The 231,262-nt window shown below is 42.2% G+C and overlaps 5 protein-coding genes and 1 long non-coding RNA gene across 8 annotated transcripts; 4 read left to right on the top strand and 2 right to left on the bottom strand.

Moving 5' to 3' along the window:
* Positions 1 to 4,374: 4,374 nt before the first annotated feature.
* CFI (complement factor I) lies at positions 4,375 to 24,992 on the top strand. The gene is made up of 14 exons (XM_077300627.1): positions 4,375 to 4,695; positions 4,994 to 5,282; positions 5,809 to 5,953; positions 8,566 to 8,735; positions 10,282 to 10,392; positions 11,550 to 11,666; positions 13,621 to 13,650; positions 13,851 to 13,889; positions 14,710 to 14,748; positions 16,330 to 16,433; positions 18,565 to 18,671; positions 20,072 to 20,349; positions 23,038 to 23,139; positions 24,470 to 24,992. Exons 1-14 carry the CDS (start codon positions 4,636 to 4,638, stop codon positions 24,685 to 24,687), a joined length of 1,809 nt encoding a protein of 602 aa, XP_077156742.1. The 5' UTR covers positions 4,375 to 4,635; the 3' UTR covers positions 24,688 to 24,992.
* Positions 24,993 to 26,778: 1,786 nt separating this feature from the next.
* PLA2G12A (phospholipase A2 group XIIA) lies at positions 26,779 to 34,980 on the top strand. The gene is made up of 4 exons (XM_077300632.1): positions 26,779 to 27,199; positions 31,070 to 31,146; positions 32,297 to 32,462; positions 33,326 to 34,980. Exons 1-4 carry the CDS (start codon positions 26,989 to 26,991, stop codon positions 33,442 to 33,444), a joined length of 573 nt encoding a protein of 190 aa, XP_077156747.1. The 5' UTR covers positions 26,779 to 26,988; the 3' UTR covers positions 33,445 to 34,980.
* A 5,588-nt stretch (positions 34,981 to 40,568) lies between these two features.
* CASP6 (caspase 6) lies at positions 40,569 to 52,470 on the top strand. 2 transcript variants are annotated; one of them, XM_077300628.1, is made up of 8 exons: positions 40,569 to 41,073; positions 42,604 to 42,645; positions 44,111 to 44,153; positions 46,291 to 46,440; positions 47,505 to 47,581; positions 48,008 to 48,183; positions 48,756 to 48,915; positions 51,200 to 52,470. In XM_077300628.1, the coding sequence occupies exons 1-8, from the start codon at positions 40,743 to 40,745 to the stop codon at positions 51,436 to 51,438; spliced, it is 1,218 nt and encodes a 405-aa protein (XP_077156743.1). In that variant the 5' UTR covers positions 40,569 to 40,742; the 3' UTR covers positions 51,439 to 52,470. The 2 variants fall into 2 exon arrangements, with proteins under 2 accessions (XP_077156743.1, XP_077156744.1); XM_077300629.1 differs by lacking the exon at positions 40,569 to 41,073 and having other exon boundaries at positions 42,623 to 42,645; positions 44,111 to 44,165.
* Positions 52,471 to 52,530: 60 nt separating this feature from the next.
* Positions 52,531 to 118,398, bottom strand: MCUB (mitochondrial calcium uniporter dominant negative subunit beta). Its single transcript, XM_077300631.1, has 8 exons — positions 117,960 to 118,398; positions 64,933 to 65,008; positions 63,359 to 63,529; positions 59,592 to 59,696; positions 57,337 to 57,497; positions 56,291 to 56,494; positions 55,307 to 55,423; positions 52,531 to 52,851 (listed from the first exon to the last, which is right to left on the bottom strand). The coding sequence occupies exons 1-8, from the start codon at positions 118,080 to 118,082 to the stop codon at positions 52,774 to 52,776; spliced, it is 1,035 nt and encodes a 344-aa protein (XP_077156746.1). The 5' UTR covers positions 118,083 to 118,398; the 3' UTR covers positions 52,531 to 52,773.
* Positions 118,399 to 121,524: 3,126 nt separating this feature from the next.
* Positions 121,525 to 160,740, bottom strand: SEC24B (SEC24 homolog B, COPII component). 2 transcript variants are annotated; one of them, XM_077300633.1, is made up of 24 exons: positions 160,322 to 160,633; positions 153,440 to 154,150; positions 151,614 to 151,775; positions 148,370 to 148,474; positions 144,824 to 144,904; positions 142,952 to 143,133; positions 141,754 to 141,938; positions 140,119 to 140,221; positions 139,748 to 139,874; positions 139,364 to 139,473; positions 138,956 to 139,068; positions 138,408 to 138,526; positions 138,018 to 138,073; positions 136,359 to 136,565; positions 135,371 to 135,494; positions 133,131 to 133,289; positions 132,570 to 132,743; positions 132,250 to 132,360; positions 130,585 to 130,760; positions 129,857 to 129,994; positions 127,897 to 128,001; positions 127,525 to 127,617; positions 126,792 to 126,895; positions 121,525 to 123,743 (listed from the first exon to the last, which is right to left on the bottom strand). In XM_077300633.1, the coding sequence occupies exons 1-24, from the start codon at positions 160,458 to 160,460 to the stop codon at positions 123,629 to 123,631; spliced, it is 3,699 nt and encodes a 1,232-aa protein (XP_077156748.1). In that variant the 5' UTR covers positions 160,461 to 160,633; the 3' UTR covers positions 121,525 to 123,628. The 2 variants fall into 2 exon arrangements, with proteins under 2 accessions (XP_077156748.1, XP_077156749.1); XM_077300634.1 differs by lacking the exon at positions 148,370 to 148,474 and having other exon boundaries at positions 160,322 to 160,740.
* A 22,215-nt stretch (positions 160,741 to 182,955) lies between these two features.
* LOC143819234 (uncharacterized) lies at positions 182,956 to 215,203 on the top strand. Its single transcript, XR_013224872.1, has 4 exons — positions 182,956 to 183,075; positions 187,674 to 187,849; positions 189,479 to 189,595; positions 214,887 to 215,203. It is a non-coding gene; the product is annotated as an uncharacterized LOC143819234 (long non-coding RNA).
* Positions 215,204 to 231,262: the final 16,059 nt, after the last annotated feature.

The following is a 231,262-nucleotide window of genomic DNA, read 5'->3' on the forward strand; positions in this document are numbered from 1 at the left end:
AACTCACTGGGCCGGCTAGCTACTTTTTTTTTAGCCTGCTTCTCAGGGCTGTTGTGATGCTCAGTCCTCATGTACTGAATTGAACTGCCGGAATAAAAAAACATTAAGGATCTTTGATTTTGTGCATTAAAAAAAATTAGTAAAACTTTAACCTTACTAGGTTTTTTTTTTTTTAGATTATTGACTAATCAGAAGTCGTGGGGATTTCCCACTCCTAAGCAGATCTCTTAAATCTCAAGTTAAAACCCAAGCCCTGCTGTGCGCGCTCAGAAACCCTAGTGCGAGTACATTGTTCCTTCGGTGTCTGTTCACTCTGATTGCATCAACCTGCACTGTGCTAGTTAAATGCCTCTTTGAATGGACTGCTAGCGATTTCCAGTGGGTAATCTGCTTTGAGTCTCGGTGTCAGATATGGACTACAAATACTGAGCTGCATGAGAGGGTGGTATATAAATTAAATAAGTAATAATAAATACAATAAAGGAATTTGATTCAGAAATGGGTCCAGAAGCTTTGGTTTTTCACATGTACACCTAAACAGAAGGGGAGAGGATTGACTATAGTTTTAGCTAACCTCATGGATTCATCTTTGAGAAATGGGGGGAAAGATGGTATCAGTTTAATGAGAATTACTTGTGCTGCAAGCCAGTGTTGGTTTTGTATGTATTATATTTTGCTGCACTGTTTTTGGTGTGATGGACTTGGTGACCCAGTATGATTGTCAAGGAAAGAGACAGTCAGAGGTGGTTTTGCCATTGCCTGCCTCCTAATCATTACCTTGGTATTCCTTGGCAATCTCCTGTAAAATACTAGTCAGGACTGACCCTGCATAGCTTCTGAGATCTGATAAGATCAAGCTAGCTTGGGATGTTTCAGTGTGACACTATTATGATTTAGTAGAAGGCCAGTTTGGTGTAGTGGTTAGGAGTGCGAACTTCTAATCTGGCATGCCGGGTTAGATTCTGCACTCCCCCACATGCAGCCAGCTGGGTGACCTTGGGCTCGCCACAGCACTGATAAAACTGTTCTGACCGGGCAGTGATATCAGGGCTCTCTCAGCCTCACCCACCTCACAGGCTGTCTGTTGTGGGGAGAGGAAAGGGAAGGCGACTGTAAGCCTCTTTGATCCTCCTTCGGGTAGAAAAAAGCGGCATATAAGAACCAACTCTTCTTCCAATAATTTAAAGTGCACTCCTAAATTCTTCTAAATCTATACATTTAGGAGGCTAGATTCAGGTTGTAACTCTGGTTAGGATTGCACGGTTGAACTGTTTTCTCCAAGAGTATCTGAAAGTTTGTTAGGAAAATTGCCTTATCTTTATAAATGTATCAAAATTACCATCCGGATTAAAAAGAAATCACTAAAACACTATTTAAAAATGAGAAATTTATTGACTCTTTAGAAACTAAATATATAAATATAAATATAAATATTCACAAATGTGAGTTCATGCTGGAATAAATGTTGTTAGTCTATAAAGTGTCACTGGACTTCTGTTTTATTTTAGTTACTATCTTTAATCCGCTCCGCAGGAGTAAGGGCTGGTGGGGAGGAGTTAGGGCGGGCTCTGTCTGGGATAAAAACTCGGAGGAGCAAATCCAGGCACTCCAGGGCCAAGTGTCCAATTGGGAGGCGCGCGAAGCGCCCCTCCCTATTGGACACTTGGCCCATCTCCCGAATGCCGTGCCACACACTCCCGTCCTCCCATGCCACCATCCTGCCCGGATGGCCGCCAGGGAGGAGGGCCGAACATTGCCGCCAATCACGGGGAGCCCGCTGGCGAGCCGCCAATGGAGCGGTCCGCACTCCAAAATGACCGCTGACCCAAACTGCCCGCTGACGAGCCCCCGCCCACCCTCGACCTTCGCCCGCTACATTAGGAGGCCACCGACGAGCCGCCGCTGGAGCCCGCGGCCTCCCATCTCACCTCCTCTTGCTGCTCGCTGCCACTACAACAACTCCGCAGAGCCGCAGCCCGCAGTCCACAATGGCCGCTCTCACCGGTAAGCTGCCTTGACTCTCCCTGCCCTCGCCTCTTCCTCCCTCTGCCTCTGAGATCCCTCCCCTACTACGCGCCACTTCCGATGCGGCAGATCTACCACCCCTCTCTCTCTTTCTACTCACTGCTAGCGCCTATTGTTTTTTTTACTACAATGAGCTTTATTCCTAGTTTATTTTATAGTTAAGGACTTATGGCTGCCCATTTGGAACTAAAGCACTTAAATGTCAGGTAACAAGTTCCAGCCCCAGTGAAAGCAGCATGAGTGGGGGTGATTTCCCCAGGGCACCTGTATGGGTGGAGTTGTCATCTATCCCACATTAGGGACCTAGGGTGCAAAACATTCTTGGCCCTAATTTAGATCATGAATCTTTTTATAGTTGATTTTGCTGGTTACAAAATGTCTACATTGAAGTTTGTTCTGAATAAGAATTGAAGTGCAGCCCGAATTATATGGACTTTTTTGGAGCTGATTCCTATTCAGATATGTATAATATTGCAACCTTGTTATACTTACTAAGTACACAAAACAATGTGGTTGTTTTTCTTTTAGAACGAATCATCTGATTTCGCAGTAATTCACCTTATCAGTGAAAATTGGGAAACAAGGAAATGAACTATTACATTGACTCTGTTGAGCTTTATGCATCTTTCCTTTTTCTTAGCTTAGGGCTTGCCAAGCTAATGATGTATGGGACGGATAAAAGCCTGTTGATATAAACTGTATCATTTATCTCCAGCAAAATTCCAAGAACTAAAGCCAAAGGCAGCAGAAATTTAGAAATCATCTTAATGATTTCAGCCCTACACACGTCTATCTGTAAACAAGTACAAATATATAATCATCATTCAAAATAAAACACAAGTATGTGTATGTGTATAGACAGAATAAATAAATTACATCGCAATTTATTGCATGATCCTTCCAAGAAATACTGGAAGAATGCAGGGGATTTCTGATATGTAGTTTTATGCAGTTTAGGAAAATAACTTCATTTATACCTGAACTCAGTATTCAGAATTGCAGTCAATCTTGCTACCAAGTCAGTGTATTAAAAACAGGAGCATATGCTCAATTTCCCCTATTTAGCAGGAACTGTTCTTTTCTTCTTGCACCTTGGTACCTTACTTGCCCTTATTATGTACTGTTTTTGCCTTTTGCCAATGCTTGGCTAATTTATTAGTATGACTTGCTCGCATAGTCGTGCAAGTTTAATCTGTATGTGCTCTGAGCCCTAGAAGTTAAATCTCCCAATATAGAAGGGATACATGTTGTCTATGCCACACGTGCAAATTAGTGTGCATGAATGCTCAAGTCTTCTGATGTTTCCTTTGTTACAGTCTCTGTTTGTAAACAGACGGCATATTGTGGGACAGTTGATTTCCCAAATATATTTTAAGACCAATTAAAATAAGGTCTTCTAAGATGTTAAACCAGTAAAGGTTTAGTAAAGATTTAGCAGTGTAGCATATGGTAGGAGGGATGTTAGAAGCATGTTATTGTTACCAGTGCAATGTCGGAGAGTATGCTAGAGTTTGAGTGTGGAGTAAAAAACCAACCCTGCATCTGTGTAAGTAAGATGTCCCAGAAAAATTTCAAGTTAACTCAGAAAGATCAGGCAGTTAATGTACACTGTGACTATTTATTGAATGTTCAGTCTCATGGCCTAGCTAGACATTACAAGACCTTATATCCCCTGCATTTCACTCAAGCCCTATCAATAGGGTGGTCAGAATGCCCGCTTACTGTGCATTTTCCAGTACATGCTTTGGGAGGCTTGTCCCTTACCTATGTTTGATAGGGTGGTGTGGAGCCACCTTCATGGCCAGCACACCCCATAGGAAATTATTGAAGTAGCCTAGAATTGCCAACTGCAGCTTGGGAAATACCTGGAGATTTGGGGGTTGATGCCAGGTGGGGAGCAGAATCCCCCCTCCAAAACTACCTTTTCCTTTGGGAATTCATTCCTGTAGTGTGGAGATGAGTTACAATCACAGGAAAACTCCAGACTCCACCTGCAGGCTGGCAACCCTAAGCATGTCTACTTGTAAGAGGGGCTTACTCGCTGGAAAAAGGTTTTAGGCATCTAATCTGAAGTCTTTGTAAGTCACAATAAAAGGATTTTAGCAACGTGTGTTTGAGAGCCTATTATTTGTTGATTTTTCAGCATTATGAACAATATACATGTACTAGTTTTCTTTTGTTGGTTTTAGTTACCCTTCCCAGAACTAGGCTCACAGAGCTTTTTTTGTCCATTTGCCAGGAAATTGAGCAACTGACCAAAAGAACCTTGAAATATGAGCCTCTTGGACGGGAAATGGGCAGGGCAGGATACATTTTCATTTGTGCTGATCCAAAGAGGTTTCTAAAGTAAAGAAGCTGCATTGTGAAACTCTTAAAGGGTGGGAGAGGTATGAGACTTGCATACCTACTGGGATTTTCTCTTGCCTTTTCCGTAGTTACAGGCAACTAAGCTAAACTGAGACACAGTCCTCTCAGAGTTCAGAACCATTAGTCCACAAGGCATTTTTTAAATGTTTACTAATGGTTAAAAATTAAACGTATCAAGAAGTCAGAGGCTTTGAAAAATTGCAAGGAAAGAAGATCTAAATAGGCAGAAAGATACTCTTCATCATGAGACTACTAACGGTGGTTTTAATTTCATACTTATCACTTTGCACTTACACAGTAGAGGTAAGAATTTTATCTTAGATAAAAATGTTTATAACTGAGAAACACTTTATATCTGTAATATATTTTATTTATTTATTTATTTATTTATTTATTTATTTGTTTGTTTATTTATTTGTTTATTTATTTGTTTGTTGTTAGGAATTGTAAGAACAACCTGGCTGGGGCAAGTTATGTGCTCTTTCCAGTGCAATCCTAAGTATAGTTAAAGCCTGCTGAGACCATTAATTTCTATGGATTTGGACAGGGGCAACTCTGCTTGGAGGATTGTACTGCTAGAAGGATTTTTCCCCCCCTTTAGGATAAACTTGGGACCAGAAAGAAGGCATCCCAGCAAGAAAATTATTTGATAGAAGAGTGTGTAAAGAAGAGCTATACAGATAATTCTTGCAGAAAGGTTTTTTGCCAACCTTGGCAAAGGTGTATGGATGGCACCTGTTCCTGCAAGCTACCCTATCAGTGCCCAAGGAATGGCACCTCTGTTTGCTCTGCTGAGGGAAGGACTTTTCGAACTTACTGTCAGCTCAAGAGCTATGAATGTCAACGTCCAACAAGCACATTTAGGAGCAGAGGAAACTGTAAACTTCAAGGTATGCATTTTGTATCTCTCTTCGTAATTTATAGTGACAAGGGTCAGTTATGTATGGGAAACTCAAACATATTGGCATTAATAGGTCTCCCACTTATTCTGTAATGTTTTCAGGATATGGTCTTAAGTATCTTAGAACATGGTAAGGAACATTTTTGCAAGACAAGAATCTTAATGCTTTGGTTACAAACTGAATTTCTTTTTGAAATGAGAAATGCAAATTTGCTGAGGGTTTGTGTTCAGTTTGTAGTAGCAAATGAAACTGTTTAATCAAATGCAATATGTCGTTATCATGAATATTTAAGTAATATTGGTTCCATAGGTTTCCAGAATGATGCCTAAAATCTGCATTGTCATATTTTCTTTGGTTTTAAGGGGGGTTATTATGACTTTTTGGCTGAAGATTACAGAGAAATTAAGATTCAAGGGAGTTTTCCATTTTAAAAACTTGCCATAGTGGGAGTGTCACATGCTGGTTAGCTTTGAAGCTAAATAGAAGTGTTAGCAAGTTTAATTTTGCCTTCTAGACAACTTTGAAGTTTTCTTGAAGCCAGAAAATGCATCACAGAGATTCATTGAAGTTGAAATAAATTCCCAGAAGATGTTTGTTTGTGGGCAAGGATGGAGTATGAATGAAGCAAATGTGGTCTGCAGACATCTTCATTTCCTGGAGTAAGATCATGTGATTGGGAAACATTTTATGATGATAACTATGATGTTTAAAAAGAGTGCAACTGTAAAGATCTCTGTAGCAGAAGCATGCAGAATTGGAAGAGCTAGGCCATAGTTCAGTGATGAGCACAGATTGGAACTGTTGATAAGAGTTTAGAGTTTAAAGATGCAAAGAGGGATAAAAAACCAGGTGCTTCAAGAGAAAGATAATTTTATTGAGAAGAGAAACAACTTTGTAAGTAAGAAAGGAGAGAAATAGCCCTAACTGTCTACCTGAATAACTGTTCTTGTGGGAAAGCATGAAGGAAGTATATGAAATAAAATAGAAGTATGAAATAAAATAAATATGCAAAGGAGCAGGAAGTCTCCAGCTGAGCCAATCTGGACACAGGAAGAGTTTTATTTGAAAATAGAAAAGAAGAAGAAGTTGGTTCTTATATGCTGATTTTCTCTACCAGAATGAGTCTCAAAGTGGCTTTTTTCAAGTTGTATATTCAAGGGAGTGAATTTTCCCTAGAAACTGGGAAAGTTACTGAAAGTCAAAATAGATGGTACTGGCATTGATGGACTAATAGCATGTGATTCAATACAAGACACCTTCTTTTCTTGCAGGTTGAAATTATGCTGTAAATTGTTGGCCTCCAGAGTAACTGGTTGGCTACTGTGTAAGCCAGAATGCTGAACCACTGGCCCAAACCAACAGGGCTGTTCTTATGTAAACTTGGGTAGTATTTAGTATGATACAACTTGAATTTTTAAAATATTATCTGACTTGTTAATTATAATACCATTCACTGTTCTAGAAAAGCTATCATTATAATTTCTGATTTAGCTCAAAATAGTTACCTTATTGAGGACAAATCATGTAGGTGATAAGGAGCAGAGAGGACAAGATTTACCTTTGTGCAATCCCATGTGGTAAATTCCAAAAGAAGGTAAATCACCTCCCCCCACATTCAGAATACTGTTATAGCGGCCATAAAATCCAGTGAGTTTTTAGTGACATCAGCATAAGGTAAAGTGACTCAAACTCCATTCCACTATACATAAACTGATGAAGAAGATCAACTAAGGACCAAACTATACTAGGGAACCTGGACTTGACTTTTTAAAACTTGTCTTGTGTATTTTGGTCCCTATATGGCCATCTCAAGAAGAAGTACACTTTTCTCAGTCCATTGACTTCAGTGAACTTCAAGGGTGTAACTGTGCTTAAGATGGCTTTGCAATAGTTATTTGCCTGTCTACCATTCTAAATATATTTTTATATCTGTGAAAGAACTGGACCATTTCCACATTAGGAGGCATACCTTCTTATAGCCTTGTTTTGGATTTCCTTTCTGCATTTGGGTTTTCCTCCCCTTATTTCCCAGGTTGAAATTTGCGTCATACTTTCTACACTGAGTTGGAATTCCAGATGCATTCCATACTACAGATAGCAGTTTCCCAGGAGGAAATGGCAGCTTTGAGAATGGACTCTCTGGCATTATAGCCTGCCCTCCCCAGGCTCCACCTCCAGATCTCTAGGAAATTCATACCTTGGAGTTTGCAACCTTAGATATTGTACCTAAAGCTGTACCCTGGGATTATACGATGTATTGTTAGAATGGCTTTACTAGTGGATAGTCAGAATAGTGGTATAAAGTTATCATATGGTGCATTATTATTATTATTATTATTATTATTATTATTATTATTATTATTATTTAGACTTATTGCCTGCCACTCCCAGCAAGCCAACCCTTGGCGGGTTACAAAGCAAACCCCAATACATAAAATCCCCATTTTAAAAACCCATTAAAATACACACAAACATGGTTGTGAAAGTTAAAAAAAAAAAATCTTGGCACGCCTGCTGGAAGGGCCTTGGTAATGCATCAGCTGGCCATCATTAGTGATGTTCCAATTGGCGGCAGGTCTTCCTTGGGGGGGGGGGAGACCCTCCCATACAGGATGCTGCTATACAGAACTTAGTCCCAAACACTACATGATAGCAGCTCACCCACATCTTAAAACACATGACTGTCGGATCCACATGGAAACAGAGAAGAGATAGTATGAATTAGAGCAGTGGTTCTCAACCTGGGGGTCGGGACCCTTTGGGGGGTCGAACAACCCTTTCACAAGGGTTGTGAGAGGGTGAGCAGCTAGGCTGGGGGGGCACCACCACTGTGGCTGCTCCTCCTGAAGGCGCCTGCCAATTTATAACCAATTTATATACAATCATGAACAATGCATCCTCATGCCATTGGTCAGTTTTGGTTTAATTTCTGAGAAAGAACATTTGCATAGTTTTATGGTTGGGGGTCACAACAATATGAGGAACTGTATTAAAGGGTCACAGCACTAGGAAGGTTGAGAACCACTGACTTAGAGACTCAAATGGACACACATTCTGGAAGTGCTGAGCTGTTTCTAGCTCATGCCCCCCTTGCATCCCCTCCCACAGGCACTTGTCAAAATTCCACAGTCATAGCTGTATAGTTTTATTGACATCATAGAATCAGGCTGAATTCCACTAGACCTAGCTAGTTCTTGTATCTCTCCTTGTCTACAGTGGACATTAAAACCTGAACTATGATTCTCGATACACTTTTGTTTTCATTTTGCAGAGGGGCTAAGCGCATAAAATTGGAACAGCCAAATGATGCCTGGAATTCATCAGAATGTCTCAAAGCAACTTGCAGAGGCATAGAGACCAGCCTAGCAGAATGCACTCTAGCTAGAATCGATAGGGGTCACAGAAAGCTTGCTAAGGTCGAGTGCTATACAACATTTAGAGGTAAAATACATTGTACAATGTGGGGTGGGGAAGCGGTGAGCTTGGTTAGTCTATTTATACTGTGTGGTTCACTTAATTGATGCCGTAAAATGTGAAGCCAAAGGGCTCGTGTTACAAAGATTCATTACTTAGTATGAGCTTTTGTTACAATGTAGTCGTTGTTGCAGCCAGTGTTCCCTCCAAACTGTGCAAGCGAGCAGTTTCTCATTCACACAGGAAGCCCTGCTCAGCAGTAACCTGGAGCTGCACAGGGTCTTTCACTGCCCATTGCCCATTGCCCATTTTAAGATTACAGCAGCCTATATTCTGTTCAGGATGTGAACTGCATTGTTGTGGGGGAGGGAGGATTAGAGCAAACATTGATTGCAGCCCTAATAAACCCCAACTAGCCTGATCTGATTGGAGCTTGGAAATTAAGCTGGGTCTATACTTGGATGGGGGACCACGAAAGGAAGACTGGGACAGAGGAAGGTAATGGCAAACCATTTCTGTTCATCACTTGCCTTGAAACCCATGAGACACCGTGAGTCAGTTGCAACTTGAAGGCACACTTGACTTACTAGTCCTTCTTGCCTGGAAATTATTGTACTGTTGCCATTAAAAGTCAGACATGATCCAAAGCTGAATGGCACTTTTTCTTTAACGTGCTTTGGAGTCGATTACCTTGCTCGGTCTCAGCGAAACTGTTCTCATTGCAGAGACTTGGGTTTTTGTAAATTGGAATGTAATTTACAGTACAATGCAATGCCCAGGTTCTGTTTAGAGACCAGTAATCAAACCGCCATCATTAAAGGCAGCAGAGTCCCAGGCAGTGCATCACTCTAAAATCCCTACGGCAGCATAGCACCACTTGTCAGTTTCCTATGCTTGCTCAGCAAAGAGGATATGTGCAAAAAAGACACACATGCCCTCCAGGGTGTGGAGATCATCGTAATGTAATAAAGAAATAGTAATCACTTCAGAGTCCATAGTAACCTCTCTACAAGCCACCAATCAATGTGCTGTTACCTCCTCTAATAGGGGGGAGAAAACAGCCAACCCTGCAGACATGTGGTCCGGTGATTCAGTCATACATCTGTGTCTACCACAGGAGGTAGACAGTGGGAAAGGGAGGGAAATAGCAACATTCATTGGAAGGAGAACTGTGGTGTGATCAGGAGGAGCACCAGAGAGAACTCTGCAGATGTACATTTTACTCTTCTTCCTGCATCAAGATTCCCTTTTGCCTTGTACACACATGGCTGCTCCAGCTACGGCACTCATGTGCTTCTGTGGTTCATTCCACAGAGGCAACCCCAGTAGCATGCCCAAGGTCTGTCCAGGAACAATCCACTAGACACACAAGACAACACAGAGCATAGGCAACACATAGCAATCCCCTAGCCAGCTTGGTGTCAATACCAGCCATATATACCAGGAAAACAGAATGAAGTGATGCCCTATTATTGCCACTGCCCATTCATTCTCAAAACTAGTCCTCTAAAGAAGTTTCCTCTACTTCAGCAGTTTTTCTTCAGAAGTAATTGTTTGTCTTCTCACTTGACAGAATGTAACGTAAATGAATTCCGCTGTGTCAACAGAAAATGCATCCCTTCAGATAAAACGTGTAATGGAATAAATGACTGTGGAGACCTAAGTGATGAATTGTGTTGCAAAAGTATGTGGCTGCCGGTAGACCACCTTAAAACATTTTTTTTCTTGGTATATAGAAGCACATATCTGTGAAAGTTGCTATATGGTTGACAGATGTCAAGCATAGCCAATTTAAAAATATCTTAGGAATTTCTCTTGTACGACACATGCAAACAAGCCAGGTGTTAATGGACGTGGACTTAAAGAGCATGAGAGGAGAAGCCAAATTGTGTGTTTACTCTGAGAGTTCCTCATGTGCTTCTCCTCACACAGGCTCTTAGTTCTGTCCCCACCCAATCTGCCCCACACAACGTGATTTTGGACACAGTCTGTAGCCGTATCTATTCACGGATAAGACTCTCACCATGAGTTGTGAGAAGGTTAAGGGCCACCTCTCTTGGAGTTAAATTGACTAGAATTTCAAACAATTCTTGTCAATTTCATCATTCTCTTGTTGAGTAGAGAACAAATACAATTAAACATGTGGAGTGAACAAAACTTCCTGCCCCATATCTTCCATTATATCAAGCAAGCAATCCTGAATGAGGGCTGACACCAGTCACCATTTATTTATTATTTTATTTATTTATTTATTTAGATTTCTATACCGCCCATTTCTTTGCAGCTCTGAGCGGTTTACATTGAACATTATATAATACAAATTACATGGAACGATGTATAGTACCAACAGTATGTAACATAAACTTTCATAAATAGTATGTAACATAAACCACATTATAAATAACCATTAACAGTAACATTGGGGGTTGATTCTTTCATGGGTTGGTTCTTTCAGTTTGGAGGTTCAGCAGCTGTTTTACGTCAGTCGGCCTCAAGCGAATGCCTGGTGGAAGAGCTCCCTCTTGCAGGCTCTGCGGAACTGTGGAAGTTCGGGCAGGGCTCTGATCTCCTCAGGGAGCTCGTTCCACCAGGTGGGGGCTATAAAGAGGAGGTCGCTTCCATTGTTCTACAAAATGGATTGTGTTGCAGCCGTAAATGCATGTGTGCGTACACGTGCGCAAACACGCAAGTAAAAGAGTTGCCATTCCATTAATAATGTGTAAATATTCAGAATTAACTGGTTCCATTGCGTAGTCTGTGCACTTACATCTGATTATATAATGCTCATAGCCTTCTATGGCTGTTGATGATGATGTATGCTGAATTGTCTGTTTCCAACAGCATGTAGAGGTCAAAGCTTCCACTGTAACTCAGATGTGTGTATTCCAAAGAAGTACCTCTGTAACAAAGAAAGGGACTGCTTAACAGGAGAAGATGAAAGTCACCAGTTGTGTAGAGGTAGGCTTCTTTGTTATCTATAGACTAATGAACATAGTTGTTATTTTGCTCACCTCCAACGTCAACGCAACAGATTCAGGCTGCTGCCTAAGCTAACATTGTAATGACAGTAGACAGGTAGCCTTGTTGGTCTGAACTCAGGTGCAACAGAACAAATTTTGAGTCCAGTGACATCTTTAAGGCCAACGAAGTTTTATTCTGGACATAAGTGTTCACGTGCATACACTCTTCTTCAGATACCTGAATGGAATGACAAGTGTTTCCATCATATAATTCAAAAACAACATCCTTGTAGATATTTTATTAAGACCAACCAAAGTAACACATGGGCAAGCTTTTATGTTCTCCAGAACTCTTCACCATGATTGATGTTTTAAAAAGGGGTGTACCTGATATCAGATTATGATTTTATCTTATGAGCAAGTAGCTTGGTGTAGTGGTTAAGAGTGCAGACTTCTAATCTGGCGAGCCGGGTTCGATTCTGCACTCCCCAACATGCATCCAGCTGGGTGACCTTGGGCTCACCACAGCACTGATAAAGCTGTTTTGACCCAGCAGTGATATCAGGGCTCTCTCAGCCTCACCCACCTCACAGGGTGCCTGTTGTGGGGAGAGGAAAGGGAAGGTGATTGTAAGCCGCTATGAGACTTCTTCAGGTACAGAAAAGCCACAATTCTTCCTCAAATAAAAAACAAAAGCAATTGAATTGAAAGCATTACAACTAATAATGAATCAAATACCATTCTCACATGAGCCTCTTGTGGCGCAGAGTGGTAAGGCAGCAATATGCTGTCTGAAGCTGTCTGCCCATGAGGTTGGGAGTTCAATCCCAGCAGCCGGCTCAAGGTTGACTCAGCCTTCCATCCTTCCGAGGTCGGTAAAATGAGTACCCAGCTTGCTGGGGGGTAAACGGTAATGACTGGGGAAGGCACTGGCAAACCACCCCGTATTGAGTCTGCCATGAAAACGCTAGAGGGCGTCACCCCAAGGGTCAGACATGACTCGGTGCTTGCACAGGGGATACCTTTACCTTTACCTTACCATTCTCACACTGAACAGAACAAATGGCTCCTTTTAAAAAGGACAAGAGGCAAAGATGAAATGCAGTTGCCCTTACACTAACAAGACTGGATATTAAGTTTAAAACTCATCTTTAAGTGGCTTCATTTTATCTTGTTTTATGCTCTGGCTGTATTGTTCATGCTGTTTTCTTTAATAGTACCTTTATGGTGTTTTATGTTTTTATTATATCTAATTTTGTAATTGGCCGTAGTCAGTTTCCCAAAAGGTGGCATGAACATTTTCTAATTAAAAAAAAATTTTTTTTAATTTAAAATAGCCTGCTAGAAGCCTTGTGGCTGCGGCCTCTATTGTCGCCCACGAGGAGAGAGGCAGCGACAGGGCCTTGCAGCCCACAGGTACGCTCCTGCCGAGAGAAAGCCGGGGGGGGGGAGTTTGCAGCCTCCCTGTGGACCACAAAGCCCTGTCACCGCTGGTGGGGGGGGGGCTTTCCACTCCCTTTATCCCGCACTGCAGGCCAAAGGGAGCCATGGCCACCCTCTCATGCCCTCCTGCCTTTTGCCCCTATTCAATACTAGTTATTAAATAATTTAAAAAATCAGGTTACAATTAAAATAACAGAGCTGCTGCACAAAGCAGTGAATTAATAGCAGTAGCTCATTTTTGGGGGTAACCAAAATCTATCTGGCAGTTGCCAGAGAAATGTGATTTTCATTTCAGATCAGAAGATTGTAAGTGATCGCCCTCCAAGCAGCTGGGAAAAGGTTAAAACTGCTATAGAATTCTTTTTTACTTTTGTTATGGATCATTATTACTTTTGTTATGATTTCTATTGCAGTTAAAGAGAAGTAACAAATAGAATGTAGTCTAGAGTGTAAACCATACCTATTTTATGTATTTTTAATATAAATTTGTATGTTTTTTTGATAAATAGGCGATGAAACAACTGATGAAAATAAAAGAGGTAATTGTTTTTATATTATATCATACTGTTTGCTGTTTCTTTTCTAAAGTGATATTTTCTTTCAAGGATATCAGTATACAAAACTAGACTCGATCCTAGGCACTCTGTGTGATACATTTAAAGGTTCCCTTTATAAAAGAGCCCGTCTTTTTTTCTTATAAGACTTTAAATTAGCTGTGTATGCTTATTTTTCACTACAGGAAGAGCAGAAGAAACTCAGGAGGAATCCATGGATGCAGGTAACCTGATAATCATAGCATTCATGTTGCAGGCTCCTACAACTTGTCCTGACTGCTTTCAGAAAGACTAATAGCCCAGTTCTTTGGATTGGGTAGAGGGGGAAATCCCCAAATATTGATCCCTGTGTTCACTTGTTTGCATACAAAATGGGGGGTGAGTCTGATTTTTCTTTTTAATGTAGCACATGGGCAAAGGTCGTGGAAGAAAAATTGCAGTTAAAGAGAAATAACAAAACTAGACTTGATCCAAGGTGATACATAACCCATTATTTTCCTCTCTTGCCACCACATTTTCATCCCATTTTTCCTCCAAGAAGGTCCAGGCGACTTACAAATTCTCTATTACTTTATCCTCACAACACCCCTGCGAGATGGGTTAGGCACCCAATGTCACTCTGAACATCATGACTAAACTAGGGCAGGTGGTGGGGGATTGAACCCTGGATCTCCCAGATCCTGGGCAACTGCTCTTGTTTGCCTGGCCGTCCTGGCTAGTAAGAATGTGTGGACCTATCTTAATCATTTTGTTTTTTTAAAACTTACTTTATAGCCCACCTTTCTCATGAGACTCAGTCAGATTACACAATGTAAAACAATGCAACCAAATTGCATGATAGCAGCCAACAAGCAATGCAACATGACTAGGATCACAAAAATTCAAACCATGCCCCTCCCAAGTGTTCATCATAAACAGTGCAAAACAAAATGGAATTACAAAAGTAGGAAAGAATGCTGTAATATATACAATAAACAGACCTGTCCCCTTCATTTTTTCTAATAAGAATTGAAATCAGCTGGATACATTTATTTTTAACTATAGGAGGAGCAGAAGAAACTGAAGAGGAATCCATGGATGCAGGTAACCTAATGATGACAGTGATTTATCACAACAGTCATTTTGCAGGGTCCTACAACTTGCCCTGACTGCTTTCAGAAAGACTAATAGCCCAGTTCTGTGTATTTTTCATCAGAAGTAAATTCTGCTTTGGTGAGGGGGGGGGGGGAGGGCAAATCCCCAAATGTTGATCCATGTGTCCTCTAGTTTGCATCTAAAATGAGGGTGAGTTTGATGTTTTTTAAGGTAAGCAAAGGCCCTGGAAGAAAAATGATGAAAGCAACAAAATTCTCACTAGGCTGTTTTGTATCGCAGAACATTTATGTGGTTCCCCTGTTGTTGCAGCTGCCATTGCAGTGCAGTGGCAATGTGACTTCCGCATGGCAGGCTTCCCCACATTTTTCCTGCCACAGTTTATACAGTGGTCACCCCTGTAATTCCTCCCTCCCAGCCACCACACAGCTGTTTTCAAAGAGCATTTTGGTAACTGGCGTATTGTCTTATAATGGTCTTTCTCAACTTTGTTACTGTTGAGAAACCCCTGAAACATTCTTCAGGCTTTGAGAAACCCCAAAAGTGGCACGATCTTGCAGAATGCGGTTGGGAAGGATAGCTGTTTACAAGCCCACCCAGGACCCCTTCCCTTCCTGCTCCCCACAGGCCCATCATAGGCCATTTTGGGAAGAATGGCAGGTCACCGTGACCATATATGGTCATATGCTGTATGATTAACAATTTTTATATATATTATATATATTAACTCCCACCCATTCAGGAAACTGTTCCAGGGCTGACAAAAAATCCCAGGGTTTCACAAAACCCTGGTTGAGAAAGCCTGCATTATATTAATGACTGATCTTTTTAAAATTCGAAAGAGTTTCCTCCTCCAAGGGCTGAGGCCACTGTGGGGACTGGGATAAAAAAAATTCTGCTAATGTAGGTAGCAACGTAGAAACCTGGATTCCCTCCTCCCGCCCCCACAACGGCAGCCATTCCAGTTTTGCAGTGATTTTCTACAAAAGATCACAGCAAAGACAGGAAAAATCCAGGAGGGGCACAAAAGTACGATGATGCTGTGGTGACTTGTTTGGCCAAAAAATGTTATATACATGTGCTAAACAGAAAAGTGGAGGAAGATGCTTGAAATATATTGGCACAATGAAGCCTAAATGTGGCACACCATAAAATCTCTAAAATCCCTCTGAATTGCCTCAAGAACCCTTTTCATGGCGTTATTATAATCTTGCTTAATTTACACTGCCGTCCTGAGCAAAGCTAAACCATGCTACCTCCAGTGACATCAGTGGTCTTAGAAGAGTGTAACAATGTTTAGAATGGCACTGCAAGTTAGAATGGGTAGGCCTATTGCAGTGGTTTTGACTGTCAGCCATGTGTTGTGATTGAGGACATACAAGTTGTGGATGTGCTTGATGGCTCCGGTTACAAAGATACCATATTTCTTCAGCAGTGTTTCTCACCCAGAAGAAACTGTACTTAGTAATGCTGAAAACTGATATTAGTTGAAATAACTAGGAAGGGACAGACATCAAATGTCATTTTTTTAAATAAATACTATTATGACACCATTTATCTGTTTTATTAAAGAAAGGAGAAAGGCCAAAACATTTTTACCTCAAATACATTGTGGTATTCCAAAACGCACCATTACTCGTCGGAAGCGCATCGTTGGTGGACTTACTGCAGAACAGGTGAAATTTCCAGTAATTGATTTGTATAATGGTGCAAGATGCATTTCAGTGATGCCTTTTAACCAGTCCTGTAGTACTATTAGGCACAGCAAATGATCTAGGACAAAACTCTGAATACAACAAACACGAGGAAAATAGGAGTTAATTATTCACCCATGGCTTCCAACGTTCCTGTGTTGCTTTTCCTTTTCAGTTCCCTCCTCCCTGCAAAAGGGCGGAAGCCAGGGCAGACAGAGACCAGAGTTATTGTACAGAATGAAACCTAGTTTTAAGAGGCCTTTTCTATTCAGGGAACAGGTGACTGAGTAAAGTTTTTATTTTTCTATGCTTGGAAAGGGGGGGAATGAAGAAGAAGAAGAGGAGGAGGAGGAGGAGTTGGTTCTTATATGCCGCTTTTCTCTACCCAAAGGAGGCTCAAGGCAGCTTACAATCACCTTCTCTTTCCTCTCCCCACAACAGACACCCTGTGGGGTGGGTGAGGCTGAGAGAGCCCTGATATCTCTGCTCGGTCAGAACAGCTTTATCAGTTCTGTGGCGAGCCCAAGGTCACCCAGCTGGCTGCTTGTGGGGGAGTGCAGAATCAAACCCGGCATGCCAGATTAGAAGTCCGCACTCCTGACCACTACACCAAGCTGCAGTTTATTTTACCCACCCAATTTATTGGCTGTAAATTCTGCAATTAGGCAAGATGTTGGATATCTGTGATCTAAGGATAACAGCGTCCCAGAGGGACATCAGAATCCCTTGGAATTAAAGCTTATCTCCACAATACAGAGATCAGCTCCCTTGGAGAAAATAGACCTTTTGGTGGGTAGACAGTATGGCATTGTACCCCACAGAAACCTGTCTTCCTAGACTCCACCTCCAAATCTCCAGGAATTTTCCAATCTGGATCTGGCACCCCTATCTTCCCCTCCTCCGATCCCCCATTGATGGCCGGGGGGACCTGGGAACCCTACCGTGATCTGTTTTCTCAGCTTTTAAAAAAATTTCTCTTAAAAGCAGTTATAAGAGAGGAAGAGTGGAAGGAAGGCAGGATGGTATAACCTGATCTTGTGAGATCTCAGGAGCTAAGCAGGGTTGGTACTAGGAAGAGAGGCTACCCAGGAAGACCCTTCAGAGGAACACAATGGCAGACACCTCTGCTTCTCACTTGCCTTGAAAGACTCTTGCTGGGATCACCATAAGCAGGGCTGCCAACAGGATGGGGGGGGGGGACAGCTGGATGGCCCCTGAAACCTGCATCATGTGGTATTCACAGAACGCATTTTTAAAAAATCTGATGCAGTTCTGATTACCGCCACAAGGGGCGCAGGGAGAGAGCACAGCAAAGAGCTCAGCTTTTCTACAAAGTTTACCCCAAGGCTAAGGCAAACTGCTGATCAGATTTTGCTAAATGCACCAACTAAGCTTGTGCTAGAATAAGGGAAGACTAGCTAGGACTAGGCACAGCCTCTGAATAAGGTCTGTGGTTTTCTTTTTCCTTTAGTCTCACCCAGTTCCTGCACAAGGGGCAACCTTGTTAGTGTGCGGTGGCATTTGAAACACACACACACACACATCTTTGCTATCTTTTTCTACATTTCTCTTACTCTTTTCCACATCTCCTTTATTTTGCTCTCTTCCTTTCATGGTCTGCCATTTATCCCCACTTTTGAGATTCCTAGTTTTCTTTTCTGATGAATTATACCTGCCACAAATGGACAGGCACATGGACATGTGGATCCAGCCAGCCAAGTAATTTGTTTTGTTATAATATTTGGTTTGGAAGGCAGCTTTGTCCAGAGACCCATGTTGGTCCTTGACAGCCCTGGCCAGAGGTGGGCTATGACTTGTGCTGAATTCTTGGCAATATATGAAGGGTTCTAGTTACAAACAGACACATGAAACTGTCTTACTCTTGGTCCATCAAAATCAGTATTATCTACTTAGATTAGCTGTGGCCACCAGGATGGTCTTCCACATCATCTTTTGCTAGAGTCTATTACTGGAGAGGTTGGGGATTAAACCTGGAACCTTCTCCTTGTCAAGCAAAAGCTGTACTGGTGAGCCACAGCAAAACACCAGGAAGGTACTAAAAAAAAATAATCTTTTGCAAGAGATACAACTTGACCTGACTTTTTTTGTGCAGGGTCAATTTCCTTGGCAGGTGGCAATTAAAAGTCTTGCATCACAAGTGAACTGTGGTGGGATTTATATTGGGGGCTGTTGGATTCTCACTGCCGCACACTGTGTTAGGTAAGTAACTTGGGGGGGGGGAGGGGGTTCAGAATAGATTACAAAAGACAGCCTTGCCTTGTACTACAGGGTTGAACCAAGTTATATTTTAGTAGGTCTGCATTGCTTTGATGGGCATGGCTTCCCCAAAAGAAGGCTTGGAGTGAGCCATGGTGAGCCAACACAGAAATGTTTCACAGAGGCAGAACTGCAATTTTCAGGGTTCTCTGGGAAGAGGGAATTAGCGTAACACTGTCCATGGCTATGATGTATATATAATGTGGCTGTGCTCTGCCATACGAAAATGGCGTAGTGGTTAAGAGCAGCAGTTTCTAATCCAGAGAGCTGGGTTTGATTCCCCACTCCTCTACATGTAGACAGCTTGGGTGACTGAGCTAGTCACCGTCCTGATAGAGCTGTTTTCACAGAGCAGGGAAGGGGATTGTGAGCCCCTTTGAGAGTGCTTCGGGTAGTGAAAAGTGGGGTATAAAAACCAGGTCTTCTGCCTCAAAATCTGGATGACACAGCCATCAAAAATGAAGGGGGAAGGAGTAAAGAATCATGGGAGAATTTGAGAGTCAATAGCACCACCCTGCAATATAATTTGGCAGTGACAGCAAATTAGAATAGTCTGAAACTGCACCATCTCTGATATACATGTGGACCATCATTTGCTTGAAACACAGTTGGTTTTAGGTTTTGGGGGGCCCTGGCCAGAAATAAGTCACCTTCCTAATGCCACCCATGATTGCACTCCTTCCCAGATACCTGCTGACCCACCTATGTGGCTCCCTACCTCTGCTCAACTGTATAGCCGTCCCCTGTGAGCTCTCCTGCCACCCATGCTCCCAGCCACATTCATCACCCATATGCCCTTGCCTCAGTGGTGCCAGTAACTACAGCCAGGTGGCAGGTGGCAGTAACTACAGCCAGGTGGCAGGCATAGGCAAGGAAGGTAGTGGTAGTGGGTGCTGCTGGAAGGGGTAGTGGGTGCTGCTGAGCCTTTGCAAGTGCCATACCTTGACATATACTGATGCCAGCTCTGGTTTCAAAGCATCCCCTCATTAAAATCTGAGTCTGCCATGAAAACGCTGGTGGGCGTCACCCCAAGGGTCAGACATGACTCGGTGCTTGCACAGGGGATACCTTTACCTTTATACACATTCACTGTATTAAGACATCAGTTGGACATGCCTAATCCTTTGTTAGCCTCCTTCTGATCAAAACTGGTCTGACTTCAAATATTCCTATTGCGTCTGAACTGCAGTTTGAAATAAGATCTCCCCATCGTTCCAGAAATCCACAAAGAATGGTGCTTTGAAAAGTGAATAATTATTTATATATGCCCTTTGACTGATTAATTTATTAACTGGAAATCTAACAGAAGCCAAGGTTGACATTTATGTGTGTTTATTTTTCAGACAAAGCCAAGTTCATAACTATGTCATATGGACTGGATTGCTAACTACAATAAATCTGAATCAAGGGATCGACACCTTTCATCTAAAAAGAGTGATAATCCATGAGAACTATAATTCCAAAACATATGAAAATGATATTGCTTTGCTGGAAATGATCAACAATAGACAAGAGCCGGTCTGTTCTCCAGCCCACACGGTGGCTGCATGCATCCCCTGGTCACCGTATATGTTCAGAGCAGGTCACCAGTGCAAAGTGTCTGGTTGGGGACGGGCAGAAGGTAAAATATGACTGGGTTCTGGAATTATGACTTCTTTAATTGCAGCTAGCCCATAAGCTTTTCAAGCTACAATGGGCCAAGGTTCTCCCAGAATTACAGCTGATCTTCAGGCTACCAAGATCAGTTCTTCTATGAGAAAATGGCAGCTCCAGGGGGTGGACTCCATGGCATCCCATCCTGGGCATCTTCCTTCCCCTCTCCAAACTCTGCCCTCTGCGGGTTCTGAATCCAGAGCTCCAGGAATTTCTCAACTCACAGCTAAGGCCTCCTTCATTACCATCGCTGTGCGCACTTGCACTCATGCTGAAATCCCTGCTGTGTGAAGACAGACATACCTGTTAACTGGAATAACTGCAGTGGCCTCCCCTGAAAAATCATCATTGCTTCTTTCCCTGCTAACTTAGAGTCATAGAATAATAGAGTTGGAAGGGACCTCATGGGTCATCTAGTCCAACCCCCTGCACTATGCAGGACACCCACAGCCCTATCGCTCATCCACTGTAACCTGCCACCACCTTGAACTTTCACAGAATCAGCCTCTCCATCAGATGGCTCTCCAGCCTCTGTTTAAAAATGTCCAAAGATGGAGGACCCACCACCTCCCAAGGAAGCCTGTTCCATGGAGAAACGGCTCTGTCAGGAACTTCTTCCTGGTGTTTAGATGGAATTTCTTTTGAATTAATTTCAGCCCATTGGTTCTAGTCCGTCCCTCCGGGGCCAGAGAGAATAACTCTGCTCCATCCTCTATATGGCACCTTTTTAAATACTTGATGGTTATCAGATCCCCTCTCAGTCATCTCCTCTCCAGGCTAAACAGACCAAGCTCCCCCAACCTTTCTTCATACGTCTTGGTCTCCTCGCCATCTTTGTTTCCCTCCTCTGGACACGCTCCAGTTTGTCTACATCCTTCTTCAACTGTAGTGCCCAAAACCCAACACAGTACTCCAAGTGAAGCCGAACCAGAGCAGAACCAGTACCATCACCTCCCATGATCTGGACACAATACTCCGTTTGATGCAGCCCAAAATCCCATTTACCTTTTTAGCCAACGAGTCACACTGCTGACTCATGTTCAATGTATGGTCTACCAAGGTTCCTAGATCCTTTTCACACATGCTACTGCCAAGACAAGTCTCTCCCAGCCTATATTGGTATTTTTGGTTTTTCTTATCTAAATGCATAACTTTACATTTGTCCCTATTGAACTTCATTTTATTCAGTTTAGCCCACTTCTCGAGCCTATCAAGATCATGCTGTCTTCTGATTCTGTGTTCTGTTGTGTTTGCTACCCCTCTGGTAAAGATACATCTCCCACTCATCACCATGTGGAACATAGCAACTCAACCTGACATTGACGGTGTTACCATTTAAAAAATAAATTCGCAGTAGGTAGGAATGGGAAAGCAGAATGGCAGGGGAAATGGAAATGGAGAGGGAATTAAACTAAAGGAGGGTAGAGTGGTACAGAAATCTACCTCTTTGCATCTACATAGATCTCAAACCTATTTTAACTATGATCTTCCTGGAAAGAGAGCACCATAGCAGGGGGGGGGAGGACATGACAAAGCACATACACCCACGCACGCACACACACTCCATTGTGGAGAGAATTCAGGCAAAACCTCCATGTGGAAGAAACCAGAGACTAGGATAGGGACTATCCTCATTCAAGTGGAGTAATTGTTCTATCACCCTTAGGAAGTAGCTCTTTTGGCAAGCCCCAGAGCAACCTTGTTTTATCAGCGCTCGACAATCCACAGAACATTATTTCCCTTCACAAAGGAAAGTCGCACTGAGATTTGTGACTTTAATCAGTTCTCAGTTCCTAGTCCACTGTGTAATTCCCAAACTACCAGTCTGTTTCCAGGCACAATTCAAAGTGCCAGTTTTGATTTAAAAAGCCCTACGTAGCGTGGAATATGTGAACCACCCATTCCCATACAAACCTATCCAACCTCTAGGTCCTCTCTAGGGTTGCCAATTTTCAGGTGGCCTGAAAATTGAGATCTAGAGATTTCCCATTATTACAGCTGATGATCTCCAGGTAACAGAAATCAATTTGCCTGGAAAAAATGGCTGCTTTGGAAGGTGGAGTGTGCAATATTATACCCAGTTGAAGTTCATCCCCAACCCCTCTCAGATTCCACCCCAGAAATCTTGAAGTATTTCCCAACCTGGAGCTGTGAACCCTAAAGTGATTCCAGCCTCAGGGGTTAGAAGCTACCAGAGACAAGACCTGTTCTGGGATGGTTCCTGATGGTGAAAGTCACTCCCTGTAGGTGTCTGATTAAAGTTAATGCCTCTTAGGCAACAATGAAGAACAGTGTAATTTCCCCAAGCTTTCATTGGGCTTTACTGGGTAAATCTTGCTAAGGAATTTACTTTGTTCTTATGGCATTTGTTAATGTTTCCTAGTTTCTTTTTTGATGATGTATTTTATATACTGCTAGCCAAACCTGCAAGTCTTTTCGACAAAGTATTTTCTGTGATTGATAACCTGTACTTCATGGTATGTGTGTTTTGGTTTTGGGGGGTTTTTTGCCACTTTATTTGCTGCCTCCGTCTGCTCATGTTCTTGGCTTGCACCCCAGTTGTGGATGTTCATGGATCCCTGGCTTGTTTTTGGTGAATTGTGAACAATTTCTAAATTGTTGATTGACTGATTTTGCACTTCTATTCTCCCTTTAGGTTTTGAAAAACAATATATCCTTAAATGGGGCTTTGTTAATTTAATGTCGAACTGTTCTGAAATCTATGGGGAACGCTATTTCGAAGGCATGGAATGTGCAGGTGAGTGTCATTCAGATAACTTTGGGACCTCCCCTGACACATACTCATGAGTCAAGATGATTTAGGCAGATTTGTTTTGGTAGCCATGTTCCAACTGTGCACACGCCAAAACATAAATCGACTTAGCATGTGAGTAGCCGTGTTGGTCTGAAGTAGCACAATAAAATGAGTCCATAGCACCTTTAAGACCAACAAAGATTTATTCAGGGCGTGAGCTTGCACTCGAAAGCTCACGCCTTGAATAAATCTTTGTTGGTCTTAAAGGTCTTACTGGACTCTGATTTTATTGTACTGTGGTTTTAGTTGGGATACAAGAAATTTGGCAGCACAAGGACCGTTTATGCACTGGAGGTTTCATGCCACTCTGCAGGCTAGAGTTTTAGTCATAGCAGGTTGCCTCACCTCTTCTTGCACCCACATGGGGGAACACTTGGCCTGGGGCACCTCATCTGCCTCCAATTTGTGCTCCTGCATGGGAGCTGGGGCCCTGAAGTTCCCAGTGCATAAACGGTCAAGCAGCTACCATGGGCCTTTTCTTGTATTTCTACTCATTCCAGAGCTCAAGCAAGAGTGGAAAATGTTGTGCTGGATTCAACCCAGTAAGTCCAAGCTACCCCACCTGTGGTGATAAGTTTTAGCAATCTAGAGCAGTCACTGATTGAGCCAATATTCAGTACCTCTCCATCTGCCTGGAATTTCACAAACCCCTTTGTAATTACAAAGTTCTGGGCAGGTATTGACAAATAATTAACAGCACAGGAAGCAGGTATGCCCCCAGGCAATTTTCTGAGTTAATAAGAATCTTGATTGATTATACAACATATAAAATTTTACAATAACACTATAAGGCATTGTGTGAAATATTAGTCGGAAGTAACATCCATTCACTATATAACAGCCTGTACAAACAAGATGCCTACACATACACTAGGGCTATCTCTGGATATTCTGGATTGTGTTGTCTGTCATCAGTTGCTAGAGTCAGATGTCAAACTGAAATTTGTCTCCGATGGACACAAACACATGCTTTAGCACTCTCCTCTCTTTTTCTCCTTAAACAAAGCTCTTGAATCAGAACTTCCTCAACCAAGCTCTAGTTTGCTACGATATCCAAACTCAGGTCTCTTGGCCAATGGAAGTAGGGTTGCTCTGCACAAGGGGGAATTCTTAGCCTTATTTATATCCTCTCATTGATAATCTGAGTTTTGTCTTTCATGATGCATCCAATATCAAGCTTTACAACAATCTGAGTGCTGATGAAAGAATGGTAGTGTTTCAGTTCCACAAAATATGTCTAACAATGAGGCTTTTCTCCCCTCCCCTTCCTCAGGTACGTACGATGGTTCTGTAGATTCCTGTAAAGGTGACTCAGGAGGACCTTTGGTTTGCTTTGACTCTGATAACGTGGCTTACGTTTGGGGTATTGTGAGCTGGGGTGAAAACTGTGGTGAAGAAGGACACCCCGGTGTTTACACAAAGGTGGCTGATTATTTTGAATGGATTAGCCTTCATACTGGCAAGCCTGTGATTTCCCGATTTAATGTGTGAAGTATTCTCTTATTCTCTCATACAATAATGAAAGGCTGTCTGCCGAAGACTGGGGGCGTAATTCTAGCTCAAGTTAAGCATATTTCAGTTTCTTCCACAAATCAGTGAACACAAAAGCTGTTACTTCTGATTGGGTCATGCCTTGACAGTTTAGCAACGTCGAAGCTCTGAAATTTGTATTCTTCTTTTTTTAAATCTGTTGGCCTTCTAAAATCAATCATTGCTTTTTCATTCATCTTGCATGTGATAAAATGTACCAGTAAATGTGATACCAATAAAAGAGATAAATGTACCCATACAAAAAATTTAAAGTGGTCATTGTGTTTAGATTTGCAAATAATACATCGTTGAAAAGATGGCATGCATCGAAGAGGTCATAAAAGGACAATGTAAAGAGAATATTTACATTTTAAACTTGGCATTGGCCAATCATTCACCCCTGAGGTGAAGCCACAGGAAGTGGCAGAAATCAGAATCTCCTGTCGGATCACACCTATGGAGTAGCTGAATAAGCAGAAGGCTGCTAAATGCTAATAAATACTGCTAGTATGAGCTTCCATATCCCTAATGCTGAGCCAAAGGAAAATGAGGCCACTATTTTGAAAAGACTGATTGAACCTTTCCCTTTTGACAGCATATGTGATGGGACTTTTGTCATTTTTCCAATACCAATGAAATATCTGATGCTGTTTAATGCATAAAGCTTTGAGGAAAATACTCTTGCTGTGAATGTCATTGGATGTCACCTCACAGGGTGTCTGTTGTGGGGAGAGGAAAGGGAAGGCGGCTAAAAGCCTCTTTGAGCCTCCTTCGGGTAGGGAAAAGCGGCATATAAGAACCAACTTTTCTTCTGCTGCTGCTTTTTTGTCTTAATCCTTTTGATTTAGTAAACCAATCCAGTGCGCCTGCTAATCTTCTTTGTCACTTGGTATTCAATAGCCCATCACACTTTTATTAAGAGAGGCATGTCAGGGAGCCTTCGGGGTACACCGTCTGTTCTACCCAATGGGACTTGAGTAGTCAGATCCAGATGATTTTAAATGGACCCTCATGAATCATGATTTTTACACTGAAACAAAATAAAACTGCCATACCGTACTCTGTCTTAGTCTACAGGTAGCATCACAAAAATCATGCATCCACTGCTTTGTAGCACATTGATTGCACAAAAATACAATTCCAAGGCACAGTTCCTGATGGCTCCACATAATTTTTACCCCCGGTCACGCTAAACTCATAATCAACTTCTGCCCATGGTGTGGGACCATACAGTCTATAATTTGATTTTAGCCATAGTTTAATATAGCTCTGACACACAGACATTTAAATCTTGCATTACTACGTTTTGCCATAAGGTCATTGTGAATACAAAACTCGGGTTGGAAGGAACGTACACCATCCTGCACTTTTGGAGGATGAATGAGATAAAATTAAAACGTAATAATGAAAACAGGGTGGTCATTCCCTTTCCTCCGAGCATCCCAGTGTCCTGTCCTCCCCCTTTATTTTGTCATCATCACAACTATGACGTGGAGCGAGCTCGAAGCCCTGGTTCTCCTCTAGAACTTTGCCTGCAACAAGACGTTGGCGTCTGCGCATGACACTCCCCCCCCCCCCCAATACACTTCACTTCGGGCTTTCGCAATTCGCATTGCGCATTAAAATCTTCACAATTTTTTTTAAATCAACTTTGTGCCCCCTTCCCACCCCCACCCCCGGCTAGGCTCTTGGCGTGTGCTCCAAGAGCGTTGTCCCTCGAAATCGGTTTCCATTCGCCTCTCTTCGTGCAAGGACAATGCCCCCCTCCTCCTGAGAGTAAGGACTGGAGACCACCAGGGACAAGCTCGGCGTCCGGGCCCCCCTTTCAGACCAACCCCGTTTTATTCCGGGCCTAAGGCTTCGTGGGCATGCACGCCTCCGCAGACACAATGAGGGGCCGGGGGGGCAGCTATTACACCTGCGCAACCTTGCACGGGACCGCCTGTCCCCCGTGCAGGGGGAGTCCCCTGTCCTTCCCGACAGCGCAGTGGGAGGCTTCGTCCGGGCCACTTCCGGAGAGGCGCTGCCCGGGCACTTCCGTCCCGTCCCCCACCTCCGAGGGACTAGCGCCACCCCTCTCCCTGCAGGCGTCCAAAGGGCCCGGGCAGGCAGCGTCGAGGCGCGGTTGCTGGGCTCCAGGGGCGCCCCGGGCGGCTGAAGGGCGCCTGCGAGAGTCTCCTCCGCTCGCGGCCACGGCATGGAGCGCCTCGACGGAGACTGACTCGCCGCGCGGCTGGAGCCTCCGCGCGGGGCTGTGTGACAATGACGCCGCGCCGGGCGCTGCTGGCCTGCCTGCTGACCTGCGGCTTGCTCGGGGTGCAGCCCGGCCGGGGCCAGGAGCCCCAGACGCCCGACTGGAGAATGACGCTCAAGACCATCCGGAACGGCGTGCACAGGATCGACACGTACCTCAACGCGGCGCTGGATCTGCTGGGCGGAGAGGACGGGCTCTGCCAGTATAAATGCAGCGATGGTAAGACGGATGTGTGTGACAGGAGGCGGGGAGGGCTGTCCGAGCCCTGATTCCCTGGAAACTGCCTATTTATCTATCTATCTATCTATCTATCTATCTATCTATCTATCTATCTATCTATCTATCTATCTATCTATCTATCTATCTATCTATCTATCTATCTATCTATCTATCTATCTATCAAGTCATACAGTTCTTTCCTAACTGTGGCTGTGTTTGGTTGCTGTGACATACTGTCATGATGGTCATTTCTTAGTCTAAAGAAGAGTGCTTGCACTCGAAAGCTCACGTCTTTGTTGGTCTTAAAGGTGCTACTGGACTGTGATTTTATAGTTCTTTGCTACGTTAGGGTGTGCTGGGCTTTAAGGAAATGTATGCGTTTGAACACTTTCTGCAGTCCTCTGTTTGTGACGTCAGGTAACAATAGGGTTTTCTTCAGAATGTTGATTTATTTTCATTTTGTGTTGTGGATCTGTGCTGTGCTGTGTTGTGGTTCCTGGCTGTGGTATTGGCTTGCGTAGCTATTGTTTTAGCTGTTAATATAAACGCAAAAGCTCTCCTTGTTCTTAAACTGTAGTGAGTGTTATCAGATGCAAGGTAGTCCATAATCACGCCACGGATTTTGTTACGGAAATACAAGAATGATTATGAACACACTGTGTGCCTAGGAACCGGTTTTGTTAAGATTAAATATTTATAGATTAAATATTTGGAAATCAGTCTGAAAGAGGATCCATTTTTCCATCATCAGGCATCAAAGGCTAGGACAATAACCCCGTTGCAGCTCAGTTCTTAACATTTTGTGCTCAGCTGCGTTCTCTAAATTTCATTGGGGTTCAGAATCTTTTTCTGCTCAAAAAGCTGCAAAATGTGGGCCATCTTTTACTAAAATCGTGCTGTAACTTCTTTTTTAAATAGTAAACATATTCGTGTCATTTCAGTAAAGTTTGCAATAACCCTAAAACATAGGCCGGTAATATCATCCATATTGTCAGCTCTGCCCACTTGTAGGACAGAAAGAATGTGTTTGCCCGAGACTGGGATCCTATGCACACTTTGGAATGAGTGGTACCAGTTTCTGACTGCCCTGACCTGGATGACCCAAGCTAATGCAATTTCATCAGATCTCGGAAACGAAACAGGGTCAGCCTTGGTCAGTATTTGGATGGAATACTGGGCTCTCCACAGAGGCAGGCAATGGCAAAACACCTTTGAACATCTCTTGCCTTGAAAACTGGACAGGTTGCCTAAAATTGGTTGTGGCTTGACTGGACTTTCCACCACCACCAGTTTCATAATGAATGAGCAAGCGCATGATCATGCTACAGGGCTGGCTTCTGAGGTCATAACTAAGTTGAGATTCGAGAACTTTCCGGCCCATAATCCATACTCTTAGCCACACTAATTTAGAAAACAATAATCTTTTACATCATGTGAAAGGTTAGGGAATAAGTTACCCAATAGTCCCCATCTTGCAACAGGTGAATTCTACATGTTGAAAACCAGGAGAGAGTTATGCGTAAAGAAAGTGTGTGTAGTTTTTCCCCTATTGTATGAAAATATTTAATCTGGAGAAAGAAATGGCAATTATGTTAAGACAAAGCCCGTTCTGTGTTATTTTACTTTTTATTGCCTCTGTGCAGCTAATTTTTGAAAATTTTTGACTTCACTGACTTTGATTTTATCTGCCGGAGCCATTTGATAGTTTGAGCACTTCTTTCAGCCCCAAGAGAAAGTTAAAATAGAATATAAAGGGTTTTACCTTTTTGAACAGCAGTGATCCAGTTCTGTGTCTCAATCTACAGTACAATAGTGCATTTCGGTAGAGGACTTCAAGTGAGGAGTAAGTTTCTGCAGTTTTTCTTTGCTCTTGTACTGTACAAGACAATGCTGTCTTTTACAGATCATTTACCCCATTTATATCCGGGCATACAGAAGCAGGTGCTCACTTCAGTCTGTGCTGTTCTTTTGACAGTTTCCCCTGGGAAGAGGGATACAACTGCTAATCAATTTTTGACTGGCAAGGGGGCTTCAAACTGTGGCTGGTGAAGCAGTTTCAAGTAGCAGCTTCTTTAGTAGACAGCTAATGCAATATCCCCTTTGTCACTTTTTTAATATAAACTTCCTGTATTAGAAAACAAAACAGGACTTTTGTGGCATACTCATAATTTAGCAAATTTTTATTTTAGCATAAACTAAGCATTTCAGTTTCAAAAACAGTGCCCTTGGCTGTCCTTCCAACCATTCTGTTCAGCCCATACAGATGTTAACATAATTAGGGATTATAAGTTCAAACAAATGCATATTTACTGCTAGGTAGTTCCAAAGAACTTCTGATTAGAGATGGGCACAAAGTGAACCACAAAGCAAAATTCACCATGAATGTTGCCAGTTCATGGTTCATGAACTGAAGTTTGTGATGGGGTTACCATCATGAACTTCCACCAACTTTTAAAGCAATTCATAGTGGCTCATGAATAGAGCAGAAAGCAAGGATTTAAAGGGACTCAGGGTGACTACAAAATAGCTCCCCTGAAAGCTGAGTTGCTGAGATGTTTTTCATCTGCAGTCCCTTTCAGCAGAGTTTGTGGGGCCATGAACCAGTTCACATCTCTATCTGTTCCACATAATATATTTCTGGTAAGGCCGTGGAGGTGGAACATGTCTCATGGCTTAACCACCACTCAGCGCTTAACACCCACTCAGGGTAGCTGTCCCGCCCCTGAGTGCCTCCTCCTCCAACCGGCTTGCCTGTCTGTCCAGCAGCCAGTCAGTCTCCTTCTGTCCCCCACCCCTGACCACTCCCTCCTCCTTACGCTTCCCACCAAGTTTCAGAGACTGCAGATCCATGCTGCGTGAGAACTGCCCCGCCGGTGAATTCCCTTCTCCAGTGGGGGGTTGGGGTGGCTCCAGCTAGCACCCTTTACAGGTCCTGGGAGGAGGAAGAGGCCATCCACAGAGTTCTTCCACCCCCTCCCAATCTAGCGCCTGTGGTATTCCTGAATGCAATGGGCTTGGGCCCTAGATTCTGATAATATTTTTGGGACTGTTCCTTAATTTCCCATCCCTAAGCCTGTGCAAACTTTGTACACCTGTGCTTCTTCTGGGTTATTCTATTGAATAAGAAGTCACTGGATCTGGTCGGGCTCATAGGCCCATTATGCACAGGCCATAATACCTGCGCTGGTGGTGGCAGCGCTTCGGGGAAAATCCCTGATAATGCTCGCCACCAACACAGGCGCTTCCCAGCCCAGGGCTATGGAAGGCCCGCGTTAAGCAAATGCAGAAACTTCCACAGCTTCCTGGGTAGGCCGGGGACCGGCAGGGCTGAGACGGGTCAGTGCTGTGCATGATCGCCAACGCTGGGTCTTTCAGCCTGCCCAGCCCCGACCTGCAGTGGACACCGCACACCCCTGCGGGCTCTGTGGAGCCGCGGAGCTGGCAGGGATGACCCCCTGCCCCCACCAGTGCGTGTGGAGGGGGCCTGCCCTTCCCACTCCCCCCGGCCCCTCCCCACTACCCCCCTTCACTTACCTCGGTTGGCAGTGATCTGGCCCTCCTGGCCCCGGCATAAATCGTGCGCACAAGCACTATGCCGGGGCAGCCCAGCATGCCCCGCCCCCTGCGTACACGGGGAATGGCAGAGCATGATGCCCCACCGCAACGGCACAGCGGCAGCACAGGGTAGCTGCTGCCGTGTATAAAAGATCCCTGTTGCCCATTCCACAGAGTGAGAGTTAATTCTGAGCGATGATTCACTTGTACTGCATACAAGTTTATCGACATAGACACCAGTTGTCATTGTGTACTTTTTAAAAAGATATCTAATAAGGGGAAAGTTTAGAAACTAAAGTTCTTCATATTTTACAGGATATAAGCCTTTCCCCCGCTATGGCTATAAACCTTCACCACCCAATGGATGTGGTTCTCCCCTCTTCGGTGTGCATGTAAGTATCTCCTTATACTGTGAACATATGTGTTGAAGGATGTTATATTTTAAATGTGTTTGTGTTAACTTGATAAACTGACTTCGTAAATATTCATGTTTGCACCAGAGCATTTTACATTATCTGGATAAAGTTATTATATGTCCACAGTAAACTAATTTTGAGTTTTTATTAATGAAAAAGGGTGCATATGTATCTATTCATTTATTTAAATATTATCCTGTTGTATAATTGTATACCTGAAAGCCAAACTCATCAAAGCCATACAATGAGAGAAACATAGCCAGTAATCATCCAAATGATCACATAGCCTTGGCAGTGAGAGAAAAAAAGATACAGGGGAACTTGTAAAGAAAGAAGCAAGTTGATGAGAACCTCCCAGATCGCTCGTGTAAATGGGCTAAAAAGCCAAATTCCCTTCCTAGCAGAAGTCTCATTTTTTCATTTTGTGGGAGAGATGGGAATAGCCTCCTTGGCTTGTTCCTTGGCTTACTTGTTGATACCCTTAGACATATGCTATGTCTAGTACACACAAATGCATGAAGCTGCCTTATACTGATCCTGATCCTTGATTCATCAACGTTGTCCACCTAGACTGGCAGCAGTTTTCCAGGATCTCAGACAGAAGTTTTTTACATCCAACACTTGATCCTTGTAGCTGAAGATGCTGGGGATAGAACCTGGGACTTTCTGCATGCCAAGTGGATGCTGTGCCACTGAGTCATGCCACCTCCCTGTGCTTATTTGCAGTGATCTCTGATGCCTTCAAACTCCTGTAATGAAACCTGTTGCATAATACCATGGAAAACTTACTCAGCTACATGGAAGTGACTGTATTTTCTTTATTTTCTTTGCTTTGGGAAGAATGCTATACAGTTAGGTTCCATGGCTGGCTGGAAAGGAGAGCCTTTCAGATGACATCTTAGAATTGTTTGGTTGCATAGCCAAGTTCTTACTTAATCTCAGTCTTTTTAATAGCTCCGAGATGTCTTTGCAGAGCATAAGCAAGGCCTTTCCTTTTAGGCTTCTCTTCAAGGAACCCTCCAGTGTATTTCTTCTCCTGTGTGCTGGTTGATTTTTAGAACTGGCAGAGTGGTGGGTCTGGTCAGCACTCCCAGGAACTGCTAACTTTGTTACCTTTTCCTTTTAGTTTGACATTGGCATTCCTTCAATGACAAAATGCTGCAATCAACATGACAGATGTTATGACACCTGCGGCAACCAGAAAAACGATTGTGATGAGCAGTTTCAGCATTGCCTGTCTAAGATTTGCCGAGATGTACAAAAGACATTAGGAATACCTGAGAGTGTACAAGGTAAGTTATATAGTTGCAGAACCTGAATAACTTTATTCATGTGTATACTGTTTTTGCTCCTGGGCGGGGGGGGGGGGATGAACTGTAAGGCAGGGGTAGTCAACCTGTGGTCCTCCAGATGTCCATGGACTACAATTCCCATGAGCCCCTGCCAGCGTTTGCTGGCAGGGACTCATGGGAATTGTACTCCATGGTCATCTGGAGGACCACAGGTTGACTACCCCTGCTGTAAGGCACACGTTAATGTATTGTTTCATCTAATAATGAATCATAGTCTAAATCTCATTTTAAACTTATTTCTGTCAACAATGCTCAAAACTGCGTCTTTAACCACAATTAACTACCACTTACTTTTTTTTTTGCCCTTGAGCATGTTTTCCAACTCAGTTACTTAAACTCTGGAATTATATGAAGAACTTATTTCTTTCCCCTTAAAGTTGGGCATTACAAGGAGAGGGAAGATCGACCTCACTCTTGTTTTCAAAAACTCTGTTGATTCTTGACATCTGTAAAAACTGATAGTGCAACTTGATTAATATGCATCTGCAACAACAGATATAACGACATATATTAATAGCAGACAGCAGATGAATCTGAGATTTCGGATTGCAAATGCATTCATAAATTTACTGTTATGAGCCTTCGGAAACCTCTTGCTAGGTTGCTCGCCTATCAGATTTGGTTACACAAGCCAGAGGAAATTTATATTAAAACTTGACCATGTATACACTTATTCACAAGTCAAGACAGAAAAAGATAAATTTTTGTCCCCCTTTCCATTAGTGACATCTGGACTTCATTGTATTATTAACCTATGAACTGATTCACTCTTCCTCCTCCCTTTTCCCCTCTTCTCTTTGCAGCATGTGAATCAACAGTTCAGTTGTTGTTCGATGCAGTCATACATTTAGGATGCAAGCCATACCTTGATAGCCAAAGAGCAGCTTGTATGTGTCGGTATGAAGACAAGAGGGATCTTTAAAGGGGCTTGCAACCTAGTTCAAGATCAGTCTTGGTTGCCACTGCCCTTTTTAATTCTTTCTGTTTTGTTTTTTATTTGTTACAAAGCTGTTGGAAACATATGAAGTGACTGTCTTCTGCGGAAGAGATTTTTTAAATTTTGTTTTTATATAGCACTTCTTACTTCCATCATCTCTTTTGGATAGATCCTTAATTTCTAAGGATCATTTGTACATGTCTTTTAAGCTGACACTAATATTTTGTCACTTGATATTGGAGTGATGGTATAATTATGGATAAGTGCCACTCTAAACTACTTCAAAAAATCTTCGTAGTGGTGGAGGAGATGAAGACCCGTAAAATTTCACTGGGGGAACAAAATAGTAGGTCAAACTTTGGTTTTACCAGCACTCGGTATCTCTTTAGTGCCTTGATTTTATTGGCAAGCAGGAAAATCTCAAGTTTGTGAGTTCTGCTTGCAGTCTTGTGTCTTACATTAAAGGTGGACCATTACTTTCAATAGATTCTGTTTAGTTTGCTAATATTCATAGTATGTTTAATTTTTTTCAGTTGGGTGTTTAAGTATCACCCCAATGCAACTGAGGTTATATGTAACCATTTATGAAGCAGTCTGTCTTCTGAAGTGCCTGTACAATTTAAAACCAAAATGTTGAAATAGTTCTGATTATATGTTGACTTTCTAGAATATATGTGCAGTTTCTCAAGGGACAAAACAGCTTTTAAAAAAGCAAACAATTTAGTGAAAGTTTTAGGCACAAATATATTCTGTGCAATACAGTCCTCTTGAGTCCATTACAAAAATAGAATCTTACTGGTCAAAACAAACAAAATATATGCATTTTTAAAGGTATAAACATATGATCTGTTCATCATATGCAGGTATCAAGACTAAATACAGAAATAATGAACATATTTGCAATCGTTTCTGTTTCATAGGGGTGTGGGAATACTTTTTAAGTGTTGTACAGGGTCTTATTTACACTTGATATTTAAATAATTTTGAACTGCACTTTCCCATTGATTTTTAAATAGAAAAATATTCTATACATTTCATATATATTTTATATATTTGTTAAAATGAAGTTATTCCTCAGGAACAATGGTCACAATCCAGCTCTCAGTTAGCAGCTGTGTGTAGGCATAAGATTTGTACTGCACGCAGAATACTTCTGAATAAATATGCAAAAAATCAGGCTTCACATCCCACTGAAATCAATAGGACTTATAGTAGCAACTTAACCTTGTAAAATTGGTTTCAGTGAGACTTGGGTCATGGCCTAACTTCAGTTGGATTTCGACCAAGAGGTATTCATTGATTGCTTTTGAGCATCAGGTTCTCTCTTTTTTGAAAGATGCATTTTTAACACTGACCATAACTGTCCCTCAGGAATCTGAACACTACAAGCTTGTGAAATGAAATTACTTGAAGAGACGTCTGTGATACATTGATGAAGGATAAGGGAATTTTATAAGTGAAAATGTGCAAAGTATAACTGTATCAGTTTGGTTTTAGAAAAAAATAAAGAGTCAAAGCTGAGTGTATCTTCTAATTTCTGTGTGTGACTAAAATAATATATTACAAAGATTTGACAATTAAAACTCATTAGCCTTATTTTACAGGCTGTCAGTCTGAATGTATTTCTTCAAACTCTGCAGATTGCAGTGTGTAGCCTTTTGGCTAAGATCAAGTGTAAGCCATGAAGGGAGAACAGCACTGTTGGGTGTTTGTACTTGGGTAAATGGAAGGTGTTTGTCTGCAACAGGAAATTATGCATAATACTAAGGGCCAAGCCTGTTGCATTCAGGAATACAATGGGTGCTAGATTGGGGTGGTGGTGGAAGAACTCTGTGGATGGCCTCTTCTTCCCCACAGGACCTGGAAAGGCTGCAGGCTGGAGGCCCCCAGCAGGGGCAGCTCTCACACAACAGGGATCTGCAGTCTCTGAGCCTCAGAGGGAAGTGGAAGGAGGAGGGGGCGGTCGGGTGGGGGATGGAAGGCAATTGGCTGGCTGCTGGATAGACAGGCAAGCCAGTTGGAGGAGGAGGCATTTAGGTGCGGATATTATTATTATTATTATTATTATTATTATTATTATTATTATTATTATTATTATTATTATTTAATTTTTAGACCGCCCTTCTCCAAATAGGTCTCAGGGTAAGCCACCCTGCATGGGTGTTAAGCAGGGTGTTAAGCGCTGAGTGGCACTTAAGCCATGCTCCTCCTCCAAGGCCTTACCAGAAATATGTTATGTGGAACAGATAAGTAAAAGATGTGGGTATAGACCATGATTTTTTGTCATATGAACACATTTTGCTTTTGCATGTTCCTCCCTCCCCCTGCGCATACTCTGTTGTCTATGCTGGGTTGCTGTATTTCTGGTTCTCAAGAAATCAGTGTTTTCCCTTGCATCTAAACCACGCAATCATTATTTGTTTTCTAAACAGGACTGGATACCAACTCACAATTGCAGATATATCTTGGGTTCCTAATAACCTTGAGGTCCAACTGGTACGCCCTGCACAGGGCATTTCTGTCCTTTTCTAATAGAAATTATCCCAGTACATTCCAGTCTCTTTAGGATACCCAACAAGCCTTCAGAAGGGGCAGCTGTACATATTTTGCTCTTGTGCTCAAATACTACAGAGGCCCTGGCTAACTGCTGTTGTCTCAATTTTAATCTTGATACACTTAACATGTTCCTGGTTGATAAGGTGATGAGTACTCACCCAGTGACTTGATGGTTGTAATGCACCGCAAGGGATTATAAAAAGTTTCTACTGCATTGTTCTTCCCCTGTTCCCTCCTGCTGGAACTCTGGGGGTTTCGTATGCTATGAGTCATTGGAACTGTACCAACAGAAATTGTAGAAGCCAGTACTTTGAAGGAAAAACATAGACAGAGAAACCTAGACGGTATCCTGTCAGATGGTTTGGAATCAGAACACAGTTGTCAGCAAATTTTGAAAGCCTTCTCTATGAGCAAAATACAGGGCCATAGGCCAAAAAGACTGTCAAGTTCTCACAGAATTCCTAAGGTGGGTTTCTGAACTAGCAAGCTAACAACAGGAAAATGTACATTGTCATCTTTAGAAATGTCAAAAGATAAAGCTAAGGCCAACAGTGCAAAATCAGATTAAAATATTTTATTACTCAGTTAAATTTCCCAAAATTCCCTATGCATTTCACCAACAGGCTTTCTCAGGGGAATCTGTTCGTTTTGCAGTTTTTCAAAAGATCTTATTCTTTTTTTGTTTTTTGTTTTAAATTTAACTGAGTAATAAAATATTTTTCTGATTTGTAACTCATAGCACAAGCAGATGCAAGATTAGATGGGTTTCTGAGCATGAATTTCTTATACAAAGTAATTACTGCTGGTTGAATACCTGAACATTGAAGGATCTATTTGCAACATCATGTAGATACTCTGGCAGCCAATGTCAAGTTAAAATGCTTGGCTGGGCATGTAAAAATGAAGGGAATTTCCTCTTCTTGAACTGGCATGCCTCTTCTCCTCTAGCAATATCAGAAGGATTATAATATTTCTAGTAGCTGTGAGGAGAAGCATGTACTAAAAGTAGACAGAAAACAAAAATTTTGTTTTAAGAGCTAAAGAGCTATACTTTTAAAGAGCTGTTGCTGCCAGACAAATTGTGTGCAATCTTCCAACACTAATTATTGAAGTTTCTAGTGTAGCTTCTTGCAGGACAATAGTTTATGCCTTTCTCAGTTTAAAATATGGCTTGCCAATACAAGAGAGATTAGTTGTTCTACTCTAGGCTGTACACTACCCCAAGGTAGCCGATTTGAGAGGGGCGGTATAGGCATTAAAATAATAGTTGTTACGTCTAGGATCTGGGAGATGTAGGTTTCGAATCCCCACTCTGCAAAGGAAGCTCAATGGGTGACCTTTGACCTAACATAGGATTTTTGTGAGGTTAAAATAGAAATGGAAAAATGATGTTTACTTTGGATCTCCAGTGGAGATAACAAAATATATCAGCTGCAATAGAAAGTCACAGCCTTTTCCAGCTGTGTACACACATACAGGTAGTAGGATTATTGCAGAGGTGTGTAACTAAATCTGCTTCATAACATGTTCGTATTGAACATAAGGCTTCAGTAGAACGTGCAATTTAATATGATGAAAACTTTCCCGACTCAAGGAAACAGCCAGATAGGCCAGTCATAAAGAAGGAAACTGTAGGATGCCAGGTTTCAGTGGAATGCCATTTGAAAATTATTGCTTAAATTCCTGAAACCATGAGAGCCAGCTTGGTATAGTGGTTAGGAGTGCCGACTTCTAATCTGGCGAGCCGTGTTTGATTCCGCATCCCCCACACGCAGCCAGCTGGGTAACCTTGGACTCACCACAGCACTCTGACTGAGCAGTAATCAGGGCTCTCTCAGCCTCACCTACCTCACAGGGCGTCTGTTGCGGGGAGAGGAAAGGGAAGGCGATTGTAAGCCACTTTGAGACTCCTTCAGGTAAAGTGGCATATAAGAACCAACTCTTCTTATAAACTGCCTCTGAGGGCCTTTTATATAAAACTACACTGTATATTCTGTATTTTAAGATTTGCTTGTTTTTTTCAGCCTCTCCTTGAGAGTCCCCTCCCCCTGAGTTTGTGAGGAATCCATGGTTGCTCTAATGATTTCCAAAGACTAGCCTACTGCTAGTGGGCATTTCAGTCAAAGTAGTACAAAGTCTTTTTCCTTGCAGGCTCAGCTGCCCAGGGCAGAGCAATTGGGCAAACCAGACTTTTTTCTTTAAAATTTCACTGCTGAATACATCATGAAGACCTTCTTTCTAAAATGTATCTGCCACCAGATACATTTTAGAAAGAAGGTCTTCATGATGTATTCAGCAGTGAAATTTTAAAGAATCCAGCAATTCAGACACACAACCACAGTGAAGGCAGAAACACTAAGCAACAAATCTGAGTCATGCTCTGACCTGTCACCAAAAATTCCAGGCAATGTGACTCAAAGCTAGCAGTTCACATGCATTGCTCCTGCTCTGGGTCCAAAGTTCGGCAAGGGCAATTGCAGAGATGGAAACCGAAGGCAACAGAAAGAGAGTAAACTGCACTTCCTCTAAACATTTCATGAGAAGGCCTTTAATTTCATGCAGCCCGGCATGAAACCTCCAGTGCGTAAACTGTCTTAGAGGGAATCTGGCTTTTAATCAGAAGTTGCTACTGTTTTTTTTACCCTCTGACTGCTCCCAAGTTCTTCCCAATGAAACCTTTCTTAAGTTTTTTTTTACCTCCGAAAAACGCCTGGAACATTCTTCAAGCTTAGAGAAACCTTAGAAGTGATGCAATCGATCTTGGAGAATATGGTTGGGAAGCACAGCTGTGTGGTCCCCTCCCTTCCCACCCCCTCCAGGCCCATCATTGGCTATATTATTGGCCATATGTGGTCATATATTACTCAATAAATGTTTAACATATATTACAAATAATTAACTCCTACTTTTCCTGGTTTGTAATTGAGGTGTTTCACACTGTAAAGCTCCTTTAATGCTCTGCCTTTAGCCTGAGGGCGGTATTATGCCTTGTATTTTTTTAAATGTTTGCTGTGGTTTTTTGCTTGCCTCAAGCTGGTCTCTGAAGTGGGGGTACATAAAATTTCTAAATAAATAAATAAGGCTGGATGCAATTCAGGGGGAGTTTGGGGAAAAATCCTTTCAACATTAATATCTTCACAGGATGTGAATCTCAATCATACCAATTTATTTGGTTGTTCTCAGGCAATTAGATTCTTTCTCTTGAGAAAGCAACCCCCCGTGTCATGTGTAAGAAATGCCATACATTATTTCGAATAAAGGTTATCAACTGTAACTATGAAATATGAAAACACATCTTTAAAAAATGTGTTACATGCAAGAGATGCAAAACAATGAAGGTTCAGAGACACAAAGTCAGAAGAGAAGGAAAAAGGAGTCATTTCAGGACAACATCCCAGGAATGACCCACTGGCTGAAGATGAGGGGTGGGGAGGATAGGGCTGGGAAACTGGAGATTTGGGGATGAAACACAGTCAGGTTTACCTCCATGCCACAGCCCCCCCCCCCCCAAAGCATCCATTTTCTCCCCTCAAAAAAAAGGAAAAAAAACCCTCTATGAAGGTCTGCAGAACTTTTCCAAGATTTTAAAGTCAGAAAATAATCCATGTGTCAACTTCACCTTTACTCATGGAGAATATAGCAAGCGGGTCTTAGTTCAGGTGTGACTGATTTATTTGGAATTTATTACAGCGCTGGACATAAAAACACAACTATTACAGGCCTCAAGACCGCTTCACTCCAGGGACTTAAAGGCCGTTTCCTGCTCAAGGGATAACGTCTCTCCTCCAGGTGCGCCGGTCGATGAGATCATCGCTCAAAGTCTGCAAACAAAGCAAGAGAAGGCAACAAGCCCCGGAGCGGCGCTCTTTGTGGCTGCTGCTTTCGCATCCCCTGTGGCTAAGGGCGCTCCCCCAAAGGGAAGCGGGGCGTGGCTAGCCGCTCCTTGCCTTCTCGTTAACCAGACTGCCCTTCGCTTGCTCAATGAGCCAAAGCCGTTATTTCCGAGGTGCAGAAAAGTTTGCGTGCGTGCGCGTGCGGGGGATTAAGGCGTGTCGCGGTGCGATCGAACGCGAGCCGCTCCCTTGATGCAATTGTGACCCGAATGGAACGTTCATTCCGCCTGCTCACCTGTGGCTCCGCAGGAGCGCCGCGGCAGGAGGGCGAGCAGGTTATTCTCTTGCCGTCAGAAAGCGCCAGAAATGCAAGCAGAAATGCATCCCCCCAAATCCTAGCGTTTATTGGAGGGACACGCTGCCCTAAAGCGGAAACCCACGTGATCTAACATGCTAGAACAGCACAATAAAATCTGAGTCCAGTTAGCACCTTTAAGACCAACAAAGATGAATCAGGGCGTGAGCTTTCGAGTGCAAGCACTCGAAAGCTCACGCCCTGAATACATCTTTGTTGGTTTTTAAAGGTGCTAACTGGACTCTGATTTTATTGTGCTACTTCAAAGCAACACGGCTACCCATTGGAATCTATGATAGAACAGCGTGGGGGCGGGGGCGACGCCATAGGTAGGCACATCACAAGGACTCCTCTGAAGCGCAACAAGGCGTGAGCTTTCGAGTGCATGCACGCTTCCTCGGACGCTAGAAGAAAAATCATAGGAGTACAGATATAAGGAGAGAATAAATGAGTAAGCAGCAGTCACAACAGATACGCAGCGTGACGAGGAAGCCCGGCTAGTTCCTGGGCCTCAAAGGTGCCCTTAGACTCCGATCTTGATGGGGTCCTGCAGAGAGACCACCGCGGCTGCCAACCTGAAAGGACCCTTGTGGCGTTTCTTGCTCCTTGCGCCAGTCGGGGAGAGTCCGGCCGGCCAGCCGCCGCCCCGCAGACGCCGCTCTGCTCGCGACAAGGCCGCCCTCCGCGGCAGACGGGGGGAGGGAGAGCAGGAGGAGGCGGAGGCGAGCGCTTTGTCTTCCTCCGTCCGCCGGAGGAGGAGCGCCGTTTGCCTCCCTGCAGAAGCAGCCCGACTGCTCCCCCCCCCCCCTCCAAGACGCCTCGGAGCCACATCGCCGGCCATGGAGAGCCCCGCGCGGCAGCGCGCCTCCGGTAAGCACGCGGGGAACCGGCGAGAGCCCCAGCGACGGGAGGCAGGAAGGCTGGGGGGAGCCTTGCGCTAGCCCTCCCTCCGCTTCCATTTTGGGGGTCGGGGCGGTCGGGCCGCCAGCCTCAGCCCTTGGCCAAGAGCTCCCTTGAGCAAGTACAGAGTCCCTCTCTTTCTCCTCCGGCCGCGGCTGCTTTGTGGGGGTGGCCTGAGCACGGGGGGGGGGGGCGTCCCCAGGAAGCGCCGCCGCCTTGGAGCTGTTCCTCGGGGCCGCCGCGTCCTGCCTTTGTTGCCTTCCTGCTTTGTAGCCGCGGGCCCTGCGGGCGAGGCGGGCGCTGGCTCGTGTGAAGCCGGCCACCGCAGCAGGCACGTCGCCGCCACAGCTGTCCCTGGGATAGAAGCGGCTGGCTTGGTTGGCTGCGGGCACACAGGCTGGAGGCAGATGCCCCGTGGCAGAATAGACATCGTTGCCGTCATGCGTAGGTTTCTATGATCGATGGACAGGTTTTTCTAAAAGGGGGGGGGCAGTCAAACTGCGGCCCTCCAGAGGTCCATGGACTACAATTCCCATGAGCCCCTGCCAGCAAATGCTGGCAGGGGCTCATGGGAATTGTAGTCCATGACATCTGGAGGGCCGCAGTTTGACTACCCCTGTCAGTGCTGTGCCTTGTCGTTATCAAAGCTGTCACATTTGGGCAGATTATGGGCTAGCCCGGAACAAGATGTACTCTTATGGAGTACTTCCAGATCCCTCACTGAATCATGCGCAGGGTATATTTAATATGTCGTTCTTTTCCACTTGGCCAGAAAAAAACGCCTGACCATTGTTGGGTGCCAATACTGTCTCCACACTGGTTTGCTGCCATTGGAGATAAGAACCCTGGTTTCAAACTCAGGGATGCAAATCCCATGAACATTTGCATACAGAGGTACATGCTGAAGATGCATGCCCACAGCTGAATTCACAAAACACAGACATGCTCAGAGAGACAGAGTAGCAACAGTGTTTACCTACTATCAATACCATCTTTTATTTTGGGGCAGGAATCGTTTGAAGTAGGGATAGTCAAACTGCGGCCTTCCAGATGTCCATGGACTACAATTCCCATGACCCCCTGCCAGCAATTGCTAGTCCATGGACATCTGGAGGGCCACAGTTTGACTACCCCTGGTTTGAAGTATTAATAATGTGAATGAGGGGAGGGACTGCTTTTTTTAAAAAAAAAGCTCATCAGGAAACATTTCACTTAATGCAGACCTGGCATACAAATCCAGACCTGTGATGGAACAGGATAGGCGATAACTCAGGTAGCCCATCTCTATACTTCGAGGAACAGTTACTTCTAAAAGGCTGGGAAAGAGTTACTATTATTTATCTTTTATAAAATCATACTCATTATTTAACACTGACCATGCAGAATCTATGGTGTTTCACAGCTATATATAGTAATACAGAATTTACTGTAGAGACTGCATAGTTTTTATCACAGCAGTAATGTGTATTGTAACAATGAATGTGCCGTGTTTTATTTCAGAGCAAATTGATGTTGATAGCAAGCCTGCTTTACAGTTCAAAGGTAAGGTACCTGGTGTGTATTTTGAAATTCTTAAGGGCTAACTTTTTAAAGCCAGTTTGGTGTAGTGGTTAGGAGTGCGGACTTCTAATCTGGCATGCCGGGTTCGATTCTGCACACCCCCACATGCAGCCAGCTAGGTGGCCTTGGGCTCCCCACAGCACTGATAAAACTGTTCTGACCGAGCAGTGATATCAGGGCTCTCTCAGCCTCACCCACTTCACAGGGTGTCTGTTGTGGGGAGAGGAATGGGAAGGCGACTGTAAGCCGCTTTGAGACTACTTCAGGTAGAGAAAAGTGGCATATAAGAACCAACTCTTCTTCTTCTAAGCAGGGGCATAACAGGAAAGTAAGCAGCATATTCAGACAAAAGAAAATGTGTATTTAATATGTTGGTGGAAAGAGTCTTCAATTCACAGCGGACCCTAGGCTTTTCAAGGGAAGAGACATTTAGAAGTGGCTTGCCATTGCCTACCTCCATGTCACAACCCTGGTATTCCTTGGTGGTTTCCCATTCAAATACGAATCAAGGCTGTCCCTGCTTAGCTTTTGAGATCTGATGAGACTGAGCTAACCTGGGCCAAGATGTATTTAGTATGAGCTGAAAAAATCATAACATCATTTCCCCAAATTAAAATTTTAAAATAAAACCAATCTGAGACGTTGTGCTATTTGGACCCTTCTGTTTATGTATATAACTGATATCTCAAGATATATACTAGAGCCAGAGTTCTCAAAACAAGAGCTTCCTCTTCAAAGAATCTGGGGTACTTGGGCAGAAACAGTGGGATCATATCCTTAAGCTAATGCAACCTCCCTCTTTCTATAAATTGTCTTGGTGTGTGTGTGTATTTTTTATTTTCTTGCAATGGTGTTTCCCTGTGCAAGCCTTTAGAGAAGATCTGAAGATCACTTGTGACGTTTCTAATGCCAGCATTAAATTATTACCACCGTGCTTTGATCCTCATAAACTGCAGCATGTCTACTTTGGACAACAATATTTACTTAGTGACCTGTCAGACAGATAATTGATTGGTGTTGGCTGAAGAATTTAAAAGGGAGACCAGAGATTTAAAAATCACTCCCCCCACACACAATTTTCCAGGACAGCTTGACCATAAACAGCATTAGGAAAAATGTGTTTTGCTGTTATTAATTGCAGTACTGTTTATTTTTAATAGAATATTGCGGGGAAAACACTGCCACTTGAACTTTTCTTGTGTATATTCAAAGTTGGCACATTGCTATGTAGACTGTCATCTTATATCTCATGGGAAGTTTTAGGAACGTTTCCAAATTTCAGACTGGCTACACTCCATGATCCAAATATGTGTTTAATTATCTTGAGTGAAGTTTGACCTTTTTATACTGCATGTTCTTGGAAAACATGAGAAACTGGTTGTTATCTGCATTTGAACACACCTTTAGCTGTAGTTCAAACATGTTTTGTGTTCTCTTAAAATTATAGATGGACAACAGAACTTCATAGAAACGGATGCCCTTGATATAAGGTAAAAGAACAGGTAATGATGGGAGAGTGAAACAAGGCCTGCAGGATGCTTGCTCATGTGTATTGTTGCAACAATCCTGTTGGATCTTTCAAGAGAAACCAAACTTGGTCCTGGCTCATTGCAGCTTTTCTCTGGAATACTTCAGAGTAACTAATTATTAGCATTACTATATATTTTACTATATATTTATTTACTACTAGCTTTCAAGCCGGTTGCATCCAGGAATGGGGGGCAGTGGGTTATGCAGGGCTGCGCAGGAGCAGGTGCCTGGGTGGGGAGTGAGGGGCTGGGCGTGAGGCTTGGTGAGCATCTCGTGGCAAGGCGAGGCGCTCGGAACGCCTGTCTCCACAAGTCTACCTGTCAGTTGTGCTGGGTGGTGGGATGAGTGGCAGAGGCGCGAGGTGTGCTGGCGTCCGTGGCGAAGGACGCGCAGGCAGTCGAGGTGCGGTGGTTGGAGGAGGTTGCGTCAAGTAGCAGCGGAGGCAGGGCAGGAGCGGCCTCCTCAGCCGGCAGACAGGCTCTGGCTGCAAGGCCAGCATAGCGGCTCGCAGGTAGATTCTGGAGGCAGGTGCTCCAGGGGCAGGTGAGCGCATCTGGATTGGCCCGCTCGGGCGGAAGTGCCGGCCGGACACTTGGATGTTGTCCCAGACAACGCAACCCAGATGGGCATTTCACAAATATTAGGAGAAACTGTGGCAAGGATATATTCAAATGTGCAGCCGTGTTGCTCTGAAGTAGCACAATAAAATCAGAGTCCAGTAGCACCTTTATGACCAACAAAGATTTATTCAGGGCATGAGCTTTCGAGTGCAAGCGCTCTTCGTCAGACTATAATCTTCTTACATATATTCCCTGCCATGTAAGAAGATCATAGTCTGGGGAAGAGTGCTTGCACTCAAAAGCTCACGCCCTGAATAAAACTTTGTTGATCTTAAAGGTGCTACTGGACTCTGATTTTATTGTGGCAAGGATATGTATGTTTATTTATTCATCATATTTACTATGTTGAGTTAAATTAGGTTTATACAAAGATTAAAGCCAACCCTACCTTTTGTAAATAGTGTGAGCTCATGGAAGAGATGTTTGATGCTTTCTCCCCATAGCCCCCTAAGCCCCTCTAGAGGGGGCACTAAAATCTTGGAAATAGCACAAGACAGGAAAGGGAATCTGCCTGTTCCCCCTTCTTGTTGCGGTTTCTTCACATCCTAACTCTTCTGTGACCTCAGTTTCTTGTTGCTGCAGTCCTCTAACTGCGCATTCCATGCCGTTCCCAGACATCCTCACTTCTTAAAGGTGGCTTGATGAGATGAAGGGAGACAGGTGGAGAAGGCAGCAAACATCCCTTTTGTGAACTATCTCTATTTGCATCTGTTAGATATTTGAACACAAAAAATCAAGGCAAGTAGTAATCTTTATACAAATCTAATTTAACTTTCTCAAATACATCCGGAATTGGTTTTTCACATTTACTGAGGGTTCCTAGTACTGCCAATAACGTTTCTGGGTGGCAGTTAATTGGACAGACACGATTTCAAAATGAATATAGTTTTGTTATCAGTAAAGCATTGACCTTTTTTCCCTCTTCAGTCACCTGCCCTTTCATGGTCCAGTCATGGTCTATGATCAAAACCTCTCAGAATTCTGTTTGGACAGCTATAATATTCCAACTAGAAGGATATGGGCTTTACCTAGATTTTACTAATGTTGTGCTCTTTTACTCTGACAGTCTTCTGGCAGAATGCACCAAAGCAGTGGCAAAGCCTATTTGTCTTTGACTGAGCATCAAAAGTCCTGATTGTCAGAATTGTTATCTTAACACCACTAGGTGGCATGTGAGACAATGTTTTGAACAAAAAAGGAGATTGTTCTAATACCCTAATTCTTTTCCAGTCTTGTTTGATGCAGCCATTAGCTGTATCAGAAAGGTATTTCAGGTCTCCTGAAGGCTTGTGCACAGACAGTGAAATTATTTTTTTCCTGTTTGGAGTTTTTGAAATTCCTCTCTTTTTCAAAAGCCCATGAGCATATTGAGCTATTACAATTATTAGAATATTGTTATTTGATTTGTTCCAGTGACCTTGGTTGTGGGTGTTTGTGACTGATTTTTTTAACTTAAAACTTTTTTGTGGGCGGGAAGCACCCACCTCTTTGATCCAACTGCAGAGTACAAAATGAACCACAAGAGGAGAGGACTTGCTTTGATCTTCAATCATGAACGCTTTTTCTGGCATTTAACGCTACCTGAAAGACGTGGCACTGTTGCCGACAGAGAGAACCTGAAAAGCAGGTGAGTAGGGGAAGAGATGTCTGTTCTATACAATTATGATTAAATAAACCTAATTCGGCTTGGTGGAAAAAGGACACAAAATAACACTGGGAATTGTAACTTGGAAGAACGTGCTAGACCAGGGGTAGTCAAACTGCGGCCCTCCAGATGTCCATGGACTACAATTCCCAGGAGCCCTTGCCAGCATTCGCTGGCGAATGCTGGCAAGGGCTCCTGGGAATTGTAGTCCATGGACATCTGGAGGGCCGCAGTTTGACTACCCCTGTGCTAGACCCAAGAGGAAAATATTGGGAGCTATTAAGTGTCCCAGTTCAAAACTTGCCCCAGCTGATGTGTCAACTCTATAGTGTTAGGAAAGCATTTCTTTCTTTCCTGGCTTCCTTCTTATCTGTAATATAGGGGAATAATCACTGTCCTATTTTATGTTGAGAGACAATGTATAAGAAACATTTTGAAAACGAGTGGCTTTCACGTTTTGAACTGGAGACTTGAAGGAACCTTTCTCACAGCTCATTTGAGTACTGCAGAGGCTGTTATCCTGTATAATCTTGGAAGTGTACCTTGGAGTAACCCACTCTGTGGCTGAAAATTGCAGAGAAACATAGGCGCATAGCTGATAGAACAGCCTTTCAAGGAAATCCTTGCATTGAGGAATTGCAGTGAGCTTCCAAGAAACACCAGGATCCTGATACATTGTTTAAAAACACAGCTGAACAGCTACAACTCCTGCAATGTACTATAGTAATATGTGTATTTTTATTCCTGCTGGAATTTGTAGCAAGGGTGCCGTTTCTGTGCTATGATCTGCATCTGTTTAATCACCGTTTATTGATTGTTATTCATGGTTTGCTTCCCTTCACCTCCCAAATTTCCCCCCTTTTGTTGTTGCTGATGTTTTTGAAAATCAGTGTCACGAGAAGGCAGGCAGCTGATAGGTGCCTACACATTTCTAAAGATATAAGTTCAAAGAGGCTGGCATCCATTTCAACACAAGTGGTTACATTTTCACATCAGGTAGTCCAAACAGGATACTAGAGTGAAATACTTCTTTGTTTTTCCAATAGCTTGACTCAGCTGGGATTTGAAGTGAAATGCTTTGATGATCTTAAAGCAGAAGATGTGTTGCAGAACATCTACAATGGTGAGTTATTGTATTCTTGAGTATTTGCTTGAGTAAATTCAGTTCTAAATTGGGGTTCAGCCTTGCTAAAGTGAAGTAATACAAGCACGGCATTTGCTTGCATTCTTAATACTGTCAGAGCTACTGCATGTATCAGTGATTAGCTAGCTGATTGAGCTCCTTTATTAATTCCATCTTCTGCTGTTGATGAGAGAGTATTTTGCATAACTGCAACAAAATCCCAGGTGAAAATACCTGGAACAAAATGTGTTCTGAACTTTAGTGCCGGAACAGTAAAACTGACTCCAGGAATATTGTCTAGTTGCTTGACATTTGAGGGAGACGGTGAAAATGAGACAGTGGGTTCAATAGAAGTGATTAATGGCATATTTCAACAACAGAAAGTAACTTATTATTGTAGTTAACTGCAACTTCATTACCTCACAGTATCCATAGGCAAGCATGAAGATATGGACTGTTTCGTGTGCGTTTTCCTGAGCCATGGTGAAGAGGACCATGTTTATGCCTACGATGCTAAAATAAAAATTCAGACACTGACCAGCATGTTCAGAGGAGACAAATGCCCAAGTCTAGTAGGGAAGCCAAAAATATTTATAGTTCAGGTGAGATCATGGAATCCTGAATTCTTGTAGGAAGTACTAAGTGAATTTTATTGAAATGTCAGAAATAATCATCTGAACCAACCATTAGGAGTACACCAGGATGTAAAAGGGCATTTTAAAAAATAATCCAACAAGAATGCAGAGTTAAATAGCGGTTGCAAGGGACAAATTACTAATTTGGGGGTCTTAGCCAGGTGAGAAAGTGTGTTATATTTGCCAGACTCATGGACAGCCAGTTTTTCTGTTGCTTTAGGGGTAGTCAAAATGTGGCACTCCAGATGTTCATGGACTACAATTCCCATAAGCGCCTGCCAGCATTTGCAGAATTATAGTCCATGGCAGTTTGACTACCCCTGGCTTAGACTGATCTCTCACGGCACTATTTGAAGTGTTTTCTTAATATAGTGCATGCACTAAGTCTCTAAAAATAACCTTAAAGTAGAGAAGCTCCTGGTGCTATTAATTATTAATTAATAATGGTGCTGTTAATGCTTACCAATGAGCAGGGATGACAGGTAGGCTTCTGCTTTAGAACGGTCTTTAGCTTCTCCCTCCTTGCCCCTTGTTGCTAGGCATGTCGTGGCGATAAGCATGATGACCCAGTCATGGCGGCGGATTCGGTGGACAGTGTGACAGACAAGCCAGACGTCAACGAGACTCAAGTGGATGCCGCTGCTGTTTATACCTTGCCTGCTGGTGCTGACTTCCTCATGTGTTATTCTGTGGCAGAAGGTAAATTGCTGTCTTCTATTTACAGTGCCCGGAAGTGGTTGCTAACTAAAATACGTCTTTAACAAGTTTTCTCATATCTACAAATTAAGGAAACCATTTGCTAGGAGTTAACCACCCTGTACATTATTGGTGGCTCTAAGCTGTAATTGATTCAAGTGGCTGTCAGCTTTTGAATGGTTATATCGCATATTCATCTATTTGGTACAACAATAATTGAACATGTTTCCTCTGTGAATATAAACGAGGCCCTGGTGTTTAGGCAAGCTGCAGATGCCTGCAAAATAGACGCATCTGTGTGGAAGAAGCATTTATGATGTTTACCACCTTACCTATGTACAAACAGATATGGCAGCTGTGTATCTAAAGGTAACTCCAGCAGTCCAGTCATATCTCCAAAAAAGCATTTGTCCAGGTGTAAGACAATTGCAGAAAGTGAACTATAATTACAATATCAAATTACTGGGTTTTTTAAAATGTAAAAACAGGTCAACAAATCAACATGAAACAGCTGTGAAGGAAGATTTATGGCAAAACATGACTGAAAAAAATTGTCATCCACTTTTTTGTGTGTGGCTGTAGGCTTATTTGGACCAAAATTTACACAGGGATGCCAGAAACATTATTTTGCTGTGATTGGCATCAGTCCTTTCTGCTCAGAGTCATTCAGGGAGTGAGGGGGAAAGTCACCATAGGGTTCAGGCTACATCAGTTCCAGGTTGCCATGGCGACTTGAAGCCTTTCTTCATGATGACTAAAACTCCGGTGGCCGATCCCTGTGAACTCTGTTTGGAAGCAGGAGTCAGCCCTTAAAAGGAATGCCCTGTAAAGCGTGTAGCACACAGCTTATTTGTAGTTAGGATAACAACAAAATTTGAGTCCAGTGGCACCTTTAAGACCAACAAAGGTGTGCGCTTTTGCGTGCATTGTTGCTGATTCTATTGTAGCTAGGGCATGAGCCCTGTTACAAACCAAACTCCTGGCTCTCCTTTGCATGGAATTTGTTTTCTCCTGCCACAGCCTGAGAAGACTGAAGGCAGGCAGGTAGGTATTGGTTGTGCTTGGTGGGTTGGGAAAGGTAAGAAACCTTCCCCCAAGGGTATGGGTAGAGGAGTCAGAAAAACATGGCCTGGAGAGGAAACAAGGAGTCAGGATTATGTTCCAAATTTACTTAAGCAGGGGCTCCTGTTTGAAAACTTCACATTAAGGACTCCATGCTTCTGTTGAAAATAATTTTTGGATATTGTTATTCCTTTATTTCCCGTTCTAGTTATGTAGTTTAGTGGCAGCCATTGGCTTGCCTTACAACATTACTTTAAACAAAAGTCTTGCATCTGCAAAAGTTTATGCTGCCATATATGTGCTTTAAGTGCTGTAGGGTTCTTGTCGGCACATACTTAACAAGGTGATCCCACTAGAACCCAGTCGTTGAGGGGCAGATTATTTACATTCAGCTGAATCAACTGTGGAGGGTTTTTTTTTTTTTTCAATTACGCTGAACAGTCCACATGCACGATGCCTTACACAGCAAAACAAGACAAGTACCAGTCCCAAGGAGCTTACAGTCTGAAATTTAGGTTTATGATTGAGGCTGGGGTCAGCAAGGTAGATCCACACCCCCCTTCAGGTACAAGTATCCAGGTATGAGTATCCATCCCCCCCCTCTAATAGTGGGGGGTGGGGAGGGATTTTTGACCATGTTGGGAATTGTTTTTAACTGGGGGTTTTATGGGGATTTTATGACATGTAACCTGCCACGTGCCAATGTGGGAGTGGCGGGAAATAAATCTATATAATAATAATAATAATAATAATAATTTGAGACAAGGAACCCCAAGAGGGGGAGAGCACATGGAGGTGGGGAAGCATGGGTGCTTTTTTCAGGGACTGAGTGAATTTGGGCTAGTTGTCATCTGTCAGCATAACCTACCCCACGGGGTGTTTGTGAGAATAAAACTTGAAGGGGAGAATTTTGTAAGTTATCCAGAGGTCCTTGGAAGGAGTGAGGATTTAAGATGCATACTGAATAAATAATACCACAATTATAAAGCACATGTTCCGCAGCTGAATAAAGGCATGCTCATTACCAGCAATTTAAGTCATTGTCAGAGTGAATGTTTTAGAATAGGCCAGGCAATGCTTCATCTTCAGCTTTCCAAAGGAAACAAAGTACAATTTTAGGTACCATCCAGACTTCATTAATACTGCTAGCAGGATTTGAATGCAGAGGATCAGAGCCAAGCTGCATCTTCAGAGAAACAACTTCGAAATCTGTCTTTTGCACTAGGGTACTACTCTCACCGTGAGACTGTAAATGGGTCCTGGTACATTCAAGATCTGTGCGACATGATAAGAAGGCACGGGTCCTCCCTTGAATTTACAGAACTTTTGACGCTGGTCAACAGGAAGGTGTCTCATCGCAAAGTGGACGTATGCAGAGATATTCATGCTTTAGGAAAAAAGCAGATCCCTTGTTTTGCATCCATGTTAACAAAGAAGTTGTATTTTTACCCCAAATCTAAGTAGAATGATATGCTGGTTAAAGAGTTTAGTGGGGGAGTGGGTATCAAGGACATCCAGAGCTACACACAGTCTTGTGATACGGATCATGTATTGAGATATTCAAGTTGCATGCATATCTCAGTTTGCTTAATGAATCATACCATCCTGACTTCTTTGGGGCGTATAAGGTTTTCTTAAAGAAAAAATACATATTTTGTTTTGTTTTAATGTTCAACCTAGAAGATAATATTGTAAATGGCTAAATAAAGAAGGGCTCAATATTCAAAATGGTGCTTCAAAATTTAAACACTTATGTGATTTCAACTTTAAATTGCAAATAAATCCAAAATACCGTGGATTACCAGCAGATAACATCTCAGGCTTGAATATGATGCTGTGAGTCTTGAATATGAAATTGTTTTATTACACATCAGCTTTACAACAGGCTCAGGGAATTTTGGAAGTTAAATCACTAGTAGCATTTGGAATGACCACATTTCCCCTGTCTTCTAGTTTGCACTGAATAACAGTTTTTTTAATTTCCTTTTTGTAAACATTTTGTACTTTTTCAAGTTTTTAAAAAACGTATTCACCAAATGAAATGGTGCTCTGGAGACAGAGGTGACTCCAACAAATCTACATCTCTCTATAGCAAGCAGGAATATAGCGGTTGCTAACCCAGCAATAGCTGGTTGGACAACTCAGAGCAATTTCTGGTATCCTGTTCATAACCGGGGGGGATGTAACTGGATCATGCAGGATCATGACTCCAGGTGTATGTTGCTTGCCTGGGCTTGGCTCTCTGGCTGAATGTTGGAAGTTACCACATCTGTACAAACAAGTAGCACCCACAATACCTTGCTACTGTGAAGGCATTTTTAATATGGCATGTTTATGAATTACAGCCTGAATGGTGACATGTGCATTGTAGACTTTTGACTGTTTAATAGATGTTTTGTAGCTCAGCCCTGATATCTGTGCAAAAGTGATATTGACAATTTGAAAACTATATTATTTGGAAATGGCCCCAAAGTAAAATAAACTTCTTACAAAGAATCCCACAGAGTTTTCTCTGTTGTTTTGTCATGATTGTGTTAGTAATCCAATGCTAGCTAGTACTATTTGTTCCATTTTTATTTTGAAGTGCTAACAAATTATACATACATATATATATATATATGTATTATACATGGAGAATCTGAAATAATTTCTTTGTAACGTGAAAAAGAAATTCCAGTTGTCAGAAACAGTTTTAACCAGATGTTAAAGATCCCTTCCCCAATATTGGTCCAAAATATTGAGTTGCTAAACATTGGAGGCAATTCACCAGATCTAAAACACTGTCAAGTGTATAAAAGATTAAAGCTTGTCATTTATTTCTGGGACTGGAAGACGTAACTGTAAAGGGTTCTTCAGCCGTTTCAAGGATTCTTCTACCTGTCAACACAAGACAAAAGCAAACGGGTGATCTGATCTTTAGCTGTACATCCCTTTCAGCCATATGATGTTCATTATCTTGTGCTTTCCTTGACAAGCAGTCTACAAATACTAAATCAAGAGCACTAAGTTGGAGAGCAAACAGATATCCCAACCCCATGTTTGTTTCATACATCTAATTTGATATTTGTGTGTGGGGGGCTGACTATGACATTAGATATAAGCTCAGCTGTATGAAAAATTAAGGGGAAGAATTGACAAGGAAGGTCACCCAGATTCTTCCTTGGATACGGTGTCATTTGGCTCAAATGTTCAGGATACACATTTGTGGAGATAATGGTCAGTTCTACACTTTGTTAAATTACAGTAGAATGATGTGATGAACTGCCAGCACCTTCTTGAGCCTAAGGGAACAGGCAAATTAAGTGCACCCATCAGAATATAGCTCTGGGTATGGGAAAGCCTAGAACATGAAGACTTCAGCCACTGATTCCTTATGTGGATGTAATTGCCATGAAGCAGCAAGAAATTGCACAACTATACATGGGTTTCCTGCAATTTATGGTTATTCTCAGCACACAGTTTACTATGCAGAAATTATTTCCTAGTATAGATAATGATATGAGTGCATAAAACCAGCGGTCCGCAAGCTTACGCTCGCTGCGGACCACTGCGGCGTAGTGGAGGGAGAGGGCAGCCCGGGGGCCCGCGCATGTGCGGCAGCCCCAGCGCAAATGCACATGCGCGTTTGCGCCGCTGCCATGCTGGCGGCCGCGGCTCCCCCTCCTGGCCCCTCTCGGCAAGCTTCTCTTCCCTCCCCTCCCGAAATAAGAAGCTTGCCGGGCTGCGAGCTAATCGGCCGCTTTGGCGGCCAATTTTCTCGCAGCCTGGTGAGCTTCTCGCTTCGGGGGGGGAGGGAAGAAGGAGCCGCGGCCTTCATGGCCCGGCACTGGGCCGAGGCCCGCGGGTTGGGGACCACTGCATAAAACTAATAGGACTGCATAGGACTAATATCCTTGTGACCAGGAACACACTGCAAATCGGCACACACTTCCCATTCTTCTGAATATTTTCATGATGTAGTTCGTGTTAACTAAGGTTCAAGCAGCCATAGCTCTGCATACTTAACCTCCTAGCAAAAAAGACAGGACTGTACATTTCATAAAACAGTAAGTTCTCTAACAAAGGAGAATATGAGTAGACTTTTTGGAGAAATCATGAGAAATAACATTTAATAATGTTTCACTACACAAAAATTAAATCCCCCCCCAACCAGACAGCTATTACAGATCAGCCCCACAGGATCAACAACATGGTACTCCATGATTTTCAATGTGTTCCCAAATAATGTTTTTTTCCTGAAAAGGGTCATCCATGGATTTCCCTTCTAGGGGAGACATTGAAGGCACCAGCAGCTGGAAGGTGGAACTAAGAGTAGAGAACTAATGTGTAGGTCAAGTGCCCCACCATATTTACCAATAGACAGCCCCAATGGGTGCTGTAGTAGTCAAATTTCTTTAGCCATATCAAAACAAGATGGGATTGTGTATCACAGGAACCAGTTGAATTAAAACTTGAATGTATTTGATTTTTAAGCCACCCTGGGAACTAATCCAAATTGAAAAGCTTCATAAAAATGCATCAAGTAAGTTAATGAATACAGCGAAATCTAAACAAAGTATTGAAGCAAATGATCTCAAAAGGACATTTGATTAGATAAGTGCACAGTCCATAGCAGCAGGGGGAGCTATTGACAATATCATTGAGTTAAGCTCTGCCTCTAGCTTCACTGGAATCCTGACAGTCACATTGCAAGTCAATGAACCATCCAAGATGGCACGATTTCTTTACCAGCTGGAAAATCAGCCATGTTAACATCAAGCTGCTGGTCCAAGGTTATTGTCTCCCTGCACCTGCAGTGAAGGACTGACGCTGTTGTATAATTCGACCCTTTCTGCTCCAGCTGGAACCGCATCCCACAGTCTGCAATTCTTGATGCCCTGGAAAATCTGAGTGGGTCTGGACTGCCAGTGTTCAGCAGAGACTACATTAACAATTTTGTTTAAAGCATGGTGAAATAAACCCAATGCATGCCATTTGTCTTGCAGACAGGAAGGCCAATAGGTTTGTACATTATAAAGCCAGATGGGTTTTGCATTGGTGACAGGAGCCCACAGCTGCGGCAAAAGATGGAAATGGAAGCAGGATCACACTGCTGCTGTTTAAGGCACTTTATTTTTCTTCCATCCTATTGAGGGACTGCCAATTCGTACTTTCCAATCAATTTTACAAGTCTCCTACATTATTTTGTTTCTAAGCATTACAACTTGTTAAGGGGAGGGTTAAAAAAACACAGCTGCAAATATGTAATTTTTCAAAACATTAGGAAATATTTTTGAACAAGCTCTTGAAGCATCATTTCAATATCAGGATCGAGACTGATTTATGTAAATACCTTTGCAAGATCATCTTTTAACTTGTTGTACTGAGCCACATTGAAATTCTGGCTTTTGGACTTCCTGTGGAAGAAGTGGAGAAACTGCCTGTCTTGAGCATCTGGGTAAATATAATCCTGAATAAGGATAAAAAGAGAACAGAAGGAAGCGTTCTGAAAATCTCCAGCAACAAGAGAAGTATTTGGTATGTTTCATTTTACTGCTACTGAAGTCATCTTGGAAGCACTGAGGCATTTTTTATTTTAGTCTTGATTGGAAGCATCTCTCTGGATCTTTTAAAAAAGAAGCTATAAAATAACTATATACCATCATGAACTGTGGAGCACCAATCCCATCATGCCAGCCTGATGCATTGCTGACTATCAAATCCTGTGAAGGAAGGAAGGAGGGAAGGAGGGAGGGAAGGAAGGATCCATGATACTAATGTGGTCTCATTTACATTTCCACCGCAAAAACTAGAGTATCACAGTGATCTGCATTATTAAGACCTACAGAATCCTAGAACACTGAGCAGTTTTATGATGATTATATACAATATTTGGTCATTCTCACATGAAATGGAAAGTTCCCTGGTAATGACCATAAGACCTAGTTTACTAGTTTTATAGAAAGATTGAGCCAAAATTTCAAGGTCAGGAAACCTATGAAGTAAGGGTAGCAATGAGTACCCTTTTTTATATGCCACAATATGGCCAAGATATACAGATAGTAGGCTCAAGAGGACAGCAGTGTTGCTTGGTTGTGGGAGACCGTAATGGAAAGTAGGTGATCATTTGGACAAAACATGTAAGTCTAGGTCACAACAGTCCTTTGAAGAGTATCCATATCAAAAAAGACAGACAGCACACCTGATCATAGAACAGGACAGCCATACTAAGTCTTGCAATTAGAAGTTGAAAAACATTCCAAAACACACAGAAGATATTTGCAATTGACCTTTTGGTGTATAGTACAGCTTTAAGGGTCTGCCTTAAAAGACTCACCTGTTTAGTAAGTACAAAGTAAGCATAGAATGCCATGGCACTTCCATAAGTGATAAAGTAAGTGACAGGCTCCATTATATCCCAGGAATAGACCCACCACGTAAGCCAGGCCAAGGCTCCACCTTGAGTAGACATTAAGGCTAAGCCAATCCACAGAAGACGAGAACTCTTAGCATCAGCCTCTGCAGTGAGTCTGGCTTTTATCTAAGAAGACAAAACAAAGGTTACTTAAGAGGAAGTAGCATTGTCATTGCAGCTGCCAATGTTGAATGGCACTTTGCCCATGGGGGTCTGCCCCCCCCCCCCAGCAGATAGGTTACAGGGCTCACGAGGAAGCATGAAATCCTTCATTTTGCATAACCATAGAATCCCACTCCTTGCATTCAGAAACCTATTTAGGTAATCTTCCCTTCCCTGAGAGGTTTGAATTTACTCAGCCACAGTAAAATCATTTCCTGAATACAGAAGCGTCAAGTGATGAACTCAGCCAGTCTGTCTCCTGGAATTAAAGATACTGGAGAGAATCCAATTATTCTCTTTTGTTAAGTGAAGAGCTTTCATTTGATAGAAGTAGACTTGTTCTACTAAGGACCCCCTCCCCTCCAGAATTGGATCCAATACATTAACTTTGGGCATAGCAGGCATCATGGTGTACTTTCTATTTCCTTGCCATATATTTATTGCATTGTTTTATTTAATACAAATTATATTTATTTGCTTCATTTATACCCTGACATTTCTCTCCAATGGGGACTTAAAAGTGGCTTACATCATTCTCTCCTCAATTTTAACCTCACAACAACCTTGCTATGTAGGTTAGACTGAGAGAGTGACGGATCCAAGGTCACTCAGCAGGTTTCCAGACTAGGGATCTGAAGCTGGGTCTCCCAAATCCTAGTACAACACTCTGACCATTACATCACACTGACTCTGTGGCCTGTGCTGCTTTATTACAATACAGGCTAAGATCCAATCTGGTTTTGGATCCCTTATAACTGAACTCCAAACATATACTGAATTTTCATTTACGTAAGAACTGTCCAAACCTGCTCTAAAGGCAACAGTTGTTCTTTCAGAAGTTCCATTTTCTGCAACAATTCTCTCTCTTTTCTTGTCTGATGGTCTTCTAAATGCAGAGCTGTGAATAATCTATGGACCAAAGACTTGACATCATCCACATTTGTAGCATGTTCAGTGCTCAATTTATCTGGATAGCAAAAAAAGAATAAAACTGGACTTATTACCAAAGCAGTATTCCTGAGAATTTAACCTTCCTGATTTCCTGAGAACTGAACCTGGATTCCTAAGAATTTAATATTTTATTTAAAAAACAGTTCCTGGACTGCAAATGGCTGTGGGGATGTTTTCTTGGCAAAGATGTGGGTTAGTTCTGATCATAATGGTCACATGAACACAAATGAAGCTGCTGTACCAAATTGGACCACTGGACTCTACTCTGGTTGGAAGCAGTTCCCAGGATCAGAGAAAGAAGTCTTTCACTTCACTTGCTACCTGATCCTTTAACAAGAGATGCCAGGGACAGAACCAGGGACTTCTGAATGCCAAATAGATGCTTTACACTAAGCCCCAAAGAAGAGCTAGGTTGACTGATAATCTAAGCCACTTTTTCTCAATGTTTTTACTGTTAAGAAACCCCTGAAACATTTTTCAGGCCTCGACAAACCCCCAAAGTGTGGCGATCATGCAGAATATGGTCAGGAAGCATTGCTGTATACACACCCACTCAGGGCCCCTACCTTTCTCACCTCTTCCAGGCTCATCTTTGGCTATTTTGGGAGGAGGGGAGGGGGTCATATCGCCCAATAAATGTTCAACAATTAAAAAATATATATTCAAAATTAATTAACTTCCACCCATTCAGGAAACCCTTCCAGGCACATCAAGAAAACCCAGGATTTCATAAAACCCTGGTTGAGAAAGCCTAATCTAAGCTAATCTGTACACCGCCCGTGGCGCCGCGGGCGCCACGGACTAAATAAAACAGTAAGGGGTTCTGGGGCGGGATGTGTCCGGGATGAGGAAGGGTCCGGATTGGACCCTTCCTCATGACAGACAACCGGAGGGACCAAACGGCAGGCGCGAAGCGCCTGCCGATTGGTCCCTCCGATTCCCAGCCCCAGCAACTGCGAGCCGCGCTCAGCGCGGCTCGCAGTTGCTCCCGGCCTGACGTGGTGAGAGGCGCGAAGCGTCTCTCACCGCGTCAGGCCGGCCCCAAGGAAGCCCCCGCCGCAAACACAACACAAGACTCCAGCCGCCGAGAAGCTGCAGAAAAAAAAAAAACACCCCCGGAGGAGCCTTTCGCCGCTAGCGCGACGAGAGGCAGCAGAAAAAAAAACCCCTGTAGGAGCTCCAAGCCGCCGCGCCGACGAGAGGCAGCAGAAAAAAAAACCCCTGTAGGAGCTCCAAGCCGCCGCGCCGACGAGAGGCAGCAGAAAAAAAAAAAACACCCCCGGAGGAGCCTTTCGCTAGCGCGACGAGAGGCAGCAGAAAAAAAAACCCCTGTAGGAGCTCCAAGCCGCCGCGCCGACGAGAGCTAGCAGAAAAAAAAAACCCTGCAGGAGCCTTTCACAGCTCCAAGCAGCAGAAAACAAACCCCGGAAGGAGCCTTTCACAGCTCCAAGCAGCAGAAAAAAAAACCCTGTAGGAGCCTTTCGCAGATCCAAGCAGCAGAAAACAAAACCCTGAAGGAGCCTTTCCCAGCTCCAAGCAGCAGGAAAAAAAACCCCTGTAGGAGCTCCAAGCCGCCACGCCCACGAGAGCTAGCAGAAAAAAAAAACCCTGCAGGAGCCTTTCACAGATCCAAGCAGCAGAACAAAAAACCCTGTAGGAGCCTTTCGCAGATCCAAGCAGCAGAAAACAAAACCCTGAAGGAGCCTTTCCCAGCTCCAAGCAGCAGCTCCCTGTAGGAGCTCCAAGCCGGCACGCCCACGAGAGCTAGCAGAAAAAAAAAACCCTGCAGGAGCCTTTCACAGATCCAAGCAGCAGAAAAAAAACCCCGGAAGGAGCCTTTCGCAGATCCAAGCAGCAGAAAACAAAACCCTGTAGGAGCCTTTCCCAGCTCCAAGCAGCAGAAAACAAAAAAACCCTGTCGGAGCCTTTCACAGCTCCACGCAGCAGAAAAAAAAACACCTCCTGGTGTCCCCTGGGTCCTAGCGCCCATTGCATTCCTGGTTGCAATGGGCTTTCTTGCTAGTTATTATTATATTTACTAAAAATTAGGTTTTTAAAATATTTAAACATTTGACAGGCAGTCTTCAGACAGGTTTGGAGCTTTTTATACCTTTCAGTGGAGGCTGTACTTTGTATTCTGTACCATTGATGACAAGTTTAAAGTCATTCATCAACAGAAGTTCCATCAGTGTCGAAGCAGAGACCACACTGCCATCTGCAAAAGAACACGAGGGCTCATCAGTAATGAAATGCTACATTAAATAAAATCAAAACATCATTGCCAACTTGACTGCAGACAGTGAGATTTCATCCTATTGATGAAAGGCTGGTGGTAGAACGGGATGTTGGAAAGGATGCAGAATTTCCACTGAAAGCTGTCCCTCTTTCCTAGCATAAAAGGAAACTCATCATAGGACAAATCATTTTGCAAGTTAGCCTGTTCCCATCAACCAGCGAGAGGGAGAGGGGTTAAAGAAACTTAAAAATCTATCAGAACACACCATATGATGTTTAAAGTATTTGTTTAAAGTATTTATTGTTTACATTTTGCTTCTCTCCCAATGCGGGCCCAAAGTGGCTAACAATGCACAAAGAAAATGTACAAAGGACTGAACAAGAAATCCTCTGCTCAGGTCTAAGCTCCAACCCACTTGCTAATAGCCAAGGGACAAGAGATCTTTAGCATGTGCCTCTAGGCCTTAAATACCTGTGTGCAGAGAAAAGAACAGATTCAGAGACAGGCTACTTAGCTATCAAGACCCTGACCGGGGAAGGAACTGCACATGGGGATGTCATTGCAAAGTTCTGTGCCTTCTGTGACACCTGGTTCTGCCCTTAAGCTTATGGCCCAGGAAGTCTGCTGCTCCCTTCAGATGTCATGAATAATCAGGAGGAGACTGAGTGTGATGAGCACGAATTGGCCACACTTCGTTCAGGGCTCCTAAACTTGCTTCTTTACCATCCTCTGATGATGCACTGAGACTGAAGATGAAGTCTCCAATCCAACTCCAATTTGTCCTGATTTCTTCCCCCCTCCCCCCCCAAAAACCCTTTGCAAAGTAGCACTTGGAATACTTATAAGCATCATATAAAGGAGGGCTTTACAACTTATGTTCCAGTCATGCTTCTGCATGCCATGAACACTGCAAGTCTGTGGCTCATAATACACACAAACAATATGTTTAGTCTGTTCCCTGCAGGATCTACTTGAAGTACTACCAATCTGTGTGATCTTGACTGCTGATCTATGTATTACTGTACTGACAGTCCACCTGTCTCACTCAAAGTACATAACACAGAGTTAAGTCACAACAGTCCACCCAAAGAGACAGCAAATAAACAGGTCGATACAATCAATATGAGAGGACATCAAATGAGCACAATACTAAGTCTAGAATGACTGAATTCTGAATGAGGATAGCATATTAGGCTTGATACAAATTGTGGATATATTTATTTATTAGATTTATTCCTTGCCTCTCCCCGGAATGAAGAAAATGTTATGACATCAGTATAAAACAAGTAAACAACAGAGTAATAGGTGCGGCAAATTGATCATACTATATCCTATATGCAGCGGTATAATCCAAAGTCCCTGTTCTGTAATAAAGCACCTTCCTGAACTATTCTGTTATAGCATAGCCCATTAATTTTATAGGAAAGCTCTCCCGAGCAACTGTATATGTAGTCTGTTTCTGCTTTCATTATTTCTATTATTTCTAGTTTAAAGGCTTGTTTTAATGGTTTAGTGATACAAAAGAAATTTCCTGCTGAAATTCAGATTTGCATATTTTAAGACAGAAAGAAATAACTGTATCAGCAGTAGTAGGGCAGAAGAGATGGCCGAGGAGAGGACTTTTGCTCACGTTCCATTTGGACAACTGGAGACCTGGGACTAGAAAGAAGGAAGGGGAGGTCAGGTGTCTAAAGGCAGAGATCTCCAGTATTAAAGTAAAAACAGAAAATGGTGAGAATAAATGAATCACTGGAAGGGAAATGAATCCCTCAAGATTGAACCCTGAAATCCAAATGGCTGGAAATAAGCTGAGAAGAAAACTCCAAGAAGACGATGAGAGAAAAAGGCAGTCAGAGAAACCATTCTTGGTTTTTCACACACTCAAATCTTCCATTTTGAAGTGGCTGATTTTAGACAATGAGTATTTGCTTTTGTAATATGCTAACAACGCTTTCGTCTTTATCTTCTTCTACTGCTACTGCTACTGCTAGTAGTAGTAGTAGTAGTAGTAGTAGTAGTAGTAGTAGTAGTAGTAGAAGAGTTGGTTCTTATACAACAGTTTTCTCTATCAGAAGGAGTCTCAAAGCAGCTTACATTTACCTTCCCTTTCCTCTCCCCACAACAGACACCCTGTGAGGGAGGGAAGGCTGAGAGAGCCCTGATATTACTGCTCGGTCAGAACAGCTTTATCAGTGCTGTGGCGAGCCCAAGGTCACCCTGTTGGCCATATGTGGGGGAGCGGGGAATCGAACCCGGCTCGCCATATTAGAAGCTTCCGCTCCTAACCCCTACACCAAGCTGGCTCTCATACAACGGAGGCTTTGCAGAATACTCTACTGCTGCCCTTTTTTTCTGCACAGCCATCACACAAACCAACCGTGCTGTAGGCAAGCCCACCCTGGCACTGTCTGATTGGGATTCTGTCAAACGGATTCATGCTTCAACTCTGATTATTGAAGTTGTGAGCCAAATATATCGGCTGTCTTTTACACCCCCTCTGTTTGGAAGCACACCACCAGTTGAAGGGAGAAACAAATGAAGCATTTATGTATGCAAGCAACATCCTGCTTGCCTTTCGTTATTCACTTCTGGGGAGGGGGGTTTAAAAAAATGAACTGCTCACAAATAAAACTAGCACAAAAAGGCAACTGAAACCCCATATTCTAGCAAAAGCAGCACTTGTTTGAAAAGAGAAAGTAGGCTGATGTAGAATATCAAAACAGATATATTTGTACAGCATTTCTTGGGTTCCTGTCACAATCGTAAACTCATCTACCCAAGAGATTAAAGGACAGTGGAGTCAAAATACACAAAGAGCTCCAATGCAAGATACAATCTTCTATTTCAGTTATCAAGACACAGATGCACAACTGCCAAGCAGACTTTCCTTTATCTCAGCTTATAAATGTGCAGAAGACAAAGTGAAAAAGCACCAAATCCATCAAAGGCTGATTTCATTTGAAGTCTCAAATATCTTTAAAATTAACTGCTCACATGAAAAATACTAATATCCTGTCTTCTCTTTCTAGCACAGGAATGAGCAATGTAAACATTCTTTCTGGAGCTCCTGGAGTTTTGTTAAAAGTCAAAGTACGTTTTAAAATATATCTCCAGGCAAACATTTCATGGAAATTCTGTTGGAATAAATATGTTAACAAATAATGAAAAAGATCCCCATCTATGGGGAATGAAGCATTCCCCCCATTTAATTCTGAAAAAAGATTTCTACAATAATCTTGGAAAGTATACTACCTTTAGCTCTTATGTACTGTATAAAGGGCCTACCTACCACAGTCTGCACCTTCTGGCCATGGTCACCTGCTTTCTTGCTCTCTCCTCTCTAGAACCACAGTAAGATCAAGGTACAGAAGCTGCAACTGAGGCTCCAGTCAATCCTGGGCCCTTTGCTGGATACTAATCTCAACAAGAAACTGAGAATATCAACTCCCGATGCCAGCCTGCATTATTACTATGCACTGTGAAGGAAGAGAATGAGAATTGGGTGGATCCAATGGAATTTTACACTGACAGAACATGGAAGAATTTGTACCTGGATCTCAACAACTCCACCATACTGGTACTAATCCAGCAGGCATTCAACATACAAAAGGCGTCCTTTAAGGTAACAGCTGCATCTGTACCTGTGGTGAAGGCTTCTATCTCTTCAATGGCTTTATCCTCCTGTTGTATGTCCCGTATGAAGTCTCCAACGGTCATTAGCATTGGCTTCACAGTAAACTGACAACGTTCCTTTCTGGAGGGCAACGTAAGGGTTATCACCGGCAACCCATGTTTATAATTCACACTGACTTCTAAGGAGGAGAGAAAGGCATTCAGATGTACCTACTAGATATAAACCAACCCGACTGGTCACACAACAGAGGTTGGAGCAAATTCATGAACCAAAGAGGCCTTCCTGGAAAATTTAGTTGAGAAGCCTCTGCCACTGTATGTGGACCATGATTGACAAGGCTTGATCTGAAAACCCAAATGGATTTAATTTTCTTCCAAGACAGGTCATGGAACACAAATCAACAAGCGGAGGTGTGTGTGAGAAGACATACACTTTCCACTGTATGCAGAATCCAAGATGCTGCTGATTTTTACACCAACTATTACTTGCTTCTGTCTGGGGTGCAAAGGCTCTCAGGATTCATAAATTTAGTAGTAGGACAGGCAGGATCTACCAGGTCTCATGACTACCTTACTTATTGCCACTTGCATAAGGATGTAAAGGTTATATATACTTTCATCCATTGCACACCATGCCTGGGGCAACTGACATTAAAATGAGTATTCAAGTCTCTCATGGCCTATGGAGATAGAATTAATATAGCATTCAGCAAGTGCTTAGAGCAGCCTTTCTCAATTTTTTTACTGTTGAGAAATCCCTGAAACATTCTTTAGGCTTTGAGAAACCCCAGAAGTGGTGTGATTGTGCAGAATATGGTTGGGATGCATAGCTGTGTACATGTCCACTTGGGGCCCCTCCCCACCCCTTCCAGGCCCTTAGGTGGCCATTTTGGAAGGGGGAGGATGGGTCAACATAACCATATATGGCTGTATCACAATAAATATTTAACAAATTGAAAAAGATATAAAAGTTAACTTCCACCTGTCTGGGAAACCCTTCCAAAGCTATCAAGAAACCCCAAGGTTTCACAAAACCCTGGTTAAGAAAACCTGGTTTACAGTGTAGAAAGCAGTGGAGAGCAAGATCTTGCCATACAATTTACAAGCCTCTTTTAAAAAGAAATTAGAGTCTCACACATAAGAACTTCAAAATAGATAACCAAATGCAAAAATGCTCAGTTGGAATTCATTCAGAAATTCAACTCCACCAGGTCTTAACAAGGATTTTGGATTTCTCACTTATTATAGGTGCTAATATCTTGCCCATTCCATTTATTACATATCTTAATTAGTTCAGTTATACATCTCTAATTTTGTCACTGGATATGCTTATGTCTCATCCCGCACTTCCCGAGAATGTTCATCCCGCTCTATATATTTATCAACAGTTGGGAGTAGTCCTCACCTATTGTGAATTGATTACTCTTGATTGAATCTTGTTTTAAATTGGCTTAAACTGGATATACCCCCTGCTACAAACACACCTGTTTTTGTATCCAATTAAGTGAGAGCAAATTTTGCTAGTCTCCAAGGGGTTACCGGACTCCTATGTATTTAGCCAGTAATGGATGAGAAAGCTTACCATCAGATGGCACTAGGGAGCTACAAAGCAACCTCCTGTGATGTCTTAGGTTTCCAAGTTTTCTCAGACACAGCATCTGCAAGAAAGATTGATTAGGCATCAGAGATTTCAGTCAAATACATTCCAGGTAAGGGTGGCCTCCAGTTCCCCATTTATCTCCCCAGAGCACATTTATATCAGTTAGCAGACCAGATATTATTGAAGATCCCATTTGAAATCCAAGACTGCCAAAATACTGAGCCACTGGCAATGTGCCAAGATGTCAATCATGCTGCTTGGTCAGCAATAATGCTACAAACTCCCAGAGACTAAGGGCTCTTGAGACACTTTAATCCATTATATTGTGAAGATATCAGAAAGAGACGATATAAAAGGAAGACGATCATGATGTGTTAAAAACAGTTTAAGCTGTTAGCAGGGATAAAAAGTCTACCAAGTCATGTGTTTCTCAAACAGCAGCACAAGAATTTATATTCAAGGCATGGATTGCTAAGGTTTAATTGCAAATGGTTGCCAGAAATAATACGTAAAGTCCCTCTCCAAAAGATCCCTGGAATCAAAGCAGGCTCAAATTTATGATGCTGTAAAAGACCATTTCTAGTTTATGGGAAGAAACTACCCATCTCAGAAGCCTCAAATCACCAGCAACAGACTGTTGAGTGTATGGAACAGATAATTCCATTTGCACATTTACAAATTACTTAAAACAAAACCTGCATTAAGGCTCAAGAGTGCTCATTCTCGTTACTGGGTTTGTTTATGAATGACAGAAATGTGGCTTCAACATGCACGTAGCAAAATTTTAAAACAAAACAGGTATCTTGTAGCTTCTAAAAGACAAGTTTTAATGCTAGGACAAGGCTTTGTGGAGACAGCTTATCAGATATGAGTCATAAGACATTGGTTTATTTTGTATGTAATAGATGTAACTGGGCTATTCCCCCTACCCCCAAATACCTCCAACTGACTGATGGTGAGGTAGACATGTGGGTTTACAATTGCATTCCTGCATTCTATCTGAAGCATATTTCAATCTCCCACTCCTCCCTTCCCCATAGACACCTACACATGTGGAAACAGCTTTTATAGGAACTCTTCCCTATGAGAAAAGCATAGGCTTCTCAGCTTGAACACTGCCTTTTATACTCAGGGTGCCCTTTTCTCTACTATCTTGTGAAACGACATTAGAAGAAAGTCATGTCAGTTTTACTCCTTTACTTGTCTACCCTACTTGTGGGGCACTCCCTCCCCACCAGCTGCAAATGGCAGTTACATTTGGGGAAGTGTCTTCTCCCACACTAGATGGAAGTGGTACTTGTTAGGAGCAGCACAGCTTATCTTGTGAATGGAAGTAAGGTGCATTCATGGAAGTGCCCAATATTTCCCCAGGGGTAGTGGAAGTGCTCTGAAATGCATGTTTCTTACTCTTGTGCAGTCCCAGCAGTTTCAACAGCATCAGTCACCCATGCAGCACCACTAATCAAGAGCCAGCAGCTGCCTGCTAATCCTAGTTATCCTCCCCCTCTGTCTGCCACCAGCACCATCATTACTCATACCAGCAGCCTTGATATACTGCTGCAGTTCACACCAGTAGTCTCTGCATGATGCTATACATACACACATCCCACACTGCAGTGCGCAGCATCTTCCACACACGCACTCTGTCTCTGACACACACACAGAAGCCATTGTATATTCTGTGTCACAATGATAAGGTGACTAGATTTTAACATTGGTAAAGTGGGACACCATTGACCAGGGGGGTTCTTGATTAAAAATATGGTCTATATGGAGCAACAAAAAGTTTCATAGAACACAAAAACAGTATTTTAATATATATATATTTTAATTGCAACATAAGTACAATTTGCCAGGTACCCCTAGATGTCCCTCCAAAAGTGGGACAATCTGGTCACCTTACACAATGAGCTCACTGCCACAACATTTCTACACTGTTTTCTGATCTTCTGGAACTTGAGGGTGGCCTGGGGGGGTCCCCTATTTCAGGGGCAGTCAACCTGTGGTCCTCCAGATGTTCATGGACTACAATTACCATGAGCCCCTGCCAGCAAATGTTGGCAGCGGCTCATGGGAATTGTAGTCCACAAACATCTGGAGGACCACAGGTTGACTACCCTTGCCCTATTTGACAAGGAAGGCCCCAACCCAAAGCCCAGTGGAAGAGCTCCATCTAGCAAGCCTTGTGGAACTTTGCTGGTTCAGGCAGAACCCAGATGTGTTCTGAGAGCTCATTTCACCAGGTGGGGGCCAGGACGGAACAAGTCCCAGCCCTGTCTGAGGCCAGATGTACCTCTTTGGGGCTAGGAACTGCCCGCTGGTTGGGGGAGGTGTAGATAGAGAGGCCGTCTCTCAGATACTCAAGACCTGGACTGCAGATGGCCTTGTGGGTAAGAACCAGAACCTTAAACTTGATCTGGAATTCAACCAGGAGCCAGTGCAGTTGTCGAAGCACGGGTCAAATGTGTGCCCTCCAGGCTGTGCCCGTAAGGACACCAGCCCGCTGTATTCTGGACTCTTGCATGTTTATCCCCTAAAAAATCTTGAGGTGACATCCGAAGGGACTCAACTGATGGTCTCTGGTTAATGTAAAACAAAAGTAATTAAGAAACTGAAAACTACCACCCTGGTTATTCAGAATGATTTTGCTCAAAACAATGAAAGCTATTACTGCCTGCCATTATCAAAACAAAGCAAGCAAGCATCCTGCTGACAGAATGCTGCTTTTTAATGGCGGCCCATTTTTTCCTAAACGCAGTCAATATCTAATTATCTATAGCTCTGGCTATTGTACACTGCTGTCTGACTCTACTACAATTTTGTTACATTCGCTGCAAATTTTGTGACGTGAGTTTAAAGGGATAACCTTTTCCCAAGTAATCAGTTTAATATACTCGTTTCCTTTCTCTGCTTGCAAAATAAATCATACCCATCACCATATAAAGCATACTTGCTTGTTCATCATCTCAGACTCGATTTACAAAAAACTCCCAACAAAAACAGATGAATTGCAAAGCAATAAAAGGTTGCTGTGGATGCTAGAAACCAAGCCCAAACGAGTTGTTCTCTGCTGTGCAAGCAAGGGCTGCAGATTCATCAGACCATCCATCCAGTTAATGGGAAATGCTGTTTAGTATATAAGAGCCTGGCAGATAAACTAAGGCTGGGAAGGATTAGAAAGAATCAGTCAATCAACAGTAACAATACTTGATTAATATTAAATAATCTGGCTTTGTGCCAACAGAATGTTTGCCACACAATGCAACCTATTTATCATTTCCTATCCAGAATTTCAACTGGCTTGATTTTCCCGGCTAAATTTGCCACTGAACACTGGAATGAAATGAAATATGGAGAGTTTATCTGGAAGCAACTAATCCTAGCATATTTCTAAAGAAACGGCCGAAGAAATGGTACTTCAGAGGAGTTGCAAACCACTGGATGAACACAATGCACCTATTTATGAAAGCCGACTTTATTTCTCCAGGTTTCCACTGAAATTAGGACTACAATGCAGTTCTGCTATACAGACTGTGCAACCAGGACAATCCCTAAGCAACAGAATAAATGGATGTAAACATCAAAAATCAGAAACTAATGGGGGAACATTTTAAGCTTTCTGGACATGCTGTTGTAGGTCTAAAAATAATCAAAGGGAGAATCCATAAAAAAAGTAATGAATTAGAAATAGTCAAGAGATTATTTAATATCTCTCCTCCTGACTGAGCGATCAGGCTTTCCCTCACTTTAATAGCTAATAGCTCAACTAGACCTAGGTGATTCTTTATCATGTTTTTATATTGCCTTTTATTGTAACCCTTTACAAATGTTGGTTGCTTCCTTATTCTTCATATTGCACTTTCCTTGAGCAGACATCCTACTTGCAGACATTTATCCTTTGCATATCATTCTGTCCATCTTCTCACTGCCTGATCTGCATCCCGTGAGTGCCTGGGAAATCCGATTTCTCTCCCTGTTCGTTATCTGGAGCAGCCATATCCATTTCAGCCCCTCACCACAAGCTTCCCACCTGAATGACTGACAGCAGATTTAAATACTCCCCTCCCCTTCTGTGATTTTGACTGTAAGATGTCTCTGTAAAAAGAGGCAAACCTTATCCCTCTTTTTAGGTCAAATTCTTGAACAGAACAAAATGAAAAAAGAGCTGAACCCCTAATTATACTTCAAAGGGGTGTTTTGTGTTGCTCAGCTGTAATCAAGTAGCCTGGCTACTTCTATGGACCGGAATTAGACGTCTGAATAGCAATGGCTTGGGATATGACTAGATGTCAGGAGGGTGGGACCCTGTCAAAACTCCCATGAATTCTTGTAAAGATCTCCCCGGGGGGTGGACTCTATGGCAGAGGTAGTCAACCTGTGGTCCTCCAGATGTTCATGGACTACAATTCCCATAAGCCCCTGCCAGCATTTGCTCGCAGGGTCTCATGGGAATTGTAGACCATTGACATATGGAGGACCACAGGTTGACCACCCCTGCTCTATGGCATTATACTCTGCTGAGGTCCCTCCCATCCCAAACTCCACCCTCCCCAGGCCCCACATCTCCAGTTATTACCCAACCCAGACCTGGCAAACCAAATGGGAACATGTATGGCAGTTGTATGACAGTGGAGAACAGAAAGGGAAGTTGAAATGAAACAACCTAAAACAGAAAGGGAAGTTGGAATGAAGCAACCTCTGTTTTCAAAAATAATCTTTTTACAGAATACTCCAGAACAGTCAAAATATTACATTAAATATTTTAACTGCAATCCTACATTGTAGGCCAAGCCCACACAAATCTTCTGAGAAACTTGGAATGTGCCTTCTGAAGTTGCATAAAGTTTATTCAGTTTTAACTCAATATGCTTTTATGGCCATAGCAACCAATTAGTGCACTTTAAAAAAAGTAAACTTCTAAAGAATACATGGAATTTTTAAATGTATATTGGCCTTCTCCACCCCTTAGCAATTTCAATTACTCAATTTCAATCATTCCTCCTTGTCTATAAAAGATAAGTATCCTGAATGAGATGTTTCTCAGCTTTTGCCAACTTTCTCTAACAAAATGTCAGGACAATTCTTATACAGCAGAGGACAGGAATTATAAGTGCAGCATGGATGACATGCTTTCCCACCAACAAGCTTATTTCAAGTCAGTTTTTAGACCAGTATCAGTTAGCATCCCAGTTCAGCGAAATATAAACATCTTAGTTAACAATATAATATATATACTAATTTGTACAGTTTGAAGACTATTTAATAAAACAGTAATTGAAATAATTAAATTGGAATTGTAAAAAATTAAGACATTTAAAAAACAATTTTAAAGAAAGATTTAAAATCCAATTAGATCCAAAAATACAATCAGACAGTCTAAAATCTGTATAAATCTTAGGTTTCCCCCTCTATTTTGCATGTATAACTTTTGCTCATGGACATACTTGTGGACTACTGAACAAAAGCAAGCAAAGGTTTAGAAGGAAGAACAGGGATGGATGAGAGTTTGAGTGGAATTATGGTCCTTTCTCCCAGATGTGCAGTACCATTCCACTTTATAGGAATTTGGGATCACACGGGGCAACCATCACCATATCTAGTTTGGCTCTTAGTGCCAAGAATAATTAGACCACTAAAACTCAGAATATTACTGTGATACTGTTGTGTGTAGAATAGATGGAATTAATCATAGGATAGTTGCTCAATTAATTTCAGTGCCAATGATAATTCAGTAATTCCTTGAAGCAAGTGGTCAGTCTTTCCGTAATTTCATAGTATATGCTTTTTACAGACATTGTGTATAGTGAAGTTAATAAGCGAAAGAAGGCAAGGATAATTCCCACTCATTAGATAGTACAAGGTCACAGATTTCTGCCAGAATTCAATACTGCCTCTCATTTTAAATACTATGTTAGCTCCAGAGAAAGTACTGTTCTACAGGGCTCAAAGTGCATTGGCCAGACTCAGAAACAATTGCACATGAAGACTGGGATGCACGCTTCCATTTGCATTGCATATGTGACCCTTGAACCAGGAAGGGAAACCTGCTTGGTTGGTGGTAGCAGTTCTTTATCCATGTGGATTCCCTATGGGAGTCCATTATTTGCAGCCACACTGATCTTAATCTGCAAAAGGAAGCGTCCCAATATTGACTTCATCCACCAGTTAAATGGCCAGAGAATTTATAGCATCTTGGCTCAATAATGCCTTGGGTATTAGAGAACATCTCCACTTAGTACTCAACTACTAATACAATTACCTGATAGTTGTAGTCCATTCTTTGACCATGGTAGTCAGGCTAGCTGCATGAAAAATATTAAATTCAAATAGCAATGGAGTCAGCTATCTGAATATTCTGTTCTAGTTTAACATACTGACTCATGCAAAACTCTAGCAGCATATAATATGAATCACAGGTTGAACTGCTGTTCAGATAAATTACTGTGTTAGCAACGGAGCTAACCACAAGTGCAGGGAAACGGAATTAATGTCTCATTGTAAAAAATGCAGTTCATGCAGTGATGACCCAAGAGCTGAAGACTGATTTGTAAGAAACCACTACCGATTCTGGTTTGAGGGGAAGGGCAAGCAGAATGTTTTCATAAAATGAAGGAAGAAGGTGATGGAGACAAGTTTTGTTAAGCTAGATTTCCTGAGTTTGCAGAATTACAACCTTGGGATGACTATTCCAGATTTATGATACATTGCTACTGAAGTTGTTGCAATTCAGAAGTCAGCCATCCAAGACCAGCTATACGGGCTTATAATTCAAATCCTCTCTATAAGAAAAAACTATACACTAATATATCATAATATTATTTATCGACTAGATTTTCACCATACCTTTCTATGGCATATTCAGAGTGCCTTGCAGCATTAAAACCATGTGTTTTATTACAAAAATCCACATAAAAATTATCCAGCTACTATTTGCCACTAACGAAACCCTGTCTTTTACACTTGGCATTGATTCAATCACCATGAAGTGTGACTTTTTATAGTACAATTCTGCCACTGAGTCCTAATCTTTGGGGATTAATTATCTTAGAACAAATACTACTGAATATAAAACTAAAAGGGTGTTCCAGAAACATGTCATCCCAAGAAAAGTATGTAAACAATATTCAGCTAAAATGACTAGACCATTTTCTCCTCTTGCACCTGCCCAGGATAGAGGATCTGATTTTTATCCCCCCCATTAACCCTAGTTTCTTCCGCATGGACACTTACATTTGATTTATCAAAGAAAATGCTTCAGGATACCGTGCTGGACTGGAGAGGAGGGGCTTAAGATCCTATCCCACACATACACCATTTTCAGAAGCAGAAATTACCATGGAGTGTCATTTGCTTGGTTTGAGAAAACATACCTGTAGCCATGTCAGTATGCATGCCAGCTCCCCAACAGAGGCAAACAGCAGCTATCTAGAGTTGTCTCAGGATAAGAAAATAGTGTGTGCATGTGTGTGTGGGTGCATGTCTGTCCTCATGTCAGTGCTCTGGGTCCCCAACCATCAAGAACAACCTTTCAAGGAGATCAGTGGGCGGCAGTGGGAGGGAACAGGAAGGAAGTCCTGTTCTGCTGATGGAGAATTGAGTCTGCATTCAATTCCTTGACTGACACTGTCACATTTCTTGTTCTGTGACCCCAGATTCCATGTTACCACTTTTTCTACTTCATGAGTAGCTTCACCTTGAGAACGTAATGCATGCCTCCATCACAGGCCTCTATGTTATTTCTTCCCCTCTTTGAGGACTATAGTTTATTACTGCTCATCTTATGATACTCATCCACCAGACCAGCTCACTGTATAGATTTTGCTTTTTTGCAAACACAGCCTTCTCCACGCTCAAATCCTAAAATCTACAGGTATTTCACAACCCAGAGCTGGCAACCCTATAAATTAACCAAAAGACTTCCTTACTCTCCCCCCTCCCATGGGAACTTAAGTGAATTTTTCTTAAACCTGCAGAGAAAAGGGACAAAGAAAGGAGTAGCAGGTTCCCCTCCCCAGATGGAATTCTAGAAGGTTTGGGGAGTAGAGTGTTTCTAAATACGACTCCCCCCCCCCCCCCACAATGGCTGCACAGCCTTCTAGCTTGTTCCACATATCTGATGTCATCTAAGGTTATGAGCTAGCTTACTGATTCCAAGAGTATTATCTCTTTTGGTAGGTTTTGATGCAATGCAGTACTGTAGCACAATTTCAAGTTGTACCAAGGAACAGTTCCAAATTGTCAGGACCTCTGTATATGATGTCTTCGGTGAAAAGGAATATAAAGCTTTTAGAATCAATGACTGTAAAAGTAATTGTAAGAGATGTTGTTAAATATATACATAGGAAATGATCACTATTACCAAAAATGCAAGAATAAAGAAAAAACAAATGTGAAATCTCAGTGCACTGGACAATAAGTTTAACTTAAAAGATAGCTTGGAACAACGGATTTAGCTTACATTTTTAAAAATGTTTTCAGTCCTTACACCATTACAAAGGAACTTAACACTAATGGTAAAACAAATAAACCAAACAACAAGTCCCAAGGATTTGCCACATCCCTACATGCCATATTCTCCTTGTAGCAAATATGTGGATACACGTGAACTCTCAGCTACTCTGGCCTATCCTATTAATTTTAATTATACTACATATTTTGAGTGGCCTGGAAGAATGGCTGACATTAAACCTTATCATTTCCAGCAATAAGCCTTGGTCGTTATCTGTGCATGATGTCACAATGTTGCATGCACTGCCATAAATTCACTGCTGGTGTATCAAGCTGTCAGAAAGAACCTGCAACTGAAACAACGAGGCAAGAAGAAGAAGCAGTAAGGTATCAGGTGTCACTCTCCTCTTCCTTCAAATCTGCACTCAAAATGTATGACTTCCATGATGACTTTGGGTGGCACCAGGGTAGGATGAGATATAATGATAAAAAATAATGGGATGAAGAAAAAGCTCTGAAGCCAGCTCTGAGTCCAAAATATAGGAAGGTTATAACTGAGTTTGTAAAGCCTTTTGGTCTGCACTGGAGAGGAGACAAGGCAACTACAATAATAAATAATGGTCCAAGAGCCAATGGGAATGGAAGACACTTCACAATTACTAGTAAATATGGTCCAATACACTGTGTGTGGGCGCACATGGCTAGTTTTGTTAGGTCTGGCCATTAACGGGAATCTCATCTGTACCAACAAAAGTATCAGAATATATTTCATGCAAGCAGCTTATATTTGGATTGGTGCTAACAACAGAAAAAAAAGCAGAAAACAGAAAATACTTGATGAATCCACTGGTAAAAATGTTTAGTACTTTACTGAATAACACCCTGATATTGTTACTATCAAATTCTTAGAAATCTAAAGGTATTATTATTAGTTGGACTTATTGCCCGCCACTCCTGGTGAACCAGCTTGTGGTGGATAACAAGTAGGTTCCAATACAACTCCCCCCCCCCCGATAAAATCTCATTAAAAACCGATTAAAACACAGTAATACAATAATTAGCAACATGGCGGTAAAACAACCCCATCCTAACCTAAACGGTGCACCCACCAAGGGGGGACGGTAGTACAGTAACTGGTCACCACCAGAGATGTCAAGAAATTGGAGGAGGGTGTCTTTCTTCCGTTTGTTAGCAGTAAAACAAATGGGCAGTTACGCTGTTCTATCTAGCATGATGACTCTCTTCTCAGATCCATTGTTTTGCTACTTTTGCTACTTAATAAACCCAGCATTATTTTCTTGGGAAATTCGACTAAAAATAGGTGTGTATCCATGCAGGTCCTCTGTGATTTGTCCATTACAAAATAAGTAGATAAATAAATAACATAAACTATTAAACAGTTTAAATTTGACCTTGAAGTTTCTTAGCCACTGCACTCTAACACATTATAACAAGTATACAAGAAACATTAATATAAGGATATAAATGTGGAATATTCTCTGTAGGTTTTGCAAGAACAATGATTGTATCAAAGAAGAACAGAAAGCAATAGAGTGAGGTTCTGCATAGAAAAATGAAAAATAAAATCAGGCAAGTGAAAGAAGTAACTCTGCATTAGTTCCTTCAGTTTAAGTGACAGCCAAAGCAAAAGGGAACAGAGCTTTTTAATATATTCTTCTACAGAAGCAGTTTTGCCTGTCAGTGTGCGCAATCAAGCATTCACACAGTTCAGTGCTTTAGAAGGGACTTCATCTACCTTCCCTATGATAAATTGTCTGTCTCCGCATTCTGCAATGCCCCTTAATAAGCCACTGCAAGAGTCCAGTTTTACATACAATTCTGTGGCATTAAAAAAGCCAGTTTCAAAAGCAATGTGATGAAGTGCATCTTATTACTGTAAAAATTCTGCACCGATTACAATGTGCGCGCGCCAAAGTTCTCTTGGCAGACTAAATGGTCAGCAGCAAGCACAAAACTGTGTTGCACATTCCCATTCACTTCTGTCAAATGCAATGTTTAGGAGCTCATTTTGCTGTCGGTGTTTTCCTGTGTGGAAAAAAAAGTCAGTCTTTTGGTTGCATTTTTCAAGTAAATTGAAAATGGAAACCAGCAACAAACTCAAAGCTTATATTCTCTCAAGGGTGAACAACCTCTTCCATACTGATACCATAAAATCCCAATTAAAACTTGCAAATGAAACAGTTTACACCAATGTGCATTGATTTCTTGACTACAAAGGGCTTCTTCTAGCCTCTCTATGTAATATTCTTCGGGGATTTATATCTTGAAAAGCAGTATCTTACTTGCTAAATTGGTGTATGTTAAAAACACTTGGGTGTCCACAAGGAATCTCGTACCTGTGAGTGATAAGCAAGGGGCAGTGGATGCAATTCTCACACACTTACATGAAAATACAGGTTACAGAAATAGTAATGATGCTGTAGCATGTGAATTTGGCCCTGCCCGTGCATCTTCTGCATCTTCTTCAGGCAATAACCCACCTAGATGCTGCATTTTCCAGGACGTTGTTTCCCTGAATACTTAGGGCCTCCCTCTGATTAAGTGGTTCCCCCCCCCCCGGTATTATTGTATAGTTACTAAATAAATAAAAACATAGAAAGGGATGTGGACAGTGTTCACTCATCCAGGATATAATTTGTGGAGTGACATTTTACAGAAGTGAAACTGGATGCCTGAACTGCTGGCAAAGGCACTTTTTTCACCCTCAAGAAGAACCATTTGTACCGGTGAATGTCACTGGATTGTGACTCTAGAATGCCACAGGCAACTATTGCATAGTATCAGTTGAATCGCTCCTTCCAGTGCCTCGAGTTCTTCCCCCCTTATGTACGCCATTTATTGTCATTTTCACATGGTAAAGACTAGACGGGGTGCTGTCTAGTCCACCATTGTTCACAGTTAAATAAAACCTCCAAAGAGGCAACAAACCTCTGAATATCAGTGCTGGGAGATAGCACTAGGAAAGGTCTCAACTATGGTTTCCAACCAACAGATTATTGCTGGAGATCTCCTGCTATTACAACTGACTTCCAAGCAGGTACATACATCACTAGTTTGGTTCCCAGAGGACAGTGCTTGGTGATGTGGGGGGCTCCAAACCCCATAGTTATCTCAGAGCCCACCTCACTGCCTGAGGTCCTGACACCTTCCTCATGGGTGGTGGCAGAGGGCCCAGCCACAATGGACTGTGAGTCCCTTGCCACTACTTCACGGCACCATGGTGTGCCTGACTGTTGTGGGTATTCAGCCTGGCCAGCATGGATGTTGCCCAAGTGAGTCCTTGGAAGCAGCTTCTCGACAGTGCTACCTTTCTGCCCCAGGCTGGTGAGGCATAGAAGCTGACACCATCCCCTCCTTTGACCCTAGCATACTTATGTAAAAGCTGTGCTTTGACAAGGTTGGCTGGTTGGTGAGCAGAGTGGAAGGTCCTTGGGTAGGAGCCAGTAAGAGCCAGCACTGTTGTGTGCCCCACACTGGGCACACTGGACCCAATGAACGCTTCATCGCAGTAGGTTCCACAGACCATGTGTGTGTGTGTGGGGGGGGGTATGAGCACAGTGCTGGCAGGCTTGGCGCTCCACATAGGGAAAGCCATTGATGGATGGTGCACCTTAGGAAGGGAGGATCATGGTGTCTGGGTGGGTGCTATGTGCTGCAGTCCTCTGCCCACAGGGATGAGTGCCATCATCCTCCATCTGCAGGGACACACACTGGTTGTGTAGGTGGAGAGTGCCCAGGGCTCCTGGCAGGCCCCCTGTATGCAGCAGATCCCGCCACTGGCGGGCAGGATACTCTCTCTCCTGAACCCCCAGTGTGGCACCTAGGATATATGCCCTGGATGCCACCCCTGGATACAACTCTACTTCCAAGTGACAGAGATCAGTTCACCTGGATAAAATGGCTGCTTTGGAAAATGGGCTCTATGGCATCATATCCTATTTAAGTCCCTCCCCTCCCCAAACCCAACCCTCAGGCTCCACCCCCAAAGTCTCCAAATATTTTCAAACCTAAAGTTGGCTACCCTAGCCTTGGCCTTGTTCTGTTTGTTGTCCCTCTTCCACGGCAATTGCTTGGCTGTTGTGTCCAACAGGATAATGCTGAACTAGATGGATCCCTAGTCTGATTCAGCGGGGTTCTTCTTCTACACTTAAGTTTGTAACTGCAAAGAATGAAACATAGAATCCGGCCAATAGTTAGCTGGTTTCGTAATACTAAGTAGCCCTATACCTTCATAACATGGAGTTGGGAGAAGTGGACGAAATTAGCAGAGTCATTCATATGGATTCAGATGAACTTGAATAAGCCCACACAGATGTATAAAAAGGTATTTTTCCTTTGGTGACATCCATTTTATTAAGACTCCCATTTAGCATAAACCGAAGAACTGATGTCCCTAATTTACCATTAAGAAAGCCTGTTACATTTTGAATAACTGAATTAAACAAAAAGCTTGAAAGGTACAGATTCAGTTTCCCAAATGAATATAAAGGACATTAAAAGGACCTTTCATAATTGAAGATTTCTGTTTAACAGCAAGCCATTTTAAAATTTCCCAAATGATACTTCCTGGCAAGTGAGCAAATGCTATTTTTATTTTTTCTGGAAATTAATGAAAAGAAACCTACTATTATGCATAAGGGAAATTGTAGACGACAAGCATGTCTAAACAAATAACTATTAAAATCCAGAATACAAAATGAGATAAATATTGTACTGATCTGCAGGAAATGGAGCTAGAGAGAGATTTATAATATATTGCCGTTTCCAAGGGTGTACTGCAATACTTCTTCCAACAGTACTGCAATTAATGGCACAGTGTTAATATTTGGCAAGAACTAAGATTCGAAGACAAATATGATGGCCATGAACAATGGATTTATAAAACCAGCTTGTTTCAAAATAAGCACTGCCTGAAAGGAGTCTAGCACATCAAACCCTAGCAGGAATACTTACCAGAAATGTAGGAATTAACATATCTGCAATAGAAATATTGTTCATGACTTGCTGTTGCTTTGGTGTGAGCCTTCAGACATGACCACAGGATAATGAAAACAGCTCAACAATAAGTGACATCTTAATGTTTGTGAAATGCAGTTCCATGTTTGGGAAATGCAGTTCCATTTGACCTATCTGGCCTTCTCTTTATAAGACAGATTTTTTTACTCGCTTTTCAGTTACTGGAAATCAATATGCTGTCCAGTTTAATAAAGCCATCAGAACATTATATGAAAACATAAAGGTTCCATAGCAGTGCTATTGCGGAGACAGTTTTACTATCCAATTCTTCAACTTCTTCAATATGCACACACAAAAGATTAAAAACAGGACTCAAGAAACGTAATAATTGTGTCTAGATATCCCCCCGATGCATCAGTTTTTCTTACATTATTTCCTTTTTTAAAAAAGCCATGTATACTCAATGACATGACCTATCACTATATTTACATTTATATATTTTTCTCATAAAATATAAAGTGGTTGTCAATGCAACGGAAAAATTTCTCCTTTTAACTGCAGAATACAAGACTGTTTATGCACTGGGAACTTCACTGCCCCACCCCCCTGTCAGGAGCACAGATCGGGGGTGGATGAGGTGCACCAGGCCAACTGCTCCCCCATGTGGGTGCAGGAAGAGGTGGGGCAACCTGCCATGCCTAAAACTCCAGTTTGCAGCCTGGCATGAAACCCCCTGGCCACGGGGTGGAGACCGTGCTGGTCGCCCTCATGGATGATATCCGGCGCCAGCTGGATCGGGGCGGCTCCGCCATTCTCGTGCTTCTAGACCTGTCAGCCGCATTTGATGTGGTCGACCACGAGTTATTGGTACACCGCCTCGCCGGAGCTGGAATAAGGGGGACTGCGCTTCAATGGCTGGTCTCCTTCCTCCAGAACCGGACGCAGAGGGTTGCGATGGGGGAGAGTTTGTCGAGCCCTTGTGAGCTCCCTTGTGGGGTTCCGCAGGGGGCGATACTCTCTCCCACACTTTTTAACATCTATATGCGCCCTCTAGCCCAGCTGGTCCGGGGCTATGGGCTGGGTTGCCACCAATATGCGGATGACACCCAGCTCTACTTCCTAATGGACGGCCGGCCGGACTCCACCCCGGATACATTTGCCAGCTGTTTGGAAGCGGTAGCTGGATGGCTCAGGCAGAGTCGCCTGAAACTCAACCCCTCCAAGACGGAGGTCCTGTGGCTGGGCAGAAGAGGGCAGGACCAGGAAGCGCGCCTCCCATGCCTGAACGGGGTGCAATTAACACCTGCACCAGTTGCCAGGAATTTGGGAGTGACATTTGATGCCTCCCTCTCTATGGAGGCTCAGGTCACCAATGTAGCTCGGACAGCATTTTTCCATCTTCGCCAAGCCCGGCTACTAGCGCCCTACCTGTCCTCGGAACACCTGGCCACAGTGATCCATGCAACGGTCACTTCCAGATTAGACTTCTGTAACTCGCTCTACGCAGGCCTTCCCTTGTCTTTGACTCGGAAGTTACAGCTGGTCCAAAATGCGGCTGCCAGGGTCCTCACTAGAACACCTTTGAGGGCCCACATTCAGCCGGTGCTTCGTCATCTGCACTGGTTGCCAGTCTGTTTCCGAATCAGATTCAAGGTATTGGTATTGACCTTTAAGGCTATACGCGGTCTGGGTCCCATCTACCTGCGGGACCGCTTGGTTGCTTATGCCCCCCGCAGGGCACTCCGCTCTGCGGGTATGAATTTACTGGTTGTCCCGGGCCCACGGGATGTGCGCCTGGCCTCGACCCGGGCCAGGGCCTTTTCAGTCCTGGCCCCAACCTGGTGGAACGAGCTCCCAGAAGAGCTAAGGGCCCTGCAGGATCTACCAGTTTTCCGCAGGGCCTGTAAGACGGAGCTCTTCCGCCAGGCATATGGTTGAGGCCAGGGCAGCTCTCCCACTAACCCATCAGAGGATCCCCTCCAATATTGAGATCTCTAACACCGAGATCATGGTCAGATCTATTGTATTGGTGCCACCCTCTTCTGAACATTATTCTCTCCACCAGGCTGAACTAAGATCAGAATTGTGACCACCGCCGCTATATGTTATGTGATATGTTATATGTAACTTTTAATTGGGGTTTTTATGGGGATTTTATTGTGTTTTAACTATTTATGTTGTAAACCGCCCTGAGACCTATTGGGAGAAGGGCGGTCTAGAAATTAAATAATAATAATAATAATAATAATAATAATAAATTTTTAAGGCTTGTCAATACAGATCAATTTTTTAAAATGCAATTACAATTGCATTCAGACATCACGATAAGTCATGATTTACAAACAGGTATGATCAGACTTCAGCTGGTTGTGACATCTGATTTGTTGGCTGGTACCATATTTGCTTTTCTGAATCAGTTGTGCAGCTGATTTACTAACCATGGGTTGCACTAAATGAAATATTTGTTATATATTGTTGGATTCACAAACCAGCTTGGTGCAGACTGTTGTCTTCCGTGATCACCACGGTATTTTCCTTATTGGGAGGTAAAAGGAACAACCTAGGGATGCCCTTATGTATGAGGGCTAGAGCAGCTTCTTTTCAATCTTGTTTATAATATAAATGGCTAGAATGCCTCTCCTGCTCTCTATTCTGATTTTAAATGAGATAGTAACATATAAAAAACAAGGGATCCTCAAAAGCTAACAATAATAAAAATATTCTTCAAGTTTTATGGGCGTACTAATTATTGCTAACACAATCATCAACTTCCTCCTACTTCAGTTCAAATCTGGAAGGCAAGGAACTCAAAAGTTATGGTCTGGATTTGAACATCTATTCTTATTTACGCAGCAAAGAATCCGATTACTATACTAAATATCGTAGCGGGAAAAACACTGATGGCTGTAAAGGCCTTTAACGGGGAAACAGTATCCCCCCAAAATTACTCTCTTCGTGGCCTCACTGGAAGCAGTGATGGCTGCTAGGACAGATGCTTTTAAAAAGGTGATTAGACAAATGGCTATTAGCTATGATGCATATCCAAGTCAGTCAATCTCTAAATACCAGCATCAGGAGGCAACATCCAGGGACTGCTTAGCCTCTTTTGGGCCCCCAGGTTGATTAATACGTGACACGGGGTGCCTAGCACTTATGCACTCCCTTCCATTAACGGCTTTAGATTTTAAAGTTACATTTTTAGCAATTTGGCTTTAAAGTTTTAATAAGCCATAACCTAAACACAATAGGCGCAATAGGTGCAAACTTAAATGGACTCCGGGGAATGGTAGAGGACAGGAAGGTCTGAAGAATCATTGTCCATGGGGTCGTGATGGGTCGGATACGACTTCGCACCTAACAACAACAACAACCTAAACACATATCTGGCATCTTTATTTGGGATATGTAGTAACAAATCAAACTGAAAACCATGTTTCCATTCTCTTTGGTGCCAAGTCCTGTGTATGTAAGATAACTGATGTAGCTCTGCGTGAACAAAAATTTCTCTGCTTCGTAACTTTAAATCAATTTGAAAAATGGAAAATATTGCTATCATTGTATATGTCACCAGGAATCGTAGTTTATTGCACCGACTGTAATTTACAACTGTTCTGCTGTCCTTTAAGAAGGATAGGAGAAAAGGACATCAATGACTGAACTTTAATTCTAGAAGAGCCTGTACTCATTTTATCACTTTGATTGCACAAAGCACTTTCCCGATTGCCCTACCTCTTTACAGTAGGAAGATATCTACTGTACAGATGTAAAGCTAGTGTGACAGTGACAAAACAGCTGATTTTTAGGTAGGCAAGATGGAGTACAGAATCACTGGTGACTATTATAGTCAGAAGGCAAACCTTAAAATTCATAATCTACCAACACTTAAAAGAGAAGCTGGTCATAAGGGTGATAGCAACAGTAATCAAAAGTCACCAGTATTCTTAAGTGAACAGCAGAAGATGTACATTACATGGTCCTTCAGTGTTCACACATTTATGTACTTATTATGAATTATAGACACAAATGCCTTTTCAAACGTCTTTTGTAATTCATTTTAGCAGCCAGTTGCTAACAGACATTTTATTTATTTTTCAATTTATACCCTGCCCCTCCCAGCATGCTGAATTGCTATCATTTTGGGTCATTTCAGACATAACCGTTTTAGTGAAAATTTACCTTTCCACAGACAAAGCTGCTTGCCCTCCCTTGAGAAAGCAGGACTGAGCTGTTTTTGATGTAAACTACTTTCTTTTGTTTTTACCTCTTGTTTGCACTTTTGAATTGCTGTGGTTTGCTGTTAAAAATACACGTAGCACTTCCCAGTCTGCCTTAGAGATTTACCCTTTATAGAAGTTGTATAGGCAGCTGAACCCCTAATAATGGTTTCTCTAGCTGTTAACACAAGTTCTCCCAAGGAAAAATTCAAGATGAAATATGGGTAATGATTATGCACAATGGTTCCTCAAGCAGAAACAGCAAAAATAGAGCTTGTCCCCAGTAAATGGGAACCCTTGGCACTGATATAATGGCAGGATCAGAGAAAGAATGGGCAAATTACATACATTAGCTCACAGGATTTTAAGGCTATGATAGTCTTCATATATTCTACATATTTGCTAATGTTTCTCACACTCTCAAAATGCATTCATTTTCATCACAACACAAGTGTAATTAAGATAAACTATTATTCTTTCACAGGAAGAATTATATAGCACTTCCATGGATCGAAATCAAATATTTTCCCAGTGGGAAAGGGAAAAAATAATGTATAAAGTGATCTAGTGCTTATTTCTCGTTCAATTACTTTCATCTTATAAGCAATTCAAAAGAAAGAAATTTCATGCATATTACGAGTTCACATGGGAATTCTTCCCACTGCAGTCTGAATTTCACTTTATCAGAGATCATGCAAGATCATCAATCTTGTTATCACATACTACTTTAATCAAACCGTAAGCTGTAGTAGAAGGGAAAGAAGCTGTAGTATAGATCAGACATTCATTAAAAAACAAAAAAAAGGATCAAATTAATTAAATATAGTATGGGACAAATACTTATTAATAACTATTATTTAAGTAGGCATTTATTAAGAGACAGCCTTAAAAGATTTTGGAGCTCTTTGGACACATGTATTACAATAGCACCAGTTTCCAAATATGAAGATCTTGCTAGCAGCTGCCGCCAAGAACATCTGAGCTAAATGTGTTCCTTCCCTTTGTGAGTATTTAAAGCCTGGTCAAGGCCTAGGGGTTCTTAGATCACAGCCTGGGGTCTGTGTTGGGAAGCTTCTTCAATCAAGAAAATGACAGTATAGTACAATTCCTAAAAACCCTGCCCCCAACATTTCAAGCAACTGGCATCAAATTGGACATTAATGACTGACGATGAAACCAGGGGGTAAGATTACCTAAAGGCTCCAGGATAGATCTAGTATTTACCCTGAGTTAGAAGGTGGAGGGAGACCCATTCTCATAACCCATGGCTAACCCTGGCCTCAACCAAATGCCTGGTGGAAGAGCTCCGCCTTGCAGACCCTGTGGAACCCTGAGAGCTCCGACAGGGCCCGCAACTCTTCTGGAAGCTAATTCCACCAGGTAGAGGCCAGGACCAAGAAAGCCCTGGCCTTGGTCGAGGCCAGGCGCATCTCCCGGGGCCACGGGACCATCAGCAGAAGAGCGAAGAGCCCTGCGGGGGGCATATGGAGATTAGCGGTCCCACAGGTAGGTAGGACCCAAGCTGTGTGTAGGCTTAAAGTTCAAGACCAATCCCTTGAACTTGATCCAGAAACAGATTGGCAACTAATACAGCTGCCTCAGCAACGGCTGGAGATGGGCCCTTCAAGATGACTTAGTGAGGATCCGCGCAGCCACATTCTGTACCAACTGTAATTTCTGGGTCAGAGACAAGGGTGGGCCCATGTAGAGCGAGTCAAAGAAGTCTAATCTGGAAGTAAGCATTGCATGGATTGCTGTGGCCAGGTGTTCTGAGGACACGTAGGGTACTAATAGCCATGCCTGGTACAGATTGAAAAATGTCGTCTGGGCTTCCTTTGTGACCTGAGCCTCCATAGAAAATGAGGCATCAAAGATCACCCCCAAATTCCAGGCCAAGGGTGCAGATGTCAGTTGCACACCGTCCAAGCATGGGAATCATGCTTCCTGTGGACACCTGAGGCAGGGACTGTAGAAATTCCTGTGCGGACACATCCCTTGGGAACTAATTACTGCTTAACTGAGAATAGCTGTAGTGATCTTTTGGGACACTAAATATACTGTTGCTTGCGGAAATAGCACAGTATCTTCGAGTGAACAGTTTTTCTCTTTCACTGGAGTAGTACTGTGATTATACAAGGGGGGAGAGTTCTGCTCTGCCAGCTATTGTTGGCTCAAACACAATGTTTCTATGTTCCAAACAGATCATTTCTTTATCCCCAATCGGGACCCACGTGAGCAATATGATTCCTATTACCAAAGCTAGACGCAAATATTCCTTCACCCAACAATAAGAGAGGAAGGAACTGGCCTTCTTGGAACAAGGTTACTTCCTTACTGTGCCCAAATCTCACATACCCTTTCATACTCTTTAAGCTGCAACAGTGAGTGCTTCTTACCACTTAAAACAGGAGAGAAAGTCCATTGTGCCAACTGGCCTCAGTCAAATGGCCCCACTGAGTGTTCTTGTTCTTGTGCTGTGTGAAAGAAGTCTGTGCCAGAACCACAATCAGTCAACACTTTCAGCTCCTTCAAAACCAATGTGATTTTAAAAAACAAACCAACCAAAAACCTCCCCACCAAATCAATTACTCAGGTATAATTGGTGAAATAAATCATATATATTTTATGATACATGGAATGTTTAGGCATTATAAAGTTAGAATGCTAAAAACCTACATGTTTTGGCTATACAGCTGCTTTTGCACCTGTGCAATGTTATGTACTTTTACAGAAAGGTATTTTAATTCATCTAAATTGATGAAGCACTTCTCTTGATGTCAAAATGCAACCAACTCTGTGAAACAGATTTTCAATGCACTTGTAAAAGAGCAAAATATAGCCTCGTTTCATCAATAACTTGATTGATCAAGATCAATCTTAGTCAACATATGCTAACAACAAGTAGGAGAAAATTCATCCTAACTTCTCTTTTCTTTGGGGCATAATACTTTCCTAGCTTCAGTATGTTGAGAAGTTTCTTTTCTTGACCAGAACTCTTGCATCTTCTGACACAAAATATTTACATTTTATGTATCCTTTGCTGACTAGAATACTGCCATATTTGAAAGTCAACAGTTATCATTCTTAAAAAGCGAACAGGGTTTAAGTTAATTATTTTATTGCATTATTTTTCTTGCAAAGGAACTTCAAGAACAGACAAGAAAGGAAAATTGCTGAGTTGTAAATTGTTATAACACTCAGCACAATGGAATCTCTAGGACTTAACAGGGATATTGGTTTCTTATCTCACTACATATGCTAACCTCATTCAGCCCTTACATCTGTATTCTTCCCAATTCCTCAGAAGGGCTATACATCCTGTTTATTTTATTTCTTATTTGGAATCCTAGATTGTGATAGTGTAATGTAATGGATAGGAAAATGTAATCTAATTTGGAATGATAGACTGGAATATTTTTCTCTGATCTGAGGACATGTAAGATACTCTACATAGCCAGTCATCTCACTTCAAAGAAGAGGATGCTATAAGGTCACCTCTACACAGATGGAGCATGACGGCAGGGTTTCAGTTAACTATTCTCAGCATTCTATAATTAAGAAGAGTACATCTGCCCAGCAGTCTCCAATTTTGATGTATTTATTTCCTTACATTTTCATTATGTTTTATGCCAATTTACTGCTTGCCCTCTACACATATGTATGGACTGGTAACTTCCATTTCATTGTATCTGAAGAAGTATGAGTTCACAAAGAAAAACCCTCACCTGATGCAAGCTAAATATAATTAATAAGAGTGGAATATTGAAAGCAGCTATAAGAAAACAGATGAAGAAGGAATCATCCTGCTTTATCCTAAGAGATTGAAGAATCCTGAATGGAAAGAGGGGCTGGGTTTCCAAATCATCCCCCACTCAGAGTTTCCTTACAGCTCTCCAGTTGGACATACATACATTATCTATTTTCTCTTACATGACTTTTCCTGCTCTTCACCCCTTCCTAAAAAACAGGCGGTTGAGCTTGGTTCCCTTCTCTCCATTTTATGTTCACAACAACAATCCAGTTTGGCAGAGAGAGGGTGACTGGCCCAATAAGCTTCATGTTCAAGTAGGGATTTGAACCTAGAATCCCCGCTCATAGCCAGACAGTAACTACTGTACCATACTGTCTTAATCAACCAATGAACATCATATCCAATTTTATTATCATTATTATTTGATTTATTACCTGCCACTCTTGGCACGCCAGATTGTGGCAGGTTACAGGCTCTCTCCTGCCTTTATCTTCGTGAAGGAGCATAAGCTGAGAGACCATTACTAGCCCAAGGTCACCCTGTAAGCTCCCTGTCAAAGTGTGAATTACCTTTGGACTCAAAAATGCTGTTTGAGATACTGTTTTATTCCCTCAGAATAATGTGCATTTGTGAAAACAATCTCCAACAAGATATGCTAGTGCATATCTTAGACATAGACAAAGTATTTTCAATTATACGTTTATTGTATAAAGATGAATAATTTTGGCAAGAATTGGTATAATGTAATTATGCTGCTACATAGTTTAATGACATCCAAATGTGCTGTCAAATAACACCATTTCTTTTCTTGATTACAAAATTCGTTTTCTAATTTCAACCCCTTCCCTCTTTCAAAGAAGAATAAGATACACACATATCAGGTATATTTACATTTTGCATAAACATTAAAGCAATAAAATAAGTTTGTTTCATAGAAATGTATGGCATATATTTCAATCCCCCATTTACACAGTTTTTTCTCCCTGGAAAAAGAGTTTCTTGCCCCCCAAGACTTCACAGTGTTATGTGCTCCCCATTTCTTGGAATGGGAAGAAATTCCAGTAACTACACTACCTGGATGGCATCCATTGGAAGTAAAAAGGCCCAGGTCATGTAAAAATACACAAAATACAGATGGAGGTCTGCAAATTTATTATATCACAATGGAGGGGGGATCTTATTCTCCCACAGCGATTCAGGCAACTCACAGAAAATCTGTCAGAACTTCTCTTCCCTATTCAGAAATCCAAATGTCCCCCCCCCCCCACACACAATCTCCTCCTTCAGCTGGTAGCTGTGTGTGTTAGGTGCTGTCAAGACACTGGACTCAAGGTGAGCCTATGAATCAATGACCTCCAAAATGTCCTATCATAAACAGCCTTGCTCAGATCTTTCAAACGGAGGGCTGTAGCTTCCTTTATTGAGTCTATCTATCTCATGTTGGGTCTTTCTCTTTTCCTGCTACCTTCAACTGTTCCTAGCATAATTGCCTTTCCCAGCAACTCTTGTCTTCTCACAATGTGACCAAAGTACAGTAGACTCACTTTAGCTATTTTAGCTTCCAGGGACTTTGATATCGAACCCTGTTATTTGTCTTTTTTGGTCCATGGTCTCTGTAAAACTCTCCTCCAAACCACATTTCAAACTTTATTCTTCATTGTAGGTTTTCAAGGCAAGAGATGTACAGAGGAAGATTGCCACTGCCTGCCATGTTGCAACCCTTGTATTTCTTGGAGGTCTACCATCCAACTTCACCGTTGTATAATTCCCCAGTAGTCATTACTTCTGTCTACTTGATGTTCAGCCATAATCCTGCTTTGGCACTATTTCTACCTTCATCAGCAGTCGTTCCAAGTCCTCACTGCTTCCTGCCAGTAATATGATATCATCTACATATCTCAAATTGTTAATGTTCCTTCCTCTAGTTTTCACTCTACCTTCACCTAAACCTAACCCCTCTCTCCTAATGATATGTTCCGCTTATATTAATTACCTCTTTTGATCAGACAAGCCCTTAACATTTAACACATTTTTAGACCACAGCAAAGAATGTCAATATAAGCATTTATTGATTCTAGCATGCCAAACTGTATCTTTAAAAAGTTAATTTTAAAACAGGGGCTTAAAACAAAGCTTTGCTGGATAATTAATGGGTACTTCGAAGACATGCCGCCATTAACAGAGCAGCAATAAAGGCAGCTCTTCATGAAGCAATTATAATCAGAGCTTCAAAGATTCCCCCTAGCAAAATTAACAACATTTTCCTTTCTCACAGCATGGCCAAGCTAGCCCACCGGCAGAGTCAGCCTGTCGCTGCATTATATGTGGCTGTGAGCTTTCCTCACAAAATTATAGCTCCAGAGCCTTTGACAGCTAATGAACAGCTGAATTCCCATTTCTGCCATTTTCAAAATCTACTGGCAGAAAGAAAAGGGCAGTTTCCAAGTAATCAGTAAGGCTTCTCCAACATCTGAAAACCAGAACAGAGCTGAAGGCAAAGCCTTCAGTTATCTCTGTTCTGTAATTAATGCCATAAAGCAAGAGCTGAGTATACTGCAAGTAATGCATTTTAAAAAATCTCCTGTTTCTTATGAAGATAGTAAGTCAGATCTCTTAGCAGAAGCACAGCATCAAACACCACTCACTCCTATGAAGGAGAGAACTTTTAGCCAGAAACTTAGGGTAGCTTGACACAGTGAAGATGCTCCTAGGCATGAACCTCTATGGTGCCCTGCCTTACATAGTTCTGGATAAAGGTAAAGGTATCCCCTGTGCAAGCACCGGGTTATGTCTGACCCTTGGGGTGACGCCCTCTAGCATTTTCATGGCAGACTCAATACGGGGTGGTTTGCCAGTGCCTTCCCCAGTCATTACCTTTTTACCCCCCAGCAAGCTGGGTACTCATTATACCGACCTCGGAAGGATGGAAAGCTGAGTCAACCCTGAGCCGGCTGCTGGGATTGAACTCCCAGCCTCATGTGCAGAGCTTTCAGACTGCATGACTGTTGCCTTACCACTCTGCGCCACAAGAGGCTCATAGTGCTGGATGAAGTAGGTAAACAAAATGCCTGAAGCAACTTTCATGGTTGGCCTACAATGCAAAAGGAAAGTAAATATGTATTATACAAGTCCTTATACGGGACCAAATTCTTCCACAATTGCTCATCATTGTGATGAGTGTTGTGAGATCTCTTTTACAGCCACTCTAACCTCACAAGAAATAGATTCTCCTGCCTTGAACACATGTTTCACTTCAAAAAGTTTTCAAATAAATCATTGCCATGCCAACATTAATCAATAAATCTAATTCTCAACAGGGCCCCATCTGTGGATATTTAAATGTGGAAGACTAGAGCCATGAACAAACAAAGCATACTTACAAATCTAAGAAAAGCCATATATTTGCAGAAAAATCTGCAAAATCTAAACTATAAAGCAAACTGAAACAAAAGAAAAAAGAGAAGGGAAAAGAATGCCCTCTCAGTGAACATTGTAGAGATGCTAAGCAACCATAACTGCTGTTTCTATCAATAAAAGGCAGCAGCAGGGGCCTTTTACAGGGCTACTGTGGCTTTCCAGTCCACCTCTTTTCCCATTCCTCTTGCCCTGAAGGGAAGCCACACAATTCATACCCTGAAGGGAATTCATGGAGTACTGTTTGTCACTTCTATTCAATGTCTTATGAAATGTTGTTTCCTGCCTTGAGCAGTACTGGAAGGGTGGGTTAAAATATATTTTTATTAGCCCACCATATGTCATCAGTAGTTGTCATCCTCTCCCCTGTTTTCCCAGCAAGGTGGGTTGGTTGATTGCCGCCGGTTGTTGGTAGTTCTCTAATTGCTGGTTTTAAGGGAATATATGGGTTTTTAGGGGATTGTATTGATTTATTTTATCTTGTAACCTGCCACAAGCCGGCTTTGCTGAGTGGCGGGTAATAAATTTAATAATAATAACAACAATTACTATTATTATTTGTCTTCAGTGGCCGCTTTTGCTAGGGCCACTAGTGGCTACCACACAACTTACCAGCTATTTGGCCAGACTTTTCATAGGAAAAGGCTGCCAGAAAAGTAAAGGCTGAGAAATCAGCATCGTGTAGCAGTTGGAGTGCTGGACTGGGATCTGAGATCAAATTCAAATCACCCTTGTGCCATGGACATTTTTGAGTTATCTTGGACCAGTTACTCTTTCTGCCTAATCAACCTCACACAGAAAATGGAGCCCAACAATTCTGGTATCCAAGTTTGGTTCAAAATGTGGCTTGCCTTCTTGCAACAGTGTCTTCAGGCTTTGTTACCATTTCCCTCCAAGTATAATCTTCATATAATGCATATTTTTTAAACAGCCAAGTTAGTTTAAAGTTGCCATGGTAGAGTGAAATTTCTAGAATGCAGAGGAACGCTGCATTCCGCATTGATTCAAGTGTGTATTTCATCATGTATATTGATTTTACTGGTTTATAATTTAGATATGCAGATAATCCTTAGCATCTACACCTTTGCCAATAATATTATCATGTTGGGCAAAGGAAAGAAATGCACTTAATGAAGAGCTTTCCACCACGCAACACACCCCAGTAGCAATGCACATTAAAGAGGGCAATAGCATAACTTTACAGTAGGTTTTATTTGCCATCTGCCGCTGCACATAGACACACCAATAAAGAAAGGCTAGATGCAGTGCAAGCTTTCTACAAATTGCATGGATTACAAGTTCTGTATGGATATTTTAAAAAGATTTCAATGCTAACAGTTATGTTTGCAACTGCTTGACTTTTAAAATAAGATAAATATATCTGCATTATCTATTCCTTTTCAGTAAAATATTTAAGTGCCAGCTCATAACTTATTTGCTGTGCTGACTCAAACAGGCCATTGACAAAGTCAGGTGGCAAAAAGCAGAATCTTCTCAATATTCAACGAAGTACCATCAAGATCCAAATGCAACCTTATCTTATAATGAAGGAAATTCATCCGTTCAATAACCTTTTTGCTTTTGATTCAGAAATCCCAATTCAATATCTTAATGGAATCGAGTGTTTAAAATCCTTTTTAAAAAAACCTCTTTGATTTACTCCTTTGGCCACTCACCAGGTGTAGACAGCCTGCTGATATAAATTCTTGCCAGAACACATGCAAGCATCAGCTGGTTACATTACTGTTGATGTGGCACTTTGAGTCTGGAATGCAAATTCAGGCAACATTCAAATGAAACTTTCAGCCAGCATTAAGCTAAGATGGGTATGAACCTGCCTTGCTCTCTCTTTTTCCTCTTATGTAGAGAATCCCCGTGTGGTCTTCCCGCAGGCTGCAGCAGGACATCATAACTGACTTCTATGGTCAGCAAAAATTAACGAGACAGATTATTCTTTAATGTTCTCATTATTGCAGTAAAGTCCACACTGGCTTCTTCATGAGCAGAGTTCCCTTCACCCCCCCAACCCTTTCTGCCCTTCAAACCTCAGGGGGCTGAGTTGTGTCTCTGCCTTGGGGCAGCTCCACCAGGCCTGTTTCAATTTGACAGCCTTATTTTGAGCCAGGCTGCAATTCCTTTAGGTTTCTCCTTCTTTGCACTTCCTCAACTTTGCTGAACCAGCTTGCCTTCCTTACCTCCACATCTCTTCTGATTTTGTCCTCCCCCCACCTCCCACAGGCTCTGCCCAAGCTGGTCAAGCCCAGCTCTCCCCCCCCCTTCTCAGAGCCTTATTGTTCTCTTAATCCCTTCCTTGCCTTGCCCTACTCCAACCAGGTTTGCATAAGGCTGCCATTGTCTTCCACCAAGGCAAATAAATTTAGCAGGTATATTTAAAGTCCATCATGACATTATTTTAACAGCAATATGTATCTCTTCTGGCCCTACTATACAGACTTCCCTTATTAGCTCTATATTTTGCGCTTGTGATCTATCAACTAACCCATACCCTGGTCTACCTCCCTTTTGTGATGGCCTCCCATAAGTTCAGTTTGTCTCAGCAAGATATTCAAGTTAGTAAGGCTAGCATTTCTGACTGCATGCTCATGAATTCTGTGAACGTACAACAGAACTGACAGCATTTGACTATGCTATATGTGTTATGTTATCTGTATTCATTCTTATTGTAGACTCACATAACCTCCCTCACCTCCATACATTTTCTTTAATCTCCTTGAGTCGTGTGCAAAGATCCAGCACACTTTGAGTGACCCAATCACTTTGATCTGTTTGAAATCTAATCTTCAGAGAGCAGGAAACATAATTAGTAGAAAGAAAAATACTTTGTAGAGTACATTCTGTATTTAAACTGCTCTAATATCAATCTCATTGATGACTACTACAGTCCTACAATCTAAACTAGACTGGGGAAAAGCCTAGGGCTACATTGCCTGAGAGAGTAGGAAACACTATGGCAAAAAGGTTTTCAGAACCAATTCATATAAGTTTGTATCCAGACTAGGTATTTCCATTGGCACAAAGATTACAATTTTCACCCCCAAATAACAATCTTTAAAGGACATCTCATGAACAAATTTATCATTATAATTCACTTAAGTTACATTCACCATTAGACCCAAAGAACAGATGTGTGCAGTTGCTATAATAGCTGCATGTGTCTGGGGATCATGACAACTCTTTCCACATGCCCAGTATCTACACATTCATCACCCACACTATATCTGGACAGGACTAAAATAGAGACTCCAACAGGTGGTGTAACATCATGTTCTCTAAGTTCCAGTTTTGCAGTGGAAAGATCATAAGATTCCATCCTAAGGGCATAAATCACCATGTGCATATTACAACCAACATATGGACATTGATCACACTGAAGGGCAGGGATGGTAGGCAAAACCTCACTCCCATGTTAATCTTTGATCATAATGGATTGGATTCAGAGTAAATTCTTCATCAGAAGGCATGAACTCCCCTGCCTCCCCACTCCCATTGTAATCCACCGATCCCTACCAGGTGCATCTTGTGGGACACAGGGGACTCTGAGTATGACATTAGGGGAGTTTTTAGCACAAATGAGGACTAGGTGAAAATTGTGCTATCCAACTTGTGCTATCCATTAAGATTTCCAAAGAGAGCTGATGCAATTCAGGTATTAATATCCTAGGTTTGGATGTGGGAAACCCAGGTTTAAATCCTTGCTCTGCAAATCCTTGCTCTCCCTTAGCCTTATCAATTCCACCTGGTTGCAAGATGGCAATAAATTGTCTCTCTCAGTGGTCTGGAGAAAAAGGTAGGCAATAAAGTGCATTCATAGTCTATTTCTCCTCTACAAGCAAAACTATCAAAACTAGGCTCTGCTTCACTTTAGTAGAGCACGTGCAGTAGAAGTTCTTGGCACAGAGAAGAAAGATAAACAGCATCTTTTTGGTATTATTCCTAGAGTTAAGATAAATACTTAAAACGAAAAAGGTTTTCTCCAAAGTGAAGCCTTCTGGAAACATTAGATTTTGCAGTTCATTAGTTTAGCACTTGATTGCCTATCAATGCATGCTTGGAAATATACAATGTATGTATGGTAACATTAAGTCTGTGATTGCAATTATGATTATGGCATGAATTCAGATTTAAGTTTCTCAAAGCAACTGAAAGTCTGACTTTGTCCCATATCATTACATCCTAAAGCCTTTTATAATGTCACACTGGGACAATATGCAACACAAACAAACAAAAAAGAGATAGACTCAGAGTACATAAAGTGTTTTCTATTAAGACAGATGTAAATAGACTGCATTCTTTTTCTAATATAGCAATAGTTAATTGGGGGGTCATATAACCAAATAATTTTGGAAGAAGAGTCTCCTGAATGGAATGTACCAGGACACTTTGGATATACACAACAGACCTATTTAGTTAACGAAGGCACAATGCATAGTAATTAATGAAATTCGATAGAGCTACAAAGAAAACAGTTCAGTTCTGGCAAATCCACTTTGCTTCTCCCTGCTTATAAGTGGGTGGAAGCAAAATGGATGGCTAAAATGGCTTGCAGCCATTTTGGGCTGCCCAGGGGGTAGCGGGGTGGGGACATGCCTCAGCTGTCAGTCCAAAATGGCTTCAAGCAATTTCATCATGCTGCTTTGCTTCCTCCCCCCCCCCACCTGCAGCCATGTCAAAATCGGGAAACAACTTCCTATTCAGACCCCAGAGACAGCTTCTGTTCCTGGGTACCTCACAGTGGCCAGGAGCAGAAGCCTTCTAGGGGTCTGGTCTGAGTGAAGAGGGGGAACGCGTGTCTTCCCCCCTCAGACCGAGAGGACAGCTTCTGCTGCCAGGAGCCACTGCAGCACACTGTTTGGTTTCCCCCTGCTTCTAAGTGGGGAGAAGCAAAACGGACCATCCCAAACAGTTTGTTTTGAGGGGGTTGAGCAATCTGGGTTAGGTGATTTGAGAGCACCCCAAACAAAACCGGAATTTTCCAGTCTGTGTCCATCCATGGTTAAGATAAACTAAGCAAGAATATGCTTCAGAAACTTCAGCCTCCCCATAGGAAAATGTAAAATGCTGCATAAGAAAAGTAAGATCCTGCCTAGTTATAGATTTCCATTGTGTACACAGGCATACTGAAAATAAATTGATTCACATATACTGTTAGAGTCAAAAGAAGCTTGTAATCCACCTAAGGTAATACCTTCCTTTCCATAAAGAGAGCTTCTGCTTTATGTCTCCTCCCCACCCTTATATCCCTGGACAGACAGAGTCAAAAGACATCTGGGCAGGATCATGCATTTCTTCTCAGGTTTCTATTTTCTTTATGATAGTAGCAATGCTAGGGAATGTGATGCAGTGCAATTTTTTTAATGGAACGTGGTGCTGTAAAATATATACTGTATATTGTTTCAATTTAGATAGTGCCTTTCAGTTGATGGATGGAGTGAGAAGAAGGCCAATGATCCTTATCCAAGAGCACGAGGTTTGTTTTGCCATAGGCTTCTTTCCTCTTAACCCCATTCTTCTGACATTTATCACAGTCAACCAAGTTACCACAATAGCAAGACTTTGTCAGTAGATGAATTCAAGGAAGCTTGAGAACATGCCTGGGGAATTTTGCTGAAACAAGGGAAAGAAGACATGCATCAGACTGCTAGGCTCGATGAACAGGCTATGGTCTGTAATGTATTATATTAATAAAATAATAATTGCATTTGTTACTTGCCCTTTCTCTTTGGACTAAGGGTGGGGTGCATCAACATAAATACATACATAATAAAACATATAAAGACATGATTAAAAGTCTAAACATTTAAAACAATTTCACCCATAAGTGCCTAGATTTCAGTGACAGGGAAAGAAAGAGGGGGCAGAGGAGTCTGACCAGCCCCACATGATGTGCAGTTGGGGCTTTGATACAGAGGCCAGCTGAATACAGTGATGTTATTGGCCTCAATCAGCTTTGGTAGATCAACCTGGTAGATCAAGCTGCTAGGGTCCTCACTGGTATACCTTGGAGGGCCCACATCCAGCCCGTGCTGAGGCAGCTGTATTGGCTGCCAATAGCTGCCTGGATACAGTTCAAGGTTTTGGTTCTAACCTTTAAGGCCATATGCGGGTTGGGACCCACATACCTGAGGGACCGCCTGCCACCCTATGTTCCCCGCAGGGCTCTACGCTCTGTGGGCGAGAACCTATTGATCATTCCCAGCCCTAAGGAAGCACGCCTAGCCTCGACCAGGGCCAGGGCCTTTTCGGTCCTGGCCCCTATCTGGTGGAATGAGCTCCCGGGTGAGCTGCGGACCCTGTGGGATTTGCCAGCTTTCAGCAGGGCCTGCAAAACGAAGCTCTTCCACCAGGTCTATGGTTGAGGCTGGGGTCAGCAAATCAGGGACACCATCGCCCCACTGTGAATCAGGAAGTGTACATCGCTTTCCTCCATTATCTCCATTATTAGTAAGGGGACGGGTGGGGTTTTTCCGCCATCATGTTGGTATTTTTAAAGTCTTAATGGGGGGTTTAATGGGTTTTAATGGGGTTGAGACTACTGTGACCCGCCTCGAGCCTATAGGGAGAGGTGGGAAATAAATATAATAATAAATATAACAACAACAACAACAACAACAACAATAATAATACCAAAATTTGCGCAGCAAACAGTAAATTGTAACATCGTGCCTGGGCTTCTACAGAGACTGGTCTAAAATTATTCATAACTTCCTTACAGCCAATGGAGTATAGCAGTAGGAGAGTCAAAATAGGGAAACCTTCGCAGACTCTGGATCCTACATACATGCCCATATTCAGCATTCTCTTTCAATGCAGCTTGTTTTAGTTTTTCTAAATCAACATGCTCACTTGAATTTAAGAGTGCTTAGAATGGCAGCTTAACACACTAACCATAATGCCTTCTCTCAAAGGCACAGCGACTCTCACATACACAAAATGGCAAAAGTTCAATAGGTAAAGGTATCCCCTGTGCAAGCACCGAGTCATGTCTGACCCTTGGGGTGACGCCCTCTAGCGTTTTCTTGGCAGACTCAATACGGGGTGGTTTGCCAGTGCCTTCCCCAGTCATTACCGTTTACCCCCCAGCAAGCTGGGTACTCATTTTACCGACCTCGAAAAGATGGAAGGCTGAGTCAACCTTGAGCCGGCTGCTGGGATTGAACTCCCAACCTCATGGGCAGACAGATTCAGACAGCATATCGCTGCCTTACCACTCTGCGCCACAAGAGGCTCTTAAAAGTTCAATAGGAATATCTAAATAGTACTTTGGGATTGCAGCTCAGGAATATTAATTTTTTTCGTGTTGTTATGGCTTTTCAAACCATAGTAATAGAAGATACCAAATATGAACCTGGCATGCCAGTAAGGATCAACTATCATTACAGAATAAAGGGTATTTAGAGTATTTAGATCTTGCTTTTCCATCTAAAAAGGGCCTTAAAATGGCTTATAGGCACTGCTGAATAAACATATGCATTGTATAAACCAATACAATCAGAAGCATAAAAAAGACACTGCCACACTCTGAACAAGAAATGAGGGATCAACAGGAGCCCATCAACAACACAGCACTAATTCATAAGCAATCCACACATCTCTGTGAAACAGCACTGTTTTACTTTTGAAAGCCTATGAAGAACTTAACATTGAGCTTAACTTTATATATGTACAACAAATCACACTAAAATGCTAAGATCAAGCAATGATTTGTTCTTTTTCTACTGAGTTTTCAAAGCAATCACACAACTGGGAGAGAAAAGATAATGAATTCTTTCTTTTTGGGTATGCCTTGGATTAATCCAGCTCTGGTCTCTTGATATAAACCTGCATGGCAGATGCCTTACTCTCAATAATACAAATCTATTTTGGCCCAGGTTTTCCTGCTGTGCCATGAAACACAGACACCTTCCCTCAAGGTCTTATGTGCAAACTAGAAGATTATAGATGCCGGGTCTCACTTTATTTTAATGGTTTCAATAGATGATTATTTTTGTACTGTATTTGTTGTTGCCTGTCTTGGGTTCTGATTGCATTAGAAGAAAGACAGGGTACATAAATAACATAAATAAAATGTTAGGGCAGGGAATGGATGGTATGAGTGCTGTTTCTTTGATATACTACCAGATTACCACATAAGTAAGTCTTAATGCCTGAAATAAATACAGCAGTAACATGGTTTACTTTTACTTTGCAGATGAAGGTTGGATAACCAGCCCAAGTTTGTTAATTCCGTTACTGCACCAAGCCTTCAGGTCACATATAATGCAAATGGATTCCTGACTGTGCTTTGTGAATAACAAGAGTTCTGTTCTATTAAGACGTCTTATGAGAGAATCAATAAGCCTTCTAGTTTTTAGTGAGAAAGGCAATTCTAATGTTTTTACAGCACACTTCTCAGTCAGCTCTATACAGCCTACCTTTAGGTTCCTTCACTTCAGAATAGTCCCCTAGAACTCTTTTCCCACTACCTCCCAGTTACAATTCTCAATACAGTACCTGGCATTTATGATTTCTTGCATTGCCAATTCATGCATGTTAACTATTTTATCGTTCCTCATAAGTTTAGTGCAGTACTCAGAGCCATTTAAACTTTTCCTCCGAACATTTTTACACTTTTCATTTCTTAGCTGCCAAGATATAAGTGCAATACCTTACAATGCAGACCTCATTAATAAAGCCTCAATCCATAAAACCTAAAAGATCTCTTGGGCCATTTTAAATGGCTTATTTGTATGCCAACATGATTTAGTAATCCAGCTCCAGCTCAGGTAAACCCTACTAGGAATAAAACCAGCATGGTGGCATTCATGTCAGTGTAACCTAGCACAGAAGCTCCTATGCCCGAAACACTCTGCCTTGGACCCAGACCCAGAAGGGGAATGTAGATGTCCTTGTAAGCATAAGTCAGCTATCAAAATACTTTTGCAGTTATACTGTAGTATTCTGTCTAAGGACTGTTTCCAAGTATCTGTGCTTCCTAGTATTTAGGTATGCTAATAAAGTTCTTTTATACCCAAAGTAATTTGTTTTTTACTGAAGATTGCTTAAGGAGGAATTCCATCTATTTATCACCAAATACTACACTGTCCAGGGTAATTCCAGGAGACAGAAACAAAAGCAGAGGCAGGGGGGTGGGGGGATCTTCCTTGTTCTCACACAAAATGCACCCATGAACATTCCTCGATCTCGAAAGGAAGGCCTAGGGGAAAGCCCTATCAAGACTCATCTCCACCGTTATTCATGATTCAGGAGGTGGGGGAAGCTGGAGACTGCCTTTTCGGTCCTGGCCTCGACCTGGTGGAATGAGCTCCGGGAAGAGCTGAGGGTCCTGATGGAGCTAGCACAGTTCCACAGGGCCTGCAAAACAAAGCTCTTCTGCCAGGCATTTGGTTGAGGCCAGGCTAGGAAGATTGGGTCTCTCCCTGTCTGGGCCCCCTAGGCCAGATATCGCCAGAAGCCCCCCACCCCGGAGTAGCGGTGGTTATTGAAGGGCATGGATGGGCAGGAGAGAGAGATGTTCATAGATTGGTTTTTACTGCCAGTTTGTATTGTATTTTACATTTTATTGTATGTATTCTATAGCGTTTTAAATTTTTTTCTGTAAACCACCATGAGCCTGCTGCATCAGAGAGTGGCAGTATATAAATACAAATATATACAGTAATAAATAACATTAATCTAAAACTGCTGTTTGTGCAAATATTAGTATAAAAGAATACATTTTTTCTGGCTAATCTGAAAACATGTTGAACAAGTTTAAGGCTGGAACGTGAGCTGCCAAATTCTTCTGACGCTGTTACACACTTCATGTCATCACACAGTTAAATCATATCACAGATTTACTAACTGTTTATAAATTACTATTCATGGGTGTGTTTTTTTTTTTATACTGTAGCTAATACACATTTAAAGGTAACGGTAAAGGAATCCCTTGTGCAAGCACCGGGTCATGTCTGACCCTTGGGGTGACGCTCTCTAGCGTTTTCATGGCAGACTCAATACGGGGTGGTTTGCCAGTATCTTCCCCAGTCATTACCGTTTACCCCCCAGCAAGCTGGGTACTCATTTTACCGGAAGGATGGAAGGCTGAGTCAACCTTGAGCCGGCTGTTGGGATCGAACTCCCAACCTCATGGGCAGACAGCATGTCACTGCCTTACCACTCTGCGCCACAAGAGGCTCTAAATACACATTTAGAGTACATCAAAATAGCAGAAGGCCATCAGAGACTGTATAAATTTGTTACTGAAAACTGGTGGCCATTAGCAATGGAACTGCAGCTTTTACTTCCTTGAAATTTGTTACTGCTCATCCCTTATGCTTGGGTGAGATAGAGTGTAATTATATTGCTTTTAACAGAAAATAGGATGTAATTTTTTTAATGAGCACTTGCATATAACTTGTTTATATGACTGATATGCAAAGCAAATATTTGTTTATTTCCCTGTGTCATAATTTCCCTCACATACAAAATTACTTTAAAGACACCCCCCCCCCCAAAAAAATATAACCTGCAGTAGGTTCTCCACTGATCCGATTTTTTAGAATGAGTTTGTCTGTCTGGTATTTCTGATAGCTGTACAAATGCCTATGTCCTGTGACTTCAGTAAAGAATAAAAAGAGTTTTCAGTAAGTACACATTTTGATTGCTTACCATTGTGAAGGTCAGTACTGCGACTGGCCTACTTTCACAGTTACCCAGACACAAGATTAATTATCTGTGGAAGACACATTCACACTCTAAAGTGGTTGTGTAACACAGCTAGTTGTAGCTACACTGAGGAGATGGTAAAGTTAGAAGTCCCCAAAGCAAAACACTTATTTCACATAGTTGATGGAGAATGAAGATGGACTGGTATAAACATGTTCTCCTGTTCAAAGCACTTCAGTTAAGCCTCACCATTCCCCAATAAAATCAGAACACTATGAGTGTTCAAAAAATATTTAGGAATTACTCCGCTACCTCAGGAAGTGTGCATGCACATGAAAGCTCATGCCCTGAATAAATCTTTGTTGGTCTTAAAGGAGCCACTGGATTCAAATTTTGTAGATTAATTAAATGGCAGGAACAGTATGTCAACATAATGATTCCAAGGAATTTAGGGGAGAGCCACCCCCTAAAATTGTGTTTTAATTGCCTTATTTGTACACTATGTTCCTACTAGAAGTTAATATTAAGCATGAGAAGTTCTTGCCTTCAGAGTCTTTACAGAATTTTTAGAAAAGTGACAAAGCGAAAGCAAGAAAAGATGAGAAGAGAAACATCTATAACGTGCTGTTGAAAAACAATATTATTATATTTAGAATCATAGAATCGGAAAGGGCCATGCAGGCCATCTAGTCCAACCCCCTCTTCAATGCAAGATCAGCATTCTGAACAAGTAGCTGTCCTGCTGTTTGCTTAAAGTGCGAGGGAGCTCACCACCTCCTTGGGCAGTCTATTTCACTGCTGAACTACTCTGTGAAATTTCTCTCTGATATCTAGCTGATACCATTCTCCATGTAGTTTAAACCCATTCCTGTAGGTCCTATACTCAGGTGGCCTACTGGAACCGTTCCCTGCCCTCCTCTAAGTGACAACCTTTCAAATACTTAAAGAGAGCAATTAACACAGTTGGAGTCTAGTGATGGCAATTGTATAGAAGCATAAAATCTATATATTCGTGGAACCCAATTATAAGCATCCTATTCCACATAGGCACAGTGAACAACATAACAGTTGTTAAAATGAAAACAGCACAATATAAGGATGTGCTTTAGAAGAAAAAAATGTTATATTTTGCATATATCTGACTTGAGTAGGTTCTCAAAGTAGAAGAAAATTAATGCACTTTTTTTTTCATCTTCAGAATTTGAGGCCGTTCAGTCAGGCAACTCTGTTGACTTATGCATCATTCATGCATTTCTTTCATCACTGGGTTTGCACTGATATGCTATGTGGAAATGTACATTATTTTTCTTTCCTGAACACAAGTCAATGGGCCATAAACGTCTTTCAAGATGAAGCACACGTGCTGACCATTTGAGTATGTCATACTTATGACAGACCTCTTTCTGGAAACCATGCAACAGCCATGTTATGCTTGGTAGACCTAACATGGGACTGAAGAAGGAAGAGATGCGTTCTTGCTTAATTTTATTTGGATTTCTATCCTGTCCTGTCTCAGACGATCCCTTCCCCAAACAAACCGCAGATCCTTTCTCACCTCACTTTGTTTATGTAGGGCCCAAGAACTTCTACAGGGTCTTTAGGAAGGTAGGATTAAAGGAAACACCTCTTGCACCATTAGAAAACCAGATAAAGTCTAACCAATGATGTGACAAAGAAATTCTAATTAATAATAGCTCCTCTTGCAGAAAAACAAAATTTGCCATGAGATACACAGGAAACTCTTCCTAAGTTAATGTACATATATATGTATAATGTCTTTCACATGGAAGCTGCTTATTGGTTGAGTGTAATGTTCTTTATTAGCTGGGTACACCTCTCAAGTATAGTACTAAAATGCCCTTGCAGCCCCCCCAAAAAAACAACAATAACAACAACAACAACAAACTGGCTGGAAATTACAATGACAAAAATTTATCCGGGTCTATTTTCTCAACTCTCTCAGAATCATAATTAACTTTGCATGAATTCTATACCCGAGGGCAAACAGAATCCATTTGAAAGAGAGAGCTCATCTGCCCCAGCTCTCTGCAGCCCAATTATATCGTTTCCAGAGTACAGCCTGTGCTTTCATGAGACAGAAGAAAAGCTGCATTCTCCAAGAAAACTTCCCAGGGCCGCACAATTGATAGCTGAGGTAGCAATATAATCTGCAAAGGAGGGATAAATTTCAGAAAACTGGAACCAAATAGAAGCCTATATTAAGCAACTGCAGCAACTGATACCAGATTTTATGGGTATAACTACAAGGGAAGAGAGTAAGGCACAGGATTCAAACGATAGGCTAATGTGAGAATGAGCTCTCTGTGAAACTGTATGACCCCCAAGGGAGTAGGCAAGAGGCCCCTTAGTCCAATTTTGCAAGAAAAGCACATGACAGTGACCAGACTGCATCATGGGAGAGTGAAACCTTTCACAAACAACGGAACCACCACACTTCACCTCCTGCTTTGCTTGTAATGCGCTTTGTGAACTTCAAATGAATATTTCTGGAAGTACCAAACTTTGTACATAAGGCCCTTGTGGCATCCCTCCCTCCCCCCAATGTGATTGAAAGTCAGCACTCGAACAGTAAATCAATATAATCCCTTGGAAGGGAGGGAGGGAAGTTAAAGACAGAGCCATAAAACAGAAAGGAGTTGCTATAATTTCTCCAGGGATAATTTACTACCCCAACAAAACTTGAAGCACATGATGCATCTTTATCAATGAGTATAAATATCATCTTTCAAGTTTGAATTGGTTTCCATACTGTATGTACAACAGCAAAAACCTATTTATGAAGTCACGCATAAAATGAGCTTTAGAGTTTAATCAATAGAAGTACCATCCCTGTATTACGCAGATACAGACATCAGCAATTCTTTATGGGATTTAATGAAATTCTTCATGCAGAGGTGTCCAGGTTTTGAGGTTCTAGTTATTGAAAAGACAGAGAAATTATCCTCCACAATTTCCTGTAAAAGAGATTCAGGTGAGTAGAACAAAGTTTTAGACCTGCATGCACACTTCAGGTATCTGACAAAGTGCATGTGTACATAAAAGTTCATTTTCAAATAAGTTGTTAATGCAGCATTATAAATATGACATTCTAAAATCATGTTTTATTTTCACCTATATAATATACAGCTTTATACCTTACATCAGGGGTAGTCAACCTGTGGTCCTCCAGATGTTCATGGACTACAATTCCCATGAGCCCCTGCCAGCAAACACTGGCAGGGGCTCATGAGACTTGTAGTCCATGAACATCTGGAGGACCACAGGTTGACTACCCCTGCCTTACATTACAGCTTCTGCAGCTTACTGATTAATTCTGCTTTATTTCCTTTAAAGTGAGTGAAAAGCTTTTCAACTCAGCATTTTACTTTTTCACTTTCTCTGAAGCAAGAAAACAGACACATACTCCCCAAATGAAATGAAACTGTCCAAACTTTTTTTTTAAAGCACCCAACTCTATTGTGCCAATCAGAACATCTAGTTTTTGGCACAACTGTTTTTAAAATGAGATAAAATCAACAGCCAGTGCGGTATCACATGGCTACAGAGTCAGACTAGGACGGGGTAGTCAAACTGCGGCCCTCCAAACTGCGGCCCTCCAGATGTCCATGGACTACAATTCCCATGAGCCCCTGCCAGCACTCGCAGGGGCTCATGGGAATTGTACTCCATGAACATCTGGAGGGCCACAGTTTGACTACCCCTGGACTAGGATCTGAAGGTCAGGTTGAAACCTCCACTCTGTCATGGAAGTTTGTTGGGTAACCCTGAGCCAGTCACATGTTCTCAGCCTAATTTATGCATCAGGGCTAAAATGGAAGAAAGGAGAACAACAAATTGCCTTGAAAACCCAATGGGGGCCACCACAAATCATCTGCAACTTGACAGCATTTCCCACCACTGCTAGCATTTATTTAGCCCCACAAGGCAGCATGTGCTGTATGTAGTGCAAGAGCAAACATGGTTAAAAATTGCAAGAAAGGTGTTTGGAATCTCACTGAACAAAACCTGGAAGAAAAAATGTAAGCACACTGGCACAGTCTTTCAAAACAGCTAGCGAGAGGAGTAAGAAGCAGTATCACACCACAAAAAGGCTGGCATAGAATTTACAGCTGAAAAGAGACGGATGCCTGTTGTTATCCTCTAAGAGGCTAAGATATCTGTGACTATGAGCAGAGTAGGATAATAATTCTAGCCACCATGAGTGCATATCCTATAAAGAGCAGAGCATCTCATCTTGAAAACGGTTGGGGCCAAAATGAAAGCTATTGCAATACTGAAGAATGACTGGAATGCAAAAAGAATCACTGCATTCTAACTTTAAAATCCTAATCGATGTTAGATGCCCCAGTTGGTATTTTCCAGGATCACTGAGGAACTAAATAAGTACTGCTATGGTAGCTTGTGTGTCTTTTGGAGGAGCAAATCCACTATATGTCTAAGAGGGATTGATTACAAATGGGGGGGAGGGAGAAATTAATGAGCAGGGCGAACAGAAGAAATGCCGTCTCTGACCATGGCTCCTATCTCCTCCCTCATGGTTGATCTAATGAAATTAATCCATTTATCCAGAAAAGCAAGGGGCCCCAGACCACTTACATGACCACCATGAGGTAGATCAGTGGTCCCCAATCTTTTTATCACCGGGGACCACTCACCGGGGACCACTCAACGCCTTTTACTGAGGCCCGGTGGGGGGGGGGTAGTTTACTCCTCTACTCTCAACCACTGCCCTAACGCTCTCTGGTCGCTATGGTAATGTTTAAACATCCCTTCAAAATAAGATACAGACACGCCACAACAATGAACATAAGGAACATTTTATTTTCATGGAAATTTTAACTCATGACAATGACAAATCAATGGGAACCCTGCGCTTGTTTCTCTGCAACGAGATAGTCCCATCTGGGAGTGATGGGAGACAATGACACCCGAAGTGTGTTGTAAAGGGTCGGGGGGGGATGAAGTAAAGGGCCGGGGGGAAGAAGGCATCCTTCGGGGCCCACCTCCAATTAGTCGACGGACCACATGTGGTCCGTAGCCCACAGGTTGGGGATCGCTAGGGTAGATGACAACCAGACTCAGTACGATCTGGTGGATGAAGAGAATCTGTATTCCCAAAAATGGCTGCATGGGAAGCTGAGCTAGAACAGGTTGCTGATCAAAATGGTGGTTCCCACCCTTGCAGAGCATTTTCCGCCTGTTGTATCTCAGCGCCACTCTCCCACTTCTTTGTCTCCCCTGCTACAACCAGTGCAGTCCATGCCGGGAACGTGTTGGTCTGAACTGAATAAATGCAGTCCACAAACATCAAAGGAGGCAAATTGCCCACTGAGAGAAATTTGTCTGCACACAGGTTCTCCACAGCAGTAGAAGGGGGGGCAGCAATGAAGGCACGCCACAACAAACAACCATCTAAGCCATGGAGCCGCTGATGCGATCACTTCCTCTGTTTAACTCTCTCCCAACTGCCGAAATAAGAAGAAAAGAAGGGGGAGAGAAAAGTAGGAACTAGAAAGGAGTATATAAAAGGGAAGAATGTTGGAAATTTTGAGCAAGCCTACGGAGAAAGTTGCGCTCCCATTCAGAGGCAGGAAGAGAACTGGTTTAAGGGTTCTTCCCACAAAGGAAACAGGAAGCTGCAGAAGCTTAATTCCTGCCTCTTGAGTGAATGGTGGGAAAACCCCAGTCAAGATGCCTTCCAACTCAGGAGAACTGCCTTCACAGAAGTGACAACCTGAATTGAACTCTGTCCCAGTATCTTTTGAATAAACAAGAGAGTTTTTTATACCACACTTACTAAACATGCAGGCCAACACTATAGCCTGTATTTTCTGGATGAAAGAAACTGATAGACTGCAAAGGTTATATCTTCTAATCGGCAGGCTGCCAACGGATGTTCAGCATTCTGCTTTGCTCCCTTTTGAAGAAAGCAAAACCCACTGAATTTAGTTATAACACAAGAGACTTAGTCAGCTAAGGAGGATGTGAGCTGCTGAAACTGTAATTAACCTTTTCATAATACATAAGAAAATTAAAATGAGTAATGTGTCAAACGTTAGCTCACGGTGGGGAGTGGTTTACAGGGAATCTAATTATGGTATACTAGTTTCAAAGCCCCTTTATAAAAAGGGGTTTTGAAAGGGGAGAAGGCGTCAGACCGGCAGGGAGGGAACCCACAGCAGGCGCGCTTCGCGCGACTGCTGGGGGTTCCCTCGGGCGGCGGTCTGACGCTGCGCGAGGCACTTCGCGCCTCCCGCAGCGTCAGACCGGCAGGGAGGGAACCCTCGGGCGGCGGTCTGACGCTGTGCGAGGCGCTTCGCGCCTCCCGCAGCGTCAGACCGGCAGGGAGGGAACCCCCAGCAGCCGCGCTTCGCGCGACTGCTGGGGATTCCCTCGGGCGGCGGTCTGACGCTGCGCGAGGTGCTTCGCGCCTCCCGCAGCGTCAGACTGGCAGGGAGGGAACCCCCAGCAGCCGCGCTTCGCGCGACTGCTGGGGGTTCCTTCGGGCGGCGGTCTGATGCGGCGAGAGGCGCTTTGCGCCTCTCGCTGCGTCAGTCCGGGAGCAACTGTGAGCCGCGCTGTGCGCGGCTCGCAGTTGCTCAGCCTGGGAATCGGAGGGACCAATCGGCAGGCGCTTCGCGCCTGCCGATTGGTCCCTCTGATTGTCTGTCGTGAGGAAGGGTCCAACCCGGACCCTTCCTCATCACGGACAAAGCCCACCTCTAGGGGGCTTAACGAATTATATAGTCCGTGGCGCCCGTGGCGCCACGGGCTGTTTAAAGATACTTAAAGGTAATGCTTGGAGCAGCCACAGGTGATGCAGTCTAAAACCAAGGTTTACTGGGAAACACAGTAATGCTAGGAAAAGCTGGAGGCAGCTGGAAAAGAGGAGGATCCAACCTGCTTGCACAACAGAGCAAATAGCTGTCTTTTGTGGGAAAATTGTGCAAGGGGGAGGGCTACTTCATGGGAAATCAGGTATGTTCATAACTTCCCAAAAAGTAACACCAGTTGCTGTATTCGAATGAACTGCATGATGCTTCAAGGATCAGGAGAATTTGGCAGCAATGGGAGCATGCATATCACCTCAGCCAGTTCCTTTATTCCAGTTTTCCAGGTAGCTTTTGTGTGAGCAAACTTTAAACAATATCTTTGTCATTTAAAGTTTAGATTTTAGAGGACCAGATCTCCTAACATCTCCTTTTATCTTTCTTTCTCATAATGTTACAATATGATAGGCTAAGTTTAGTCATTTTAGTTTCTAGGGAGACTTTAGGCTTAACTTGATCTAGAACTAACTCATTGGTCTTTTTGGAGATCCACATTATGTGTTGTACAGAATTACATGCAAATCATTCAGCGGAGAACTTGCTTCGCTTTTCTGCACAAAAGGGACTGTGTAAAACTGATTGTTTTGTCAAGAATAATTGTTCAATATTATAAAAAATGAATTCTTGCTCGGTCATACCTTTTTGTTCTCTTTACCCATTGACATGTGATCCTTTACAAGTGCTTTTAATATTAAAGAGACAATCACACTGTTTTAGAACATTTCACTTGAAATACTCATCCTTTCCCTGGACTATTTCAATTAATTCTATTTAATCATAGGAATGTTATTGAAGCCTTATCTCCTAGGTGCCACCAATGTGTAATAATAATTATATCTCTTTTCAGTTTTGGTTTGCATATGTTGTATTTATAGAGACTTTGAGCTACCCTGCAGATTACTAAGTGTGCCAAACAATGGATGGGCAAGTAACCATGTCAAAGCAGTCAAAATATCATGACTGATGTCAAAAATTCATATATCAAACATAAAGAAGCAAGAAGCTACCAAGATTGCAGCCAAAGACATGGCTATTGAAATTTCAAATCCATACAGTCTTTCCAAGTAATCCTTGTCCTTACTACGGCCCTGCAACATGATCCAAAACACAGCTTTTTGGTGTTCAAAGAAGTCTGCTCCTTCCCTTTTTCACCAGTGGAAAAGCTGGGTGGACGCAATCCTATTTACAAAAGTCTGCCTCATGCTTTCCTTTCTGTATATACAGTTTCCCTTCTCAAATCTTCCCCTCCCTTTCATGGTTTCCTTCTCAATCCTATGAATCACTTCTCCCCACCATCTTTTCATGCCTCCCATAAATACAATGCTTTCCCTGGCCTCTTTTGCTGGGCCACTACTATGATTTTAGTAGCTCACCAATTCTTCCTCTCTATGATTTTGAAGTTTGGGGAACAACTTCTAAATTTTCACCACCCCAATATCCTTTGCAGCTTTGCAAACAGTTTATTTTCAATAAGCTGTGTCAGAGGAGCGCAAATGTCAACTTGTTAACTAAACCTTCTAAACAAGCCAGTATTTTTTAATCTGAACGTAGACACCTTGTTTCCCCCTGCCAAATGAAAAAAAAAAAACCCACTACAGGAGCAACAATATGCTGCTCTCAATTCCATTATGTCACACTGCCATGGGAACAAAATCAAAGGCAAAAAAGAGAATGGACTGTGTTGCTACAAGTGCTGAGGCAGGCAAATTCCTTGTAATATGAGTGAGTGGAGATGACTGGCTTGTGTCCAAATGGTGGAATTTAATATTCATAGAAGAGACAAGACAAGTGCATAGCGCAACCCACAAACGTGTTACCTCTTATTGGACTAGATGCTTTTAGTGGCACTGAAGATCTCAGATATCCAGCTTCTAAGTGCCTAAGAACAAGCTGAAATTTAGAACTTAGATGCATGGATATTCTGCAAATGGAGGAGCTGTTGCAAAGTTTCGTGCTCCCTTTGGTTTTCCATACTGAATAGACAGCTAGGTACTTCTTGCAAATGACCCTTTATTGAACAGACCACTGGTTTAGCAATGTCGGTATTGTCTACTTTGCCTACAGGGTCTCCTGTAAAGATCTTTCTCACCCCCTTCCTTTTTGTAATCTGTACCCTCCCTAGGCTAACATCCGCTAGGGACATCTATTTGGACATTACAACTGAGAACAGAAGAGTTGATGTGCTGAAGGGTTGAGTAGGATATAAATTGTTGCTGCCATCAAATGTATTAACTGTATGAGGTTACTGAGTTTTTAAAGTGTTTATGCTTTTTGTATAAACTGCCACGAGCCAGATGGGCAGAGAGTGGCATTCTATAAGTCTAAATAATAAATAAATTAATCCCTTAATGCCCGATCTCCTTAAATGGATGCACCAAAGATTGAACCTAGGGCATTATGCATGCAAAGCTGAGGCCCTTTCACTGAGCCACAGTTGCTAAGGCTACTTCACAGTGGCTGGCCCTTATGGCTTCATAAGAGGTACTTTGTCTAATACTGAAACAGACCATTAATTTGTCAAAGTCAATACTGTCTGCTCAGACTGGCCCTTTTGCAAGAACGCAGGAACACCGACAGGAAAACATGACAACATTTATTATTATATTCTTCCATAGCAATACTCATCAGCATATTTTAAGTTCCCAAGCAGTCACCCAACCAGGCTGCTTTGTTTTAAAGCAAGGCTGCTGTGTCAAGTGATTTCAGGCTGTGCCCTGGCACCATCATGACAATTTCATTTTGAACTAGAGCCTGTGAACATAGGCAGATCTCTACATTAGAAGCTTTTGTACACCAACACAATCCGATGTTGGACTTGGAGGATCGATACACAGAACCATCTACTTTCTATTAGCTTTGCCAAGGTCAGTGTTGCGATTCTTCCAAAGGAGGTAGAGAGAGGTTTATTTTTATTTTTTAAGAGTGTATATAGACGGCCATCACAATTTAGAACACCATAGCATAAATGGTCAAAGAGATTTCATTTTAGGTCTGATATTTAAGATTTAAAAAACCCACTAGATTTTGTGCTTAGTAACCTACCTGGTATTACAAGGCCACACTGGACAAAGATTACACATCTTCATGAATCTTTTAAAAAGTAAATTCCAAGTTTCAGAAGCCCTCAACTCAGACCAGGGCTAGGAAGAACAGTTTTAATCCTTCCAGCCATGCTTGGTCCTGCTTATTAAAATTGCCCTGTGTTATTAATTAAAACCCCTTAAAAGGAAACAAAATGGGCTATCAATAATGCAGGATGGAGGCTAGTTTCAATTATCAAAATCATACAGTCAAGAAGGATTTCATCCCTGTCTCCTCTCCATGAGTGAGTCTATCCGTGTCTGAGTCCAACACAGTTAAAGATCCAGTCATGAATCTCCTACTTAAATCAATGGAACAAAGCTAGGAAATCTCAGCATAACCTGAATGCAGCCCCTACTCTCTATATCACAGATGCAATCCAGGGTTCTCTACTACTGAACTAGCAGGGGAAATTAGACTTGTGAGGCACATAAATAAGATGGCAGCTCTACAGATGAATGACATATTTGAGAAATTCTTCCCCAAAGCAGAGGACTCAAGAATGATTAATTTTGCAGCTGGCCTGTGATGTCCTGGGATGTAGCGTTGACAGAACCGATTATAAGAGTTTACTATCATACTCTAAAAGAAAAAGGGGAAAACAAAATGAGGCTAAGAGAATGACCCTTTTCCTGATGTTTACACTCATCGGAGTTCTCATCAAAGAGCTAAGATGCAGCTGTGTTTTCTAATTTATATAACTCAGCACCTCTAAGCTGGGAGAATGTCAAGTGGAATTAAGAGCCAGATTGCTGGGAATGGTGGGTAATAAATCCAATAATAATAATAATAATAATAATAATAATAATAATAATAATAATAATAATAATAATAATAATAATAATAATAATAATAATAATAATAATAATAATAAATAAAATAAAAAGATGAGTTACTAACAACAGAATAAGTTCCTCTGAAAGATATAAAGTTTTGAGTCCTCCAATACTGCAAAGCAAAAACAGGAATAGCCAAATTGCTGCAGGAATAGCCAAATCAGAAGTCTCCAGTGGGTTAGCTGTAGACACCAAGGTGCCCACCAAAATCTTACCTGGAACAGTAGGATAAATATCACATGCATCATTTTTTCACTTTGGCTTTCTTCAAGTGTGAATACTCATTTAAACCTCCATATAATATAGTTTTAATTCTGCAGTGTTTTTTTTTTAAGGCTGCTGGCTGGAAGCTTTAATAAACCGTCAACAGCAAATGCTAAGATTTTAACAGACATGAAAGAATTATTTTCATCCAAAGTCTTTTCCCCAAATGGTTTTTGCCAAGATGATTTTGTTAAGGAGGCTTCTCTGACAAAGACGTCTTCTACAAACTGTTCAAATAACTAAGTCAGTTCTCTCCCCCCCCCAGTTAAGTTGGTTTCAGTCAATCAGTTCACCTTTATTGACATTCAAAAGGTACAACACGAATATCAAAAAAACCTCAACAATCCACTAAACGTTTTCCAAATAATCACCAAGTAAAACAAAAATTAAAACAGCAGGATCAACACAACACAAAGTTAAAAACTGACTTTAACTGACACAGCTTTCACCCAAAATGTTGCAACCTCATTAGTAATTTCAGGATTACAGTCATTCAATAAATGTTGACACACCCTTTATTTGTTCACTAAGCTGTTTCCTTAAGCCTTTCTCCTGCAAAAGCCTTCTTCAAGAATCTTCATGAAAGTGGTAGTCTAAAATAATGTCTTGAATAGAATCAGGCCTACACATTCTGTAGGAGCAGAACCTCTCATACAATGGAATCTTCTGCATAGAACCCTTGATGGAAAAGAGTTCATTTGGGTGAACATGAAATCCCTATGTTGTGATGGAACATCAAATGCATGAAAATACTGGGCATCCTACCAAAAAGGTTTCATCAACCTACATTAAGGGAGGAACAGACCACAGGCTGAGCAGGGAAAAGTTTTTTTGTTTATGGTCTAAATGTCTCTGTTTAATGATTCGAAGAATATGGACTTCACCTGAAAGTAACAGAGAGATGTTCACAAAAGCAGAAGTTTTAAATATCCGTAAGTGGCTAACTTATGGAAGAAAGCAGAAGAGAGTTGAGTAGCTGTAAATATGTTGGACTGTATTCTCACTCAACTTGCCAGTCACAGGTCAAAGCTTTGCCTATGGCAAGTTAACCTTGGAAGCCAGCCCTGGAGCAAATGCTTCAGACCCTAAGGCTAACCAAAGAAAGTGAATGTGTTGTTTCAATGGAACTCTAGCAGAAGTACCAACATGCTGCCATTAAAGAGGAAAAGAGAATTTTCTCCATCATGAGAACATTTTTAATCAGTTCACTGTAATGAAAAGGAAGCCAGCGTTACATCTGCACCCACAATAGTAAACTGTACCTGTATATTAGCCTAACAGTTTTGACAGCAGAGCCTTCAGTTGAATTAAGCATGCGGGAAGCTCATTAACTTGCGATTACATAGCTGTCAAATCCATTGCATGTGCGGAACAACGCTCTCAGCCTTCTTTGCTAACGATAACCTGGAGATTTGGAACACTTAAAAAGGGTGGTTTACATATCATTCAGCATCCACAATGCATTCCTACATAACCTTGAAGTCAGTCACTTGGGTCACTAAGTGTAAGTTCTAAAGGCATTTCTAAACCCTTCAACATTCACTCACGCTTCCCTCTAGTCTAGTGAAATGTAACCAAGTTGAGTCACATTTCTAATCAAGGCCATTGTGTCAAAATACTGCTTCTGAACCCAGCTGGTTTACATATCTAATGAGGCCTATCGTTTTTCACTGCACTGCATTTAATAGAACAAGTATTTTATTGCCTCTTAATTGAAAACATTTTGTTTTGCATTAGATTTTCGGGAAACACAGATGTAACAAAACCCAGGAAAGACAAACAACTTTGCAAATATGAACCTCTTTCCATGTTCATACTAATTTCTTCACTTTATAAGATATTGTCCTCAGTATTGAGGGCTTTTGCTCAGTGCTGGCTTAATCACTGGATTAGTTCACATGGTTAAGTTTGTCCTGAGGCCATATTGGCATAGAAAAAGTCTAACCGGCACTGTGGTGAAACACCACTTCCCACCACGGTTGCCACCTATCATGCATAACGGGCCAGCAAAACCTCACTCTGCTATTGTCTGTTTGCCTAGTGCAGTGGTTCTCAAACTTCCTAATCCCTTTAATACAGTTCCTCATGTTGTGGTGAACCCCAACCATAAAATTATGCTAGTGTTCTTTCACAGAAATTAAACCGAAACTGGCCAATGGTGTGAAGATCCATTGTTCATGATTGTAAATAAATTGGTTATAAATTATTTATTTATTTGGATTTTTATACCACCTATTCTTTACAGCTCTGGGCGGTTGTATATAAATTGGTGGGCGCCTTCAGGAGGAGTGGCAACAGTGGTGGCACTCCCGCCCCCTGGCCAAGATGCTCATCCTGCCACAACCCATGTGAAAGGGCCGTTCGACCCCCAAAGGGGTCCCGACCCCCAGGTTGAGAACCAATGGCCTAGTGCATGCAACCAGCTGTTTGAGAACAAAAATGACATCTGTCACCCAAGCAGGAAAGGAGGCACTCAGACTGCACACCTTGCACCGATCCCACCATCACCCCCATTAGCCATGTATGAATATGTGGGGCAAGGAGGAAACGGAGGTGCCCCAAAAGTATGATTAAAATCACAAACACATTTGGATTACAGGTAGGCACATGCACTATAAGAACACATCAGACCATGTTGAAGTATGAAGGCTCTGTGGATCAAGCCTATGTCTTAGCATTGTGGATTCATGATGCTACTTTCATTTCTCATAACTGTAAGGCGATTAATATTTTTTCAACCTCTCCGTGGCTTGATCCATGTACAGCCAGATTTTCTAGCACACAATTTAATGCAGAAGAACAGAGCAAGAGAAGGAACCCCCTCAGTTTCAAATGCCCTTCTTGACACTGGGAGTGCAGAGACCCTAAATATAGAACAATGTAGTCGTGAAAACACTCTAGACATTGGCCTTGGGGCAAAAATAATCTGTGGAAATGTTGGCTGGCTTCAAATAAAACCCAGCACACCTTGTTCCATAGAAAGGCAAGCATTCCTGTTCTAATCTTTACACAAATACAATAGAGAATACTTTCAAAGGTACATGAACCAGATCGACAGCTTCTATTTATTTATTTATTTATTTATTTATCATACTTTTCTCCTCCTCTACCAGGTCTATTTTTAAACACAAAGAGGTAACCAGGTAGGTAACCAGGATCATGGTGACAAAGAATCAATATGTTATCTATGTGGCGAGCAACAGTGCGAAAACTGCTTGCTGAGCAGAAAAGTTTGCTACAAGGAGCAGTTTGAAGCAGCCTTCCAAACTATTTATGGCTTCATTTTATGCCCCAATTTTTCTCCCAAGTGGGGATACAAAGTGGCTTACTACATTCTACCCTTTGTCTTCACAACAGAATTGTGAGGTAGGTTAGGCTGAGAATGTGAGCCAGGCCCAATGTCACCCAGTAAGGTTCCACAGTAGAGAAGTACTTTTTCAATGCACTAGCTCTACCAGACAGCCAGGCTCAGCTCATACATGAACCAGTGGCCTTCTCCTTCCTTCCCCTGCTTCCGTACAATGCCCCACACAGAGAAATCTCAATGCTTACAGAGCGGTTTTTGCTACAGCCAGCTCATTCCCAACTTGCAAATAGCATAGTTAATCACAATACTAACTTTCCCTCCGCTCCAAAGATGTAGTGAGTTCTTTTGCTAATGAATTTTCTTATCCCACATTTACAGCTAATATACTCTGGATCTTGCATCTATGTGCTATTTATTTCCATGAGCTACACCAAACAATCTCTTCCTTCTAATATAATATTTCTCTAAAGGCAAGGGGAGTCCTCTTTAAGAAGAAATTTATCCAATCATTTTATGTATCTCAGTGTTATGACAAAAATCCTGCCTCTTTTTGATGAGTAGGACATCCATTCCCAACTTCCTTGTGAGCTTTGGAGAAGTGGGTTGTCCTTGAAGCTGTGCTGTGCTTCTGTGGTATTTCGTGCACATCTCAAGCTCACCATGATGTCAAAGACAAAACTATTCTCTGGTGACTTCCAAGGCTGGTCTTTTCCACAGTAGGATCTACATTTCAATAATAGTCATATTTTTATGTCATACATACCCAAAAGACCCCTCCCCCTTATTTTTATCCAGTGAGGGTGAAATTCAAGGAGGACAGGAAGGGCTCCTTACCCCAAGGCAGATTCTGCCTTTGCAAGACACTAAAAATCAATAATATGTTTACCTGTTATAGGGAAAATAATTATTTGAATCTGCTGCAAAAGTACATGTGAAAACATAACAGTACATTTGACTAAAGGTACCTTACTAGTACTAACTTTAATTGTAACCATCAGTGATGTTTAGCATTTTCCCACCATGAGGTAGGTTTGTTTTTATCTTAGCCATAACGTAAAATATCAAATATATTTTCTTGTTTTACATAAGCATATTTATATATGCACAGTGCATCAATAAAACAGTGTTAACAGCATGTAGCCTTCCCCTTCAGAAACACTGTTTGCTGACTTGCAAAGCAATGGAGTAATTCAAAGAATCCCTGGGGGTCTTTGATGCAATACGATTGCTTGATGAGAATCCTTAAGTGCACATGTGCCCACTCACAGGGAAACAATATATCCCTTCCCCAAGAAAAAACGCCCAAAGTAATGCTTTACCATTTCATAGACCACCACTTTCCACAGCAATGAAGCCAAAATTTTACTAACTGAACATGCTGGCATGTATAAGGTAACAGAAAAAACCAACAACAGTGCACCTTCCTGAATCATTCAGCAACATTGCACTGAAGTGGTGACAGAAGGTTAAGCTACTTAACCCACGGTGATTAAGTAACAACCTAAATGCATGCTGATGTTATAGGGTGTTAAGTCTGTTGGCATATAGGGCTTACACAGCATTGCATAGCCAACAAACAAAAAAAGGAAGAAAAAAGGAAGAAAAAAACTCAGGGGGACGATGGCTTCAACAGCTAGAAGTAGGCATGCATTTATTGAACAGTCCTGATTTACTACAGTTATGTATAAGATTCATTTATATGCAGATTTTCTGTGTTTTGAGTATGAAGTGCAGGGAATACATCTCTGCTAAATAAACAGCTCCTTGTGTTTTCCATGGATGATTTGTTATCTCTGCAGAAGTAGGACAACAGTTGATGTAGAACCCAAAAGTGTGGGGGGAGGGGGATGCCATGATTTTCAAAGAGGGGTTGTTTGTTTTTCATCCCATCAAAGCACAGCATATGCTTGGTTCTGAGCCTACATCCTGCCAGAGAGACTTTGCCTCTAAGCAATAAAAAGTGGCTCTCATCACAGCTCTTTTGAAACCACGCTATCGCTTGCTGCCAAAGACATTTCTCAGGCACACCTTAAGGGTTCGCAAAGGAAGAAAACCTTTACTCCCATATGAAGGGTTTTGGCACTGAGTGCTGCATCCCTCCTGGAAAGAAGTTTAGAAAAGCAAATGCCTGAGAATCTGTTGATAAGCGTCAGCAGCGTTTGGAGCTTCAGGAAACACTTTTATTTTACACTGAAAATAAGGGGATGGCAAAGACAAATGAGAGGGAGAGAAGGTAGAAGGAACAAGACTGCCAGCATCTGCTCTAGCTGACTGCACTAATTGCTCCCCTCCCACGAGATGACCTCCGGTGGCTTTCTAATGCTCAGGCGGTTTTGGCAAGGCAAGGCTGATTAATGCTGGGTGTTCTTAGAGCAGCACACAGATATATTACCCCTTAGCCAAGTTCATGCTCTAGCTCAGGGGTAGTCAACCTGTGGTCCTCCAGATGTACATGGACTACAATTGTAGCCCATGAACATCTGGAGGACCACAGGTTGACTACCCCTGCTCTAGCTCATGGATGGTCACCACCAAAGCAAAAAGTGTGGACAAATCCTATTCCCCCCCCCCCCCCAGCTGGTCATACAGGTTTAAGGAGAAGGGTATGGCTCTCAACGCCGCTGTCAACTTCAAGCACCGAGGCAAATGGCACAGGCTGTTCCCATTTCAATCTAGGCATGCATAAAGCCCCCCGAGGGCTAGCAGCATTCCCAGTGCTAAGTATAGCGCTGAAATCGAGATCCAAAGGGGCTGCAGATGAAAACGGTACTGAAAAGTCTTTGTAAGGAAAGGGCAAGTTTGCGGGGAAAAGTGGAGACCGTTTCCACAGGCGCTTTGGAATATCGGTGGGGGACGGAGCGCACATTCCTCAGCATGCAGGAAGAATGACGGCGGAGCCCAATGACACTTTTCAGGCTGCCAACTCCGCTTTTCCGACGCTCCCCTGGACCAACCGCTCCCCCTCCAGCCCCGGGCGAGCACCCGCTGGGACTTGGACGGGCTCGTTCTTGGCAACTTTGCCCTCGAGCGCGAAGGCCTCGGCGGCAGGGCAGGGCAGGGAAGCGGCGTCCAGACTGCGCCCGAGGCTCTGCCCCCGCCCCGGCGCGAACTTTCTCTTTCGCGAGGCCTGGCAGGGAGGAGACCGACAGCCCGGCCCGGGCCCCCGACGCCGCTCCCTCCTCCCCGCGCTCCCTCTCTCACCTGCGGCCGCTCCCCCGTCCCGAGGGAAGCGCTCCCGGGTCTCCGTCCGCCCGCCGGCGGGGCGCCGAGCAGCAGCAGCATCCGGGGCGGCCCCCGCAGCAAGCGCGCCGCTGAGGGGAGCATCCTGCTGTCCGGCCGGGCGTCGAGGCGCGGCACCCAGCTGCCCGGGCGGAGGGCGAGGCGGGAGCTGCAACAGCCGCGCCAGCTCGCTCGCTCGCCCGCCCCGGAGCCGGAGAGAGAGAGAGAGCAAGCAGGCGGGCGGGCGTCGAGGAGGGAAGGCGGGCCCTTGCTCCGCCCGCCCCCGAAGCCAACCCCACGCCCCCGAAGCCCCACGCCCGCCACGGCAGCGCCGCCTCGGCCTGGCCGGCGGAGCGGGAGGCTGGGGCGGGACCCTCGGGCAGCTGCGACCTTCACGGTCGGGTCGAAACGGCGCGGATGGCTTCGGGCCACGGCGACCCGAGCGGAGGGCTGGGGGTGGCCATGCCGCGTGGACGCCCCCTCCTCCTCCTCCCCTCTTCATGGCCGCAGGAGAAGCGAAGCAGCCCCCCCCCCCCCCCGGCAGGAAGCCTCTTGCCCCGCTGGCTGGCGTGAAAGCGGGTCTCCGCAGCCCCGGAAGACAAGCGTCGCAATTGAATCCATGGCCTCGCCAAAGTCCGTTTCCGCTCCGTCCGGCTGGGGCACTCCGGGTGTCCGAGCAGGAGCCAGGCATTGGGATGCTGAACAGGTTGAAACTCGACTGCGCTGTCCTGGCAGGTTGAGCTTATTCTACTTCTGGCGAGGACGGGCGGCGACGATACAGACGACTGCGTGTTTAAGAACCATCCCTGGGGAGTCACCAGCCAGTATTCGTTCGGACCCCTTCCCATTTGACAGCAGGGCGTGTGCAAGTGCTCGAGGTGCCTCTGCCCTTTCTGTACTGCCCTCAGCAACCCACCACGGCGTCTTCGGCCTCAGATCACATTAAAACAAATATTGCATTTATGTGAAGTCCCTCCAAGCTGGGGGTTAATTTCATACTAAATTAGATGTGCTGCATGATTGAGTTGTTTTCTCCATCGGCCAGGCTTAAAAATAGCCTCTACACTGTTTCATGCCATTTCCCTGCCCAGGGCATGAGGAGTCCAGAAGAAGACACGTTGCCACATCCGTTATCTTTTCTCAGCCATTACTTCTTGCCTACAGCAAAGTTATGACAGGTCAGATTGGGAAAGCTTTGTCCCTGGCACAATCAAAACACAGGCAAAGATTACCCTTGTTTTTGCTGCAATTAACAACGCACATCTTTATGCTTAAGCACAGAAACAGCTTTTTCGAGAACATTTATGGACCCATAACATGCAATTTCACCTGATCTATCTTTTAACTTTCCTCCCAAATTGTGAACAATGGGACATACTAGCTTGAAAATTTTAAGGGAACAACTTTTTGAGAACATTTTAATACATGTATGGCATTTTTAGCCACTGCTAAACTTTTGAAAAACTTTAAAAAATGGATTATGCATACTGTCTTTGCTGCTAATAATGGGCAAACATTTAAACAAATTCAGGCCTTCACATTTTTACATAGATGCTTTTTCCCTAAAATCCATTATTTGTCTTAACTGGAGTTTCCAAGCATTCATATATTTAATTTTAGCCTGGTGTAGATGCCTGAGTAAGAATACAAAAAAAACCCACTACTTATAATTGGGTTGAGACAGAACCAAATTACAGGCATCTGGGCTTCAGAAGTCTATTTCAGTTATAACCAACAGATATTTAAGGATTGCTAAAACACCAGTTAGCATATATTATAGCAGCAATTAAAATGGATTTAAATTTCTGTTTGTACAAAGTGGTGAGATGTATCACAGGCAGATGCACAAAAAAGCTTTTCCGCTCTGCTGTCTCAGATTTGAGAACTATGTTCTTGACTCTCTTCTCATTTATAAATAATCACGTTCAGGAGAAGTGTGTTGAGTATCTACAGCTTATTCACGGAGGACCTTTGCCAGCAGCCTTCCAGATAACCTTTACAACAGGGCAAAATAGGCATACACTATTTAACTAAACAACATGCTCCTTTTCTCTTCAATCAGGGATGGTAAAAGATCATAAAATAAAGTTCTGTCTTGAAGATCAGTTAAAGGAACAAGCACATGTATGTTGAAACAAATTTTGTTCATCAGATTAAAATTTCTAGATTTCTCATGCATTTTTCTCAAGTATGTATCATTCTGTGATCCCAACGGCTTAGACCACCAAAGAACCCATCTTCCTTTGTTATTTTTATCCAGCCTGTAGAATGGTGCTACACAGCATGAACCTGTCAGACAGGATCACTGAATCAGACAGAGTATATAATTCTAGTCAGTGAAGCAGTGACTCAAAAAACTCCTGCCAGCCACTTAACATTTCAAAAAATACTGCCCTCCAGGACTCATTTGTGTAATTTTTCTATTTGTTAGTACATGCACATAAGTATTGCAAGTTATTTTTGCAAGTTATAGTAACCAATGTGGTATCTACTCTCCAGCTGCCTTGCCAGTCTACAACAATTACGTATTGTTCAAATCAAGCTTGTGGTGAAGGAGTAAGATCTGGTTTAAAACCTTGCAAGGGCCACCACAAGCTTCATAAATTGCCTCAGAGCAGGATTACTAGGAAGCTAAAGTTCCACTCACTTCCAATCAAACTGAATATAAGTTCAATTAAGAACAAGACTTGGAAGGAAACCCAGAATTGTATGATGATGAATTGATAAAGGTCATTGCAAATTTCTAAATTAAGGTAATATTTATACAACACTGGAATGGAGGACAGGCTACCATAAAAAGGATCCTGTTTCCTAAAATCTACAAGGCGGGCAGATTAATGGGCATCCAAATAAATTAAAAGGTATATAAAGTTAGTCCTATACAAGTGTGTATAAGAAAATCCACTTAGCTGAAAATCAAAGCTGCACTGAGATTAGGCGTTCATCTATATGCATGTAATACCATCCTGACAATCACTGGGATAATGGGAGCCAACCATCTCACAGGGTTCGCATAGGCATCTTGCACTGAACTTTAATATCCTATTTATTTTCCTTAAAAAAGAAATCTACCTGCCAACTGGGGGAAATGGCCCAATACTACTTCTATTCTCATCTCACCAAACTGCAGCAGGTTATTTAAAGTTTTTGTTTCAATGAACATCTACAGATTATTTAATATTTAAAGGAGTCATAAAACATATTCTCCAGACTTCCGTTTTTGCTCAAGGCTAACGCTGGAGAATAACTGGATCACGTTGTGCATACCTCAAAGTCAAACCATACCCCTCCCCCCTCACACACTGGCCACCACCAAGATTTAGGATGGGTGTTTGACTTACCTTTCCAAAAGCCAACATTTCAATCTTTGCAAGAATCCTTATGATTAATCTTGCTCAGTGTCAACTGACAATTGGACATGGAACTCACAAGATCCTACGGTTGTTTAAATTATGCAGACATGGTAGGAGGAACTACTAGCACTACATTATTTCCCCCCAGCTATAATAGGCAACAAGTACCTTACTCAAAGCAAATACTTCTCAAATATATTTTATAACAATTTTATATACAAAATGTAGAAGAATAAAACTTTAAGTAATGGTTTTACAGATCATTTACCATAAAGCATGGCTTTGGATGTTTTTGGATATTCAGCACTGAGCTCACAAAAATTGTTTTATTCCAAAATAGCTTGTTTGTTTAGATTACAGTCATATGCTGGACACATTTATGGACCCATAACATACACTTCCATCCGATCTAACTTTTCACTCCCCTCTCAAAATGTGAACTATGGGACATACTAACTTTAAAATCGTAAGGGAACATCTTTTTTTGAGAACATTTTTATACTTTTAGACAAGTTTTAAAATGTGCCATAAATACAACTAAACAATCAAGTGATATTCCAACAAATCCTTTGGCATGCTTTTTCAAAATTAAGATTAGGGTAGATTCACAAACATTTATCCATATGATTAGATAAGAAGGTAAAATAACCAAACATAATTCTGTTGCATAAGAGCATTTGTGCACAGGTAAAAACATACTAGGGCATCATCAATATATATATTTATGCAAGTCTATTAGTTGTCATCTTTAAAAAAAAAGGTGTTGCCTTCAAAATAAGTGGCTTGTGCAATTACTCTACATATTTAACACAAACTTAAGCCAACTAAGGTTTAAAATACAGTCATGGTTCCAGTGATGTAATGCACACACATGGTAAGGGATTGGTATTATTCTTGTCTAAAAAGCAGGACACTGGATCACAGTCAAGGAGGGTTAATGTGTAACTGCTGCTCCTCAAAACTGGCTCTTACAATCGACACATCAAGAAGGCTGGCTAGATCCCCCACAACATGTAGGCCCTACAGAATTACAGCCATGTCTGTGTAACGCTAGAACTGGAATAGGAACATAAGGATAAACCCAGGCCAATGTTTGGATCATGTGCTCAAGCAACTCCCACCTGGAAGTGAAATATAATTTTCTTTAATCTCTCATGGTGGCAAGAGAAAATAAGGATCCTAGAACCACAACAAATGCAGGGTACATAAAGTAAACCAGAGTTTTGCTAGGTAGCATGACAAACTGGGTGCATACAAACCCCCACTTTCAATTCACCAAACTTATCCTCTTGAGGAATCTATACAATAAAGTAGTAAACATTCCTTCTTAATACAGAAAGCCAAATTCACTAACAGTATCTAAATTCCCAATTTCAATTCACTGAACTTATCCTCTTTTGAGGAATTCTATACAATAAAGTAGTAAACATTCCTTCTTAATACAGAAAGCCAAATTCACTATTAGTATCTAAAATGTATCACAGATATAAAAAACACATGATCAAGCAAAATACTTTTAATCAGCTGATCATAAATAAATCCACATAAAAGGATTAATTTAAATGAATTACAAAGTTGCATTTTTCTTATGTGGATTCAGATTTCTTTGTTTTAATATGTATTAGTCTACTTTATTCTTTAACTGATATAGTGATTTGTCATAGAATCACCAACACGGCAGCACACTAAGCAATTCATACTCTGTAGTTACAGTTTTACATTTTTTTTTACAAATGTAACACTTCTGTACATTATATATTTCTACAAGTCATGTATTCTGTATTGCAATTCTATTGTCTTCACAGACAAAACAGTGAAGTAGTTTTCAAATATGAATTATTTCTTTTACAAATTCATATAAACAGCATGGAGCACTGCACTTTGGCATCTCTGCTAGAGGCAAGGCTGGGTTGTGAAGAGTTAGAGGGGGAAAGCTCTGATTTTAGAATCCATTATGAAATACCATTCCACACAAGCTACATAAACTCAACAGCTAAATCCACCAGCTTGAAATGAACAGAAGCACCATATTGCTGCACTATTGGAAATGCATATAAACCAACCAGTTTAAAACATACTATTGAAACTGCATCAAAGCCATCATTGTTAGACTGAAGCAAATCTGTAAAATTCATCTGGAAATGTATATTTTGTCCTTTCTGCTGAAACATTGTAAATATGTGTTTGTTTGTTTTTTTGTCCTGGATACTGAAGAACTCATGCCTGGTTTTAATCGCTTGTCTCACAGCTGCTATTTGAGTAAGACTCCAGAACTGGGTTTTTTCTCCATTTCTTCTTTTACTTACAAATTTGTTGTTGAATATGCAGCAAAAACTCATAGTAAGAAAACGCTGCCTCTGTTTTGTCTTCAACTAAATACTGAAAAAAATCTGCTTTTGCAGGACTTTCATCTCTGAAACAGAAGGAAATTGATTGTTTAAGGAGTGTTCTTGCATAGCTTGCTTGCTTCAATTTGCATGATTCAGCCACAATTTATTTCTTCATACTTATCCAGTGCAGTCTAGGTGTAAAGGCCAGACAGCCACCAGGCTTAGATGAGTATAAAACAGACACCATATTCCATGTTTTTAGTCTTTCTAAATGTCTGTATAAATTAAAGGAAGTTCTTATGGCAAGTCACACTTAGCGTACTCCAAGTAAATTCCTGTTAAGGAGAGTAATATCTCCTAGGCCCATTATGCACGGCCGCCGAAACGGTGATTTCGGGTCACATGGAAAACACGGAGGGGGAAGACGCGACGCATACCGGTTATACACGGGGCGGGGCACGACGGCGGCAAAACCCAGAGTAACCGATTATGCACGCGCCGATCTGGGCGCCGCTTCTGGTTGCGCCCCGCTCACCCGGAAGCTGCGCTTTCTTCCGCGTTTCACTGATGCGGCTTTTTTGGCGGCATGCACCGAAGCTGCAGCCGGTTGCAGCCGGCTCCGTGCGTTATCCGTGATTTTAGTCGCCGCCATTCCACCCCGAATGTGCGTTAAAACCCCCGTGCATAATGGGTCCTACTGAGTTCAATTAGCTAGCTAGGAGCGGAACAATTACAAAGTAGAATCCCCTCAAGCCCAACAGCATTCAATGATCAATTGTATCAAGGCTACCAAAAGGCTGAGAAATACAGAATTTGCATCTACTTCCCCAGTCGATATCTAGATGTAGCCTGTCAATCAGAGCCACTAAAGCAGTTTCTATTCCTGATCTGAACATTCAACGAAAAATCAGCCTACTGTGGCTTCTCTCAAATATCTCACCACCCAATGGAACACTAGAGATCTGCCGAGTTTTATTCATGTCAGTCCAATAAGATAATTTTGGTGGGGGAGAGGACAGGGCAAAGCAATAGATTATTAAGGCTCCCAAAATCACCTCTATAAAAGGAGGAAACAAACCCCTCTTCTATTGTAATCTGTAGAAAGCAAAAAGTAAAATCCTTCTATATCATAGACTGGCAGCATCCTCTGTAGGGTCTCAGGATTACCAGTCAGGTAGGCTGATTGTTCCAGTGCTGAATCCATTCTTACCACTGCCATGACATTCAAAAACACCAAACAAACAGAAGTGGAACACCTGTCAAAATATCCCACATTCTACAAAAGCATAAGCTTACTGGAGATCAGATCAATATTCCATATATTACATCAAATAATGGCCAACCAGGGGGTGTGGCTAAAGATGGAGTCAGGAGGGGATTGCAGAGCAATCACTGGAGCCTGACAGGGGTCAACTGTCGAAGCATTTGGCAGAAAAGAGGAGGGGTACGCAAACCCCACCTCATTTTTTCTACCCAGGAAGTCCTAGTGAACTCTTGGGGCCGTCTCCAATCCTTTAGGGAGTTTATCTCCCCGGATTACAGGTTGTTAGCGTTTCAGGGCAAGAGGATGTCCAGCCATTTTCTTGGATTTCTTTATCTTTCTTTCTCTCTTAAAAAAAAAATAATGTCCAACCAGATGTACCTGGGAAGGCCTACAAGTAGGGCATGTAGCACAAAGATGCTTCCAGTTGTTGACACCTAGCACTGGTACTTGGGGGGAGGGGGTTACTGTTTCTGAATATGGAGGCTTTGTTCAATTACTGTGGCTAATAGCCACTGATGAGCATATCTTCCATGATTTCTCTAACTAAAAGTTAATGAGACCAGTGGCAAATGGCATCACTGTCTCCTGGGACAATGAATTCCACAAGTTAAAAATGGTGAGAGAAACATGTTCTTCTGTCAGTCCTGAACAGACTGCCCATGAACTACACTAGCTGGCCATGAGCTCTAGAATTATGGGAGAAGAACATTTTTCTGCATATTTTCTTCATGCCACACAGTACACATCTAATTCTGAAGTTGGCTCCAAAGTGTGGAGTAAAAAATCCACACAACATGATCAAATACAGAAAAAAGATTTTTCTATAATCCTACAGATTTGTAGAAAAATCCAAAAAAAATTAAAGAAAATTATTGCATTAAAAAAAATTTCCTCCAAAACCTATGTCTGCATATATGCATAAATTCTATGAAAATACAGTCTTACAGGGGTGTAGTTGATAGGCAGAGGCTAGTAAGGAATTTCTGGGCAGGAAAACAAACCATAGCATCAGCTATGAAGGATTCCTTTCCCATGTGAAGCCAAGTGTAAGGAAGGGGCAGGGCTGGAAATGAGATTTCGACTCCCCCTTAAAAATCACCCAGGTGCTCCCTTTTTTGTATCTACTTTTTTGTCATCAATGAGGTACAGAGCACAGGTGCTGGGACAGTCGCAGCAGGTATACTCTCAGAGCACCAAGAATAACTGGAAAAGGACAGAGCACTAGTCCTCTCTCCAAACATCCTTGGGATTGCAAGAGCTTGCCTGCTGATGTGCTGTCAGAGCTCAGAGGAAATTAATCTTTAGGTTGTGAAAGCATATATTGCTGCATTACGGAAAGAAGCCATGTTGATTTACAATGCAGAAAACGTGAAACAATTACCCATGCCAGAGCAGCTCTTTGCAGGAAGGATATTTGAAAAACCGTGAAATAGATGAAATTCTAGGGCTAAAGGACAAATTTAAAACTAACAAGTCGTCAGGATGGCACACAACTAAGGGCAAGTACAAGGGCAAGGAAGATGTGGGGAGAAAAAGTTAGGTATGAACATCAGCTGTTCACTTTTTCATATGTGACCATAAGACTTTATTGTATTTATTGAGTTTGGCGCACACAACAGTTACACGGTCCACCTCTGATTCCTGTGAACATCATGGCTTTCTATATGCATTTGACTGCATACTTTTGGATCAATAGACTGCAAAAATAAAACTTGATTAAAATAAAATTTTAAATAAATGCTTATTAAGAGGGAACAAAAAGCTACTGTACAAGTATGCATAAATAATCAATGAATTCAGCGAAGGATCAATTGTGGATTCTTACTGTGATACACACACACAAACACATACTCTCTCACTCACTTACTTTATTATTTGAAGGACTGCACTTATAGGTTTACTGTCCTTAAGCCAGGATATAAATGACCTGGTTCGTTCTGAAGAAAGAGTATCTAATTCTGGAAGCTGTGTCTAGAAAAAGTAAATACAAAATTTATACACGGTTAAAGAATCAAGAAAGCCAAACGAACTAGAGACAAAACCCGCTGAAGTTATCATTTATCATTTCCATGACAAAGTCTCAAACAGTGGACCCTCCTTTGCTATCATAACTATGTGACTTTAAAGGAAAAGGTAAAGGTATCCCCTGTGCAAGCACCGAGAACTTTTAGCCAGGAACTTAGGGTAGCTTGACACAGTGAAGATGCTCCTAGGCATGAACCTCTATGGTGCCCTGCCTTACACAGTGCTGGATAAAGGTAAAGGTATCCCATGTGCAAGCACCGGGTTATGTCTGACCCTTGGGGTGACGCCCTCTAGCGTTTTCATGGCAGACTCAATACGGGGTGGTTTGCCAGTGCCTTCCCCAGTCATTACCTTTTACCCCTCAGCAAGCTGGGTACTCATTTTACCGACCTCGGAAGGTTGGAAGGCTGAGTCAACCTTGAGCCGGCTGCTGGGATTGAACTCCCAGCCTCATGGGCAAAGCTTTGACAGCTGCCTTACCACTCTGCGCCACAAGAGGCTCTTACGTGATTTTACTAGTCACTAAATTTTAGAAAGGTGAGCAGTTTCTTGTATTAAGAAAAACAAACCCTTACCAGTCCCTGTGGTACAGATGAATAGTTAGGGTATCCAAGGACATCTTTTATGAAGTTATTATCACAGCTTTTCCCAATCCATATATACATTGCCTAAAATGTAAGAACCAATATCATTAAAGTAAACATCTTTTTAATTTGGATAAGATACACTGTAATCAATTATACTCCCATGAGAATGCTTATTAAATTGTCCTGAATACATAATTTACTGTACTTAAAGAACAGTTTATTAGAAAATAAAGTCAACAGCCGATGACAACATGGGTGGCAATGTATCATTCTTTAAGAAAATTAAGATTTTCCACTTTTATGAAAGCATTTATCAAAGCAATCATGTGCAGGTATGAAGGAGCCAAGTGTGCAACTTACTAGGCCATAATCCATAAGAAAAGCTCCTTCTCTTGTCAACCTTTCAGCAGACAGTCGTTGAAGAAGGGGTTGGGGCACAACTCTATCACTGACATGTATTGCACCCTACAAGAAAAGTTATAACAGTTTATATACAATTCATTATATATGAAGAGTGTACAAAATTTAGCAGCACTATTAGTAATCCAGAAAAGCTGGGCTGCACCAGCCTGGGCAACCTATCCAACATTGCTTACAAGTATTACAGGCCAAATTAAGCAGTATCAGTCTGCAATGACCTACACAGCCGCAAACCCAATCATTATCTTCAGCACAGTATCTGGGACAGAATACTAAAACCATCTGTGAATGGCTTCAAACCACGTAACTGAAAAAGGATTCACAGCCAACTGGTTCCTTTTATATTCTTAAGTAACTGGGCAATATACTTCTGGGTCTGTTGCCAGAGCACATAGGGATACTGAGGACTGTTATCAAACTGTACTCATGCTTAACACACATATTGGTGAAAGCAAAAAACTATGAAAGAATGTTCTATATCTGGGTCACAAAAATTAGAAGCATGAACACTAGATGGGAGATACACTTCTCAGTAGCAGTGTGTGTGAACAATGTCTTTGGGTACTTGTGGACTGCAAGCTAAATATGACCAAACAGTGTGATGCAGTGGTAAAAAGGGTAAATGTAGTCTTGGGTTGTATTTTTTGAAACCTACACCCCATTCCCATGACTTCTTGGGCTTTCACTGTCTTAGGTTGAGCAGAGACTTCATGTTGAAAAATTATGATCAGGGTACAGGAAATCAGAAAGCTGACTTGCAGAGAGCAGCCAGATTCCCCAGGAGGCTGGATATGCCACTGATAAGGGCTCTATTTTCTGGTTTCCTGAGGACTCACTGAAATTCCAGCCCTGATTTACAATTAAGTTTGCAGGAAAACAATGAACAATCCAGTACTATCTGGAAATCTGCCTACAGTGGAGATTTTTCCAGAAATCTCATGGTAAGTGCAGCTTGAGCCATCACCCATCCCCTTGCATTTGCTGGCAAATATCAATCAGGTCAACCACTCAGGAAATCCAATAATCTCATGATTGTCTCACCTGGTACCCCTCCTCCTCTCCTTCCTCGCGACTATTTTTTTTTTTGTGTGTGTGGGGTGTCATTCAAAATTCTGACTTTTACCCAATGGGAACAATGTTCCTGGTATCTTTCCAATCACAAAGCGTTTGAAAATCCTCCAGTCATGGACAGACTTATGGAAATCTGGCCCAGTGAAAGAGAGGATTCAATAATGCCATCATTTTAATTTGTTCCCAACGGTAAATGCTCAGGAAATATACGGGAAAAGTTACAACACAATCAAACTCTGTTCAGTTCTCTATTCCAGTTTGTTTCTCTGCCACTTAATGCTGCAAGTCAATATGATCCCCAAAATTGCTCGTCCATGGCAGAAATCACTAGCTAGAGTCCTCTTCTTTACTCCCAGACCACTCCCCCTTGTTATTCCTTAAACTATATTGAGATTATTGGAGCAATGTATAGAATTTTATGTTCTGCTAGTTTAAGCTGTTTCTCCTTGCTTTCTGATCCTGGTCTACTTAGTTAATTAAAACTTAGCCCTTGCCCTTCTCTTTCTCTACTATGAGTGCTGCTCATAGGGGAAAGCCAACCTTTACCTCACAACTCCCCCCCCCCCAAACATGGTAACAAACCTCAAGGGTTGATTTGGAATTTGGATTAGCCTAATGGAAGAACATCTACATACGTAGCATAGGGTAATCTTAATTACTACTTGTTACATATTTCCCAAATACTTGTGTGATTCTTTGGACCATTTAGTTACTCACAGTTTAATAGTTCGATACTGTTCTACTTGTGAAAGTGTTCACATGTAGCCCCAGTATTTCAGGCAATACCCCCTCCACTTATTAGATGCAATAGAAATTATATGTACTATACCTCATCAGTAAGTCTGTCTATCCTGTACAAGTTGGGGTGTATCATCTTCATCAAGTGAACCAGAGGCTGACTTTTTATTAGACACATGGCATATACACGATCATCTAAGCGTGTACTGGTTCCAGTTCTGAAGGCTTTCTGTAAGAAAGTAAGTAATTTAGAGTATTCTGCATACCCTGCAGGAATATTAAAGCACTGTAGCCATAAAGTGACACATTTGGATCTTCTGACTGTTTCCCTCTGAATGGCAAACACTACCCTCCAATGATGCCATGCCACAAACTGCTTAGGAAACTCTTGAAGTTTCGGAAGAGTCTCACAGTGTGGCTTGGATACCATTTAATTAACTCAAGTTGAAAACTTCCTAGGGCATGCAAGCCTAATTTTGGCATAATGACAATACTTCATCCCTTTCCTTCAAAAATGAAGGGTTACTATTAAAGGTCTCCTAGCTTTTATCATGAAACAACGTTAAGGACTGTCAATAGGAGTTTGACATTCTTGGTGAGTATAAGGACTATTTAAGCTTCTACTTTTAAAACAACTTGGTACATGGACTATTTTTACTAGGTAATTTAAGCTTCACAAAGACCTTAACTAAAAGGAACATGACAGGACAGAAAAGGTGTTCCAATTAAGCAGTTTCATCTAATTAAAGTTTCTGTCGTTAAAAGGACAGCTTTATATTTTCTGGAAGTCAATTACAGGCTACTGTTTAAATGCAATACCTGTTTGAAGAGAGCCAACACATACAAAGGAAACAGCCTGAGGGAATTCGGAGCTATCAAAGCAGTTGGCTGGAGATTTGATACAGTTGACGTGTAAGCAGACAGTGAATCAACTACGGCATTCACTAAGGCATCCCTTGCATCTGAAAGACTCGATGAAACTGAACGATCCACAGCTATGAGGGTGGGTGAAAAATTATGAGGAATCAGGAAAGGAACTCTATTGAAATAGTAATCATCAACAAGACACAGCAAAATTTTCCTAGCAAAAAACCATGAAGTTGTCAACATCTGTTTAATGAATCAAATATGAAATAACAGAAATGCTCATTAAATAATGTTGCTATTTCTCTTCTCATTAGACCTACTTTCTTCAGCTATCCACTTTGCCACTGAAATCAATGGGTCCCCTTGGGCCCACTACTTTCTCTCCGCCTAACCTACCTCAGATTTGTTCTAAGACAGGCTTTCTTGACAGTCCTGGGTTTCCTGAGTGGGTGGGAGTTAATGAATTTTAAATATGTTTTTATAATTTGTTAAACATTTATCAGGTGATATAATCATATATTAATGGCAGAAAGTGAAGAGGAACTAAAGAGCCTGTTGATGCGGGTGGAGGAGGAGAGTGCAAAAGTTGGCTTGAAACTCAACATCAAGAAAACGAAGATCATGGCATCCGGCCCTCTCAATTCCTGGCAAATAGAAGGGGAAGAAATGGAGATAGTGACAGATTTTATTTTCCTGGGCTCCAAGATCACTGCAGATGGGGACTGCAGCAAAGAAATTAAAAGATGCTTGCTCCTGGGGAGGAAAGCTATGGCAAATCTAGACAGCATCCTAAAAAGCAGAGACATCACCCTGCCAACAAAAGTGCGTTTAGTCAAGGCTATGGTCTTCCCAGTTGCAATGTATGGCTGCGAAAGTTGGACCATAAGGAAGGCCGAGCGTCAAAGAATTGAGGCTTTTGAACTCTGGTGCTGGAGAAGACTCTTGCGAGTCCCTTGGACTGCAAGGCGAACAAACCGGTCAGTCCTAGAGATCAGCCATAACTGCTCCTTAGAAGGCCAGATCCTGAAGATGAAACTCAAATACTTTGGCCACCTCATGAGGAGGAAGGACTCCCTGGAGAAGAGCCGAATGCTGGGAGCAATCGAGGGCAAAAGAAGAAGGGGACAACAGAGAATGAGGTGGCTGAATGGAGTCACTGAAGCAGTAGGTGCCAACTTAAATGGACTCCGGGGAATGGTAGAGGACAGGAAGGCCTGGAGGATCATTGTCCATGGGGTCGCGATGGGTCGGACATGACTTCGCATCTAACAACAACAACAACAATAATCATATATGGTCATGTCAACTTGCCCCCCCCCCGCCCCCCAAAATGACTAATGATGGGCCTGGAGAGGGTGGGAAGGGTAGGAGACCTAGGCTAGCTAAGGTCTATTATTTGAAGAAAGATTTCTGTAAGGGCTCATTTGCTAATTCCAATATGATGTACAAAGTAATAATGCAGAACCAATAATAGTATTGAAGGGCTGTTTTACAAAAGGTTTTGCAACATTTTGCAAACTGAAACATGATCTTCACATTAAGTCTTCAGTATTTAAACTACAGCATAACTAATTAGCCCCAGAAACATAAAACTCTGAAATGTTATTTTCAACTCACCCATGTTAGCCAGGAGGCATACAATTGCTTGTACATCTGCACCAGCATAAACATCTGGCAATGAATTGACCACAGGTAAGCAGAGCGTGTGCACTCGAATTCTCCGTTCACCTGAATCAGAACACAGGGCATGCTAAACATTTTTAACCAAACTATATTATGCCACAAAAGTACATTTCTAGGACAGCTATAAGGGCAATTAAGGTATAAGGCAATCTATCACACATTTTACCTCGATGAAAAAATTGTTCTTAAAATCACTGCCTTCATGTATTATGAACATGGTGCTGTAAGAGATAACTAAACTTTTTTGCAAATACCTTTGCTTGAAGTGTATAAAAGGGCTGTCTGAAAACAAACTAATGATGTGTCTGTCAGACTTTCTTCAATGGACATCTGTACTGCAAACCCAGCATCGGGATTGACGTTGGCAAGCGACAGCAAGTCAGTAGATCGCACAAAGAAGTTACCATGGAAGGTATGTATCGAAAGGCCTGGTAACAAAAGGAATTTAAATCAGGAAGGGCTGAAAAATGCAGCTCCCAACAGAAAAGATCAGCAAGTCCTCTAAGCATAGCTATTGTTTTAAAACTTGTTCTTAACTATAAAGATGGATGGCTGACTTTTGAAAGAAATCATCTTATGGAAGTCTTCCTAAAAGAACATCTGGATTCCAGGCAATTTAAGGCAAGAAACTGACTGGTATTTTGTTCTTTAATTCCAGAACCCAGTTAAATCAGACTGGAGTTCTGACAAAAGTGATTCCCCGCTACCCCACAAACAGCAGTACAGGTCAAAAAGTGCAAGTATTATACGGGAAGAATTCTAGATGCCTAAATTCAGTTCTACTTGATCTGTGAAAGTGCAAATTCACAACCTACCTTTTGTACATCTTATTCTCATGACTGCTTCAAATCCAATCTTTCGAGTAAAGTATCTTTTAAGATCTTTCTGCAACTTTTCTGCTTGAATTGGGTTGAGGCTATGATGGAAAGATGGATAATAATAGATGCACCCAGCTGAGTATTTGGACATGCAAGCTTTTGGTAGAGAGGTAGGGTGGGGGGGGGGAGAGAAAGAGAGAGAGAACAAAAAAGAGAATTAATGTCAAGTGTTGCCAAAATAATTTCATCAATCTGCATTAATTCAGTGTTTACTATACAGGTATTGACATGCAACCATGATCATTTCCTTAATAACAGGATAAGGAGGACATTACTATTGGAAGATGGTGTCCCCTCACATTTTGGGGCAACATTCAGGTATATAAATACAAAAATAAATAAATTTTGAAGGATAAACAATTAATTACCCAAATCAAAAGTAGTGTAATGAGCCTAAGCATGGTTTGTTTTAATATGCACATGGAAGCATCTTTAAACAGATCTGTTTAAGACTGAGGCTTAAAAACAACTGTTAAATTTGATTATATGATGCAAAATAAAATATCATCATCTATATACATAAAAGACTATATAAAGCTCAACACAGAACACTGAAGCAAAGCTGAGGGTCATCGAAGTAGCAAAGCAATGCATAAAACTTTCCAGTGCTTTATTCTTCTGTGGAAAATATTCCATTATAACAACATTGTTAGAAATGAATACATGATATTGCCAACAGAGTGTCAGGAAAGCTTGGCAATTTCAATGTTGCAATTGATGTTTTTCAGGTGATTATAAGAATTGTTATACCAAGTAAATGCATGTTCAATTGATTTGGTAATGGGGAGAGGTTAAAAAACCATAAATACATATAACAATCCAATGTTTATTTGTTCATTAAAAAAACAAAGGCATGAATTCATCTGATTGACTCTACAAATCACATCAAAACCAAAGCTAAAGTTCTTATGGCATTTCATATGTTGGAAGCAAGGTTGCCAATTTCCAGGTGGGCCTAGAAATCTCCACGCAACAGAGATCCATTCTCCTAAGGATCCTCCCCTCCCCAGTCATCTACAGGGACACCCCCATAGATCTTGAGGATTTCCCAGCCCAGAGCTAAAAACAGTAGTTGGAAGGGATTATCATCAGCCATCTGACATGGGACTAGCAAGCATCATTTGTGAGAGTGCTCCAGGGACCTCAGGGGAACTTCTCTTGAAATAGATGAGTGGATAACGACATCCACAACATATCATGCACAATTATTTGGGTGTGCTAGAATTAGGGTGCCAGCAGTTTTCAGCACTGTTAGCTTTTTTAAATTGAACAATGTAAATACGCACTATATTGTTTTTAATTGTGTTGGCTCGAATATACCATTTAAGCTACATTAAATTTATTATTTTCCTAATCAAATTTTTCAGTTCAGTATTTCTTGCTACTGGACTGCAATAGTAACATATGGTACTTTAAAATTTTTGTTTACTAAATATAAATCAAAATAAACATGCTGAATCAGATTCACATTCTTTTTAGAATACCAGATAATTTCATCCCAAATTTCCAATTCTAATTTTTCTGGGAAACCCGCATCCCTGAATCTAATAAACAGATAATGCTCTAGAATGGGAATCCCCAATGTATGGCTTTCCTGGCACCCGGCAAGTGTTTTTAATAAGTGGGCAGGGCCCGTTGGAGCTTTTGCTCTGCAAAGCTTCCTACTGGCTGAGCAGATTTTTCAAAAAACTGCTTCAGCAGCAGCTGCCACCACAGAACAAGGATCTTCACTATGTGAACCAAGGTAAGCTGCCTGAATGATAGAAAATATTTTTAAACATATTCATTTTGATAGGCACAGCAAAGAGTTGTTATTAGGGGGGCACTAGCTGCTTGTACAAGCTTAATCAATCTAGAATTGGGATAGGCAAGCTTTTTGGCCCAACTGCCAATAAACACAATGAAGGCATTTATATACCTTTCCTTTCTTCCAACACAATCAAGATGCAAGGTGGGTATAAATACAAGACAAACAATTACCATCTTCCAAAATAATTAAAATGCATTATTAAACCTTCAGGCTGCTCCATATGCTTAAAAAATAATGACTAGGCTTTATGGTACTTATTATCTTACAGCGGTAAAACCTATTCTACACAATGTAACAGAATGTGAAAAATTCTCCATCAACACATATTGAAGCACAAAGCAACTGTGCAAATTGATTAATCCCTTACCAAGAGATGCTAGATCTGAATACTGTGAACTTAAAAGAAACAAATCCACAGAAATTTGCTGTCCTGAGCAATCTAAAGCCAACTTCTTATAAAAATCCGTTGCCGGGCCAAGGTGCTGAACAACCTAGAATAAGCAAACAAAATGAAGATGTCTGGATACATTCCAGCTCACTGAACAGTTTAGGAACACCAAGTATACTTTTCTATAGTTGCAATCTGCAACTTAAATATGTACCATTTGTTATATGTAATCATTTACCCCACAGTTTCACCATTGTCAAAAGCTGGAGCCCATGATAAAGGTAAAGGTACCCCCTGTGCAAGCACTGGGTCATGTCTGACTCTTGGGGTGACAGCCTCCAACATTTTCATGGCAGACTCAATACGGGGTGGTTTGCCAGTGCCTTCCCCAGTTCCTACCCATGATAGCAGTTAATAAATTCAGATTTTGACTATTACATCTACCAGAAAAACAGAACACCCAGAAACTATGGTCTGCAGGACTGAGTAGCAAAAATGCTTACTGAGAATGCACAGAAATGAATTAGAGCAATGTATTTATTCTGGTGTAGGAACTTCTCAATCATTCCAATTATTAATAACTGCCTGAGAAATTATACAACATAGAAAAAACTGCAACCACAGCTATGCTTAAAGAAATTTCTACAAATCTTGCCCCATGCAAACAAAACAAAGGGACATATCAAATTGCTTATTCTCCATAATGTATTCCTCTTCTGCTAGATTCAGGGAAGAAAGAAAAAAAAAGAACTGAGAGGAACTGAAAGCTCACTTTGCTATACTTTTCATCCCGCCCCAGCCGTAATATTTCATTTCATTAAATATACTTTCAAGTCTTTCTTCAAAGACCTTAAGCTAGAACTACTTGTTTTTCCAAACTGGAAACTAAGATCTTTGCCTGTCTTTTTTCTCAAAATACACATAGACTTAGCTAAGTTAAAGCCCAAAATAACCAAATCCAAAGTACCTTTGTGCTTGATCTTTGATTGGGATCTTCCCTTGACTGCAAGCGCCCTGCCCCCAAGGATGGTAACTGTGTCTGAAACACAGATACCCGCCCACCTGTAGGAGACATCAGTTTATAGGCCGCTTGAAGGGCAGGACCTAATGCACTGTGTGTTTCTCTTGTGTTGGTGAACATATTTGGTAGCACATTCAATAAGTCTTTAATCAGCTGAAAAACAGTTGGAATGATGTTAGGAGGAAATTTCAGTTTACAAGACATTGTGGCATAACTGACTGCAGAACATAGGATATTAGTTCTTCAAACCCACACAGATTTTGCAGAGAACTAAGCTAATTATTAAACCAGGCTACTTAAGCACAAGTGCTAGAAAGATGCAATCTCCAGGCACCCAAGTCTATATTTTTTTCAATAAAGCTGAAAATCCAGATACATGAAATCAAGCTGCCATATATGTAAAAGCTGGGTTCCAAACATTTCATAATCATGGAGGGATGATTCAGCAGAATATTTTCTCTCATTTCTAGCTCATACAATGTGAATGTTTGTGCATGCTTCTGTGAGAAACAATAACCCCAAATACTGAACTACAGCTACTGAATTCGGACAACTGCTACCTTATACGTTAAACTGCTCACAAGTAGGCATGTGGGGGGGGGGACTGGTATTTTTTTGAATACTGAACCCAAATAATATTAGTATTTCCAAATATCCCCAAATCCCAATATCAGTATAGTACTGGAATTCAGAAAATATTTGGGAAAGCTGAATATTTGAGGCTCCCCAGGCATTTAAAAGAACACTACTTAAATGTCCACTAAACAGCTGATCCCATGGAGATTGGTTTCAGTTGTGCAGGAAGCCAAGTTCAAACTGCCCCCCTCCCCAGCCTGACAAACAGCTGATCACATGGAGAGAAGTCTCTTCCCAGGAACAGCAGTTTAAACCTCCCCCTTTATGCAGATTCCACAGGCTGGCAGCCTTTCAGCAGTCCCTTTTGCTTGGGGGGGTGGGGGGAGGAGGGTTTGGGGGGGAGTTAAAGGGAGGGTTTAAATGACTGCTGGCCATTTACACTTAGCTGACCAGGGGACCAGTCAAGCTTAAATGACCAGCAGACATTTCAGGGCTGTCTTTTGTTGTCTCAAAAAATGGGAAGCAAAAATGATTGCTGGAATACCTTGGAGCTATTCCAGCACTCCCTTTTGCTCTCCCCCCCCCCCTGCTCCCAAAGGGAGGGAAGTGAAAAGGATTGCTGGAATGGCTTGTAGCCATTCTAGCCTTATAGCAGAGCAGGTACTTTAAAATAAGTAAAGTTATTTTATGTCATCGTCAAAGCCCTCTTTTCCAAGATGGACACCTCTTTCCAAGTACTGGACAGCTCTGTTCTGAGCCAGTTTAGCTGAATGCATTAACTTTTTTTCCTTCTGTCTAGCATAGAATTGCTCCTTTGCCCACTCAGCCTCCTCTTGTCCACACTGGTCCACAGAAGACAAAACTGAAGCAGCAGGAGAACTATATAACTCAAGGCAGAGCTAGTGTAGTCCACAGACCTCATAGATCGCATACCTGTTTCACATTACTTAATTTAAAAGCAGCAGCAGAAAAAGTGGTTTCATTCTAACTTTCTTCATTAAATGGTCACTGCAATTTGATCCACCTTACCTCTTTGCTTTCATGCAGATTTACGAGTAAACTGTCGGGTGTGGGCAGGAAGACATCTATGGGAAGAGTATGCTCTAGTGAGGCATCAAATTACATTTCATATCTCATAACATTTATTTTCTGAACTCAAAACACAAAGGCCAGGATCCATGGCAAGTTCAAAAATACACATCCATATATGTACTTATGCATGGCCCTGTTGATCCTAGCCAATACATAAAACACTTTACAAGTTTACTGTGTGGCCTCAAGCTACTCATCCAGCAGATTTGATAGTTTCAGTCAATATCTATAGTATTTCGGACTTTGAAAAGTGCTACCCAAGCGCATTAACAGCTGCGTAATCCCTGAAATCAGAATCAAGAGTAGGTTTATGTTTGTATTCTTTACCATCAATTTCTGAGACAATTAGCATCTGAGGCTGTGATAATCCTTCCTGTAAATTGTAGAACTGAACTGTGCTGTCAAACGTTATGAAGCCTATTCTTGTTCTTGAATCTCCAGGCAACCTAAAGATTAAAAAGAAATCATAGTTACATTATTTTAGCAAGTCTCCAGAGACAACTGCTGTTTAACATCAGAATGCAGAGCATGGATCCCCAATATGAGGTCTAATGCAGCTCTGACCCTCTAGCAACAGTGGCCAAGAATGCCTAGGTTGGGCCCTCTCTTGCCCCCCCCTCCTTTGTGTAGCATTACAAGCCAGTGCTTGATTCATGCAGTCTGTCTGTGAAGGAGGTGAGTGAGTTGGAAGAAACAGAACGTCAAACTCCTATAAACCTTGGTTCTGTTCTAATCGCTATTTGAAGTTTCCCATTCTTCTCCATGCCATAAACATTTAAGAGCTAGTCAGTGAACTACTTATAATAACTGAAGAATCCTGATTATAATTCCACACTCTAAAAAAATAACAACAACAACAACAGAAAGGTTCTTACTTGTCTAGGTTTTCCAGCAAAGACTGGCATACAATTGACAAATATCCAGCTTCTACTGCATTGTGGGAGACATCAAATACAAACAAATACACTGCAGGCTGAGGTGGACGAAGCTGTAAAATAAAATTAATCCTTTTAAAAATTGTACTGATACAGACTTTTAAAATCTCTATTTGTTTATTCAGAACTATGGACTATTTTGCTTAGCATGCTCCTGTAATCCCATCACACCTGTGTAGGTCTTTTGTAAAGAAAGTAAATAACAGTTTAAAAATGTGTGCGGGGGGGGGGGGAGTCAGTGAGGAGAGGAATATCTAAGTTCATCACTGCCTTCTGTCCTAACTTCAAAACACTTCCACTGATGCATGAGAATTAATTTTTGACAAGCATTTTAAAATGTATACCTACCATGTAATCTGAAGAAGCAATGAACTCCACTGTAGAGTTTTGTACTTCTGGCCGTTTGTGTGGCTCACCATACGATCGTGTCAGAGGATTGTACATAAATTCTTCTGGAACTAAATTTTAAAATAAATGTGCTATTGTCAAAATTCTACATGTTACCCCTGTTAACACCATTGTTTATTTAATACCTGTTAAGTAACGCCTTTGAAGAATGTTCCCAAGCACAATAAGAGATCATGCTGCCCTTATGCTTAGGGAACTGCTCCCATTTGAAAGGGGGCTGTCTTCACAAAGGAGGACACAGCTTCTGAAGCTTCTCTGTATACCTGTACCTTTCAAGTTTGCCATATAGCTGTTTGGACTGCAGATTCTCTCATTAATACTTACCATCATTAACTCTGTAGCACAGGTTACATTTCCACCTCCTTTGATCAATAAAGGAAACAAAAGGATTGATGTATGTTCTGCATGACCTACATCTCACAATGGTACTTGATGTTATCACAGGTAACTGCTAAAAAGGAAAAAGGGAAAAAGGAAAAAATTGCAGCTTCAAAATTTTCAAACATCCTACTAAATTCTATTTACTGTTAAGCCATTATTACATTATTACTATACTAAAAGATAACTGGTATAAAAAAAGGAATAAAAGAGAACAGGAATAAAGGCTACAATCCAAAGGTTATTTTCAAGAAAGAATTACTGGTGTTTATGCCACAAATACATTTACATTTTATTCTCTGGTTTTATTATTTTACCGTTAGATCTCTGAAAGGATGTAGAAGCAACCCCAAAGGAAGTTTTGCCTTGTTTAGCAAAGCCTGAGTCTGAGGGATATTTGTCAAAGTGCATCGAAATGAGCTAGAAGAGAAATCACAAGCATTAGTTTAACAGATCATGATCCACAGTGTTGTATAGAAAAGGCCATGAGCTCAAGACCCACCGAGTTAGGCAAACATCCAGACCAACATGCAAAACTCTGCATAAGCATAAAGCATTCAAGATCTGATGATCGATTCAGGGAGAACAAGTGTGATACTTCCTTTCCGCCCCAACCCCTCACCCCCACGCTCAGCAATCAACTCTAGCCATATTTTTCACCATTTATTACAAGGTTTCACCATGTATGTATCTGGAATACAAACAACAGTGAGAGACTGCAATGATTTATGAGCTCTGATATCTACAGCTTTCCAACAAGAAAAGGGCAAGATTGCTTGTTATTCGAATCACCACCATGGCCATCTACCTGCAGCAATGTTGCCACAATGTATAGAAAGCGGCAGCAGCCACAAGGGAGGAGTTTAACATTATCTACCCTTCTTAAGAGCGTACTAACTGCAAGACATAACAGCAGGGGCAGAAAAACGTTGTAGGGTATGGGCTCACTGCATGTTTAGCAAACAATCCAAATAAATAAGTCAGAGCAAGTAATCAAAGCTCCAGGATAAGAAAGTCCATTGGTATAACTGAAAATGTGCACCACTACCGATAATTGGCATATATTGATTAATAATCCATAAAATTTTTATAGCTCAAGTACTAGTTCTGCAATAAGTAACAAGCTTATTACTTATGAGATTTAGTGCACCAGAACCTGCCCAGGACAAGGCGATCTATTATTTCCCTATTTTGTAAAGTGTCTCTAAGAAGCCCTTTAGACCCCCAGAAACTTTTTTCCTGCCATTCCATTTACATACTGGTTAGTCTAGTCCTCCAGTACACATTAATGTATTTTACTCTCTTTATTAGAGAGAAAATTTGGTTCCTTGGTGAGTCACATTTGGTTACAGAGCCAGGATGCAAATTCTTGAGCTAGATAGAACAGTGATCTGAAGATATAAGGCTTTATATGTTCCTCAAACAGATCAATCAAACCAAGAAACATAAGGATTTAAACATGTTTAATACGAATAGAGAAAAAAACCTGGAAAATACCCATGGAATTTTGATTTTATATATAACAGATATGAGACTTTTTTATGCATAGAATTGGAAAACTACAACAGAGGATTGACTGCTGAAGATGACAGAATTTGCAGAGATGGCTGAACTTAAATTACTGATTAGAGAAAAGATTTATGACTTATCAGAAACCCATTATAAACTTCTTGCTTGAAAGCAAAAAAAAATGATCTGATGACTTGTGGCTTTTTGAAATAATGTGAATCTTAATTTAAGTAAGTGATCTTGTTATAAATTAATAAATTGAATGATTGGGTAATTGTTCTTGTGATGAATTTACCATGTCTATTCTTTGTTCTTTCTTTTTTCATTCTTTTCTTTTTTTCTTATATATGCTCCTTAGAATTCTTATCTTTTTGTATTAAAAACTTTTCATAAAATCTTTATTTAAAAAAAAACATGCTTAATAGTTGAAAATTTATACCTACTCTGGGCTGCAGTTCAGCTTCTTCAGATCTGAGTTCAAATTAGGCACAGGAGCAGGAACTGGAGCAATAGGCAGAATATTTCTATCTTGAGTAAGGTTGACTGGTCTTAAGCTCTCTGGCTGCTGAGCCTGCTGTAGACCTAGTCCTCCAAGACTAGCAGAAAGTTGATTCATTGTGGGATATTGCTAGAAACAACCATTAAGGACAAACATTTATTCTGTAGTATTAGTTTCCTCACTATTACCTCTTCTGTGGGGTAATCCTAAATTCTAACAAACAAAAATAGCTGTGATCCAAAGAATTACTTGAAAGAATTAGTGTACTGGGTGGGGGTGGGGGTGGGGGTAAAATTCTTTAAAGAACAGGCAGCCATACCACATCATTAATCATTTTCTCAGTTTAGTTTATAGAACTAGTTATTGCATAGTTATTTGGAAACTAGCCAAAGTGATTCATCACACCTTTCTCCATTAACAACTCCTGTTACCTCCTTCTTTCCTGAACTTGTGTCTAAAGTATGTTTCAGTGAGGTATGGGCTCTTTACAGACTCACAGACATTAGTTCTGTGATGAACTTGTATGGCTTTTCATAAAGCTGGCACATATGTCATATCTTCCTGGTCATAAGGGTAGTCACTGGTAGAAAACCTGTTACTGCTTTACCACAAGCCTAAACAACATTCTAGGTAACGTGGGCTATGCTGTGTTACACTTATGAGACAGGGAGGTCTAATGAAGATGGGAAAGTATAACATATCCTACCTTGACTCATATAATCCACAAGATGTGGAACATCACCAACACATTTTTTATTTTCATATCATTGTCTCAAAAAATGTAGACACTAATGTAATATAATGTCTGAGATGCTGAGATGACTGAACAATGATAAGAATTTAGTGAATGAATTTAAATAAATGTCACTAGATGTGCAATGATTTTAAAGGTGCAAGTTTGCTTTCAGCTGTCTGCTCAAGGCAACTGACCCTGAAAGCTCCCACTGCTTCGAGAAGCAAAATATTCAATACAGATTTTGCTTGCTAGCCTTTCCTTTCAAACCTATTTTGAAATTTAAAAAAATAGAATTCCACTCCTGATACTTGTATAGCAGCATGTTATACATCCGCATTCACTTCATTTTATCAAAAGCAACATCAGACAAATGTATGCTGTATATATGAATCTTCCAAGCACTAACCTGTGGGTACTGAGCAAATCCAGAATTATATCCAGGGTTATTTGGCTGCATGGCAGGTGGAGGTGTTACATTCTGATAGCCAGGCTGGAGAGTTGGGTACCCGTAGCCAAAAGGTTTAGAGGGTTTTGACGTGTGGGAAACTGAAGAAACAGGAGCTGGACTACTAGTTGTGGAGTGGGTATCTAAAAAATCAATGATACTCATGAATTTTTGTAAACTGCGGCGAGACATTCGAGAGCGGTGGTATATAAATATAAATAAACTAGGGACCAAGCCCGTTGTAAATACAATGGGTGCTAGGTGTGCTTTTGGGACCGGGGGGAAGGCTTCCTCTCCCCTCCCCCCGGCAGTGGCACAGCCTTTCCCCCGGGCCCAGAAGTGCACCCGCGGCCTCCTCGAAGGCTGGACTCCAATTTTGAAGTCCCACCTCCAAAACTCCAGGAATATTTCCAACCCAGGTGTAGCCAACCTCCAGGTGGGGCCTGGAGAGGTTCTGGAATTACAGTTCATCTTCATAGTATAAAGATCAGCCCCCGAGGCAGAAAGGGCTACTTTGGACAGGGTTGTGGTAGAGAAGAAACATTTAAGGCCTCCCACTCAGGTTGTTGTTAAATTGAAAGACTCGAGACCGACTGCATAGGGTTGTTGTGCAGATGAAACAGGAGACAAAAGAACCTCCGCAACAGCATCCAGTTTTGTTTACAGAATAACGCTGTGCAGTGGCCTCAAATCTATGTCTAACCCCCGGCCACAGCAGTGTTTTAAGTGAGAAGGGGCTTTTCTGTGGGCTCCCTGTCAGCCGTTTGGCAGAAGGAGAAATTCCCCCTCTTCAAAAGGAATGCCCACCCCCATGCCCTGACGCTCCTCAGCATTGCTCTCGAAAATGCGTCTGTCAGGGGCTGTCAGAGGCTCCTTCGCAGCAGGCCTGAAGGTGGGGAGGGAGGGAGCGCACTCACCAGCCTCCTGCCAGCTCTGTCAGGGTTCTGAGGCAATTTACAGTTGGACATGACAGTTAGGGCAGGCTTGGGGTGAAAAGGGCTGGCACAGCCTATCCAAGCCTCTATTCTCATCCCCCTTGGCAGCCCTATTGACCTCCTCTCCCTGCGGTGGTCAGGAGCAGACTGGCAGCGATGTCTCCAGATTGCCCCTGGCTGGGCTGGGTGGCTGGGTCTGGTCTGTCCTGGTGAGGGCCCAATGGGAAGGCGCTACGCTTATACCATCGCTTATAGTAATTAGTTATACCATGATTAACTAGTCATACTGTATTTTTACTAGGCTGAGAATTGTGCGGTAGCAGGTTCAATAGGGTCGCCTCGTAAGTGCATGCAGAATTAATCAGTAAGCTCTCCATAAGCTGTAATGTGGGTATAAATCTTTACGTTTATAAATGAAAGGAAAAAATCATTTTAGGGTGCCATATTTATAATGCTGCAAAATAAACTTTTGTGCGCACATGCAAGTCTTCAGATACATCAACTGTTCATGCAGATGAAAGCTTATACCCAGAATAAAACTGGTATTAAAGGTGCCACTAGACTGAAGCTTCAGACCAGCATGGCTACCCACCTGAATTAAATTGAAATTGGTTGGTATTTATTTTATTTATCAAATCTATTCCCCATTCCCGCTCTCCTGAATGGGAATCAAGGCAGCCAACAATATATAAAATGCACAAGACGACAATATAAAATACAATAAATACACTTTAGGGAATTCAGTTAGAGAAGTTAGTACCTTAATTTTTTTTGAAAATGAAAATCCCAAGATTTACATCTTGTTAAAGTGACCAATGCATCTGAAGTTGGACAAAACATTAACGTTTACATTTTAATATTTTTAAAGTGTCATGTTAATATTAAAAAATTAATCTACCTGGATAACCACCTCCTTCAAGGTTGTCATAATTGTTGGGAACAGGAGATGCACTACTAGTAGTGGAAGAACTGTCAATAGCTAAGGAAAGAAACCAAAGAAGTACACATTTATTCACTTGCATGCCAACCACTGTTTTAACAATACCAGGTAAGAAAGTATGAGGTACCCTGTTATAAATTAAGAGTATCATTTAACAAGAATACCAGACAGGTTTCTTTGCCTGCAAAACTAGTAAAGAAAAAGAATTACTACTAATGGCAAAAACTGATGAGAAAACGGCAGCTTGAAAAGATGTCAGTGAAAACAGGTTGTTCACATGTTACCCATTTGAGACTACTTGATATCATGGTTTTTCTCACAAGTATTTCAAAGCCAGAGGAAAGAGTCTGCAAACAGGAACCAGTGCACATCACTCGTACATTCTAAAAAGTGTGAAAGGCTTGGGCTAAGGTCCCTGGGGCAAGAGCAGATAAGAGCCCCAAACACTGACTATCAGAGGCACTTCTTAGTGCAAACTCTTTTCCCTCTTATCACAGTCTGCACTCTTGAATTAAGATGAACCGCATCATTCAGCAATACACAGTTCCAGTTTTTTTACTATTACTTTTACTTGTACTAACTCTACATAACCATTATATATAGGGTTGTGCATGGCAATGTCTGAATTGACCAATGCGGCCAGCGCCACGCCGTGGGGGGTGGGGGAGGGGAGGCGCGGGTGTGGTGCGGGTTGCATCAGCCCGGAACTGCCAATTTGGACGCTGCTGCCCACAACCGTATATTACAATTACAAATGAGATATATAATTTGCAGTGTTTGCTTATTTTGCTTTTGTTTACTTTGCAGGACTCAATATTTTCAGACAAAAATTAATCCAGCACTCAAACATGTGCACTTTAGTTTTTATTTTGGATGGGATGAATTCTAAACTCTCAAGACTTGTTTCATCTAACAGAACAGATTAACTTTGATACATTAAAATCTAAAGTCAATTTTTAAAAGCACTGTCTAGTTAAAGTTAACACACTTATGTCAGCAACTAATCTGGGCAAAGTGTTGCATTTCTTGTTAATACCAATAAGGCTCTGAAAACACTCCCATAAGGAAGATTCAAAAACTGTATCAAACTTTTATGAATCAGACTGCTTTGTCAACTATCTTTGTGGATTATTCCAGGCCTGCACTAAAACAAAAAAACAACAGGCCCATGCCATACATAATTTTAGGATCTTTTTTACTCCTTAAAGGTGCCCCATAGCAGGTAAATCGAGTAGGGGTTATATAGCATAGTGGTAGCTAGGTCAAGATGCGTTAGCACAAACAGAATGAAAACCTACTAAAATACTTTATAATATTGCACTCAAAGCATGTTAATTATGTAAATTGTAATTCCCAAATTAAGATATTTCTTTGTGTGGAAAAAAGTGCATGCGAACTTTTTGAGTAACAAAAATAAGTAGTTTGGCTCCCATTTTCTCTTCAGAAGTTGAGCCAAGGAGGCAAATTTTCTTAGGTTTCCTACACAATGTAAATATCTCACAGCAAGTTTAAGGTAATTCAGAGCAGCAAAGATGTTCTCTGCCACGTCAACTTGATTTAGTTCCAGAACAATTATTTCCAATTGAGCCTCAGAATTTTAATTCTCATTAAGAAATCCAGTCAACGATCAAATTTCAAATCTATTTCAAGAGAGTCTCAAAATTAAATTATATCACTCATTAATTAACTTTAAATTTTTTAAAAACTGTTCCTTAAAGCAGTGGTCCGCAACCACCGGGCTGCGAAGGCCTCAGCGCCGGACCGCGGCTCCCTCTCCCTGCCCCCCCAGCAAGAAGCTTGCCAGGCCGCGAGCAAATCAGCCGCCGAAGCGGCCGATTAGCTTGCGGCCTGACAAGCTTCTTGCTTCGGGAGGGGGGGCGAAAAGGGAGCCGTGGCCGCCGGCATGCCGTGCGTGCGCGGGCCCCCAGGTCGCCCTCTCCCCCCACCCCGTGGCAGCGGTCGGCAGCCACGGGAAGGTTGAGGACTGCTGCTTTAAAGGACTCTATGAATGTTGAGGCAAACAGGAGGTCAAATAATTAATTGTTAAAAATGTAATTATTATTTCTTCCAATATTGAAACAGATTGGCAAATTCCTAGAAGTAAGGCAGTGAAATAATGGGCTGTACTCTCATACATTTTTGCAATGGATTTGATAGGGATGGATGAAGTGCACAAGCTAAGTAATGCATTGCATTTCAACAAAATATTCCCAACCACATTAAGATACTTCAGTAACAGCTCTGAACTATGCTGATATTTGATATAATACAAAAATAGAGAAAGGATGAAACAAAGATAACTTTCTTTTTACTTGACTGGGATGAAGAACAAGTTTGAGCACATTAATGTTGAAGGGCATAAGAGAAATAGCATTTGTGGGGGGAATTAACTGACAGTATTAGAAGAAGTCACAGGACCACTCACACACCCCTGAGGGTCTATCTATGCATGACAAGTTGGCAACATTCCCATGCATCACCTGGGAGGATACATAAGAGCACAAGCAGCACAAAAGCACATTAATTCATTCTTCATTAATATAGCAACAAATAGTTTTAAATTCAAGTGGGTAGCTGTGTTGGTCTGAAGCAGCAAAACAAAAATTGAGTCCAATAGCTCCTTTAAGAACAATAAAGATTTTGAAACCTCACACTTTAATATATCTTTGTTGGGCTTAAAGGTGCTATTGGACTCATTTTTTTGTTTAAATAGTATTTTAAATAAATGGCAAATATGTCATTCTAGATCATAATTTAAAAACTCTCTGTCTACATACCACAATTTACGAATTTAAGTAATTGCGGCAGCTGGACTTTGATCACATGTGCTATCCTGTTTTTAACGTCTGCGTAAGCTCGAACTAAAACAATGTGTCCTCTGAACAGTCATAGCAAAGATGAATAAAGCCAATTGAATCAGACTGGCCAATATATTACCATGGAGAAAAATGATCACATGCAAAATGCAAAAAAATGATCACATGATAAAATGCAAAAAAATGCAAGTTGCCACAGAAGTTTGTGGGTCTCAAGATATCTGTGTATTTCGTCATTGTAATCCCACACAGAGTTACACCCTTCTGGAGCCCACTAAATCAATCGGCTTAGAAGAGTTCAACTCTTCTCAAGTCGTAGTTATTTATGGATAACTTTCTCATACCTGCTAAATATCAAAATATGATAACATATTTACTGTCAAGAAAGGAATCCGTTTTTTATGAGGAGAAATTTCTAACATGAAAAATGCTGCACAGGCACCACATTACTTTACCAGAAGCCTTGACAACTCCTTTTTAATAACCCCAACAGATCATTCAGTATGTACTTCTGTGCATTTGAGTCTAAATGAAATGTTAATTGAATAGTGGATTTTGTTTTGGTTTTTTTATTGATCTTCACCTTTATCTTAAACTCCTATATAAAACAAAATACCTGACTTCTTCAATTATGATAATTAAAATGGGCATGAAACGTGAGAAATACTGGTGGAAAGCTAAAGCAGACCTGCTTCCTCATCCTCCTCATCCTCTTCCTCATCATCTGTACTTGATGACAAGGGAGTTGCTGGAGAGCTAGCGTGATTATTAACATATCCACCATACTGCATGCCTGTGAAGTGGAAAGCACAAACACAAGAGTCAGACAGCCGGAAAAGGTAAGAAATCAAAAGCACAACTCAGAGCATTTTGAAAGAAGGGGAGGGAGAGGGAGAGAGGGAGAGAGGGAGAGAGGGGAGAGAGAGAGAGAGAGAGAGAGAGAGAGAGAGAGAGAGAGAGAGAGAGAGAGAGAGAGAGAGAGAGAGAGAGAGAGAGAGAGAGACCAAGCATTGTAAAGGACATCTTAACATTAAAAGTGGGCAAATTACCCAAATACTAGAAAGATCGCACTCTAAAGCAGTTTAGCTAGCAATTTTTAGTAGCATGATTTGAACATTAGTGGCAGACAAACAAAGTCAACAGAACTAAAGCAACTAATTGGAGCAGATTTTAGAAGCTTTTTTTTTTTTTAGGATTTCGCAAGTATCATGGGAAGAAATACACATTTCACTATGCAACCCTTGCCATGGCTTTTATCAGGCAACTTCAACATCTTTAACTATTTCCAGAGTAACAGAACTTTAGAAATAAGCTAGTCATACATAAAATGAGTACAAAACATTATTTGTCCTTAATTCACACAAATTGTGCCAACAACTAAGGGCATCATTGTGTATCGATAGGCCTCTGCCCTCAAGTTGTTATCAAGTGACAGAAAACACATGGGGCTGTTATGCCTAATGCAGAAGGCTAAAGCTCTCTCCACACATATCTTCCTCACCATTGACAATGGAGGATACCATTTATAAATATGGAAAAAACATTAATGTTTCAGAAAGCACTATTGTATGGCTACTATGATTAAACAACCAATTTCTCCATTCTGAAGTTCTCTTCGTCTGAAATACTCATGACAGTTTAATTTTCTATTGTACAAAAACTCTGACATCAACCAAAGAGTTCTTGTTGCAGTTCAGACAGTAATTAGCAGAGAGTTATACATTTTTAGACCTCTGCAGTGAATCAATCCATGTCCGAACGGACATTCAGATTGAAAAGAGAACCACTTTTAGACACTGTTTTACCTGTCACAGAGATCAGTCATAACATGCATCTTTAAAAAAATAAGGTTCCAAAGAACACTAATCATCACCATCAATGCTAACATTAACATTCCATATTGAGAAGTGCATAGGCTGAAGTCTAAAATAAAGACCATCACCAGAGGGTCCTTGAAAAATTAACCTATAAGATATCTCTTATACTGCATTTTGATTAAGGCAATGAAGCTTTGCCAAAAACAACATATATTCCTGCATTGGAGGAGAGAGTCAGAACTGGGCAGATAGAGAGAGATTTGCTGGAATTTGCTTTCAAGCAACTTGCACTGGATTGAAATGTAACCGAGTTCACTGGGGCGTATTACCATATAACTGTGCAGCGCTGTGATGTTCATTCCTACTGCACGTTCTCTCTGGACAAGAGAAGAACAATAACAACTTCTGCACCTCTGCCTCCATCCACCAGGCTTTCCCTTCTTTTTCATCCAGGCATGAATGGGAGGCAGGTTAAAGAGCATGATCTCATATACAACTAAATGGACTTCAATGGGAGTGGCTTTCAAATAATGTGATCAGGCAGATTAGCATATGCGGGAGTATTGGGCAATGTACAATCCAACTCAGAGACTGCAAGCCTTCAGTAAAATACAGATATGGACATAAAAGAATCTACCAAGGTCTTAATTTTCTCCTTATTTCTACTGGAAACCTCATCTAGTCAAAGAGAATCCAACTTTTAGTGTATCTCCTGCCGACTTGCGATACCATACCGCCCCAAAACACTAGAATACCACCAACTAATAAAATTTAACTGCCAAATTTGATCGCAGATTTTTCTTCTAAGTAATCAATTTGATATCTCCAGTTGTGGTTTGATATATACCAAGATAGCAAATACAGATCTTATACAACATATTTTTAAAAGTAACTGTTAACTTATATCTAAATTATTTACAGCCTTATCTTACTTGCCACACATAAGGCATAAATGACATTTTGGTTGGCACAGAAGCTGCAAAAACTCTCAGATGGTGAGAGACAACATTTAGTTCTACCAATTCCCTGCAGCTTTTTCTCTCCCATTTTGTTGCATGCCACCACTGATACCTTACAAATAACACACTTAAAATATCCTTAGCTACTCTTGTTGATTGTTCATGCATTAACTGATACAGAAACTATCACTTGTGGATGGAGTGAGTCACCAAAAATTCATTATTATGCCAGCACTTCAGCATCAGTACTGGCCCTCTATTATCTTTCAGTTGCCATTTAAGGTACTATTTGTGACTTGTAAAATCTTAAATCGTTTGGCCCAATATATCTGCTAGAATACCTCCACTCCAATACATCATAACAGTCTCCTCAGATCAACAGAAGGTTGCTCTGAATGAACAACCTATAGGTCAACAACCTTTCCAACTATTTTTCCACTCTGAAATACCCTGCGTTCAAGAAATGTACTAATAAATTACTATCCTTAAGAAGTAGTGGATTTTGACAGAACTAGAAGCCCCAGACTGCAGGTCCAGCATATCTACTATTTGCAGTGATTCCCCAAAATCCCCAACCTTGGAATTTTGATTTGTGGGGTTTGGTTGTCCTTACGAAAGTAAGGAAAACAGTTTTAATAGCATTTTAGTGCAAAGGATCACCACATAAAGGTTGATACTGGACCAAAACCACTTATTTCAGAAAGAAAGAAAAAATTAGATTTGCAAAAAATCGTACCGGGAATTCTGAGCCTCATACTACCAATTTTGCAAGACAAAATAAGGAGATTGTGCTACACAGGTTATTTTTCAAATATTCAAATGAAATCCGCAGTCACCTTGGCAGGAAAACTAAGATGCTGTCAAAAGCAGCTGTGTGTGTGTGTGTGTGTGTGTGTGTGTGTGTGTGTGTGTGTAGGGGGGTAATTACTTACACACGTGCATTGTGGGTTATCAAGTTCAAGAACTGTATTCAATAAAAAACATCCATTGCCATAATGAAAAAACAATGTCAAATTAAAGATTCACTTTTCAGAATGCAATGTAAAAAAAGGGGGTTGGAACACTGCTTTTTTTTTTTAAGTCCCCAACTTTAACTTCAAAGGCAATATTGAAGTGCATGAAAATTCTTTTTTATTCTTTGTCTAATTTTCAATACCTTCATGTGGTAATGACACTGGTGGTTGTGAAATGGAGGAGGCAATGGCAGACTTTGTTGCTTTCTCTATCCCAGGTGTTCTTTCTGAAGAAGTCACAGTTGAAGAAGTTCCTTGGGCAGGCCTTTTAGGCGGAACGCTCTGGTTTACAGGATGTAGTGGTCCTACAGTATCAACCAAAAAAATGCACGACTTAAGCAGCCAGAGTACACTGATGAAAAGTTGTGTAACATTTTCATTAGGCTAGGAATCAAAATTAATTTCTTTCCTGTTTACTGTTAAAAAGTGCTGTTAGCATTTATAGCCACATAACAACAAAATAGTACCCTATATAATATAAATGGGGCCTGTCTGGATCATCTATGTACCTGATTAGGTACCAATACAGCCTAATATATACATAATTCCTAGGAGGTGAATGCAGCCAGGTTTTTGTGCTGGTGAAAAAAAAAGAGAAAGAAGTGTCACTTGGCCACTCAAAAAGATTATGCTGGGGAATCACGGTTTGCTGCATGCACAAAAAGTATTTGGGACAGTGGCTGTGGATAAAGTTACCTGGGTGACACTGAGTCAAAACACTGGCTGGATCTCTGTATGCATTAAGCAATCATAACATTCATTGAAGGCCCAAAGCTTTTTGTACACGTTGTTCTCTAAGTGTATGATGTTGGATTACATGGCAGCAGACAATCTTGAAACTATGTCCCAAACAACTATTCTGCACTATAAAAAACAGAGCATTCTTCTATAGCAAGCTAAGATATGAAGGCTTAGAATAAAAGGAGGGAAAAGTGAGGGGGTGGTTTTCAACACTGAAACAAAACTTCAGTGAAATAATTTCTCTTTCAGAATGAGTAAAATTTTTCTTTTCACACTCAAAATATACAGCATGAAAAGTCTGAGAAGTGTTTAAATTCTGCCAATGGAAAAATTGGGAGAGTAGTCAATCCCCACCCCCAAAATAGTTTCTTTCTTGAAACTCATTAGAAACAGTCACAGGTAACACATTCTAACTTGATTTGCTTCACTTTTAGACCATTTCCACACTGGGAACTTCGCTGCCTTGGCTCCTGAGTGGGAGCACATATCTGGGGTGGACAAGGTGCACCAGGCCAAATGCTCCCCTCTGCGGGAGCAGGAAGAGGCGGGGCAACCTGCCCCATCTCAAACTACAGCCTGCCGCAAAGTCTCTGGTGCAGAAATGGCCTCAGTTAAATCTTATGCAACTGTCCTATACTAATATCGACCATATCAAGTAATGTCTGCAGCAAATGGCAACAAGGAGTCTTCCAATCCAGCTATCTAGCATATGAGATTTAAACCTGGAAGTTTATGCACAAATATGCTCCTCCAAGAAACTATGATCACTTCCCCAGCTGCTCAAATATAGACATGTTACATTTAGAGACGCCAGATAAGATTAAACTGACACAATGAATGGTAGCATCCATGAAAAATACCAAGTAACTTCCCATGCCCACAGAAGCCACGTTTATTCCAATTTTCCATTTCTAAGAGCAAGGGATGGATGTATTTTCCAACCAAAGATGTAGATGGGTGAGAGGAGCTAGCCCTACCATGGCTTGACTCACTGCATTTCACTACTTTATCCATTTCTGCACCCTACTTGGGTCATACTGAACTGTCTTGAATGAAAAACAAATGAGTGCACTTTTTAAATAATGGAAAGTTACTAGCTCCTTTTACCCAAGAGCAAGTAGAAAACACATATACACAATCATTTAAATGTGAACAAGAGAGATATAAAAGGTGAAAAATATGGGTGCCGGTGTCATGTATAATCTTGGCATTTACTGTGGTACTGTACCTGTACTCATAGGACTGCCTGATTTAGGCAAGGATCCGGCAAAACCTCCACCACGACCTTCGGTTGCCTGGAGTTCTGGAGCAGACCAAGATGCAGAATTATATCCCAAAGGAACTTTCTGTTGAACTGTAGATGTTGTTCTGCTTTGACTAGAGTAGGCATTTGCTTCTTTAGAATGTCCAAGAGCTGGTACACCATGAGAAGTAGGCACTTGTTCATATGGAGTGCCAATGGACATAGGAGGGTATGAAACATTAGGATGAGCAGCACTGGAAACAGAGGCCATAGCATAGTGACCAGAAGGGGCAACAAATCCCTGAGATGGAACAGAAGAGCTGGTAGAGTGCAAGGCTGAGGAATTATAGGGACTAACATATGAAGAATAAGACTGTGAAACGCTGGTATGTAACTGAGATGCAGAAGTAACCATTCCTTGGATGGGTCCTGATGATTTCACTGTATGAGGAACCCTACTACTATATACGTGTTGCAACCCCTGTGTGCTTGCCACATTGGGAGCCACAGAAGATGTCATTACATTTTGTGCTGGTACTGAGTAGTGGGCAGAGTAATAATCGGCACGATAGTGGTTATCCAGATGGGAAAGAATAGCTTTATTGGGTGCTTCTGAGTAATGTCCAGAAGGAACATCATAGTTTTGAGGATACGAGCCATATACAGAGGGAAACTGCATCTGATTCTGCACTGGACCTGAAACAGAGAGGGGAGGGGGGAAATCCAATGTATTAAAATTGTATTCTTTATTTGTTTTGCCATAAATTAATCTATACTTAAGCATTTGAACTGCAATAATGTAACACATTTTATTTTATGCAATTGTCCCAGCATTCAGTAACACTACTTTATTAGTAAGAAAAGCAACATGGTATAGATGTAGAGACTAAATTTCATGTGGCATGACCACCTTATATTTTACAACTGAGGACTTGGAAATTCTCCTGTTGTTTCCAGGAGGGAAAGAGAATGACATCTTGGGGAGACAAAGAGGGAATTCAGATTGCTGTAGTCTCCCTCCTGGCCAGAATATTTCTGGCTCTCAGCTGCTGCCATTTTAAAGCCCAAAGTGGGTACTTAAAAATGCCATGAGGTCAATATGGCTGGACCAAGCCCACTTGTCTCCCCCTCCTGCCCTTTCAAGTGCTGAAACAGCCAGGGGCTTTTAACACTTGAAAAGTGGGGGGAGGGCAAGGAAGCCTGATTCATCCATGCCGTGGGCCCAGTCCTTGGTCCTCACAGCATTTTAAAATTATCTCATTAGGCTTTAAATGATGGTGGTATCCATGAGTCAGATCTGGGCATGTCATAAGTCTGGTTTGACCCTGAGGGAAATATATTCAGGGAACACAGATGTTAGATATTGAAGAGTGCATACCAGGAAAGAAACCTTTTACAGGCAAAATTTACTTGGTTATACTTTTGATAAAGTGTTACATGTAATGCACAGCTCCCATTATAAGTCAGTAACTATGTTCAGGACAGCTCCAACCAAGGGACTCTATCCTTTCTACTCTCTAGTTATACCTACCTTTCAATAAATCTTCTCTCCCACTCCCAGAATCACAGAGTTGGAAGGGGCCATACAAGTCATCTAGTCCAACCCTTGCTCAATGCAGGATCAGCCCAAAGCATCCAAGAAAAGTGTATATCCAACCTTTGCTTGAAGACTGCCAGTGAGGGGGAGTTCACCACCTCCTTAGGCAGCCTATTCCACTGCTGAACTTCTCTGACTGTGAAATTTCCCCCCCCCCCTGATATCTAGCCTATACTGCGCATCCTTTCCTCTGCGGCCAACGGAAACAGCATCCTGCCCTCCTCCAAGTGACAACCTTTCAAATACTTAAATATTCCCCACTTTGAACTTATAACTTTCCACACCTAACTCTCAACTATCAAAATCTTGCCCGTTTCCCACGATAAAGCTCCTATTGGCTGGCTCAGAGCACCAGACTCAGTGGTTCCTGTGTTGCTGGGGTAATTTTCATTATCACATTACTCTGAATATTTTTAAAGTCAAATTGAAAATGGCTTCAGAATTCCTTTCACCCATCTCATTTTTTACCACTGCAATTTATGACTTCTACAAGACTTAGGGGGGAAAAAACTACTGTTTCATTAACAGAAGAATAAGAAACTGATGTATCTTAATGATACAGTTCCAACGTTATGTTTCAGCTTCTAGTTATAACAGCAGAAGGAGGAGGAGGAGGAGTTGATTCTTATATGCCGCTTTTCTCTACCCGAAGGAGGCTCAAAGAGGCTTACAGTCGCCTTCCCTTTCCTCTCCCCACAACAGACACCTTAGATATTTTTTTTAAAATCCACAGTAAGAAATTATACAAATCTAAATTCAGATTTGTGTCTTTTTTAACAAGAGGCCCTGAGAATTCTAGATTTCAAACTAGAGAAATGGAGAACAGTAGATACAAAAAAGGGGCAATTATTACAACAATTTCAAAACTTATGGTAATAACAAGACATGAAAGATGGCTCATATTTCAGTACTAATTATGTCTTTGACAGTCAAGATCTTGTACTTGCCATGGGAAGTTCAACAGGCCTAGGCCTTAATAGGTTTAACTATTAATCAATGGAAGCAATCAGGTGTTATTTGAAACTGCTCTGATTTTTTGTCTTTGGACATTTAAAACAAAAAAAAAGTTTGTTTGGAGGATCCAAAAAGAATAATCACAAACTGAATCTTTCGTTGTATACAACCACTGCTCCTAATTTGCTTATTGTGTTTATTCCAACAGGACTTAGTCCCTGTTTTTGTGTGGTTACAACTGCAGTATTCAAGTGCAAAGGCTCTTACCAGCTCAAGATAGTAAACTTACGTGATGCCTTTTCTACTTGAATGTAATCAAGGTGGCGCAGTGGAAAATATTAAAACTCACAATACTTTCTAGTTACAATGAAACAATACTAAAATGATGTCAGAATTTCTAGCATTGTCTTGTTAAACAGCTATCCCATCATTCAAGGACTTTGCAGAATTAAACAAAAGTTTCTGAAGTTATGCACAGACAGCATCATTCTCACTACCTTGATGAAAGCAACCTCAAAGAGATGTATCCTGATAGAAACACCTCACCTGTTGGACGGCCTCCTCTGTTGATCTTAAAACCTGGGTAGGCTGATACAGGTAGGTAGCCCTTAAAAGTCCTTTTAGGCCTTAAAACGTCAAACTGAGTGCAAGCCAGTACAGATTTTTTTTTAATCAGTCTTGTGACAGGTTTTCTACTATAATCCTGACTGACGTACTTTGTACCAGAGAAAACTTCTGCATTGTCTTTAATGATAACAACCGCAAGTACAAAATGTTGCAATTGTCCAGTTTGTTATCAAGGCATGTAAGACACTGGCCAGAACAGATACAGTCTGTGAATCACCCTCAGTTCAAAGAGATACCTCTGTCAATTTCTGCTTATCTGACCTCCCATACAGAAATATTCGAAAACTGCAAACCCACATCTTGAACCCTGTCTAGAATAAGCTATACATTTATACTTGTATCAGCTTTAAGATAAAACAACACCACTTTCTTCCTGTCTAGATTTATGTTTCAATTTATTGACTCTCATTTAATTTTTCATGTCCTCTGTTAAATATTTCCACTATCTGCCAGGATGTGATGGAAAACAGAGACCTGTGTGTCATCAGCATATTGGGGACAGTATGCACCAAATTCCAGGTGATTTTTCCCACCATTATGTAGATTAACATCTACATGTATACTGTTTTACAGGACAGATGGTAGAACTGTGCAGGGACTCCATTAATTTACCAGCTAGGGAAACTGCCATGATTTTTACATTTGGATCTAGAATCTAACATTCACATACCCACAATAAATCTCCTATTGGCTGGTTCAAAGCATCACACTCAGGGGCTCCTGAACACTGCCCAGATGAACAATATTCAAGAAACATATCCAACACCTTACAAAATCCGAAAAGAAAGAATGGTAGAAAAATAAAATTCTGAAGACTTCTGATGGCTTTCCATTATTTTCTGATTCATCATCAGTCAAGAGCAAAATTCAATTAAAAAAAACATCCACTGCTTCAAACACCCACTGCTTCAATCATACACAAATAGTTGAATTACATGTTACACAGAATTACATGTTACACAATTCCAATAGCCATGCACAGTTTAGAAGGTATCCCATCACATGCAATTCCTACATTTAGCCTAGAAGCTCTGGCTATCATATGCAGTATTAAATAACATTATCATGACAACAACTCTAAGGGTCAAATCAGGCTGAAAGGCAGCAATATAGCCAACATCAGTTGCACAAAGGGGAATAGATCTGAATGTAAGTTTTTAAACAGTTTCACAGTCTGAGTTTTTAAAAGGAAAGCTTCTCACACTTGTATAAACTTCAGAAAGAACTACACAAATATGATGTACAAGGTTGGCAGTTCTGGGTTGAGAAATACCTTGAGATTTGGAGGGAGAGCTTGGGGAGGCCAGGGTTTGGGGAGGGACCTCAGCGGCGTACAATGCCATAGAATTCACCTGCTAAAGCAGCCATTTTCTCTAGTACAAATTGTGGTAATCTGGAAACCAACTGCAATAGCAGATCTCTAGGTGCCACCTGTGAAATGGCAATCTCAATGATATACCAGAGCAAGCTGCTATGAAAAAATCACATTCAGAATCCAATCAATATTGCTAATGCATACAGAGACTAAATTTCACACAGCACTCATACATGCATATAGGTTAGAAAAGTGACCTGAAACTACATGAGAAATTGTTGCCAATGGCTAGTTACATCCACAAGAATTATAAAGTTCTGGCATTCTCTGAGTTTCAGTAACAATCCATGAACTACAATAAAACACCATTATAGTTTATAGTTTTGCTTATTCCCCTTACAGAAAATACTTCCCATTCCCATGAGTTTCACTTTGCATTTCTTCTGGCTTATTAAGATTTATTCACTACTGTATTTGGTAAACTGCTTAGATATGTTGACTTAAAGCACAGTAACTTATATTACTTTTTGAACCAGACAAGTTATTTGTCTTAACTGTTCTTACAAACCTGTTTTTCTGCCATAAATACCATTGCAATTTCTTGTGTATGTTTGCAAGAACTCATTCATCTTTGTCAATGCCAGCGGATTGAAAAGTTTTGATCACATACAACTTACAAGGCCTTTAAATCCATGTGTTTATGTTTGAAAAGAAAAACACAACTGTAAAGAACAGCTTTGGTCTGCAGGTTGCATTCTGATCTCATGACAAACCAAAATTACTTCACAATGCAGGTGAGCCTGAAAATTTTCATATCTGTATGCTCATTCTCTCCTTCTATCACTCACCACATTGCAAATGCAAATTTCCTATTCTAAGTCTCTGATCTTAACCTTCGTCATGACATCAAAATATGAGCGCAAACTAGGATTTTAAATAGGGATTATACCTTAGTTAAAAATCTCCGTTTATTAAAGTGCCTACATTCATACAACATAAAAGCTAAGTAAAATAACTATAAAAACTATCACAAAAATCAATCAATAGCTACTAATAAAACTAGCACAGGATGGAAGAGACATATAGTATTACCATATACCTGAAGACAAAAAAGTAACAAAGCCTGTCAAATGTGACATTTATTGATTAAGCACAGCAAGGCATGAAAAATACCATACATAAATAAAAATTACTAAAGATAGAAAAAACAATGGGCAAATAAGACTGTCTTCAGTGGGTATAAAACAGCTAGCAATTTATGTGCCAACTGAATCTCTTGGGGGTGAATCTCTTAGGGGTGAAGTATTCCAGGACTAGTGTACATCAACAACAAAGGAAAGACTTTGATGTGGTCATTCCATTTCAAAAAGGAGAGCTGAGAAGATAATGGAAAAGGTATGACTAATATTACCAAGAAGCTGAAGTATTCTTACTATGCTGTTTTTAATGTGCTGTTCTCTGAATCTGTAATGCAATTTTACTACATGGTTGGTTGCCTACATTATACAGTTGTTCCTGCATTTTTTAAATGTGTGTGATCGTCTTTGAGAGGCAACAAAACAGACTATAAATGAGGTCAACAAAAATAAATTTATCAAATTATGCACACAGAGAAAAGTATTTCTCTCATGGAACATCAGAAGTCCATGTCAATCAACAGAAGTGACAAAAAACACTTCTATGGTAAATATCTGTCCTCTGCAGTGAAAATACGGCACCACTTCAGTGTACTTGGATTGTTATCAGATACATTATGATGTACAGAGATTTTACCCAGGTAATAAATTTTATAATAGTGCTTTCCCTACTTTTGTATGGCCAGAATAAACAGACTGACTGATCAGCAGCAGTCAACACAGCCCGGATAATGACTCCTTCATACAGCACACAGTAAGTTTAAAAAAGCCACCAACACAAGAAGCACTGATTATCACGAACAATTATTGTTTTAAAAGAAAATTCAAACGTGCTCAGGGAGAGCTACCCAATTAGCCATGACAGCTAGGCAGAGCCTCCGGGTCCAGAAGCATCCTACCTGTGCCCATCAACTACCAGAGACAGTTGCAAGGGAAGGCTGTCGCTTTTTTCTCCACACTTGTGGGGCTCCCAGAAGCTGACCAGTGTCAGATACAGGAAATGGGACTGGGAGATAGACCTGACCTAGCAGCGCTCTCAAATCTTGCCAACCCCCACTGCTTACAAAGCTTGGAGAAGACAGGGGTGGGGGGTGGGGTGGGGGTATAGAAACGCCCAGCCCAAGCCCAGCGCCTTCCTGCTCCCCTAAAAGCCCCGTCCCTTCACCCACCCCGCCCCGGGGACCCTCCCCGCCGCAGCTCTGGCGCCCCTTCGCCCTGGGCCCAGGCCGCCTCCCTACCGTTCTGGCAAAGCCGCCCGGTCTCCGGGCCGCCCGGGTTGGCGGGGAGCGCGCTGGACCCGCCCGGGAAGGAGGAGGGGGCGGCGGCGGCGACGGGCACCAGCGGCGGCGGAGGGAAGCCGGCGGGAGGCGCGGACATGGCGCCTTCTCCTCTCCGGCGCTTCAGCCGGCCTCGCTCGCTCGCTCGCGGGCAGGGGAGGGGCAGAGCGCGAACGCGCCGACGTCGCTCGCCAACGGAACCGACTCCGACGGCAAGCGAGCTGCGGAGGCGCCACGTCCCTCCTCGGGACCGCTGCAGAGCGCGCGAGCGGAAGGGCCGCCGGCGGGGGCGCCCGCCGCTCACAGCGCCCTCTCGCGGCACCGCCAAGCAACGCCGGGGATGCGCTTGAGCCTCGGCCAGGCGGCGCCCGACGGCGAACTTGCTTTGGGGCTGCCGCCGGTGTGACTCCAGGGTGGACGGCGAGGGGTGGAGGGTCTTAGTTGCGCCCACGGGCATGGCGGCCGTCTTTCAAAGCGGGAGGAGTGGAGTGCTTTTGCATAGATACGTGATTTGTGCAGCGTAAAGATAATAATTCCAGCAATCCTCCGGATCTCCCTTGGAGGCGGGCAGCCCTATATTGGACGGCTATTATTATTGCTGTATTGCTATTCACTGTTTTAGGAATCTATTCTATTCATTTATTATTTACATTTATAGATTGCCCCTATTGAACATACAATTAAAATGCAGTTAAAAGCAACAATAATTCCTTAATGGTAAATGCTGTAAAACCTATAAGCCAGGTGGAATTGGGTGAGCCGGTCAGTTGGAGTGGATCTGGGTCCTTTTATTTAAAGTATTGTGTGTGCACCACCTTGAGCAGGGAAATGCCAAGAGGGACGGTATAGAAATGTAATTATAAAATAAATAAAATCAGTGTTGTTGTTTTCCAGCCGCAGCATATCAGAATGTATATTCTATGCTGCTGTGGCCATGCTTGTGGCCTTGTAAAATTATTTCATCACAAGGAAGTAGAGAGTCTGATCTCCTTATCTGCACCAGCCACGGACACTCCTCCAGGGTTGCCAAAGTTCTCCCAGAATTACAGCTGATCCCCTGACTCCAATTCCCTGCCTGGAGAAAATGACTACTTTGGAGAGTACTGTGGGACACCTGAATTTCCCCATCCCAAAGTTGGTCACCCTCCTCCTTGCTTCCTCCTGCAAGACTAGCTTCCTCCTGCAAGGCTGACCCCTGCTTAGCTTCCGAGATCCAACAGGATCAGGCTTGCCCGGGCTCTCCAGGTTGGAGACCAGCTTGGATACTTCCTTGTAGCTAGAATTGCTGAGCCACTCCTTTGACAGGGACTCACAATAACTGATTTACGATAGGTGTTTCTCTGTTACAGCTCTGCCTTCCACTCCCAGCCCACTTTGTGATATACATTATAAAAAATGTCTACAAAATGGCTATACGTGCAATGCACCTTGATGAACTGAGGACTAGCAAAATAAAAACATCTTAGTCATTAAGGTTCCTCAAGAGTTTCTTGAAATAAAACAAAGGCTTCTGTGAAGGTTCATGGGGGTGGCAGGTTACAGTGGATGAGTGATAGGGCCATGAGTGTGCTGCATAGTGCAGGGGTTTGGACTTGATGACCTTCCAGTTCTATGATTCTATGAGTCCTGTTTATTTTTACTACAACAGATTAAAACTACAATCCTTTTGAAAGTTACTGTTTGTTTTCCTAGCACCTGCCTAGACATTGGGGGGGGGGGGGCGTTGGAGGACCGGTGGAATGTCTTAGGCGAGCACAGCTTCCTTCCCTTTCTGTCATGTGCACAAAATCTCTCCCTTTTACTGAGGATTAATTAACCTGAAATAACTGTAACTATTTTCTTCTGCAGATTCTGCACAATCCTGACCACAGCACAATGACCGGTTTACCCTTTCATCATGGGCCACAAAGTGGATGCTTATGCCATCCTCCGTGGGTTTTTCTGAGAAGCCCCATTAAATGAAATTAATTCTTCGGGAAGTAAATCCAGGATTGTAATTACCTCACGTTCTTCTTGGTAGAGAACTGATGTGCTTTCTAATTACAGTCAGTGGCAAGTTCTTCAAGACGAAAAACAAAATAAAAACCCTGCTCTTCAGTTGGCCCTACTTTTTGATACTTCCCTTGAGAAAACATTCCCATTTTCCTCATTCTTTTGTCAATAACATGAGGATTTTGTAACATTAGCAAAGTGAGTACCTACTTAGGCTGGTGCAGCTGAGTTCTTTACCAAGTTTGATGGAGCTTATTCTTCATGGACTTAAACACAGTTAAATCTTCCTCAATGGAAGGTGGGGTTGTGGATGGATCACAATGCAAGTGTATATGTATATTTATTTATTTTTTATAACCCCTATTCTTTATGGCTCTGGGCGGTTTACATGGAACATTGCATAAATTTACATGGAACATTAGAATAATATATAACATTATACAATTTTCAATACAATTTTCAATAGAACATCACAACAATCACAATAACAATTACAACACAACATGAATAACAATAACACTGGGGAGATCAAATTGTTCAGTCATGGAAGGGTATCTGAGGGGGGGGGGGGGACAGCAAATGTTCCGAGTTGGGTGGCCTCAAGCGAATGCCTGGTGGAGAAGCTGTGGAAGTTCAGGCAGGCCTTTGATTTCCTCAGGGAGCTCTTTCCACCAGGTGGGGGCCAGGACCGAGAAGGCTCTGGCCCTTGCTGAGGTCCGACGCACTTCTCTGGGGCCAGGGATCCACAGCCAGTTGGAGGTGCTGCTTATTCCTACCATGCATAAGTGCCTCTACCAGTACAGGAGAAAAGACAATTAATTTTAGCTATAGTTGTTATGCAATGAGTAAGGCTGGAGTGCCTGTATTATTCAATGTTTTAACTTGGTATGAGGTTTGTCAGCCTGCAAGTGGTGCTTGGAGATCATTTAGAATTATAAGTAAACTCCAGACTACAGAAATTGGTTCCCCTGGAGAAAATGGCTGCTTTAGAGGGGGGGGGCACTTTGGCATTTCACCCTGTTGAGGTCCCCCCCCAAACCCTGCTTTCCCCAGGCTCCATTCCCAAATCTCCAGGAATTTCCCAACCCAGAGGTGGCAACCATGTTGCAGGGTAAAAATATGCAGCCCACAAAAGATAGAGAAGAGCGATCAATTACTGCAGCTGGGGGGGGGGGGGACAACTCACATGAGGATGTGAGAACAGTAGTATTACAAGCACACAAAAACTGTCCCACATTTTTATCTGTGGAGTTCTAAAGGGAATGAAAAATGTAAAAAACATCCCCCGCCTAATCTCCGAAAGCTATCCATTATGAGTTGGCTACAGCTGAATGTATTTCTGCTGATTTCCCCCCTTTGTTTTGCATTTCGACAGAAAGCCTAGTAAATTGTCTCCCATATGTGGCATTCAAACCATCTATTGTTAGCAAATCCAGATGTGATGGTAGTTAGCATACCAGACCTCCCCCCCCCCCCCCAGTTTCATCATAAGCTAAGATCTGTTGTTTTTTTCATTGATAATGAATATGGCCACATTAGCAGTAACGGGCTCTTCAGCCCATATACAATTAATGCCATTGTGCAGCCAGTAACACATGAATAAACTTACCAAACTGGAGCATTAGTCTATGTCATCTGTATCCTGTTTCCAGTAGTGCTTAATACATGATGATTGCAGGTAATGAATCGCTGGGCATTGGTAAATTATTGGCTATAATGTTTCTAACCAGCAGTAAACTATTCCCTGATGTAGAGGGTTCTGTTTCCGTGTCATTCTTTTAACTGCTGTAAAAAGACATTCTCAGGCAATTCTTTAATTCTGATACTATGCTAGCAGCAGCACAGAGGTACTCATCTTGGTTCTCACTGCCACCTACTGACCCATGAGTTGAAATGCAAAAGTGGCATAGCAACTCTTGAGTCTAGCAATAAGGTTCAACATTGGTGTAGTCCAGGGGTAGTTAAACTGCGACCCTCCAGATGTCCATGGACTACAATTCCCAGGAGCCCCCTGGGAAGGGGGCTCCTGGGAATTGCTGGCAGGGGGCTCCTGGGAATTGTAGTCCATGGACATCTGGAGGGCCGCAGTTTGACTACCCCTGGAGTAGTCCCTTGGTGAAGTCTCTCCTTTCCAACCAGCCACCACCTTACTCATCCTGTGTTCTGTCCTACGCAGAACTACCTCTACCTGTGAAATACAACCCTTAGTAAAATTCCAGAGGACGGTTGCTATGCTAAACCCATCAATAACAATAAGGAGTTTTACAATAAAATCAGAGTCCAGTAGCACCTTTAAGACCAACAAAGATTTATTCAAGGCGTGAGCTTTCGAGTGCAAGCACTCTTCGTCAGACTAAGAACTGACCATCATAACCGTAGGAATATATAAGCAAAAGTTAATCCTGTTACATTAGTAAACTGTGTCACAGCATCCAAACACAGCCACATGATAACTCTCTGCAAAACCAGCCAATCAGACCCTTGGAACCGATTTGTAGTTCACAAAGACATATATCAGAAATAAAACTGTCAATGCCAGTGATCCACGGCTCACATCCTACTATTTACTGCTGGCCCCATCTGGAAAGCTCACGCCTTGAATAAATCTTTGTTGGTCTTAAAGGTGCTACTTCAGACCAACACGGCTACTCATTTGAATAAGAGTTTTGTGATGCATTAAAGTAGCATAACCCTTAACAGCTAGAGCCAACTTCATCAGAAGGGTTCCTAACACTGCCGAGGTAAATGCCAGGAATTCCGGGCAGTTGTGCTTGGGGAAGGTGTATATGATCTCATTTTCAAGCAACACTAAGGATCTCCTCTAATTTGAATGGTAAAGACCACAGAGACTAGGGGAAATTCCAAGAGCGTTGCTACGGAAGCCAGTTTCCCCCCCTGCTCCCCAGTTTTCCAATGGTGGATCTCTGGGAGATCCCTGTCAGGCTGGGCCATTGGGAAACACTCTGGGTTCTGCAGGGCCTGTAAGAGCTCTTTCGCCAGGCATTTGGTTGAGGCCGGGATGTAGATGTAGACCGGGGTAGTGAGATTGGGTCTCTCCCTCTCCTTGTGATCTGTACCCCCCTGAGGCTAACATTACTTGGGGTCATCTGGAGAGACACAACAAGTGTGAACAGAAGAGTTGAGGTTCTGCAGGGGAGAGTAGACTTGCTGCCATAAAATCTGTAATTGTACTGTATATCGTATTGGGATTTTAATATTTTATTGTAATGTATAAACTGCCATGAGCTGGCTGGGCCGAGAGTGGCAGTCTATACATTTAACAAATAAATAAATAGACATATAAATTTTAATAGCAAAGTCGGGAAATCTTTAGATACTTAAATCCAAATCTTGCTCTCCCAGGGCTCCATCCCCAGATCTCCAGGATTTTCCCAACGTTGAGCAGGGGACCCTAAAGGAAGCCTGATCCCTCTCCAGTTCTAACCACAGACCTTCCTGAGAGATAGAAATAGAAACAAGTCCCAAGGAATTAATATAGAAGGAGCAATTAGGATAATGTTTTATGGTTTTTATTAGAATTTTGTATTACAACTGTTATACAACACCCTGAACTTGACTGGAGAGGGCAATTTATAAATCAAATCAATCAAATAAATAATAGTTTAGGAGATTTCCGGGCCCCACCTGCAGGTCGGCAACCCCAGAAAGAAAGAAGGAAGCAGGAGAAGGGGAGAGGCTATGGGAGAGTTCCAGACATGGAGCAGGAGGGTATGAGATACCTCCCGCAGGTCCTTGTGGGTTCCCACAAGTAATACATAAACACAAAGTGTGTGTGTGTGGGGGGGGAGCGGTATTGTGAACAGTGAAGTTAAAGGGCAAGACCTACAGTCTGTAAGATTTCTATGTAAATCTTGAAAACATGCAAGATGAACACAGCAACCAATCACAACAGCTGTCATTAGTGATAACATTCTTCCTTGTTTTGTTAACCTAGTGTAATAGTCCTCTAGTGAAAAAAGGTGCAATTCAGTGTAAACCAGACTTTGCAACTCAACTATATTTCTATGTTCTAATCAGTTTGGTGTCTTCCTGTAAATTCCTTTGCTGAAGAATGGCTACTTTCACATCAGCATTAGAGCATCCTGGCAGACTGAAGCATTCCCAGGCTGATTTTGGAATGCTGCCCCATTTTAATTTCCAATTGACATCTATTTGTATGTGGTGACTGACCTCCCTGGCATACACAGAGAGCAGAATGGGTATTGTTGACAGATGATAGCAGCGTATTGGGTGAGGGAACCCCCAGGCAACTCAGTTATCATCTCTGCTACCCAACCCTTAAAGTACTACTGGACTCATGCTCTCTTCTTCTGCTATGGACTAACACAACTACCCATCCTGATCTATTTTATAGGAGATTTTATGGGAGAAAATGCCTGTGTTTCCCACTAGAGGATGCTATTGCACCCCACTGAAAGAAGTAGCACACATGCCTATTTCCTTAACAATCCTTATGACCCCCACCACTTTTCCCCAAAAGCAGAAAGAGGAAAGACCATGGAATGAAGATAACGGAGAAATGGCACAGTCATATAGACACAAAACCTCTGGATTGCTTTAAAGAATAATCTATAAAGTATTAAAAATATGTCACTACAAAAAGCAAGCCTTTCTTCTGATCTAGAAATAAAATAGGTTATTGCCAATTTGGAAAAACAAACATTCAGCTGTGGCTGAACATATATTATCGTTACTTCTATTACATATATTGAGAAAATACACAAACTTTTTAAAGTATAATTTAGGTATATTATTAGAATAGGAAACTGCAAGGGTTTCAGCACTATTTCAGCACTATTCCAGCAATAACATGTTCAATATTTTCCTGGAGATTTAAGCTGATTGATGCCAACTCTCATTTCTGTGAACATATCTTATGATTAATACAGATAATTTGCACTGTTGATATTCAAAATAACTAATAAAAACCCTCCTTTTCACAACATAGTGTTTACAAAATAGTGAACAATATTTTCATCCCAGCAATGAACTACATGAGTAAAAATGCTTTTCATGAAAGAGGAAAGGGGGGGGGGGGTTGGCCAACATGTATTTTGTGCATCAGCACCTTATTAACAAAAGCCATTTTCTAAAACAATCCTGAAATACAATCTCTGATGCTTGATTTACATGCAACCTCAGAAGCTGCAGGAGTGTGTGGATGGATGTGAGAGACAGTTGCTTGTGGTAAGTGAATGTCCTAAGTCAAATTTGTTGGAGACTCTTCATGCCACAGTAAAGGTGAGTGAATGAAGCTCAACCCCACTGGATAATAGTTTCTATGTCAAGACACCAGGCACATGTCTGTTAATTACAGGTCATCAAAACAACGACCAGCTTTATTTATTAGCTATTACTCATATTCTCTGCAGATATTACCTCCAAGTGTCTTACTGTCAATACAGAAATAAACAGAATCAGAATATTCCTGTCCTTGTTATGTCCCCACTGGGCATAAATAGGATTATGATTGTATCCCGATGAATATTATGCTGACAGAATGTCTGTCCACAGAGCAAGGTCCTCATGCCAGCAGAACATTAGATAACAGATCACCAGCTGTTCAAGGAGCAATAAATATGTGGAACAATGTGTGGTGAAGGAGATGTAATGCTGACCTTCTAGCGAAGAACCCTTCCTGGGGCTTCTGGGTATTCTCCTTGCCTGCCTACTAAGCAATAGAGGTGGCTGTGTAGAATTACTGGAATGGCACTTTTTCCTTCCCTGTTGGGTTCTATTTGCCACGTGAATTGGTGGTTGTTTTCAGACTCACAGCGTTAATTACACTAGGGAATTTGTACCAGTCTGCAAGACCCTAAAATGTATGGCTTTAGGTTGATCGATATTAATACCTGTCTGCCCATTACATCAGGGTGGTCAGTGCTGGGAAGAAGGCTGTAGTCTCCCCGTGCTTGTGTGTGGGAAAGTTTGGCTATCACCAGTCAATTATTTGTGCCTCGGTTTCATGGATACTGATTGGTAGGTAGCAACAGGTAGTCCAGGTTTGCTGAAAGCGTTTTTCAGTAGTCCTATGGTGGCATTTATTTAGTGCCTATAATCTTTCTATTTCACCAGAAAAGTTTCGCAAAATATGTTTCTATAGGGCCAGAAAATGTGTTTGGCATTCACAGAATATAGATCTCTTTCTTGCAGGTCTTCGTTCCTCCAATACGAGCTGCTACTGGTGGTTCCTCCTGAAGAAGGCACAGATGTTGTTTGCTAGGAGATTGACACTGGAAGCCTTTGAAAGGAAATGTATTTAAGGAAGGATTAGGAGGAGGAAATGAAGGAAGCTTGGCATGCAAGAAGCTCTGATGAAACATTTCGGCAAGATCCATAAATGACTTGACAGCATTCAGAACAGATTCATCAAAGGCGTTATCGGACACTTGATCTGCAAGTGTCAAACTTGGAAAGTCCCTTTGCTGATTGTGTTGCTAGTAACATGTACAATCACAAGGGGCAATAATCTAAGTCACTAAAGCTGAAAAGAGATATGTGTGGACCTCTACTGGTCTTAAGGGAGACAAGATAGTTGGGAACATGATTCACACTTGTGAGGCTTAGAGGACTACAACATATATTGAATCTGGTATCGAAGAGGAAAAGGTCTGATATCAAAGTGTCCTTTTGCGGTTCCTGAAAATCGCAGCCTCATTGATTTGGAACGTTGCACAATATTAGCATTATTCCAAGAAAACTAGTGGGGTCATCTAACCTTAATATATTTGTACTAGTAATAAAACACGCTGTGGGGCAGGGGGGAATACAATGGACTCGAGAAAAGGGGGAAGTGGGTGTGACAGGCTGTAGTAAAGGTGGGAGGATTGAGCCTGGTAGCTTACTCTCTCCAAGCCGCCTCCAGCCTCTGCTTGCCCACCTGCAAAGACTCAGCCTCTCCCTCCTGCTTGCCCTAGCAGTCTCACGCCTAAGACTATCCTGGGGTTCAGCTGCTTGGCAGGGTCTTTAACAGCTTTTCCCAATCTGGTCCAGTTGCTGTCACCCAAAGCAGGCGACAAGGGAGTCTACAGGTGGGTGGAAGCAGGTGTGAAGCATGGCACCCTCCAGTGTATTGATGTCACACAGATCCTGCGCCCACTCCTGGCAGCCACTGCTTTAAGAGGTGAGTTGTCAGCAATACAACTTGCCTTTTATATGGTAGGGGAAGGATTATAAACTGTATGCAGCAGAGATAGCCAGTGTCATATAGTGGTTGGAGTGTCAAGCTAGGAGACCCAGGTTCAAATGCTCACTCTGCCATGGAAACTTGCTGGGTAACCGGTCTCTGGGAGGGTGGTATAAAAATTTACTAAATAAGAATAACCTTGGACCTGTCAAGAAAGCATGATGAGAAGACCTGTTGAGAAGGCTTGCTGTAATCAAACATTACTATTTGGGCTAAAATTTATTTATTTATTCATTCATTCATTCATTCATTCATTCATTCATTCATTCATTCATTTATTTATTTACCGCCCTCCCTGAGGGCTCAGGGTGGTTTACAGAAAACAGGGAGGATACAATTAACGTAAGGTAACAGGTAACAGTAACAGCAGTAATATTATAACAATAATAATTTAACATTATAATAACAATGATACCAAAACATAGAAATAAAATGAGAGATATGATTATCCTTATATCAAATAATAACAGCTGACCTCTAGAGTGATTAAACAAATCTTCCCAGTGAAATACTTACTGCTACAATTGTTATTATTCTTGTTATTGTTATTAATTACATTTTTCTCTGCCCTGTCCCTAGCGGTTCAGAGTAGATTCCATCACAAGCAAATTATATACAAAAATAAAATATGCAGTCCAGATTAAATATACAGATTAATTTTTAAAATAAGATTAATATATTCAATACATTTTAAAATTATTAAAAGTTAAATTAGCTAATTGTCTAGTTATCTCTATTGGCTGGAAAGGAGAGAAGAGGAGGGAAGCAGGGTCATATCAACCTTGCTGGGTATAATTTGGAATTTTTTGACAGGGAAGACAGCACGTTTCTGATTTGTTTTTAGGCCTGAACTGTAGACCTGGTGGAGCAATTCCATTCAGCAAGCCACAGAGAAATGTAGGGGAAGTCCCAGACTTGCAGAAAACTTGAGAACAAAAGCAAAACAGCTCAGTAAGAGCAATGTATGGGCATCCTCAGGCATCATCCCCCAACCAACTACAGAGGTTGCGTGGTATTTTGAGTTGCTTTGGCAACCCAAAAGGCTATCACCACGCCAGAGAGAGATTTGAGAGAACATATAACCATGTGGTTTTGGCACCACAAGCTTTGGACAGAGATAGAAGGATGAATTGTGTCAGACAATTCCAGAAGCTGAGACTGGAGATGACCACAGCATGAAGCAGTCATCGCTGAAGAATGGAGATGCAGAAGAGAGTGCTGCACAAGAAGCAGCCGTTTGAATCACCCACATTTTAAATCCAAGGCACAACAGAGAGTGAAAAATCAAAGAAAATCAAAGAAACCTTGTCTGGACAACAGGCGTGAAAGGGAATATCAGGGGCTAGGGAGAGTAACATAGAAGAGGAAGACCTATTAATGTCCATCCATTCTTTAATGTTGCTGTTAAACTACATCTGTTGCACTATATAAAATAGTTTATTATCTGTTCAGAATCATAGAGTTGGAAGGGACATCCAGGGTCATCAAGTCCAACCCCCTGCAGAATGCGGGAAATTTACAACTATCTGCTCACCCACATTGACCCCAATTCCATGTCCAGATAATGCCACCCCCCACACACAGAAAAAACAGGATCCCTGGTCAGGCTGGTCTGGAGGAAATTCACCTTCTGACCCCAAAGTGGCAATCAGCATTTCCCTGGGCGTGCCACAAGAACAAATCTCTGACACAATCGTTTCTGCCCACCAACACACAATCTGGTTAAGTTTACAGAATCAGCCTCTCTGTCAGATGGCTATCTAGGCTCTGCTTAAAAAATTCCAAAGAAGGAGAACCCACCACCTCCCGAGGAAGCGTGTCCACTGAGGAAACCCTCTAGCTGTAGAACCATAGAGTTGGAAGGGTCCTCCAAGGTCATCTAGTCCAACCTTCTGCACAGTGCAGGAACTCACAACTACCTGCCTATCCTAATTTCATGCCCAAGTGATCCTTCCACCAAAAATCTCCAGAATCCAGCCTGGCCTGGAAGAAATTCACCTACTATCCCACAGTGGCAAACAGCAATTCTCTGGGTATACAAGGGACAAAGACTGGCACCTCCCTTCCTGCCCACCCACTTGCAATCTACCTAAATTCATAAAATCAGCCTCTCTATCAGATGACTATCTAGCCTCTGCTTAAAAACTTCCAAAGACTGAGAACTCACCACCTCCCGAGGAAGCCTGTTCCACGGAAGAACTGCTCTGTCAGGAACTTATTTCAGATGTTTAGCTGAAAATTGTTTTGAATTAATTTCAACCATTTAGTTCTGGTCTGACCTTCTGAGGTAGGGGTAGTCAAACTGCGGCTCTCCAGATGTCCATGGACTACAATTCCCATGAGCCCCTGCCAGTAAATGCTGGCAGGGGCTCATGGGAATTGTAGTCCATTGACATCTGGAGGGCCGCAGTTTGACTACCCCTGCTATGGGACAACAGAAAACAAACTCTGCTCCATCTTCTACATCAGTGCTCCCCAACCACCAGGCTGCGGTCCGGTACCAGGCCGTGGAGGCTATTGCGTGAATAAAACAGGAGAAGGAGAGAAAAGATAAGCAGTTTATTTCTGTGCAATGTCTGTGGGAGAAGCGGGCACTTTTAGGTAGTCGCTGCCTATATCTCTTTCTAGAGTCTGTCTCTCAGAAATATGGATGAAAGCCATTCTGCTTCATTCCTTCAAGAGGGATAATACCAGGTATTAATCTTTCGGAGAGCTCCAGCCGCTTGCTTTGTAACTCAACCCCACAAAAGCAGGGGAGCAAATAATTTGCATGGCCACCCTTTTTTGACAGCCGTTATACTTTATAGATGGGCCTGTTGATTGGAGAGCTAACAGCACACACTTAACTTCAATCGGCATTGCACAGAAGTGATCCTGACCCCCTTCTGGGTATGCTATACTTTATTTATATAGGTTTCTGTACAAGAGACCTAATCCATTTTATTCATTCTTCCCGGGGCTCAATGTGACCACTTTTCATTCTCCTTTTACATTCTGTGTATACTTAACAGCTACCAACTGCTCCATCGGAATGAGGATGAGGTTTTGTAAGGAGTCTCTCCTCTATTACCGCAAGCAGCTCCCTGGTCTTGTGCCAGCATCTTTAGCTCTGCCCCACTGTGAGCAGACCACTTGTGTGTCTGATCCTGAGGTCTCTTCTTGGCTATCCTATTCCATGCACTTGATTTCCAGCAAAACTTCCAATTAACATTATAGCAGGAAGCAGAGACCCCTGGACTCCAAGGAGTTAAAAATGGGCCTCTCTTATCTTTGCACGCAAACATTTCAGGAGTGAGAGTATTTGCATTGGCTTTTGGTCTGGCGATTCCATTTTCAGATGCCAAAGGAAGAGTGTCAGTTTTATAGTCTGGTTTATAACTTAGTATTTTAAAAGGATGCCTAGTCCTCCGGTGGGATTGAAGCACCATCATTGTAAAGCAGCGAGGTTTGATAAATTCTTTGTAAAACACCTTCCTGTGGCATTACACAGAAGATCTAGGCATCCAAAAGCTTTTTTCAAAACTTAGTTGAGCTGCATTCCTGAAGTCACTTACTCCAGAGAAGCCTGCAGGATATCAGTGGGACTACTTCCTTGTAAGAGATTTATGGCTTGCAGTTCTGCCAGTGAATGCTGTATACACCTTGCCAGATAAATGTTGGTGGTTTCCATAACACAAAATAATTCATATGTTTCAATACAATAGCTATTTAAGGCATGCTTCCCTTATACCACTATGTGCAGAATGAAAATGTAGAAAGTGGTAGATGGCCTTTCACAAGCTGCCTAAGCTTCAGCTACTCTGAAAGCAATGGGGCTATTGTGCAAGTCCAATAACGTAGGTAGAGAATTGTCCATGAAGCACTCAAAGTATTACAGAGTATTTATTATTCCGCAGTGTCAGAGACACCTCTCATTAGAGACCGTGAAACAGTGCAGATGAAAAGAAGTTTAGCAGCCTGATCCCATTGTCATGTTCCACCAGTACTGTGCCAACACAACACATTCACAATCCTGTGCAGCCCTGAACTAGAAAGGTAGAAAGCACAATAATTGCAGTAGGGCTAGGGGGAAGGTCAGCATAACGAACCCTGATAGCCACTTGCCCTGTAATCCCTGGCAAGTCTACATCTCTTATCGCCAATCACAATGATACTTGGCTTCACAACAGCTGGATCCGGTCTCCTCGGGCACAATGCACAAGTGTGCTGTTAGGAATAACCCTCAGCTCAGCACATGGACCAGAGCTTCATATAGACCCACAATGCATGCACAATTTACTGCAGAGTTTCAGCCTTTCATTTTGACCTCAGATTCTGTGCCCACCTTACACACCATTCTTTTTGCTCCAGTGTATTTATTCTGCAGCTACAATTTAAAAAGCCCTTTTCTAAATCAGGGTGGAACATTACTTGTGATGCCTCCCATTTAAATCTTCATGGTTCAGATTTTGCACATTTATTTTAGTGGTAGGTCATTGAATGAAAGGCAACAGAAAGGAACACAGGCAAAGGGGGGGGGGGATCCGATGTTGAACATGATCAGCATTTTTTTTAACTGATAGGCGGCCATGAAGCCCTGTTTCCTACATTGCTGATTCTCTGCTGTACTACTGGCCAACGTGAAAAATGGGAATGAGTCACACAAACTCATAGTATGGAGAAACATGAGTGTACTGCCCTTGTCCTTGATCTGGAGACTCCAGCTGGTACAAAATGCAGCTGGCTAGGGTCCTCACAGGAGTACCGTGGAGGGTCCACGTCCAGCCTGTGCTGAGGTGGTTGCCAGTTGCCGTCCGGATCCGGTTCCAGGCTTTGGTTTTAACCTTTGAAGCCTTACATGGGTTGGGACCCACATACTTGAGGGACCACCTATCACCCTATGCCCCCCCCCCCCAGGGCCTTACACAGTCAGCTCCTGAGATATCACTTCTGCCTTCTCCCAGCTCCAAGTATTGTCTGGAAATGCAAGTGTGATGTAGGAGTTAAACAGCAGAACTGGGGTTTGATTCCGTACTCCACTTGCTGAGTATCCTTGGGCCAACCACCATTCCCTCTTAACTCTCTCAACCACACCCACCTCTTATGGTGTCTGTTGTGGGGAGAAGAAGGAAATGGGAGTATAAAATGATTTGTTACTCCTTAAGGTATGAGCCTCTTGTGATGCAGGGTGATAAGGCAGTCAACATGCTGTCTGAAGATCTGACCATGAGGCTGGGAGTTCGATCCCAGCAGCTGACTCAGCCTTCCATCCTTCCGAGGCCAGTAAAATGAGTACCCAGCTTGCTGCTGGGGGGTAAAATGGTAATGACTGGGGAAGGCACTGGCAAACCCCCCTGTATTGAGTCTGCCAAGAAAACGCTAGAGGGCATCACCCCAAGGGTCAGACATGACTCTGTGCTTGCACAGGGGATACCTTTTATGGTAGAAAAAAGTTGGGTACAAAAATCTACTCTTTTTCATCAGTATCAATGGGCTTGACAGAATTGACTATCCATGGTAAAATGTACTATTTGACACATTTGCTCTAGTCAAATCTGCATTTTTCAGATCCAAAGAACCTATTTTAGAAAGCAGAATAAGCACTGAATGAGGCATTTCCCAACTCCATCAAATGCTCAGATTTGGCATTTCTCCCAAGTACCCACTAAGTATGAGACTGAACATTGCCCATAATTATAGCCACTCTTAAAGCAGGGATCTTGGAAGGATAAACCTCTGGCTTTATCTCCTTTCATGCCAGGAAGTTCCACTCCAAATTTATGGTGCATGATGGAATTTAGGAATTTTGCTTTTTGAAGGAAGATTAAACTAAACCTGGTACAGTTCTTTTTTGAGCATGTGAATATTCATATTTTCAGAGCATGACATCCTGCCACTAAATATCATCAATTATCTTATTTCTTTTCTAATATTGCACAAAAGTACAACTGAAAGTACACCTTTAGAGAGATCTCATAACCATTTGACTAATTTCTAGAGGCTTTTTTCTATTTTAGCAACTAATACTTACATCAGATTACCCTGTTATACTTCTCACAACTAACCAAAGAGACCAAACTGAAAAGAAAACATAATAACGTAACAATGGACGGCACGGACTTACCCGCGCTGTCGGTTGGCGGGTAGGGGGCCGGGAAGGGAGCGTCGGCTCCACCGGCCAGGCTTTGGGCTCCGGCGGGTGCGCTGCGGCGGCAGCGCGCACGGCGGGGGGCGGGGTTAGGAGCGTCCTTTTAGGACGTTGGCGAGCTCCTTCCCGCCTCTTTGCTGGCTGCGCAGGGCGAGCTAACGGCTGCCTGAACGTCTGTGGAGAGAGCGGCGAGCGGTAAGACTTCCCCGGCTCAGGAGACGGCGGTCTTGTTGTCCCCCCCGGGGTAGTCTAGGCCTCGTGTGGGGCGAAGTTGCTTTCCCCTCCGGCGATCTCCTTGAGAGAGCGCTTGGCGCTCGGCTTGGAAAAAAAAAAAAAAAAACGGGAAAAGGAGCCAAACGGCGAGCGCGGCATGGCAAAGGGGCAGCGGGCCCGGGAAACTAGGGCCAGCGGGAAGGGTGGCTCTCGGCTCCGGGTTTCACCGGAGGGACAGGAGGGTACTACCGCGGCCCAGGGGCAACGCCAGAGGCGCAGCAGCGCCGCCAAGGCCCAGGCTGCTTGGGCGACGGCCCTGCCCGCCTCACAGGCAAAAAGGGGCGGGACGAGCGGCAGCGGGGCGGCAAGCGCGGCTTCGGCACGCAGGCCCGCTTCCACAGCTAGGGCCCGGTCGTCAAGCAGGAGCAAGGCAGGGAGCCAAGAACGGGCGGATTCGGGAGCCAAGGCACGTGGGCGTCAGAGCCAAAAGGGCCAAAAACCTCCCGCAGCCTCCATCTTGAAAAAGCAATCTGGGGCCCGGCAAAAATCTGGCAGGGCAAAGCAAGCGGCAAGCAGGGTTTCCCTTAGCCAGGCATCTTCCTCTGAGGGCTCTCCTTTAGATTTAGGGAGAGGCAGGACACGCCATAGGGGGAGCAAACATTCAAAGACCCCCAGTCGCACCAGGAGTGCGGCACCTGCTGGTCGCAGGGGCAGGTTTCAGGACGGGACATCTGAATCTAGTAGTTCTTCCTCATATGAGTCAAGGGAGGAGGAAGATTTTAGTCAAGGGGGCTCTGATTCTTCTCCAGTCAGAGGCCGCACCTCGAGTCAAAAAAGTCTAGTTACTAAGACGGATGATAAATTTTGGCTGGGGTATGCAAGGGCAGTGGAACACATGACCAATACCCGTATGTCAGGGGAAGCCAGTGGCAGGATCAGCCCTGCTGGGAATGCGAGTGACAACAAAAGTGCCACATCTGAGGAGTCTGCGCGGGGTGAGCCGAGATCGGGACCCCGTCACAAGAAGCATTCAAAATCAAGCGGTCACAAGCGCAGACGGTCAGCTAGGAGTACCCCATCGTCGGGTGAGTCCTCCTCCTGGGATGAGGGGACGGACATCCGGCGGGAGGGTTGGCACTGGGTAGAAGCGGCTTTCGTCCCGGGGATCCCTAAGTGGATGGACTACCGTCGATCCAACACCAAGAGGTTGTTGGACGAGGCGGGCATACCAGAAAAAGACAGGGCACCCCCCGTCAAATGCAAAGTGGCAGATGCCCCCCCAGGGGTTCATTTGGGTACAAAAATTCGAGAACGGGCCCTGGAGGGTTATTTTGTTGATTTCTTCTCCCTGATCCCGGGTCAGGAGGGGGGAGGGGACACTGGCAGCAAAAGAGATAGTAAGAAAAAGAAGGCTGCTGCACACTGGGAACGTTCCTTCGACAACTGGTTGAAGGGATTTGCAGTTTATATAACTATCGTGGCGGGGTCATACCCGGAAAGGGGGTGGCATTTGGGAAGATATTTCTCGCACATTCTTGAAGCCAGGGACATTGCAGGCGACGAGGCTGCAATAGAATATGACAGGGTTTTTAGGGAGTTAGCGTCCCAGAATGCGGATGCACGATGGGACTTGAAGCACCCGGACACGTGGTTCGTGCACGTGGGTTCAAGTGCCAGACGCCCCAAGGATAGAGGTCAGCAGTGGGGGACCGGGAGACGTTCTTCCGGCCTCCCCTGCTGGGATTACAACAATAAAGGTTGTCGGCGGCGGCGTTGCCGCTTCGATCATAAGTGTGAGAATTGCGGAGGTAGTCATCCCCTCCCATCTTGTAACAAGAGCAGCACCCAAACGCCCTTTCGTGGGGCCCGACCCTCTGGAAAAAAAGAAGGGGGGTCGGGGACTTCTGGACCGTCAACTTCAGCAAAGCCAGCATAAGAGTGCACCATCTTCACTCCGCTGCAAGGCTCTCACCCCGGTAAGTTTGCCCAATCTCATGGATTGGCTTCGGCAGTACCCTAACAGGGTAGCGGCCGACTATATAACTTTAGGTTTCTCAGAGGGTTTCAGGATTCCTTATAATGGCCCGCGAGTGGCCACTAAGTGCGACAATTTGAAGTCCGCTAAGGCTATGCCTGACGTGGTTAGAAAGAAGCTTAGGAAGGAGTGTGCGGAAGGCCGTATGGCTGGTCCTTTCGATTTCCCGCCCATACCGCATTTACGGGTATCTCCATTGGGGGTGGTCCCCAAAAAGGCTCCGGGTGAATTTAGGCTAATTCATCACCTATCTTACCCAGCGGGCTCTTCAGTGAACGATGGAATACCTCCTGAATTGTGCACAGTAAAATACGCACCGTTTGATCAAGCGGTTGCTTTGGTTCGAGCCAGTGGCCCAGGAGCCTTGATGGCAAAATGCGATATTCAATCCGCATTTAGGTTACTCCCGGTACACCCCAAGGATTTTGATTTACTGGGTTTATATTTTCAAGGACAATGGTATGTTGACAAGGCCATGCCCATGGGGTGCTCGGTGGCCTGTGCAGCCTTCGAAACTTTTAGCTCATTCTTGGAATGGGCAGTAAAAGAGAAGGGGCAATTTACAGCTGTCACCCATTACTTGGATGACTTTCTTTTTGTTGGCCCCCGGGGGTCCCTGGAATGTGCGCATCGCTTATCCATTTTTCAATCTCTGGCCCGTGAATTTGGGGTTCCTTTGGCAGCGGAAAAAACAGAGGGCCCCTCGGCAATTTTAACATATTTGGGGATTGAACTGGATTCTGTTTCCGGAACGTCCAGACTGCCTAGGAACAAATTGGATAATCTCTTGAGGGTGCTCGATGAGATGTCTAGAAAAGAAAAATGCACTTTGAAGGAGATGCAAAGTTTGATAGGCCATCTCAACTTTGCTTGTAAAGTAGTCGTGCCGGGCAGGGCATTTTGCGCCCGTCTGGCACACGCTACAGTGGGAATAAAAAAGTCACATCACCACATACGAGTTACCCGACATATAAAAGAGGACTTAGCCGTGTGGCAAACGTTTTTGAGGTCTTTTAACGGGGTGGCCATTTGGCAAACCCCCTTTTCCCTGGGGAACTGCCTGCAAGTGCAGTCTGATGCTGCAGGCAGTTTAGGTTTTGGGGTTTTCTACAGGAATCAATGGTGCGCCATGCGTTGGCCGGATTCTTGGAATGGGGAGGTTCGGCGTGACCTGACCTTTTTGGAAATGTTCCCCATATTAGTAGCAGTAGTCATTTGGGGGCACTTGTTTGTCAACAAGCGAGTCACATTTTGGTGCGATAACCAAGCTGTGGTTCGTATTGTTAACCGTCAATCTTCAAAATCTAGCAGGGTCATGCGCTTGATACGCAGATTGGTGTTGACCTGTTTAACTCTTAACATTGCATTTAAAGCCGCTCATGTGGCGGGCGTGGACAATAAGGTAGCCGACGCCCTCTCTCGTTTTCAGGACGAGAGATTTCGTCATCTGGCACCAGAAGCGCGTTCGAGTCCAGAAGTCTTCCCGGAAGAACTTTGGTCCCTTGGCATCGATTGATCCTACAAGGGATTTTGGGGTCCATGGCACCTTCTACGCGCCGGGCATACGAAGGAGCAGCAAGGAGCTTTCTCTCCTTTGCAGACTCTAAGGGCTTCTGTGGGAAGTGGCCCATGTCTGAACATTTATTACTACAATATATGGCGCACTTAAGAGGGAAGGGTTTGTCCCCCAGATCAATTAAGGTCCAATTAGCAGGTCTTTCATTTGTCAGCAAACTTTTCAAAAGTTGGGACCCTGCCTGTTCATTTTTAGCTCAAAGGGCGGTCACCGGTTGGAGGCGTGAAGCCCCAGCAGTTAGGGACCTTCGGCGCCCCATAACCAGACACCTGCTAGTCGAGTTGTTAAGAATATTGGATACAGTATGCTTTGACCACTATGAGTTTTGTCTGGTGGGAACAGCCTTCACTTTGGCCTTTTTTGGAGCGTTTAGGGGCGGTGAATTAATTTCCCCATCGAGGTTCGTTGCTGGGCCAGGTGTTTTAACTTCAGATGCTTTGGTTTTCCAGAATGAGGGACTGGTTGTCCACCTCAACCGGTCCAAAATGGACCAGGCAGGACAGGGTACTTCAATATACATCCCCAGGGCAAAAAAGGCTTTTATATGTCCGGTGCGTTGGGCGTGCAGGTTCATGAACATTCGCCCTGGTAAGTCCGGACCTTTGTTGATGCATAAGGATGGTTCATTCTTGTCACGTTTTCAGTTTTTATCCATTTTGCGGGGTTGTTTACAAAAAATGGGGTTGGCAGCCGAGCATTATGGAACACATTCATTTAGAATCGGGGCTGCTACCCAGGCGTTTCAGGATGGTGCATCCAGTGGAAGGATAATGCGTTTAGGTCGATGGAAGTCAGCAGCATACAAATCATACATTCGACCAGATATTGTTGATTAATTTCTGCCTTGTTCCAGGACCACCCCCCCCTGTTTGGACGGTGTTCGTATTCGGGCACAGTATCGTGCATTGGGCAAGCCAGTACGCCATCAACTCTGGCTGGGATCGTCACCTTGGTCTGGGGAGACATCTTCGCATTATCTGGATCGGCTGTCGGGGCCTAAGATGGAAATCGTTATTGGAAATTGCAGCTCGCTCAGTGCATTTTTGGGGAAGGCCGGATGTCGCCATCGTACAACTGGGCGAGAATGACATTCCTAGCGTACCGGGCCGCCAGCTGATTAACGACATCATTGCGGATTTGACAGTCCTGCAGCAGAGGATGCCTGGAACTATATTAATGTGGTCGGAGATGTTGAGCCGCTTGGCCTGGAGGAGCATTAAGGGTCCGGCAGTCATTAATAGGGCTAAGGCCAAAGTTAACCGAGCTGTTTCTCGTTTCATTGTTCAAAATGGGGGGCGGGTGATATGGCATCCCGACTTAGATTGCCAAATTACTGCCTTTTACCGCCCAGATGGTGTCCATCTGACGGATTGGGGCCAGGATGCCTGGCTCTTTGATATTAGATGGGAGTTAATGTTATGGTTGAGGGAGGTCGAGGGTTGGCGGGAACGAGATGTCCCTCGTTCTGTGGCGTTTGTTGGCACAAGAGAATGAAACTGTTTTGAAGGGAACCGGTGTGCGATCGGTCTTCCCGCGGTGACTGGGGCCTCATTAAAGAGGTGGTGGTAACGAGCCGCAGGCAGATCCTGCGGGGTAAGCTTGTAGCTCGTTCATGACCGGATGACCCTGGCGGTAACCAAGGAGGTTTGCGCCCCTTGGCCCTCCATCTGGGTCATCTCTCAGATTTAGGCTCATCCACATGGGAGACCCGTATTCTCAGCGGGGAAATGATGGGCTCCCTATGGATCGTCATTCGGACACCGCAGTCAGCGGACTGCGTAGCTCAGTTTCATTCGCTTGTTGCCTCCAACCCTCTGCGTTGGGTGTTGAATAAAAGCTGTGGCCAATTTAAATGCCAATCTATTTGGAGTCGCGTCTTCCTTTCCAAAGGTGTCCCCTTGCCTGCCAACAGCCTTTTTAGGGCTGTTTAGGCCTTTGAACTTGTTGTTCTTAACATCTTGCTTTCCCCTCATTTCACACAATAGCCTCAGATTCCTCTGAAATACATGCACTTCATTCTTTTGATCTTGTATCACAATCACAGTTTTTGGGAATAGACCAGGGATTCCCGATCAGATGACCATGGGGGTCTGAAGGAGCTCCACAGGGGGTCCATAGCCTTCCTCCTCCTGCCTTAATGGACTTAGTTACTAGCTAGGGAACTGGCCACTTTCACTGCCCCTTCACTGCATGAGTGAGATCACTTGTATTTTCTGTACCTGGAAGGGGGCACAGCCTGCACACTTACTCCCCTCTTAAACCACCTCCTGTCTGTCTCCTCTCAGTCCTCCTCAAACCTGCCTGTTAATGCAGGTGGCATTACTTCTGGTCACATGTCACTTCCAGGGGTGTGCCAGGGAGGTATATCTTGCTGACATCATTTCTGGGGCTCCTCAAAGCCTAAAAAATTATTCAGAGTGTCCTCCATGATCAAAAGCTTGAAAAAGGCTAGATGTAAGAAGGATTGCTCTCTTAAATTATATAAACTTACAATTTCTTTATCTAATCAGAGAATTCATATGCTACCACACTAGAACCTGCTTAAGACAGTAATATTATGCTGTTACTGGATTACTTGATAATACTTCATTTGTTTTTTATATATTCTTCTTTATATTTATTTATTTATTGCAACTTGAAAACAAAGTCAGTTGGCAATCCATGGGCCTTAATATCTTTTTTAAAAACATTTTTAAAAAATCAAAGTTTTCTCCAGGGTAGAGTTGATGATACCCCACCTTGTGCATGGGAATAACTGCAAATCAGCATCAAGGAGTTCTTGGCTGAACCCCATGGGTTATCAGGGTAAGTGTATGCAAATAACCAGATATTTCTCTATAGTTAGATAACTATGAAACGTTCAGGAAAAGTGTTTTGATAAAATGTTATTTTTATTTATTTATTACATTATAGTAATGCAATAATACTCTCAAGATAAGCAGCACAAAATAAGGAAGCTAGCTTACTACCTGGAACTTGAAAATCAAACAACACACCCTTAATTACTTTCACAAGCAGGCCCCAATTCAGATTATTTTCTAGCATGCTGTAGTAATTTCATAGATGTGGACCAGAAGGGGGGGGGAGAAACAAACTAGCATACCCTTTCTCAATTACCAGGCTAAATACAAGCTTTAGCCTGCCAGGGTCAGGTGACCAGTCTGGCTAGTTAGGAACTATCCTTGCTAGAACCTTCTAGAAGATTACCTAATCTCTCCAACTCACCCCCTCCCTTTGGCAGATACCAGGTTTCTCCTATAACTAATTATCCTAACAGAGTGATGTCCTTGAGGAAGGTGAGACAGCCAGTCTCTCATTGCAAACACCTGCAAGATGGAACCATTTGAAATACCACACACAACCGCTTGGGAGGAGGAATTTGGGCTGCTTTGCCTGATAGTCAGGGTGATGTAGTGGTTAAGAGTGGCAGAGTCTAATCTGAAGAATCAGGCTTCACATGAAGCTTCCTTGATGATCCTGGGCCGGTCAAACCCTACCTTACAATTCAACTGTTGTGGGGGACAGAAAAGGAAGGAAATTGTAAGCCACATTGAGACTCCTTAAGGTAAGGGAAAGTGGGCTATAAAAAAAATATCTCTTCTGCTTCTCTATGTGTTTGCCTCAGTGTGGGTGTAACTTTTGTTATGAAAAATAATAGTTATGCAGCTTAAAACAAGCAACACAGAGAGACATTAGAAATTCCCTGAGACAACAAAGAATAAGGAAGTTAGAGTACCAAACTAGCTTAGAAAAGTGCTACATCAGCTTATTGTGAATATAGCAAAGGGAGGGGTAAAACTTTCATAATCTTCCTTGTCAGCAGCATTCATTTACAGAGTCGAGTTTGTCCATGACAATTTCTTTAGACATACCAAATGTTTGTGTGGGGTCTCCTCCTGTGATTGGGAACACAAATATTCCCAGTCTTGGGGGTGACAGCTACATGTTAGCATTTAGATGAATGCAAATAGTTGTGTTTGTTCAGGAGCAGGGGGCAGGGCCGGTCCAGCTGGCTTTTCTCCCACTCTGTATTGGCCTATCCAGGAGTATGGGAGCCCACATTTCTTCATTGCCCAGAATGGGAGTTCTGGTGCCTTATGGTGGCTCCAGATAGTGACACTACCTTTATCCCATCAACACAAAGAACAATAGCAGCACTCACACTGAGTTCAGCAGGAACACCAACAGCTGGGCTGAGCTGTTGAACATGTTTCAACCCAAAATCAGTCCCACTCAGTTCAGTGGTACTTCCGGTTATCTTAAAGATCACAATATGAGGTTCATTTCACCAGAGAAACTGAAGATGCAAATGTTAAGGGATGTTTCACACACCAGTTCATGTGACTTAAAAAAACATGCTATATGTATGCAATACCCATGTATTCTCAAGGGTGTATTTATAGAGCTACACAGGCCGGGTGTAGAGGGTTTGCTGTTGGGTCCTTACCTTCGTTTGCTGCTGTGTGATGCATTAAGTACTCCTAAGGAACTAGAGTACATCATGTTATCTCGGTCTGCAAGGCAGCAGGTATTTGGGGAAATGCACAACTGGCTGGTGTCCAGCAGTGGAGTTCTGAACATGTGCTGGAAATACCAAGCTTTGTGGTATGACATTCCCCTTAAGAGCAGCAAAACCAGTTCAAGCGTAGAATATTGAACTGTTTGTTGTGTCTGACTTTGGGGTTATTTTATTTTCTGTTTTGTAGGCAATTGCTCCTGGAGGAAAAATTACCTTAAACATTTCCTTTAGCTGTATAATTCTTCTTTGTACAGGGCTTATTTCTGGCACATGGTCTTCCATAAAGACGCCCAAAGACAAAACCACAAGAACGGTCAAAACAGCACAGCAAGGAGAAAAGCTTTACTCTTGATAGAGGACAGGCACCTTGCTCTAGAGAACCAATTCTAATGTGTGTAATTTTCACCATTTATTTGAATGAGATTGCCGAGCAAAAGAGTGAAATGCAGGTGGAGATAACACATGTTTATCTTTCCAAGTTTCATCTTTCTTCATATATCTTGGTATAGGGGGGGGGGCAAGTACCTTGTCTAAGGGCTGAGTTTACTTACCGTGTTTATTTACTCAATTTAATTTTTAAAATATATTTGTCTGCATTTATCCCAGAGAACAGGGACCCAAGGCAGGCAGCAAAATTACATTGTTTTCTTTATTCCTTTGCATAAGTGTGGACCAGAGATCTAAAATTAAACGTGCAAATAAGTCCTTACGGTAAGCTGAAAACATGTCTGCAGCATGTGGCAAATAGCCAATTCCCACTCCTATCCCAAGTTTCCTTAGGATTATTTACTGAAAACACACTGCTATAAATATTCATTACAACTTGGTTTACAGTGCAATCCTAAACTCAGGGGCTTAAGTGGGTTTAGAAGGAGGTAACTCTGCTCAGGATGGCATGGTTAAAGACTAGTTTAATGAATAATATTTCTGCCATTGGCTGGAAGAGGAGATTTTATCATAATCAAGCTTCTATTTGATTTTGTGGTTGAAAGATTTAGGGCTAAATGCTCCCCCATGTGGTAGCAGGAAGACTCAGAGCAACTAGTCCTGGGTCAAACACCAGGCTGCAGCCCGGCACCACATCCTCCATGCGGTAAAGGTCTCTGAGCTTCTTGGAAGAGCAGAATTTTTAAAATGTAATAGATCAAACATTACCTTGGCCTCACCTTCTCCTACAGCCAATAGGGCATTAATAATAGTGGTTAATCCTGGAAGTCTACTGTGAGGATGACTGATGCACAGGGATGTATGGGAAGCATTCAAAACCCAGAAATGGCCCACATTAAAAAATGCATTTCTAATACACACTTGTTCCTTACAGAATGAAAAGCTGATGGAAAGCTACTTATGTATAATGAAACGATTAACTGAAAAATGAAAACAATGAATGAAATGATTAAGATTATTGTCTTAAAATCCCCAAATTTAATGGTCAAGATTAGCGCGGTAGAAACTACCAAACTAAGGATTTGAGAATAAACCTGTCTCCCTAGCGGAAGGCAATAATGTACGTTATAGCTAAGGTAGAAAAGGTGGCTTTTAATGGGAACTGCGACTAAGCCATGCACTCCTTTTATGGCAAAGGCCATATTCTGATACACAGCCACTTCCTGAATGGTGCATACCATGTAATGAAGGGGAAATAACTCGTTTTGTACACTTCTTGGAACTGAAAAGAAATCAACAGACTGACTTGGATGAAAAGGATGAGAATTGTCCGCATTGTGATTCCTTTTGTGACGAGAAATTATAGAAGAATATTTGGCACCCACTTCAAGTTGCTGGTAAGCAGCAAACTGGGTCTCTTTTGAGTCAGAATAATGAGGCAGATCTTAGTATTTAATTGCTGTTACTATATCCATACATATGGGACAGATGTTTCCCATCAGAGCTGAAAAAGAGGTGTCTTAGGAAGGAAACAATCTTTTGAGAGAGGAGGGCAGGAGCGAGGGCAGGCAAAATGCTACAGAGACTCCCTCTTCCACATGCAGCAAGCTGAGTGACCTTGGGTCAGTCACAGTTCTCTCAGAGCTCTCTCAGCCCCACCCACTTCACAGTGTGTCTGTTGTGGGGAGAGGAAGGGAAAAGTGTTTGTATACTGCTTTGGGATTCCTTCGGGTAGTGAAAAGCAGAGTATAAAAATCAATGCTTCTGAAATCTTGGCAGGCTAGCTGGAGGAAAGAAAGGCAGTTAGTGGCTGCTGGCTGGTTTGAGAGGATGGCCACTTCCCTGCAGATACTGGTGAGGAGAGAGCCCGATTCATTTCACTGCTGCATACATGCCCCTTCAACAACAAAAACAGACTTGAAACTGAACAATGCGCCAGCTGAAGTGGACCGATAGCAGAGGTGATCATTACCTCTTTTCAGCCTATAGTTAAGCATCGATACAATGATAAGCCTCCTAGTAAGCAATTTAGAGTCACAAGAAAATTACACTAAAGTGTTTTTCATAAGACAGCCACACAGGCGGCTTCAAGGCCTCGTAATCAATTTCAGGATAACACTTGAGTGTTAAGTGCCCCAATTGGTTTGTTTCCTGCTTCTCTGGTTTTTGTCCCCATTTTCCTTTTGTATTGTGTGCGTCATATTTGAGGTGTTGTTCTGCATTGGACATCCCCTTGAACACAGAGGGAGAAAGGCAGTATATAAATGGGTACATATCTAAAAGTGGGAAAACAAAAAATTGGCCAAAGGCTGTGTAAACTGCATTCAAAGTTGTTTTCTTTGAAATGGGGCCACATGAACATTACTATTCATATAAAGATCCACATCGTACCAGAAAAAAAAAAAGAATCATGCAAATGTCCAAATGAATGGAAGGAACAGAAGGCTGTGGCCAGAACAAACTGTGCACTTGCCAATTCCAAAATTAATTACAAGAATTCTCTATAAACAATTGGAAGACAGATTGGAGCCCCAAACACAGCCAGCCCATGGCAGACTGATGGAGAATGTGGGAAATCCATCCAACCCTAATTTAGGGTAGCCTTGACTTGTTTGCTTCTTTATTGCAATGTGAAATCTAGGCTGTATGAGCCAGTTGATTGTCCCTGAAGAGTGCCTCATTTCCACCCCCAGTGGCATAATTTACTGTCTGGTTTTACTGTGGGTAACAAGATTACTATTGACTGGAACTGCTTTGGATAAATGCAGAATGTTAGAAATATCAAATTTTGGGGATAACACTTTTTAATGTTTTGATATGCAAGGATATTCTGTGATACATCGCTACCTCAAAATTATATGGGTGCTCAATGGTACATACTATTCTGCAAAGGCTGCAGTATATATTCTTTTTATGCTGAAGCTAAGTATTTAGAATTTAAGTATTTAGAACTTATGTGAACAGACATAATAAGGGAATGTGAAGAGTGAAGCAGGATTTTGTTAGGCGTTAGGGGCGTGATAGTTGCCAATGTTTACAACCATGGTCTGTGAGAGGAGGAGGTATTTGGGGTTTTAAATCTCTTTACTTTGGATTGAAAGGTTTTAACCATGATGTGTAAGCAGCCCTGAGTCGCAATGATAGGGAAGTAGAAATATTTTGATAAATAAGTGTAAAGCATTTGCCAGCAATGATAGCACTGAATCAAACTAAAAATTATAGTCTTTTCTTACTAAGGCAGTGACTATTTTTTACAGGAAGTAGAAGTTTACATTATGAAATACATATCTGCTTGAAAAGATGGAGACCTTGAATGTAAGGTGTTGTTGTTATGTGCGAAGTCGTGTCCGACCCATCGCGACCCCATGGACAATGATCCTCCAGGCCTTCCTGTCCTCTACCATTCCCCGGAGTCCATTTAAGTTTGCAGAATGTAAGGTAATCCCCTGTAAATGGGTTATACATAAGCAATTACTGTACCTAACTGTAACCCTGTTTGTGAATGTGAGATTGGCCTCTCTTCTTCACTGACGTGTGTGTGGGTGTGCGAACACCTAGTTCTTCATTTTAGTTTCTCATCCATGTAAAAATAATTCTCCATGCAGGGGACAATGTTGTAGATTAATTTTGTTTTCCTTGGGGAGGATTTCATTCTTTCTTCCTACAAATGTCAAGTTCTTTTATACATTTCTTTCTCTCTTCTGAACCAACACCTAAAAGATGGAAATAAAAGTTAAACTACAGGAGTTTCTTGCTGAGTAAGTGTAATGTAACATTGCATGCTTGGATTCTGGTTATTCTCAGTCTTAGCTACAAGCATGGCATAAAATGGCATGACTGGGGGAATCAGAGACCATAACTAAAGGAATGGCAGTATTTCTTAACAACCCAGATTGTTTAAAAAAACAACCCAAAATTAATCAGTGAATTATGTTTCCAAGAAGCTTTTTGGATCAGGTAGTTTGTTCAGGATTTGTTTTCAAATCACAGAGGAACTTATTTATTTGATATATTTACTGCAAATGTATATTTATCCTCCCTCCTTCTCAAAGTGACTCACAATAAAGCATAATTATAAATACAGGAAAAGATAGACATCAGTATAGTCCAGGGGCATTCGCTGGCAGGGGCTCCTGGGAATTGTAGTCCATGGACATCTGGAGGGCCGCAATTTGACTACCCCTGGTATAGTCAATACAGTTACTACAGTAGCCTCTCATGAAAAACAACAAAACTGATGGGAATTCTGCATCAGTACAATACTATATGTATTAACACAAGCACATTTCCACACACAGTATTTCATGACAACTATGAATCTAGCTGTGATCATTAATGATGCTGGGATTTATGAAAGTCACTAAACTTATCATTCAGTACCTAAAGTGCTGCTGGATCAGACCAGTGATTCATTTAGTCCAGCATCCTGCCTAATACTGTAACCAACTAGTTCCCCAGGGCACAATGGCTTTCCCTCTTATTAGACTGAAGCATAAGAAATAAAATCTGTATATGTGCTGGTTTTATCTCAGAAATTTCAACCCCTGATTTCACCTGACATTCCATTAAATAAAATATTTTGTTATTTTTTAATTTCAAAATGTATTGAGTACTATTTAAGTTAAAGCAGGCTACGAATCCATGCCTTAAGTTTCTGGGCTGAGTCAACAGTCACAATATCATACTGTGATATTTTGTACAACACATCACGAGAGTACTCAGTCACTAAAGAGAAATAAAAATGGAGACAAAAATCTTTCATCTGAGGGTGGGAAATGGATGGGCTATTATATGGTCACTGCTAACATCAGTAGGCTAGATATACATAGTTAAAATCTCTTTGCTCAAGTGTTGATCGGACAGTCTAGGTTACCATTGTTTCAGAGAGATTGATATTAGATGAAATTCCTGCACGATCAATTCACAAGTAGGCCACTTTCATGCCAATTCACAGCAAATGTAAAAGTATTTGAAAATGTGGAGTGAATATACATGGCAGTGGCTCCTGGTTAGCAGAGGTAATGCAGCATCTCTGAATTTGTACTAATTCCTACCCTTATAGTGGAGCTGAAATGGAGAAAGAGGTACAAGCCATAGCAAGGATTATGGTTCACCTGGGAGCGGAGTCATCATGTGATCAGTTACCACTTCCTCTTTTCATCATCCCCTTTATGAGCAGGTAAGGCTCAGCCATTAGCTAACCATTCTTAAAGCATTTTTGCCATTTGTGCTTCTGTGGAACAGCCAAAGCAAGCACCATTTCCCCTCACAGATTTCTGTCATTTCCTTTTCACAAAGTACCAGTATTGAAGCTATGTCGCTTCTAGGCAAGTGTACCCCAAGCAAGCACACCACCGTTTATTAATAGAAGACATCACTAAGAGTGTGAACAATAACTTATTGTCCAAGAGAGTGTTGATGCTTCAGTTCTAGCCCCCAGAATTCCTCTCCCTGGCCTCACAACTGACCCAGAGGAATCTTGCCATTCCCTCAAAAATTCTTTGTTGTGTGCCTCTATTAATAATTGCTTCAAGGGTAGATTCATCTGCATGCAGAGATACTCAGAATCCAATTCCATATTACAGATGATCCTAGCAAAGCAAAGGCAAACAGATTTTGAAGTATTCCAGTTTTTGCTCCCCTGATAACATTTGCAAATCGAATTAAGACGGCTCACCACTGCCCCACCACTCGTCTGGATCCCATACTGACCACTCTGGAGTGTGCAGTGTGATTAACATAAGTGTGAAATCCTTTTTAATATCCTTCCTTAAAAACATGAGTAGGTGTATGGGTTTGGGACTGTGCTCTTTTCAGTCATCCAAACTGAGGTCTAACCTGTTATATCAAGTCTGCAATAAATAATGGATTTTACTGGGACTGAAATCCTGGGCGAGACATATTTGCTGTATAATTACCTCACTTTATCATTACAAAAATACACTTTATAGGAAGGAAGCATTTATTTCACTGTTGAAACTCTTTACAAATGCATATTTTGGCTTTTTACTTGGAACCTTGGATTACTTTCACCTAATAAAAAACATACTTTTCCTCTGCTACCAACAACTGAATTAGAATGAGTTCAGCTTAGCAGCCGTATTGTGACTCTGGACATGCTTGGAAGAAAAGGAGGGAGGGAATAGGACAGGAGTCAGGACTAACTTTCAGACTTGGAGGTTGCTCCCTGCGTTTGGGCCCTTTGCCATCATGGGATCCTTTCTCTGCACCTCAGTCCAAACTGGACACATGAGCTGGATCCTGTGTAAATTCACAATCCATCTCTCTGAACAGCAAAAGATTTATTATGTATTTAACTTTTAATTTCCTTGCTTGGATTGTGCAAATGACGTGATGGCTGAATCCAGTTGGTGCTCTTTAAGCAAACCTCTGCCAGAATTTTACACAGAGCACTGAAGTTTGTTTTGGAATAAACAGGGGGAAAAAGATTAACTTTTCTCAACATTGCTCTTCGGATTTATAGACTCTGGAGGTGTTATTGACTTGTTGTCTTGGTGGACTTTAATTTGAAAAGGAAGCAAATGTTGGTATTCAAAGACAAATGAAGCATACACACACTTACACTAATGCTGTGCAGATTTCATTCTAAGTATCCGAAAATCTCTTTTGATTATCACCATGAACTTCGGGATGTTCTCAAGGTCTTGGAAACCTGCTTATTGTCAGAAACTTTCTCTGCATCAGAAAAGGTTTTGCTATTACAAATAAAAGCACACATTTTAAAATGTGCTATTTTAAACCTCCTGACCACTTCAGGGCAAAAGGAAGAGACATGGATAGCACAACATGAAGGGCAGTGACGGAAAGTGAAAGTTACAGACAATTGAGGGGAAGTTTCTCTGACTTGCCGTAACAGGTGCTTTTTGCTTCCTAGTTTAAAATAGGTTGTGCGGGGAAAGGCAGGAGACTAAATTCCATTTTGTTCTGTCAGACCTGTGAAGTGCAGGAAGGGCAGATACAGCAAGAAACAATTTTGTAGTTTCTTAGAGCAGGAAGTCATCTGTGTGTTAAAGAAAAAGGCATCTGTTTCTGGAATGGGCATTATCTCTGATTAGGAAAAAGCACACAGAACATATCATGGATCAGATGTTTGACTGGCTCAGTATCCTGCTTTATATGTTTACCTCTGCACACAATGGAGGTGCCACACAGAGGAGAAGGGGGAAATCCTAAAAGACATTAATGAGATATTTACTTCTCTGTGATTGGCTAATGCTGTTGTAGACATAAATGATGAAGATTTTCATTGAACTATGCTGATTTCACATGGAGGTTTTCCCCATTTCAGCAACTCTAGCCATGCACTTTTAATTTTTTTTACACATTATGCCCTCTTCCTTTTTTTGGGGGGGGGGTCTTTGTGTGTGTTAAAAACATAACTTTTCTTAAACTGCGGGGGAGAGGGGCCAGGGGGACAGACACATTTTTCCAGCATGTGTTACTGGAATGATCTCTTTCATGTATCCAGAAGGGCACCCCTTTGCCCTTCTTCATTTTTACAGTTAACTCCCTCAGTGTTATTGCCAATGCCCACAAAACTGATTTTTTTTTTGGGGGGGTGGATATCAGGGCCACATATGTCATAGCACTGTTACTATACGTGACAAGTGGGTTTTTCTTTTTGTTCTCACAGTTAGCATTTGAAAATTTCCTCTGCCTTCCCCCAAGCAATTGGAGATTATCCAGTATAGATGACCACAGCAGGGCATCTGGTACCTTCCAGCAATTTGGATTACCAAGAAATTGAAGAATTATGTAATTCTGGAACAGCACTAAGCAAATGTGTATACATTTTTTTAAGTACAGTAATGTCCTGTTCTTGACCAATGCTATACGTGACACCCAGCTATTTTTGTTGATGGCTGGCCATCTGTCCACACCCCCAGATTCTCTGGCCAATTACCTGGAGGTTGTAGTGGACTAGCTCAAATGGAGTTAGCTGAAGCTGAATCCAGCTAAGACAGAGGTCCTCTGGCTGGGCTGATGTGCTCAGGAGGAAGTAGTGCATCTCCTGACTTTTGATGGGGCCCCTTTAACACCTTGACCACTGTCAGGAGCCTGGGTATGATTCTGGGTTCTTCCCTATCTATGGAGGCCCAGGTCACAAATATTACTTACCAGGCATTCTGCCATCTTTGCCAAGCACAACTGCAATAGCTACCTCCAGGCTACATAGGGTGCCCTTGAAGCTGCCCCCAAAACTCTAACTGGTCCAAAATGCAGCACCTTGGGGCCTTACCCAGGACCCCATGAACAGTGCATATTACACCAGTGTGCTCCCAGCTGCATTGGCTCCCATTTGGAGAGTGAATCAGGTTCAAGGTTTTGATCCTCATGTTCAAAGCCCTAAATAGTCTGGGACCCCTAACCGATCTACTGGACTAATTTTTCCACTACATCCCAAGAGAGCTTTGAGATTGTAATCAAAACCTTGCTGAAGGTCCCTAGTCTTGACTAGGGCACCTGCTGGAATGTTCTGCCTAGTGAGATCAGGGCCTTCTGGGATTTTAAATAATCCTGGAGGGCCTGTAAGACCGTTCATGCACTGGGAATTTCACTGCCCCAGTTCCCATGCAGGAGCACAAATCGGGGGTGGATGAGGTGCACCAGGCCAAATGGTCCCCCCGTGTGGGTGCAGGAAGAGGTGGGGCAACCTGCCATGACTAAAACTCCAGCCTGCAGCCTGGCATGAAACCTCCAGTGCGTAAATGGTCTAAGACAGAGCTGTTCCACTAGACCTAATGGTAGAGATCAGGAAATCAGCACCTCTATATCAGAAAACCTAACTGAGAAAGATTCTGAAGAAATCTGCACAACATCTACCAAGCCCCGAGCCCTAGAAGAATTTTAACTATATTGGAGAGACAGGTTTTTATTAATTTTAAAACTGAAATCAGACCACTTAATGCTTGCCATTGCAGTTATTATACTGAATGTTCTTAATTCAGCCTACCAGGAAGGGTGGTTTATAAAAATAAAGTTATATTATTTTGCACTAAAAAGTAAACACAAGTATGTGGAGAATCATGACAGCAGCATGACCAGCAATGTGTAGTGTGTGATACCTGTTATGAAAAGGAAACCATAGCCAATAAAGGTGGGAAAACTAGATTAACATATGATGTGTGGATTAACCTATGGGTTAAGCTATACTGTTGTAAGTATGAATTGGGCAACAATTGTGCTTGCAACACAACCACCACAGAAAAAGCCTCACATAGAATCATCCCTGCTATGAAAATGTCATTAGATCTCACCAGCCTATTCTACTGGTGGATTCCTCCGGTGCAATGGAGTCTTCCATGAAAACAAGAAGTTCTTGTGATGGTGGAATGCTCTTTGTGCTGGAGGCTGGTGTCAGTAGAATGGGCTGGTAAGATTTAACACAATGTATTTCTAGTTTCTGTTTGATGACTTGCCGAGATCGTATTCCATGATACTCGTTCTTTGATTCCAAGTAACACAACTGGTTGGTTAATCTCTAGTCATTAAAAAGAAAGAAAGAAGTCATCTAATGTTTTGTCTGACAGTCTTCTCAGAATTTGCGGGCAAGGGGGGAGGGTGGGCGGCTGACCATGGCATTCCACAGCTGTTGTCCTGTTTACATATTGTAGAGCAGAAGGACATTCCCACTGTGGACACATGGAACTTGTACATTAGATTTAGCCTTCTGCGGTAAGTCTTGTTAAACCTCAGTTTTATGGCCTTACATTTTTAAGTGCCTCTAAGGCTTTCCTTGAATGAGGCTGACAAGAGGAACAGGTGTGTCGCAGATTCAGCTTGGTGACAAGTTTTCATGTCCAGCCGCATTCTTAGATCTGCAGAGTAAAGGATGGCTGAAGAGCCTCTCTGATTCTATTTGAATTCTTGTGGTAGGAAGAATGAGCTATTTTGTACCACCCGGGAACATTTCTGTGGAGAAACGCTTAGCGTTTGATCTTGTCAGGTGGACCTTCTACAAACCACAACACCAGAAGTTAGCTATTCAGCACTAGACGCGGTCACCTGCTGTTGAACATTCTTGTCTCTTACGGAAATCAAGATTGTTGGGCAAGTTTTGATTGCGTCTCATTATAAGGGAAAATGTGTTGTGATAGTAGAATGTGGAAGTTGTACACAAACACATTTATAATCATTTTCAAGCCACTGTTTTGACTCTAGAATTCATATTCATATAGAAAGGCAGTACACCATCTTCGACAATAATTATTACTGTAGCACATGACCAAGGGCATGAGTGTGAGGGCAAGGATCACATACAATCGCTGACAATACAGTACTTCTGTGATAAACACATAAGGAGATTCCACTAGAAGCAATTACTTTCTGTAAACCTAGCATGGTTATTTACATTAAATGGAAATGGTACATTTATATTGTAACTGTATGATCAACATGAAGTATAACCATTGTTCTTTTTCCTGGCAGTGTATGATCACATTTATTGAATACCATGTCTTGAGAATATAGCACAATCAGTGCATTTAAGTATTTGGATGTGTAACTACTAGAATAATGCCAACACATTTTGTTTTTATGATGAACCAGATGACCTCATCATGTTCTCCTGCTTAAAATTTCTTTGCCAGTCTTTCTTGTGTTGAGTTCTCACGTAAACATATAGAATAAACGATTTCAAATAATCCTTAAGTAATGATCCTAAAATATATTTGGAGGCACACCAAGAGGTTCTATGTGCAATTAATTTGAGTCATGGTATTTTATTTAGATGAAAAGTGTATACAGCAGTTAAATCTGGCATGCAAAGTTAAATATGTAACATTGGGGTAAATAAATTCCAGGTATTTCTGCCATAGTGTAATCATAAACAACCAAACATGATCTTTCACATGATCACCACTGTACACAGCTTGGTGTAGTGGTGAGGAGTGGCAGCTTCTAATCTGGTGAGCCAGGTTTGATTCCCCTCTCCTCCCCCTACAGCCAGTTGGTTGACCTTGGGCTCATCACAGCATTGATAGAGCTGTTCTGACTGAGCAGTAATATCAAGGCCCTGTCAGTCTCACCTACCTCGCAGGGTGTGGGAAGAGAAAAGGGAAGGTGATTGTAAACCACTTTGAAACTCCTGGTAGAGAAAAGCAGCATATAAAACTCAACTCTTCTTTTTCTGTGTCACTGCTATTGAATAGAGATCAAATAAGATCTTGCAGAAAACAGCTGCGTATAAATAATGATATTCCACCCACAGGAACCTGCCTAGAAATTGAGATGATCTGAGTTTCTTCTCCAGCATCCACTGCTCTGTAAGATAAGGGAAAGCTACTGGAGAAAGGTCTTTTTCTGTGGTAGTCCATGGCTCTGACCCTGGGGAAATTTGTCTTGTGTTATTTAGGTGCCCAACTCTTGTTGGGTGATTTTTAAAAGCATCTTAACTGTCATTGAGTCTTTTAAAGTGGGATACTAAATGTTAGCGGGACCGAACTGTCCCTAACTACCCTAATTGCAAATTATGCCAGCCAGACATACTCCTTTTTTAAGTGTACTAGAGAAACAATCTTTTAGAGGGTTCTCATTTTGGTCTACAGTAAAACAGGTAGCTTTGACTCTGGAAAGCTTATACTCTGAAACTCTTGCTGGTCTCTAAGGTGCTAACTTGAAAAAGAGACCTTACATTGGGACCCTTGCAATAGAACATCTTCCATCCATGGGACAGCTTCAGCAATGATTCCCCTGAAGCATCTTATTATATAAATGCCTCCAGGCAGAGTCCCATCCATGCCTAAAGGCTTTGGAACATTCAAGACACGGCTGTCAGAATCAGCTGTAATGTGTGTGTGTATGGGGGGGGGGGAATCCAGCTGCCTTTAAACACTCCCAGCCTAGGTTACAACCTCCCCCCCATTACAGTTGATCATGACAGTCCTGCAGCTGTCATTATCACCTGTTAGGTGGCCAGCAGTCCCTTTCAGTACTCCCTCCCTACCTTGGCAGGCTGGGGTAGAGTATTAAAAGGAAGCATGGGTGGCCGAGAGTCTGTTGCATTTTTTGTACAATGGGCGTTACTGCTAGTAGTCATCAAAGCCAATTCAGTAAAATTAGAGGACTGGAAATGAAGTTCACACATCAGATTTCCTATATCTGCAGTTCTTAACTGTGTGGATCTTTCCATTTAATCCACACCTATTCCTTTCTAGGGTTGCCTCTCTATCTGAGACTTCCTTTTTGGCCTTTCCCTTCCGCTTTGTTTCCTGGTCAAACCTAACTTCCTTAGGCCCGAACTACTACTCTTGGCTTGCTGTTTCCATAGGCTCCTACTTTAGGCAGTTCTATTTCTTTGCTCATCTGCCTGTGCTATTGCTGGGGGCAATTGCTCAGTTCATTTAGTTACTGCGGGAACCTTCATCACCAACACCTAAAGACATTACTACAAAATAATGGAGACAGGCCATCCAGCAAACGTGTCCATGTTAGAAGTACAAAAGGCATTGAACGTACACACCTACTGCAGGGCAGGCCGGCCCCTCCATTAACAACCAACTCCGTATAGTTCAGTCCACATGACCCAGATTTCAACATGCCTAAATCAGTGAGAAAGAGTGTTGAAGGAAGGGGCCAGCCCACAACTGTAGCAAGCTGCTTGAGAAGATGTAACATTCCCATTTCCCAAGGTCCTGTCAGTCTGGAGGGAAATTTTGTTGTCGTTGTTATTATTATTATTAATCTATTACCCACTTCTATCAGCAAAGCCATCTCATGGCTGGTTACATGCCCCACATAAAATACATAATATCATTGATCCCTCATTTAAAGTATGTTTCCATACAGCAAAAACCTATTCCCCCCCCACCCCCAAATCAACTAGCTACCCCACTGTGCAGCGTGGGGATAATCTATGGGTGCTGGTGGTCTACCACCAGCCAATGGTCTGGCTTGGAGCTAGTCTAACCTGGAGGGTCCCATCTGGTCTTCCGTGCCCTGACCTCAACCGAAGACCTGGCAGAAGAGCTTCACTTTGCAGGCCCTGCAGAATGCAGGAAGCTTGACAATGACAGTTTAAAACTATTATGTGTAGAATTTCAAGTGCCTCTTTCCATCCCTTCTTTGTCTTGCAGAGGGACATTTTTTAGTTAACATAGGATTATAATGTGCTAATACACAGCAGGGATTTCACATGGCTCGTGGATTTGCAACCAGAACTTTATTCTTATTGCCAGCCACATGTCCATGCTAAGAAAACAACCAGTCCTAAATTGTACATTTTCTGCCAAAATGGTAAATATAGCAGGCTGAAAACAAACTTCAGGGCTGATTCTGCACTTACTTTGTTTATTCCATTGTGGATCCTGATGAATTCAGATTGATTAGAACTCGGGTCTTCCTCTATCCGCCTCCCCCCCCCCCATTGAAACAGAAAAATCTTCTGCACATGATTAGGGAAGCTTAGAAGTGGGGGGGGGGGGAGGGGAATAAATCCAAGAGGAAAATCTCTGCCTAGATGAGTTAGGGCTTCTTCTGCCGAGGCCAAAGGGAAACAAACCAAAAACAGAAATATAGGATATGTTTTGGGGAGAGGGACACATCCTATAGCACTATATCTTGCTCCATATCCTTCTTTTCCTCTACTCAGTGCCAATTTGGTATATTTACCATTTTGGCAGAAAATGTACAATATAGGACTGGTTGCTTTCTAAGCATGGACATGTGGCTGGCAGTAAGAAAAATAAAGTTCTGGTTGCAAACCCACAAAGTATGTGAAATCCCTGCAGTGTATTAGCACATTTTAATGCTATGTTAACTAAACAATGTCCCTCTGCAAGACAAATAAGGGATGGAAAGAGGCATATAATAGTTTAAAATGTCATTGTCAAGCTGAATGGTTCCAATAAAATGTTGCACAACTGGGGACAGATTTTTTCCATTTTGTGCATGTATTGTTCTGCATATTTAAAAGAACCTTTGTTTTCTCATTTACCCCTTTCCCACCAGGCCAGATGACTATATATATTTGGTAATGTTTTAGCTAGAAGAAATGGTGCCATAATTGATACTATTTTTGCTTCTTATTTATCCTTTTTATTGCAACCGAGAGTGTTGGCAATAAGCTGCTTTGGCCCCCTTGTCTCATTAGTACCAAAATAACTGAATCCAAGACCCTTCACCTCTATCCCCATTTCCCAACACTAACGGTATAGATTGGCAATATGATAGAAGATGTCGTGGCTATTATGGGTCTGTTAATTTAAACATGCCTCGGCTCCCGTCCTCGAATCCTTTTTTCCCCTTCCTTGCTAAGAGCAGCAGCTGTGACCGATGCAGTCACCCAGTGGATGAAAGGACAATAAAATTCTGAAGCTACATTGTTGCTTGGTAACCACCTGCTAGGAGCACAAAAGTGGAACACATACAGTGCCCTGGAGGCTGAGGGCATCACATCTCATAGACAAATGGGTGCCTTGCAGTTGGCCGGAGGATCAAGAGAACCGAGCATGGATGTCTCCTGGAAGGCAGCTCCAACTTTTTTATGCTGAACATAGCATATATATATATGGATATAGGATAATAATTGGGGTCCTGTGAGGAATTTCAGGGTGCTGGGGGGACAATTTGGAAATCCCATTGCAGCCTTCAAAATCTCTTCCTCTAAAGGCTTAGTTGGTTGAGCAGGCTAATTTATTCCCTTTCCTTTTAACTGTTTACCACCCTCAATGCTCTGTCTCTTTTGAAGCCTTTTCAGTTGCTATTAGTCTGGCATGTTTATTGATTTACATAGGCATGTTTTTTCTGCATACTTGAAGAATTCGGTGTATATATAGATACCTTGTCCATGGGTAATCTGGTTTTCATTATCCACTTAGGATTTCATTGGCTATTTCCGCATGGAGGGGTAAAACGCAAGGGGCTTCCTGCTTAGAAAAATGGGATGGTAAATCTTGCATTTGCAGCCCTCGTTACAGGGAGACACCTCCCCCCCCTCTTGAATTTTCACTCTGCTCCATCATGGCTTTTTGCCTCCTGACGAGGCTGCAAGGCAAAGAAACAGGAACTTCTCCCTCCACTCCTTGGCTAGTCAATCACAGCAAGCCACCAGTCACAGCACAGTACAGCAGTTCTCATGTGGACTGAAATTTTCTCCCCTGCCTCAGCCCTGGAATTAATAAAACATTTTTTGCTAATGGTTGGCTTTAAAACAAGGTGCTCAGACCCCTGTATGATCAGGAGAAGGCAGCCAGATCACTCATCCATCCCTTCCCAGTTCATTTCCCACCTCCAGAAAATGCAAATGGGGCTGTTTTTGCCTGCCCCAGTTGTTGGAAGGCTGGACAGGTAACTGGAACCCAACAAGAGATTTTGTGCTAATGGTTGGCCACCCCTCTTTCCCAGCTCATTCCCAACCTCCAGAAACAGAAAAAGGGTTATGTTTTGCCTGCCTGATCCCAAAAAGACCATGAAAAATTGAAAGAAGATTTTATTTCACCTTTGACAATGTAGTTTGTGGTCCCACTGCAAAATGGATGGTGCCATTAAAAAAAAAAATTACTCAGAACAGGAAATGGAGAGGGGAGGGTGGGACCAAGCTGCTGAGACTATCGTGCATTTCCCCCTGGTTGCTCACTGGTTGGTCACCAGTGGTTCATGTGATTTAGGCCGGTAAATCCAGTTTTCTGGATTCCTGAAGTAAATTAAAAATGGCCAAATCACAACCCTGCTACTAGAAAGCCTCAGGATGCTGGTGACGTCATGTGGCTCTATATTAAGGTGACCAGATTGTCCCTTTTTGGAGGGACATCTGTGGGTACCTGGCAAATTGTACTTATGTTGTAATTAAATATATATATTAAATATATATATTACAATACTATTTTTGCATTCTATGAAACTTTTTGTTGCTCCATATAGACCAAATTTTTAATCCAGAACCCCCCTGGTCAATGGTGTCCCACTTTACCAATGTTAAAATCTGGTCACCTTACTCTGTATGCCACCAACATGTGATGGTTGCCAGGAACATTTTGAAAATGGCCATTAACAATGTAGGGGGCAACCATATTACTGGTAAATACTGTAACAAAATGAGAGCCAGCAAAGAATCATAGGAGGTGGGAACAGTTTACAAATCCCCACATACCCACATTTCTCCTTTTGGGGGTTCTATAATAACTCAGGGATTTGAGCAGCCTATCTCTGTTTAACTCATTTTGCTCTCAGCAGTCTGCTCCCAGAATACTTCATTATCTGAAACATGGTACACTTTTTCTTAGTTGATTGTTCTACATACCTCCATAATCACCAGTGTGTAGCACCCCTTACCCTGTCCTTGGGCACCTGGTTTGGCTTCTTTCTGTCATCTGGACTGAGGACAGCCTATTTGCCATTAGATATAAGGGTGGACCCAAGCAGCTTTTCCAGATATGAAAAAAGGAACAGAGGTCCCCTTTGATCACCTAAAACGGCAACATTGGGGACCATGGGATCTGCATGAACAAAAGCCAAGTGAGATGAAGACTAAAGATGTCATAGTCCCACTGTATATAGCACTGGTCAGACCACACCTGGAGTACTGTGTGCAGTTCTGGAGGTCTCACTTCAAGAAAGATGTAGATAAAATTGAAAGGGTTCAGAGGAGAGCGACTAAGATGATCTGGGGCCGAGGGACCAAGCCCTGTGAAGATAGGTTCAGGGACTTGGGAATGTTCAGCCTGGAGAAAAGGAGGTTGAGAAGGGGACATGATAGCCCTCTTTAAGTATTTGAAAGGTTGTCACTTGGAGGAGGGCAGGATGCTGTTTCCGTAGGCTGCAGAGGAGAGGACACGCAGTAATGGGTTTAAACTACAAGTACAACGATATAGGCTAGATATCAGGAAAAGATTTTTCATAGAGTAGTTCAGCAGTGGAATAGGCTGCCTAAGGAGGTGGTGAGCTCCCCCTCACTGGCAGTCTTCAAGCAAAGGTTGGATACACACTTTTCTTGGATGCTTTAGGATGCTTAGGGCTGATCCTGCGTTGAGCAGGGGTTGGGCTAGATGGCCTGTATGGCCTCTTCCAATTGTATGATTCTATGATTATGATTCTAAAGCAAAGAGGAGAAACTGGGTAACACTCAGAGATGAAGCCGGATGAATCAGCTGTTTTGGACCATATTACAATATAAGGCAAAGAATTATATCCAGAGTTTCAAAACAAATTACAGAATGGAAAAATGGCATGTTATTTAGCCATGCATCCCAATTTTAATAGAATTAAAAGGAATTATTCTTGTTTAAACATTAAGATTTAGAGGATACAGGGTTCTTTGCTATGGGTCAAGGGTACAGACCTTGAACTTATATTAGTTGCATTTAGTATGCATTTTAAAGACAAATGAGTACTCAAGGTTGTATTTTAAATCACGAGGGCTAAGATTTTCCCAAATACTCAGCCATCTTGACGTTGATAATATTATGTAAACTAACCAGCTTTTCCTCTTGAGGTTTGGGCATGTTAGCTTTAATCCTTAAGAGATTTTTTTTTAATTGAAGAAGCCTTGGAACCAGAACTGCACTTTTAGCTTGATTTATAGTCTGCTGGGTTATTCTCTTTGATATGGTTACCAAACAAAATTTATATGATTATAGCCTATATGAAACACATAAGGCTGAAAAGCAAAAAGGCTTACAAACTGGAAATATATAGGTAGGTCTGATGATGAAATTTGTGTGAAATTCAGCATATTACTGATTTAATGCCTCGTTCAGTTAGCCAATATGGTATAGTGGTTAAGAGTGTTGAGCCAGGGTCTGGGAGGCCCAAATTCAAATCCCCACTCCAGAACAAAAATTTCTGGGTGACCTTGGGTCAACCATTCTCTTTCAGCCTAACCTCCTTTACAAGGTTGTTGTGAGAATATCATGGAAGAGAGGAAAACAATGTATGTTATCCCCAAGCTCCTTGAAGGAAGAGCAAGAGAAAGCTGTACTAAACAAATAGTCCTCCTAATAAAGTTATATTATGGATTACTTTTGTGATCCATAATATAATGTTTCATGTTCTTCAAGAATAAAAGTAACATGGAGCCTACTTAAAGGATCTGTAATTTACTACTAGTTACCCGAAGGAGGGATCACCATAAAATAATACTAATGAGAAGTATTTTTTTCCTCTAAACTGGAACCAACGTACAAGATTAGAAAGATTTAATTGGCCATTCTGTTCAATCTGATCTTTATTTTATTTAAAAAAAAACATTTATTTGCTACTTTCCCACCAAAATAGAAGACATCTGTATATTTTCTTTGCTTCAGATACTACTATTATTGTATCAGAACTGGCTGAACAGGCTTCTGAAAAATAATTACTTGTATCTTTCCAAGAAGGGATAAGGATTGGAATGGAATGGTAACTGGTGATTTGGGCAAGGGATGAGCATAAACTAGCATGCAAACTGAAGTTCATTGTGAATTTTGGTCAGTTTGTGATTTGCAAAATGATGTTTGCGAACTAAAGAACTGCCATGAATTTTAAGCCAATTTGTTAAGCACAAAAAACAGGGGTTTTAATGGCCCTGAACTTTTGGCAGTGGGCAGAAAGTAAAAGGTGAACTGGCCCCAAGCATTGTTAACTCCTGCTTTCTGCTCCCCACCACTCTTCATGGGGAGCAGAAAGCCGGGTCATGAACTGATATGAACCAGATCAGTTTGCAAACTATCATATCAGATTATGGTTTGGCTTGTGGTTTAGTCACAAACAGAACAGCAAAATTTAGGTTTGTGCCAATCCCTACTTTGGGACAGAAGCTGTCCTTCTTTGGGCTGAATAATTTGCAAGCATGCTAATGCTGATGGGGGGGAAAGCACAGATCAGTTTTTTTTACCCTTGACTGCAAGAGCTTAAAATCCTGTGGTTGCACTCAGCTGTGAAGAACAACCCCTTGGTAGATGCACAGCTTCAGACTGGGGCACTGCACCTAAAGTGCAGCTTAGCCTCACTAAAAATATATCCTGCAGGCTGAACATTTCATCTGGAGTCAATTGCCGCTTGGAATTACTAGTCACAGTGACTAGTTAGGGGTCACGCATGCACCCTCATTTCATAAACTGTCTCCAAAGCTTATGTTGCTGGAAATGTAGAGTTAACCCTCCTAGCCATGCTCTTTCCCTATTTCTGGTCATTTCAAGGAGACCCTGTAAAAGATTTCCCAGTGGAATGTGCCTGTGGAAGAACATAGAAGATCCTGTTATTGCTTTTATAGATGCCCACTGTAGCATTGTCATGTCATAGTCTTCAGCACAGCCATTTTGCAGTCCGTGCCTGACAGGCGTGTTGGTATTTGAGTAGATCCACAGCTGGGGATGTGTTGAGTGAGCTGTCACTAGGATTTGAAGCGAGAGAAACTTTCAAGGAATCAATTGCAGGGGACCGGAAGGTGCACTCTGCACCATGCCTCAGATCAAACCCTGCCTTTTGATAGATAATAATAGATCTTAGTCATGCTTTTGCAGTTTAGAATTCCACTGCATGCAGCTAATATATTAGAGACAATTACTTGTTTCCATTTCTGAAAGTCCTCTGAGTGATAATAATCCACTTTCCCTCCAATAGATGCATCTAATTTCAGTCCTGCAGCTATCAGCTGCGATGACTGATGTCCTCTTCAGTCTTTTTTCTTGAGCAACTAAACAGTTCCAAGATAATATCCATGAAGCAACATGAGGGGCAATTTCCAGCCCTTGCACTGTCCTTGCATTATTATGCCATAGTCTGCCACATCTTTGATAGGGCTCATGTTTGACGCATCTTACTCTCTTCTGCCATGACGGAGGAATTGTGACTGTGAGTCCATTAGCAGTGCCCTGTTCTCAAGATCATGCCATCCTTACATTTTCTGCTGATGGTATTAATTACATCTTTATCCTGTCATTTTCCTGACGCCAGCAATAAAGGGCCATTGAAACCTAGGCTATGCAACACAGACGCATTGACGTCATAGCAGATCAAAGTCACCAGCGCCATTTCTTTATCTGAATAATTTGTGCTCATGGATACCATGCGTTTTATTTGCTTCTCAATTGCAAATTCACCTTTCATTGATTATGCTCTTGGGTACAGTTCCCATAACCCATAAATTAAGAGCATCTCCCTTGCTGCAATTTTTTAAAAAATAGCACAAGGGGTATTCTCTATTTCACCCATGTTACATTATCCATTTTTCAGAAGGAACAATGCAGGCTCTCTTCATCATTTTGTTCCTTTCATTGTCAGCGACTAGAACTAAACTGCAAGAAGAGGATCAGATAACCAATTGTGTTTTCACATTCATAACTCAGGCAAATCAGGAATATAATAGTGGCTAAGAACTGCTGGAGGAGACAATGGAAAAATAATAGCATGAATTAAAAGCATATTGTGTAACGGATTCGGGCCAGCCTGATATGCCATGTAAGGAATTGTAAATTATGAGCATATATTGTAGCAATCATGGTCTGAAAGACAACACAAGAACTCAAAAATCCTTGTGCTTAGGTGTGTGGCATTCAGTTTCCTGAGTCTCCCTAAAATATATCTGAAACGCTTCAAAATGAATAATTTGATTTGACTTGCTGTATGAAAAAAAAACCCTTCTGTCTTCTACTAATTTGTTGTTTATTTTAGGTAGTTCCCAGTTTATTTGAGGTCGTTTATAGTTAAATGGTCTGATTACTGCTAACTTAAGGCTGCCAACTGCATGGTCATGGTGGTGAACAGGGCCTCGTGATGTCATTCCAGATGATTTTGAATGCAACCTATTGCATTACAGTATTTTCTATGTTGTATCATTGTCTTTTCTCTGACCTGATTGGTCTTTAAAAAAAGAAAAAGAAAAAGAAGAAGAAGCTTAAAATGCATCAAGATGACCTCTAATACAGTGGTCCCCAACCTTTTTATCACCAGGGACCGGTCAATGCTTGACAATTTTACTGAGGCCCAGGGGGTGGTAGTCTTTTGCTGAGGGACGTCACTGCCACCGCCAGAGCCCCTGCTCCACTTGCTTTCCCACAGGTGCTCCTGACTTCCCGTCACCCGCTGGGGGGTGCTGCCAGCAGCAGCTGCGCAGTGCCACACCAAAGGGGAGCCCCAGCCATGGCAGCCACTGGAGAGCACCAAAGATGAGCCGGCGGCAAAGTGGCAGGGCAGCCCCTGAGGCCGCAGCTGGGGAGGAGGATTTGGAGGAGCTGCGACCCGGTACCGGCTGATCCACGGACCGGTACCGGTCCCCGGACCGGGGGTTGGAGACCACTGCTCTAATACACATACAAAGTTCTATGGAAATATTCTATTGTTCTTGTGTGTTTGTTTGTTTGTTTGAAATATTTCTTGCCCACCTTTTTACCTTCTCAAAGGAACTCAAAGCAGTTTGTGTATGCAAAGTGTCCTCAAGTTGCAACTGACTTCTATTGAGCCCTTGAAGTTTTCAAGGGAAGAGATGTTCAGAGTTGGTTTGCCATTGTCTGCCTCTGCATGGCCACCCTGGTATTCCTTGGAGGTCTCCCATCCAAATTCTAAGCAGGACCCACTCTGCTTAGCTTCTGAGATCTGACAATCAGACTAGTCTGGGGCATCCAGGTCAAGATCAAGGCAGCTTACACATAATTAATAATCAAATTTTAAAAAACTGAGGTCTATGGTGTCTTTGTTTGCCTTTCTACCAATTAGGAACTCAAGGCAGTTTACACTCTAAATAATAATAAAATACATGAAATCAGTAATATAGACAGAATAATCAAATGCTATTGTGAATAAATGCCTTTATGAGTTTACTGTGTCTTTGATTTCATCCTCCCCTTTTTCTACCAGTTTAACTAATTACTTCCTTTTGTCTCCTATAGCTGGCTAGTGCTCTTATTGAATCAAATCCAAACTGCAGGCTGTTTTGCCACCATGAGCATGTTTGAGTACTGTTTTCACTTTGTAGCCCTCTGAAGCCACCAGTTTTTTAAAAATGTATATTTTACATTGTCATTGTGCTGTTTTAGTGATTAAAAAACCCAGAGATTTGGTGTTTCACAAAACAAAATGCTAGAAACTAAGCCCACCTCTTCCAACCTGAGAGCAGCAGTTTATAATTAGTTGTTTACATGCTTCAAGAGAACTGGCCAGCTGGAAGTCAACAGAAAGTAAGTTATTTAACAGAAAACAAAGGCACAAAAGAGTAAACATGTCTATGATGGTGGATATTTATGGGTGCCCTGTTAAGTCTGGGCGGAACTGTCATGTGATTTTTCTTTTTCTAACTTCATATACATTCTGACTCTGCTGATAGTTAATACATTATCTTTGTACATGAATTTGTGATGTGCTTTCTAATTTCCCAAAGGTATTCATCCACAATTATTCAAGGAAACCACTTTTAACAAGCCCAGAGTACTTTTTTGTGTTACCTTTAATCAGTACATATTAAGAGCAGCGCTTCCCCATGGGCTTCAATCTGTCAAGGACAAAGCTGATTTGGAAATAGAAATGCGGTAGCTAATAGGCTCTTCTGGCTCTTCCTATAGCCTCTCCTTTTTTCATTGTGGGAAATATGTGCAACACTTTCTATCATTTGTCTTTGTCGCTAAGTACTTCCCATTTTGGGGGAGGAGCCTTTTCCATTCCGACCAGTCCCCTCACTACCCTTGTCTCTCAGTCACTTTCTTCTGGAGACTTTTCCACAGTTGATTTTTAATTGCAACCTCTTGGGGGCAAGGAGCTTCTTAATTTATTTTTCTTATGAAGTTCTGTAAAGTATGCTGTGTTCTGATGTTATCTTATACGTAAATAATGGCACTTATAATAAAAAGAATCCAAGGAGTGCCAATGCCAAGAAAATAAAAAATAATGTAGCAACACTATGTGAACATTTCCCCTTCAGCTTTCTAAAATGCTTACTGGGGTGGGGGATCCTATTAATGTTAATGGTCCTTAAATACATGGGTCTTGAGAGACAATGCAGTGACCCATACACCTTTACGAGAAATCTATCACAAGTAAGCAACAGACAGCTAAGTGTTTTAACGGTCTCATTAAATTCTAGGTGTCTTGCTTTATTTTACTTTTCTTTTAGGAAGGGCCATAAGGAAGATTTGCCACCATTCTTTTGAAACAGATTTAATGGTGGCCAGCTGTTGCATGATTGATCCCTTTGTGCAGGCATACCGGTATGGGATGGGTTTCTATTTAATGCCATGTAGTGCTGTGTTTTGATGGGGTTTTTAATTGGGATTTTATGTATGGGAATTGTTTGTAACCCGCCACGGGCCAGCTTGCTGGGAGTGGCAAGTAATACATCCTAATAATAATAAATAATAGATTTGGTAGTTGGTTGGTTCCTCCATGACTGTCACTTTACCCTTAAGGTTGGCCATTGGATGCTTCACCAGTAGTAAGAAGTTCAGCATCCACTAGGATGGCTTTTTCTATAGTGAAGGAAGGATGCTAGGGTTGGCTGTAAGGTAAAGGTATCCCCTGTGCAAGCACCAAATCATGTCTGACCCTTGGGGTGACGCCCTCCAGCGTCTTCATGGCAGACTCAATACGGGGTGGTTTGCCAGTGCCTTCCCCAGTCATTACCGTTTTACCCCCCAGCAAGCTGGATACTCATTTTAGCGACCTCGGAAGGATGGAAGGCTGAGTCAACCTTGAGCTGGCTGCTGGGATCGAACTCCCAACCTCATGGGCAGACAGCATTTCTGCCACTTACTACTCTGTGCCACAAGAGGCTCTAAGGGTTGGCTGTAGACCAATCCTATTTGTTTCAATGGAGTGAAAGTAGTGTCAAAGCTGGGCTGCAGTCCCTGTGCTAATCCAAGTGCAGAAAAGTCAGGGTTTTTTTTTTTTATGTTGCCTTTCAATACACTGTTTGAATTTTAGTTACCAGGATTTATCTCTTTTTTAAAAATCCCCACAGAAGAGCTTTACAGCCTGAAACGCGGGGGTCATTGAATAACTATTTCAAGAAATTGTCTGTGAACATTTGAGAAATCCCTAGTGTAACACTTCACCTGGAAGTTCAGATTGAATTGATGTAGGGAAGGAAGCTAACCATTTCTCTATAAATATTTGATGATGATTAATAAATATGATATGCAGGGTCTCAGGAATGAATGGAATAAGCAGCCAGAATGCCCTTTTTTGCCAAAGCCTCTATTCTTTAAAGCAGGGGTAGTCAAACTGCAGCCCTCCAGATGTCCATGGTCTACAATTCCCAGGAGCCCCGAGACTACAATTCCCAGGAGCATTCGCTGGCAGGGGCTCCTGGGAATTGTAGTCCATGGACATCTGGAGGGCCGCAGTTTGACTACCCCTGCTTTAAAGTTTAAATTAATGCAGTGACCCAGATACTTTTATGCGACAATATACACTGCCTCGAGACAGCTAGTCTGAGAGGGGCAGTATAAATAAATAAAATAAAAAATAGCCTTGTTTATCTTGACCACCTGACCATTTCTAAATATCAATGAGCCTTTATGCTGGCTCACCTTAATTTAAATCCCAACAGCAGAACTTTCTAGCAATTTTGGAAGGATTCCATTAGCAGATAGTTTTATAGCTGTGATACCTGGAGTCTTGATACCTTGTTCCATTCTTTATTGGACTGTTCAAAACAACCATGTCTGTCTCTTTTTTTTAAAAGATCTGGTTGTGTTCCAGCCCGTGTAAGCTACAGATTCTTTTGAATGGAAGTAATCATAATAAGAAAGACCTTCACATTTATATGTGCTCTCTCCATGGGTTTTAAGTTGTGACTTCTTCAGCAAAAAATTATGTTTAGGATATGGGTACCACTGCAATTCTTTAGCAAAGCATCCACCAAGCAGCAGCACTAGCCCTTCATCTACCAGAGCACTCAATCACTGGAACCCGTGAATCAATTCCCTATTAAAACCATAGACTCAGAGCTAGCTTTTCAATCTAAGCAATCTAGATGGTTACTTTGGGCTGGTCCTTGGACATCATTAACATGGGTGCTTTAGACTGATTCTGCATGGAGTAGGCTAGATGGCTCTATAATTCTGTAGCCTCTAAGCACCAGGGACCTTAGCATAGCTGCCCTTTATATATTTGACCTGAGACTGTCACTTGCTTCTAGTCTTCCTGATTTTGTTTCTTCTTCTGAAAACAGATGCAATGGACCACGTTACTCACCTCTGGCCCCACTGGGCACACAGCTCCCTACAGCCCCTGACCTTTGACCACTTGGGGGCCAGAAAGAACCTCACACAAGAGGTAGATACTTGGATACAGTTGTTGTGCTACTATCACTAGTTTTGCATCTCAGTAGTTGTGCTGTCTCATTTTCTGCTAGTAGAGCTGGATTTGCAGGGATTAATTCAATTCTTCCTTGTGCCATCAGCATGCAAGCAGCCTATAATACTTCTACTGGAGGTAGCAATCTGGAATTGGCTCCTAAATATGGTTCAGGAGTATTCTCGGTGGCTATTATTTAGCCACTGGGTCACCTTTCAGGCCTGTAGTTAGATTGTTTTATTTGCCCTAAATAGAATAGGAATCTCGTAGCACCATAAAATCTAACAAAATGCTATTCTACCACAAGCTTTCATTGATTTCAGTCCACAAAAGTTTATAGTGGATGAATATATTGTACTATGAAACGATGGTGTCTTTTGACACTTGTTAATTTTTGTTGTAACAGACTAACATGATGACTTCCCTGGGATTTTTTTTTTAAACCTCGATCCATTCTTCATAAAATTAATCATGGATGCCCATGTCCTGGGACTACTTATGACAATAACTTTTAAGAGTCATAAATCTTTACCTCTCCTTTAATCAAACTGCACTTGTCTCAGTCTTCAGCCAGGAACTTTGGACAGGTTTGTCCTTCCACTGTGGATGGCAGTTGATATAAAAACATAAAAGCTGGATCTTCCAACAGATTTCCGTTAGTTCACATCATTCGAGCCTCGGATTACTTCCTTTCTTTTGCATTAAGGAAAGAATTATGCTGGAGCAGGAACTGCAAGGTCAGCTACCACAGCTATCTGCAAAGAAGCCAGAAAACAATCACGTGCTGCCAAAAATGTTTTCTGCTTTAGTACACTGTAAATCTCTCACAAGAAGGCTGCAGGCTTTTCTGCAGACAAGGGACAGTCATTTATTTCCTCATTTAAAAATGCTTTCTTGGACTTAGAGTCAAATAAAGAAGTGATGTTGCTTGAAAAACATGAGCGCAGCCAGTTTATGATGTCCAAGGATCTTCCTCAATGCCCTACTTTTTCATTCAAGGCTTGGCAAGAAGCTCTGCATCCCCTGTCTGATCTTCCCCACCAGTGGCTTTCTTCTCCCCATACCCCCTTGCAATCATATTTCCCTGCATTTTTATTTCCTTACCTCATTCATACTCCACCTTTCCCAAAGTAGCTTGCATACTTCTCCCCTCTTCCATTTTATCCTCATAAAACACTCTGTGGAGTAGTTTAGGCTTAGCGGATATGACTGGCACAAGGTCACTTTGACTGTTTAATCCACACATCATATGTTAATCTAGTTTTCCCACCTTTATTGGCTATGGTTTCCTTTTCGTAACAGGTATCACACACTACACATTGCTGGTCATGCTGCTGTCATGATTCTCCACATACTTGTGTTTAATTTTTAGTGCAAAATAATATAACTTTATTTTTATAAACCACCCTTCCTGGTAGGCTGAATTAAGAACATTCAGTATAATAACTGCAATGGCAAGCATTAAGTGGTCTGATTTCAGTTTTAAAATTAATAAAAACCTGTCTCTCCAATATAGTTAAAATTCTTCTTGGGCTCGGGGCTTGGTAGATGTTGTGCAGATTTCTTCAGAATCTTTCTCAGTTAGGTTTTCTGATATAGAGGTGCTGATTTCCTGATCTCTACCATTAGGTCTAATGGAACAGCTCTGTCTTAGACTATTTACGCACTGGAGGTTTCATGCCAGGCTGCAGGCTGGAGTTTTAGTCGTGGCAGGTTGTCCCACTTCTTCCTGCACACACATGGGGGAGCATTTGGCCTGGTGCGCTTCATCTGCCCCTGATTTGTGCTCCTGCATGGGAGCTGGGGCAGTGAAATTCCCAGTGCGTAAACGATCTTTGTGAGCTTCCATGTCAGAGTGGTGATACAAACTAGGGTCTCCCAGATCCTAGCCTGATCTTCTTAACCAGTGGTCCCCAACCCCTGGTCTGGGGACCGGGACCAGTCCGGGACCAGTTGGTACCGGGTCGCGGGTCCTCCTCCCTGGCTGCTGCCTCAGGGGCTGCCCTGCCACTCTGCCACCAGCTCACCTTTGGTGCTGGCGGCCACCATGGCTGGGGCTCCCCCTTGGCGTGGCACTGCGCAGCTGCTGCTGGCAGCTCCCCCCAGCGGGTGGTGGGAAGTCAGGGATACTGGAGGGAAAGCAAGCGAAGCAGGGGCTCAGGTGGCAGCCTTTAGCAAAAGACTATCCCCCCCCCCCTCCGGGCCTCAGTAAAATTTTCAAGTGTTGACCGGTCCCCGGTGATAAAAAGGTTGGAGACCACTGCTCTTAATCACTACACCACCGGCTCTCATTTTGTTTTGCACAGCACTTATTATTATGGAAATGAAATATCAACTAACCACCCAGAATCATAGATATGCCATATTACATTTTAGAGATATGAATGTCTCTCTAACAAATAGCGTGTACATATTTGGGGTGTTTTGACAATCTGTTCTCTCAGTCCTGACCTGTTTCTGACCATACCAAAGCCTGAAGTACAACAGGGAGAAAGTAAACTGTACTCACTGTAGCTCCAGACACAGGAAAGACTGTCACTGTTGTCACTGCTGTCGAGGAATTACACATTGTGATGTTAATATTAGTCGACCCCTACAAATTTTGATATTATGCGACCATTGGGATTAAAATATATAACCAAGACATCATAAGAAACTAAGTAGGTTATTTCCAACAATCATAAAGATGCTATTAGAGAAGATTGAGTTATTATAATATTGAGAATTCACTGATGAAGATATCGAAAACAGACTATACCGGGGAATCTGTTTTGAAATTGTTTTGAACATTAAATCGCTTCGCCATCGCCAGCTTGAGCCTTTTTCCTTCTATTTTATTATGGCTGATGGGCCTTCACCTGTTTAAATATGCAGTAAAGCAGAGCTCTGGCGTTTTGGGATAACCAAGCTTGTCCACCAAACCTTCACAGAACGTCAGCTTCCCTCCCCACATAATTGATTTCCTTTCTTTTAAACAAGCTGTGCAGAATCTTCAGAACAGTACTAAGTTGCTCTTAGTAGAAAGCTGTACACTAACATCTTTTAAGACAAAGTCTAATTTTATTCTAAGCACATGACTGGATATTCCAGTGGGTAAGCTTCCTAAAAATCGCTTCCAGAAGAAACACTCAACTAACAAAATCACATTGTACAGCAGATGAAACCCTTGGCAGAAGGATCTTTAAGCACTGCCAGAGAGGAGCTCCCAGCCATGTAGGCAAATGTACTCCTCCAGCAATGATTGATATTACCATTCTTCCGGGTGACTTTTCAGGGTTTATTACATTCCGTAAGCCAACAATTTCATTGTTTGGAGTAGTTGCACCTTCTGTTATCGTAGGAGTAGCTTCTAAGGAGCGGATGGTGAGCTGTTTGAAATTCCTGTGATCTGCAGCTGCTGCTACACGTAGAAGTCAGCGTTCTGCACATCGCCACACATGTCACTTTCCTGAGCACTTTCATATGCATGCAGAAGCTTCATTCTGCATGTCAGAACAGCTGCGCATGATCACAAGAAAGGATTCAAGACACAGACGAATTTCAAAATGACACAAAGCGAAGAAGGCAGGTCTGAAGCGGAGCAGTAAAAACTTGAGTTTGATTATCAGATGTAAAGATAATCAAAGATAAAATCAGAAGAGCAATTTAAGGGTCACTTCCATTGGTTTCAAAGGGTAGCATGCTTCCCAGGTTAAACTTCCTCTGTCATGCCAAGCGAGTCAGTTCAGAATGAAACTGGGAAGGAGTCTACCACTTACCAAGGGATCCCCTCAACCAAATTTCTGATGGGAGAAAAGATCCCAATTGTAGAGATAGTTAATAGACTCATTTGCAAAGGGCACAAGGAGACAAGTTTGTTTTTCTTTCTTGGAATCCTCAGGCAAGATGTTAGATGGGCTTGAGTGTTGAAACCACCAATCTCTCCCCAAATTAGCAATGTGCTGGCAAGGCAGGTAAATTCTGCCAACCCTCCTACCTTGCTGTGCTCAGCATATTCCAACATGTTTTCTGGTCACCCTGCCAGGGAAAAGGTACTTCAAATTCTGGCATAAGATGCAAGATGGGTAGGGATGCCAGCCTCCAGGTGGGACCTGGGGACACCCCAGGATACCAGCTCATCTCCAGCTTACAGAGAAAATTGATGATTTGGAGGGTTGACTCTTTGGCATTTTACCTCACTGAGGTCCCTGTCCTCCCCAGACTCTGTCCCCAAATGTCTGGGAGTTTTCCTACTTTCCTACTACTAACTCAGAATCACAGAATCATAGAATCATAGAGTTGGAAGGGGCCATATAGGCTATCTAGTCCAACCCCCTGCTCAACGCAGGATCAGCCCAAAGCATCCTAAAGCATCCAAGAAAAGTGTGTATCCAACCTTTGCTTGAAGACTGCCAGTGAGGGGGAGTTCACCACCTCCTTAGGCAGCCTATTCCACTGCTGAACTACTCTGACTGTGAAAATTTTTTCCCTGATATCTAGCCTATATCATTGTACTTGGAGTTTAAACCCATTACTGCGTGACCTCTCCTCTGCAGCCAATGGAAACAGCATCCTGCCCTCCTCCAAATGACAACCTTTCAAATACTTAAAGAGGGCTATCATGTCCCCTCTCAACCTCCTTTTCTTTTAGGAAGGGCCATAAACTCCCCATCTTCTACTAGTGGCCAGAGGGGGGGGATCTGGCCACTCTAGGGATGTGGCCAGAGTTAGTTCTCCTGTACTCTTGGGTTTTGTTGGAAAATTTTCCCACCACCACCCCTGCTGCTTTCTTTACATGTGGCAAACAGGGGCTGCCTTTTCTCCCCTTATTATAGAAGGTTTGGGGAAAGGATTTGTGTTGTGGGAAATGTATAGCTGTTTGGTAGTTTCACATGAAATTATTGACACTGAGAGATCTCAGATATTGAATCAGCAGTTCTCTTACACAGAGACAATCTATTCAAGTGGGTAGCCATGTTGGTCTGAAGCAGCACAACAAAACAAAATCAGAGTCCAGTGGCACCTTTAAGACCCACAAAGATTTATTCAAGGCATGAGCTTTCGAGTACAAGCACTGTTACTCAGACTAAGATGATCTGATACCTCTGCATCACTGATCGTTTCTGGTTTGTTGTGTATATGTCTGTTTTGCTTTTAGTGTACAAAATTTTAAACTCTATTAATGAGGCATGTCAGTATATATGAAGCATAAGGGATGAAACTATTTAAAATACTTCCATTAACAACCCCCCCCCTTATCTCGAAAACAGGAAGTCTTATGTGTGGAAGAAAATGCAAAGATTATGGATTATCTGCCTCTGTCCCTCCCTGTCTCAGCACCCTTACCTGTCTTAAAGCTAAATAAAGGTAAAGGTAAAGGTATCCCCTGTGTAAGCACCGAGTCATGTCTGACCCTTGGGGTGACGCCCTCTAGCGTTTTCATGGCAGACTCAATACGGGGTGGTTTGCCAGTGCCTTCCCCAGTCATTACCGTTTACCCCCCAGCAAGCTGGGTACTCATTTTACCGACCTCGGAAGGATGGAAGGCTGAGTCAACCTTGAGCCGGCTGCTGGGATCGAACTCCCAGCCTCAATGGGCAAAGCTTTCAGACGGCTGCCTTAACACTCTGCGCCACAAGAGGCTCATTAAAGCTAAATAGAAGGGGATTAATAACAATACCAGGATCTTCCTACTATGGGAGGGCAGACCTCGGCCTCTATAATCTGCCCTTCCTGTCAGCAGAAGGGACAAAGCAATCAGCCAAGCTCTGAGAAGAAGCCAGCAGAAACTTCCATGCCTAAGAGAAAGGCCAAAACATGTTGAAGATTGCACTAGCCCAAGAACAAAGACAAATGGCCTATGTTGCAACATGTTTATCAGGCAACTGTTTGTTTGTTTATCATCTTGCTTTGACTACTGAGTCCGAACCGCACAAATTCTTTATTGGAACTGCAAGTTTTTGTGTAAAAGGGTAAATATGGGCACTCCCTGTTCTCTGTACTCTCAGCTTAAATCAGCTTAAATCAAGTTTGACCTGGGGAAGTAGCTGGGGATGCTAGACTTCAGTGATTCTGCTGATATAGCAGATTGCATCCCTGTTTTAGCCATTCCTTCTTTATTCAGCTGATGATCACTGTGTTTGCCAATGGTTTCTAGTTTTATGATCAATCCACAGAATGGCTTTTTTTTTTTTTTTGCAGGGGGGGAGTATCTTGGAATCTGCTTACTTACTTACTTGCTTTATATTTTATATATACACCCTTCATTTGGAAATCATGCACAGCTGATGAAAAAACTACAGATATTCCTTGGCATGACTGACTCTCTCGATCCTTTCCAATTTGGATTCTGACCTGGCTGTGGGATACAAAACTGCCTTGGTCTTTCTGACAGGCGGTATTAAACTGGTCTACGTTAATTGAGGACATTTTTGGCTTTGAATTAGTCCAGTTACAGCCTTGACCTTTGAACGAAATGGATTTCAGACCCTGACTCTGTGTAGTTTGCCATCAGAACTTTTGACTTTTGTTTAGAATGCCATGATACAGCATTGGGTGGTTATTGTGCAGTCCATGAGGAACATCTAGCCACAGGTAGCTATAAACAGTCTTGGGCTGTATCAATAGAGCAGCCTTCTTCAAACTTTTTACCATGGTGAAGCACCTGAAATAAATTTTTAGGCTTTGAGGACCCCCATAAGTGATGTCAGCTGGCCACACCGCCCTGCCTTGCCTCTGGAAGTGGCATAACTACCTGTACTCTTCACCCTTCTTTCATTCACTCCCCTCACCATTGTTACTACTATTGTGGCTTTGCCCCATTTAGGCCAGACAGAAGGGCAAGAGCTGAGAAGACAGCTCAGAACCCACTGGGACAAGGGAGAACAACTCTGCTCCATCCTCTATATGGCAGCCTTTTAAATATGTGAAGACGGTTATCAGATACCCTCTCAGTCATCTTCTCTCCAGGCTAAACAGACCAAGCTCCCCTAACCTTTCCTCATATGTCTTGGTCTCCAATCCCCTCACCATCTTTGTCGCCCTCCTCTGGACACGCTCCAGTTTGTTTATATCCCTCTTCAACTGTGGTGACCATAACTGAACACAGTACTCCAAGTGAGACCAAAGTAAAGCGGTACCATCACTTCCCGTGATCTGGACATGATACTCCATTTGATACAGCCCAAAATCACATTTGCCTTTTTAGCCACTGTGTCACACTGCTGACTCATGTTCAATGTATGGTCTACTAAGACTCCTTGATTCTTTTCACACATACTACTGCCACGGCAAGTCTCCCCCATCCTATATAGGTGTGTATTGTTTTTCTTACCTAAATGCAGAACTTTACATTTGTCCCTATTGAATTTCATTTTATACAGTTTATTCCAGTTCTTGAGCCTATCAAGATCATCCTGTATCCTGATTCTGTCTTCTGTTGTGTTTTCTACCCCTTCCAATTTAGTATCATCAGCAAATTTAATAAGTACCCCCTCTAATCCCTCATCCAAATCATGAATAAATATGTTGAACAACATAAAGATGGTCACTTAGAGGAGGGCAGGAAAAGGTTCCTGTTGGCAGCAGAAGATAGGACTTGCAGAAATGGGTTAAACTACATGGGAAATGATATCGGCTAGATATCAGGTGGCAAATTTCACAGTCAGAGTAGTTCAGCAGTGGAATTAACTGCCTAAGGAGGTGTTGAGCTCCCCCTGACTTAGTCTTCAAGCAGCAGTTGGACAGATCCGTATCCTGGATGCTTTAGGCTGATCCTGTATTGAGCAGATGGTTGAACTCGATAGCCTGTGTGGCCCCTTCCAACTCTATTATTCTATGAATGGGGTCCCACATATGATGGGGAACAGACCACCTCCCTTTCCCAACTGTTTTCATGTACAATCATGCTATGCTGGAGTACTTTTCCTTAACTACAGTCTGAAATTTCTCATTGTAAGTCTCCAGAATGCATGCCTACAACTCCGACAAACAGGAAGATCAATCTCATGACAGATATGAAGAGCTTGGATTGGCATACTGTTTTGGAATACTGAAAGGCATGGGGTTTTCCTGTCCCTGGGGGTTGAAAGTAAGCAATAAATGAAGGAAAATTCCACGTCCACTCCTTTTTCTCCACTATGTGGGGATGGGGAAATGGCCACTTTTGAAGGTGGACTCTACAGCATTATACCCCATTCGAGTGCCTTTCTTTTCCAAACTCCACCCAGGCTCCAAACCCCAAATCTCCAGGTATTTCCCAACCCAGAACTTGCAATCCTAAATGCCTGTGACCAAATGAAAGTTATAAAGATCTTAGATAAAGGGTGGTTTGGTAGTGAGTTTTCTTTTTAGGCCAGCAGCAGCCTTTTCTCTTTGAGTAACTTCGTTTTCAACAGTAGCAGCTGACTGTGAGGATGTCTTAAAGGCCTGAGGCCTCCAAAGGCCTACTCTCATGCAGCCCTTCCCTCCTCCTAATTCTTTGGAGTTTTAGGGTTGAGAGGCCCATAAGCCCTTGAGTGTCCCATCTCTTCCATCTTCCAGGATCTTTGGATAGTAGGTAGCTATAAAACTGCATGAGCTCGCTTGCTAGGAAACTGAGCTATCTCTAGAAGGGCAGGAGGGAGGGAAGATGGCAGTTAACATTTAGATTTAGATGGGATGACAAACATTAGACTTGCTCTCATTTTGGCAACCTTTTGTTTCCAGTGTATTTATAATGTCTGGTAGTTTATGGTCCATCACTCCACTACATAGTCCCCACTAAATTGTAGATCCATGCTTTATTTATCATACTTATGCATTGCCTGTTTCTGTTTATATCATTTTCCATATTTATATTATTATCCATACTATTTTCTGCAGCTATATGCATCTCTCTGATGGGTTTGTATGCATGCCATTTATTATGTATTCATATATCAGGCATCCAATTCAGTTTTGAGTTAGCAATTTGATTTTTTAGTGAAGTGTACAACAATGCATAACAATAAATTGCTTAATTAATATCAATAACATTGTGAAGTTTATGCCTTCCTGCTGACAGTCACATAAGTACCAGGGTGATGAACCCATAAAAACAGAGGCCTCCTGCTTAGGGGGACTGAATTAATAGCCAGCTGACAGCAGAAATATGCCCATGTAGGCCCTCCTGGACCTTTCAGAGGGGCTTAGTACCATCACTCAGTCTCTGCTCTTGGGCCCATGTTGCCAGCTCTGGGTTGGGAAATACCTGGGATAGGTTGGGGGTGGAGCCAGGAGTGGGTGAGATTTGAGGTGGAAAGGGACTTCAGTAGAGTATAATGGTACAGACTCCACCCTCCAAACCAGTCATTTTCTCCAGGGGAACTGCTATCTTTAGTTTGAAAATGAGCTACAATTCCAACAGATCCCCAGGTCCCTCCTGGGAACCAGCATCCCTAGATACAGTTGTGTCCTTTTTTCCTAGAAGAAGGGAAAGTCTTAGACAGTGTTAATGGAGGATTTCTGTGCTTCCTTTGGCCTTCCTTTTATGGGGTGTTGCACGCTTTCATCTTATCCCCATGCTATTTCTGTGAGAGGTCATCTGGAGACCAGGACCACAATTTAGCCCATATGGTAAGGACACATATTTCTATCTCTCTTTTCCATCTAACTTGAAGAATGCAGCAGAAATACTAAACTGTGTTTGGATACAGTAAAGGACTGGACGAGGTGAATAAGTCAAAACATAAACCAGACAAAACAGAAGTGCTGGGAATAAATCGAATATAGGTATAAATTTACAGCCTTTTCTGGATGGGTTATTCTTCCCTCAAAGGGATAGGTGCACAGTTTAGGATACTCCTGGATGCACAGCTGTCCACATAGAGACAGGTGATGGAAGATGTCAGAGATGCCTTTCCGGCCTAGGCTGGCTCATTGGTCATGGTGATTCTGAAGACAGCTGGCTTTGCCATGGTCACATATGCTTTATATATTTAAAAATTATATCCCATCTTTCTGCCCTTTGGTTGCATCCAGAACAGACTACTGTAATATGCTCTACATAGGATTGCCCATAAAGACACAGCAGCTACAAAATGCAGGTACCAGCATTCTGCTTGGGAATCATTGGAGAGAACATATTAGACTAGTACTTCCTACAGTGGCTTTCAGTGTACTTCTAAGCTCAATTCAAGTTTCTGTCATTGACCTTTTTTGAAACCCTGAAGTTCCAAAGAACTTGAAGGACCACCTGCTCCCATCTAGGAATGAGGCCTCCTCTGTATGAACTGAAGTTGACAAGGATTCACAGGAGGGCCCCAGATTATACAATTTGTTCTCTACCAGGAAATTAAACTCATACCATTTCTGTAAGGAGAAAGCTAAGCACTGTTTACTCTTGAAGGCTTTGAATTTATATACAATCATGAACAATGGATCTTCACACCACTGGTCAGTTTCAGTTTAATTTCTGTGAAAAAACACCTGCATAATTTTATGGTTTGGGGTCACCACAATATGAGGAACTGTATTAAAGGGTCGTGGCATTAGGATAGGAAGGTTGAGAACCACTGGTTTAGATGTTCTCTTTTTTATATTTGTTGTGTACTGCCTTTTTAAGAGGCTATCCCAGATCAAGCAGGAGAATAGGAGGGACTCAATGCTTATCTTCTCATTCTCCCTGCCAGTAGCACACAGAATCAGTCCAGAACAACCCTGGCCTACAGTTCTGCAAACGATAAGTATTGTCATTCCTTATTCATATAGCCAAGATATCTGCTCTGCAGTTACTGGGAATAAAGAGGCCTTCAGCCAAATGGAAATGGTTGTTTGTTTCACTACACAACAATATTGTCTTGTTTTATAAAAGCGTTTATTACTGTTCAATGGCTTTATGTTTTGATTGGGTATCTCTTACAGAGACTCCTGTAAAATAAAATTTAAAAATTATGAGACCAGCAAAGAATGAGCAATAACACTTAATTTAGCCTTCAGTTAAATATGACTGTATTTGTGTTATTTCTGTAGTTTCCATATCATGAGATGAATCAAGTGAAGGCCTATGAAAGATAATACGTGGCACGATAGTACTTGCACATGCAAAAACCACATACCGATATGGTCTTATTTTCTTGGCAGGAGCTGGCAGGGGCTCATGGGAATTGTAGTCTATGGACATCTGGAGGGCCCCAGTTTGCCTACCCCTGGTTTAGAAGGAAGACAACGAAGCATGAAACCATATTGCTTAAATCCAATTGCCAGGAACCTGGTCACTCCCACAAAGCCCCCACAACTCAACAAATGCAAGCCACCATGGCCAGATTAAAGAAGGTGGGGAGCCATGGAAAGTAATATATAATTTGGAGGAAGGGCACAGGGCCAAGAGGACATACTTCCTCTTTGCAATAAAACTCAATTCTATTTTAAGCCTGAACACAACTTTTAAAAACAAACACTAGAGTTTCGCCAAAAATAGCATTTCACACACAATGTTATTTTAAAAATCTAGCATTTAAAAGGCCAATTAAAATAGAGCTGAGGCAATTGCCCTTTGAGTCACTGTGCTCTCATGACAGTAAACAGTAAACCATAATGTTTCTTACAGTTCAGGCAGCTGACACTCTTTCCAGTGATGTGGTCTTCTGAGCTGAGGCACTTGCACAGTCTTGCTTGTACGAATCAAGGAACACCCAGAAGCCAAGCCTTCTGCCTTATCCTTCCATCAATCACAAGAGGCCCAGAAAACAAATTTCAGGCCACCTCCATATAGGAGTCCTTGGGACCAAGGGCACATTATAATTCCTGATATTCAGCACAACAAAGGGAACTTTGACTTTCAAAAGCTTATACCCGGAAACTCTTGTTGGTAGCTGTGGTTCTACTGGACTTGAATCTAGCTGTTCTACTGCAGAGCGACAGACTACCCTCTGAAGCTATGGGTTGGGAAATTCCTGGAGATTTACAAGTTGAGTTCAGTAAAGAATTTTGGGAGAAAAGGGACTTTAGTGGGGTACAATGCCAATAGAATATACCACCCAAAGCAGCTATGTTCTCCAGGAGGAATTGATCTCTCTAATCTGGAGATCAGCTGTAATGCTGGGGAATCTCCAGGGTTCAACTGTAGGTTGGCAGAAGTAGACTAATTCTCTCATACATCCTCTCCGTTGAAACTCAAGGTAGATACTGAGACTCAGAGGTAAACAAAACAGTGAGGGAATTGGAAAAAGAAAGAAGGCAACTAAAGCAGAAAAGGTAGTAATAATAGATCGTTACCGTCACATAACTGGGTAAATAAGTGCTCAAATCATGCTGTACAGAGGAATTTTCTAAGTATTATAAATGTGTCTGTGTTGGAAATTTGGAGTCAACTACTGGTTTTGTTGATAGGACACACAGCATCCCTTTGTTTTAGCCATTCCTACTTAATCACCGTGTTTGCCCATAGAACAGAGCTTGAGACCTGGAATGAGATGTTGATGTTTTAGCAACCTGGAAAAGAAATCAGCAATGATATCAATGCTCCAAAGTTCAAAATTATCATATTTGATTTTAAAATAGTGAACTTTATAAAAATGGACTAGAAAGGGGTCAGCTAAAAGGAACAATCAAGAGAGTCAAAAAATTAAATTATATTAATTGAAGTCACATTAGTTTTAGTAGAATGTATAACTTAGGTAAGGGAATGTACCACCAAATCTAAAACGTGTGTGTTTAACATGTCAAAAAATAGCCATAAAACACAAAAGGTTTCCTATTCAAAGTGGGAAGTTTGTTTAAATGAGGTGAACCGAAAGGAGCCACAACATCTGTCAAAGCCTGTGTTAGTTGACAATGACAACCCAAAAGGTTGCAAAAAAACATTAGGACAAACCAGCCAGGGACGTGGCTAGCCATTTGTATGACCAAGGAGTAAAAGTTTAAGGAAGATGGAAAGATTGCAGGGAAATGGAACAAATACTTTGCATCTGTTTTCACCATTCTTTTTATGCTCAGACTAACATGAATCTTGGCCAAACTGGCCACATTCACAGAGACATCTGTATAAGCACATGTGTCCCTCTGTCCATACATTGTAACAGTGCAAAACACCCTCAGATTTGCTGGACTCTTCCAGTCTGTCCAACTTATCATCTTACTCCCCCTCTTGCCTGATCACTCCAGCCCCAGATATTTGCCAGCATCTGGATCTGAGCAACTGACATGACCAAAGAGCTCATTAGTCATTCCAAATCTCATGGTACATTTCATAAGAAGACAAGACGTTTTTGGCTTCCAACAGAAGAGATCATGCTGTCTAATGTCTCCCTCTGGTTTTTGTTGCACAACATATTCTTGCCTTCTTTTCCAAGACAGTTCCCTGTTTCATTGGTCGTGAACCGGTTGCTGGAGCATTTTTCATAGACAACTGTGCACCTGATGATTGATGATTTACCTGTTGAGTCCAGTCGAAACATCAGGTAAATAAATACTCGACTTGGAATCATCAACAATGCACTATTTCTTGTGTGTATTAGTGTTTGGAAGATTCAGAAATATGAGATAAGCAAGTTATCCAGATTATCATATATATTGCTTATGCAGCGTATCAAGAGAGATCCTTTATAAGTAACTAGAAATAAAGCCCGCTGTCCTTAGAATACAGTGGGCACTAGCACCTGCAGGCCAGGGCTGCGGGTGCAGGCCGGAGGATCGGGCGACTGGAGCAAGGCATGGCGGAGGCGGCAGGCCGGCTCAGTGTTGTTCACGGGCGCGGCCCTAGCCTCTGGCCATTGGTGTGGCCAGGGCCCTGGGGCGACTGCAGTGAGGCGTGGCGGAGGCGGCGGGCCGGCTCAGCGTTGTTGGTGGGCACGGTCCCAGCCTATGCCCATTGGCGCGGCCAGGGGCTGGGGGCGGTGGTGGTGGCAGCGGCAGTGGGACAGCGGAGGGAACAGCTGAGGCGAGTGGGCAGGCGGCCCTGGTGGTGTGGTGGCAGCGAGGCGACGGAAGCGGCGGGGGAGAAGCGGCCGAAGGGGCAAATGGTAAGTCGCTGCCGGGAGAAGGTTTGGGGGTCCGGGAAGGGACATGTGGGCCCGGGGTGGGAAGGGCTCATCGGTGGGGCGTGGAGAGCAGTTTGGAGAGCCGCGGGGAAGGGGTGTCACCAGGCAGAGGGAAAGCAGGTTTCCCTCAGCCCAGCGGCGTCTGGCGAGGCTCCTCCGCGGCGGCCATGCCGGTGCCCGTGGCCGACTCAGCATGCTGCATATACAGAGGCTCGATGGCGGCCTCGTAAGAGTGGAGAGTCGGCGGCGCGGGCCAAGTGGCCAATGGAGCGCGCCTCCCCATTGGCCACCTGGCCCTGGAGTGGCACTCGGAGGATCGAATCAGGAGCCGCGAAGCCTCTCCTGAATCGCTCCTCCGAGTTTTTCTCCCGGACAGCGCCCACCCACTCTCCTCCAACTTACCCCTTACCCTTTTATTTAATACCATGGAGCGGTTTAAAGATATTTATATACACTATCCACAAGTATACACAATCCATTATCAGAACACACACCCCCATTCCATTATCTGGATATATCTGGTATGTTGGTCCAGATTGGAGAGGTGCCTCAATAAAACAGCAGGATGCAGAATGCAGATGGTTACATGTTCTCCTCAATTTAAGAGAACAATTAGGAAGCTGTATGCTGAAATGGCATACTTGTGAATGCAGCACTATACTTTTAGGGTTTATGTTTATGATGATGCCTTCATCTTACATTCATGTTCTTTTGTTCAAATGCAGTCTTTTGAGTCTGAATGGTATTATTTCCTAATCGCTAAGCAGAAGGAAGAATTACTATTTATTGAAACACACTAAGGGACATTTCTATATTGGAGATTCCATGTTATCCTGTATGGCTTTCTATGGATGCTATGTTCATACCCAAGCATTTATAATTGTCCTTTCAAATAATTCTGAAAACTGGAAAATTAATTAAGTATGCATAAGCATGTTTAAAAATGTGTTGAATTAGGAACAGAATTTGAAATATATGATGCTTTATTAATGTTTTTGCTTTTTTTCAGGAATTGTTTTTTTGTTACCTGAAAATGCAAGTTTATGTCTTTCTTAATTGTTCCTTGAGGTCACAAGGCTAGTGATAATGGAATATTTATCCTAAATGATTGTAAAATGCTGCCTCTGAATACAGTATGTGCCCATTTCCCCTTACTGTCATGCATGGTTTGCTTGATGATAATAGGTATATGATTTGTGAGTTAATGTATTGTGTATCCTGTCCTATTCATTAAGAGAGCCAAAGGTTTAATCTTCTTTAGCATGCTGAATATTCCCATCTAGTCACCTTGAGTTTGCAGAGATCAGTGGGTATAAATATTTCAAATACATAAAAATATTGTTCCATATGATAGGATGCTTAAATTCATATTGGAGGTTCCTTGAAAATATATAGTACATTTTAATCTTCTGAAAGACATTATGCTGTTACATATTCATATAAATAACAAATGCTACAAAACCCCACACTGATATTCTTTTAAAATTATGTGAGTTTGAGACAAAGAAACTCTTAGATTGTCAATCTTATATGGCATCTTCACTTAAATTTTTGCAAAGTTTCTCTGTCACTAGGAAAGATGTATTCTATAATATATATATTAAAAGCGAGATGTATGTTTTAATAAGAGTTATAGAAATACCAGTAAATTTATTGAAACAATAAACTCAGATAATTTTATGCTCAGGTGACCAAGTTGCCTCCAGCATTAAGAAAAGTCTTACTTAAATATTCAAATATATGATGTGTTTATGCAATATATATAATGGATAAATCTAAGTGTTAAACAACATGGACATTTTATCCATCTGGTAAACATATTCATATATATACTGTATGTACAGTATAAGTGCTTGGATTGGATTTCAGTAAAAGACAGCAATACGTGTAGATAGTTGGTATTCAGATTTATTTATGGGAACAATACAGTGAATTGTGTATATTTTTGACAAACATAAGGAGAATCTTGGGGGGGGGGGAGAGGTATTTCCTTCTGATTAGACCAGTAATTGTATCCTTTCCCCAACCTTCAACATAGAGCCCCTGTGTCTTAACATTCTCCCTGGAATCTGGGGATCTGAAACAATTTTTTAAAAGCCAGGGTAGTCTTGTCCCCCTCTCTGTAATTTATGGAGCAGCACAAATACCTTTAAAATACCATTTAAAAATACACATACAGTTATGAGACACTGATGTTTTCCAAACAGGGACACGCTTCTGTGGTTTCCCCACAACTGACTTATGTAAAACCCATTTTATGCCACCTTTCCATCCAAATCAGGATCCCCAGGGCAGCAAACATTAAAACATTTCAGACATTAAATAGCATCTAACTAGGTCCTTCTTAAGAGCCTCTTGTGGCGCAAAGTGGTAAGGCAGCAGACATGCAGTCTGAAAGCTAAGACCATGAGGTTGTGAGTTCGATACCAGCAGCCGGCTCAAGGTTGACTCAGCCTTCCATCCTTCCAAGGTCGGTAAAATGAATACCCAGCTTGCTGGGGGGGTAAAATGGTAATGACTGGGGAAGGCACTGGCAAACCACCCTGTATTGAGTCTGCCATGAAAACGCTAGAGGGTGTTACCCCAAGGGTCAGACATGACTCGGTGCTTGCACAGGGGATACCTTTACCTTTAGGTCCTTCTTGGTCTTGGCCTCCACAGGTTAAAATGAGCTCCCGGAAGACCTGCAGGCCCTACAGGAGCTTTCACAGTTCCTAAAGACCTTTCAAAGTGGAGCTCTTCTGCCAGAATCTTAGTGGATTTAAATGTTATTACTTGTTTTTAAATGATCTTTGTTATTTGAATTCTTGCAGACTGTCCCAAGATAAATAAATAAATACTAAAACAATTAAAAAAGCAAGCACATAGAAACATACACACAGTTAGCAAGGGAATACCAAACAGTTAGTCCACTGCTGGAAGACAACAATAGGTAAAGGTAAAGGTATCCCCGGTGCAAGCACTGAGTCATGTCTGACCCTTGGGGTGGCGCCCTCTAGCGTTTTCATGGCAGACTCAATACAGGGTGGTTTGCCAGTGCCTTCCCCAGTTATTACCATTTACCCCCCAGCAAGCTGGGTACTCATTTTACCGACCTCGGAAGGATGGAAGGCTGAGTCAACCTTGAGCCGGCTACTGGGATCGAACTCCCAACCTCATGGGCAGACAGCTTCAGACAACATGTCGCTGCCTTACCACTCTTTAGGGAGGGCTTAATCTTCTTGGGGAAGGAGTCCCAAAGTTTAGGTTCCTTGTCAGGCCCTTTCTCAGGTTGCCTCCCCATCAGGCTTCTGATGGCAGGGAGCATCCAAATCAGGGCGTCTGATGCTGATACTGGAATAGATACATAAATGCATATGGGAGTAGGCAGTTCTTCAGGTATGATGTTTCCAATCCATATGGAGGTTTAAATGATAACACCACCAACTTTGATTGGACACAGAAGCAAAGTGGGAACCAATGTAGATGGAAGAAGATGGAAACAAGATGGAAATGATATGGTCCCTACAACCCACTCCAGTCAGTATTCTGGCTGCGGCATTCCCCCTGTGATCCTGAACAAAGCAAAAACACAGCCAGTATAAGACAGAAAGCACAAGATAGCGTCTTTGGGTGGGTCACCTTAAAAACTGGGTGATAGGATTGTTTTGCTAACCATTGCAGTTCTTCATAAGGAACCCCAGGTTGTGAACCACAGGCTAAGAGCCACAAAGCTCTTTAGCTTTCACCCTTTGGTTCACACATCGGCCTGAGATTGGATTTAAATAGCACAGGGTACCAGTGAAGATACCCAAAAGAGCAGAAGCAGGGCAACAACCTCAACCACAGCTGGACCCTCCACACTAATGCAGCACAAAGAACAAAAAGGGTTTGGGGAAGATCAGCAGTCCTGGGAAGTGCACAAATGTACTATGTGGGGAAGTAGGAGGGAACCTCATTTCCCAATAGCGTTGCACTAGGGGCAAATAACGCAAATAATTGGATAAAGAGAAGTGGAAGACACAACCTTCTGGGAATTTTCGACTTTAAAGAAACCCAGCTATATGAATGGGACTGAAGAAGCAAAACAGTAATATGTTTAAAAGGTCAGTAGTGTGCATCACTGATAATATCACATGTTCTAGTTATTAAAAATCCTTGATGCTTATTTACATTCCCCACAGGATTTACAACTGCAATAGATACACTTACCAGGAGAGAAGCTGTCTTCCTCCAGCATCAAAATGCCACTTTGAGTCCTGGTGCAGTTGACTATTCCTGCAACCAAAGTGATATTGAAGGTTTCTACTACAACAAATTAATTGCTCATTAATCCTTATCCATCCATGGTTCCTTTATATATTTGTGAAACAGCCTGGAGAGTGGGATGTGTCCAGCTGTCCAAGTTGGAATAGGGCTAATGCTGGCTGCACCCTGATTGGCCCTGCCCCTACAGCTCCTGCCCTCCCTCCCTAGACGCTAGCCACATTTTCTCAGACACGTCAGAGACAGAGAGAGCCCCTCAGAGCCCTGCCAGACTGAACATGAGCCTTCATTCCCTCCTATTGCTCCTGCTGCAAGGGAGGCAGAGAGAGACATAGAGAGAGCTGCCCCAAACTGCTGACAGAGACACAGAGAGAGCCACCCTTGCTGCGATGGAGGCAGAGAGAGACAGAAAGAGAAAGCTGCCTCAAACTGCACACCAGCCCTCCTTCCCTCCTAAGAATGAGCCCTAATTACCTGCTATGCCTCCTGCTGCAAGGCACACCTAGACAGACAGGGAGAGGGAGAGAGAGAGAGACACGGAGAGATCTCTGCACCTCCCAGTGTCCCTGGGTCCTAGGACCTATTTCATTCCTGCTTGCAATGGGCTTTCTTCCTAGTTAATATATATATTACATAAACCCCCTTGCACCCAAAACAAATATCCCTGGATTTCCACTGCATGTGAGAAGAATTTTACTTTGTGCCATTGTCATCTGGAGAAACTGGGTTTCGGGACCCACTTTTCTAGAAAGGTCTTTGGGATATGCAACTGTGCTTATTGATAACTGGCAACATGGAGTCTTTAAAATATGGCTCACTACGTGTCCAACGATGGGCTGCTGTAATATTTACAACTGACACTTCAGCAAAGCTCCACAAAACCCATATTTTTACATCCTATAGAAGTATCTGCAAACATGTTTCTTCTCATTAGCTCACTTGGCTCTGATTGGTGAGATTGGGAGGGATCCATAACTCACCCTCTGCCCAGCACAAAGCCCCTTGGTGTGTGAGATGAAGCCAATGAAATAAGACAATGGAAGAGAAGTGAATTGATTTTCAGTAATTTTATTTTGAGATGGGCAGGTTGTGGGGGATACTAGTTAGTTTTGCAATCTGAAGAGCAGCAGAAGGAGGAGCTTAATTCCCCCCTTGCCATTTCCCCCTCTTCATTTTGGGCCCCTTGGAGCTGCTGTTTGCAATGCAAGGGAATCACACACACCATCTGTTTTTCTTAGCTTCTAATACCCACGAGGCATGCCCAAATCCAGCTCGATACAGAGTTCTTCCCTGCACCAAGTTAGGAACAGAAGCCCCACAAAGCTGTGCAATTGAAGAGAGACCTGCCATTTCATTCCACTTACTTGTCTAACGGAACTGCTTCCCCGCTGCTACTTGAACACTAATGAATTTTTATTTCTGTTGCAGACGTAGAAAAGGCGCATTAACGCACTATATATAACAGCACAGTCTGTTAGAAAGCTCTATTTTGGTGCTATCTTATTCTCTCATTTCCTGCTAATACTACCTAAACCTGTTTTTCCCCCCTCCCTTCCTCAATTTATCTTGGCCACAGTAAATCTGTGATGCCTGTTGATAGCTTTCCAGATGCTGAGGATGGGAGTAGCTGCAGTGTACCTTGTGTTGACACAGCTATAGCAGCCCAAGTAGATCTGCCCTTCCATGCTGATTTTTATATTCATTTTCATTATTACCACCACATAGTGGGTTCAAAAGCTTGTCCTCCCCCTCTAGAGGCAGGGTTGGGTGGTGGGGTAATATTCTGCCATGTTTCTCACTTTTATTGTGATTTACGTTCTCAGTTTTTGTGTCCTTTTTAATGGGGGTTTTTTATGGGACATCTTGAGCCGGCTCTGGGAGTGGCAGGGAATAAATCCAACAACAACAACATCATTACTGATGCCACGATGGCCACCAGATATATCTAGAAAGACACAGAGATGGTATGTCCTCACCACATCGCCACTCCCTGTCCAATTTTGTATATACCTGGAAATTTCACGGCAGTGTTGCTAAGCTTACAAATAACAGCCTGAGGAGGCTAGTATTAGTTCACAGCCAGCTCATGGCAACTGGTTCCCTCCAATCTCCAGGAATTCCTGGTCATACAGGTGGAATGGATATGGCCAAGAGGGTGGGGTATTTCAGTGTGGATTTCTGGAGGCCCAGAGGAGAGCCAAGGAGTCTGTAGCTGTTCTTGTTCAGAATTCAGGGACCAGAGGTCTGTGGCCCTCCCCCTGGTGTTGTGTTACAAAAGGTGCTGCCATAGGATGCTTCAGCTGCAATCCTAAGAAGCACTTTCCTGGAAGTAAACTCCCATTGAATGGGCCTTACTTCTGAGTAGACCAGTTGCCTTGTTTCAAGTACATTTGAGCAGTTTTAAAAGTAGCTTTTTACTGAGCAGGTACGCCCCTTTCCAAATGTTGTCCTGAAAAAATAACAGTTTGACTGTGTTAGAAATAGGGCTATGTGACCACTTAAAAAAAATCCTGCTTAATGAATCAGTTGACTCAATTCAGGGTTGGCAGAAGCCTATTTCAGTTGCTGGGGCCCACGGCTTCTGGCAGGGTCCATTGCTGCTGCTTCCTACCTGTGCCTGCCCTTCCTCCCCTGAGCCTACCTGCTGCTGGTGCTTGCAGCTTCATGCAGTGCCCAGCACCGTTAAGGAAAGACTATGCATGTCGTGTGCATGGCCGGGAGTGAAGGGTTGGTCTCAGGAATTGCTGGTGAGCTCTCTGCTCATTCCCCAGCCAAACTCTGGAACCAGACTGGATTTCATTTATCGTTGGATATGAGAAAACACAGTGGTTTTAAAGAAACACCATTCAAAGGGGGAAAATGATTTGTTTTAGAGCAGGGGTTGAGAGCAAACGCTGGCAGGGTCTCATGGGAATTGTAGTCCATGAACATCTGGAGAACCACAGGTTGACTACCCCTGTTTTAGAGGATTGTAACAGGCATCATAGAGCCTCTTGTGGCAAAGGGTGGTAAGGCAGCCGACATGACGTCTGAAGCTCTGACTATGAGGCTGCGACAGGGGCTCCAGTGGGATTCAGTGCCATCCAGCACCCCTCCAATGCATCCATTTCCGCATCTCTGAATTCTGGAGGTGAGCTGCCATTCTGGGGATCCCCTGGTCCCACCTGGGGGCTGGCATCCCTAGTCCCAATGCTGACTGGGTGGGCCTTGGGCCGGTCTAACCAGCTTCACAGGGGTTGTTGTGAGGAGAAGGGGGATGACTGCTGCCCCAACTCATTAGGGGGCAGGGCAGGATATAATAATTCCGAGTGAAAAATAACGTTTCCATCTGGCGGCAGTTTCACCCCGGGCATCTTCGTGCTGGTGCTTCATCCATCCACTCCGCCCTGCAGCTGAGCCAGAAG

The sequence above is a fragment of the Paroedura picta genome, chromosome 10 (assembly GCF_049243985.1).
Source record: "Paroedura picta isolate Pp20150507F chromosome 10, Ppicta_v3.0, whole genome shotgun sequence".
Taxonomy (NCBI): domain Eukaryota; kingdom Metazoa; phylum Chordata; class Lepidosauria; order Squamata; family Gekkonidae; genus Paroedura; species Paroedura picta.

Bases quoted from the DNA above. Each gene is read 5' to 3' on its own strand.
- SEC24B (XM_077300633.1), bottom strand. From the start codon at position 160,460: ATGTCCGCGCCTCCCGCCGGCTTCCCTCCGCCGCCGCTGGTGCCCGTC. The intron at 151,776-153,439 runs GTACAGTACCAC...TTGATACTGTAG, and splicing joins AGGCAGTCCTATGAGTACAG to GACCACTACATCCTGTAAAC. The intron at 128,002-129,856 runs GTATAGTACATA...CTTTTCTTGTAG, and splicing joins TAGACAGACTTACTGATGAG to GGTGCAATACATGTCAGTGA.
- CFI (XM_077300627.1), top strand. From the start codon at position 4,636: ATGAGACTACTAACGGTGGTTTTAATTTCATACTTATCACTTTGCACT. The intron at 8,736-10,281 runs GTAAAATACATT...CTCACTTGACAG, and splicing joins GTGCTATACAACATTTAGAG to AATGTAACGTAAATGAATTC. The intron at 16,434-18,564 runs GTGAAATTTCCA...TTTTTTGTGCAG, and splicing joins GTGGACTTACTGCAGAACAG to GGTCAATTTCCTTGGCAGGT.
- MCUB (XM_077300631.1), bottom strand. From the start codon at position 118,082: ATGCTCCCCTCAGCGGCGCGCTTGCTGCGGGGGCCGCCCCGGATGCTG. The intron at 63,530-64,932 runs GTAAGCTTTCTC...TCTCCTCCTTAG, and splicing joins CTCCCTAGTGCCATCTGATG to AAGTCAGTGTGAATTATAAA. The intron at 59,697-63,358 runs GTACAGATGCAG...GTTCTTTTGCAG, and splicing joins GATAGAAGCCTTCACCACAG to ATGGCAGTGTGGTCTCTGCT.
- CASP6 (XM_077300628.1), top strand. From the start codon at position 40,743: ATGGGGTCCTGCAGAGAGACCACCGCGGCTGCCAACCTGAAAGGACCC. The intron at 41,074-42,603 runs GTAAGCACGCGG...GTTTTATTTCAG, and splicing joins CGCGCGGCAGCGCGCCTCCG to AGCAAATTGATGTTGATAGC. The intron at 47,582-48,007 runs GTGAGTTATTGT...ATTACCTCACAG, and splicing joins GTTGCAGAACATCTACAATG to TATCCATAGGCAAGCATGAA.
- PLA2G12A (XM_077300632.1), top strand. From the start codon at position 26,989: ATGACGCCGCGCCGGGCGCTGCTGGCCTGCCTGCTGACCTGCGGCTTG. The intron at 27,200-31,069 runs GTAAGACGGATG...CATATTTTACAG, and splicing joins CCAGTATAAATGCAGCGATG to GATATAAGCCTTTCCCCCGC. The intron at 32,463-33,325 runs GTAAGTTATATA...TTCTCTTTGCAG, and splicing joins AATACCTGAGAGTGTACAAG to CATGTGAATCAACAGTTCAG.